The 226,168-nt window shown below is 31.9% G+C and overlaps 19 protein-coding genes and 3 non-coding genes across 34 annotated transcripts; 11 read left to right on the forward strand and 11 right to left on the reverse strand.

Annotated features, from left to right (window-relative positions):
* Window positions 1–5,994: 5,994 nt before the first annotated feature.
* On the forward strand, window positions 5,995–6,589 carry LOC113873381 (glutaredoxin-C11). The gene has a single exon (XM_027511478.1). It carries the CDS (start codon window positions 6,083–6,085, stop codon window positions 6,389–6,391), a length of 309 nt encoding a protein of 102 aa, XP_027367279.1. The 5' UTR covers window positions 5,995–6,082; the 3' UTR covers window positions 6,392–6,589.
* A 4,122-nt stretch (window positions 6,590–10,711) lies between these two features.
* LOC113873040 (monothiol glutaredoxin-S11) lies at window positions 10,712–11,351 on the forward strand. The gene is made up of 2 exons (XM_027510997.1): window positions 10,712–10,819; window positions 10,924–11,351. The coding sequence occupies exon 2, from the start codon at window positions 10,943–10,945 to the stop codon at window positions 11,246–11,248; it is 306 nt and encodes a 101-aa protein (XP_027366798.1). The 5' UTR covers window positions 10,712–10,819; window positions 10,924–10,942; the 3' UTR covers window positions 11,249–11,351.
* Window positions 11,352–71,634: 60,283 nt separating this feature from the next.
* On the forward strand, window positions 71,635–71,739 carry LOC113873946. The gene has a single exon (XR_003506011.1). It is a non-coding gene; the product is annotated as a small nucleolar RNA R71 (small nucleolar RNA).
* Window positions 71,740–78,434: 6,695 nt separating this feature from the next.
* LOC113873270 (stress response protein NST1-like) lies at window positions 78,435–80,164 on the forward strand. The gene is made up of 3 exons (XM_027511320.1): window positions 78,435–78,652; window positions 79,226–79,335; window positions 79,607–80,164. Exons 1-3 carry the CDS (start codon window positions 78,478–78,480, stop codon window positions 79,913–79,915), a joined length of 594 nt encoding a protein of 197 aa, XP_027367121.1. The 5' UTR covers window positions 78,435–78,477; the 3' UTR covers window positions 79,916–80,164.
* A 4,990-nt stretch (window positions 80,165–85,154) lies between these two features.
* LOC113871047 (protein TRANSPORT INHIBITOR RESPONSE 1-like) lies at window positions 85,155–88,502 on the reverse strand. 3 transcript variants are annotated; one of them, XR_003505746.1, is made up of 4 exons: window positions 87,870–88,502; window positions 86,954–87,446; window positions 85,993–86,855; window positions 85,155–85,527 (listed from the first exon to the last, which is right to left on the reverse strand). XR_003505746.1 is itself a non-coding variant. In XM_027507744.1 (3 exons), the coding sequence occupies exons 1-3, from the start codon at window positions 88,331–88,333 to the stop codon at window positions 86,058–86,060; spliced, it is 1,755 nt and encodes a 584-aa protein (XP_027363545.1). In that variant the 5' UTR covers window positions 88,334–88,499; the 3' UTR covers window positions 85,155–86,057. The 3 variants fall into 3 exon arrangements, 1 of the variants encoding a protein (XP_027363545.1); XR_003505747.1 differs by having other exon boundaries at window positions 85,156–85,527; window positions 85,982–86,855; window positions 87,870–88,501; XM_027507744.1 differs by having other exon boundaries at window positions 85,155–86,855; window positions 87,870–88,499.
* A 13,848-nt stretch (window positions 88,503–102,350) lies between these two features.
* On the reverse strand, window positions 102,351–103,592 carry LOC113873848 (F-box protein At4g22390-like). The gene has a single exon (XM_027512199.1). The coding sequence runs from the start codon at window positions 103,590–103,592 to the stop codon at window positions 102,351–102,353; it is 1,242 nt and encodes a 413-aa protein (XP_027368000.1).
* A 2,664-nt stretch (window positions 103,593–106,256) lies between these two features.
* Window positions 106,257–110,648, reverse strand: LOC113872061 (tubby-like F-box protein 3). 2 transcript variants are annotated; one of them, XR_003505830.1, is made up of 7 exons: window positions 109,849–110,648; window positions 108,946–109,033; window positions 108,649–108,778; window positions 108,386–108,565; window positions 107,691–108,178; window positions 107,475–107,531; window positions 106,257–106,329 (listed from the first exon to the last, which is right to left on the reverse strand). XR_003505830.1 is itself a non-coding variant. In XM_027509283.1 (6 exons), the coding sequence occupies exons 1-5, from the start codon at window positions 110,179–110,181 to the stop codon at window positions 107,707–107,709; spliced, it is 1,203 nt and encodes a 400-aa protein (XP_027365084.1). In that variant the 5' UTR covers window positions 110,182–110,647; the 3' UTR covers window positions 107,275–107,531; window positions 107,691–107,706. The 2 variants fall into 2 exon arrangements, 1 of the variants encoding a protein (XP_027365084.1); XM_027509283.1 differs by lacking the exon at window positions 106,257–106,329 and having other exon boundaries at window positions 107,275–107,531; window positions 109,849–110,647.
* A 3,472-nt stretch (window positions 110,649–114,120) lies between these two features.
* On the reverse strand, window positions 114,121–117,700 carry LOC113873493 (classical arabinogalactan protein 26). The gene is made up of 2 exons (XM_027511634.1): window positions 117,120–117,700; window positions 114,121–114,203 (listed from the first exon to the last, which is right to left on the reverse strand). Exon 1 carries the CDS (start codon window positions 117,626–117,628, stop codon window positions 117,212–117,214), a length of 417 nt encoding a protein of 138 aa, XP_027367435.1. The 5' UTR covers window positions 117,629–117,700; the 3' UTR covers window positions 114,121–114,203; window positions 117,120–117,211.
* LOC113873849 (protein NETWORKED 3A-like) lies at window positions 114,494–116,227 on the forward strand. Its single transcript, XM_027512200.1, has 2 exons — window positions 114,494–114,584; window positions 115,350–116,227. Exons 1-2 carry the CDS (start codon window positions 114,497–114,499, stop codon window positions 116,225–116,227), a joined length of 966 nt encoding a protein of 321 aa, XP_027368001.1. The 5' UTR covers window positions 114,494–114,496.
* A 1,837-nt stretch (window positions 117,701–119,537) lies between the features above and the next one.
* TRNAL-AAG lies at window positions 119,538–119,618 on the forward strand. The gene has a single exon. It is a non-coding gene; the product is annotated as a tRNA-Leu (tRNA).
* A 3,176-nt stretch (window positions 119,619–122,794) lies between these two features.
* Window positions 122,795–132,238, reverse strand: LOC113873605 (protease Do-like 2, chloroplastic). The gene is made up of 21 exons (XM_027511800.1): window positions 131,945–132,238; window positions 131,719–131,865; window positions 130,942–130,992; window positions 130,397–130,470; window positions 130,258–130,321; window positions 129,800–129,844; window positions 128,893–129,000; window positions 128,179–128,256; window positions 128,004–128,070; window positions 127,759–127,817; window positions 127,076–127,175; window positions 126,453–126,532; window positions 125,483–125,539; window positions 124,963–125,066; window positions 124,446–124,533; window positions 124,271–124,356; window positions 124,121–124,145; window positions 123,960–124,031; window positions 123,697–123,747; window positions 123,552–123,612; window positions 122,795–123,464 (listed from the first exon to the last, which is right to left on the reverse strand). Exons 1-21 carry the CDS (start codon window positions 132,080–132,082, stop codon window positions 123,220–123,222), a joined length of 1,800 nt encoding a protein of 599 aa, XP_027367601.1. The 5' UTR covers window positions 132,083–132,238; the 3' UTR covers window positions 122,795–123,219.
* Window positions 132,239–138,719: 6,481 nt separating this feature from the next.
* On the forward strand, window positions 138,720–146,058 carry LOC113873846 (bifunctional 3-dehydroquinate dehydratase/shikimate dehydrogenase, chloroplastic-like). The gene is made up of 10 exons (XM_027512193.1): window positions 138,720–138,919; window positions 142,130–142,238; window positions 142,933–143,151; window positions 143,673–144,013; window positions 144,359–144,422; window positions 144,749–144,857; window positions 145,150–145,299; window positions 145,535–145,683; window positions 145,769–145,931; window positions 146,015–146,058. Exons 1-10 carry the CDS (start codon window positions 138,720–138,722, stop codon window positions 146,056–146,058), a joined length of 1,548 nt encoding a protein of 515 aa, XP_027367994.1.
* Window positions 146,059–146,338: 280 nt separating this feature from the next.
* TRNAP-AGG lies at window positions 146,339–146,410 on the reverse strand. The gene has a single exon. It is a non-coding gene; the product is annotated as a tRNA-Pro (tRNA).
* A 13,713-nt stretch (window positions 146,411–160,123) lies between these two features.
* LOC113872900 (U1 small nuclear ribonucleoprotein C) lies at window positions 160,124–162,656 on the reverse strand. 2 transcript variants are annotated; one of them, XM_027510781.1, is made up of 7 exons: window positions 162,524–162,656; window positions 162,395–162,436; window positions 162,252–162,294; window positions 161,551–161,592; window positions 161,205–161,463; window positions 160,681–160,953; window positions 160,124–160,492 (listed from the first exon to the last, which is right to left on the reverse strand). In XM_027510781.1, the coding sequence occupies exons 2-6, from the start codon at window positions 162,400–162,402 to the stop codon at window positions 160,694–160,696; spliced, it is 612 nt and encodes a 203-aa protein (XP_027366582.1). In that variant the 5' UTR covers window positions 162,403–162,436; window positions 162,524–162,656; the 3' UTR covers window positions 160,124–160,492; window positions 160,681–160,693. The 2 variants fall into 2 exon arrangements, with proteins under 2 accessions (XP_027366582.1, XP_027366581.1); XM_027510780.1 differs by having other exon boundaries at window positions 160,294–160,492; window positions 160,681–160,956; window positions 161,190–161,463; window positions 162,524–162,564.
* A 1,236-nt stretch (window positions 162,657–163,892) lies between these two features.
* On the forward strand, window positions 163,893–169,119 carry LOC113872136 (mitochondrial substrate carrier family protein ucpB). 5 transcript variants are annotated; one of them, XM_027509439.1, is made up of 10 exons: window positions 164,042–164,056; window positions 164,213–164,326; window positions 165,322–165,367; window positions 165,465–165,526; window positions 165,613–165,849; window positions 165,925–166,095; window positions 166,205–166,254; window positions 166,673–166,805; window positions 168,072–168,109; window positions 168,366–169,119. In XM_027509439.1, the coding sequence occupies exons 3-10, from the start codon at window positions 165,349–165,351 to the stop codon at window positions 168,460–168,462; spliced, it is 807 nt and encodes a 268-aa protein (XP_027365240.1). In that variant the 5' UTR covers window positions 164,042–164,056; window positions 164,213–164,326; window positions 165,322–165,348; the 3' UTR covers window positions 168,463–169,119. The 5 variants fall into 5 exon arrangements, with proteins under 5 accessions (XP_027365236.1, XP_027365237.1, XP_027365240.1 ...); XM_027509435.1 differs by lacking the exon at window positions 165,322–165,367 and having other exon boundaries at window positions 163,893–164,056; window positions 164,201–164,326; XM_027509436.1 differs by lacking the exon at window positions 165,322–165,367 and having other exon boundaries at window positions 163,893–164,056.
* Window positions 169,120–170,736: 1,617 nt separating this feature from the next.
* On the forward strand, window positions 170,737–174,344 carry LOC113873123 (RNA-binding protein BRN1-like). 2 transcript variants are annotated; one of them, XM_027511113.1, is made up of 9 exons: window positions 170,737–170,923; window positions 170,993–171,075; window positions 171,535–171,586; window positions 171,768–171,893; window positions 171,990–172,069; window positions 173,129–173,308; window positions 173,496–173,826; window positions 173,990–174,133; window positions 174,207–174,344. In XM_027511113.1, exons 1-9 carry the CDS (start codon window positions 170,755–170,757, stop codon window positions 174,332–174,334), a joined length of 1,293 nt encoding a protein of 430 aa, XP_027366914.1. In that variant the 5' UTR covers window positions 170,737–170,754; the 3' UTR covers window positions 174,335–174,344. The 2 variants fall into 2 exon arrangements, with proteins under 2 accessions (XP_027366914.1, XP_027366915.1); XM_027511114.1 differs by having other exon boundaries at window positions 171,768–171,887.
* Window positions 174,345–178,704: 4,360 nt separating this feature from the next.
* On the forward strand, window positions 178,705–179,097 carry LOC113873850. The gene has a single exon (XM_027512201.1). It carries the CDS (start codon window positions 178,705–178,707, stop codon window positions 179,095–179,097), a length of 393 nt encoding a protein of 130 aa, XP_027368002.1.
* A 2,197-nt stretch (window positions 179,098–181,294) lies between these two features.
* LOC113873327 (rho GTPase-activating protein 2) lies at window positions 181,295–183,337 on the reverse strand. The gene is made up of 4 exons (XM_027511398.1): window positions 182,993–183,337; window positions 182,612–182,732; window positions 182,167–182,517; window positions 181,295–181,876 (listed from the first exon to the last, which is right to left on the reverse strand). Exons 1-4 carry the CDS (start codon window positions 183,310–183,312, stop codon window positions 181,295–181,297), a joined length of 1,374 nt encoding a protein of 457 aa, XP_027367199.1. The 5' UTR covers window positions 183,313–183,337.
* Window positions 183,338–192,129: 8,792 nt separating this feature from the next.
* Window positions 192,130–193,785, forward strand: LOC113873365 (peroxidase 3-like). Its single transcript, XM_027511462.1, has 4 exons — window positions 192,130–192,339; window positions 192,679–192,870; window positions 193,103–193,271; window positions 193,382–193,785. Exons 1-4 carry the CDS (start codon window positions 192,130–192,132, stop codon window positions 193,783–193,785), a joined length of 975 nt encoding a protein of 324 aa, XP_027367263.1.
* Window positions 193,786–195,929: 2,144 nt separating this feature from the next.
* On the reverse strand, window positions 195,930–197,943 carry LOC113872925 (protein SLOW WALKER 1). The gene has a single exon (XM_027510815.1). It carries the CDS (start codon window positions 197,869–197,871, stop codon window positions 196,288–196,290), a length of 1,584 nt encoding a protein of 527 aa, XP_027366616.1. The 5' UTR covers window positions 197,872–197,943; the 3' UTR covers window positions 195,930–196,287.
* An 870-nt stretch (window positions 197,944–198,813) lies between these two features.
* LOC113873818 (serine/threonine-protein phosphatase BSL1) lies at window positions 198,814–209,996 on the reverse strand. 4 transcript variants are annotated; one of them, XM_027512149.1, is made up of 21 exons: window positions 209,388–209,996; window positions 209,218–209,278; window positions 208,999–209,077; window positions 208,801–208,880; window positions 208,607–208,701; window positions 208,181–208,280; window positions 208,003–208,072; window positions 207,658–207,759; window positions 205,372–205,453; window positions 205,089–205,256; window positions 203,262–203,451; window positions 202,950–203,151; window positions 202,706–202,873; window positions 202,326–202,564; window positions 201,582–201,666; window positions 201,381–201,479; window positions 201,110–201,309; window positions 200,940–201,015; window positions 199,630–199,765; window positions 199,411–199,550; window positions 198,814–199,269 (listed from the first exon to the last, which is right to left on the reverse strand). In XM_027512149.1, exons 1-21 carry the CDS (start codon window positions 209,590–209,592, stop codon window positions 199,186–199,188), a joined length of 2,661 nt encoding a protein of 886 aa, XP_027367950.1. In that variant the 5' UTR covers window positions 209,593–209,996; the 3' UTR covers window positions 198,814–199,185. The 4 variants fall into 4 exon arrangements, with proteins under 4 accessions (XP_027367950.1, XP_027367952.1, XP_027367951.1 ...); XM_027512151.1 differs by having other exon boundaries at window positions 198,856–199,269; window positions 208,801–208,870; window positions 209,388–209,956; XM_027512150.1 differs by having other exon boundaries at window positions 198,879–199,269; window positions 203,262–203,310; window positions 209,388–209,932.
* Window positions 209,997–212,525: 2,529 nt separating this feature from the next.
* LOC113872526 (serine/threonine-protein phosphatase 6 regulatory ankyrin repeat subunit B-like) lies at window positions 212,526–216,317 on the reverse strand. The gene has a single exon (XM_027510150.1). It carries the CDS (start codon window positions 214,070–214,072, stop codon window positions 212,693–212,695), a length of 1,380 nt encoding a protein of 459 aa, XP_027365951.1. The 5' UTR covers window positions 214,073–216,317; the 3' UTR covers window positions 212,526–212,692.
* Between the last annotated feature and the right edge of the window lie 9,851 nt (window positions 216,318–226,168).

The raw sequence follows: 226,168 nt of genomic DNA on the forward strand, positions 1-226,168 counted from the left end.
ATCTCTATCTCATCCACTTCCTCTTCGTCTTTCTCTAGTTCTTCAGACTCTCCTGATTCTTCTCACTGCTCAAACACCTCTTCTGCTATCGGAAGGAAGAGGACTGCTTCTCAAGCAGGACTCCTTCCTAATTTCGCCCTCTCTGAGTAGGAATCTAGTGGAAAAGGAGAGTAGGTTAGAGTCGAGTAAGGGATAATCTATATATATACGTAGGTGTAAGTACTTTTGACTGAAAAGAAAAAGGGGTATATAGGAAGCCTAACCTTACCGTTGTTGAATTTTGGAAGGAAATGGGCACTTTGGTGATCAGGGATTCAGGGGAAAGCTCGTGAGGTCTTCGTTTTGGGTTGTCGTCTCTGATATCGTGACCCCACTTTAGTTTGTATGTAATTCAGTTATGTATATATTTAGATAACTGGATGATTGTATAAATTAACAGATGATGTGTATATATGAAATGAATACTTCTAGTAATGGTAGTGTATTTAATTTCACTATATCTGAATAGATATAGACCCATGCATATGATGTTCTTACTGCTTGGTTATTTTATGATTATATTTATATTTATTGCTTAGTAAGTAGTAAGGGTGTCACACAATAGACCTCGTACCTCATGATTCCCTGCTTATTGATCCATCACGAATATTCCTTCTATCAACCGACATTTGTTGTTGTTCTTGAGGTATGGGTTCTTCATCCCATTGAAATGGTTGCCACTGGTTTGTTTGTGGGGACCAATAATATTCTTGATTTGGTTGAACTGAGGATGGTGGGATACCCTGATGTTGCATGGGTGATGTATCTATGGAAACTCCTCAAGATGGGAAAGTAGTGGCTCGTTGGGGATCTGCTCTTGTTGGGGTGATGGTTGCTCTAAAGTGTGTACCATGCCCAATATTCAGCTGAAGGATAATAGTTATCAATCTCTAATCCTTGTAATATACGCTGATACCGATGCTCCCACATTATCACCCAATCATCATGAATGACCCTCCAATTCTTTGGTTCTCTTAATCCCCGCAAGTCTTTGTTATGAACCCCCTCCAGACTTTCAGGTGGTTGAGGTAGACTGTGCATATCCAAACTGTCGCATGACACGATCAGCTGCATGCCACTTTATAACTTTGAAACAAATCAAGGGCCTTATAGTTGACCATACAAAACGTTCTCTTCTCACATTATCTGGAATTAATGCATCAATATCATCATCCTCATATGATCGCCATAGAAACTGCATGAAATAAGCAAATATTTATTTATTATAAGTTACATATAGAAATTAACGGTATTAACAATTACAAGAATATTATAATAATTTACCTCATGAACACCCATTCGATCCAAAGTTAATCTAATACTACCAATATTCTTAAATGGTGAGTTTGCTGGATATTGTATTTTTCTCCATCTGAGAACAAGTGGAAATATTATTGGTTCACCAGGGATTAGAGCCAACCACGGTAGTCAATGCCATACCTATACTTGTAGTAATATTATACACCCACAAATTTCTCTAGCATCATGTCGTGAACCACGATCTAAACCTCTATAAAAAAATGAAAGGCATGCAGAACCTCAACTATAATTCCCAATTTCATTTACCTGTGCTAGTAATTGTAGAAATATTGTATGTATCACTGAATTGCTTTTATTTGGCATTAAGACATGTCCCAACAAACTAAGTATATATCCACGTGCATGTTGTGCTCTTCTAATGTCAGAATTAACAGGAAGCCAACCAAGATGTTCTATAAGCCACTTTAATCTAATTTCTGATCCTTCAATATCACTCATTGACGGTCGACTCCCTAATAACTCATCACACATGTTTTGAACCACTGCAGAATAGGGATTAGTGGACCCAATCGCTGGTAGACCATCAATCCGGAGTCCAAGTAGCATACAAACATCTTCTAATGTAATTGCGCATTCTCCGCAAAGTAAATGAAATGTGTGTGTTTCAGTCCTCCAACGTTCGACAAGTGCATTAATCAAAGGACCGTTTATTTGCATATGACAAATTTTAGAAACTTAATCAAACCCAGCATTGCGTAATATGTCATTTCTTCTCTAGGTGGCAATATGGATAAGTGGGGAGAACGTAATTGTCTCATCTCTTGTCATAAAAAATTTATATTAGTTCACACAAAATTATTATGTCAAATTTATAAACAAAAAATATAAAACAAGTTTAAGTTATTAAATTTACTAACTAATTATAACTAAATAATAATACAATTCTAGTCTCACAAAAAATAAAATAATAATAATAATAATAATAATAATAACACAACTACAAATATAACATAAACAATTTCATTATCATAAAATTTATACAAATAGAATGTTAGAAATAGAATTTTATCTAACTTGTCGTACTTTTTCTTATTTCTTATTTATATTAAACATATTCAATTAATAATATATGAAAAACTTGTTTTAAATTGACTAAAAATAATTACAAATATAACATAAATTTTTGCAGTATAATAAATATGTCATAAATTATTATATTTATTAACTAATTATACAAAATCAAATAAATTACATTTTTTTAACTAATTTATAATATTTTTAGAATATGTTAATAAATGTCAAAAACACTAATTACAGAAATTAATTTAATTTATTTGTGGTACATGTAAAATAAATATGCTTTTATTATATATCCATTTTTAGACTCTATGTTTTGTTAATTTTTTATATTAAATAATTTCAATTATTACTCAATATAATTTGTTTCCAAATTTATTAAAATAATAACAATTTATTATATTACTGTAAATATATATTTCAAAGTTTATATTAAGTAACTATGTATACTAACAAATAATTGTTATGTCATTTTTCTAAAAATAATTAAATTTAATAATTATGTTAAGACATATAAAATAACTAATTATAATTATTTTACAATTTTAACTTAACTATATAAATAAATGCAGATTTTATTCTCAATTACTCAAAATTATAAATATATTTACCAAAATTGATATCAAATCTAAATTCAAAATTAAATTTAAAAATTAATCAAAATATTAAACTTACATTTAAATTGCGGATTTTCTCTGAAATATGCATCCTCGAATTCAAAGTAAAATCTCTAACCATCTTCAAAAATAAATTAAAAAAAATTACACTCAATATTTTTTTTTAATCTTTCTTCACCTTTCTTCAACCTCACAGATCACCCTTCCTTTTTCTTCTCTGAAATCCTTCTTTAATACCCTCTCAGAACTCTCTTAGAACCCTCTCAGAACCCTTACACAGTTTCACTTTGCCTCTCTTCTTCGTGCATGATTTTTGCTCAACTGGAGTGCCATTTATAGCACAAAAACTCGCCACTGGCGATTTTTGACTCCACCATTACACATGCTTGCAGAACAGTCATTTTTGCAGAGATTCCTGAAGCAAAAATCGCCATTGGCGATTTTTCAGATCTGAGAGATGCCTGACAAGCGTGAACATCTACAGAGACGGATGAAATATTGATTTTTCAGAGATTCTTGATGCAAAGGTCGCCAGTGGCAATTTTTCAGATCTGAGAGATGCAGGCAAGCGTGAACATCTACAGTTACAAGTGAAACAAGCTTTACGGGGTCAAAAATCGCCATTGGCGATTTTTCAGAGACTTCAGACTCCATTAATGGCGTTCAAGTTGTTGTAGAAGTGTTGTAGTTTATTCAGATACCATTAATGGCGTTCAAAGGTTGCTGGTGGCGAGTTTTCAGGCGCCTGAGAGTTCAGACTCAGGTCATTCAAGTCTGTAATTTGCAAGTTTTTTTTGTTTCATGTAAAAATCGCCAATGGCATTTTTTGGAACACCATATTTACGTATTTTTACAAAAAATATCATATTTTATGTATTCTATTAACCTGTTACCATATTTAAATTATTCTCCCATATTTTTAGTGCATTTCAAATAAAAAATTTACTTGAAAATTGAAATGGACCCACAATATGGGTAGAGATCTATCTTTCTTTTAAGGCCCTTTGGTTCTTTGCTTGGGACAATTTCCTTTTTAAATTTAGATGTTGGTAGGTAGATGCGTAAGTTTTGTTTGGTATGGTAAGAATAATATGTTTAGAATGATATAGTTGATGAAAAAAATAATTTGCGATGTTCAAATTAAAGAAGACTTAGTTTTTGGTGCGACTCAAGCCAATAAAAATTTTAAAAATAATTTTTGAATTGAAAAAAGTAGAGATGATGGGTTAAGGCATTTCTGATACCTTTATTTTAGTGAAGTGGAATAGAGATTCCATAACTTGTGATAGAATGTGTGTCTCTACATTGCAGGAATGATTTCTTATTCCCATCATAGCTTAACCAAACATGGAGATGGATCCATTTCATCTCACCATATTCTTAAATTATACCCAGCAAATTCTTATTGTCAAGTTGATATTCCATTCTCTTTCAATAAATGTCAAATGTTAGAGAGTATATTTAAAATATTAATTCGTTAAAAACCCAAAATAAAACATATTAACTATATTATTTTGCTAAACATTTTATCCTTTAACTAATTCCCTTAACTATGACATTTGTTAAGATGATTTTTTACAAACAGTGATAAAGTGAATAATTATTAAATGACCTGATTTTTTTCATTTAAAGAATATTACTTATAATTTTATAAACAGTTCCGATTTTGTATTATGCTTTTCTCTGTTAATTTCCTTCTTATTTTATTCATCTGAAGATTTACTCTATCCTTATTACCTACCTTCTTATATTCTTTTTGCAAGTACTAATAAATTTCAATAAAAAATATATTAACTAAAAAGTACATTAAAAAAGTCTTACCAGCAATTTCTCTTACATTCTTTATGAAACAAGGATTCTGGCAAAGTAAACAGGATGCTCGGAACAGCTTGCCAGCCAAAGAATTTATACCCTTGGAAGTTGAGATCATTCATGAAAAATCACACGAAACTATATAACAGCATTGTAATTTTCATGACATCTCTGACCACTGTACCAAAGGTGTATAAGAAGATTACTCAAGGATCCCTTCCATACCCAAAGGGCCATATGCACATAGTATTGTTGGACCTTGGCACTGTTTTTGTATTCCATGAATCTGATGCGGGGACCAAATTGGAAACCAATTGGATAAACACTAATCTTTCTCCACATCAGCCTCACAACCCAGCTTCATACTCAACCAATTGCAACATTTTACATAAGAGAGCAAGACATGATAAGAGCATATTATTTATCACCTCAAAAGACAAATGAATCGATTAAATCTAAATTACTAACATAATCGTTTTCCTTACTTTCCTCTCTTTTTTAAATTTTAATTCATTTTAATCGACCCTTTGTTGATAATTATTATCTTTCTTTATTAAAAAAAAGGGTAGGGTAAGCTTTGCCATGATAGTAGTGATGTATATGCTTGATCGCTTTGTGAATGAATACCCATGCACATGACACTTGTAACTCTTCCCAGGCCTTTGACTTATAGCATATAGATATAATATAATACTAATTCTAATTGGATATAGGATTCCATTCTTTCGGTTGATTGTGTTGACAACGCAACATTGTTTTGTGCCATCTGCCTCAGAGAAGTTTGAATAAATTAATATTATAGAATAATCGTCTTGATGCTGCGAACCAGGACCGAAAGAGTTTTTCAGTCTAATAAATTATACACATTGTTCTTATTCCTCCATTGATTGCTAGTACGGGAAGCCCGAGTGATTTGAATTATCAATTACACTTTGATGCTAAATGCTGCAACTTGTTTCGTGTCAGAGTCACCGTCAACCAAATGATCAGGGAGCATTTCTCTTATCCAAACAAATATCTGAAGGAACTTTAATTTCTTCCTTTATCTTTTCTATCCATTTATTACCTATAATTAATTTATATATATTTCTCTACGCTTCTAGATTATACAATGCACTAGTCCACTATCATTGTGAACCACTATAAATAAGAGGATATGAAAGCTTGAAGCCACCAAGGAGAACAAAGCCTTAATTAATTAGAAACACACTCATCCTTTTCAATTCCTTGCTCTTATATTCCTTTGATTACGAGCTAAGCTAAGGGAACTTGAAGTAATGGATAGAGTAAAGGATTTGGCATCAAAGAAGGCTGCAGTTATATTTACCAAGAGTTCATGTTACATGTGCCACAGCATCACGCAACTGTTTTATGAGCTTGGAGCAAGCCCTGCGGTGCATGAGCTTGACAAGGATGCTTATGGTAGGGAAATGGAGTGGGCTTTAAGGAGTATGGGTTGTAACCCTTCAGTGCCAGCAGTGTTCATAGGTGGAAAATTTATAGGGTCATCAAAGGATGTTATATCCCTCCATGTTGATGGCTCTCTCAAACAAATGCTCATGGCTGCAAAGGCCATATGGTTTTAGTCACAACATGAACTTGAATAATAAGAAGCTATTGCTCCGTAGCTGTAAAATGAAGGAGCTCAAACAATGTTCTAAGTGAGGGACACCCCTTCTTTTTCTTGAGTGTCCTCTTTAGCTTGTATGAAAGAGGAAGTATGTGTAAAAAGTAGTCTTGCTTTTTTGGTATTTTATCAAAGGCTGGCTTATACTATATAGCTAATGCCTACCATGTTATGAAACTTTATCATACGGGAGAGAATTAACTGCTCTTCTCTCTAGTTAATGCATCCACTTTCAACTTTCTCGGTCTCCGATTTATTTTTGAATTTCGAAATATATACGTGGAAGAAAACATGTTTTAGTTACACTTGATCAATCCATCACACCATAGCATATTGAAGGATAAGCTCCGATGAAAAACTCACCCACTTATCCAACAAGTTTTCACTAACGTAGAACAAGCAACACCGTAATATTTGAAGGTGAATAGCCAAACTCAAACAACACTTTTGACGTAGTAGGTTGGTTTAAAAATACAGCTTAATTTAAAGGCCCAGTTTATATTATTCACCATATACTTGGCTTCCAGTTACTGCATAATTGCAACCTAAACCATGATTAGCTACCAAATCGACTGTATTTTTTTCTGTACATTTTATCAAACGGACGTTTCGAAAGAAGCATACTAAGTAAAAGGTATTTTGGAACTCATACTTCTAAATAAAAACGCGTAGACAAAAATAGTCTTGCAATTTTTTTTTACTGTAAATTCAACCTCGTATAATAAATTATGTAAGTCCACCACAACAGGCCCAACACCCCAGTGATATATATTTATATTTTGCACGTGTAGAACATCTGATCGACAAAAAACAAGACTTGTCTTGATTATTTCAATTTGAAATAGTTATAAGAATTATTTCTTCAACCTTCGTGTTATTCCTTTTTTCAATCTAAAGAAAAGCACATATTAAGCCTTACAAAAAAGATAAAAGGAACAAATTAATGAAAAAGTAAGATGCATTTATGATTCAAAATTTGCAACTTAACCACTTAAGTTATATCTCAAGAGAACCTATATATTATTCATTTTCATGTATACTAATTATATTGTTAATTCACTTGGAAACCTGTTTATAATAATATTTGACTTTTTTTAACAGTATGATTATTATTAGATGAAATTGCAACCCTATTAATACGAGAGTAAGAAAAGGTTGAAGCACTTTTTGTTAAGAGATAATGTGATTCACTACATAAATTCTCGTTAAGGTTGGTGACTTAAGATAAAAGTCATCTCTTCCTGTTTCATGTTCTCTTTTACACATCCTTTTAATTAAAAATGGGACAGAGTTAAAAAGTAACAGTCTTTCTCCAATTTATTAATCTTTTTACTAGATGACTCATTTTTAAGAAATGAGCGAGATTTAGATTGAGCGGTTAATCCTAACCTTAAAAGCAGGTATGCTAAGATGGGAGGGCCAAGTTGATAAGTCTAGGTCCTACCCTCAACAACTGAAAAAAAAAATACAAGAATTTTAGTTATTTTCAGAAGAAATTGTCTTTTAATTTATATACTTGTATAGATCAAAGTTTATTTATTTTCAGTTACCACTCTTTAAGACATCAGTGTGTCTTCTTTCACCTAAACTTTTATATACCAAAAAAAAAAAAAAACTCCCCCACTTGCAGTAAAGGAATAATCCCCCTCGTCACATGACAGCCAACATACAGAAATAAAATCACTATTATTCCAACTTTTAAGTGTTTATAAGGGATAACTAGGTATATATTTCTAACCATTCAATTTGAGTACCTGGTGCAAGAGATTATCTCATCTCATCGATGCATAACATAAGGTGTAGCAATATATATTTGAACTTCGTAGTCAGGACGTGCATGGCGCCTTGCTAAGCTTGAGATAAAAAGATAATGCTAGCACTTTTATTTATGCGTCAATTATTCCTCCATATCCATATATATAACATGATGATTTTCTTTGATAGGTACTGTTTTCTAAAATAACTTATCTGCATGAGCACTTCGTGCAGTCAACCATGCACAATAATTAATATTAATCCTTAAGCTACAAATTTATATAATATGTTACATATTAATTACATAGCTAACCTATATAAAATAAAACTAATAAACTATCATGTCTATGCTAGACAATGTTTTCTGCAGGTATATATATACCCGATGGACTCTTGATGCTGTATGCGGTTAAATTGGTAGACACATGGAATGATGAAATTCTTCTTTTGTTCGATCGCCTGCTAAAGGAAGAGAATTCATTCATTCTCTCTTCTCATGAAAGGGAAAGGGTTATTCACTCTAACCGTACACGTGTATGTTCATCCATGTGCTTCCCTGCACATATGAGAGCATTACGCAATGTTGCATCTTTCTATGAGTCCCCGCAATTGATGGACACAAGAGTCCCACTAAGGCCATCTCAGTCCCCATCTTTCTGGTTCTGCGTAAGGATTCAAAGCGGTTGATAATGAGAATCTTCAATCTGGTATAAATTGACCAGCACCCCAGTATTTACACTTTTGTTGCCTTTTGCGTTTTCAGAGAATTTTATTATTATTTTCATAAAGTATGCACTAGTTGTTTTAACTGAATGTTAAGTGATAAAAGGTAAACAAAAGAATAAAGTCGAAGTAACATAAATGATATTTAATGTTGTATTAGATGAGGGAGAAAAAATTTAAGAACTAGAAAAACAGATGGAGAGCCCTGATGACAGGTAAAAAGTGTTGGGGAAAACCAAACACAAGAACACAATTATCAAAAGTGAGCAGCGGAAACAATTCCGCAAACTAGAACCTGTAAGTAGCAACAACAATAACAAATGGCAGCAACAAACACAAGGACACAGAGAATTATTTACGTGGGAAAACCCTTTTAATGTGAGAAGTGAAAACCCACGGGCTCAAGCCAGTCAATCAAGCTCCACTATAATCAAATGAGGCTACAAAAGAGTCTCAAAATACTGCACAAATTCGTGCAAACAACCAGCTAATACAACCAAGCAATAAAGCCTAACCAAAGAGAGAAAATCTCACAATGTTCATACACGATTTCTCTCAGCCAAAACCTCCAATCAACGATCCCAGCGGTCAGAATGAAGAAATATATGTCTGGGAACTACTGTCAAAGTTTCAGCTCAATCCAACGGTTAACTAAGGAGAAATAACAATTTCTCAGCAGCTGGTCTGTGCAGAGTCACCAAAAACAGGGCTTCTGTGCGAAGACAATATCTCCAACTTCAGACCTCCAATCAACCATCCGAACGGTTAGAACGAAGAGCACCGTGTTATAAACCTGCTGTAAAATTTTTAGCCCAATCCAACGGTGAACGAATCGGATATCAAAAAAATAGAGTAACTGGTCTGAAACTTCTTTTCTTCCCTCACTTCCCTTCTCTCTTTTTGATGCCTCTCACCGAAAATACTCACACTAGACTGCGAAAATGGACTTCCCTCACCCAATCCACTGACTTCTCACTCCCTTCAATTAAGTGTAGAAAATGAGCTTGAAAATTTAGACTTTTTTGACACATAGTTAGGAGTCCAACCCAACAAAAAGGCCCACAAAATCTATAGGTAAACATTAACAACAATTTACAGGTCCATGGTTTATCTTTAAATATTATTTGAGGTTGTCAAGGTTATTCCTCTTAAGTGAATAAATGAGTTTTTTTATTTATACAAAAATAATACAAGTTTCAATACAATGTGTTAACTTCGTTAATCCATGTAAAATGAAGTTATATATTTATTCTATGAAAGCAACTTCATATTATTTGTAGTAAAATAAGATGTGTTATAGAGTATTAATTTATTGTGAGTTTTATTTAATAATTTTTTGATATAAAACATTCTTACTATTAATATAATTATAAAAAAATATTAATAAAAATTATTTAAAAAAGAGTAATAATATATACGTACAAGTGATAATAAACACAGCTATATTTGATATATGCAACAAGTTCACCTAATAAGAAAAGGCCACTAATGATTAATGGTGGTGTACGGCTGACTGAAATGAATTGCATTAACTTCGTCACTGGAAGATATTATTTTCATCTGTCTGTGTTGAGGAAAGTCTTTACATTATATGGTTATGGTGTCGTAGCCTGTCTACTAAGGCATATGCACGTAAATATTGTCTTCCAACTTGTTCAGTACACGACAGTCACATTCCATGTAGTTGGGCATCTAAAAAGCACCCCTTTTGAAAGTGCTTTGTTCAAATTAAGAAAGCAGTCCCTAAGCTGTCCCTATAAATAGTCTAGCATACCACCACCAAATAACCTCAAGCCTCATAGTTTTCTATTTCCAATATCTCCTCCTTAGACATCCAATCCAATACAGCCATTAGATCGAATTCAGTTTGGATTCGGTCTGATGGTTTTGGAGCTCTAATAAGTCTAAGGTAATCAATCTAAGGGCATATATACATCACTCCAAATTTTACATATTTTTTTTAGTTTCGTGCTTTTTGTCTCTAGAACAAAATTTTCTACGCTTATTTAGAAGTATTTGATCAGTTATCAAGATGGACAAGGTGATGAGGTTGGCCTCAGAAAAGGGTGTGGTGGTTTTCACCAAGAGCTCTTGTTGCCTTTGCTATGCAGTCAACATTCTATTCCAAGAACTTGGAGTGACCCCTGTGGTTCATGAGATTGACAAAGACCTTGAAGGCAAGGAAATGGAGAAAGCTCTAACTAGGTTGGGTTGTAACCCACCAGTCCCCGCAGTATTCATAGGAGGAAAGTTGGTGGGGTCCACCAATGAAGTCATGTCCCTCCACCTCAGTGGTTCATTGACTCCACTTCTGAAACCATATCGAGCTTTATCTTAAAGAGATGCAAACATGTTCCTCCTACATTATTGGAAAAATAAACAGCTGGCTTGAATGAATAGTGTAGTAATTAAACATAATATTGCATAGTCTATGCAATGATGTATGAAGTAGTTTCTAGCATTTGATTAGCTATATATAATGTACAATATTCTAAATGAAGTTTTATTTATATATATTTCTATTGGTATACGTCTAAAGTAAATTTATATAATATTCTATCGACAGTCTACTATAGCTTACTGTCATTTCAACGAGCATTTATATTTTTACATTTATTTTATTTATATTTATTTTTTTATTTTTCTTTCTTTTCTATTTCATCATATATTACATCTTTTACTTTTACTAATCTCTCTTTATCTACCTATTCCACATTCCAATATGAGAAATATACTCAGCAAATTTTTGTTATCTTAGGCTAGTGATCGCAGAGCTGATAACACAAGTTACTATATGTAGTCTAAAAAGCATATCCGGAAAGTTGCACCCTTTATGCATCTCAGAGAGAAAAAAAATCACCACTTCCGTCCGTACATACTTTCTTTTTCTTCGCTCTTTCTACTTGCTTTTTTTTTCTAATCAGTTACCATTAATCCATTATTATTCAATAAACTTCAAGTCATCCTCGTAACGGGAAAATAACTGCAAGCAATTACTTTGAATATGTGTGCCCATCTTTCCTTGCAAAGAAAATATTCTTTAACTAAGATCTGTTTGCATCATAAATAGCAAAACTTTAGTTGATAGCATGCAAATTGACTGTAGTTTTGTCTGTCTCAACCAGGTATCTGCCCGTGTATTTTAAAGGTCAAACTTCATGTATATATTCTACATCACCTGTGTTATTTGGATATTAAAAAAAATACATTGTGTAATATTATGTATAATTTATTATTATTATTATTCTAAAAATACATTAAAAACGACCAAAACTTGTCCAAAAGTTGTTCACAAAACATTTTCGATTATGTCATTGTCTATCTTCATGTGAACTTTAAATGCAGGATTATTGAACGCAAAAGAAAACAAAAAAATAAATAATTGCAAACAAATCTTAGTTATATCAATAACATCAATTAAAATCAGAAAACTAAGTTAAGGAAAACATTTTCCCATTAAAAACATCATATTTAGCGAGCTAATCCACACAATAATTTCCTTTACGAAGTTGTAAGTCAAGAAAAAGTTGAAGTTATTAGAATTAAAATTTCTGAAAGTATCAACAAAAGGAGCACGAGAACGCAGTCTTTGTGACCATAAACAGTGATAAAAGATATAATAATATTAGAATTAGATTCACAAATAATATTAGTCAAGGCAAGTTGAGAAGCTAATGGAAGACCATATTTTACACACGTTAATTAGTTATTAATTTAAATGGAGTAATTATAAAAAAAATAAAAATTATTAAATTATGAATGAGACTCATATAATTTTTATATTTTTCAATAAATTTAAATTAAGAATTCAAAAGTATATTTAAAAGAATGTATTAAAAAAATATTGTTAGCATTGAAGGTTTACAATTCAGAAGAAGATAATATTGTTCTATCTAAGTAAGAAATTTCAGTAAATTTTGAAAAGGATATTTCATATATTTTTATATAATAAGTCTTTTTAATCATTTTTTTTTATTTTTTTATTATGAGGTCATATGGATAAAAAATAAAAAAATATAAAAAAATATAGCTAAAATAAAAATATTGTTGACTAATTATGTAATTAAAATGGTACATATATGTTAAATGAAAATAATTATTTTTTTGAATCCTCTTTATTATTAAGTGATATTCATGCAAGTTCTCTAAAAGAAGAAGTAATGATGCTCATATAATTTAATTAGTTTTTATATTTTATAAAATAATAAATTTGCGCCAAGTAGTATATTGTTAACAATTTAAAAAAAATAATATATGGAGCAAGAAATCTTAAATAAGTCTGTAGGTCAATGTAATATAAAATTATTACCTTAATACAAAATTTTTTTAAATATATTTTAAATTTTTATATTTTTGTGAAATTTTAATTGTAATCTTTAATAAAATAGTTTAGTCTTGATCTTTCAAAATTCAACATTTTTAGTTTACAATAATGACATGACTCAATAAAAAAAAAAAATAATACATCTCATCCTTTTAGTTAATCATGTCATCACACTATAGACTAAAAGTATTAAATTTAAAAAAACAAGAATTTAAATAAAAAGTATTAAAATTTTAAAAATATAATAACCAATAATATATTTAAACTCTTTTTTATTTGAACAAATATTAAAATCTCATTTGCTAAGTTAAAATACAAGTTTGAGTACAAACACTCCTAGAACTTGCCACTATGTGGCATCAATTTTGCTTAATCATATTAGTGTATGAAAGGAGTAACAATGCATGTCATTTTATCAAAAGAAATTATTTTATTTTATTTTGGTTTTATATTATCTATGAAAAAATATATATAGTGCATTATTAATTAATAATATTCACTAAGCATTTTTCAAAGAAAAATTATTTTTGTCAACAAGATTGTACCATTTTTAGAGAAAAAAAAATAACTATGAGATAAATTAATAGAATGATAAAAAAATGAAAATATATATAAGAATTTTATATGAAAATAATATAACTCTTTTGCAAGCATAAATCCTTACTCACACGGTCTTTATTTTTTAATAAAAATATTTTTAAAAATTATGTTTATTCTAATTAAGCGACATAATGTTTGTTATATTAAGTATTTAAATTTTTACTATTTTAAATATGATTCTTAATTCTAACATAAATTTAAAGTAATGAATGACTCTATCAAATTTAAGATAGGTTCTTTTTCAAATTGAACGAAAACATAATATTATTATAACATTAAATCTTAATTTAAATTTAATTTTTAAAATTTGATATGTAATATTAATAAAAATATTATGATTTTAAAAACTTATTTTTCATTTTTTTATTTTTAATATTTTTAATTTATATATTACTGTTAAATCTATACTATAATATTTATTACAAATATTAATGTACATTCTATTTTATTTTTAACTTATATTTTTAAAATTAAAAACATATGTAAATTACACAAACAACTAATTAATAATATTGAGAAGATGATGTGGATAGTGACCAATAAAAGAAAAATAATTAATAAATTTTTTTATGTGTAAAAAAAAAGTTAAAATTTATTGACGTCTATTAAACTTGAACATTTACATTACTTAATAATTTTTTTAATGTATAATATATTTTTAAATTATAAAAATATTAAATTTTAAAAAATATACATAAAATATTTAAATTATATAAAAATTGATAATATACATAATCACAAGATGAATTAACTGTTAGATTGATGAATAGTATATAAAAAGTTTTTAAATAATATAAGTATCTAAATTTAACATTTAGTGTGAATAAATCTTAATTTATATATATAGTTAAAAAATATAACGAATATAATAGATGATATAATATAATAAACTAAAAAAATATTGAATAAACATTATTATACAATTTTTAAAATGTTGTAAGTTATGAAATATGATATATGATAGGTGTATAAAAGAAAGCATCACAAAATCCTCACAAACGTTAAAAGTAGTAGTTAAGAAACTTGCAGTTGTTAGTAGTATTTAATAGTGCTGTCCTTTTAGAAATAGGTACAATTTAATCATAATATACCCTATATAGGTCAACTAGTAAATGAATATATCGATTCACTTTTAAATGTTATAGAATTATGTTTATATTGCTGAAATTTAATATAAGAAAATTTGATATTTAGTTGTTTTGGATTAAAATTAATTTTACCTTTAAACTCAATTAAGTTATTGTGTAGTAAATTATAATTTTTGTGTTAAATTAAAAAATTATATTCAAATATATTGTAAACTTATTAAAACAAGATTAAACATGAATCATATTACTTTAAATTTAAAAGTAAAATTAAAATCATTCAAACTCAAATTTAAATATACCTTAGCTTGAATAGTATAATCAATGTTTAATTAAGAATAATTTTCTTCAAAAATGCTTCAAAGGGAGAATAGAATCATGATGTCATAGAAAATAAGAAAAACATTATTCTGGGCAGACAATAACTTTGGGATCTTTTTGTGTTGTCCATAGGTTAGTTAATAAAGTTAACAGGGAAGTTCTCTTTCTTTCTAATACAGTGCTTAGATTCTTCAACTTTAGACCCGAAAAGAAGGGCATTACATTCCTTGCCCCCTTTTTTCAATCTTGTGTTTATTTTTATTCTCTTCGTTTCCCCCACTAACTGCAGTCAATACCCAATTCTGGAGAAGCCATTATCACTAGTATGCACCACTCAACAAAACTTGCAATTAAAGCCAACCCGTGAGCCTTGTGTCTTCATCTTTTAAGATCTTCTCAAAATTGGTTCCTTCGTTTGTGTGTGTTCATCATGTCTTAGCCTATTTTTTAAAAATAAAAATTCTAATGACTTAGACATAACTTAAAATAAAGCTTAATGACTTTAAGTTTTACTCAATATTATTAAACTCCTCTTGGTATCAACAGGTGATTACTATAAAGCAATATATACTTAATTTTTCTTAAATAAAAAAAAAAGTCTCTTTACATAATTGCTGCGGATAAAGGATAGTTATAATTTATATTAAAAAAAAGAAACTCATGTTGTTCATTCTGGTGTCACCATTGAAGGGTGAAACAAGAAACAAAAACTCCTGGAGCTTGTTGGCATAAATTAAAAAAACTTACACTACGATATAGACTACACATTAGTCAAATCTCAAAAGAAGAAAAATACATGTAATTATTCCTTCGGAATTGTTTTTGGTTATTTTAAAGTTTGGACATAATAATTTAAAACAGATTTAACATTTTTATTTATTAAAATTACTATTTAATTTTCTGTCATGTCATTTTCTTTAATTATCTATAATTAATAAAATAATACACTACTAAAAAGTCTGTTTATACAGACGGATTTACAGACAGATTTTTAGAGCATTACAGACGGTTTTTTCTATTACAGACGGATTTACAGACGGATATAAACCGTCTGTAATATCCTCGTCGGTAAATAATTAAAGACGGAAAAATTCGTCTGTAAGTTACAGACGGTAGAATCCGTCTATAAGTTATAGACGGAAAAATCTGTCTGTAAATCACAGACGGGAAAATCCGTCTGTAAGTCACAGACGGAAAAATTCGTCTGTAATCCGTCTGTAATCCGTCGGTGATATATTTTACTATAATTGATATTTTTTTATTTGTATAGATAGTTATTTCCTGCTGTTCTTGATTATCACAATTTATAAACAAAATAGAAACTATAGATTCGGCATCTAAACATTCCAAAATGATTTATAAAATATAAAATTTAAATGTTGTTACAAAGGAAGAAAAAAAAGCATCTAAATAAATACATTTAAAAATAAAATACAAGTCTTCATCAGGAATAATCTATATGGTCAGAATCCGAAGGAGCATCATCATCAGTAGAAGAGGAGTCAGTAGAGGAATGATGCATGGAGGTGAAAACCGGTGGTGCTGGAGCTGGTAGAGGAGGAGGAAGAGGTGTGGAGCTGCTTGCTCTCATGAGCTCAAAATAAGCATGCATCTGCTGCATTTGCATATGCTGCTGCGTCATCTGCTGCTGGACCTCCCTTTGCATTCTCGACGCCACCTTCTTCTCTATCTTCTTCTCCATTTTCTTTGCCCACTTCTTCTTCCATGCACTTTCTTTGCTCTTCCACATCTCCTCATTCTGCTTCTGGAGTTCTTCATTGAGGGCATGGACCTGAGTGCGGACCATGTCCTCCACATCCTCAGGTGCAAGAGAAGGGGCATCTCCAGTGACAGATGCAGGGGACATGGAGTCTGCAAAGCGGCTCCCCATGCCATAAATGCGACCTTTATAAAGGCCACCCACTGTCTGTGACCACATAGTATCATCATCTACTGACTCTGGATTCTGAGAAGATGCTTCCTCAAGCCTTTGAATATAGTCATCCTACAGTTCAGTTCAGATAATTAGATATTAGTTTGGAGAACTATTTAATAAGTCGCTAATAATAACATATATTATCAATAACTATGACTTATATATGTGGCCTGAGATCGTGTATCAACCCACAGGTTTTTGTCCTGCCTGCGAGTATGTGTCTCTTTAAACAACTCTCCAGTAGTAGGTGGCCTCTTCAACGACTTCTCCTGCAATTAGAAATAAATCACAATCTCAAATATGAAATTATAGATAGAGTAAACTGAATTTTAAAATCACATACCAAGTTTGCCTTACTGCCAGCCAAAGTCGTAGACCCACCAGTATGCAGTGACCCCCCTTTATTAGATGCCCTGTTTGTCTTGTTCTTTACAGAGAGATTTTTAAACTCATCTGTACCCCAATACTTCTGCAAGGCATGAAGAAAGTTGGGTGCTATCCAATCAGCAGTAGAAGGGTCCTGATGAGCCTCAGTGTACATCTGTCTTAGTCGCTTTGCAGTGCAACTCTTCCAGGCCTTGAAAATCATCTTTTCGTCCTGGGGGGGAATGGAGAAGTTGCTCTACAGAAACACAATTTCATTAGAAGAGGTACAAACAGTCATATGTAATTACACTTAGTTAAAATTAATACACTATTATTACCCTCTAATCTTTGAACCATTCTATCTTTGTATCATTTGGCACCTTTGCAAAACTTCTATAAGGCGCATCAAACATCTTCTTAATCGTATCTGTGACCTGATGGAGACCTTTCTGTGGTGGTATCCAACTGATAACACAATAAAATAAAACATAACTACTAACATTTACATAAAATACGCAATGTTAGGCATATTTGATTGAATTACTTACCAAGTGGACCCATCCTATCTCAAAGTTTCTAACGATCTCGATGATGCCTGGGTCTGTGATGACTGCTGCCCGCTTACAGATGAGACAGCAGTGGATCCATCTCCTGTGCCCTGTGTAGCAGGTGACTGTGTGGCCTGTGTAGTAGGGGGTGCAGAGTGTGAAACTCGCTGTACTGGAGGGGGAGGAGCAATATACCCAGGATTTGACACCATGATAAATTGCTCCTGTCCCCTAACCTGGGAGGTCTGCACTATTGCTGGTGTGGACGTCGAAGTAGGAGCGGTAGGTGAAGAAGTGTTGCCACGATCAGTTTGCTGAGTAATACCCTTCTTACCTTTACCTTTACCTGCCATATCTGAATCAAACCATATATATGTTTAGAGACAAATACTATAATTTGTTTAAAATATGAATAATATTGGTGATAACTCAAATTAAATAATCATGGCAACATAGTAAATTGACAAACCTACTTACTTTACCTCATTTACTCTGATAGTTCAAGACTACCTTCATCATCATTCGATGAAAGTTCATCCATAATTCCTTCATCCTCGTCTTCTATGATGTCATCCATTTCATTATATCTCATAACTTGGGTAGGAGGGTCAATTATTTCAATTTCATTCAAAGGAGAAGATAAAATTGGAGGGACAACATTGTCTATTACTACATGTGAAGGAATTGAGTCATCAATTTGATATGCATCTTCATCATCTACTTCATCACTTTCAATTCGACCCCTTGGTTTAGTTTTAATTACAATCCTCCAACTTTTATTACATTTTCCAGGGTAAGATAAGAAATATACTTGTCTCGCATTTTGTGCAATGATGAAGGGGTCAAAGCCTCTATATCTTTTGGTATGGTTAATCTCAATTATATTGTAATGGTTATGTTTACGTGTACCTGTTGGACGTGTTGGATCAAACCATTCACACTTGAATAAGACAATCCTTTTTATGGTTTCACCAGCATATTCAAGCTCAACAATTTCATGAAGTTTTCCATACCAATCACAGCCACCATCACTTGAATTTCGTCTTACACTAACTCCACTATTATCTGTTTTTCTCCCTTGACATGATTCAATAGTTTGAAATTTATACCCATTAACAAAGTAAATTGGCCAACAATATGCTTTATTTTTTAGACCTCTGGACAAGTTATATAGGTCAGGATCTGTGATACCATTAATAGGATCACGCACCTACACATACCATAAATCGATGTCAATTGATTGAATACAGAATAATATTAAAAAGTCGATTAACTAACATGTTAGGGAAATGTCATGACTTACATAACTTTTGAACCATGATGGAAATTGATTAAGGGATTCGTGACCATATAATTGTTCAAAATATCTGTAAACATTGCAACATCATTAACTAGATTTGAATGACCATGATCAGAAAAAATCATTAAAGCAATCATAAGTCACTTACGTTCTGAATGGTTGAACTTCATCACAATTTAATAAGATGTGCAAGTGGGCGGCCTCTGATTCATCACCTAAGATCCATCGTTCTTCGCATTTTCCAGATACACGACCTGGTTGGTTGAATATAGATAGACTTGGCTCATTACTACTTTCTCCCCCATCATCATTTCGACCAACCTGAGTTCTCCTAGATTGAACATGAGGTTCAAAATAGTATGTGCAAAAATTTGATGTCTCCTTTGATATATATGCCTGGCATATGGATCCTTCCACTTGAGCTCTATTTTTCACAGTCCTTTTGAACCCTCCAATTTCTCGTTCAAACGGATACATCCACCTGTATTGTACTGGTCCACAAACACGTGCTTCATACGCTAAGTGTATAGGCAAGTGCTTCATGGAGTCAAAGAAACCAGGGGGAAGTATTCTCTCTAATTTGCACAAAATGACAGGAATATTTTTCTCCATAACTAATAGATCTTTAACCCTTAGAGTAGGTGAACACATGTCCCTAAAGTACTCACTTAACTCAGTCAATGGCTTCCAAACATGGTCTGGTAGTTCCCTAAATGCAGCAGGTAGAAGACACTCCATGAATATGTGGCAATCATGACTTTTCATCCCAAAAAATCTTCCTTGTTCAACATTCACACAATGACTGAGGTTTGATACGTAACTGTCAGGCATTTTTAACTCCTTCACCCACTTACACACATCTTGTCTTTGTGGTAAAGTCAGAGTGTAACTTGCCTTTGGCTTTGACCATCGACCATTTGCAAGTTGTTGTAACCTCAATTCATGACGCCTACAATATTCTTCTAAATCTTGCCTTGCCTTGACATTATCTTTAGTTCGATCAGTGTCCATTACAGTATTCATGATATTGTCAAATACATTTTTTTCCATATGCATCACATCTAAACAATGACGAACTAAGTTATCCTTCTAATATGGGAGCTCCGAGAATATACTTTGTTTGGTCCAATTATGTGTCATCCCATAACCAGGAAACCTAATGGATTTTCCTACTTCTGTTATTTTTGGCAAGTGTTTAACTCTATCCCATACTTGATGACCATTTAAACGGGCGGGAGGGTCCTCATTCTCAACAGTTGCTTTCTTAAATTTGTATGCTTGACGCCTATAAGGATGTTCCATATCTAAAAATCTCCTATGGCAATCAAACCATGAATTTTTTCCTCCATGTTTTAAAGTAAATGCCTTTGTATCCTCCATACAAACTGGATATGCTAATTTCCCTTGAGTCATCCATCCAGACAACATTCCATAAGCAGGAAAATCATTTATCGTCCACATCAGTGCTGCCTTCATGATAAAATTTTGCTTCCTTGATACGTCATAAGTTACTACACCCTCACACCATAACTCTTTCAACTCATCAATCAGAGGTTGAAGGTATACATCAATTTTAGCCTTTGGATTTTCTGGACTAGGAATTATTACAGTCAAGAATAAATATGGATTTTTCATGCTCATTTCAGGAGGAAGATTAAAAGGTGTAACCACAATAGGCCAACAAGAATATGGTTTATTAAATTGATTGTTTGGAGCGAACCCATCAGCACATAACCCTAACCTTACATTTCTAGGATCGGATGCAAACTCAGGATACACTTGATCAAAATGTTGCCAAGCCTGACCATGAGAGGGATGAGTCATTATCTCATCACTCCTTTTATTTTCAGCATGCCACGTCATGTAAGGAGCTGAACTCATAGACGCATACAACCTTTTTAGCCTAGGAATCAAAGGCAAATAATGCATTCTACTTTGCGGTACATCTTTATGTTTATCACTTCTACCACCTCTTCTTGGTTTAAACCTAGGCTTTCCACAGAATTTGCAATTGATCAAAACAGCATCATCTTTGTAATACAACATGCATCCTTTCAAACAATAATCAATTTTGACTTCTTTTAATCCAAGTTTGGAAACTAATTTTTTGGCTTGGTAAAAGTCTTTTGGGATGGAGTCAGGTTCGGGACTAAGCTCACTAATTAATGTAGCCCATTGATCAAATGAACTCTGACTTTGATTGCCTTCTGACTTTATGCTTAACATTCTTATTGCTAAAGATAACTCTGAATGCACACACCCATCCCATAAAGGCTTGTTTGCTGCTTCTAAAACATTATAAAACTTTGCAGCCTCTCCATTAGGTTCTTGTTCAGCTTCAAAATCATGAAAAATTCCAAATTCAGGACCAACAGCATCATAAACCATTTCTTGATAACGACTATTGCTTTCTTCCCAACTTACATTACCTACATGACCACCTGATTGTAATATATTTGAATTACCTACTTGATTTTCTAAATTAACTTCTTCCCCATGCTCAGTCCATATCCAATAATCATGTTTAAATCCAAACTTATACAAATCATATCTAATTGAATCAATATCCAAAAACTTTCTACACTTGCACTTAGAACATGGACACCTAACGACCTGATTGGTGATGAATTGCTGCGAATTACAACAGACGCGTATAAATTCCTCTACACCCTCAAAGAATTCAGGTTTTATTCCCCCCGACTTGAGTGCAACCTATCATACATCCACTGACGATTTCTGAGAAACATCTTCCTCAAGAACTATATAAACCTAATACAAATATACAATGTGGTATCAACCTTCTAAAATACATTACAGAAAATTTTAATATAAATTTTGGCAGAATCTCCCCTAATACATGTTAATTTCCTTACATTTGTTTACTATTTTTTTACAAAAATGAAAATTTTACCTAAAATCAACTAATAAATTATATAACAATAAATTATTCGATACATCAAACACAAACACATCACTATCCTAAACCGTTCTAGAGCACATCCCCTTGTAACTCCACAACATGCATATTCTACAAACTCCACAAACACAAATAATCCCACAGCACACAATAATCAGGTTCGGAGAAGGACCTCTACGCCCTTCTCCCCAGTCATACAATCTCCAATCCTACAACTCTATCTTAGAAATTTTAAGTCTCTAAATAATATAAAAAATTAAAAAAACTAAACCGATTAAAAGTTAGAGTATCGTACCAGGAATACAATGATGCAAAAAAACTTTTAAATGGTTGCTCTAATAACTCGCAATGGCCAAAACACTGAGCTCTTAGAGAGAGAGGGGGGGAGTGAGAGAGAGAGAGGGTTCTGATAATGGGGGAGGGGAAGAGGAGACGCGGTTTTAATGGGTTTCAGTCATTACAGACGGGAAAATCTGTCTGTAATGGGTTTAATGAAACGGTGCGTTTCAGGAGGCACATTACAGACGGATTTTTCCGTCTGTAAATGCGTCAATCCCATTTACAGACGGAAAAATCCGTCTGTAATGTGCCACCTGAAAGGTCGGCTAAAACCGCCATATTTATAGACGAGAAAATCCGTCTGTAATTTCCCGCTATAATATTTCGTCCTATTTTCAAATTACAGACGGAAAAATCCATCTGTAATTGCTGTCTATAACGTTTGGCGCCAAAAGGCGGGCTAAATACAGACAGATTTTTCAGAAAAAAAAAATTATATCACAAATCCGTCTGTAAAGCCGTCTGTAATACAGATGAATTTTACTCCGTCTATAAAATCCGTCTATATTAAGTGCTTTTCTAGTAGTGAATAATAATATTGTCTTAAACTTTAAAAAAAATACAATTTCTTTTAAAAATAACAAATAATTCCTAACTAGATAAACTCAAATTCTTCCTCTAAATATTTAATATAATTGTATTTACTGAAACTTAAATTCAAGATTATAGATTAAGATAGAACAATCTTGGAAAAGATGATACACGTAGTCAATGGTGGTGTACGTTACATCTCATCAATTGTTAATATAATTAAATATATTAAAATATAGCTGATAATTTAAGATAACATAAGATGAAATAACAGGTAAAAAAACTCAATCCATCGATATATGATGTTTTAATGTTGAATTTTAATTACAAAAAGGAAATAAAAATGTGGGAGCGGATGGGAAATGAATAAAATCTGAGCTTTCTGAGGCGCATCTAGAAAATGCTTAGCTTTCCAAGTACATGGGAAATAGCTGTCTATATATATAGTGAAAGAAGTGGTCTGTTTCTTCAGGAGTTCAGCTTCAAGTTAATACGTCAGAGAACCAAAATGGTCAATTACTGTCACAGCTGGTAATGACAAAACTATAAAACACTAATTATATGTACAATTTAGTTTAGACAAGTAAAGAGTGTTAGGGCATATCTTGCACAAAGTAACAATTGGACCATAGAGTCGTAGGGATTCTTCTATGGGACCGTGTGACCCCGAATAAATTGAAGGTGCTGAGGTAATGCCTTACGTTTCTCATCTTTAATTAGTGGGCTAGAAATTTGATTCGTAAGTCATGATCATAATCTTTCTTTTCTTTTTATACCCATGATCTGAATCTTTATTTTTCAGATCAAGATATTGTTTGACGACGCAAGAAAAGCGAATCAATTAACCCCAATAACTGGACTAGATTGAAGAACTCGATAGTGTATATTCCGTTTCGGTGTCTTTCTAGATCGAAGTTGAAAAAATCAATATCTTGCTACCTTCATTAATTTAACCTCTCATCAATTGCAAATGACAGCATTCAGTAGGATTTACCAAATCAAAAAGGAATTGGGATATTAATTAACGTAGTAATTAACTCACTGCACCATCTTATAACCGCAACCTGAACGATATTCATTTGGGATCTGCAACTTTGGTTTTCAACATGTATATATGCAACACGTTACTTGGCAAATCAAGTTTGTGACATATATATATATATATATATATATATATCCCAACATTTCCTGGGTGATCCTTCTCTTTGGAGAGAAAGATCTGGTGAGTTACTTTCAAAACTCAAATGTGATTCCTTAGAACATTTCAAGTGGTATAAAGATACCTTTATGTCTAGGGTCCTTACTAGGGAAGATTGCAACCAAGCCTATTGGAAAGAAAAATATCTTGATGGTCTTCCTAAAGCATTCGGAGATCTTATTAGAAGTAAACTCCGAAGTCATTCTCCTACTGGAGAAATCAATTATGATAATTATGATTATGGTCAACTTACTGCTATCATTATCCATAGCGGTATTAAAGTTTGCCAGAAAGATAAACTCCAAAAACAACTTGCTAAAGAAAAAGCTTTGAGCAAGAAAGAATTAGGGTCATTCTGCGAACAGTTTGGTCTTCCATCCTGCTCTCCCAAAAGAAAGAAACATGCCCCTAAGAAAGAGGCTGTAGAACCTTACAAAAAGCCCTATAAGCGCAGGTATAATAGAAAACCCAGTCCTAAGAAACAAGGGGATAATGTCATCCCTACCAATATTCCCAAAAAACCCAGAACAGGCGTAACCTGTTACAATTGTGGTAAACCTGGTCATATTAGTAAGTATTGCAGGCTAAAGAAAAAGATTAGTAGCCTCAATCTAGAGCCTTCTTTAGAGGATCAAATCAATAATCTCCTGGCTAATACCTCTGATGAAGAGGAAGATTCTAATAAAGAATCTGAAGAAGAGGTCAACCAAATTCAAAATGATGACCAAGCCTCTTCTTCTGACAGTGATGAAACCCCAGAAATCAATGTTTTGACAAAAGAACAAGATCTTCTTTTTGAAGCTATAAGCTCCATTTCGGATTTTCAAGAAAGAAAAGAATTTTTAAACAAATTCAAAGAGGTTTTAGAAAATAAACCTAAACCTAAAGAATATTTTACTTCAAACAAATTCGATATTACAGATATTTTCAAAAGATTAGAAAAGAATTCTAATATTAAACCAACCACTATTCAAGATCTCCAGATTGAGATAAATAATCTCAAGAAAGAAATCAGGGAAATCAAAGATCAACAACAAATTCACCAAGTTATTCTTTCTCAGTTAGATGATGACTCTGACATTGAGAAAGTAGAACTTCCTGAGGATAATGATTCTGTAAAAGTTGACTCTGGTAATCCAGAAGAAACTTTTATGTGTTTGATCAACAAGGTCAAAATACAAAAATTTTACATTAATATCAGAATCATTATTGATGATTTTGTTCTTGACACTTTGGCCCTTTTTGATACAGGTGCTGATTCAAATTGTATTTTAGAAGGTTTAATTCCTACAAAATATTTTGAAAAAACCTCTGAAAAACTCAGCACTGCTAGTGGTTCAAAACTGAAAATTAATTATAAGCTTTCTAAAGCTGTAATTGAAAATCAAGAACTTAAGATTGAAACAAACTTTCTTCTTGTTAAAAATTTAAAAAATGAAGTGATTTTGGGAACACCTTTCATAAAAGCTCTTTTCCCTTTGCAAATTTCGAAAGATGGTATATCCACTCGACATTTAGGGAAACAAATAACCTTCAAATTTTCTAATAAGCCCTTTACAAAAAATATTAATTTTATTCAAAACAAAGTTAATCAGATTAACTTTTTAAAAGAAGAAGTTTCTTTTGCTAATATTGAAAAACAATTAGGTAATTTTTCACTTCAAAAGAAAATCCAGTCTCTTTTAAACAAAATCCAAACTTCTATATGTTCTGACCTACCCAGCGCCTTCTGGAATAGGAAAAAACATATTGTCAGTCTCCCTTATGAATCAGGATTCAAAGATACCCAAATTCCCACTAAAGCCAGACCAATTCAGATGAATGAGGAACTCCTCCATTATTGTCAGAAAGAGATTACAGATCTCTTAGACAAAAATCTTATCAGGAAAAGCAAGAGTCCTTGGTCTTGCTCTGCTTTTTATGTTAATAAACCTGCTGAGATTGAAAGAGGTACTCCCAGACTTGTTATCAATTACAAACCCCTCAATCAAGCCCTTCAATGGATTAGGCATCCTATTCCCAATAAAAAAGATCTTCTTAACAGACTCAATTCTGCTAAAATCTTTTCAAAATTTGATATGAAATCGGGATTTTGGCAAATCCAAATTTGTGAAAATGATAGGTATAAGACTGCCTTTACTGTTCCCTTTGGGCATTACGAATGGAATGTTATGCCCTTTGGTCTAAAAAATGCTCCTTCTGAATTTCAAAAAATCATGAATGACATTTTCAATCCGTATTCAAAATTTGTCATTGTCTACATTGACGATGTTTTAATTTTTTCTCAATCCATTGATCAACATTTTAAACATATAAATGTTTTTATCAATGTTATTAAACAAAACGGTCTTGCCGTTTCAAAATCAAAAATTAGTCTCTTTCAAACCAATATCAGATTCCTTGGACATAATATCCACCAAGGTACCATTATCCCTATCAGTAGATCCATAGAATTTGCTGATAGATTTCCTGACAGGATTCTTGATAAAACCCAATTGCAAAGGTTTTTAGGTTGCCTCAATTATGTAGGAGATTTCATCCCCCACCTAAATAACATTATCAAGCCTTTACATGATAGGCTTAAAAAGAATCCCCCCTCTTGGACTGACGTCCACACTAATGTCGTTAAAGAAATCAAAACCAAAGTCAGGAAGATAAATTGCTTATATCTTCCCATCCCTCAAGCCTTCAAAATCGTTGAAACTGATGCTTCAGACATAGGTTATGGAGGCATTCTTAAACAAAAAATTGAGTCTCATGAGCATATCATTGCATACACTTCAAAACATTGGAATTCTGCACAACAGAATTATTCTACTGTTAAAAAGGAAGTTTTGGCAATTGTTTTATGCGTTTCAAAATTCCAATCTGATTTATTAAACCAAAAATTTTTAATTAGGGTAGACTGCAAGTCTGCTAAAGAAATTTTACAAAAGGATGTTAAAAATCTTGCCTCAAAACAAATTTTTGCGAGATGGCAAGCAATTTTAAGTGTTTTTGATTTTGACATAGAATATCTCAAAGGCACTTCCAACTCCCTTCCTGATTATCTTACCCGTGAATATTTACAGGATAAGTAAGATGCCTAGAAAGGCAGTTACCCCTTCTAGGGGAGGAACCACCAGAGGCGGCAAAGTCAGATTAGCTCTGACTCTAAATAAACCAAGACCACAATCTGCTTCAGCAGATTCAAAAACCTCTTCTTCTGGGTCATCGACCCCCATTGAGTCATCGACTCAAAAAGCAATCCAAGTTGTTGAGTCATCAACTCAGCAATCTGGAACTCCAAAAGAATCCTCCAAAAAGACTGATTCTGTTGTCAAAACCACCAAACAAACCAAAACAGACTATGCTCTCCCAATTAGTACGCTTTTAGCTATCCAACAAGGAAGCTTGAGTAGCCTACCAAATAAATCCTGGGCAGACATTGCCTCTGAAGAAGATATGGAATTAGATTTAGCAAGCCTAAACACTATACTCCAGACCTTCAACCAAACCCAAAAAACAATAACCAATAAAACAGAAGGGACCCTTGACCTTCAAAAGGGAAAACAAAAAACTTCAAACCCAAGCCATTATGTAGCCAAAGGAAAATTCTCCTCAGTCATACAAATGGAACCTGAATTTTGGGACAAAAACCCATACAAGGCAATTACTAAAGCCTTCCCACCAGGATTTCATTTCAGACCATATCAGGCTAATAAAACCAGACAGTTTTATGAATTTATCTTAGTAGATTCAGATTCTGTTTCCATTAAGCATTACAAGGACCACAAGGATCCGTCAGTTACAACCCATTCAACAATACAAATCCTGAAAGTCTTAACTCCAAAGGCTTTTGGAAAAAATTTAAATTCTTATAAAAAGTTTTCCCAACCATTTGATCCAGTAGGATATAATTATTGGGACTATATTGACGCATGGACAAGAACTTTCTGGTTCCAAAATAAACTTAACCGACATTCTTGGTTAATATATTTTAAAAAGAATCAGGATTATAACTTTCCAAATTGGTTCCTCCAATGGTGGGATTATTTTGGGCCAATAGAAGAAATCCTTCCCACCCCTGTCAAGGAAGGATACAAGATCTACAAAGGCAGATATCTGCGAGAATCAAGAATTCCAGCAGATCTTAAATACTTCTCTGACTTTGCCCTGGCATGGGTATTCTCATGGCAATACAGATATGGCAAGACAGAGAATGAAGACACTCTCCCTCTATTGCATAGGTATTCCTTTGTAAAGTGGTGGAATCAATTCAATGCAGATCATGCCGGACCAGAAGGAGTTGCTGAATATTTTGGGAAAAATCCCAAATTATTAAATCTTGCTGACCCAGCAACATTTCAATTCCTTAATCAGAAATCCAAAATTGCAGCATTCTTATCAGGATGCGACACCAAAGAAAAAATGAAGAAAAATCTTCAAGATGTTCTCCTGTTATTGCAAAGCCAAGAAGAAGGAGAAACTTCTAACCAAGATGCCAATATTGAAGATAATCAGAATGAAGATGATTGTTTCGGTATTGATATCCAAGATCTTTAGTAACCGGTACTATAGTGAATAGTTCCAGTCACCAACCGGAACTGTAGAAATAGTACTTTAAAAATTTCTATATAAGGAGGCCTCGTCTATATTGTGAGGTACCCTTTCATTTAGAAAAAGAAGAGAGATTTAAGAGAGAGAAGCTCTGAGAGAAAAACTTCTTGTAAGCCTTCTTCTTCTTTGAGATCTTTCAATAGTTCCAGTCACCAACCGGAACTGTAGAAATAGTACTTTAAAAATTTCTATATAAGGAGGCCTCGTCTATATTGTGAGGTACCCTTTCATTTAGAAAAAGAAGAGAGATTTAAGAGAGAGAAGCTCTGAGAGAAAAACTTCTTGTAAGCCTTCTTCTTCTTTGAGATCTTTCAATAAAATTTGCTGTTTCAAATTATTTTCCTCTCTTCTCCCTCTTAGCCGGTCCTGTTCGGACTACCGTCGCTCCGGCTTTCTTCTCTTCTCCCTTCACTAGATCTGTGTTGGTTTTACCACCGTTCTAGTTTCTTTATGAATTAACTGTTTTATATACTGCACTTTTAATTTCTGCATATCATTTAGTAGTCCTACTACTGCCTACTTTCCTTTCAGTCTTTTATTCTACATATTTTGTTTTCCTTGATCCACTTCGGGTTTTCTTAACAGACTCAATTCTGCTAAAATCTTTTCAAAATTTGATATGAAATCGGGATTTTGGCAAATCCAAATTTGTGAAAATGATAGGTATAAGACTGCCTTTACTGTTCCCTTTGGGCATTACGAATGGAATGTTATGCCCTTTGGTCTAAAAAATGCTCCTTCTGAATTTCAAAAAATCATGAATGACATTTTCAATCCGTATTCAAAATTTGTCATTGTCTACATTGACGATGTTTTAATTTTTTCTCAATCCATTGATCAACATTTTAAACATATAAATGTTTTTATCAATGTTATTAAACAAAACGGTCTTGCCGTTTCAAAATCAAAAATTAGTCTCTTTCAAACCAATATCAGATTCCTTGGACATAATATCCACCAAGGTACCATTATCCCTATCAGTAGATCCATAGAATTTGCTGATAGATTTCCTGACAGGATTCTTGATAAAACCCAATTGCAAAGGTTTTTAGGTTGCCTCAATTATGTAGGAGATTTCATCCCCCACCTAAATAACATTATCAAGCCTTTACATGGACCTTGGATGTCATGAGGAGTGATAGACTCGTCAGGATTTTTAGACTTAAAAGGGGTAGCAGTAACAGGGTTACCGCCTTTGTCTTTTAAATTGGGTAATTGGTATTGAGATGTGGGCGGTAAATCACTTTGGATTATTTGTCCATCTATAATTTGCCAGGTTATAACATTAGCAGAGGAGGTGCTAATAACATCTTCTTGCCAAGGATAATTAATATTATTTCGAATGGTATAAGCATGATACCAATCAAAGAATGGAATATTTTGTTTGACCTTTTCGAGAAATTGATAGAATTTCTCTTGGATAGCAGACCTGTCTTTTCCCCTATAATTTTGAAAGAACCACTCTCTTTGAGGTTTCCATTCCTCAGAGTAAAAATCTTTCCTAAGGGTTTCCTTATCTATAATGAATTTATGAGATAACATCATAAGACTCATTAAGGGAAGAGTAAGTTGGAGATTGGATACTCTGATTTTCGTCTTCTTTTTCAGAAGTCTGATAAACATTTCTAGGAATCCTAGAAGAAGTGTCTAAACCTTGAAGATTTAGAGAGGGGTCATGATTAACAGACCTAGGAATATCAGGTCTAACATAAGATCTAGAAGAAAAAGATCTCCTAGCAGAGACAAAATCAGATCGATTGATAAAAACATTTATATGTTTAAAATGTTGATCAATGGATTGAGAAAAAATTAAAACATCGTCAATGTAGACAATGACAAATTTTGAATACGGATTGAAAATGTCATTCATGATTTTTTGAAATTCAGAAGGAGCATTTTTTAGACCAAAGGGCATAACATTCCATTCGTAATGCCCAAAGGGAACAGTAAAGGCAGTCTTATACCTATCATTTTCACAAATTTGGATTTGCCAAAATCCCGATTTCATATCAAATTTTGAAAAGATTTTAGCAGAATTGAGTCTGTTAAGAAGATCTTTTTTATTGGGAATAGGATGCCTAATCCATTGAAGGGCTTGATTGAGGGGTTTGTAATTGATAACAAGTCTGGGAGGGGTTTGTAATTGATAACAAGTCTGGGAGTACCTCTTTCAATCTCAGCAGGTTTATTAACATAAAAAGCAGAGCAAGACCAAGGACTCTTGCTTTTCCTGATAAGATTTTTGTCTAAGAGATCTGTAATCTCTTTCTGACAATAATGGAGGAGTTCCTCATTCATCTGAATTGGTCTGGCTTTAGTGGGAATTTGGGTATCTTTGAATCCTGATTCATAAGGGAGACTGACAATATGTTTTTTCCTATTCCAGAAGGCGCTGGGTAGGTCAGAACATATAGAAGTTTGGATTTTGTTTAAAAGAGACTGGATTTTCTTTTGAAGTGAAAAATTACCTAATTGTTTTTCAATATTAGCAAAAGAAACTTCTTCTTTTAAAAAGTTAATCTGATTAACTTTGTTTTGAATAAAATTAATATTTTTTGTAAAGGGCTTATTAGAAAATTTGAAGGTTATTTGTTTCCCTAAATGTCGAGTGGATATACCATCTTTCGAAATTTGCAAAGGGAAAAGAGCTTTTATGAAAGGTGTTCCCAAAATCACTTCATTTTTTAAATTTTTAACAAGAAGAAAGTTTGTTTCAATCTTAAGTTCTTGATTTTCAATTACAGCTTTAGAAAGCTTATAATTAATTTTCAGTTTTGAACCACTAGCAGTGCTGAGTTTTTCAGAGGTTTTTTCAAAATATTTTGTAGGAATTAAACCTTCTAAAATACAATTTGAATCAGCACCTGTATCAAAAAGGGCCAAAGTGTCAAGAACAAAATCATCAATAATGATTCTGATATTAATGTAAAATTTTTGTATTTTGACCTTGTTGATCAAACACATAAAAGTTTCTTCTGGATTACCAGAGTCAACTTTTACAGAATCATTATCCTCAGGAAGTTCTACTTTCTCAATGTCAGAGTCATCATCTAACTGAGAAAGAATAACTTGGTGAATTTGTTGTTGATCTTTGATTTCCCTGATTTCTTTCTTGAGATTATTTATCTCAATCTGGAGATCTTGAATAGTGGTTGGTTTAATATTAGAATTCTTTTCTAATCTTTTGAAAATATCTGTAATATCGAATTTGTTTGAAGTAAAATATTCTTTAGGTTTAGGTTTATTTTCTAAAACCTCTTTGAATTTGTTTAAAAATTCTTTTCTTTCTTGAAAATCCGAAATGGAGCTTATAGCTTCAAAAAGAAGATCTTGTTCTTTTGTCAAAACATTGATTTCTGGGGTTTCATCACTGTCAGAAGAAGAGGCTTGGTCATCATTTTGAATTTGGTTGACCTCTTCTTCAGATTCTTTATTAGAATCTTCCTCTTCATCAGAGGTATTAGCCAGGAGATTATTGATTTGATCCTCTAAAGAAGGCTCTAGATTGAGGCTACTAATCTTTTTCTTTAGCCTGCAATACTTACTAATATGACCAGGTTTACCACAATTGTAACAGGTTACGCCTGTTCTGGGTTTTGAACACTTTCCTTTTTTTATTATTCTCAAAGGAGAAGATTATTCTTTTTACCAAACATATGTGAATCCAATCACGATCTTATAATAAGAACAAGAAATCTTTCTCGATCAATCCTTTTGCCCCCCATTCTTCGAGAATCAGAAAGATCCTTTTGAAGTGTATGCAATGATATGCTCATGAGACTCAATTTTTTGTTTAAGAATGCCTCCATAACCTATGTCTGAAGCATCAGTTTCAACGATTTTGAAGGCTTGAGGGATGGGAAGATATAAGCAATTTATCTTCCTGACTTTGGTTTTGATTTCTTTAACGACATTAGTGTGGACGTCAGTCCAAGAGGGGGGATTCTTTTTAAGCCTATCATGTAAAGGCTTGATAATGTTATTTAGGTGGGGGATGAAATCTCCTACATAATTGAGGCAACCGCCTTTGTCTTTTAAATTGGGTAATTGGTATTGAGATGTGGGCGGTAAATCACTTTGGATTATTTGTCCATCTTTAATTTGCCAGGTTATAACCTTAGCAGAGGAGGTGCTAATAACATCTTCTTGCCAAGGATAATTAATATTATTTCGAATGGTATAAGCATGATACCAATCAAAGAATGGAATATTTTGTTTGACCTTTTCGAGAAATTGATAGAATTTCTCTTGGATAGCAGACCTGTCTTTTCCCCTATAATTTTGAAAGAACCACTCTCTTTGAGGTTTCCATTCCTCAGAGTAAAAATCTTTCCTAAGGGTTTCCTTATCTATAATGAATTTATGAGATAACATCATAAGACTCATTAAGGGAAGAGTAAGTTGGAGATTGGATACTCTGATTTTCGTCTTCTTTTTCAGAAGTCTGATAAACATTTCTAGGAATCCTAGAAGAAGTGTCTAAACCTTGAAGATTTAGAGAGGGGTCATGATTAACAGACCTAGGAATATCAGGTCTAACATAAGATCTAGAAGAAAAAGATCTCCTAGCAGAGACAAAATCAGATCGATTACTATAAGCATCGATCCTAGAGGAGAAAGAGTTTCTCCTATCAAAGGTTATTTCAACCTTTCCAGAATTGTCCTGTGAGATGTCCTGTATTTGAGGAGCAGGACGAGGAACACTAGGTGAGGCTTTATCCATCACCCATTTTTCTGGGAGAGTAACCTCATCCCATTTAATAATTCTAGGTAGAGAAACATTAGCCTTTGTCATATCAGTGATAAACAAAGTAGTTTCTCCCTTTTGAGGCTTGAGAAGGACTCTAGAGGCACAAGAATTCATGACCTTATACTGAATCCTATAGATTAATGCGGCGGGAATAGATCCCTCTTTCATGTCTAACCCATGAAAGCAAATATTAAGAAATAAGGAGTCTAGGATGTGTTCATCCATAAGACTCACAGTTTTGTTGGGAAAACAGTTAAAATAGATCGGTCCTTGACCGAGACTGGTTTCAACTGTTCCTATGAGAGAATCATCAAATTTATTATGACGAGTATCTCTTAGACAAATTAAGACAGCAGCATCTATGCCTATGTCTATCAAAGGTTTAATTGCTACCTGAACACATCCTATGTGAAGGTATTTGTACTTTCTTTTATGGTCATTGAGGGAGGATTTGGACAGGAGATGAAATTCTTCCCCTATACCTTTTCCTAAAGGGATATTATTTTCAACAGTCTTGATAATATAATCAGAACTGTTTTTCTTGGGTTGGTCTTCAGGAACATATAATGTATCCTGAGGAATGACTGGAATAGTCCAGTCATCCATACTTTGATTGATCTCTTCAAAACGAACTTCTTCGTCGAAGAGGTTGTGTTTGGGTGTAATTTCAGGAGAATGATTCTCCTGGTCATTAAAGAGATTGGTTTTAGTAGGAGAGGAGGAGGAACTGGAGCCAGAACGAAAAGAAATACGAGAGAAAGAGCGTAAGAGTCTAGACATGATATAAAAACATCTGGCTCATCACCCTCATTTGGTTCCGTAACAATACATCTGTTAATTATTTATAACTTATTCAACTGGATCTGGTTATTTTTGGACTTTTTTTTTTTTTTTTTTTTTTTTTTTTTTTTTTTATCTATGATTTGTTTACAAAATTCTGAAAATTCTTTTACTATAGCCACCAGCTTCTTATGTTCTTTTTGTTTCTTTTGAATACAGCATCGTCAAATTAGCCTTACTGCCCTTTCAACCATACGGGACTTACTGCTACAGCCCTATTCAAAAGAACGAAGAACTGCTGTACTTCCAGTATAAGGATTTTCAGATATGCAGAACTGTACAAAAGCAATATTTCAGAACCTCTGAAAAACTCAGCACTGCTAGTGGTTCAAAACTGAAAATTAATTATAAGCTTTCTAAAGCTGTAATTGAAAATCAAGAACTTAAGATTGAAACAAACTTTCTTCTTGTTAAAAATTTAAAAAATGAAGTGATTTTGGGAACACCTTTCATAAAAGCTCTTTTCCCTTTGCAAATTTCGAAAGATGGTATATCCACTCGACATTTAGGGAAACAAATAACCTTCAAATTTTCTAATAAGCCCTTTACAAAAAATATTAATTTTATTCAAAACAAAGTTAATCAGATTAACTTTTTAAAAGAAGAAGTTTCTTTTGCTAATATTGAAAAACAATTAGGTAATTTTTCACTTCAAAAGAAAATCCAGTCTCTTTTAAACAAAATCCAAACTTCTATATGTTCTGACCTACCCAGCGCCTTCTGGAATAGGAAAAAACATATTGTCAGTCTCCCTTATGAATCAGGATTCAAAGATACCCAAATTCCCACTAAAGCCAGACCAATTCAGATGAATGAGGAACTCCTCCATTATTGTCAGAAAGAGATTACAGATCTCTTAGACAAAAATCTTATCAGGAAAAGCAAGAGTCCTTGGTCTTGCTCTGCTTTTTATGTTAATAAACCTGCTGAGATTGAAAGAGGTACTCCCAGACTTGTTATCAATTACAAACCCCTCCCAGACTTGTTATCAATTACAAACCCCTCAATCAAGCCCTTCAATGGATTAGGCATCCTATTCCCAATAAAAAAGATCTTCTTAACAGACTCAATTCTGCTAAAATCTTTTCAAAATTTGATATGAAATCGGGATTTTGGCAAATCCAAATTTGTGAAAATGATAGGTATAAGACTGCCTTTACTGTTCCCTTTGGGCATTACGAATGGAATGTTATGCCCTTTGGTCTAAAAAATGCTCCTTCTGAATTTCAAAAAATCATGAATGACATTTTCAATCCGTATTCAAAATTTGTCATTGTCTACATTGACGATGTTTTAATTTTTTCTCAATCCATTGATCAACATTTTAAACATATAAATGTTTTTATCAATGTTATTAAACAAAACGGTCTTGCCGTTTCAAAATCAAAAATTAGTCTCTTTCAAACCAATATCAGATTCCTTGGACATAATATCCACCAAGGTACCATTATCCCTATCAGTAGATCCATAGAATTTGCTGATAGATTTCCTGACAGGATTCTTGATAAAACCCAATTGCAAAGGTTTTTAGGTTGCCTCAATTATGTAGGAGATTTCATCCCCCACCTAAATAACATTATCAAGCCTTTACATGATAGGCTTAAAAAGAATCCCCCCTCTTGGACTGACGTCCACACTAATGTCGTTAAAGAAATCAAAACCAAAGTCAGGAAGATAAATTGCTTATATCTTCCCATCCCTCAAGCCTTCAAAATCGTTGAAACTGATGCTTCAGACATAGGTTATGGAGGCATTCTTAAACAAAAAATTGAGTCTCATGAGCATATCATTGCATACACTTCAAAACATTGGAATTCTGCACAACAGAATTATTCTACTGTTAAAAAGGAAGTTTTGGCAATTGTTTTATGCGTTTCAAAATTCCAATCTGATTTATTAAACCAAAAATTTTTAATTAGGGTAGACTGCAAGTCTGCTAAAGAAATTTTACAAAAGGATGTTAAAAATCTTGCCTCAAAACAAATTTTTGCGAGATGGCAAGCAATTTTAAGTGTTTTTGATTTTGACATAGAATATCTCAAAGGCACTTCCAACTCCCTTCCTGATTATCTTACCCGTGAATATTTACAGGATAAGTAAGATGCCTAGAAAGGCAGTTACCCCTTCTAGGGGAGGAACCACCAGAGGCGGCAAAGTCAGATTAGCTCTGACTCTAAATAAACCAAGACCACAATCTGCTTCAGCAGATTCAAAAACCTCTTCTTCTGGGTCATCGACCCCCATTGAGTCATCGACTCAAAAAGCAATCCAAGTTGTTGAGTCATCAACTCAGCAATCTGGAACTCCAAAAGAATCCTCCAAAAAGACTGATTCTGTTGTCAAAACCACCAAACAAACCAAAACAGACTATGCTCTCCCAATTAGTACGCTTTTAGCTATCCAACAAGGAAGCTTGAGTAGCCTACCAAATAAATCCTGGGCAGACATTGCCTCTGAAGAAGATATGGAATTAGATTTAGCAAGCCTAAACACTATACTCCAGACCTTCAACCAAACCCAAAAAACAATAACCAATAAAACAGAAGGGACCCTTGACCTTCAAAAGGGAAAACAAAAAAGACTTTTGAATAGGGCTGTAGCAGTAAGTCCCGTATGGTTGAAAGGGCAGTAAGGCTAATTTGACGATGCTGTATTCAAAAGAAACAAAAAGAACATAAGAAGCTGGTGGCTATAGTAAAAGAATTTTCAGAATTTTGTAAACAAATCATAGATAAAAAAAAAAAAAAAAAAAAAAAAAAAAAAAAAAAAGTCCAAAAATAACCAGATCCAGTTGAATAAGTTATAAATAATTAACAGATGTATTGTTACGGAACCAAATGAGGGTGATGAGCCAGATGTTTTTATATCATGTCTAGACTCTTACGCTCTTTCTCTCGTATTTCTTTTCGTTCTGGCTCCAGTTCCTCCTCCTCTCCTACTAAAACCAATCTCTTTAATGACCAGGAGAATCATTCTCCTGAAATTACACCCAAACACAACCTCTTCGACGAAGAAGTTCGTTTTGAAGAGATCAATCAAAGTATGGATGACTGGACTATTCCAGTCATTCCTCAGGATACATTATATGTTCCTGAAGACCAACCCAAGAAAAACAGTTCTGATTATATTATCAAGACTGTTGAAAATAATATCCCTTTAGGAAAAGGTATAGGGGAAGAATTTCATCTCCTGTCCAAATCCTCCCTCAATGACCACAAAATTCAGGTTCCATTTGTATGACTGAGGAGAATTTTCCTTTTCCTTCAACGATCAGTTTCAACGATTGAACCACTAGCAGTGCTGAGTTTTTCAGAGGTTTTTTCAAAATATTTTGTAGGAATTAAACCTTCTAAAATACAATTTGAATCAGCACCTGTATCAAAAAGGGCCAAAGTGTCAAGAACAAAATCATCAATAATGATTCTGATATTAATGTAAAATTTTTGTATTTTGACCTTGTTGATCAAACACATAAAAGTTTCTTCTGGATTACCAGAGTCAACTTTTACAGAATCATTATCCTCAGGAAGTTCTACTTTCTCAATGTCAGAGTCATCATCTAACTGAGAAAGAATAACTTGGTGAATTTGTTGTTGATCTTTGATTTCCCTGATTTCTTTCTTGAGATTATTTATCTCAATCTGGAGATCTTGAATAGTGGTTGGTTTAATATTAGAATTCTTTTCTAATCTTTTGAAAATATCTGTAATATCGAATTTGTTTGAAGTAAAATATTCTTTAGGTTTAGGTTTATTTTCTAAAACCTCTTTGAATTTGTTTAAAAATTCTTTTCTTTCTTGAAAATCCGAAATGGAGCTTATAGCTTCAAAAAGAAGATCTTGTTCTTTTGTCAAAACATTGATTTCTGGGGTTTCATCACTGTCAGAAGAAGAGGCTTGGTCATCATTTTGAATTTGGTTGACCTCTTCTTCAGATTCTTTATTAGAATCTTCCTCTTCATCAGAGGTATTAGCCAGGAGATTATTGATTTGATCCTCTAAAGAAGGCTCTAGATTGAGGCTACTAATCTTTTTCTTTAGCCTGCAATACTTACTAATATGACCAGGTTTACCACAATTGTAACAGGTTACGCCTGTTCTGGGTTTTTTGGGAATATTGGTAGGGATGACATTATCCCCTTGTTTCTTAGGACTGGGTTTTCTATTATACCTGCGCTTATAGGGCTTTTTGTAAGGTTCTACAGCCTCTTTCTTAGGGGCATGTTTCTTTCTTTTGGGAGAGCAGGATGGAAGACCAAACTGTTCGCAGAATGACCCTAATTCTTTCTTGCTCAAAGCTTTTTCTTTAGCAAGTTGTTTTTGGAGTTTATCTTTCTGGCAAACTTTAATACCGCTATGGATAATGATAGCAGTAAGTTGACCATAATCATAATTATCATAATTGATTTCTCCAGTAGGAGAATGACTTCGGAGTTTACTTCTAATAAGATCTCCGAATGCTTTAGGAAGACCATCAAGATATTTTTCTTTCCAATAGGCTTGGTTGCAATCTTCCCTAGTAAGGACCCTAGACATAAAGGTATCTTTATACCACTTGAAATGTTCTAAGGAATCACATTTGAGTTTTGAAAGTAACTCACCAGATCTTTCTCTCCAAAGAGAAGGATCACCCAGGAAATGTTGGGATATTGTGTATAATAACGTATACACAGCATCAGGGAGATGCTCATTGTCACTGACAATGGTTTTACCTTTATCATTAATTTTAACTGCAGAGAGAATGTTATCTCTGTCAGCTTCAGTGAGATAATTATCCCACCAGCCTTTGAGTTGGCCCGTAAAGCCAGCGACTAGAATATAGACAATGGTGTCTTCAGGCATATTTTGATTAGTAAAATATCCCATAGCAACAACCGACATATTTTGAAGTTTGGCAATGATATTATATTCAGATAATCCATCGATATTCCAAATATAAATATCATTAGAATTAAAACTTTGAATAAAATCTTGTTTTTCTTCTAAAACAAGATCAGGAGCAGTAGCCCTATTATAATAAAGTTTGGAAGAATTTTTCCAATTATTGATAGGATTAATAGCTAAGACAGAGTCTGTTTCAGAACAATGTTCTGAATCAGTCTTAGAGATGGCATTAATAGTTTTGGCAAGAGACCTAGTTCTGGGTTTAGCACTAGATTCTTCAGAAGGTTGAGGAGTGTCTGGGATGGTAGTGAGGAGACTAGTAATTTTACTAAGCAACTCATTTTGATTTTCCTCATTTATTTTGGTTTTCTCTTTTTGCCTAAGTTCTAAGATTTTCTCATGGTTAAGGGTCTTCCTAAAGCATTCGGAGATCTTATTAGAAGTAAACTCCGAAGTCATTCTCCTACTGGAGAAATCAATTATGATAATTATGATTATGGTCAACTTACTGCTATCATTATCCATAGCGGTATTAAAGTTTGCCAGAAAGATAAACTCCAAAAACAACTTGCTAAAGAAAAAGCTTTGAGCAAGAAAGAATTAGGGTCATTCTGCGAACAGTTTGGTCTTCCATCCTGCTCTCCCAAAAGAAAGAAACATGCCCCTAAGAAAGAGGCTGTAGAACCTTACAAAAAGCCCTATAAGCGCAGGTATAATAGAAAACCCAGTCCTAAGAAACAAGGGGATAATGTCATCCCTACCAATATTCCCAAAAAACCCAGAACAGGCGTAACCTGTTACAATTGTGGTAAACCTGGTCATATTAGTAAGTATTGCAGGCTAAAGAAAAAGATTAGTAGCCTCAATCTAGAGCCTTCTTTAGAGGATCAAATCAATAATCTCCTGGCTAATACCTCTGATGAAGAGGAAGATTCTAATAAAGAATCTGAAGAAGAGGTCAACCAAATTCAAAATGATGACCAAGCCTCTTCTTCTGACAGTGATGAAACCCCAGAAATCAATGTTTTGACAAAAGAACAAGATCTTCTTTTTGAAGCTATAAGCTCCATTTCGGATTTTCAAGAAAGAAAAGAATTTTTAAACAAATTCAAAGAGGTTTTAGAAAATAAACCTAAACCTAAAGAATATTTTACTTCAAACAAATTCGATATTACAGATATTTTCAAAAGATTAGAAAAGAATTCTAATATTAAACCAACCACTATTCAAGATCTCCAGATTGAGATAAATAATCTCAAGAAAGAAATCAGGGAAATCAAAGATCAACAACAAATTCACCAAGTTATTCTTTCTCAGTTAGATGATGACTCTGACATTGAGAAAGTAGAACTTCCTGAGGATAATGATTCTGTAAAAGTTGACTCTGGTAATCCAGAAGAAACTTTTATGTGTTTGATCAACAAAATATGTAGAATAAAAGACTGAAAGGAAAGTAGGCAGTAGTAGGACTACTAAATGATATGCAGAAATTAAAAGTGCAGTATATAAAACAGTTAATTCATAAAGAAACTAGAACGGTGGTAAAACCAACACAGATCTAGTGAAGGGAGAAGAGAAGAAAGCCGGAGCGACGGTAGTCCGAACAGGACCGGCTAAGAGGGAGAAGAGAGGAAAATAATTTGAAACAGCAAATTTTATTGAAAGATCTCAAAGAAGAAGAAGGCTTACAAGAAGTTTTTCTCTCAGAGCTTCTCTCTCTTAAATCTCTCTTCTTTTTCTAAATGAAAGGGTACCTCACAATATAGACGAGGCCTCCTTATATAGAAATTTTTAAAGTACTATTTCTACAGTTCCGGTTGGTGACTGGAACTATTCACTATAGTACCGGTTACTAAAGATCTTGGATATCAATACCGAAACAATCATCTTCATTCTGATTATCTTCAATATTGGCATCTTGGTTAGAAGTTTCTCCTTCTTCTTGGCTTTGCAATAACAGGAGAACATCTTGAAGATTTTTCTTCATTTTTTCTTTGGTGTCGCATCCTGATAAGAATGCTGCAATTTTGGATTTCTGATTAAGGAATTGAAATGTTGCTGGGTCAGCAAGATTTAATAATTTGGGATTTTTCCCAAAATATTCAGCAACTCCTTCTGGTCCGGCATGATCTGCATTGAATTGATTCCACCACTTTACAAAGGAATACCTATGCAATAGAGGGAGAGTGTCTTCATTCTCTGTCTTGCCATATCTGTATTGCCATGAGAATACCCATGCCAGGGCAAAGTCAGAGAAGTATTTAAGATCTGCTTTAATTATATATATATATATATATATATATAATTAAAGGATCAAAATATTAATTTTATCAAAATTTTCATTAATTATCAGTGAAAACCGGTATAAAAGTAGTCAAAAGTTTATGATTTTCCATTTTTTTATAAAGAAAACATAAAGATATGTGTTAGCTTTATTGTAGAAATATTGTTTGAATATCTGGGATGGTAAACACATTAAGGACACTATATGGTATTTCTATTTTTTTAACCTTTAATTTAATATAGAAAGAAAAAATATAAATGAATATGATAAAATATAAATATACATCATATTTGTTTTTTTTTTATTTTTAAAAACATGTTTAAAAAACAAAACTTGCTTTATTAGCAGTTGTTATGATTACCTCAACTAGGATGACATTCAGGACAACATTCGGGACAGCAAATAGAGTGAGAAGAAAGAGAGAAACATCCACATGCTATTATTACTATTGTTACTGCAGTCCTTTTAGTAGCATTAAATTTTTCAATACATCAGTAATAAAATAATATTTTATCAAGATAAACTACATAAATTATACCTGATAATTAAGTTCAGTTAAAAAAATTTAGTTTTAAAAATAAAATTTATTATGAGATTTTGTACTCTTTTTACATGACTAAAAAAATAATGCTCTTCACTTTTTTCGTTGATGCTTCTAATGACTTTTTTTTTTTACATGTTTAAGTTACTTTAATCGATTATATTTTTCATAATACTTAATGCATACAAACTTTTTTCTCCTATTCTTATTTATACTTTTTAACATAATGCCTTATAGTAACATAATAGTGTATTAGAGTGCACGTCTTAATTACAAAGATAAATTACTCTTAAAATAAGTACATTCAAATTATTGAATATTATTATAATGTACGTTGATATTTATTTTACTCACAAATTTTACATTGAAATAAATATTATGATGAGAATCAAATAAAGCTCATTAAAGATAAAAATTTAAAGGCATTGGAAGTACTCCAAGAATCAATAACAAAGACAAAGACAAAAAGGATAAAGGGAGAGTTAGAAAAAATAATTGTTATCTTATCTTAAAGAGAGCCCAATTTAGAGTTAGAAGAGTCTAAAGTGGTTAATTATATATGCATAGAAAACTTGTACTCAAATGTATTCCATTATAATTTAATTACTATGTTTAGTTTATTTATTGTAATATTAGTCATTAGTTATTTTAAATTTTTATTTAGGATAATATTTTGTTATTTTATTTAGTTTATAGGTTTGTTGCACCAAGAAGCCATTATGGTTATGTTTATGTTAGTTTACGAGCACTAGACATATATAAGCTCTTGTAAACACATTTTTAATTAGTTTTGAATACAATTTGAGATTGAACACTTTTGTAAGAGCGTGTTTTCTTTGATCTTATAAAGAGGGTAAGACTCTTGTGGCAATCGTTCCTTGATTTATCAGTCTTGTTATTGTGGTGTCATTCGTCATCTCTATCTTATTTTCATATTTAGTAATTTTCTTTTTGTTTCAATTCCTATTTGTATCCTAATAATTTTGTTTTTATTGTATGAAATTTAATTAAAGATAGTTTAACTCTACAATATAGATTTTGATTGTCATCAATTGGTATCAGAGCTTTGGTTAGAAATTAAATTGAAAAATATTGTTCATCGCGTGCAATGTTCATGTAGTGCTTATTGAAAAAAAAAAATATACTACAAAAATAAGAGAGAAAAAAATTACAACATACAAAAATGAGTTTTTGATATATTTCTTCCAATCTTTAATTTATTTTTGCTTGGTTCCATATAAAAAAAATGATTGTTATTTAACATTACATAAACTTTTTTAAATTCTCTATTTTTATCTTATTTACATTTTATTTTTTAGTATACTTATTTCTTGGTTAATCTTTTTTTTTTTGTTATCTTGTTGGTTTCCTTAATTTTGTCTTAAAATTTTCTTTTGTTGGCTTCACTTATTTATCGTTAATTGATTGTCTCTTGATTTTGGTTGATTGTGTGGATTGGAAGTTGATTTTCTTAAGAACTCTTAAGAATACTTAAGAAAAAAAAAAAGGCAAGAAATGTGATATTAAAAAAAAAAAATATATATATATATATATATATATATATATATATATAATGTGTTTTTATTAAAGTCTAGGGTTTCTTCATTCTTCAAGCTCTGTCCAATGCTTGCGCCTTTCCTCCATCACTAACAACATAAATTAATTGTAATAGAAATCTAAAGTATTATGATTTAACATTTGCAAATGGATGCATTAGACGATAACGATGATAGTAAATTTTGTGATAAATTAAAAAAGATTGTTCAATTTTATTTATATTTTCTTGTATTAAACTAATTAATAAAAGTTTGAAATCTCATGAAATACCTCATACATCTCCCTAGTAATGAAAATAACATTCAAATACTTAAATAGGTAGGTCCTTGAATCTTGTAAAGTGACCTGTAAAACCTTTTTTTTTATATTTATTTTAAAATAAAATATTTGTATATTGTATGAGCTATAAAACTATTTTACACAATAACCTTTATTTTAATATTTTATTATATAAAATAATAATAATAAAGTAAAATAAAAGTTTTTAAAAAACATCTTTTCACTATTTTTTTTCAAACTTTATCACTAAATATTATTTGTAAATAGCGTATTTAGACTTAAAAAAAATATAGCACGAAGAAATAATTACATAATACCTAAAAAATTTTAAATCTTCCATTGTGTGTAATTTTTTCTTAATTTGTAGAGTAGTTACTTTATTTTTTTTTTGTATTCTTTTAACACATAAATGTTACTTTTTTTTTTGTTAAACATTAATATTTTATTAAAGATAAAATTTGAGTATAGTAATACTCTAACTCTTTACATCTTTAAAACATATTAAAAGAATATATTATTAATATTTGTACAAAATATTTACAAAATACATACCACTGGTGTAGGTCTCACTAACCGACATTTCAGTTCAGTGTACTTGTCGGTTGTCATTTGAAAGAGCACCATTCAATTCACACAACTAATTTCTATTTTTAAGTGTTTCAAAAAATAATTAAATCAATTCATGCACTCAATAATTCTAAATTCTCCTACTTGCTAAATGGAAAAAATAAATTAAATACATTTTATAATTTTAAGACATTAAATGCATTCATATTTTTATTTAATAATTAAACAAGTATTAGGAGGATTAGTACTAGTAGGAACAAATAGTAGGAAGATGTAGAATCACTTTAATGCATTTAATAAATTTTATTTCCCTAAACAAATATTTTCAATAAAAATCTTAAAAAATCAATGGTAAAATTCTCATCATGCAAGATGGATAAAAAACGAAAAGTGAACTCATAATCTTAGAACCTAAGGCATGAGGAGAAACTACTTTCAGCTTAAACTTTCTAATATATATTACATGCTATTTAATTCTAGAAGATAATCAATATACTTCATTCACCATCTATAATCAACTAGTCTTTCTACATCTATATGTTAAATTCATGCACCCCAAGAACTATATAACACATACATTTCAAAGGCTGTGCTAACCTAGCATTGCAGCAAGTAAATATAATAGGGTACGGTTCTATCCTAGAACTAGAGAAGATAAACAACATAGAACTAAGGGGACTGAACTGCACAATGATACCCTTCACAAGTCTCACCTGTTATACATATATGTATATGTACAAGATGTTACTTGTGATGAATATTGCATGTAACCAATCATTCCCTGCTGCTATTATCAGCTACTTCTGCTGATTGAAATCCATGAAGTTCAAGCGGTTCGGCCTGTTGAAAGGTTGATCTGAGGGAGGGAGAGGCATGCCAACTTGTGGCTGCTGTTGTGCCTGCTGAGGAGGAGAATTGTTCAACTGTTGCATGGCTAACTGAGAAGCCAACTGGTTGAATAGCCCACCAAAAGAAGGGTTACTAGCAATAGCACCCAAACTGCTACTTTGAGCCCTGAGGCGCTGCAGTTCTTCCTACAATGCCTTATTTGGTGTTTTTTGTTTAGAAGCTTCTTCCTTTCTTCCGACTATTTCAAGGTACGCTTTGTTTACTCATCATCCTTTTCTCTTCTTTTTTTGGCTTTTTCAATGGCCGATTCCATCGAATGGGAGGATTGGCTATCAGACCATACAAGACCGACTACTGCTGTCGAGGTTGGGGTTCTCGAGAGGACTGAAAGGTCAGAGGAAGTTTTGTCCAAACCGACTAGTGTTAGAGAGGATCTTGAGATGACAATGAGGGAGTGTGAGGAAAATGCTGAGTCACCTGACGTTGGAACCAACGGGTCTGAGTCTGGTTTGTTGTCGAATGCTAGGCCCTCAAGAGAAAGGTCAACATTCCCCCCTTGCACAATCCCTAGATATGAATGGGTGAAAGGCAAAGTGGCCGCCTACTTTTATCGTTTTCAACAAAATAAACAACTTCAAGTCTTTGTAGACCATTGTGACATATCACTATGGGAGGCTTAGGATCCATATCCGATAACTATCAATGTCTGCCGAGGAGATGGCTCCAGTAATCCCAACCTAGTATTTTTAGGGGAAGGTGTTGAAATGGTCGACAGCTTCTTTGTGTATGAATACATGTTTAGAGAATTAGGTATAAGGCTTCCTTTTGACGACTTCTAAATGAGAGTGTTGAGGGTTTTAAACATTGCGCCGATACAGCTCCATCCAAATGGGTGGGTGGCGATGCAAGGCTTTAGGATTTTGTGTAAATTTCATTATATAAAGCCTAGTGTAGGTTTATTTCTCCATTTTTTCTGTACTCGTCCTTCGGACAAGGCGAGATGGGTATCTTTAATAAGGCAAGCTGAATTGCCATTATTCAAACCTTATGCTTCTTCTTTCAAGGGTTTCAAGACCAGTTATTTTAAGGTAATCGTGCACCCTATAGGTAGGAAATATTTTTTTGATAGTGAAGACAAGCCTCTCTTTCCCTTCCACTGGACCCGAGTACCTCACCGATATGATGTTTTTCCCGAGGACATGTTATCAGCTAAAGAGTTATTGGCCCTAGAGTATTTGAAGTCTCTTCCTAGGGAGCTTCATATTCGATCTTTTATTCTTTTTGTTGAAGTCTCCCTACCCTCGGTTGGATATGGATGGTATGTTTCATGCTTTCAGTCCATAATCTGAACATTGGTTTATATTGATTTGACTTCTTATTTTCTTTGTAGGCATAATGGCGCAAAGAGGATCTGGTTTGAGCTACTGAAAGGGTCTGAGGCGAAGAGCTCTAGAGGGGATATCCGCAGAGGAGCATCAAAACCCTGTTTTGTACCAAGTCCCCTATTTGTCTGAGGCCTGTCAACCTCCTCGAGATCATATTCTTACTGAAGGTCCTCCCAAGAAAAGAAAAGACAAGGGCAAAGAGAAGGATTCAGAGAGGAAAAAGAAAAGAAAATATACCCGAGATGCTGGACCTAGTGATCCGGGTAGCTCTTTGGTTCGTACCGTGGTACCTCTTGCCGCTGTCTCTGAATCCTTTTTTGCGGATGAATTTCAGGCCAACCGAGTGGTCTCTCCTGATTCATTATCAGAGTTAGGGCAGGCACTTGTAAATAGTCAGAGTAACAAGACTCGCTGACAATGGTACTATGAGTTTCAAACTTGATCCATGGTAATGACGCGTAGCTTTGCTTTGGAACCTTTGCAAGAATTGGAAAGGGGTCAAAGCCGACTCTCCTCTTCCAAGCAGGCTTTGGCACAGAGCGAAGAAATTCGGTCAAACTTGGCTAAGACCAACAAGTCGCTGGAGGATGAAGTTGCTCAAATGAAGGAGCACTTCTATATTATGGAGAACCGGATACGCGCAGCCGATGAGGTGTTAAAGGCCAAAAACTTGGAGTTGGATGAAGAGAAACAAAAGTCTAAAACCGAGCTGAAAGCTTTAACCGATGAGTGTAATGATAAACTCGTAGTAGAGCATGAGGCCGGTTTCAACATGCCGTCCTCCAGGCTTTTGAATTCTGCCAAGTCCTTTCCAACTTCCACTTCGATATGTCTAGGGACTTCTTTGGTGGGAAGTTCCTACCATATGATGAAGTCGATGAAGAGGTGGAGCCTGACGCCGAGGCACCGAGCTGAGCTCAGGGTATTACTGAAGAGGACGTCCTAACCCATCAAGATACCAAAGGGAGGAAATAGTTTTTTCTTTCTTTTTTTTGTAATTCATAGGCCGATAGTGCCTAAATTTTGTATACTTTTTGGCATTTCAATACAAATTTTCCTTTCATTAACTCGTGTGTCCTTGTATATTTGCTTATATTTTTCTGCCGCTATCCATAGTGTAATTTGAACGATGTTAATGTGATTAATTTCAACCGAATAGGTGTAACCGAAGAGTAAAATATAATTAATTCATTCTTAACTAAATAGGGGTATTCAGGAGGGTTTTTAAATGATTGAATCATCCTTGACTGAGTAGGGGTACTCGGTAGGGTGTAAAATAATAGATTTATCCTTAACCGAGTAGAGGTACTCATGAGAGTTTTTAAACAGTTGGTTCATCCTTGACCGAGTAGGGGATAATCTAGAGGGTTTTAAATAATTGAATCATCCTTGACCGAGTAGGAGTACTCGGGAGGGTATAATATAATTAAATCATCCTTGGCCAAGTAAGATTACTCGGGAGGATTTAAATAATAGATTCATCCTTAACCGAGTAGGGGTACTCGGAAGGGTATTAAATGATTAATTCTTCCTTGACAGAGCAAGAGTACTCGGGAGGGTTTTAAATAATTGAATCATCCTTGACCAAGTAAGGGTACTCGGGAGAGTATAATATAGCTAAATCATCCTTAACCGAAGAGGAGTAAAAAGATGTAGTTTTATTAATAACGTGTGCCCCATTAAAAACCTTCTCAGAAAAACCTCTCTTCACATTCTTTTAAGAGGACAAAACCTGAGTGAGAAAAAGAGTGCACCATTTACATATTACATTTGCCTAACTAAAATAATACTTTAAATGTGAGATATTCCAAGTCCTCAGTTCCTTTCAAGAGTTTCAAGCTTGTATGATCCGTTGTCTAGTCGTACTGTTTTCCAAAAGGGCCCCTCCAAATTGGCGGCAAGTTTTTCTTCTTGTCGGTTTCGGCGAGCTTCTCCCATTGCCTTCCATACTAAGTCTTTAACATGAAATTGTCTTAGATTTATTTTTGAGTTAAACTTCCTGGCCATTATTCTTCTATTGGCCTCGACCATCATTGCTGCTTGACCACATACTTCATCGAATAAATCTAGGTTGACGGCTAAAGATTTGCCATTAGCTTGTTCCTCAAATTGTTGCCTTCGAAATAATGGTTCTCCAATTTCAACCGGCACCATGGCGTCAGTACCATAGGTTAACTGAAAGGGTGTTTCTTTTGTGGCTATTTGAGGAGTATAACGATAAGCTCATAAGATTTCAGGTAATTTTTCTACCCATTCTCCTTTTGCCGACCCCAATATTCTTTTAAGCTTATGTAAAATGACCTTATTTGTGGCTTCAGCTTGTCCATTGGTCTAAGGATGTTCGACGGAGGTAACCTTGTGTTTAATTTGCAATCCTTCCAGGAATTTGTTAAAACATCGATCTGTGAACTGTAGCCCATTATCTGTGATCAAGGCGTGAGGGATGCCGAAACGTGTGATTATATTTTTTCAAGTGAATTTCTGGACATTATTTACTGTGATGGTGGCTAGCGGCTCTGCTTCAATCCACTTAGTAAAATAGTCCACGACGACTATCAGAAATTTGCATTGTCCTTTTGCAAGAGGAAAAGGTTCGAGAATGTCTATTCCCCAAATGGCAAAGGGCCAAGGTGAAGTAATAGGGTGAAGGTGGTCGGCATGTTGAAGTATATGTGGACCATGTTACTGACAGGGGATGCATTTTTTGACAAAAATGTCATAGTCCTTAGATAATGTCGGCCAGAAGTATCCGGCTCTCAGAATTTTGGTTGCCATTGTTCGTCCACCTGAGTGGGTACCACAAATACCTGAGTGGGTCAAGACATTTCATCATGGGTGTTGAAATTCGTCTTTTGTACATTTCCTTGCCAAGAAGAGTGTATTTGGCTGCCTGTATTCTTATCTTCTTAGCCATGGTTGGATGGCTAGGCAAGCTACTATTAGTGAGATATTGGATAATTGGGGTCATCCAATTTTGAGACATGTCTTCAATCTCCATGCATTCTTGCTTGGAAATATTGAGCTTATGAATCTCTTGATGAATCGCACTTTGCAACTGTCCTGGTTTCTTCTAGCTAGCCAGCTTAGTAAGTTTATCAACCTGTTCGTTCATTGTTCTTGGTGTGTACCGAACACATACATCAACGAATTCACCCTCAATATTCTTGAATTCCTGATAGTATTGTAACATGACCGAATCCTTCACTTAATAAGTATCGTTAACCTGTTCGACCACCACCTTTGAATCACTCCAACAAGTGATGCGTCTGACTCCAATTTCTTTTGCTAGTCTGAGGCTGGCCAACAGCGCTTCATATTCAAATTGATTGTTGGATGCTCTAAACCCAAACCAAATAGATTATTCAATCATTACAGTGTTCGGTCCTTCTAATATAATCCCCGCTCCACAATTTTGTCAGTTGGATGATCCGTCCACATGCAAGTTCCACATATTGGTGCATTGTTGTGTGAGATATCAAATTGAGAGGTCTTCGACTTTCAAAACAGAAATCAAATTGATATAGCTCGATCGCCTATGTCATAAACTGACCTGCTAACTCTGGCTTTCTTAAGATCTTAGCAATTGGGCAGTCGGTACGTACTATGACCCGATGGCTTTGGAAATAATGCCTTAACTGACGAGCTGTGTGAACTAGGGCCAATATCGCCTTCTCCATTAACTGGTATCGGGTTTCGGCATTTTGAAGTGTTCGACTGATGAAATACATCAGTGCTAGTTCAGGTGTCTCATGTAATAATATCGAGCTGATGGCAGTTTTTGATACAGCCAAGTAGATAATCATATCTTGTCCCGGTTTTGGCTTTATCAGAACAGGAGGAGCTGCCAACATTTTTTATATTGGAAAAAAGCAACCTCACATTCATCTGTCCAAGTGAATTTTTGTGATTTTCTAAGCAAATTAATGAAAGGTCTAGACCTTTATGCCATTGTGGGTAGGAATCTGGCAAGGGTAGCAATCCGACTGGCTAATCTCTTAACCTCTTTTATATTCTAAGGGCTAGTCATTTTGATAATGACCTGGCATTTGTCTGGGTTTTTCCTGAATCCTCCTTTCAGAAAGCATGAACCCCCAGGAATATTCCCTGATTACTCCAAACGTACATTTCTCTGGATTAAACCTCATTTCATGCCGTCTTGCTTCGCCGAAGACTTCCTTTAAATGAGCGAAAAGTTTATCATGGGAGATAGACTTAACCACCATATCATCAACATAGACTTTCATGCACTTCCCAATCTATTTCTCAAAGATTTTACTCTAAGTCTCTAATATGTCACCTCTGTGTTTTTAAGACCAAAAGGCATTACTTTGTAGCATAAATTCACCGAGTTTGTGATAAATGTTGTCTTCTCCTCATCTGGGGGGATACATCTGAATCTGGTTATATCCTGAATACGTGTCCAAGAAACTGAGTACCCTGTGGCCGACAACACCGTCGACTAAGGTGTCGATATTTGGAAAGGGGTAAGCGTCCGTAGGACACGTCTTGTTTAATTCTGTGAAGTTAGTGCACATTCTCCATTTTTCATTGGCCTTTCTCACCATGACCACATTAGCCAACCAGGTAGAGTATCGAACTTCTCAGATAAAACTGACTTATAGTAGTTTATTTGCCTCATTCTTTACTGCTTGTGCTCTTTCTCCTCCAATCTTCCTCTTTTTCTGTGCAACCAGTTTGGCCCCCTTGTATATCAACAGGCGATGACACATAAATTCAGGGTCTATGACCTGCATATCAGAGGCCGACTAGGAAAATAAGTCAGCATTTTGTATTAACACATTCTGAAGGTTCTGTTACTCTTCCCAGGACAAACTGGTTCCCAGATAAGTGACCTATTCGGGCTTTCTTCCTAGTTGAAAAAGCTATTTGTTTTCACTGGGTTCAATCCAAAATCCCTCATCAACTCTTGGGTCTAGTTCGATATTCAAATCCGCTCTTGACCGAGAAGATATAATGTTAACATCTCGTCTGTATCCTTAGAATGACTTTAGATGCAAGGTTGCAAAGTAACATTCTCTGGTGATCTTCTGATCGACATGAACGATAACAATTCGGCCTTTCTCAAATGGAAATTTCATAGTTAAGTGAGGAGAGAACACTATGGCTTTTAGCTTATTGAGAGATGGTCGGCTTAGTAGTATATTGTACAAAGTATTTGCATGTACAACCAGATAAATGACCTTGATGGGTTTTCCTTCGTGTTCTGATCCAAACGAGGTATATAGGTCGATGCAGCCAAGGGTCTCCAATCGTTCTCCTGAAAAACCGACGAGTGGCTCATGGTACTCCTTCAATTCCTCTTCTGGTATCCCAAGTTGCTTGAAGGTATTTCAGTATATGATGTCGGTCGAGCACCCTTGATCAATTAGAGTCTTTCAGACCGTGCAATTAAGGATGTCCATGCTTATAACCATAGAATCGTCTTGAACCGGATCCACTCCTTGAAAATCCTCATCCATAAATGTAATAGGGGGATTCAGATTCTACCACCCAACGATATATTGTTGACGAAGCAAACGTGTCTCAAATGCCTTTTTCTGGCCGAATTGGTAAGTCCTCCCCCTGCAAATCCACCTGCTATGGTGTTAATGACTCATCGAAGGTATTTCTCAAGCTCATTATAGCGCTTGACAGGGGGCTCTTTTAACTGCCTACGTTGTCATTCAGTCTTTTTATCATTATATCTTCTTGATGGCTTGGGGTAATAGTCTTACCCCTTTCAGCATGACCAAGGGAGTGTGTTTGTACAAACCCTTGCAAATGCCCTTCTTTAATTAAATCCTCATACGATCTTTTAGGGTCGTGCACTCCTCAGTGGTATGTCCTCTATTTCAGTGGTATTGGCAAGATTTGGACTTGTCTACCTGAGGGAGGGTTATTGACACGCCTAGGCATTGTTAATATCTCTGTTGCAAGAGCTTAGTCGAGCACCCTTGACCGATTAGTGTTAAGGGTTGTGTATGAAGGGTATTTGGGTCCTCTATAAGGCCTCTCGGCATCACTTCTTCGGTCTTTGTTTTCTTGCCTAGACTTAAAAGATTATCTTTTGTCAGCCTCTTTTGAGTTGGACCCCTGCTCCATCTATACTTGGCTCCGGTATTCGGCCAATTCTTCCATCTGCATATACTTAGCGACCCAACTTCTCAATTCATCCAGGTCTATGGGTGGCTTTTTACAAATGCTGTTCACAAAAGGTCCTGGTTTCAAGGCTGTTGTGAGATGATGCATGGCAACTGCCAGCTCCAAATTGTGGATTGAGAGGGCCACTTTGCCAAAGCACTCTATAAATGCTCTAAGTGTTTCTTTTTTTTCCTGACGAATGTTAACAAGTGCTAGAAATGTCAGAGGGTAGGGGCAGCTTGCGACAAACGCTAGACCGAATCGTTTGGTAAGGGTTGTGAATGAATCAATGGACGAGGGAGGTAACTTAGTAAACCAGCTGAGGGCTGGTCTTCGGAGTGAAGTGAGAAATATTCTGCATAATAAAGCATGATTCTCTGTGTATAAACCGACTTGAGTTGTAAAAATATCCAAGTGTTTCCTGGGATCAGATGTTCCATTATACTTATCTAATGTTAGACCTCTCTAGTTCTCGGGTAATTTACCTTCCAAAATAGGTTGGATGAAAGGGCTCTGACTTGAAGTATCGTCTCATTCAACGGGGCTCCAGGTTGCTGACATACCCTTGGTTTATCCTACAAAGCCTAGGACTCTCCCTGCTCCTGAGCGAAGGGCGTATTTTGAGAGGGTATGTAAGTTCTTATTTCCTCCCTCAGGTTGGCATTTTCCTTTCTTAAAAACGACAGCATGAGAGCATCTTTTGCTATCCCCCTTTGCATTTCCAGCATTTCAGCTTTCAATTGCCTTACTATTGCAAAAAGGCTTTCATCTCCTCCCCTCTCTACTAGAACCTCAAGGATCGATTAGTTAGGTGTGGCATCCTCCTATTGCCGAGAGGTTCCTCCTTGCTGAGTCTGTCCTTCCTGCTAGCTTCTAGTAAGTACCATGATTGTTTCTAAAAATTAAGGCAAATCTCTCCCCACAGTGGGCGCCAAAATGTTCCTGGTACGGAATCACTAGTCTTCTCGTCCTTACTCACACTGCTGACACTTCTTCTGACGTAGGGGGTGCACCTGCAAAAGACACTTCGATGATGACGTCAGGTGTCGGTTTTGGGTAATAAATGCTATTAAATATTTAGAAGTCAACCCTTGACCTATACTTCTTACCTTCTTTTTATAGGTAGTATTATGGATTAATGGGCTTTGTTAGTCAACCTTATTTTCAGCTTTTTAATTAAGCTGATAATATTTTTTATTATTTATCAAATAGGCTTAATTTTTCTTTAATTCATAATTAATCTGACCGAAAGGGTACTTGTCCTTCCTAGTTTTGTAACTCTGCGGGAAGCTGTAAATCATGCTCGTAGGTACAACGAGCCACCATCTTTTTGGTATAAGTGGTATTTGTGGTTAGCTAAATGAACAACCATAGTCTTCATCTTCCTCTCACTGATGGCAGTAGTAGCAGGTATGATCTATTGAAAGATATTCAGTCACCCAATTAAGTGTGTTGGTGCTCGTCTACATAACTCTTTGGAACAAAAGTTCTTGTAAAGTGATCTCTAAAGTAATAAATTTTCATTTTCAGTGTTTTTACTAAATTTATATTTTAATTATATTGTGTCGTTACTTCTCGAGGTTAAGTAAGTTTAAGAAAGTTCTTACAGTTAAGCAATACCGGTTAATAAGTTACATAAAACTAATACTGTTCGTACTAATAACTGCCTACGGTTAGGTAAGGTTAAGAAAGTTCTTACGGAAGCAATACTGGTCAATAAGTTACATAAAACTAATACTGTTTGTACTAATAACTACCTACGGTTAGGTAGGGTTAAGAAAGTTCTTACAGTTAAGCAATACTGGTTAATAAGTTACATAAAACTAATACCGTTCGTAATTTTACATTTGAGTATAACTATATTCAGTTAAATAAAGAACTATGTACGGTTAAGAAATTGCTGGGTTAGGAAATGTACCAAATATTTTTGTTGTGGGCTTGATTTTATGTCTCCTAGGTTTTGACTACAAAAGCCATTATTCACAATTATCAATTTTTTCTCAATAATTTAGTATTTTAGTAGTATCTACTTATTTTGATTGTTTAGGTATATTTAGCAAACCTTTGTAAATCTTTCTTGTCTTCTTGATCGCTAGTGTGCATTACTGTATGCAAAACTGAAAGAAGCCACGATAACATGCTCAGCATCCGGAATTTGATGATAAGCGAAAAATTGTGAGATCTTGAAGATCCAACCAAGTGGATCAGTCCCGTCAAAGTGAAGAATATCTTTGAAGAGAAAACAGTGCTGCGAACGCGACTCCAACGTAGAAATACGAGGAAACATTTCCTCTACAGAACTTCGAATTTGACTCGAAACAAATATGTTAGTTTCAGTCATATCTTCAACAAAAATACGCCCTATATACAAGAGAAGATAAAGTGAGAATTTTGTATTTTTCTGTTTTTAGCGTTCTTACATCATAACTATATATTTCAATTTTAACGTGCAATCTATCTTTTGAAGGAAATAGTGTGCATTTAGCACTGACTTAAGCCTTTGATGCAATTAATCTAGCATTTCACTATGCACTTCATTAAGTTATTGATGAACAGGGCTCATGTCTTGAAATTTTAAATTGTTATCTAAGGCTTTGTTTGGAAATATCAAAAATTAAAAGTATATTGACTTGATTTAGACTTTATATTTCATTTTAAAATCCATTATAAAAAGAAAGAGATTGAGAGTGTAATTACCAAAGAAGCACACGGTGGGAATAGAGAGTGATTCTGGTTCCTTGGCCCTCTTCTTTCTAGCAAAAATCTAAAAACAAACAAATACAGGGTAAAAATGCAAGAAAGAATGCAACTCAGCAGAAAATGATTCATAGTAAAATGATACACCTTAGCAGAAAATGATACAACTCAACATATTCTTAACAAATAGCAGCAGAGAAAGAAACAAAATAAGGAAGAAAACAAAATGGTAAAGTTGTACCATGAAACAGAAAAGGAAAATATTGTACAAATAAATGAAATGGTTATGAAAATTAGTTTTGTGATGAATTGTGCTCTTCTTCTTCTTTTAGACATGACATTGTGATGAAAATTTTAATAAATGTTATTATTTTTAATTGCTAAATTAATATCATTAAGTCATTGGTTAACAATATATTTTTAAAAAAAATTAAAATGATGGTAAAATAAATATAATTATTTTATACTTTTTTTTAGTGTTTTATTTTTAAAATATATTTAATATTTATACTAATTATCACTATTATTGTATTATTATTGGTCTTTAGTTACTTGAAATTTTTAGTAAAAATCATATTTATAATGAATAAATTTAAATAAAAATATTATTCAAATATAATATTAATCCTTTTATTATTTAACAGTATATATTAAAACACATTTTTAATAAAAACTGTCTCAAAGAATGATAAAAGTATCTTGAATTATTTTTTAACTTAAGTTTTAATAAATAACATTTAAAAAAGCTCGAATATAGTTTTATTTGTAAATTTATGGTATATATTAAAACTCATTTTTAATAAAACCGTCACGGTTGATAAAAACCGTTGCAAAAAATTATAAAAGTACCTTGAATTATTTTTTAATTTAAGTTTTAAAAAAAATCTATAGAAAAGCTCGAATATAGTTTTATTTATAAATTTATCGTATATATTAAAACTCTATTTTAATAAAAACCGTCACTAACGGTTGATAAAAACCGTCGCAAAAAATAATAAAAGAATCTTTAATCATTTTTTTAATTTAAGTCTTAAAAAATAACCTATAAAAAAGCTCGAATATAGTTTTATTTGTAAATTTATCGTACTAATACTACTTATCTCTGCATAAATAAGTATATATGAAATTAACATATCATTTTTTTAATATTATTTTTTAAATTATGTCTTATTACTTTTTATAGTGTTTATAAATTTATTAATTTAAAAATCTCTTAAAATTTACTCTTTATCTCCTACTATAGTTGTTATATATTTTTGTTTTATACTAAAATAACTTTACTATAGTTATTATATATATTTTAACATTTGATTTAATATTTTAAAAATATAATTTTTATATTTATTATATTTATATATTTTAATATTCTATAATAAAATAAAATAGACATAAATGTTGAATAAATATAATTTTAATGAAAGAAAATTATCTTTAAAATTAAACCAATTAAATATGTAAACAACTTATTAAAAATTAATTAAAGTTGATTAATTGGTCAATCTTCTTCTCTATTAAAATCAAGAATTTAGTTTTATTAAGATAAAGATCACTGTACAAGATATATCTAAGTTCAAAAGAATATTTATTCTAAATTTATTTTTGTAATCATGAGTTACGGCCAGCACCAAAACATACAGATTTAATTGGACTGACTTAATTGTTGGGGAATCCACAATATTCTCGTCCATGATTTTTTATAAATTGTTCATAATTTCTATAAGTAAGACTGAGTAATGTCTTATCCAGTACATGTATATATACATATACGTATAATTAACCGTAGGTAGTTATTTATTTAAATGTATATAGTTATACTTAACTGTAGAAGTACAACAGTGTTAGTTTATGTAACTTATTAACCGGTATTGCTTAATTGTAAGAACTTTCTTAATTGTACATATACATGTATGTATAATTAACCGTAGGTAGTTATTTATTTAACTGTATATAGTTATACCTATTTGCAGAAGTAACGAACGGTGTTAGTTTTATGTAACTTATTAACTGACAAACCGTTGCAACGGACATAGTATCTCAAGACGTTTCCATTAATCGGGTCTATATAAACTATGTGGATCTTCACCTCAGGACATAATATCCCTTTTTGTAGTCTAGATTAGATCAGTGATATCGCTTTTTTTGGTTCTTTTTGAGAATAGATGGTTGAATACATGTCTTCCTCCTTTACAGATTCTACACCTGAGTCTCAACGCTGGTTTCTCTCTAGAGAGGTTCCCTGTTTTAATGGAACCGATGCACAAGGATGGATCTATAAGATATCTCATTTTTTATTTTACTATCGTCAAATTCTGAAAGCTGTATGTGTCAGAGTGGCTTCGTTTCATTTGGATGGAGAGGCACTTTCTTGATTTAGATGTATGGAGAATCAAAGTCAAATAATTGGCTGGCACCAGTTTCTCCACGAGGTTAAAGCTCAGTTTGCCCCAACAGTTAATGTTGCAGAAACCCAAGGTAGACTGTCTATTTTAAGACAGTATACTAATACAGTTGCTAATTATATACGCGAGTTTAAGACACTCGCCGATATTATAGAAGGATCACACGACATTCTTTTGAAGCATTTTATCAACGGATTGCGTTTCGATGTTTGCAATGAAGTCACAACATATCGTCTTGTAACTCTGCGAAAAGCTGTAAATCATGCTCGTAGGTACAACGAGCCACCATCTTTTTGGTATAAGTGGTATATGTGGTTAGCTAAATGGACAACTATAGTCTTCATCTTCCTCCCACTGATGGCAGTAGCAGCAGGTATGATCTATTGGAAGATATTTAGCCAACCCAATTAAGTGTGTTGGTGCTCGTCTACATAACTCTTTGGAACAAAAGTTCTTGTAAAGTGATCTCTAAAGTAATAAATTTTCATTTTCAGTGTTTTTACTAAATTTATATTTTAATTATATTGTGTCGTTACTTCTCGAGGTTAAGTAAGTTTAAGAAAGTTCTTGCAGTTAAGCAATACCGGTTAATAAGTTACATAAAACTAATACCGTCTGTACTAATAACTGCCTACGGTTAGGTAGGGTTAAGAAAGTTCTTACGGAAGCAATACTGGTTAATAAGTAACATAAAACTAATACCGTTCGTACTAATAACTACGTACAGTTAGGTATAACTATGTATTTTATCAACCGTTAACAATATATTTTAAAAAGAAAATTAAAATGATGGTAAAATAAATATAATTATTTTATACTTTTTTTTAGTGTTTTATTTTTAAAATATATTTAATATTTATACTAATTATCACTATTATTGTATTATTATTGGTCTTTAGTTACTTGAAATTTTTAGTAAGAATCATATTTATAATGAATAAATTTAAATAAAGATATTATTCAAATATAATATTAATCCTTTTATTATTTAACAGTATATATTAAAACACATTTTTAATAAAAACCGTCGCAAAGAATGATAAAAGTATCTTGAATTATTTTTTAACTTAAGTTTTAAAAAATAACCTTTAAAAGAGATCGAATATAGTTTTATTTGTAAATTTATGGTATATATTAAAACTCATTTTTTAATAAAACCGTCACGGTTGATAAAAACCGTTGCAAAAAATGATAAAAGTACCTTGAATTATTTTTTAACTTAAGTTTTAATAAATAACATTTAAAAAAGCTCGAATATAGTTTTATTTGTAAATTTATGGTATATATTAAAACTCATTTTTAATAAAACCGTCACGGTTGATAAAAACCGTTGCAAAAAATTATAAAAGTACCTTGAATTATTTTTTAATTTAAGTTTTAAAAAATAATCTATAGAAAAGCTCGAATATAGTTTTATTTATAAATTTATCGTATATATTAAAACTCTATTTTAATAAAAACCGTCACTAACGGTTGATAAAAACTGTCGCAAAAAATAATAAAAGAATCTTTAATCATTTTTTTAATTTAAGTCTTAAAAAATAACCTATAAAAAAGCTCGAATATAGTTTTATTTGTAAATTTATCGTACTAATACTACTTATCTCTGCATAAATAAGTATATATGAAATTAACATATCATTTTTTTAATATTATTTTTTAAATTATGTCTTATTACTTTTTATAGTGTTTATAAATTTATTAATTTAAAAATCTCTTAAAATTTACTCTTTATCTCCTACTATAGTTGTTATATATTTTTGTTTTATACTAAAATAACTTTACTATAGTTATTATATATATTTTAACATTTGATTTAATATTTTAAAAATATAATTTTTATATTTATTATATTTATATATTTTAATATTCTATAATAAAATAAAATAGACATAAATGTTGAATAAATATAATTTTAATGAAAGAAAATTATCTTTAAAATTAAACCAATTAAATATGTAAACAACTTATTAAAAATTAATTAAAGTTGATTAATTGGTCAATCTTCTTCTCTATTGATGATGGTCTTTTTCGAGGTGTTTAAAAGATTTGTCGTAAATCCTCATCAAAATTTAAACAAATTAATGTAATACTAGGGTAACCCTAGATTGTCTCCCATGAACATTGGTTATTAATCTTCATTAAACATGTTGAAGGCATTAATTAAACAAGCAATTAAATTGGGGGTTTTGTGGTTTCAAATTAAAATAAAGAGCGATGAGCAAATGAGTTTAATTAATTCAAACAATAGAAAACAGCAATCCTTAGTTCATCCACATAGATTCTATCCTCATTCCACTCAAGATTTAACATTCATCCTCTCTTCCATGAATTAGGTTAATTTAACAGGCAAAAATCAACCTTATGGTCCCAACGAAATTACGCAATTTGTTAGGCTCTAATCTCTTATCCCAAAATTACGCAACCTTAGAATTAAACCTAGGATTAAGCAACCCTTAGTTTAGAATCTCCTTAAAATGAAATTAGGGTTAATTGAGCAATACCCCCCCCCCTCATTCACCATTAATTCAATTCAAGAGATAAGGAAGAAGTAATTCATGAAAGAAAGGAATTATATTATCATTAAATTCAAGGAACTCAAGAAGCCATGTGAATTCACTAAGGATTACACAAACTTAGCCCTCCATGGAAATGAGGGTCAAAAACGCAATTGGGAAATGCAGAAAACTCATTAACATTAATGTAAAAGCAAGAGAAATGAGAAACCAAACCCTAGGTTGGACCCTTAGCTGTCACCCAAGGTTGCCCTAAGCTTTGGAAAATATCCTAAATTTAGTAAAGAAGAGAAAAGGTTCAAAAAGTGTAAGCCGTCCCTACCCTAATTTGGTAAAAATCTATTTATACTAAAGCTGGCGCCCTCCAAAGTAGTTACTCTCATTCTTTCATCGTAAACACGCGCAGCATCAGTTGAGTTTTGCCTCTCTGGAGTGATTACTATGAATATTCATAGTAATCACGCGCAACACTGGGACATTTTGGACTCTCTGGAGTTGTCACTATGAATTTTGATAGTAACTACGCGCAGCACCTTCAATTCTGCATGCTCTGGAGTGACTACTATGAATATTCATAGTAACCACGCGCAGGTTTGGTTGATTATGGGCTACTGTAGTTGTCACTTTAAGCTTTGAATGTGATCACTTTGGTCCCTTTGCTGGAAGTGGCTTGCTCTAGTTGTCACTATCAATATTGAAAGTAGTTACTTTCACCTCAAATTCCTCAAAATCCAATAATTCTTCAAAATAAGCTTGGGGATTCCTGCCATATTATTCAAATGATCAAAATATGTAAAATAAACTATCTAAATTCATGTAAATTAACAAAAAACTAAGAAAGCTATATTATTTAGCCTAATTGGAATATTCATCTTATTTACACTATCTAAGTCTATTCTTTTCTATAAAAAGTAATAAATGATGTATAAAAAATGTAGTAAAATGTGGACTCATCACAACCCCAAACTTAAACTTTTGTTTGTCCTCAAGCAAACCAAAATTCAAGGGCTAAAGTAAAAAAAAGTTGGACTTATCCAAAAAAATTTCTCAAAATTTTTCTGTTCCAATCTTTCAACTCTAATATGCACTTTCTCCATTTCAAAATCATGGAGTCATTCAACAAAGAAAGCACACTCATATCAATTAATTTTATGCAAAGTCCTATACAAGTGAAACAAAAATTCAACAAGGTTCATCATACTTCACAAAATGCCAAGAAATTATCTGGCTCACAAGGTGGTGTTTCACTATTCACTCGTCAATGTTTCAAGATAGGTATTTTCCCTCAATACATGCAAATTGCTCTACCCTACCATATGCTTGCCCATATTCTCAATCTCCTTTGCCTTAATACAATGATTTACCTATCAAAAGGACTTGGTTGGTCACAAATAGGGATAGGTAAGGTTCAATTTGATCAAGGAGGGTCAAAAGCTCAGGTGGGTTTTCAAGATAAAGGAATCCTCTTGAGTGAGTGAATACAACAATTAGAATGAAATGCATCAAATGAGGTAGCCTAAGAGGTTCAAGCATTTTTCACCTTGCTTTTCATCATTTTTTTTTTTTATTATGTGAAGATCTCTTCAATCTCATGGACCTTGCTTCATTTTATTTTCTTTCCTTTTTCATTCTTTCTTTTATGATTTATTGGACTTTGGCAACCACTTTTTTTTTTTGACATGTATTTTAACATGTATATTGTTCACCACCCCAAACTTGAGAGGTTGCTTGTCCTCAAGCAACTACCATCAAATTCAACACCCCAAACTTGGTATTTGCATTCACTCTTGATGTTACTCAAAGGAAATACGTTCTTGATGGAAGAAAAAAAAATGTTTTAGCAAACTAAGTTTTGGCAAAAGAAGAGGATGTAATGCAATAAGGTGCAAAGGTGGGCAATGGTGAGTGGTTGTGTGTGTGTGTAAAGGAGGCCTCAATCATCTAGATAAAAAAATTGCATAATGCATATTAAATTAAGAAGCAGGGCAAGTTCTAGAGAATAGATGCAAAATTACATGAAGCATACACACAGAAAGATAATTAGGGGCTCAATTCTCTACCATGGTAAAAATGGTGATAATTACTTAACATCATGTGAGGATAAATCACCTTGCAAGAAAAGATATTCAGCATGACATGGAGAGAAAATTATTTACAAAAGTAGAGTGTGTTCATGAATTGAATGAAAATTGCAATAAGAGTCTAAGATTGGGATTACAAAATTTGGTTCAATTAAAAGAAAAAGAATAAAAATATATTTTTGTATTTTAATGTATAATTATGCAGGAAAAATGAGGTTAAGAGTATATGAAATAGAGGTAAAGAACTTCACCCCCCTTTCATGAATGATAGTGCCTCAACTCATGGGCAAAAAAAATGATGCTCCTCTTGATGGAACTGAGGGCATTCTCTGCACAAAGAGATAATAAATTCAGCACCAGCAGAACAAAATAACTCAAACTCAGATAATATATATAAATAGCATGAAAGAGTTAAGTTGTTGTTCAGAGTAGAAGCAGTAAAGGGAAGTTAAAGGCAGGGAAAATAAAAAAGAAAAGTGTACTAATTACAGGGAAATTGGCAGAAAAAATATGTACAACGAAAGATAAGGTTAAATAAATAACAGAATTAAAAGTTTAAGACTATATTGCATCCTCATCAGCGCTGGAAGAGAGGTCATCATCATCAGCTGCATCAGTATCAGTGTCCTCATCATCCTGCCCCTCTGTTGCTGCAACTGGGTCTGGTACTGGCTCACCCTCAGAGCTGCTAGCTTCCTCTTCCTCTTCCTCTTCTGCTGTAGGTGTGAAAGGTGGGAGATCATTCTGAACTGCTGCTCGAAGATAAGGGGTTGGGAAGGTGGGGGCATAGTAGATCTGGTCAGCAGTCATTCCCATCTTCTTCCCCATGTTGAGTAACATGGTCTCTACAAGGGTCAGAGCAGCCTTCTGACAAGCATGTATAGCATCTTGTCGCAGAGCTATTTCCTTCAGCTGGTCTTTCATTTTAGAAGGAAGGCCTTTCTTCCCTGCAGCTTGGGGAGGTATCTCTGGGGCTGAGCTCTTCTTAGCTTTAAACAGCTCCTTCACTATAGCTGTGGTGATGCAGGGAGCTGCTCTGATTTTCTGCTGATACTCCCCAAAGTCAACTCCAGCATCCTGGCAGAGCATAGTAATGATGGAGGGAAAACTCATGGAGTCCTTCTTCCTAGCTAGGATCTCCATGATGGCATTGCTGATAACATCGCCAACATGGATGGGCATCCCTGTCATGATGGCATAAACTAGCTCTGCCCTCTTCACTGCCAAGGTAGATGAGTGCATGACTGGCATGAAGGAGCTAAGGATGAAGATGCTTCAGACTTTGGCAGGTGGAAGGAGGTGCTTTGTAGTTAGGTTCTTGGGCTGGAGCTTCATGTCAAACTCCCAGTTCTCTCCAGTCTTGCATATTGCTTGAAGGATTGGCTTGTAGTCCTTCTCCTCCAAGTAGCTGAAAATAGTAGTCCAGCTGTCCAGGCCTCTTTTCAAGAAGAGGGATGTTGAGGATCCTCTGGATGTTGGCAGGGTTGAAGTCCATCACCTTGCCTCTGACCATGGAATGCCTGTAGGGGAAATCATCTCCCTTAACCCTGAAGGCATTTGCATAGAACTCTTGGGTGATGTCCTTCCACCCATGCCCAGCACATGTGGTGAACAAATCCCACCCCCTTTTCTGGATTTCCTGCTCAAATTGGGGGTAGGTCCCTTTTTGCAGGTCAAAATTCCTGTCCTGCACAATGTGTCGCCTGAGAATATTGGCTTTGAAGAAATTCTCATGGGCCAAGGACCGAAATCTAGGATCATGTGCAGGCTGAGGCCTAGATGAAGAGGCAGCAGCTCTCTTGGCTCTGGGTGCGTTCTTTCTGGGAGTGTTTGCCATTAATCTGCACATAGAAAAAGGAATAAATGAGTGATAGTGCATGAAAGTAGTTACTTTGGCAGTGAAGCATGACAGAATGCAGAGGTTTTAAGTGGATATAATTTCACAGCAAATGTGCAGAAATCAGAGAAAATTAAGACAATTCAGAGGGGTTCTGCATGCAAAAGTAACTACTATGCTAGTTGGTAGTAACTACTTTGACAGTGAAAGATCAGACAGTTAAACATATGCAGAGTGATCACTATGTGTTACAGGTAGCTACTATGACAGCAATAACAGTTCCAAAATAAAATTCATAATCCATGTGTTTAAAATGCAGAACAGCAAATGTCATGTAATGAATTATGGTCATCAAAAGAGGTTCATTTGATGGTCTGGAAAATTTAAACACAGTGTGCATTTGGATCCAATCAAATGGGTTCTCAACTTCTGAATCAGGCTGTGAAAATGCAGAGAGCATATATAAAATGCAGAGGACATATATAAAATGCAAAGGATGAATTCCACTAGATCAGCTAAGGTAAAAAGCATGTGCAGCAAGATGGGTCTAATTTCAAATCAAATTTCCAGAATTCAGAACAAGTAGCAAGGGAAATTGCAGTTACATGGTAGTGCAACTAAATCAGATCAGGAATGAGTGTATGAAATGAGCAGACACAATATATTCACAGAGAGTAGTTACTATGAATATTGATAGTAACTACTTCAGAGCAAAAACACTTCAACTTCAGAAAAGGAAAATGCAATTTGATTTCTAACCATGAAAAGTTGAATTTTAATGCAAAGAAATCACATTCCAGACTAAAACGAACCTAGGGGGAGCAGAATTTCAGCATTACCCATATAGTAATCACTACGAATTATGAAAGTGGCTACCCTAGGGTTCAAACATGGCAATTTGTTCATACCGGATCAAATTAATCACCCTACTAGCTTGAAATCATATAATTATCTTTGCAGAAACTGATTCTAACCAGTAATTTCAACTCAAATTGGTTCTAATTAAAAATCCCCAATTGAAAAATGAAGAACCCTAACGCAGAGAGTGAGGGAGAGGAAATTACCTGGATTGGAGTTCAAATGCAGTGCAAAAGTGTAGGGAGTTGACGTTCAGATGCAAGGAATTTAATTTGAAGGAGTGGGTGCTCAGGAAATTAGGAGAGGAGTGAAAAATTTCTCAGAAATGAAGAGTGAGAGTGAACGTGAAACAGGTCCTATTTATATAAAAATGTTGGGCGTAGTTACTCTCAATAATCATAGTAGCCACGCGCAAGGGTTTCAGCAAAAATGGGGTGCGCGTGGTTACTACGAATTTTCAAAGTAATCACTCCAGAGGCGCCTTTCTCAGTTGTTTTTAAAAGAGGTTGCAAGTGGTTACTATGAATATTCATAGTAACTACGCGCATCAAATGCTCAAAAATTAGTTTCTGTAGTGGTTACTATGAATATTCAAAGTAATCACTATAGAGGCGCCCTTTATGTGTATTTTCCCAGGGTGCTGCGCGTGGCTACTATGAATTTTCATAGTAGTTATGCGCAGACCAATAAATTCAAAAGCCCTCAAAGTGGTCACTATGAAAATTGAAAGTGAGAACTACAGAGAGCAAAGTCACATACCTTGGTGGAAAGTGACCACTATGGCTTGGGAAAGTGATTACCTTCATGGCTAACTTCAAAATTCTTTCTAGAGTGAATGCTTGGTGCCATGGAAATGATTATTCCTCCCTCTCTACTTGGACTTCCATGAATATATGTACAAATTGAGTCCAACTACAGCAATTTTTCCTCTATAAAAATTATGAACAAATCATCAATCAAATAATGAGTCAAGTGTTAAACAAAATGTTTGTGCAAAATGAACTAAGCAACATGACTAGTAACACAGCTCAAATGAAAGAATGCTTATTGAAATCAAAAGAGAATTAGAAAGTGCTATAAAACTGTGAGTTGCCTCTCACAAAGCGCTTCTTTAACGTCACTAGCTTGACGTTAAATGGAGCTTTCACTCCAAAATAGTTAAAGAATCAAGATCAGCTGGAGGTTGATCTAGGAAAACTTCCTCCACATTGGTCTCAATTGTAGGACTCCCATGGAAAGGCTTTAGGCGATGTCCATTCACTTTAAAAACCTTGTTTGTAGATTCACTTTTTACCTCCACCGCTCCATAGGGAGAAATGGAAGTCACAATGAAAGGTCCGATCCACCTAGATCTGAGTTTTCCAGGCATGAGCTTCAAGCGGGAATTGAACAACAAAATTTTTTGACCTAAGAAAAACTCCTTTCTTGCTATTTTTCCATCATGAAAGGCCTTCGTCTTCTCCTTATAAATTCTGGAGTTTTCATATGATTCAAGGCGAAGTTCTTCTAATTCTTGCAAGTGCAATTTCCTTTGTTCTCCAGCTTTGTCTATGTCCATATTACAGGCTCGCCTGCCCAATAAGCACGATGTTCTACTTCTACTGGAAGGTGGCAGGCTTTTTCATAGACAATTCTGTATGGTGACATTCCAAAAGGAGCCTTGTATGCTGTTCTATGAGCCCAAAGAGCGTCGTCAAGGCGCTTGCTCCAGTCTTTCCTATTTGGCTGAACAATCATTTCTAAAATCTTCTTAATTTCTCTATTAGAGAGCTCAGCCTGCCCATTGGTATGGGGATGATAAGGTGTAGATACTTTGTGCAATACTCCATACTTTCTCAGTAGAGTCTCAATGGTTCTATTGCAGAAGTGGGTACCCTGGTCACTAATCAAAGCTTGAGGTACTCCAAACCTACAAAACAAATGAGTACGCACAAAATCTGCAACCACTCTTGAATCATTAGTTCTTGTAGGCTTAGCCTCTACCCATTTAGAGACATAGTCTACAGCAAGCAAAATATATAAGAAACCAAAGGAAGGAGGAAAAGGACCCATGAAGTCTATACCCCAAACATCAAATACATCACAGTATAAAATGGATTGTTAAGGCATTTCATGCTTCAAGGTGATTACCCCTCCAGTTCTTTGGCATTTCTCACATGTAGAACACACTTGCCAAGAGTCCTTGAAGATTGTAGGCCAATAAAAACCCGCATCCAGTACTTTCCTTGCAGTCCTTTGGGGCCCAAGATGGCCTCCTACAGTGGATGCATGACAGAAATGCAAAATTGATGCAGTTTCTTCCTCAGGAATGCATCTCCTAATCACTTGATCACTACAGAACTTCCACAAATAGAGATCATCCCAGAGGTAATGCTTGACATCATTCTTGATCTTTTTCCTTTTACTCCTTGGTGCATCTGCTGGAAAAACTCCTGCAACTAAAAAATTTACAATATCAGCAAACCAAGGCAACGTTGAAGTATACAACTCTAATAATTGCTCATCAGGGAAATCATCTTTTAGAGGAGTGAGTTCAGGAACTCCCTCTATCCTGCTCAAATGATCCGCCACCAAATTTTGTGCTCCACTTCTATCCTTTATCTCTACATCAAATTCTTGAAGTAGAAGCATCCACCTTATTAGCCTTGGCTTTGAATCTGTCTTTTTCAAAAGGAACTTAAGAGCAGAATGATCAGTAAACACCACAACTTTTGACCCTAGCAAGTATGATCTAAATTTATCCAAAGCAAATACTATCGCCAACAGTTCCTTTTCAGTTGTGGTATAGTTACACTGTGCAGGATCCAAAGTCCTAGATGCATAATAAATGACATATGGATCCTTACCAAACCGCTGTGCTAAGACAGCACCCAAAGCAAAGTTGGATGCGTCACACATGAGCTCAAATGGAAGTGTCCAGTTTGGTGGCTGAATGATGGGAGTTGTGGTCAAGGCTGTCTTTAGGCAATCAAACGCCTCTTTGCACTTGGCTCCAAACTCGAAATCAATATATTTCTGTAGTAACTTGGAGAGAGGAAGGGCTATCTTGGAAAAATCCTTGATAAAGCGCCTGTAGAAACCTGCATGGCCAAGAAATGCATGCACCTCTCGCACACAAGAGGGGTAAGAAAGCTGTGAAATGACATTAAGCTTAGCAGGATCTACCTCAATTCCCTTCTCAGATATTATATGACCTAAGACTACCCCCTGCCTAACCATAAAATGACATTTCTCAAAGTTCAGAACAAGGTTAGTCTCTATACATTTTTGTAAAACTCTATCTAAGTTTCCTAAACATGCAGAAAATGATGACCCATATACAGTGAAGTCATCCATGAATACTTCAATACAATGCTCAACCAAATCAGAAAATATGCTCAACATGCATTTTTGAAATGTACTGGGAGCATTGCAAAGCCCGAATGGCATTCTCCTATATGCAAATGTACCAAATGGGCATGTAAAAGTGGTCTTCTCCTGATCCTCAGGAGCTATGCATATTTAAAAATAACCTGAGAATCCATCTAGGAAACAGTAGTGAGATTTACCTGCCAGGCGTTCCAGCATCTGATCTATGAAAGGTAAAGGAAAGTGGTCTTTCCTGGTCGCCTGGTTGAGCCTCCGATAATCAATGCAGACTCTCCAGCTGTTCTGCACTCTAGTGGACAGGAGCTCATCCTTCTCAGTCTTCACAACTGTAATCCCTGACTTTTTGGGCACCACCTGCACTGGGCTCACCCATGTGCTATCTGATATCGGGTAGATGATGCCTTCTTGGAGTAGTTTGGTGATCTTCTTCTTCACCACCTCCAATATGATCGGATTTACCCTCCTCTGGGGCTGTCTTACTGGCTTGGATCCTTCTTCCAGCAAAATCCGGTGCATGCACAGGGAAGGGCTGATTCCAGGGATGTCAGCCAAGGTCCAACCAATAGCCTTTCTATGCTTCCGAATCACATCAAGCAACTGCTCCTCTTGGTCCTCATCAAGCTCAGTGGAAATGATCACAGGGAGCTTCTCACCTGTTTCCAAATAAGCGTATTTTAAATGCTCAGGCAAGGGTTTAAGCTCCAAGGTGGGAGGCTGCTCAACTGAAGGCAGTGCTTTAGCACTTTCATTTGAAATGATTTCTGCAACATTTAAACCACAAGGGTTAGATTCAATTATACTTGCTGTACTCAATGAACCACATTCTAACCTTTTTGATTTTTCAATGTCATTAATGTCAGAAGTTGCAGAATCTAAATCCAGAAAATCAGCAATACAAATATCACACAAAGATGACTTAGTACAATATTCACAATTTTTAGTATCTATGGTATCTATACAATCAGAAAAATTAACGAAAGAGTCTCCTAAAAATTCAGCAAAATTATCATCTATCAAGCTATCAAGAACATCAATGTGAAAAACTGAATGCTCCTCAGGAGAGTGCTTCATAGCATCTAGTATGTTGAAGCGAACCACACTCTCTCCAAACTCCATAGTGAGAGTTCCAGCATGCACATCAATTTTGGTCCTGGCCGTCTTCAAGAATGGCCTCCCCAAGATGATTGGTGCAGCTCGTTTTATTGGCTCTTCTTCTTGCATGTCCAAGATGTAGAAGTCAGCAGGAAAGATCAAGTCATTCACTCTCACTAGAACATCCTCCACAAGGTCGGCTGGATTAGTAGTGCTCCTATTTGCTAATTGGATGATGACACCCGTGGGCTGCAATGGTCCAAGAGACAAAGATGTGAAGATAGATAAAGGCATAACATTAATAGATGCACCTAAATCAAGCATGGCATTATCTATCCTATTGTTTCCTATAGTGCAGGGAATAGTAAATGTCCCTGGATCTTTGCATTTCTCAGGCATGGAAGTTTTCTGCCTCTCAAAAAGAGCTGATACATTTCTCCCCATGTTCACTCTTTCATTACCCTTTAGATGCCTTCTATGAGTGCACAAGTCCTTAAGGAATTTGGCGTACTTTGGGATTTGCTTGATAGCATCTAACAAGGGGATATTGACTTCAACTTTTCTGAAAGTATCCAGAATTTCTTTATCAACCTCTTCTTGCTTCTTGCTGGGCTGAACCATTCTTTGAGGGAAGGGAATAGGAATAGACCTCTCCTCCTGGTCTACCACTTTTGGTTGACATGGTGTGGGCATAAGTGCAGGCTGCTCTTGGCTTCCAACTTCTCCTCCTTCACCTTCTGCAGCTAAAGTGCAACTGGGATCCTTCTCAGTAGGCATTTCTAGCTCTTGCATCACCTTACCAGATCTCAAGGTAATGGCACTCACATTCTTTGGGTTTGTGACAGTTTGTGCAGGGAGATTGCCTGAACCTTGAGATTGAAATTGATTAAGGGATGAAGCAAGTTGACCCATTTGATTCTCCAAGGTCTTGATACTTGCTTGAATCTGTTGCTGGAAGGCTTGACTCTGTTGTTGGAAATTGAGATTACTCATGGTGAGTTGCTTCACAAGGTCTTCCAAAGATGACTCATTCTTTTGAGGTGCAGCGGCTATTGAAGAAGATGCTTGATGGTGCTGTTGAGATGAAGATGATGGATGGTGATGTTGCTAGGCTGAATATGGCTTGCTTTGTCCAGCTTGATGCGGTTGGAAATGGTTGTTAGTTGGTTGGCTAGAGCCTTGATGCTGTGCATTTCCTCCCCACCTTAAGTTAGGATGGTTCCTCCAACCGGGATTATATCTATTGGAAGATAAATCCCAGCTTTATTGTTGCTGCGGCTGCTGAAAAGGAAACTTATTAGCATAAATATTAGCAGCATAAGCTTGAGGATTACCTTCCGAAGATTCAGTTTCCTGCAATGTGGGGCAACTATCAGTGAAGTGATCCGTAGATGAACAAATCCCACAAAGCATTGTTGGAATGGATGAAGGTGGAGGTGTATATGCAGTAGAATTCTTCTGAATGGATGCCAACTATTTTACCATAGTAGCCAACTCATCTAGTTTATGCTCCAGCTTGTGTGAATCTGAAGTTTGAATTTCATTGACACTTCTGGACATAATGGAATTTTGCCTTGTAGCAAACTGTTGAGAGTTAGCTGCCATATTCTCAATGAGGTTTCTAGCGGCTGCGGGAGTCTTGTCAACTAGGGCTCCCCCACTAGCTGCATCGATCATGCTCCTATCCATTGGGTGTAAGCCTTCATAGAAGTATTGGATTAGGAGTTGGTCACTTATTTGATGATAGGGGCAGCTAGCACAAAGTCTCTTGAAACGCTCTCAATATTCATACAAACTTTCCCTCTCCAGCTGCCTAATACCACATATTTCCTTTCTTATTAAGGCAGCCCTTGAAGCAGGGAAAAATTTTTCCAGGAACAATCTCTTGAGGGTGTCCCAACTTGTAATAGAGCCAGGTGGAAGATAATACAACCAGTCTTTAGCCAAATCCATAAGAGAGAATGGAAATGCCTTCAATTTGACATGCTCTTCAGGTACACCTTGTGGTCTCATTGTAGAGCAAACAATATGAAATTCTTTGAGGTGTTTATGCGGATCTTCACCTGCAAGACCATGAAATTTAGGCAAAAGATGGATTAGGCCAGTTTTAAGAACAAAAGGGGCATCCACATTCGGGTATTGGATACATAAAGTCTGGTAGGTCACGTCCGGTGCGGCAAGCTCCTTAAGTGTCAAGTCATTTTCTGCCATTTCTAAAGGTTCAGAATTTAAAGAATGCAGAGAAGAATATATAGAAGATGGAGAAAATGGTGAAGATGGTTCCTCAATATGTGCAGAATTTTGTCTACTAAGGTTCCTGAGATTTCTATGGAATGTCCTATCAATTTCAATATCTGGAGGATATAAATCTCCCGGATTTGATCTGGTCATTCATTAGGATTGTCTATGGAAATTTGAAAAGAAGTAAATTAATGAAGCAGTAAAAATGCAGAAAAATTCAGATGACAATTATGCAGAAAAACTAACATCTAAGTGCAGTAAAATAAAGTATTAACACCAAACAGCAAAAACAGAAAGAAATTGCAAACTAGGGAATGAAAATAGGCAACACACAAACACAAATTCTGCAGAATTATGCAGCAAAAACAGGGTAATTGCAGGAAACGAAAATACAGTGTGGTAACTAAAATGCAAAAATCAGAATTCAAACAATATGCAGAAAACAGCAATTGATTCTACCTAAATGCAAGATATCTCTACTTACCTATGAAACTACAACTATATTAAAGTATTCACAATGCAGAAAACGAAAATGAAAACAGAGCAAATAACATGTTTATGAAAAATCAACACCAATGTCCCCGGCAACGGCGCCAATTTGATGATGGTCTTTTTCGAGGTGTTTAAAAGATTTGTCGTAAATCCTCATCAAAATTTAAACAAATTAATGTAATACTAGGGTAACCCTAGATTGTCTCCCATGAACATTGGTTATTAATCTTCATTAAACATGTTGAAGGCATTAATTAAACAAGCAATTAAATTGGAGGTTTTGTGGTTTCAAATTAAAATAAAGAGCGATGAGCAAATGAGTTTAATTAATTCAAACAATAGAAAACAGCAATCCTTAGTTCATCCACATAGATTCTATCCTCATTCCACTCAAGATTTAACATTCATCCTCTCTTCCATGAATTAGGTTAATTTAACCAGCAAAAATCAACCTTATGGTCCCAAGGAAATTACGCAATTTGTTAGGCTCTAATCTCTCATCCCAAAATTACGCAACCTTAGAATTAAACCTAGGATTAAGCAACCCTTAGTTTAGAATCTCCTTAAAATGAAATTAGGGTTAATTGAGCAATACCCCCCTCATTCACCATTAATTCAATTCAAGAGATAAGGAAGAAGTAATTCATGAAAGAAAGGAATTATATTATCATTAAATTCAAGGAACTCAAGAAGCCATGTGAATTCACTAAGGATTACACAAACTTAGCCCTCCATGGAAATGGGGGTCAAAAACGCAATTAGGAAATGCAGAAAACTCATTAACATTAATGTAAAAGCAAGAGAAATGAGAAACCAAACCCTAGGTTGGACCCTTGGCTGTCACCCAAGGTTGCCCTAAGCTCTGGAAAATATCCTAAATTTAGTAAAGAAGAGAAAAGGTTCAAAAAGTGTAAGTCGTCCCTACCCTAATTTGGTAAAAATCTATTTATACTAAAGCTGGCGCCCTCCAAAGTAGTTACTCTCATTCTTTCATAGTAAACACGCGCAGCATCAGTTGAGTTTTGCCTCTCTGGAGTGATTACTATGAATATTCATAGTAATCACGCGCAACACTGGGACATTTTGGACTCTCTGGAGTTGTCACTATGAATTTTGATAGTAACTACGTGCAGCACCTTCAGTTCTGCATGCTCTGGAGTGACTACTATGAATATTCATAGTAACCACGCGCAAGTTTGGTTGATTCTGGGCTACTGTAGTTGTCACTTTAAGCTTTGAAAGTGATCACTTTGGTCCCTTTGCTGGAAGTGACTTGCTGTAGTTGTCACTATCAATATTGAAAGTAGTTACTTTCACCTCAAATTCCTCAAAATCCAATAATTCTTCAAAATAAGCTTGGGGATTCCAGCCATATTATTCAAATGATCAAAATATGTAAAATAAACTATCTAAATTCACGTAAATTAACAAAAACTAAGAAAGCTATATTATTTAGCCTAATTGGAATATTCATCTTATTTACACTATCTAAGTCTATTCTTTTCTATAAAAAGTAATAAATTCTCTATTAAAATCAAGAATTTAGTTTTATTAAGATAAAGATCACTGTACAAGATATATCTAAGTTCAAAAGAATATTTATTCTAAATTTGTTTTTGTAATCATGAGTTACGGCCAGCACCAAAACATACAGATTTAATTGGACTGACTTAATTGTTGGAGAATCCACAATATTCTCGTCCATGATTTTTTATAAATTGTTCATAATTTCTATAAGTAAGACTGAGTAATGTCTTATCCAGTACATGTATATATACATATACGTATAATTAACCGTAGGTAGTTATTTATTTAAATGTATATAGTTATACTTAACTGTAGAAGTACAACAGTGTTAGTTTATGTAACTTATTAACCGGTATTGCTTAATTGTAAGAACTTTCTTAATTGTACATATACATGTATGTATAATTAACCGTAGGTAGTTATTTATTTAACTGTATATAGTTATACTTATTTGCAGAAGTAACGAACGGTATTAGTTTTATGTAACTTATTAACTGACAAACCGTTGCAACGGACATAGTATCTCAAGACGTTTCCATTAATCGGGTCTATATAAACTATGTGGATCTTCACCTCAGGACATAATATCCCTTTTTGTAGTCTAGATTAGATCAGTGATATCGCTTTTTTTTGTTCTTCTTGAGAATAGATGGTTGAATACATGTCTTCCTCCTTTATAGATTCTACACCTGAGTCTCAACGTTGGTTTCTCTCTAGAGAGGTTCCCTGTTTTAATGGAACCGATGCACAAGGATGGATCTATAAGATATCTCATTTTTTATTTTACTATCGTCAAATTCCGAAAGCTGTATGTGTCAGAGTGGCTTCATTTCATTTGGATGGAGAGGCACTTTCTTGATTTAGATGTATGGAGAATCAAAGTCAAATAATTGGCTGGCACCAGTTTCTCCACGAGGTTAAAGCTCAGTTTGCCCCAACAGTTAATGTTGCAGAAACCCAAGGTAGACTGTCTATTTTGAGACAGTATACTAATACAGTTGCTAATTATATACGCGAGTTTAAGACACTCGCCAAAATTATAGAAAGATCACACGACATTCTTTTGAAGCATTTTATCAACGGATTGCGTTTCGATGTTTGCAATGAAGTCACAACATATCGTCTTGTAACTCTGCGAAAAGCTGTAAATCATGCTCGTAGGTACAACGAGCCACCATCTTTTTGGTATAAGTGGTATATGTGGTTAGCTAAATGGACAACCATAGTCTTCATCTTCCTCCCACTGATGGCAGTAGCAGCAGGTATGATCTATTGGAAGATATTTAGCCAACCCAATTAAGTGTGTTGGTGCTCGTCTACATAACTCTTTGGAACAAAAGTTCTTGTAAAGTGATCTCTAAAGTAATAAATTTTCATTTTCAGTGTTTTTACTAAATTTATATTTTAATTATATTGTGTCGTTACTTCTCGAGGTTAAGTAAGTTTAAGAAAGTTCTTGCAGTTAAACAATACCAGTTAATAAGTTACATAAAACTAATACCGTCTGTACTAATAACTGCCTACGGTTAGGTAGGGTTAAAAAAGTTCTTACGGAAGCAATACTGGTTAATAAGTAACATAAAACTAATACCGTTTCGTACTAATAACTACTTACAGTTAGGTATAACTATGTATTTTATCAACCGTTAACAATATATTTTTAAAAAAAATTAAAATGATGTTAAAATAAATATAATTATTTTATACTTTTTTTTAGTGTTTTATTTTTAAAATATATTTAATATTTATACTAATTATCACTATTATTGTATTATTACTGGTCTTTAGTTACTTGAAATTTTTAGTAAGAATCATATTTATAATGAATAAATTTAAATAAAAATATTATTCAAATATAATATTAATCCTTTTATTATTTAACAGTATATATTAAAACACATTTTTAATAAAAATCGTCTCAAAGAATGTTAAAAGTATCTTGAATTATTTTTTAACTTAAGTTTTAAAAAATAACCTTTAAAAAAACTCGAATATAGTTTTATTTGTAAATTTATGGTATATATTAAAACTCATTTTTAATAAAACTGTCACGGTTGATAAAAACCGTTGCAAAAAATGATAAAAGTACCTTGAATTATTTTTTAATTTAAGTTTTAAAAAATAACCTATAGAAAAGCTCGAATATAGTTTTATTTATAAATTTATCGTATATATTAAAACACATTTTTAATAAAAACCGTCACTAACGGTTGATAAAAACCGTCACTCACAATTGATAAAAACCGTCGCAAAAAATGATAAAAGTATCTTTAATCATTTTTTTAATTTAAGTCTTAAAAAATAACCTATAAAAAAACTCGAATATAGTTTTATTTGTAAATTTATCGTACTAATACTACTTATCTCTGCATAAATAAGTATATATGAAATTAACATGTCATTTTTTTAATATTATTTTTAAATTATGTCTTATTACTTTTTATAGTGTTTATAAATTTATTAATTTAAAAATCTCTTAAAATTTACTCTTTATCTCCTACTATAGTTGTTATATATTTTTGTTTTATACTAAAATAACTTTACTATAGTTATTATATATATTTTAACATTTGATTTAATATTTTAAAAATATAATTTTTATATTTATTATATTTATATATTTTAATATTCTATAATAAAATAAAATAGACATAAATGTTGAATAAATATAATTTTAATGAAAGAAAATTATCTTTAAAATTAAACCAATTAAATATGTAAACAACTTATTAAAAATTAATTAAAGTTGATTAATTGGTCAATCTTCTTCTCTATTAAAATCAAGAATTTAGTTTTATTAAGATAAAGATCACTGTACAAGATATATCTAAGTTCAAAAGAATATTTATTCTAAATTTATTTTTGTAATCATGAGTTACGGCCAGCACCAAAACATACAGATTTAATTGGACTGACTTAATTGTTGGAGAATCCATAATATTCTCGTCCATAATTTTTTATAAATGTTTCATAATTTCTTTTTAACAGGTCCATAGTTTAATTAAGTTTTTATTTAATAAATTTATTTTATACAAGAGTTTATACCATTATTTGGATCATAAAATTTATTAAAATTTAAAAAAAAAGTATGTTTTGATAAATTATACAAAAAAATTTATTGATCCATGTTAAAAATAATTTAACAGGTATTAAATATTTCCATTAGATACATATAAAATGTTTCACATTCTTCCAAAGTGTATGTAATGCATGACAGAAATTTTGATTACTTTAACCATGAGTGTATGCCGATAGTTTATAGCATTGAAAAAGTTTTAAAAAAACAACTGTTAAAACTTCCCGAATAAAGAACAATAGGATTGAAACTTAAAAAAGAGAATAAAAGTTACTTTAAAAAATGAGAAAATATTTTATTCAACTAGTACGAAACAATGTCAACATGTTATTTAAAGTTATTAATACTGTAAAGTTCATTTTAATGTTAACATGCTTTAATTCTTTTATAATAAAAATTTTCAATGCTAAACTTACATTATTTTGTTTAAATTTAGTAAAATAATTTAATCAAATTATTTGTAAAAAAATTATAATTTCAATAATCTAAAGGTGCTTGACAAAACCGTTAGAGAAAAAAACGATCAATTCTAAACAAAATTTGAGTAAATTAAGGTAAGTTTGATTTCTGTTTTCAAAACAATTTTCTGTTTCTAAAAATAAATTCTAATACAAATTTGTTTGGAAAATAGAAAACTGTTCTAAAAACAAAAAACTATTTTGAAAACGAAAAACTGTTTTAAAAACAGAAATTAAACAAATGAACTTAGTTTTTGGAACGAATATTTACTTGCAATTTCATTTTCGAACTACGCGCGCCAGTTTAACTATACCTTACTCTTTGAAATTTATAAATTGAATAATATCCATAACAACTAAATGTAGAGCAAATCTATACGCAGAAAATAATTTTAAAAAATGAATATGTAGGGCTTCATTTGTTTTAAAAAAAAAAAGACACGTTTAACATATTTCTCAAAAAAATTTTAAAAAAATATTTTTCATAATTAAATTTTCTTTTTTGATCAACCCATGATAAATCTTTTTTTTTTATTAATCTTTTTTTATTTTACTAATTTAACTATCACTTAAAAAAATACACTGGGCCCATAGCAATGCTGGTTCAAATTTCTTTTTTAGGGCCTCAAACATTTTGTTGAGCCAGCACTCTTTTGTTGTGCTGAGAGAGCAACCTGTGTTTCACGGGCAAGTCACTTTCACTGTTACCCTGTAAATTAGGGTTTGAATTGTTTGTTTTCCTGTTTCGCTCCATTGAATACCATGAAAAATCGGGTGAGGATAAATGAAGAAGAATGAGGAACTCAGCAACCGATTCGACAAGGCAAAGGAAAAGACGATGATGATGATGAAGAAGAAGAAGATGAAGAACATGTCAAGGTTAGGCGGGAATGGGCTTTCGCTCAACGCTTTTGCTAATGCGAAATCTAAGAACAATCCTTATAACCCATCTCTCATAAGTATGCAACTTTCTCCTTTTTCATTAGGTTGCTTCTTTGTTTTTTTCATATTTCTGTTACACTCAAAGTTCATGAAAAACCATCTTCAATGGAATGGAACCAAGCCGAGTGTTTTTCTTTTAACAGTGTGGTAATAACGAATGTTCTTGTGTAAATTATTACATGAATAAATAAGTTCATTCATATAATAAGTAACAAGAGAAATATTAGTAACAACTCTTTATTATTCGCTAAAATTTATTAAAAATCACGAGTTTCATTGATTCTCACTCGAACTTTTGTAGTTTTTAATGAAGTTTAGTTAATAGCAAAAGAGCACCTTGACACTCCTCAATAAGAGAAATAATAACTTTTAGGACTTGACACTACAATTTTTATTTTTTTGTGTATTCTTAAGGCTTAGTGTTACCTGTGATGACAACGGTAGTAGTTAAGGAGGCAAAACATTTTTAGCTTATCAGACAAATTGGGATGTGTTGCCATATTTTGCATAAGTTCCTTTGTTATGTAATATACTGTTGCACCATTCTCAAGGATTTGTCTCTTCTTTTTTTCTTTTTTTCTTTTTGTCAGAGAAGCAAAGGGAGTTCTATAAGAATGCTAAGAATGTGAACAAGTTTAAGAAATTGTTAAAGCAGCAACACCTGCAGAGTGATCACTGCTCAACCCAGAGTCTTATTGAGGTTTGACTTCTGAGTTCTGATTTGTCTTTCTAGGAATGTTTTAATTTCAATGTTCGAAAGGAAGAATTGAAGCTTAACCTTTGAATTATTGATGTATCTTGTGTTCTTTATGCATTAATAATATTCAGAATTTCAGATGATTGCCAAAGTGGGGCGTAGCTTAAGAATTAGTACTGGTTCTCCAAATTTATGAATTGTGCTATTGATTGTGTATATTCCAGTGTGTATTTTAAAAAACTCTGTTTATTGTGCTTTCTGTTTATTGTTATAGAATGAGAACGAACCTAAAGAGGATAAGGATATGAGTGAGGGGAGAAGGAAGAAGAAAATTAGTGCCTTCAGTTTGGAAGAGTTGTACAAGAAGCAGCATGTGGAGAAAGAGAAAGAAAGGATGGAGAGAGAGGCATTTGTTAGGGCAAAGAAAGAAGAGAGAGAAAAGGCTGAAGCTCGGAGAAAGGCCATGCGAGAGAAAATGCTTAAGAAGACACGAACTGGGCAGCCTGTTATGAAATACAGAATAGAGCATCTTTTGGAGTCCATTCAAGGTTCAAATAAAATCTCAGCTGACAAGAAATCTTGATTTTTGTTGGGGAAAAAAAGGTAGTTGTAGAGAATATCACTTTTATTGAATTTCATCAGCGTAATCACTTTTATACTTGATAAATTTAGTGCTATATTATTGGTAGAACAGTTACTGAGGAACCATGTGCTGCATAAGTGGGAAAATCTGGATTATTGTAAACAGTTGTGCAGTCTTCTGTGCTGTTCATCAATATTTCTATATTCTGTACAAGTATTAGTCGGCATTTTTATGGTCAATAGATGAAATAGTTATCAATGTCATGTTTCTTTCTAATTTTGCATGAAAATGTGTGCCAGTATTTGTTATGTAGGCAGCTGCGATGGATCCGGATTCAGTGCAGTCTGCACGGGAACTGCACCGTGCATTTAGGCAAAATTTTATATTTTTGCTTAAGTGAAAATAAAAAATCACGTAACGAGACGGTGCAGTTAGTGCACTGAATCCGGATCCAACTGCGATCGATGACCGCATTGTAATTTAGCTAGCATTTGCACGAGAATATACTATCCTTTAAATATCATGAATAATGCTTATCATATAAGGATTTGTTGGAGTGGTCCGAATGGACTTTACATATAAAAGTTTTTGATACTGTTTACTAGAAATTATTTTAAAAGTTATATTTAAGGTGTCATTTTATTAGTTGATTAAGTAAAAAAAAAAAAAAACTAAATGTTGTATTAAAGTTAAACTCATCATATAACCACTCTTGAACTAAATGTTATTTTATAACTCAGCATATATATATTAATTAGTGAGTCTAAAACTTCAATACTTATACTAATTTTTTATAAAATATAAGATTAATAATTTAATCATTAATTTGAAGGTAAACTAAGTCAACTTTATAAAATTTATTAAAAAAAATTATTATATAGTTCATTGCATTAATTTATTCCAACAGATAATGTATTTTTAAAATATAAATAAATATTAAATTTTCAAAAATACATTTACAAATGTCTAAATTATATAAAATTTGATATACATAAATAAAAACATAATATAAGGTGATTCAACTATTGTGATTAATTTTAAATTTAATAAAAAATTATTAAATAATATAAGTGTTTAAATTTAGCATTTAGTGTTGATCGATCTTAACTCTATATTAATAAATAACTTATACATTGCACTAACATAAATTTGCCAAAATTTTGAAATATATGTTAAAAATTTGGAGAGATGAATGCAGTTAATTTAAATAAATAAGAAAAAATTATAAATAACTCAAATTTAAAAAGAAAAGAGAAAACTAATAAAAAAATTAATTTGAGAGTATATATATTAGAGATTTAAGAAATCAAAAGCAGACTTTAACTTAAAAAGAAGGATATATTTTATTACATAGATATATATTCACTTTCAAGATCATATTTCATTACATAAAGACAGATATTTTGATTACGGTTAAGATTAAAGCATATATATATATACACATATTTTTTTTTTAGTGATCATGACTTTGCAATTAAAAATTCTAATTTAATCATTTATGTAAGATTCAATGATTAAAAAATATTAATTATGTTTCGTCAACAAAAGACTTTAGAGAATATTGCTCTGTGTTGTATTCTTATAAAAGTTTTTTTGAAATGAAGTTTTCGCTTTGCTTGGGTGGACACCGATGTCAACCGGGGGATTAACTTTTGAGCATACCGTCAATTGAAGATAAATTAACTTAATTGTTTGAATCTATTTTATGGTGTGAGAGATTTTTTTTTAAAAGATCTGTCAATCATAACAATTTTAACAGTTGAATTAAGCTATTTTGGTAAATAGAGTCAACCCAATAACTTCTTCATTTGTGGACTTTTTTCATGTGGTTATGAGTAGTAGTAATATTTCGGTGCCATGTTATTAATTGATTACTACCGTGAAATTTAAAAAGATTATACTAATGTGTAAATAAAGCATCAAATCATCATAATATCTACAAAAGTGGGTGTCACACCGATTTTAAAAGAACCCACTCTTCTATTGCAAGTATGGTGAAAACCAAGTTCCTTATAAAATATTAGGAATAGGAAAAATCAAAACGGTTGCTTCCTATCATTTTCGAAAATATATTTAACAAATAATTTTTTTAAAAATGAGGATATGTATATAATTTTAAAAAGGCCACCTATCCTTGTAATTAATAATAGATAGATAAAATGAAGTATTAGCTATTTAATTTCTCTCAAGTAAGCACTCAGATCCAAATATTATTATATGAAAAAGAAAATGTTACAAAAACTAATCTTACCATAACATGAATATTATGGTTTCAAGAAGAATAAAAAAATGGATTTATAACAAGGAAAGTATGTCAAATTTGCTGTTTCCTTAATAAAATGGTCACTATCTATACAATTGATTGAAGTTACATGTCCAAGCCAGAAGATTGAACATGCTTACCATTATAAAGGAGGAAAAAGATTGAGATAAGAATAAGAGATACATAATGAGAGGGATGTCAATTCTCATCCCATGAATACCCCCTTCATTTAATTCAGTGCAAAGAACCTTCCCAAGAAGCCAGGGAAAATCTCAACCATCATGTTACTTTCCGTATCAGATGGCTATAGTGCTGTAGACTTAAGATAAAAGCACTTACCTACTTGATTAAATTTTTTTAGACAGGCCTAGTTAGAAGTCGTGTCTATTATGAAAATCCTATAATTATATGTGACGAAAATATTTTGTTTCAAAGGTTGTCACCGCAGTGATGTTGATTGACTGTGACGATTGATATGTGTATATTAATGAGTGCTGATGGTTGAAAGACTAGTGTTACTTGAACATTCACGTAATCTTTTGCATTACAAATGGTAACATCCAAACATCACGGAACACATTTAAATTAGTTTAATTGGACCTACTTTATAGACTCTGCGCCGAGCTATATTATATTATATTATATGCTCTCATGCATTATTTATACTATAAGGTGGAATTTTCATACTATATATATACATGTATTTAAGCCTCTCACTGTGAAGAAAAGAATATAATGGCAGTGAGCACTAGCAGTTACAATGGATCAAGAGCCATGATTGTGGAGTGGACTAATTAAAAATCATTTGGGTGTGGTTAATTAGAATTTCAATTCACCATGCTGAATCTTGAAAGTTGATGGCAAAGAACAAAGGAGGTGGCCACCTACTGCAAAGCAAAACTGTTAACTTAGCAGCAGCTAGCATGATTGTAACTTTTCTAATCATAGAGCATCCATTTGGCACTGTAATATAATGATGAGTGTGGGAAAGAACAGTAAAATAAGAATGAATGATATGGAGAAGGGAAATGAGAGTGAATTTTAATCATCAAAGGACCATAGTAATAAGGGAATATAAATGATGATGATCATGAACATGAAACGTGCGGCCATCATGAACCAATGAAACGAGCCCTCTTTACTGTCACACATATCTCACCCTTTCCTTTCCCCAACTTTTTCTTTATTGATCAGATAAGTTGGTGGGGTGACCATGTCTCTGCAATGTTATGTTACTGTCTAGCCCACTTGTCCTGCCTCGGATTATCCCTTTTCTCTTTCTTCTTATTTCCACTTTTTGTAAAATACATATTTAAGATCAAATTTAAGCAATTCGAAATTATATATATTTATATATATAATATATATATATATATATATATACACACATACTTTTACATACTTGATTCTTTTTTTATTTATTTATTTTTCGCTCCATCTATTCTTTCAATGTGTTTTTGCTTGTTTCCGATGGTTGTCGAGACTACCAGTTGACATAAGAGAGCTCTACATTGATTGGCCATTAAAATAAAGCAGGTATAAAATTGAACATAAAATTTACTTGTGTGAAAGAAGAAATCAAACATACCCTTTAGAAGTACTTGTCTAAAAAGATGACCTAAGATAAGAACATAAAAGACATGTCATTTGCCATGACCCTAGTAAAAATCTACGGAGACATAAAAGCTAAGCTAAGCTGTTATTACAGCAAACCTAGTCTGAGAAATAGGAAGAAAAAGGTTGTTAGAGATTCAGCTAATCGGAGCTTTATGGTCCAATTTAGAGTATACTTTTAAAAGTAAAAAAAAAGTGATTTTGAACGGTGGTAGCTATGTGATGTGTGTTAAGAAAGGAACGGAGGGAGGTTAATGTCTTGGATTATTACTGGGTCGGAGTCATTCACATGAACAAACCACACATTCACTCTCACTTGCCTGCGTATAAAGGGGGTAGTAGAAAATAGAGGTGAATGTAGGAAAAAGCTGTGGACACCATCCAATGTCACGAAGCAATCACGTGGCTCACCAGTCGAGGCTCTAAAACTCTCATTCCCCGATAAACATTGAATGAAAAGCACATGTCACCACACCTGAAGGTGCAGTAGTTACTAGACCAACACCACCCTTGCTTTTTGCCTTCTTCCATTTGCTAGTAACTCAAAATGTGTGGAGGGAGGAGGCTTCTGAAGGCACCATATATGCAGATGTTAAGACACTCCTTCCATTTGAATTATCACCGCGCTACAACTTCTACAATCTAAATTCCAATAAAATAATGCAGTATCCAGTCAATCAGACACAAAATAAAATTTTCGTCAATAGTATATTTAATTTTTAAAAAAACTATTTTTCATGTACATATATGGGTATAATTTTTTAGAATTTATTAAGTCTTACACCTAAAAGTAATTTTATTGAATTATCTCAATCAGTACCGCCACCACAGAATACTAACTGATTTTAACAAGGAAAAAGCTGTCCAAGCGCCTGTGCTATCTGTGCAAACCCATTTTTAGTTGGACAAATCAATTTCACCCAAATAAACAAACAGGTTCTATGAACTCAATAATAATAATAATAATAAAATTTTCCGAGAAGTTCAGGCAAAATAAAATTTCTGGAGAGAAAAATAACAAGTTTTGCATTTAATTTTTATAGCTTTTACTAATTTATTAATAGGATTTGGATATACGAAGATCAACTGTTTCCGGCAAGCAAAAAATAGCTGCACAGTAAGTTGTTATTTTAAAATTTTCAAATTTAAGTTGTAAATTTCTTTTTAGAAAATATATTATGACTACACGTTATATAATTTTTTCACTTCATTATTTTCACACAACCAATTTTTCTAAGTTTATTTTTAAAAATATCTTCTCAGGAATAAATTATTTCAATATTAATTCTTGTAAGATTAAATCATTATTTTTTCAAATCAAATCTATCAGAACCTTAATCAAGCAAACCTTAAAACCTTTTGGGTGAAAAGAGAACTTTATTTATTATCAGAGAATAATGACATCATTACAGGTTCCTCACTCGTAACAAGGTTACAATATCATTGTTACTTCGTTGGAAAGGTTGCATGTTCTACAGTCTTCAGTTTAACCTATTTTCGACGGAGAGATTAGCACAATATAGGCTACAAAAAAGGGATTTGGATACGAGTTTAAGATTAAAGTAAAAAACCGATGGAAACGGCTATTAAAATACTTTAACAGCTCTGTTGAACTGCGGAAACCTTTTCACCGCTTGAGCCATTCCTCGGTTCACATGCGTCAGGACTCAAATGTCCAACGACTCTGAAAGTCATTATACTCATGCGATCGTTTATTCCACAGCTTCGATCGACTCTGAATAGAACAAGAGAAAGTAAGGCATTACATTTACATCAAATCCATTAACGTAGTTGCAAACAATAAACCAGGTTGCATTAGCATATGAATATAGATTTTATTCCTTCCGAAGGTTAATAATGATAATGACAACCGAGTCCACCAATATCTTACTATGAAAAGAGCAGGGTAACACTAACATGCATATATATATCATGCACAAGTCTGTAAAATATCATAATGATATGAAAAGTAATATAACAACAGTATCCGCTGCCACATATAACATAAACAAAGTTCCGATGTCTTTTATTTATCAGAATTGGAATCTCGTAGCTCAGCCAAAGTGTAAAATGAATGGCAATTGAGCTCAAGCCTTGTGTATACCCTCCTGTACCTAGGCTCAAACACCAACCATAACAGCAACAACATAGGCCGTTCAACAGTGTTAAATTATAATAGTGTAGCATACCGAGCATGTACCTGCACCAACAATTCTCACATCAAATGCTTCATCAATTCCATGGCTCACCCCACGGCACAATCACTCAAGAAATTCTTAAAGCAGAATCATCTTCCATTCTCCACACATAGCCAGGCATGTCCAATCTGGGCCCCGAAATGGTCCTGTAAACATAAAGCTTCTCGACAGGACTACTCTCTGGCCTTGAATCTGGAGGTCCTCTTTCCTCAATGACTTCAACATTAAGTTGTAGCATTTTCTTACCCAGCAGCTTACATGCTCCAAAACTCACCATGCAAGAGGACATCCAAAGGGATCGCATTGTCTCCAGCTTAACAGCATTTGCCAAAAGGGCTTTGTCACCAAAGGGGCAGTCCCTTATCTCCAGCTTCCTAAGATTGTCACACCCGGACAGCACATGATGGAGTCCCAAATCACTCTCTCCAGCAAAAGCCACAGAAAGCATCTCAAGCTTCTTACCGTAAGTCCCAATATACTCAAAAACACGATCAGTAAGAAGCCCAGAAAGGGAAAGGCGCCGAAGATCCTTGCAATGCTCTACAATGGCCCCGAAACCAGTATCCAGAGATTGACCGGTAAGATAGTCAGGAGTCCGAGGCTCAATAATACATAGTCTAAAACGAGTCATATTAGGCCTGTTTCGGGCAATTGTATTTAAGGCAGCATTAGACATTTGACGACAAAAGTATAGAACTGACTGGAGCTTGGGGCAGCCTTCAGACACAGAAACAAGGCCCTGCTCTGTCAACGCCACATTTGGTTCTAATCCAAATGCGTCAGATGGAAACACCCTCAACTCCCTCAAATCCTTGCAAGATGCAGCAACCACTTCAAGGCCAGCATCTTCTATGTAATCCAGCACCTATACAGCAAATACATTTTGGTCAGCACAAGAATTTTACTACACAACTTTGTGACAGTGGATCAGGATACAAACATATTAAGACAAATCAGACATACCCATAACCGCTGCAAACTCTCACATTGACTAACAAGCTTGATAAGATCGGGGCTCTGAATCGTAGCATAACTCAAGTTTAGTGATGTCAGCCGGGAGCAGATAGGGTAGACAGCTGGAAGGTAAGACGGGAGCACATCCCAAAAGCCAGACAAGCTCTTCAATTGCTGGCACCCAGAAAATGCTGCCGCCAGGTTCGAGAATACCTCAGGTCGCATCTCAGTCGTGTAGGTTCCAGTGCCTAACTCAACCAGCTGAGGAGCTCCACGAAGAAGGTTGGCTAGCCTATCAAGGGGCACAGCACGGTTGAGGCAAAGCGTCTGCAGGTTGGGACACCTACTAACCAGGCGTTCTAGAGCAGACAAATTCACCTCATTGCCTAAGCAAGAAATGTTGAGGGAAACCAACGATGTATACGACTCAGGAAAATGGCTTAGCCAGTGTCCACAAATGTCATCCACTTCACTCTCCCTCAAGTCCAATTCCCTCAAATTCCTACAATTCATTAGCACCCGACAGATTTATCAATGCATGTTAAGGGGTACGCCAGTTCAGAAACCAGAAATTCCTTAGTCTTGGAACCAAAATAAAGAACGCAGTAAATTCAAACACCCTGAGCCAAATCGGGCATCTTCGTCATTGTCATTGACAATGACCCAGACCCAGTAGTTTTCACAAACAATATATAAAAGCGAGTTAACCAAATAGAATTTGGACTAAAATTTCTCCCAACGGAACCTCCCATTACACGTGTCAGAAGCTGCAAAGTTGTGGATGCAAGGAAGTAGAGAACCAAATGAAAAGAAGAAAGCATTTCATTTCATTTCAATTTCACTTCTTCAAAATGAAAAAAAAAAAAAAAAAAAGAAGCAAAATGCGAAGAAAGAGAGAAACAAAATGAGAAAGAAAGAAATAAACCTGCAATTGGCGGCAATGGTAGCAAGTCCATCAGTAGTGAAACCCTCGCAAGAGGAGAGAACCAACACGCTGAAATTCTTAAACGATTTAGCAATAATCTCCAAACAGTCGTCGGTTACGACCATCCTCTTGAGCCTAATCTCCTGAAGGCAGGGATAAGCATCAGCCATGGCCATGATCCAAGGGCGCACATAAGCGCCCCAACCCTCGGGTACCAAATTGAAGTCAGCGAAGTGAGGCTTCCCCTTGATGGTGATGGATCTCAACTTAGGGAACCGTTTTATCACCGTTGAAGGACTCACAGCGTAGCAGTTCCCCACAAACACCCTCTTCCTGCACCATCTCTCGATCTCGTACCACGATTTGCACACCAGCGAGATCGAACCACGGTCCTTGTCACACTCAATGAACGAAAACACGTGCTCCAGAACCTCCTCTGGGAATGAATACGCCACTCTCCGCATCTCAAACGGAAGCAACCAACTCTCTACCTGACTAAACGCTGTCGTTTTCTCGATCAATATGAATATATGAATATACCTTTGTGCTACTGTTAGATCTGAGACGCCATTGCAAGGGGGTGCTTGTAGTTGCCAGAGAGAGAGAGAGAGAGAGAGGATAAGGAGTTTGTGTTGTACCGGGTGAGGTTAGAAAGTAACTAGGGTTAAATAGGTGGGGTGGAGGGGGGTTTTCTGAAGGCTGTGTGATCGGCGATTGTGGAGGAGACACGTGGATGTGAGTGAGTTGAGCCATTGGATGGGCCGCGTTCGATGGTGATCTTATCCGTTGAGATAAATGGACGAGAAGGAGATGTTGTTTTTCTCGCGAGATATTGGGGTGGTTTTATGAGGTGTTATCATGTCTACCGTAATGGGTGTGGAAAGGAATCTCATGATTCTCGTTGCATGGCTTGATTGAGAGCGAGAGAGATGGATGTTAGCTGGGACCACATTTTGGCCCAAACATTAAATTCAAAATAATAATATACTTTTATAAAAATATTTTATCTTCATGGAAGTCGTTGAAATCGTATGAATAAAATATTGTTTGTTTTTACATAAAACTGTATGGTAATTGTGTGTGAGTGTGTTCAACAAATAACAAAGTTTGAAAAAGAGACGACAATGTACACTGATAAATAATAAAAATAGGCATCATAGTTCTATTAGCATCATTTATTTTTCAAAAAAAAAAAGACTTAGAAAGAATTCTACCATGTAATTAAAATTATTAGTTGTGCTAGATATCAAAAATTATCCAACTCAAGGTATATAAAAAGATACGATCTTTTGATTTACTTTCGTTTGATATATTTACATCTTTTTACCACCTTCTTTTTATGTGATACTATAATTATTCCTTCTAACAATACATTTGCAGTGCTTAAATACTTAATACATAATACAAAATTATACCTAGTTTTTATTTAAAATTAAAAAGTATTAAAAGTTAATGTATATATAATATTAAATATTATTTTCCCCATACATCTTTTTTTCATTGATTCTACCTTCAGATTTATCGACTCACTTGCTTTCTTGGGTTGGTGTTGGCTGTAGTAAAAGAGAAGGAATATGCTTATTAATTATTTGGGTAAGTACAGTGTGTGGTCTTAATGGTTGCATAGAAATAGAATTATATTTTTCAATGGTGTTTTGGATGAGAGGGAAGTCATAGATTCTATTATTCTGAGATCCTGGAAATGGTTATCACTTGTTAGTAAGGGAGAAGCTATTATGTTAGCTGATTAGTATTTGAACCCACGAAATTGCATCTGTCTTAATTTTGTATAAATATATTTTTGTTTTTTATTTCTCTGAGTAAGTAGTTTTGTGTATATGGGTTTTGAGTTTTCTTTAAACTCTTTTTAATAAGATTTGTTTTGCCTTAAAAAAAAAGTATGACAAAAAGACTATAAAAAGATTTAAAATATATATTTCATAATCTAAAAAGGAGTTTAAATATGAGTTAACAGGATTATATTTTTTAGCTATTTTGTGAATTAATAAAATGATTCTGTGTTTATGAATTTGCATAAAAATGGGAAATGATGACATAATGGGCGTCCAATCATATGTGACTGTTTTCATTCAAACAGTGAGTGTGAGATATGAAAATAAAATAAATTTACTAACAGAAGCGGCCAACGTGGCCCACTTTTTAATGACGCTAGCATCTATTCTAATCATCCATTCCATTATTCACACTACTCTTCCTGTTTCCCTAATTATTGCCATCCTTTAACTAACCAAATAAATGCAACATAATCACCCAATCCTTCCTCTTTATACACTTACTGTTTTTATTTTCTTCCTCCATTTTTCTCTTTTCTAAGCTCATAACTCAAATATAATTATAAATCATTTTAACACAAATAAATATCACTTTTATATTTAATTTATACTTCATAACTCTTTATAAGTTAATAATATATTTTAAATTTAATAAGTAAACGGTGACAGCTTTCTTTTTAGGAAAAAGGTGACAGTTTACGTCTCTCTTATAGTATGTTCAGTCAAAATTATAAAATACACCGAATTAATTTTTTTATTAAACACGAAAAGTCATAAAACACTACCTACTGTTTACAATTTAATAACACACTACATTAACCCTCTTTTGCGTGTGCATAACATAGACACTTTCCTTTAATTCTATTGGTCCCTTTACCTTAATAGTATGATATTATTGTGGCAATAAATATTAACCTTAACCATGACATGATGACAAGTAATTCTCTTAAAGGTCATTATTAATATACAACGATGGTCCAATGCTCATTTATATCCAAGTTGATAAATGGTTTTAGTCTTTTAAAGAGAATTAAAGTGAACAGTATATGATTTTTAAATAATTAACAAAAGTACTCAAACCAAAATAAAAAAGCGAGCAAATCAAATACATTTAGACCCTTTGACAGTTCTAACGCACATTATTCTATATTATCATTATAGTAATTATAAGTTAACAAATATTTATACAAATGTCTTAAATTTAATAACTTAGAAATATAAAAAATAGATTATAATGTAAAATATAATTGGTTTAAATAAAAAAATTCAAGTTACAATAAGAAAAGAGTACATTTTAAAAAAATTAAAAACGTAATAAGTTATTAAGATTTGAGATAAAAATAACAAATTTTAATGTATAAAAAATGCTATATGATAAGAAGTCACTTTCTATAATAATATTAATAAAAAAAAAAACATATAACAGGGGATGTACTTTCAAGTATATTGAGATTTGATTTGAGGCTGTTGAACATACTGATTAGGTTCACTTTTCATTATATATATAGAAAAAGTATATTATAAGGAGTTAAATCTACTTTGAAAATAATGCTAATTAAATAAATTAACATTTTCTTATTATTATTGTTTTTTTTTTCAAATAACTGGGTAGATAAATTTATTTCCAAAAAGACCCATTATATTATGAAAAAAGTTACATTGCAATAAGTAAGATGCTTTGAAACCTTACTCTTTTAAGTCAAAAAGCTTTTAAGAGAACTATGAAATAAGGCACTTTAGCATTTAATATGTCATAATATTGTTAAAGTATTTAATACGTCATAATATTGTTAAACCTGCTTTGAGTGAGCGTAAATAGATATTCACTCACATTCTGTCAACGAAAATGTTATATTTTTTAAATAAAAATTTATACTCTTTATTCCACACAAAAAAAATCATGTCCAATAACCTTTGTATATAAGTCTATATTAGGTTGTTTTAAATGAATTAACTATTAAATAATTTTTTCAATTATTTTTTAAATCAGGGCATAATTTTAGACCTTAAAAAATCATGTTAAATAAATAAATCAATCAAATTTACACTTTAAAGTTATAAACTAGAAAAAAAAATATTTAAAATAAATTTCGAGGCAACCTAATTTATTTCCAACGGTGGACATTGCATATTTACACTCGTTAAAATTAAACCTGCTTGGTAATGGCAAATGAGTCAATTGACCTTCGTAATATTTTATTATCTAAGAGACGGTATAAATACAGCTGTATCCATATATATATATATATATATATTAAATAGACAATATTATCCGAGTATGATAAAAAAAAAGTTATAGAGTGGTGAATTATATTAATCAAAATAAGAATAATTATATATGTGCTCTAATGGGTTTATTCTCATCTTTTGGTGAATTTTTCTCACTTTTATATAGTTTTATATAATCCATTTTAAATATATAGTTTAATAAACCAAAAATAAAATCAATATTAAATAAAAATGAATAGAATGGAATTAAATGGATAAGAGATAATAAATATTTGCATAGTGCTAACATTTTATCATTATTTTAAAAACAGCAAAAAGCTTTCCCTAAAATAATAGTAATTCCCGCTTATAAAGGTAAATAATCATTACATTAATATCTCTTTTTCGTTTTTAGTCCAATAATTTGAATAAAACAACATAGAGCGAGCTGAGTTGTCTTGCACGTATACTTGAATTTTCTATTGGAAAAATATCGCGATTAAGATTTAAAGACACATTAATCAATTGAGTTGATATAAGGGTTAAATATTAAGCCCACGCACGGTTCTCCGGGAATCTCTCAGTCACATTAATTAATTAATTAGTTAAACAGCGTATTAGTATAGTATTAGCTTCTGAAAAAAGAAGTGGAAAGATGTATAATGGTTAATTGAAATATATACGTGGTGCGAAATGAATATAATTAGTCTTAAATACAAGAGTTGGATTTGATGAAGAGGGTATTAAATTGTTGTCTTGGTTTGCACATGTTGTTGATGGCAATAGAGGTGGTGCACGTGAAGTGGCACAAGCAAGATAAAAAAAGAAAGAAATAAATGCTGAGGAGAAGAGTGGAAGCAACTTAGAATGAATTCATGGGGATAGATCTGAATGCATGGCGGCACTGGTGCTGATAATTTGGTATATGGATGGAAAAAGGCACAGCTTTATTGCTTGAAATGAACAGGGAATGGGAATTGGGTGCTGTAACCAGCTCAATCTTGTTCACATCACTCTACCGACAAATTCTATTTAACTTGGGATCATAATTCACTCGCCTTAATTCCTTGATGTCGATGTATACACAACTCATCCTCCTCAGTTTAATTTCTGAATTGACACATCCCACACGAAACAATTGCTTCATTTTATTTTTTATTTTTTATTTTATGATGTCGAATTAGGAAATATTAAATATATTTACTATTACAAATCTATACTTTTTGTTTACTAAATATATATACTGTACAAGAATTTAAAATTGTTCTTTCTTAGTATCGCCTGTGTTGTGTATATTTAAACTTTTCAAATGTAAATTTTGTTTTTATTTGTAAGCACTTGTCTTGATTTTAATGTGCTTCTACAGAAATTAGTTATGGAGTTGAATAATTAAAAATCATTTGGGTGTGGTTAGTTTTATATATATTTTTTAGGTAAAGGTTAATTATACATATAATTAAAAATCATGTGTGTTCTATCTATATGCATAAGACTTTTTTTCACACATCATTCTAATATATATATATATATATATATATATATATATATATATATATATATATATATATATATATATAACTTGCACCTTTAAATGAAATCAGTTAAGTAAAACAAAAAATTATCTTATAAACTTATAGTCAATTTCTTGACTTTAGAGTTGGAAAATTAATCTATTTAAATGGGTTGAATAAAATATAATTTTTTATTTTAAATTTTAAACTCAGATTTAATTTAAAGTTTTTAGTTTGATTTAATTAACTTTGATATAGATTAAATTTCAATTTTTTGTTGTCTATTATCTTTATGAGTTTAGATTGAAACTTTTTTTTTAACCTAATAGATCAGCTAATCTATTTTTTCAACTCTAGTTAACTCATGTCCTCCTTTCATGAGAATAATTCTACGGTAATCAATTATGCTTCAAAATTTGCACTCAAGTGTCTTTCAATTTATCCTTTTCTCGTCATCCAACTGTAGTTGACAAGCCTTAAAGACATGGTTGATCACTTGCATAAATCTTAAGTCATCATGTAGTCTTAATAAAAATTGTGATATAGTACCGGAAAACAAAAGAATGTTAATCGCATTCCAGAAAAAGTTCTCAATCATTAATGGTTTGGTGCTGAATTAGCTTATGTTAATATTCTTTTTTTCTAATAATGATTAATACCCTTGTATAAATATTTAAATTTATACTAATAACATTATATATATATATATATATATATTATTTGTTAATTAGTATAAACTTTAATTTTCCATCTTACCTAAAAACTTATTGCGATGAAATAAACACCTTACGAAACAAGAAAAACTCATATTATCACGTTGACCTCCAATTAACTTGTAGATAAAAAACGAAAACTCTACTGATTCAGTGGTATATATGTTGTCAAAGGTTGATGCCATTAAGAAGTGTGTTCAGATTACTCACAGTGGCTTAGCTCTTTAGCCTGATTAATGGAAGATAAGCTACCGTCAAGAAGTGTAACTTAATTGCGTAATTAAGAATAGACTAAGGGCGTAAGACTTGAGTAATTTATACAGACTCATAAGTTTAAGTTTCATTATCATGGTATTAGAAACAAAGTTATGCCTAATAGAAAGAGTTTCTGTCGTTTTGTTTAGAGCTTATTATATTGGTTCTTGGCCGTGGCATGCTATGAAAACTCTAAGCCTCTAACCATGTGACATTGCAAAATATCATTTCTATTGGGTAAGAAGTTAGCAAAAAATTAGGGTAGGGATTGCATAGCATGGCAATTTCAAGATAAATATACTTTCATGAGCTTGCCCATTAAAATGTTCAACGTCGTACAATTGGACGACCAAAATTTGCTTCTCAAATGAAAGCGAAGCCAATCATGGAGAATTAGGTGCTCTCCATGGAGATCCATGTTTGTTTAGAAGATACTAAATTTATTTTAATTTTTTTATTGGAAATACCTATTTTAAAATTACAACCCTTTATTATCTAATCTCTTTTAAAATTGATCTAAGAAGCCGAATTTACAATCATTAAATATTTAAATGCAAAAATTGAATAAATGCACGACCTTTTGGACCCAAAAAGTTATACTCTCTCGCACGTAGAACTCAAACTGTGGTTTATTGTATGTCACGTCAAGTGGATTTTCTATTAGTGGAAGGGTCTCTATCTTATCAAGTTTATCATTTGAGAAACCTTAATAATCTCATTTGTTTTCTGTCCATCATTCGTTCTTTCTTGCTTTTTCATCTCCCATTAATTAGCATACGTATTAATTCCTTTACTTGAAAATCTCGTACAACCTGAATTGATATAATATTTTATTATTATTATTTTTACTAAGAACCCAAAACTGAAGGATGGGTTCTCATTAGCATGCCATGAAACAGAAGCTGCAGCTAACTTTTGTTGACCTCCAAACACGGGTATTTTAATAGCCCAATAAGATATCATTGACTACTGTATTATATGGAGTACCACTTTAAGAAAATCTTTACAAAAATTTGGTATCATTGACTGATTATTAATCATTCAATTTGAATTTTACAAGCTTAAAGTCACAAAAGATAACAAGGATTAGAGTTTAGTACCATCATTTCCTCTTTCTCTTTCATCTTTTACTTTACTGCGAGCTCGATGACCACAATCAATTAGAAAAGAGCCAAAGCATGAAGAAATTGTGAATTCAACGCATTTTCTTTTTATCAGAAGGCCACATACATATCCATAATAATCTCAAGCCTCTCCTTGTCAACATCAAGTGTGTGATATTGATTTTCCACGAAAATAACGATCGACATGGTAAGGCTTATATATTCTCTAAATATAAATAATGATACTTAATAATGACTCAACTAATTACTTGACTTTAACCAGATTGCCGTCAAATTTTAATTTATAATTTTGCTAAGAACAATGGTGAAATAATATAAAAAATTAAGTTAAAAAGTTGATTTTTTAGATATTAAATACTTTAAAATTTATATTTTTAATTATTATTTTAAGAACAGTGATTTAAAAATTAAACTTTAAGTTGAATATAATTTATTTTAAGCTTTTACAACATAAAATATTAGTATATTTTATACTTCATTATAACAACATTGATTATCTTTAAAAAAATCTTATCTATTGTTCTAAGGATATCTTTAAAAAATATTTTTTACTACAAAAATTTTATAAATTTTTGAAAATAAAATAAGATAATATTTGTATGCTTAGAAAAGAAAGAAAGAAAAGAAACAGTCCCTAGAATACATAGCTTGATTTTCATAGTACAATTCTGAGAACTATTAAATTTCACAGTGAGACGTGAAGGAGATAGTATGATGATGGACACGCATTCATTGCAATCTACGTCGGACACAGTTGCATGTATGCATTTGGATACAGAACTTTCACTTTCACTATAATGACACATATTTTATTCAGAATTGGATGGAAAATGACCAATTTTCAGTGCCATTCTTTTAAGAAATGGATGGAAAATGACGAGTTTTGAGTGGCTGCATGCCGCCAATTCTCATTGCCCCAAAATTGCATAGTAACCCTAATAACAACACCTCTTCGCACCATAAACGGCAAGATAACTTGTAATCCCCAAACGGACCCATCTTTGCTCAAACCAAAATACAGAGACAGCTACTAATTACTATATTGATTAAAAACTTCTATTTTTTTAATCATAAAATAATAGTAATTATATTTTTTAATTTTAAATATATTTAAGTACAATTTTCAATAAAAAGTTTTAGTTTTAATTCCATTGACGATGAAAGGGCTTGCTTTGACAAAAGCCTCTGCCGCCTCTACCCTCTATCGCCGGCCTGCACTGTCTTGTCAAAGCTGCGACACAACCTTTCCTTTCTATTTCTTTCTTTAATTCCTTCAATGATATTAGCGGTGCTGAAAATTACGTTTGATTGATAACAATTGATAATTTTCATTTTTGTTAAAATTCATTTCAGGAGAATTAATATTTTTAAAATAATTTTAAAACTACGAACTTTTTAAAAAATTCATTATTTTAAAAATAAACTTGAACGAGTTTTTTTTTTCTGTAGTTAAATAAGATTACTTTCAATATATATTAAATCTTTCTATAAGATCTGACATTTATAGCTATTTTTCTAAATATATTTTTTATTATCCTTTATAATGTGTTTTATTTTTATTGTTAATCTTACAAAATGATTTTATATTTTAATCTGTACGTTTTTAAAATTTGTTAAATTAAATTTTTTTAATTATATAATGTTTAAAAACAATTTGTGACACAAGATTTGACGTGTAAGTATGTAAGAATAGAAATTAGTCACACTGTATGTTTTGAAAAATAAAAAAATTATTTAGTTTTTGATTTTTTTTAATAAGATTTCCCATTTATAATTATTTTTATAAGATCTCAGATTTATAATTAATTTTTTTATTAGATCTCACGTTTATAAATACATGCGTTTATAAAACAAATAGGAAAATTATTAAAATATTAATTAATGAGTTTTTAAACTATAACCATGCTTTACACACTATCTTTTAAAGCGCGCTTCATGTTTTACAAAAAGTCAAATTTAAGATATTACAACTGTAATACACTTCCGCAAATAATCATTTTATCTATAAAATTATTATTAGAAGAAGAAAATGAGTAAAACTTGAGTTTTAAACCACTTAATGAAAAAAAAAAAATGCTTCGATACCATGTTTGTTAGTTTTTCAAAGGTTTTTTTTTTTTTTTTTTCTAAAAGCATTAGTTTGTCAAAGTTAACACGGCAAGATTACTGGTTTTTTTTTTCTTTCTTGTTTTGAATTTTTAGAAAGAGAGAATGGTGGCTCATTTTATAACCAAAAAAAAAAAAAAAGTCACCAAATTTAAAAATATTTTCGCCTTAGACTTTATTAACCAATAATGTAAATAATTTGATCTTAGTTAGTTTGGATATAAAATGAATTTATTTTTTAAGAAACGTACACAGTACCAAAACTGGATAGAATCATATTAGATAGGACTTGAAGATTGAACAATAAAATAATAAATAAGTGTATGTGGCATCATAATATTTTAGACAATATATGCATATAAGATTAGATCAGTTTGATTTGATCTAGATTAAAATGTTTTTTAAAATCAAAGCTGAAATCAATTTAGTATTTTTTTTATTTCCTATTTTGAATTTTTTTAGTTTGTTTTTTATGATCTGCATTGATTTTGTTTTCGAGTACCTAAAAAAAGGTTTTACACTTTGCCTTTTTTTTCTTCTTTCATCCTATATATCCTCCAAACTTAGCTATGGTATAACTCTTGATTGCATTTATATGTATATATATATATTGTAAAAGCAAAAGGCGAAAACTTAAAAATCTATTTAAATGATAACTCTTCTTTATTCTCAATATCTCCGAGTATCTCACTATCTTTGTCTACATGCATGTGTTGTAGACAAAACTATAGTGTAAGATCAAGAGTTCAGTGAAAAAAGAAATGACCCATATACTGTAAAATAGAAAATCATGCACTCACCAATAACTTAATTAAACTACCTCACTTCATGAAGAAGAAATTAAAGAATAATCTAATAAGCTAATAATTTGGTCATGCAATGCAAAGGTACATAGGACAAGAACTTATTGGTTGTTGAGGAGAATAGGGAGCAAGATCTCTCAACTTGAACCATGTTGAAATTCTCAAATAATCAACAGAACTAATGTCCAACGTTCAATTAAATTAGGAAATGACTTCTTAAACGTAAGATATTTAGGCAAGAACCCACTTTGTTTTACGTACATTCAAAATTAGGATTATTTCAGATTTTGGACAAGGAAAGCTATTATTACTTTAATTTTTGTCACTTTCAGACAGTTTAGAAACACATGAAACTTGGGATGGGGAAGCATTGACTACTCTCTTTTTAGTTAGGAAGATCACAGCGTTGTGTTATTTCATCTCCAAAAGTATCACCACGCCACAACCCAACCCATGTTATGTGCAGTCTTTTCTAAAAGGCTAAAAAGCTTTATCGTAGTTTTTCCACTACATGACAAATTCAAATTCGGCACGCTTATTGGAGGGTCAACCCTTTCCATTTTTTTTTTCACTATTTGCATATCATCAAACATAGCTTGCACAGATACACTCCTTCCTCACCCATTACACAATCTAACTTAACATGGCCTATCGTTAGATGTGTTGATTTTCAAAATTCATATTTAGCTTTGATTTCATATATTTTTGTTTGAAAAAAAAACAAAAGAGAGATATGTATGATACACAAATTAACAGGAACACGTGGGAGAGGAATTTGGATGATATATTATTATGCGGTTTACTGGGGTCACTTGCTATAATACGTTGAAGGCTGAAATCTATTCTTCAATCTCTTTCTAAATGCCATGAAATATATTGCTGGCAATTATATGCATATTATTTTGGAGAACTGAGAGAAGAAGATATATATGGAGGAACGGTATGAAGCTTCCAAGTTCAATCACATTGTGTGGTACAAAAAGTAGTTAATAGGTAACATCACTTGTTATAATTGTAAGTGTGTTGGGGCCATACATAACTACAACTATAACTCTCAAATCTTTCCTCTCCCCCACCACCACCCACCCCAACACACTGATTTAAAAAAAAAAGAGATAAAAGAAAACAAAAATATGAAAGGGAAGGATGTAATAAATTAAAGTTGTAGCTTCGAGTTATCAATTTCACCTGTGGATTTATGCAACATTTATCATGGTCCTGTGAAGCTTTTCTGTTCATTGAAGGCCAATGTGGTCCATAAGATTGGAGCCTGAGGTGGATTGGATGGCTATGATTCATGGACTAAGCTCCTTTTAGACACTTGATGGACCACTTCAAAAGAGGACCACTCATCCAGGGTCTAAACTCCATCGCATTTGTCTCTTGGGGACCACTTCTTTGTGACATTGACTTTTTTATGACCCATTCACTAGATTCATATCCTATTTTAAGGCCCATTCCACAATCAATTTACCATTTTTGTTCGTTAATTAAAATTACTATTTGCCAACTTTGCTTCAATACCTTAAGGTGTCATTCTTTTTAATAATTGTTTGCTTTGACTACCAAAACCAAGTAACATTTGGGATTCCTATAGTGATTTGTAATTTTAGTTCCATTTTTTTTAATCTTTCTTGTGGTTAGGGTGCAAGTCCAACTGCTCGATATTAATGGGAAACCAGGAGCATAGCTATAAATCTTTGGCTATTTGGGATCAATTTATTTTCTTGCGTAGCACATCAACACCTTTCATTTTCCTTCTCTCAACTCTCATGAAAGTAAGTCACTGTCGGGTCTATTAACATTTAATGAACATTTATATTTTCCTACGTCCTTACACATCCTTTTCTTTATCCTTACTTTTATTTTTCCTTTCTTTTTGTCCAATGAAGTGTGTGATAACGACGAGCATGTCATTGTAGTCAAGTTGATAGCCAGTGCTGGGAAAATCCATTGCTCAAATTGCTATTGCATGTCATTGGTTGCTTAATCAGCGCAAAAGAAAACCATCTTCCAAAATAAACTTAATAAATATTTTGCACCAAAAAGAAATAATAGATTGGACGTAATGATATAATTTAACACGTATTAAAATTGATGTATTGATTAATTTCATAGGCAATAATTTTCATACATAATTATCTATTATGCTTTTTTGCCTATCCAAAAGCATAAACGAAGATGGGAGAATGATAATCCACCAACTACTGGGCCTATGTAGGTCCATTGAGTTTGCATTTTTGTCTCTAGGCCTAGATAAATCCTTTGAAAGGCTGAAAGAGCTGGCCCAGAGAAATAGAGTACACATGCCCAGTTAATCCAAATGGCTTCAAAAGCTTCATCAATATTGAACAAAAAATAAAAAGGCTTCATCAATTTTCAACAATTGTCCAATTGAGCATGAGATTGTTATTATTGTCAGGGAAACGAAAATATCGACCTTTATACGTTAAATGATAGTATGTTTATTATTGTCTATTGGTTTAATCTTCTTTTTCTGAAAGAAAAATAAAAATACAATGGAGTATTAAGGCTACAAAGAAATAAAGGGACTGAGGGAGTTTACATATAATATTGAAAAAAACAAAAATGAACTCTTATTTTAAGACTATTTTGATAAGTTTAGCACTTATACTTGGCTATATTGGAATACAAATATATTATTTTATATTTATCAACTTATTCGGTATCTACTTTTGTAAAACACTTTTAATTCAGGAAGTTAAGTTATCAACTTTTTGCTTACTTTTTAACTTCAGCTAATTGTATCAAGTTTGGGCTATGTGTGAAACTATTCTCCCCCTTAGAAAGTCACATTTGTGTTTTGGGCTAAAAACTGTTTTCTGTCCTCAATATATTTCAATGTGCTTCTCACTTTGGTTGACCAATAATGAGAAAGAGTCCTATATATATGTATATTTTCACATACAAGAATATTTGATGTATAATTGTAAATTTATAGATATTTTTTTTATAGGGTGCTTCCTTGAATAAACTTAAAGTACTTCTTTAAGATCAATAAGTATTTCTTGACTCAAATATTCAAAGTCTGTCAATTGTTTATAAAGAAAACTTATTTGTGGGTCATATAAAACCTAAAAAATCTAATAAGATCTAAGCTAACCCAAAATAATTAAAAATAACAAAAGAAAATCTAAGATAATCCTAAATAAAAAAAATCATAGTTAAAAAGTTAAATCATAAAATCATAAAATAAAATAATTCAATTTACTAAGATAATCCTAAATAAAAAAAAATCATAGTTAAAAAGTTAAATCATAAAATCATAAAATAAAATAATTCAATTTACTTCATTCTCTTCAGGCTAAATATCTCTGTAAACAGTTAAAAAATGTTACTAATCTTAAAGGATGAGATGAAACTCCTTTGTTGTGATTCATGTGGCATTTGAATTGGGGTGGTTTTTCCATTTGATGATATTGTGGTAAAAAAGAAGCAATGAAATAACTAGCATTGACATACATTGTTTCACTATTTTCAAGTGTTCGCAGTGGCGTGCGGTGGCTCTAAAACGCAAAGGACAAAAATATAATTAACAGAAGCGAGATTAGGTATTGAATCTCTAGGAACAACTCTCATCAATGTTTTATGCTTAATAACTCTATAAAATATAAATTTAATAATATAAATGTTAAATGATATGAAATTAATATATTAATTGTACATATTATATTTCAGATAAATTAAATATTCATAAATATATAATTTATAAATATTATTTAATTATATTTATTTATTCAAATAATTTTATTATAAAAATATAAAAAAAAATTGAATTTGCGAAAATTCATACAATTCAAAATTTGATTGACAGTCTATCAAACAACTCATCAAGAATTTTGGTCTTCATGAAACATCATGATCTATAATCTCAATTATCATATTGCATCAATATTGTGTAGAACAAGACAAACCATAATCCATTAATAAGTAATCAATCAACATAATTACTTGCGGCCAAATAAATATAAAAGTGCATGATGCCAAGCATTTGTAATAAAGTTTTTAGTTTTGCCCTTGCGCAAAGTGCATGAGACTTCATTGCTTTTTGTGTCAAATAAAGCCAAGCTCGGTGTGAAGTTACTAGCATGGAACCATGTTGGTTTAATTCTTTCTCGGAGAACCTTTATTATCTTTTTGGTCTTAAGATCAAAGGAATATATGTATGAGGATACTATTCCATCATCTGGTCTATGATATGAGATTGGGAGCACCAACACCTCACCACTTGTTCCGAGTCCCCATATCTTTTCAACTCCAAACCTGAAAATTTGACCATCCATTGTGGACAACTCATTAATTGTTTCCTCAAAATTAATGTGGAAAGTCTTAGACCATGTCTCTCCTTTCATCCATATGTTACAAGCAATTGTTGTTCCATCAAATACATATTCTAATAGCGAAAGGCAATATTCGATTACAAAAATGTCCAAGTTGGATGTAGTTCCTAACCCCTTTGGATAATCAATGGTGTTGAACTTCTCCTCCACCACATCAAACATTAGAATATAATTTTGTTGAAAAAGATCACTTGGCATGTCCTTGTAGGCAAGCCAATGCACATTCCCATGTAAAACACATTGTGACCCCGAATATACCGCATTTAGTTCTACATATGAAGCATCGATGACCTTCCAAGAACCCTCGTTGAGTGAATATAACTCAACCTTAGGTGGAGCCTTGAAACTAACATAACAAATCCGCACCACCTTGAAATCATTCTTCTTGGAATCAAACCCAAACCCAAGAGTTGAAATGTAAACGCCACACAATGTTTCGAAAGTGAAATGTGGCACCGGGAGTTGGACATGTCTCTTGATCAAAGGGTTCCATAGAATGATATCATTCTTGTAATTGAAGCAATGGTCAGAGAGGCAAACAAGACCATTGATGGTGCCCACAAAGAAAAGGTTTGGGAGACGAACCAAAAATGTGTGTTCGAATTTTCCTATTTTATGAAAGCCATCAACTTCATAGGAGTAGAGGGAATATTGGGCATTATTGTTTTGGATGAGAAGGTTAGGAGAGGAGGGGTGTGAGAGAGGGCGTTGAAAGTGTAAGGAGATGAAGGTGTGGCTCTTTATCATTGCATTCCAAACTTTGCACACTGTGGTGAATCTAACAAGTGTTGTTGTGGGTAGCAGAAGGAGGATTTCCATAACCAAGGCTTCGGGAAGATAATTTGACATTATTGGAGGATGTTGAACAACAAACACTATCGAATGAAATATATGTATATATATATATATATTTTTTGGGTATTGTTGGAGAAAAACGATTGCTTTTGTGTATATATACATTCATCTATTAATTATGCATTCTTATATAACATATTCGAGTTAAGATGACAAAATCTCTTCACTCTTGTCATAATCATCCTCAACGTATCTCTCTCTGCCCTTGTACATCCCCCCAAAATTTCTTTCCTTTTTTTGTATTCTAGTTTTTATCTTATCCTCTTTAAATATAACTTACCTTGTATGGAGAACTCTTTCGTATGTATACATATATACATATTCTTTACTTTAGAGCACGCGTAATTTCAATATTTTATTGATAAATTTTACTTTAAATCTTGAGATTATTATTTTTATATAGATATCTAATACTCTGTGATATATTTGAAATATAAACTGATTTTAAAAATTTAGAATCAAGAAAGTGAGATTTTTATATAGAGGTTTAGAATCAACAAAATACTTTATTCCAGTGTATATTTAGAGAGTATACTTATTTGAGTACAGTTAATTTAAAATTTAATTTGGATATACTATTAAATGATTTTTTTAATATTGTCTATCGGTTAAAATATACTATAAATATAATATTTAAATTAATTATTATAAAAAATAATAATTCTCATTCATATGATAATATAAATAAAATTTACTGTCAATGCAAAACTCTTAATTTAATACATTAAATGTTGATAAAAAATTATTACATAAAATTCATAACATGTGTCTACTTATTTAATTCAATAATATTTTGGTGAAATAAATTAATATTAATAATTTTATTTATATATAAACTAATTCAAAAAATTTGGTGTATAGAAACAAACTAATTCCTAAAATTTAATTTAACCTATACTTTAGTAAGATACAATTTTAATAATAGTTTAATTGACATATAAAAATATATTAAATTAAAAAAGTATAAAGTAAAATAAATTTTTTAATTTAGAGTATATTATTATTATTATTATTATTATTATTATTATTATTATTATAACTGTGCCATACAAGATATGGATTACACAACTACGTTAATCATAACATGAAGGGGGTACAATTTAATCTACATAAAAGATTAATAATCTCAAAATCTACATATTTAACAAGATTTTGAAATGTTGTTACTTTATTTAATTATAGAAACATATTTTAATTGACATAAAATTCAAGATATAAACATGGCACAAAATTAGGTTATATCCTGCAAAGGAAAATTCTTTTTCTCCTAAAAATGATTATGGAATGATAAATAATCATATTAATTGATTATATATACATAATTAAGCATGGAAACAAATTTAATAGCCATGGAATTATGAAAATTTATTTTTATCCTAAAAATGTAATCGCTTTAATATATTTCTACCATCTAAAATTAGACAATTTGAAATAAAAAAAATTAACTTATGCTACCATATTTCGCGGGATTAACATTTAATAATCATCAAAGTTAAGAGAGAGAGAGAGATGAAATCACTAATTCTTATACTGTAAATAATTTTACATAAAATATAATTTTCAGTTTAGACTTGTTTTTAGTGAAATTCGTCCACCAAAATAATAAATTTCGTAAAAAAATATTTTAATCAAATATAAATAACAAACAATAATGAATAGTTTCCTTAGTTTTATAACCTATTCAGTGATGATGCCATATAAATAAAAAATTTGCAATAGGAACGTGATAAGGAGAGTTTTGATGTTTCTTTAACAATTAGATTTAGTTACACTTCTAATCTTTTAAATATAGCAAATACATAATTTTAGTCGCTAATTTTTTAGTGAATTTATTTAATTTTATTTATTATTATAATTAAGTCCTTCTCCCACTCTTCTTAAAATAATTATTCTAAGGGTTACAAAAGTGTTTCTTAAGATCAACAAAAAAAAAAAAAAAAAGTCCTTATCGAACGGTACAAGTAAATAATTATTAAACCCAACATACATTGAACTTTCACCTGTGTCACTTGATCCTTTGTATTTGACAATTTTTTTTCTCTTTTGTTTGTGGGTAGAATAATAGGTATATCCACCCTATGTCACTCATGGCATAGCTTAGTTGCTGAAATTTTCCTAATTTATATATTTTAAAAATTATTAATTTTTACATAAAAAAGAAAAATATATTATAATTATCGACAAATATTAACAACATACTCTCTAACATATATTTTTTTCATAATTTTTGTATTATGCAATAAATTTTAGTTTTCAAATGTATTAGCACCCCTCACTTGTATAATCTTTGTTCTTTTGTCTTGTGTATGGTTCTTCTATCTTGATTGTCAACTATGAAGATGTTTTGCCATGCTTCTACCTTTTGTGTTTGTTTTTCTATTGATATTTGGTAGATGGTGGGGTCTAATTTCCTCAAAGCAACAATTGCTTATAGAGTGAGCTATTATTATAGCTTAATGACAAAAGTTGCGGCTTTTTGACCAAAATGAAAACGGTGTAGAATTAAAAACAATTTATCGAAGAATTGTTGATGAGAAACAAATTAAATATAATATTTTTTTAAAATAAAAGGACTAAATTATTTTATAAAAATAATTAAAGACTAAAATATACGTGACGAAAACGTTTAAGGACCAATTTAAGTATTTATTTGATTAAAAAATAAAAAGCATACCACATGTCAGCGGAATTTGTGGCGCATCATAGTAGTGCATCACATTTGTGTTACATTCTGCAGGTGCATGACACGCCATGGAGACTCACCTAATCACCTCTGTTTTGTTTTTTCCAACGACCCAATCACCTCCATCACTGTGTCTAATGTGCAGATTATATATGACAATTGGCTATCTACCCTTCATTTTTTTCTTTTTTCCTTTTTTTTTTTCATTTTCACTATTTTTATCTAAATCACATGCTTTTTAAAAAAAAATTAACAATCTTATTATAGAATCATTGCATTTTCATTCTTTAATATCTAATTATCATCCAAAAATTAAAAACCTAACAAAGAGTGAAAGGTAGACTATTTTTCAGTATTTTATCTTTTCTGTTGTTGATAACAAAAGTATTATATTTTTTATTTGGAGAGCATTGTAACTTGAAAGTTAAATTTGGAAAGAAAAAAGAAAAAAAATTGTTTATTTAATGGTAATCATTATATAAAAAAATTATAAATCTTTGAAATTCTCATAAAATCATGTTTTATTTTTAAAAAAATTCAAGACCTTCTTGTTATCCTCCCTTCTACTACTTTTTCCTTGCCCCTTAGGAACCTTTTTATATTCTCTCCATCCAAACTTTCAACTGAAGCCTAAAATAACTTTTATTTTAATGATCAAGCCACACATTGAAATACCATGAGCTCTACTATTTTTCTTGAAAACTAATAAAACTATTTAGGACGTCAGTGTTAAAAAAGCATTATTTTATTTTATAGATGATATTTAAGTGAAAACAAAGTAAATATATTATGATATATACAGTGTAAAATTGCTTAACAAGAGAGCGATGGAGATGCTCTTTCCGGTTACAGTATAATTGTTACGTATGATTTTTATCAATAATCCTTTCCCTTGACTTGAGAGCGAAATTAGCACCGAAATTTTTTTAGGAATTTCCATGAATGCCTTTGTTGGAGCAAAAGCAGGTATGTTGCAAAAACCAATGACATCAACCAAAAACAGCGGCAAAACTCACAAACCAACGAAAAAAACAAGGTTTGTCTACAAACTGGCACACAAAAAACAAACATAAAAATCCACGTTGGTTAAATATAACGCACACAAACAACCATATATACAATGAGAAGAGGGAAGATTCTGAAACTTAATTGGACTAAATAGAAAAGCAGAAAATCTATAGCCGGTATCTGACCCGCAATACTGCATGAATGTGCAATTCCAACCAGTAGTATCACTCACTGGTTAACACCTGTCAAGTAAAACCAGCAACGTCGTAAGCCTTACGTTACACAAAAGACCCTAAATGTGAATCTAATTTATTATGTTCATTGACAATATTGACTCTTACTAAATAATGTTGATTTGGTAGAGTTGTCAGTATTATTCTGTTAGTATTAAGAATACCAACCCGTCTATGCCAGCAATCATTCACAAGCAATCTTGGTGTCAAAGCTGCTAAGGCATATTGCAAATGCTTCAAAAGCAGAGATTGGATACTGGTAATCCATGGTGAATACATCCTTTCCAACTTTTCCAAACTGTAGGATAACATTTTCCTGAGCCTGCTCAGAAACCCCATTTTTAGGAGAAGCAACCAGCTGGAAATTTTTAACTGAAGCAACTGTCACTCGTCCATTGAAGTTCAGACACCAGCATTGATGTTGTCCATGCCACCTTGGGGACTTGTTTCGTAATACCAGCGTTCCCTCATTTTGGCAAGTCAAAGGTACTGCTTGGAGATTCTCCATGCGGGTTGATTTTGATCTGAAGAAAGGGATGGATGGTGAACTATCAATTCTGCTATGAAGAAATTGAGTCTGTGTTGGGGCCACACCTCCAGGTTCAACAGCTGATGCAGGGATGGCATCCATAACACATTGCATTATTCTAGGGCCCCTGTTAACATTTTGATAACTAACTTTTTAGTTATTATTCTACACAGAAATTCAAAATAATAACAGATCAATAATGCAACCTCTTGAAATGAAAGCCAAGAACAACAATAACAGAGAACAAGTCCCCAAATATTTTCATTTAATGATCGCCAACCCAAATAACTTTGTTTACCAAAAACAGAAACTTTTTTGGTGACAACATTAATACCTAGAGCCCAAAACATTCAGATCATATGAGACATGAGCAATGGGATAGTTTCCAGCAGGAACTCTTGGAGACACTTGCTTGAGGCTGACAAGCCTAGTGGAACGAGACTTTGCAACTTTTGCTCCATAAATTGGAGGGTGTGCATCATACACAGTGAATTTGGTGCCCAGAAAGTTTGATCTATTATTGACAAAGAAGAAAAGAGTCATTTTAGGCCTACAAGATAGTGATTAAAAAGTCATGTCAAATATCAGCTAAAATACCTCAACTTCCCAATATAGGTGCTACTCCCTTTTGATACATCATTGTAGTTTAGAGAAATGATATAGTCAGTGTGAGTTGCACGTCGACACTTGCGTGCAGTAAGAAGGAACTTTCCATCGTCAGTTGAGGCTGCAAAAAATTATACAAATCAACATCAGAAAAGCATAAAATCGTACGGAGGAAAAGAAAAAAAAAAGGCAGCTCTACACTAGATATCATTATATTAGTTTAGTACAAGCTAAAAGGAAAAAGTACCATATCACACATATTAAATTTAAATCTCTCATAGTGCTCACCTTGGTTCAAACCAAGATACAGATAATATGTTTGATTACAGCGATTTCGTTTAATATAGCACTGAAGAAGAGAGTCCCTTGGACCAGGCTGCATGAAGACAATAAGAAACATATGAAGGGTTGGCAATAACTAGAATACTGAATAATATTAATTCTTCAATGTTACTAATAGTACAATATGCAGCCAATCCTTCATGTTTCAATGGAGACTGTTTTTGCTTCCTTTGTGCAATAAGAAAGAAACTAGAATTATTTGCATATGTAAATTAAAATGTTATATTAGAGTTCATTTTCCTAGTTGAACAAAGATTGAGGAAGATGTAATGCAAGTATATTCAACACTATGCACATAAGATGAAACTTTTGCATCTTAATAGAAAAAAAAATTGTGACAAAAGGCAATATTCACTTCATATTACTGCCACTTTAAGTATCAAATTGAGCAAAGAGCAAGCCCATAACTCAACCATTCCTTCCCAATAAATACAAATTTTATTGATTGCAGCTTCTTCTACCGTAAGAGCAGCATTAAACAGTTAAAAACTTTTCTGTAAGACAATGTAACTATTCAATCTTCCCAAATAAAGTAAGTCATCCATGTCACACATACCATTGAATAGTATAAGCAGCTTAGTGTCAAGAAAACCAAACGACTTAAGCTTAAAATGATTTCATGTCAACAACAAACTTCTCTGACCTTAACTCCAACCGTTATGAAACCAAACACTAGCAAGTGTGCAGCTGACTACAGGACTTGAATTGACTAATTTACAGCCACAAACAAAATAAACACAAACCAAAAGTTACAAATTTAAAACACAATACATCAAAAGGAAGCTAGCATGAATCTAAGCATAGTATTAAACTATCTAAAGAATGAAAAAGTGTGGTGACAAGTGAGACCTGCTTCAAGGAGATAGGGAATGTCAACTTGCCGGATTCTTGAGGAGATTTGACAATTTCCTTCATGATTTCTCTCCAACTACGGCAAACGCCGGCACAGGCAACGACATGTTTCCGGGCAGGCCAGGAATCTTCAGAGGCCTCTATCCTCATGAGAACATCCCTCAAAAGCTCAGGGGGCATGTTAGCCCAACAACTCTGTTTCAACCCATCAATCACCACCAAACTACCCTGCCCAATAGCATCACTATGTGACTGTGATCTGGATCTCATGCCATATCCAAATTTAACCTCAAATCCCTTCCTTTCAAGGATGATGCTCCTAAACGACATCCTCAACCTCTTCCTTAAACCTTGTTGAAGGCCATTGCCACTTCCCTCTACTCTTCTAACCCCCTAAGCCGGTTAACGAAACCCCAAAAACATGGGAAAGGTCCAAAATTTTCACAAAAAAGTTATCCTTTTGTCAAAGAATGGAAACACTAGGGGTACCCAGAGAGACATATACACATTTTAGCTTGTATTTCACAAGAGCAACATGAGTGAATCATAAACCTAGACAAACCAGGACGTTGAACCAAAAGAGCGTGAATCCTCTCCCCTGGGAAGCATGTTGAGAATTCAGGTGGAAGAGGAACCCTTGCGTTGTGATCAGAGTGTGAAAATGGAAGGAAACAAGTAAAGTAAGAAGAGAAAAAGTGAGAGTGAGGAATGTGTGAGGGGAGGGTCCGGGCTGGTTGGGACCAAAATGGCCTTATCCAATACCAACATATGGATTGGGTTTGGTGCCAACCTTCAACCCAACTTTGATTCTTCAGCTTATGTTGTCAACTTTTTTTCTATCCTTAATTTTGTAGCGTCAAACAAAATAGGATCTTCAGTTTTGAAGAATCCAAGTAAATTTGTTGTATACGGATATAAAAATAAAAAATATATGTACACTTTCATTTCCTTTTCCTTATCTTTTCAATAATGATATATGTCTGTTGAATGCTTAATTCAACTAAATCCCTTACTATGTTAGGTGATGATAAATTAATAATTGTCTCTAACTTGTGCATTTGTAAACACCCTAGACCCAACAAATATGTATTTGGTATTGCATATAATAAGTAAAATGAAATAAAATAAAATTATTGGTTTTATCTCGCAGCTCCCAAATTGAAGAGAATAAACGAAATACAAGATGAAATAAAATCAAATATATTCTACTAATAGCCAGTTCAAACATGCATTACATATTCTATGAGCTCACATTTAGAGTGTTAAAATAATCAGTTCAAACAAAAATGACGCAAAACTAGAAAGGTTAAAAGTCTCATTTCATTTCATTTTAAATAACTCAGATTGAAATCTAGTGACATGATAAGTGAAATGAACTTGCCTTACAAAATATAATGGATTTATTTTGCAATTTCATTACTTTCACCATTTCTCTATTTAGGATTTATCACACTTTTCCCATGTTGTGAAATAGCACTATATCCACCAATTTAACAAAGTAAAGCCAATGATGAAGAGATTCTTTGGGTAGTTTTCCTCAATAGGCATATCCCCCTTTGAATGAGCTTAAAATCGACCTAAATGTTGACCACCACCAACTACAAAGCAAGGTTTTCATATGCCTTATTCTTTGTTCTTCAAATCCTCTCAATTAATGACGATTCATCCTCACCCATATAGTTTTGCACATCCTTCAAAAAAAGTTTCAGACGATTTGTCAAATTGTAGAAACCAAATTCTTCTTGTTCTTTTTTTAAGGCCAATGTGGCTTTGACCTTTCGTTGTTGTATTCCTTCCGCAAGCGAAAAAACATCCCTACGAAATCATCAAAGGTACGTTCTTTATCCATCTTCAAGTGAGAGCTAAAAAAACTCCTCATAAGCATATGCAATTATATGGTCTTTATTCTTACTTATAAATAAGTAAATATAGCTCTATAATTATAGGGTATTTTTAATCTCAGCCCTAAAAATTAAGTTTAAGCATTTTTAAATAATTTTTTTTATGAAAAAAGTTTACAATAATTGTATTAGAATCATAAAAATAAAATAAATACTTCTCTTTTTAATAAAACTTTACTATTATTAATTACTTATTTTTAGTCCTAAAAATTGAGGTTAACAAAAATTATAATTATAGTTACATTATCGTTTAATTGCAAGAGAAAAAATCTTAGCTAAAACATCACTTCCCGTACCATATATAGCAAACCTTTTATATAAATTGAAGAATTTAGTCTTTAAATTTTTTAAAAATTTGTTAGTTTCAAATTCGTAAAATAGTCTTTATTTTAATTTTTAAATTTTATTCTTATTATACTATGTAATGTGTAAAAAAAATTAAATATCAATTTATAAAGTCAAAGACTAATAAAAATATTATTTAAAATTTAAAAATCAAAATATATTACTCACACCTTAACTAAATTGAAAATATACGGATAGATGTAGCTTACGTTGATTGACGCACACCTCAATTAATTCATCTATGTTCTCTAATCAAAGGTACGCTCATCAGTAAACATAAAAGGAAACGTAGTGATATCAGTGCTAAGATTATAGAAATTACTTAAGTGAGACTGTGACATTTTTATTTTTATTCTTGTAAAGTCTAAAATTTTGATAGGATCTTTTTTCAGAATTAACTCGATTTACATACAAAATATATCAATTTTAACATTACGTAGAGTTAAATTATACAATAATAAAGTATAAAATAAAATCAAAACTTATTTTATGGTGTATATTTTTTAAAAATAATATCAATAAAATTATGATATTATAATATACAAAATATTATCTATCAATCCTAGAAATTAGTATAATAGAAAATTGAATTTATTTAAATTTTTATGATTATTTTAATGCAATTTATTTTTTTTATTTTCTATTTTATTCATTCGAACAAGTGGAAGATTTTTAAAATTTTTTTTATTTCATCTCATCTAAACAATATAATAAAAAAACAAAATTAATTTACAGTAATATATTTATGTTATAAGAATTAAGATTAATAATATTTAATTTAATACTAAGTATAAGAAAGTAAGATCCATTGAAAGATATATAATTCATAATGTTAATATGAATATATCATTTTAAAATTTTCAAAAAGGCAAAGAAATCAAAACTTTCCAAAAATAATTACATTCTGATAAATATATTTTATATTATTTTAATAATAATTATAAAAATTACAAGTTTTTAGTCAACAAGCCTTCAGAATAATGCAAATTAATTTTGTCATCACCCCAATAATTGACTAATACGTTGTTGTTTGGAATTCCGACCGTTACATTAAAATGTATTGACAGGCATAAGCACACGCTCCCGCGTTTCACATCCAAAAGCGGAAAGCCCACACTGACAGAGCAACATCAACATGTTCATGTTTTTTCATATTTATTACAATGGGTAAATAATTTGTTTATTAAAATTATCTTGAATTACATTAAAATTTTATATTTATTATAAATTTAATTAAGTGTTTGATTTCAAAATAAAATTACAAAATTTTTTTAAGATATAATTCTTATTTGTTTACTGACTATTTTAAGTCTTTCTAATCAATATAATTCATTGAGATACTGCTGGAAAGAGTATATTTTTTTGAAAAAATTATAGGAATTAAATTTAAACTGTAATTTGTAGAGAACAAAGACTTAATTAAGTCTTTATTATATTTTAATAAAAAATATTTTTAATTTATTAACAGTAGCTAACAATTTGCCAAATCATAATCTTCTGTGATACTGTTTAATCAATTAAGATATTATCTAAACAGTATTTTGCTGATAATCCGCAACAACACCCTTTTCCCCACTTTTAATGTTTTGAATTTGAATCTGACTGTGTGTGTGTATATGGTAACTAAGCATTAGTTGTACTGGCATTAGGATGGAGGCAGAGGATTCATATTGAAATGCCAAATAAGAAAGTACACGTGTCGCAGCAGCAGAGGTCGAAGCCTTGAAAGAAGACAAAAAATTCAAACCAAAAACAACATCATATATACGGTCCTACTCTACTCTCTTACTCTTCTTCATTGGACTCTGTTTCCTCTGCAGTGGCCGTGCCAAGCACTTCACACACTCTGGTGGGCATTGCAAAGTTTCAGTCTTTTCTTCTTTTTGTTCACGTTTATGAACTGGGATTCGGGGGTTTTTCTGTTTTTCCCTTCTTTTTTTTTTCTAGTATGATTTAAAGTTGTTTATTTATTTATTTCGTCTAATGAATTATCTTGACTTGTTTTTTGTTTGTGTATGTTTCTGCTTGTTTGAGGTTTTGAATTTTGAATGTTCCCCCCGGAAGTGGCATTCTTCGAGGAAGTTTATGTTTGTTTGTGTGTGGTACCTTGTTGTTAACGAAGAGGCGGTGTTAGTGTCTCAGTCGGTGTATTTGTCACAAACGCAAGCTTGATATGTTTGGTGCTTTTCTTTCTTTTCTTATGTCATATCGCTACAAATTTTTTAAGAAAAAAGTTTTGTGACTAAGACGTGCTAATTATTTGTTATCTTATGTTGATTTTGCAAATTTTGTTTGAGGAATTCTAGGTTGTTTTTTGTTATTTTACTCTTTGTTAATTTGTATATAGGCTCTTGGTGTTGATGATATCCAAGAAAACAGTGAGGGAGAGATTGGCTGAAATGATGAAGAATCAACCGTCACACTGGTGGTGGCTTGACAGCCACAGCAACACTAGACGATCCCCTTGGCTTCAATCCACACTCACTGGTATCCATTTTCTTCCTCTTACTATTGGGTATTAGAATTTCCTTTTCATGTAGTATTTGTTTACCCTTGAGTTTTGGCATATAGAATTTCTTTTTCATATATTATTTCTTACTCGTTAGAATTTGGGAAATGGAAAATGGAAAATGAATTTGGTAACTGAGTAATTTTCACTGCTAACATGCATTCAATGATGTTTTGATTGCATGAACATTAATGGTTTGTAAAGTGTTAACTTTGTATAATATCTGAATGAGTCAGGGCCACCAATCATTCTCTGGCCTTTTGATATTACTTTCTCGATTTGTTCCAAGTATGTAGACCCATGATTCTTTCTTTGTAGCCTGTTAGGTTTCGGACCCACGCGCGTCTTTCTTCTACCTAAACAAAAAATTAGTACTTGAAAACCATCCCCCTCTCAAAAGAAGGTACCAAAGGCTTAAAGAAAGAAAAGAGGAACGTAAGTAGAACTAGTAAAGAAAAGTGAAAAAGGTTATTAGCCTTTGTTATTACTTCATGAGTGTTACCTTTCAAAAAAAAATTTCTCTTTCTACCTTTTAAAGGCTTTGGCTCTCTATTCAAAATAAGGATGCATCTACTTTTACTTCAATGTTATTTTATTAGTTCTAGTTTTTTTTTACTAACATGTTTTCAAACACTCAATTGTTCAAATAACCGGTATTTTGGTTGTTAATGTAGTGTAATTATGGAACGTTATTTTATTGTTGAGAGGTAACAATAGAAATGATATGTGTTTGTTTATGGCAGAGCTTAGTGAGAAGACAAGGGCAATGTTAAAGTTAATTGAAGAAGATGCAGATTCCTTTGCACAACGTGCAGAGATGTATTACAAGAAGAGACCAGAGCTTGTGAGCATGGTTGAAGATTTCTATAGGACACACCGTTCATTAGCCGAGCGGTATGATCAAATAGCTGGAATTCGCCAGCTTAAAACAGGCGGATCCCCTTTTGCTTCTCCCAAGTATCATCAATCAGAGAAGTTGATGATGAGTTTTGCAGATAACAGTTATGACAGCTATTCTGAGAATTGTGATGTAGAGGAGTCTGCGGAATCAGAAGTTGATGATCCTGAGCAAGAAGAGGAAGAGGGTACCAAAATTGAGAAGTGTAGAGAAGAGGAGGAAGCTCAGTTTGAGCCTGTTAATGATGATTTGATGGGGTTGAGGAAAGAAATTAAGAGACTTAGTGAAGAGAATAAGGCTCATAAGGATCAAAGCAAGCAGAATTATAACATTTGTAGTGAAGTAATGATGTTGAGGGAAGAAAAAGAACGACTCAGAAAAGAAAATAGAGTTCAGAAGGATGAACTGAATCAGAAGGATACAATTTGTGGTGAAGTGATGAAGTTAAGGGAAGAGGTAGAAAGAGTGAGAGAAGAGAATAGGGTACTGAAGGACCATCTCAAGCAGAAAGACCAAGAGAAAATAGAGGTGATAAGACACCTTAGTTTAGCAATAGATGTGCTGAAGCAGGAGAATGTAAAGATGAGAAGCTTCATTACTAAGGAATCTACCAAAAAATGGAAGAATCCATTTGAGTTCAACAAATTCGTGGGAGCATTGTCGGGGAAGTTGTTTAATGGGATTATTACAAGGAATAATCAGCCTAGTATTGTAGCTCTCTAGATGCGGTTCGCAAAGTAAATAGCTTAGTTCTGTAAAACAATCTTATTAAGATGTCTATATATAATATGTTTTGCAGGGATTTTAACCAAGTGACCTCCCAAACCTTATAATACAATATGTTCCTTGTCTGAGAATCTAAGTGTAGTTTCTTATACAACCAATTAATGTTTTTCACTTGTGTAGGATACCGAGATTTGCTATTCCGGTTGTCTCAATATTTTATTCGTTATATATATATTGTAACCCACCAAATGTGCCCGCCTCCATCTCTCTTTTTCATGCCAAAATATTTTCCATTATATAATAATGTGAATGTGAAGTGCGCACAGTGCAGTCACTAAAAGGTTCTTTTTCTGCAACACAAAACTGATTTGTGGTCCTGACTCCTAGGGGAAGGAATCTGTACTCTTTAGGTCAATCAATTGCTGAGCCAAATGATCATATATTAATAGGAGAATGTCCCTTCATTTCTAGAATTCTACTATATACTCCTATTTGTAAAGGGCGGTAAATAACATCAACTAAGATTTATTTCATTAAGAGAAATTGGCTACATGAATCATTCGATATTTATTTCTGTTAAAAATTAAATTCTCATAAACTGTAATCGTGTAAATTAAATTTAAAAAAAAAACAACTACTATAATATGTGCTCGAAAATAAAAAGAATAATAAACGTAACAGATCCTGAAAAAATAGAAAGTAAAGCTTAAAACACCACAGGTATTCTATTACATTTCCTGAGTTACTTCTGAACTGAAGTAACGATGAAAAAAATTTATCCTCAAATGTTATTTCTACACTCAAATGACTCGGGATACCAGATGGACACTTATAATGTTCACTAGTCTTAATTTTTGAAGCATTATAAAACCAGCACTTAAAATTTTACCTAGAATGCCTTGATTGCTCGATATACTGAACAGTCAATGCTGAGAAAACATGCTTTCAGAAAATATGTAGAAAAACAACAACATCTACAACTCACATGGCATGAAGCTGCATCATGCAAATGAGCAGAAAGGCTAGATATAATACTGAACAAAGTGGTAGAGATACAGCATGAGAAGAGGGAGCCAAAGCTGGCATAGACTCTGAAGGTGGAAAAGCCAAAACAGACCCTGGATTACCCTTGGCATCTGGGTTGGGAGGGCTGGGGCTAGCAGGGATTGTGGGTAATGAGGATTCTGATGGAGTGTAAGCAGCACCTCCTGGTGTGGGAAACAAGGGCTCAATATCTGGTGATATGGTAGGAGAGAAGTAAAGAGGGGCACCTGGTAATGTTGTTGGTGCTGCTGAGATGGTGGAAACATGCATGTTTTGGTGAGAAGCCAAGGCCAATGAACTATGGCATGCTATTAAGGCCATCAACATTCCGGAGAATGACCAAAAGGAAGCCATAAATGATGGCAAGATATCAATTGCTTTATGATGAACTCTCTTAATGAATGTGCCTCGGAGAGAAAAATAAAGTGTTGTTGAGAAATTTAGGAGGCTCATAATTGAAACAAATAACTTAAAAAAGGGTCTACAAAGAAGTAGTGGTGGGCTCCCATTTTTTAGTGGCAGTTGATTATTGGAACCTTTTTCATCTCACAGCTGCACATTGCATGCTACAAGACAAAGTTGATAAGTAAATTACCTTGTGGAGCACATGAACACTAGGTGTCCCTCACATAAAAATAAACACCCAAAGATAAGAAGAAAAACGTTGAGGCATTGTCATTAGTTAACATCTCAGTTTCTTTTTCAAAATACTTTTATAAGGAGGTAATCTAGTTGGAACCAACTTCTTTAACATAACAAGATTAGTACTCCGGATTGAAGTTCTTTTTTCGTATATCAAACTTGAACTTTAAATCGTACTTAAAAGAATATTAGACATGTACAATTTATATCTAATACTCGCTAATACTCAGTTACTTAGGAACTATGAACATGCACATGAATATACGAGATTTAATTCTCACAAAGATTTTTCATCTCAATTTTTTTTCCTTTATCTCCAACATTTTGTTTCTAGAGACACATTAGGGGCCACCTATGAGCTCCACCAGAGACACTTCATTGAGTCCACGTGATAAGTCCTACGTCTTGACAAAAAATTAATAAACAGTGAGAGCATTCAGGGGAAAGAAATTAAGGACCAGGGAAATTCTTAGGCATGAAGTAAAGTATATTTGTCTAATTGTAGCTTCCCTCTAAATCTTCAAATCACACAAGTCAATCCATTTCACTCGAAAGAAATTTTGATAAAAGAGTGCTTTATTTACACACAACGAATCATTAGAAATGTAGAATTCAATTCTGCACCTTGAATATTAAGTAAATAGTTCCTTTTAACTTTGGATGGAAACTCCATATAATGAAAAAGCTTTAATGAAATTTTTTTACAACGATTCAAAATGAAAATTTTTGACAATAAGCTGCTGTAAATATTTGGTCTCGTTAGTGCAGAAGAAATTTTTTAAATATCTCACGTACAAAAAGGGATTAAGGTTTGTATGAATGTAAACTACAGTCATATCTCTTTCTCTAAATCCGAAATAGGAATATATTGGTTTCTGTTTCTCTCTTTTGTAAAATAAGAAATAACCAATTGAGTTTATTTTAATGTAGTGTTAATGTAAAAATTATACTATCACTCAATTATGTATTTGTGTATGCTGATAAAAAAATATATGTATAGTTGTAAGCAATGATGTAAATTACTTTTATAGAGGGATGATTCATGCTATTTTCTTAGCATTTCATTTTATTTCACCCATCCAAAAGAAACGGAATATGGTGTCCTCAAGAAGAACGTTGTAGCAAAAGTAACTTTATTCAAAAGGGTACAATGATAAAGTAATAAGGAGTGGTGAGAAAAGAAGGGTTGAAGTACAAATAGTAAAATAGTGTGGGGAATGTGAAGTTACTCTTCTTTAATTTGCATTATTTCTTTCTTGTGAACATTGTCATTCACGGACAGCACATATGAAACAAATATTTGGTTTGGATTGTCGGGTAGTACTATAGGCATCACGTTATTTGTTTAATACCAATCACAATGAGACATCATTTTGTGAATGGTAGGGACTCAGAAGTATGGACAGAAAATTGTGGAGATGCAGCATTCTTCTAATATGCTAAATCAGTTCTATTATTTAAATTACTTAAATTAACGTTGTATTTAATTTATTTATTTTTATTAGATATATTAAAAATTATCCCTAAATTGTCAAAAAAAACATTTTCCTTCACCTCATTTTACCGAATTCCATTCATGTTGTCTTTTATTTTGTTTACATAATATCTAGTATACCAACATGTTGAGATGGCCGAGTTGGTCTAAGGCGCCAGATTAAGGTTCTTGTCCGAAAGGGCGTGGGTTCAAATCCCACTCTCAACATTATTATGTTTTTAGCCTCCAAATATGGAATGAAGTGGAACAATTGGGAAACAGGAAAACAAACAATTCAAAACAGGATTGCTTTCTCAGCACAACAAAAAAGAGTGCTGGCTCAACAAAAAGTTTGAGGCCCAGCCTAGGCCCTAGAAAAAATGCACAGAACCCATAGCAAATATCTTTTTAAGTGATAGTCCAATTGAGTAAATTAGTAAAATAAAAAATATTATGGTATTAATAAAAAAAAAACAAAAGAAAGATTTATTATGGGTTGATCAAAAAAGAAAATTTAATTATGAAAAATAAAATTTTTAATTTTCTTGAGAAATATGTTAAGTGTCTTGTCTTTTTTAACAAATGAAGCCCAACATATTCATTTCTTAAAATTTTTCTGTGTATAGATTTTTCTCTACATTTAGTTATGTATATTATTCAATTTATAAATTTCAAAGAGTACGGCATAGTTAAACCGTTGTGCATAGTTCAGAAATGAAATTTCAAGTGAATATTCGTTCTAAAAACTAAATTACTAAGGGTATGTTTAATTTCTGTTTTCAAAATAGTTTTTTATTTTTAAAACAAATTTGTTTTCTGTTTTTAAAACAGTTTTCTATTTTTAAAACAAATTTGTTTTCTGTTTTAAAAATGAATTTATATTAAAATTTATTTTTAAAAATAGAAAACTATTTTGAAAACAAAAATCAAACATACTTTAATTTACTCAAATCAAATCTTGTTTAGACTTGATCTTTTGTTTCTCTAACTGTTTTTTAAAACACCTTTAAATTATTAAAATTTTATTTTTTTTACAAATAATTTGATCAAATTATTTTACTAAATTTAAACTCAATAATGTAAGTTTAGTACTGAAAATTTTTATTATAAAAAAATTAGAGCATGTTAACATTAAAATCAACTTTACAGTATTAATAACTTTAAATAACATGTTAACATTTGTTTCATACTTGTAGAATTAAATATTTTATCATTTCGTAAAATAACTTTTATTTCCTTTTTAAGTTTGAATCCTATTGTTCTTTTTGTATAATTTGTCAAAAAAAACTTTTTTTAAATTTATTTTATTAAATTTTATGATTAAAATAATAGTATAAACTCTTGTATAAAACAGATGTATTAAATAAAAACTTAATTAACTATGGACCTATTAAAAAGAAATTATGAACAATTTATAAAAAATAGCTTATGGCTTTCAAAAGTTATTTTTAACTTATTTCAATAAGTTTTTGATATAACTTGTTAAAATTAACTATTTTCAGCTTATCTCAAAGAATTCCATTATTTAACTTATGACACAAATTTTTGTTTAAAAATAATTTTTCAATCCCACTCTGCGTATATAAAGATGCAATCACATAGAAAGGGTAAAGTTACAATTTATAAACTCATATTAGCAATTCATAGAACATATAAAAATCACGAAACAACACTAATTGTATTGGTTTGCACTCTGTTAGAGTCATAATTTTGTGATTCAGTTTCTCTCTCGCTGTTGCACTCAAAACTTGAATCGTGTGTAGATCTAAAACATGCAATTGCTTAGTTTGAGACAAGAGATCCTCGAGACTTCAACAAAAATTGTTGCACTCCAACAAAGGTAACACCACTGGCTGTAAGAGGCATGTTGTATATTTTGTGACTAAGCTAATCGATAATTATCATTATTTTAGTTTTCATCTCAATTCTATTTTTTCTATTATTAATTTCCTTCTTATTTTAATTCTTATTTATATTTTAATAATTTTATTTTTATTATGTAAAATTTAATTTAATATAATTTAATTCGACAATTCAGATTAAAAAAATTGGTCTAATTTATTGTTTTTCTTATTTATTTATTTAATTTATTTTAGTTGTTCAAGTAACATTTTACTCTTATCAAACTCAATTAAAAAAGGATTAACAATCTAATTTTACTCGACCATGTGATTACGTTACAATTTTCATTTATGTGCCATCTTCAAACTATTAAACACAAAAACTACCCTGTAGACTAAGAAATATCGTACTATTGTTATTGCTAGGTTCATATTGGAATACAAGAAGCATAATTTTGTATGTATAAAAGTTGAGTTTCACCTACTTAAATGTAAATTCCACCCCTTAAAGACTATAAAAAAGGAGTTGTATCATCCATATGAGAATCACTTTGATACTTCTCTTCTTAAATATTAATTACTTGATAATTATTGAATTGTCCAAACTTTGAAGCATAAAAATTATTCAAAGATGATATCATGTCTTATAAGTATACAAGAAGGGAAGATTCAATGACTCTGACGCTGAGGAATAGGATTTATCAAAGTTCAAAGAATCAAGACTATCAGCAACATAAATACCGTAGAACCAACTCTGATTTCCTTAGATTGGAATTCTGGGATGAATTCTTTTGGTCAATACTCTCAACATTATATTAAACGTTTTTTATATGACACTTCAAAGTAGTTATAGTTGAACGTCAAGCCTAGTTCTTTTATCACGTATCAAGTCTTCGTGGGTTTAAAATTTCAAGTACCACTTTCAAATAAGCTTGATTTCTTTTACCGCGATACACCAGTTTTTTCTTTTAAAAAGAAAAAAAAATATTTATTAAAATGCCTATTTCGGTAGTTAATTATGAAGAATAACATATTTTCACTTCTATTTCTGATGCAATAATCCACATGTTACTGACACAAAACAAGTAATTTGTTTTCTGGGTCAAAGTCTCTGTAATTCCTTAAAAAGTTATAAAAATTTGATTGAATTTTTTTACCGTCCAAATAAAAATCGATGAAAATTTGGTTGGATTTAGTTTGATTTAAGTTTTCATCGTCAAAATTGGCATTTTGCTTTTATGGGCAGCGCCATTTAAATTAATCAAATCCCCTTCTTTTTATGATGGGTTTAAAATGAAATATAATTTCTAAATCAAGTCAATATATTTTTAACTTTTGATATTTCCAAATATATTGCATTCCAAACCAAATTTAATTTTAAATCAATTTGAATTAATCAAATCCCCTTCTTTTTATGAAGGGTTTAAAATGAAATATAATTTCTAAATCAAATCAATATATTTTTTATTTTTGATATTTCCAAATAAGGCCTCAGATGTTGTAGCTCCTTGTCAGAACAATTTAAAATTCTAAGACATGAGGCCTACTCAAACTTGTCATCAATAACTTAATGAAATGTATAGTGAAATGTTAGATTGATTGAATCAAAGGCTTGAGTCACTGCTGTGTGTACACTGTTTCCTTAAAAATATAGAATGTACCTTAAAATTTTAGAATCAAAACTGAAGAGATCAATCAGGTTTATCAAATCATGATGAATGACGTGAAAGAATAAAAAACTACATGGGCAAAAAATCATTTACTCTCTTTCCTATGCTTCTATCCCTTACTAAAAGCAACTTCAATGGGTTGGAGGGGGGCTATTACCGCTTCCGGCATGACCCCGGGTACCATGAAACCATTCCTGAGTTCACATCAAGTTTACCTCATGCAGTTGCTTCACTTTCTGCAGCCCAAAATTGTGATCACAGGCTTCAAATATTACCGTCATCTGAAAATTTACTCTGACATCTTCAGGTGGAAATTTATTATGCCCATAGTAGTCCATCAGAGCCAATTTCAAAATTTGAAACCGGGCTATCACCAAATTCCTTTTCAGTTGGTTGGTCACCTTCTAGTGTATCCGCATATGGTTTCAAAAGATCAGAAGATCTTTCAGATGGAATACCATAATCTCTGAGTATGGAGGATGAAGCAGTAGCAACAGCTTCTCTCTCCAAAACAGCTACATAGCTATCTTCAAATTCAAAACACAGATACCTGTCCTTGCATGCTGAGCAAGAGCAAAGCAATGGAACAACCTTAAGACATATCGCAAAAGAAAATGAATGCATAATAGGTAAAGAAGGTAGCAACTTACAATCAATGAGGTGTGCAAGGTGATGAATGTTTTTAATTGGAGTTCCATTGAATTTTACAACCTGCAAAAACAATGTCATTTTAGAGAAATTTGCATTAAATAGAGGGGCCTGTGGGAATCAAACTTGCATATGGAAATGAATTGCCTGCTGATTGCTCATATCTTCATAACCTATGTTGACTTCATTTGCCAAGACCTGTCAATTATAAGAAGAAAAGAAAATTATATACCATATAGAGCAACTAAACATCTAACTAGAAAATGCTAAAGGCTATGACACTGTTGAATATATTAATGAATAAGATCAAGGTAATAATGGTAATGCAACATGTGATGCAAGAATCTCCTGAATAAAATCAAACATTGTGTGCATAATAACATAAATTTTAAAGAAAACCAGCAACCAACCTGTGAAAGAATTACAATCTGTTCCCCTTTAAACCTTGCCAATGAATAACGTGCCTTTGCCAGTAATTTTAGCTGCCAAGGAAATAAAATAAAATTCAATCACAAACTAACTGATTTCAACTTTGTGCTTTAACATTAACCGATACATATTCAGAACTTACCCCTATAGAGTCTTCACATTCCTCCCTACCAAAAGTTTCAGAAATAACAAAATAAATACTAATTCGCAAATAGGAATGCAAAAAAAATGGAACAAAAAAGGAACTAAACACTGAAAATACTGCCAAGAATGAAGAAAAAATGCAACATACTCAATCAATGGCTCCGAGAGGGGTGTGAACACTAAACCAGCAATTATTAGATAGGAAGGCGGACCTTCATCAATGTGGTAGGGAACCTTGAAGAGAGAAAATGAGTTGGAAAATAAGAGCATCAGATCAACAATATCATGAAATTGATATCAAAATTCAATGACAAGTTACATACCAAATGAACTCGTGGATTTAAAACAATTTTAGTTTTCATTGTTGTCCCAGATCTGATGATACCAAGCTCTGCTGTATCACCTGCAAATCTGTATAGCACTATTACTCAAGGATTCCATTCTAAGCATACCAATGTTCACGAGACGCAATGCCAAATGCTGTAAAACTTGCTTCTTGATATTGTCAAATAAGACCTCATAAGCCACAAAATAAACAACCCACATGAGTACATCCAATATAATGTGCATTAAATGATCTTTTGAAGCAACAGTAAAGTATTATATCCTCAGTACCCACAGATTTAATGTCTGAATTATATTACTAACATATCGGAAGAGGTCAGGAATGATAAGGAACGTATAAAGATGTTAATATCACAAAGTTGAAAGCGTACAAATACAGCCTTTACAAGAAGTGTATTAGCAAAATTTAGCATGATGATACTGAAATTAAGGGATAAACTATGAATCAAACACAAAATTTAATTTGTTTGATTTGGATGAGAATGAAGCCTTTACTTTTGACTGATGAGGTAATGGAAGGCAATTCGCTCATTTGATCGGAATGGGACTGTTCCTTCACAACCAACACGAACATCATCAAAGCTGACAATCACATCACCCTGTAATGTCAAGTTGTATCTAAAATGTTAATGCCTGGTTCAATAGGTTTTAAAAAAGGAAGAATTTGTAACTAATTTCCTCAGGTATGTCTTTGAAGTTGTATTCAAAGTTTTGATAAAGAAGACATGTAGACAGCTACTGACAGACACACATCTAATGCACAAGAATTTTCAATTTTCAAACACAAACAACGTGCATGATAATATTTAGAATCCAAACTAGCTTAGCCTTTTATTTCCAATATGCTAAATATGTTTGTTCCCTTCTTAGACTCCACTTATCAAAATGCTCTAGGTATTTAAAGATCTGCTATGTAAAGAAGCATAGAAATGAAAATGATTCAAGGTTTTGGTTGGTTGTCCACTCATGTGATATTGAAGGACAATATCTTGCAAATCAAAATAATTTACAATACCTCCTTTAATACATTATTTGCATCAGAAGTTGGTTCAACTCTTCGTACCAATACTCCCTGCCCAAAACAGAAAATGCAAAATATAAAAACTTCAGTGCTAAATAGTCAAGTAGTGTTGAAACTTTAGTGTTCCAGTATGGGTGGAGGAAAAGAAAGAAGCAGAACACTAAGCATAATAAGATTTTGTTGATATGCTGTGTAATGATGGGATGCAAAATACTCAACGATACTATTTATACACGTGAGAGAAGAAAATGCGAGAACATATGAATGAATTTATGTATCTCAATTACACAGCAGGAGAAATTTTTTATACAAACAAAACATAATTTACACAAGGATTTACAATCACCTAATTACCATAATTCAGAATATCCCTAATTACATAATCAACCTATAATTACTCAATTCACATTATTTTCAACAAAGCAATTAACCAGCATTGATTAAAATAATCTCATTTGTCCCCCATGCTTTTGGTCTATCATCCCCTCTTAGGATCTCAACTCTTCCTGGTTCTAACTTCTCCCCTCTACCTCTTCTTTCTCCAACCAACCATCTTCCTGCCTCAACCAACTCCTTCCATCTCAAATCCACAAGAAATCATCCATTTTATACAAGCAAACTGACACATGCAGCATCCGAGGGTAATCTTTACAAGTTTTGTGGGCATAAAACTAATTTAATGTTCAATACTAGCATATATGCAAAGCAATATCAAGAAGGGTAGAATCTGAGCTAACAAGAAAATGTAACAATAGATTACATTTATCCAGACAATACTGTTGTTTACAAGAGTTAAAGCAAATATCAAATCTCATATGATACAAAGATTGCCACACAAATGAGGGTATAGGCCATACTGGCATCTTCAATTGCCAGTTTTCAAATAAATCATTTCCATGCATAACATGAATAAGTTTTCTGTACAATCAATTTTAACTAGAGAAGATTTTAGCCAAAGACATACCTCAATAGATTGTACTTTCAAACAAGCACGCAGTGCAGGATTCTCTAACTTCTGTATAAGTACACCAAGGCAAGGGAAACCTGGGGAGTGAAAACATTGTTTCAGACCACCAGCATAGTTTGCATACTAAGCTTGATTAGAAGGTTTGATTTGTGATAGACACTGCACATGATATGCTTTCTGAACACAATAGTGGTAAACTTTGTTCCGACTTCCAAGAAGCAAGGTGGAATTAAAAGATTCCAGGTATCATAGGAAATCACAAGAATATGCACTAATGTATTGATGTGACTGGGAACTTACATTATTTTTCTGTTATTTTGTGCAAAGATGCAAAGAAATCTATACTTACACACAAAACAGAACAACACACATGAACAATTTTAGACAGTCAAGAAATCAGCATATAAAAACGATCTGCACGGGATTATAAACTTTATCTTATAACAGTATAAATTTCATTCTAAATGTATAATTTTGATTAGCTTATAACATTTACAAGACACAAGAATGACAATCATACAAAGTGATATTTAGACAACACAAAATCTCCCCAAGTAATATGATGCAATGCATCCAATAAACATGGTGACACAATTTATCAAATTGGAAGAATTTCTTACCAGTATACCTGCCATTCTTTTCATAGTCAGTCAGAAAATGAGATACAACTGTTGTAGGAATCACATATCCAATATTTTCAGCCTCTTCAGATCTGTAGACCTAGAGGTAATGTCCCATAAGAAAATGACCCAGAAAAATACACAAAGTAATGAAGTTTCTGACCTGTTAGCACAAGATACGTAGATATTGGGATCTATCAAGAATCAACTTCCCCAAAAGCTTAAGTTGTTAGGTGAAGATTCATGAATGATTTTATATTTAATAACCCCACTCAAGAGCCTTTCAGCTCAATGAGTGGAAATGCACAAGCCCACCCACAATTTACTGAAACTCAGCATTTTTATTCAGACACATGGTAGACAGAAAAGGTTGAACCCCTTACCACTTGTTCTTAGAGGTTCTACTAACAACAGGGAAAAACCAACTTTCCCAAAAGCAAAGTGGTCGAGACTAGTGAATGATTTTATACTGTGACAAACAAAATTACAAAATCTGATGTATTATTATTTCTTAACCAACAGAACTGAAGTGGCAATTTTCTCTAGCAGAATTTAATTTAATATGACCAAGATTCCAAGCATTAGCATGTAATAACTTTTCCAACAAACCAAACCTTTCATATCAAGGTGCAAAAGCCAAGTAAGCATTAACATATCAACTAACAGTTGGTCATAAAATCTACCTGAAATGCCACTCCAATGCACTCCCCTTGGTCATTGAAAGCTGGGCCTCCACTATTACCTAAAATTTTTTAACAAGTTTGAGCAATGTCAATCACATCAATATATAAACAATTCCATAAATGAGGAAGAAGTTATTTCATTGACACATAGCAGTTATACTATTTAGAATAGGAAAAGATATAGAGAAAACTATTTACAAAGCGGAGGCAAAAATAAAATTTAAACCACTTTAAAATATACTGACCAGGATTTATTGCTGCATCAATTTGAATGCCCAACAAATCAGATGATCCATGAGCATATGACGTAACCTGGTTACAATTTTTTTAACAACTAAGCACTACAATCCTAGAAAAGAAAAAAGGTGGATTTCACGGTGGATCAAATGATAAATTTTGGTTCAAGTCAATATATCAAACCTCTATACGAGATACAACTCCTTTTGTCACCGAAATTGTGTCTCCTCCAAGAGGATATCCCACAACAGTTACAGAATCCTTCAAGTTAGAAACAAAACATAAAGAAATTTCAGTTCATGTATCATACAAAAATTTATACTATATATGCTTTCAAAATTTGTCCAATTAATTAATATTTCATGGATTTTTCACAAAACATAAATGTATAAAAACCACAGCATCTTGGTAGTTGGTGTAGATCACAACAAAAATATCAGCTGCTATTTTTTAAACAGAAGAGGTGGAGGGAATACAAAATGAGAAAGTAAGGAAATTTACTTTTCCATTTATTAGTTGAAAATCTAGTTTACATTGTCCTTTAAACATTAGACAACAAATACTGATCAGGTGACATGAATCAACACAGTTTCTAAAGTGACGTAATATATATTACTTTTTCACCTAATGTATATGGTATATTAACAGATTTTCAAAACATAATATCCAGAAGTATGACTATCATCATGTACCTGACACTACACAAGAATATCATCTCAACCTAGCTCTATAAATCTGACACCCTCAGAGACTGATCATACATAACTTATTCAATTCATTTTAACCTCGTCAACAAATCAGATTTTACTCCCTTTTATTGGGAAGATTATCATGAAGAGGTACCAAAGCAGAAAGCAATTATGTTCAGAAAAAGACAAAAGAATGGCAATTTTAAACCTGAAGATGTGGCAAGCGTCCAAATCTGAGAGGTTCCACGTCTCTCCAAAACTCCTCACTTTCTACTGAGAGCAAAGCTACATCACAGTCAATACCTCTGGCCAAAACCTGTACATTCCATCACTGAGAGTACAGTAAATATATGAACACATGCTATAAATCAATGTCTCAAAGCTTTCCCTTGAAAGTTTAATATTATCATTTGGTAAACAAAAAATATTGGAATATTCAATACACTATATTTATATTTTTTTCATGATAGGAGTATTTGATTATTACTTATACACAGTGTTAAGATATATAAAATAAAGGTCATTTATTTGTAATATAACTTTGATTTGCAAGTACTTCCATTTTTCCATATCATCATGAATTAAGAGCAATAGGAAAAATCAACATAATATGCCCATCAGGAACTAATTTTTTTTCAATCAACAAAACTATTTTATATGTCATACTGTCCTTAAATTATTGAAAAGGGTCACCGCAGATTACCTGAATTACCATAATGGAACTCCATAAAGTTTTAAGGAAATTTGCCTCAGCCTTCCAAGTTGCAATTGAGTGATTGACTTATGCTTCCCTGAGTTTCTACAATTTATAACCTACTTTTACCAATGCACTTGAAAATTGATTCATTGAAAATCTTAAAACATGGTAAAACTTACAAATAAACCCTAGAGATGTTAACTTTTTCTGCACTTATAAAGTTTTACAAACTAATTTAATACTTTTTGACTGTCATCACCCTCTAGTCTTACTATGCAACAGAGATAAATGCAATAATCCTACTGAGCCAGATATGTTTTCATCAGATAGCAAATTATTCTCGTCTCGATACCGAAAGATTGACCAGATAATAGAAAATTGATACAAAATAAGAACAACTCCTTTATATGAGACACACCTTAGCCACATATTTTGAATCATCCCCTCTTCTCTTGACTTTAACCTGCAATCATATCCAAAAGAGAAAAGAAAATGAGAGCAATTGATCTCCTTAACTTCTTTTAAGTAGAAACATTAAAGGAATATCAAAATTTTAGTTTTATTGGGCATGCTATTTATGGATTAGATGCACAAGTCTGCAATAAGTTAACACTTAGAACAATAAAGTTATGGAGCCATTGGCATTGTCATTTGTCAATTTTCTGACTAAGAGCTCTACAAATTACTTCTTCTATGATTTTAATTTTCTAGAATTTGAACTATCAGGAAATTTCTCCTGACTTTCGACTTTCTGTTGGCTATTTCATAAATAAGGTCCATTTGACATTCAATTCTAAGAATTTACTATAAACACATCAATAAATTTATATTACAAAATCTACAACATACTAAAGATAGGATAATTCAGGAAATTACCTGCGTATCATGTTCTACACAATGTGCATTGGTTAATAGTTTCCTATCTCCAATCATAAATGCACTGCACAAAATGAAGCCTGTAAGATTAAGAGAGAAGGATTCTCACTATTTATGGTTAGGGTTTTCAAAATCTTGCCTGCCAGTACTTGTATATTGTCTCTGTTTTTGCCAAGGAAGTGAATAATCCGGGGCAGTATGGGTGCAATAAACCTACAAATGTTATAGGAACCAGATATTTTAGCAAAGAGAAAATGCATACAAGAACAATACAAATAAAATATAGAACATAACAATATGAAATCCACAAGATGATAACTGCATGTTGTAGAACAGAAGAAGAGGCTCTGTTTTAAGGCATTGTAAAGGGTAAAACTAGAAAAAAAATTCTATTTAACATGAGGTGATATGTCAAATTATATTATCTTAAAATGAACAATAACTCGGATATAGAACAATTAACAATATTGAACCTGAAATCATTAGAAAATCTAGAGACATGTCATGAAAGCTCCCACCAAGAACACCAACCTACCAGAACATGGCACAGAAGAATAGAGGAACGGAATGAATAACATTTTGGGTTTGGAATTTGAGGTGCTATCCCTCCAAAAGGCCAAAGGTCTGAGATAAAAGTGACAATAATAATATTTATTTACCACAAATGAAAGAGTTAAACTTCACCTTCACAACAGCATTGAGGAAAGCCGAATCTTGTAAATTGCTTGGTTCAACCTGAATTATACAATTGTTTGTAGAAGTTAGGAGAGGCAAGAAAAGATAAATAATAAGTTTGGCTCAAGTAGCTCTAAACGGTCATCAGAAAAAAAAAGTGGGGGGGAATATATCCATCTCCTTATTTCCCCACTTATAATACAGGGTGGCATTCTGTGCCTACAATGATAAAGCATAGCATGAAACTAAAAGTAAAGAGAAGGCAAATTCCAGAGGAGGGATCTTATATGTGGATAAGTACCACGGCAGCAAACATCAGCCAAACCAATTAACATCCAGTATTTAAAACCAAAGCAATCATATGAGCTTTGTTATTACGATATATGAATGACTAACTAATGGAGGTTGCTACCAACAGTAGAAATCATACCCCAGACCTACTTTGTCAATGGTGTTCAGTCCTCTACTCGCGGAGCCAACATACATTGGCCAGAAGTTATAATTTCAATTCCAATTACGGCATATACAACAATTCTACAACAAAGTAAAGCTTTATGCTTCCACAACATAAAATAATGTTTAAGAGTTTCCACACACACACAATGTTAGAAGCACCTCAAACCTAACTCGCTCAAGTAAAACATTTTGAAGAGGGATGGAAGTCCACCCAAACACACCTTTCCTGAGCAAAGAAATCTCAGTTCTCAAAGGCCATGACAAAACTCAATGTTATTTGCACAACAGCATCTCAACATTTAGACACAAATGCAAGTCATGCTCATGTACCTGTTGATCCTTGGAGTCGAACATAAAGTCCTTATCTTTCCTATTAATCCCAAACGCCTTAGTAGATTGAGATTCCACCACATTCCCTCTAGTAGACCTTTCATCTTTTGACTGCCCCAGTTGCTTCTTCTGCCCTGCACCTTCCTTCTGAAATTTCAACACAGGAAAATAAATATTCATATTTCATAGTAAGAAACCATGGAAGAGGAAAGAAAGAGCGAATTACTTGTCGATTGGATTTGGGGGAAGAGGAGAGACGGGGTGGATTGTAATGGAGAGAAACGATTGGTGTGCGAGAGAAAGAGTAATGGAATTTAACAGTGGAGAATAAGGAAGTGGAACTGGACAGTGCAACCACTGCCATTGAGCTTGCGTGTTAGAGGTGACTCCTTTTGGTTTAAATTGAATTGCAGTTCAGTGTTTGCGCATCACCATGTCTGCTTCTTCTGCTTTTTGTTTTCTTATCCTCTCTGCTTCCTATTCCCAAATTCTATCCTATGTTTTTAATTTCATCTTTTTTCATTTTAGCTATTATTTGCCTCGCTATATTATTCACTTCAATATTATAAATTCGAGTTGTTGTTTTCAAGAAAATAATAAAAGGATATTTCTTTTCTTTTACGATATATTTTTCAAAATCATAGGATATTTGTCCTGTTAACGACTGCTCCATGGACATTATTACGAAAAATTAATACACTTTAATAAACATTTTTAATTATTTTGAAAAATGTTAAATGATTTTTATAATTCTAATGTACTAATAAATATTCTTTTCAACCGGCACTTTTTGACTTTGTTTCTATCATCAAATTAAATGAATAATGTTTTATATAATCATATTCAATCAATCAATCAAAATATTTAACTTCCCTAATTTCTTTAATTATTACTTGAATGTTTTGAATCCATGTTAAGCTACATCTATAAATCACTATCAAAATAGCTTTTTATTATTCAAAAATATTTTTCTGTGTTATCTGTACATGAATTTTATGACAATTATAACTATTATTTTTTTAAATAAATTATTATAATTTTACTTTACTCTATAACTAGAATGCTTAATAATAATAATAATAATAATAATATTATTATTATTATTATTATTTCTTCCCCAATAAAACATTATAAAATATTTTCTAGTCAGTTATAAAATATTATCATCGTCATCGTATGAATATTTCTAAAGCTCCTCTGAATAATTTCCTAATAAGTTTAGGCTTTTAACAATATTATGAATTTATACACATAACAAAATCATGCTTTTGTGTTGTAGCAAGTTAGCAACTTCATTAGCATTAAAAATTGATGCTTATTATTGATACACCATTTTGTTAAATCTGTAATTTTTTTGTATTTGCTTTATTTATTATATTTTTTTTATAGAATACAAATTTGATTTTTTTTAAAGTAAAATGCATAGTATTAAAATTATGATAAATATGCTGCAACTGCCAATAAAACCCTCGAGGGAAAGTCTTTCCACAAGCCACAATTTGGATAATCAACAACTATTGAAGGAAGCACATGAGCTTCATTTATTATATTAGGAAATGCATTTGTGAAAGAGGTACAATTTGCAACAATTTGATGAAGATAAGGATTACTATGTTTTCCCTTCATTGCCTTGATCAACTGTTAAGAATCCAATTCAACTTCAATATGCTCCAGATTCCATTGTCTTGCAGTTTGCAAAGCCCATCTCATAGCATATCCCTCTGCCACAATTGGATCTGTTTGGAGTTTTGATGATGGGCTTAGCTAAGCATAAACCTATAGAATCTGTCACAACTATTCCAAAACTAGGGCTAGTTTTGCTAGATTGGTCAGCATCTGTGGTCACTTTTAGCACACCCTTTTTTGGTGGTTTCATGCAAAAAGTTTAGTATCTATTTCTTTCCTACATCTTGGCTTCATAAGTATTCCAAACATCCAGGACATTCTTGTACAGAACAAAATTTCTAATTGTGTGTGCTCCAACAAGTAAGAAATCCATATTCTAATTGGATAATTAATCTGTTCTATATAAATTTTTAAGGATGAGACAAGCCATCAGTTCTTTAAAAATATGGTTCAAAATTTCATCAACAGAAATTATAGAATAATTTCAGATAATGTAATCTCAACTACTCACGTCTTCTCATGTGTCAAATTTTTAAATTATGATACAAAATTTTTCACAAAATATACATTCATTTTTTGTATTAATGTTTGTTTGCTCAAACTTGCATAATATGGTACTGCATTGTGCATTAACGTGAATGTGAAGTGTTCAACCTTTTAATTTTCACAAACCTTTTTAATTACATGGGATAGTTGTTGACGAAACCAACACAACAATTTGATTGTTAAATCATGTAATTTTTTTGCTTTGATGATTATATATAAATAATTTCAAATGAAATAAGTAATTTAGATGTAATATCATAGTCAATATTTGTTATCTTAAAATATATACTATATTTAAAAAAAATAACAAAGTTAATTTACTTAATAAAATGTTTATATTAACAATTCAATCAATATAATTTAATGTTCATAAAAAAAAACATTAAGAATACTCACTTTAGAGAATATATCAACTTCTCTCAAACTCTTTTTTTACTCAATGAACAGGGTAACTCTTCAAAGGTCAAGTATATCATATCTTCCCTGTCCCAAGAGCTTATTAACAACATTCACAAGCATACTGTGTACTTCCATTCGAATACTCCAATATACGAGCTAACAGGAGGAATGTATTTTGTTAAAAAGGGTTGCTATTTGGCTTTTCAAAACATTTTTTTCTTACTTTTAATAATAAAAATGTCTTCTTATTTTCATTTTATTTGTTATTTCGAAATATTTGCATAGCATATACAATAAAAATGTTTTTTTCTTTTAACATTCTTGATACAAATCTTTTAAAACTGATAATAAAATAAAAAATTTAGCAGTTTATATTAAAAACAAAAAACAAAGCTAAACAGTGCATACAAGATTCCATGACAATCTCACTTATACACTGACATGCAGTAGATGTATCTAGAGATGGAAGGCCACATGCATTGTCTGTGTAATTGGATGCACTATGGCTCATTGAATGATGATGTTAACTTTCTGAGCATTATTTGGCAAGTGGGTATAGAACAAACAAGCACTGTTTTTGAAGGAGTTTCATCCAATATTCATCAAACCTTATCAACCGACACCTATTGCCCTGTTTAGGACGGATTTCCACTTCCTTAAAATAGGTGATTCCCTATTGTTTAACAATGATTATATTCCTGTCTTATATATTTTTATTGTTTACATTTATACTTTAAAATTTACTTTAAATTTAAAATATCTGTATAATAGATGGGAAACATACGTTAAATATGTAAAATAATAACGTGAATTATACAATATTTTTATCATATTATTTGTTAATAATAAAATAAAAGCACATTTCAAGACATTTTTTCTTTATTCCTTTTTTGAATACAGTACATTACATAAATCAAACTTCTTTAAAAAAAAAATAGAGAACTAACGTTTCTTCATGACTAGCACGATAATAATAAAACATTCATCTACTGCGATAATATTATATTATGCAAACATTTCATCTAGGATTTACAAAATTTATTTTATAGGATAAATGATTGAATTTTTAAAGATAAATAAAGTTGAGATATTATATTAAAAATTTTATCAACTTTTTATTTAATTTTTATGTATAAATTTCATCATTTTATCTATAATGAAATTATTTATCTAATAAAATAACTTAGACAAACCCTTCTACATATCCTTCGAGTCTTTAGTTTCTTAACTACCGGAGAAGCATTTTGAAGTATCTTGACATGCATATCGAGTTACAATGACTTTGTGCTGCTAAATATTTCAGATTTGTGCAGCTAAAGCGAAAATTGTTTCAATGAGCTTAATAATGGATCAAAATGCACCGAAGATAAAAATAAAAGGTATAATATAATTGAATCAATGTCTAAATCTTCGGTTGTTTTATCTATCAACATACTTGTATCGTGCAGTCAAAACTAATGAATGGTAATTAAGAAGAAACTAAATTTTTCGGAAAAAAAAAAAAAAAACAAAAGAGGAGATATAAGTATTAATAATTCTCACGCACCTCATAATAGGTATGCGATGATTGTAACATAGGGGACAAAAGAGAGAAAACAAAATTAAAGCTATAATGAATAGGAGAAAAATATAATATAAAATATAAGAAAAAAATCTTTAAAATTATTAAAAAATTATGCTCCCTTTATTCTATATCTTTTACTGTTTAAAGTTATGTGACAAATTAAAGAATCGTTAATTGATATTAGTTTTTTTAATATTAATATGAAAATGTATTATATTTTGTTTAAAATATTTCCTTATATTTTTCAGGACGATAGGTGAAAAAAATAAATAATCAATAAGAAATATAATTGCAATAGTTAATTGAAGTGATTATTTATTATATTAATTTAGGGTATAGTTTAAAAAAATTAATCGTAATTTCCAGCCTAAGATATGTTCATTTGGTGAAATATCTGCGATCTAATAATGCAATTAAATGCTAAAGGTTGCAATTAATTCAGTACACCATTGTCTTTCATTGGTTGAAAGAGGATAAAAGTACAGTTTAAACACACATGATAAAGGGCCAGCCAATGGTCAACACAGATCAAGTGATCAAGTGACTGTGTAACATGATAAAGCTTAACATTTTTTAAAATTTTATTTTATTTCAATACATCTAAATAATAGATTTTATTATTCTATTTCTCATCATTTAATCACTTGGTATAATAATCTTAACCAAGAAACAAAGATTTTTTATACCTAGTGATCTAAAAAAAACATTTTAATTTTTTTTTTTCCATCCAATACGGTTCTTCTTCACACGCATCCATTTTGATCTTTTTTGTACCATGTTCAGTTTTAATAATGCTGTCCACGTGAAAGCCAAAGGACATCAAACATAAAAATTACGGGAAAATATTATATCAAATATTTGAATTTATTAATAAATTTATAGTTATTATAGTTATCTATGTCGGTACGAAAATTAATCATAACTTAATTTATATAACATGTTCTCACAATAAAAATGGTATAAGATTTCTTTTAATAAATTGATAATAAAAAAAAGTCCTACATGATGATACTTAAATTATCAAGTTGAAACCTTTCTGCAAATTTATTTTAAATCAAATTTAGTTATTTTGCATTCTCAAAAACATATTTTAAAACTTTATCTTTGATAATCCAATAGCGCTGTAAAAAAAATATTTACTAATTATCTCATGCATTGCGTAAATGTTCCTTGACAGTGTATATTTAGAATTATATGCATGGACGAAATAAAAATAACTATGTGAAATGGGCGAAATAAAAAAAAAATAGAGAATGTTACGGTATCACTAATCTAATTATTAATTTTCATATCAGTAAAAATTTATTATGTTTTATAATAATAAATATACAATTTATATTACTGTAAAATTTGTTTCACAAACAATATCTCAAAATTAAATTATTTTTTATAACATACTAAAGATATTTCTAGTCAATTATTAAAAACTAATTTTTAAGACAAATATAGTATTAAAATAAATATAATTTCTTTCACAATACACTTAAATAATCTTATTATTTATGAATTATGACAATCTTATAAATATATAATTATGAGTTGTTCCTTCAATTCGTCATAGTGTCAGATTTAAGATTCTAATAAAAATTTATCTATTGTAATAAAACTCGTTAATATATAATTTTCACTAAAATTATTTGCACTTCCTTTATTATATATTGTTTTAATTTTTTCACATCTGCATTTTTATGAGAGAAAATAATTTATACAAATCAATGAAATCGTTGAACATTATTCATTGTTCACAATAAAGTCAATAATATTTTAAGATTAACTTAATATCATTTATGCATCCTTCGATAGTTTTAAAGGTTTTAGTGATACTTTAAGAACAACTTATTTTATTTATTTATATGACTGAATATATATTTTTAGAACATTTATATATTACTTTTGAATAATTAGTTTACAGTTAAAGTAGGCAAATACTCTTAATATAATATTATTTATTTCTGAAATTAGAGATGTAAATGTTTATATTACACAAAACATTTGCATCACGCGGAGGAACAATTTTTGTGTATTTATTCTCTTGTTATTATTTTCTTCATTTAACAGTTTTTTAGAAAAAATAAACCATATATACATGTTAGGTAGTTTGCTTAAAAAGAAAGGAAGTACATATAATAAGGTTTCTGAAAATTTTCCTCATATGTTGAATGTGTTTGGTAAGTATAATTTTGTTGCATATTTTGGAGTTTGTAATGAGTTAGTAAAATTTTTATTTTCTTTATTTAACAGTTTTTTTATCTTCAGTTTTTTATGAAAAAAATAACCACACATACATGTTAGGTAGTTTGCTTAAAAAGAAAGGAAGTACGAATGATAAGGTTTCTGAAAAAATTTCCTCGTATGTAGAAAGTGTATGGTCAGTATAATCTTCTTGCAGATTTTGGAATTTGTAATGAACTAGTAAAATTGTTTAGTGAATAATATAAAAAAATTTATAACTTTTTAAATCTAACTTTTAAAAGCTTGTTTGAAGGGATTTTTAACTTTTTATTAATAATTTATTATTCATATTTAAATTCGACAGACCCATCTAATTATAAAAATGAAAGTTAATAAATAGATTAGATTTAATCATCATTTGTCATTCATTATACGGATGGTATAATTTAATCAAACGAGTTGACTGTTTATTTATAAAAGGTAACTATAGACGAAAATTTTAAAAATAATTATAAATGAATTATTATTTAACATAATTTATTATAATTTGATTTAAGATTTATTGAATCTATCTCCGGACACTTTTGTTTCGCGCACATGCCATGCTAAGAGCTTGTGATTTTACAGTGAGCCAAAATTTTGAATTATTCATTATTTCTAACTCATCGTTCTCTCTCTAGTCTCGTTGATAAGCATGGCGTTCTCGAACAACCCTCTGGTGTGCGCGCCATTAGAATGTGAAACAACCGAAGAAATGGAAGCTTCAATGGAGAAAGCAAAATCAGAGGGTGCAAACATCGTTGAACTATGCATCGATGCCTTATCACCCATTCACATCCCTCACCTTCGAACTCTCTTTAAGATAAGAACTCTCCCTGCAATTGTCTCTCTCAGGTGCGTACTTTTCATCTTCCCCACATTATACAACAAATCCATTCTTTTCTCCACACAAAATTTTAACTCAACCAACAACCAAATTTTACAATATATTTTTTTACTTTAAATAGAAAATAAAATTAACACTTAAAAGAATAGCAGGTAATACTTTGAAAATTGTATGGTACGTTATCTGTTCATTTTTTCCTGTTCTGCTCTTATCTTCTTCTCACTTTCACTCGTTTTATTAAATTTTCATCTTTTTAATTTCACTTCCAATGCTATGTTAAGGAACTTTTTTTATCTAATTATATAAACAATTTTCCAAAGGACCTACGAATAAGTAGTTTTATTTATTTTTTACTCTTTATTTATTTATTTAATTTTATCTTTTTGCTATACTGTTTAAATATTTTAGCACTATGATATCTACGTCTCAATATCTCTATTTTATTTTATTTCTTTTTTTTTCTGCTGCTTTCATAGTCTTTTTTCTCACTACTTATCAGTATCGATATCTCACTGCTTATCGCATTTTTTTATTCTCATTTCTCTTTAAATTTATATTAAAAATAAAAAAATAATGTTAATTTCTGAAAAATAAATTATTTCCTTCCTTTTATTTTTTTCTTCAATAATATATCATTCTCCCATTGCTTGTTAACTACTACGTTTATGTTTAGTTCTGCGTTGCTTTGGAAAAAATTATCGTCCATAAAAACTGATTAAAAAAGATATAAACATAAATCTAACATAAAAAAATATAATTAATAGCATTAAATAAAAATATATATAATAATTCAAATATAAATTTTTAAAAAGTATATTATATTCTTTAATTATTTTTTATTATCAATTTCTTTTTTTAATCATGTCAAATAGTAAAAACACGTGAAAAAGAAATTTCCTGATGAAATTTTGAAAGAAAGTGTGAAGGCATGAGGTACTGTAAATGCCCAGTTGCTCCTCCACAATACAAACAGTACTTTGACGAAAAGCAAAGCCAATGAGACACTGCTAATTACTCTTTTTTATGTTTAGGCTGTGCTAATTACTGAAAATAATAATCCATATAATCTTATTAGTTTTGTATGTCACTCATTCCTAGACTTTTAGTTAGATAAAATTTCAGATAAATAAACTTATTAAATGATTTAAGTTTATCTTTCGTTAATGAAGTAATCGTGAAAGTTTATTTAATGATGACAGTATTTAGTAGTTAAAATTATTACTGGCATCTCTCATTGTCATAATTGCTGAATAATGAATTTAATCACTAATCCATAATCCATGGTCACTAGTAAGTGCTTTAACTGCATGCTGATGAATCATAAGTAGATATATTTTAAATTTATTTAATTCAAAATAAACTATCATAAAAATATATATTAAAACTTGGAAACCTAAAAAAAAAAATACATATTAATTAAATTAAATTATTTTTTAATTTATATTTTAAAAAATGAATTATAAAAAAATTCTAATATAATTTTATTTGTAAATTTATCGTTGCTATCTATTTTTTACGTACATAAATAAATATGAAATTAACATATTATTTTTTAATATTATTTGTTAAATTATCTTCTATTACTTTTTATAGTGTTTATTAGTTTATTAATTTATTAATTTAGAAAGATCTTTAAATTTAATTATTATCTTTTATTATCTTTAGTATATATTTTTATTTTATACTAAAATAACTTTATTATAGTTATTATATATATTTTAATATTTTATAATAAAATAAAACAAACATAAAAATTGAATAAATATGATTTTAACAGAAGAAATTTCTTGTTAAAATTAAATCAATTAAATATATAAATACCTTATAAAAAACGCGTTTGTTAACGGAAAGTTGACTCATTGGTTCAATCTTTTTTTCTATCAAAATCAATACTTGAATTTTTTCAATCTCATGATCTCATGATAAATGTAATACTTAATCTGCTGGTAAATATAATCCTTAATCTCATGATAAAACTTCGTTGCGCTTAATAAGTTTTTCCAATCTTACATACGATAAAGTTTTTCTCTAATATAATAATTTTTTTCAAGAAAAAAAAAGTTAGAAAATGTAAGAAAAATTGGTTTATCAGCGAGCCAATAATCCTCGCAGTTGGCATTATTGGCTTTTTCATTATCAATGTACTAGATAACATAGAGAAAAGTTATTTATTAATTTAGAATAGTTTTTATTACGTGACAAATTATTATTATTATTATTATTATTATTATTATTATTATTTTGAATAAGACTCGTTTATTTATTTATATATTTTCAAATTAAACAAGTTTTGCATATATACAAGAAGTACAACTCTTTGAAATAATTAAAAAATAATGAAACCATTTCTACTAGATATCTATTTTTCCAAATCAATAAATATTTTTAAAACTTGTTTGGTACATAATTTCAGAAAGCACTCCAAGCTGGTCAAAAAGTCTGACATTGTCACTGTGGATCTAACAGTACTATGTTTGTGAGATTATTTTTCTTATAATTTTTTTATCAATTATACTTTTTGTTTTTTGTCATTTTCAAAACTTAACTTTCAGAAATATATTTTAAAAAATAGAATTATAAAATTATTTATAATTTTTTAAAGAAAATCTTTTGAAGGAATAATTAATAAAAGTTTTTTCTAGCAATTAAAGGAATTAATTTGGCATGACTCATCTGTATACTGTAGTCGATGATTATTGCATTATAGAAATTAAAATGAAGTATCGCATGCCTTATCTCTTAACGTACTTGCAGAATCTTGGGATTCTCTTTAGATCTGTAGTATCTACTATCTATAAGCAACCAAGCTGGTCTTTTTGTCTTATCATATGCCTTCTTCTGTTGCTATATTTGGGCCTTTCAGGCCCGTTGTTTCTGTGTACGGGTTTCCTTTGGGCTCCAAACTACTCTATTGGGTAGCAATTTAGTTAGTATGCCCATGCCAGTCAGACTGTGGGGGCCCAGGCTCCTCCAAGACAATACATATTTTAAACGTTTACTAATATGTTTAAGAAATTAAAAAATAATTTTAAAATTAATAATGTAATTTTATCATATTTTTTATTATATTTTGAACTATTGGCTTTAAGAAAGTACTAATTAACAAGATGTTATAAATTGGACCAACAGAAAAAATCTGCTGTTCTCATAAGCTGATATTTTTAACTGGTGCATGTTACTGGATTTGAGCTGATATTTGCTTCCATTGTGATTAACAGAGTCCAATCATCAGATATTATAAGCACAACTCACAGTAAGGCTACATACTTGGAAGTAATGAGACTGGCATTGGAATTAGAGTTGGAATTTGTTGAAGTGGATTATGAGGTTTGGATAATTTTTTGTGTTGTGTGATAAAGAAATCAATAAACTGAGGTAGTGGTATAACGGAATAATAGTATTCATTAATTATAAAATAAGATAACAGTCTATTTTACTTATCAGTAATGCAATATAGTACCAAAGTTACGAATCATAAATAGATTTATTTGACTGGTTAATTAATAATTTCAGTAATAAATAAAAAAGTAAAAACAAAAAGTGAAATCATGCCTTGTTATTGTCGTAACGAAGTCGTACAATTCGTTTCGTATTATATCTGCTATTTCCCTTTACTTATCTTACTATGTTTTAATAAAACTTTTATATTTTATCATTTTTTTAATATTATTTTATTCACCAATAGGATAACAATGTTTCAAATACAGTGATTTCACCTGAGAAACCATTCCTACATTCGCATGAAACCCAAAAATAATTCAAATAGTAAATACCATATAATAACTGATCTTCTTTACACTTGGTACTAAATAATTGTGATCAGTATCTAACAATGTAGTTATTCATAACAAACCATCTTAGATCCTAAATCACTAAAAAATAATAAACTGTTCACATAATTAGTATTTGTTTTAGACAACAATAGAAGCTTGATTTTCCACCATTTATAGTGGTTCGGGTTTTTAATGCTTCAACTTTCTTGAGCTCTAACACATTTTCAATTCAAACAAAACCTTTTCAGATGACTGCTGAAATAAGCATTTTCGAATATAAACTTCTTCATCCCAATAGCAAATTTATTGTATCAAGCTATGTGAATGGAGGGAACTCGTCAGCTGAGACACTAGGGGATCTAATTGCACGGATGCAAATTACAGGAGCTGATGCTATCAAACTCAAAATTGATGTCAATTATATCACAGACTTAGTACCAATTTTTCGGATGCTCACACATAGCCAGGTAACCATTTTCCCAACAAATGTCACGTCTATGCAAGAGCAGATGGGGTGAAGATAGGTAAGTGCAAGAGTCAAAATACAGTTTACTCCCCAAAGGTGGCAACTTGTATTACTTAGCTCCTTGAAAATGTACATCTAAAGTGTCAACTTATCAACAAATTTATTGGACCAAATTATCAATTTGTAAATAATTCCATCTCTTAAAGGACTAATTTTGTAAAAATGACAATTTTCAAGGATCAAAATATTACAAATTGCAACTTCCAAAGGTATTAATTTAATGAAATAAGATATACTTGCAACCACATTATAGCTCAATCTGTATAAGGATTTTAGTTGTTTCTTATAAGTATTTTTGCATAAACTTATCTAAACGGGACCTCGACAAAAAATGCATCTTGATCTCTAAAGAACTATAATTCAAAATCTATAAAATGACCTTATAACAATTTTGTCTTTAAAAGTTAGTACTCTTTCTTTCCTTTTATCTTGAACTAAGCAACTACACTTTTTCTTTTCTAGGTTCCCCTCATTGCTATTGCAGTGGGAAGCAGAGGCTTAATATGCCAATTACTGGGGCCAAAATTTGGTGGATTTTTGGTGTATGGATCTCTGGAGGACAAACCCATACCCGGCCTGCCAACACTAGTCAGCCTCAAGCATGTTTACAAATTGGAATATGTGAACGCTGATACCAAAGTTTTTGGTCTTGTATCAAATCCAGTAGGTCATAGTAGAGGGCCCATTTTGCATAACCCTGCCTTGAGATTTTCAGGATATAATGGAATTTATGTACCAATGCTTGTGGATGACATTAAAGAGTTCTTTTGTACTTACACAAGCATGGACTTCGCAGGCTTCAGGTATGCAAGCATTTTAGGTGTGCTTGAGCATGGGTATAAGTGAAAATGAAAGAAGTGTGAAGGAAGAAAAAAAATGAAAATTGATGTGATACATTGGAAATTTTCAACCATCCCCAACTATATTCAATTTCACCTCTCGCTAGCAAACTAGAGAGAGGAAGAAAATTTCTTCCTTGTGAACTTTATCCTTATTTCCATTACAAATATTGTAAAAAAAATAATGTTACTGCATGTGCAATTGAAATGCTCTACAAGAAAGTTTAGTAGTTGTTGGTAAAATACCAAACTTCACATCGGTAAAGCTTCAGTGATGCCTTTTTTTTTTCTTTAATTCAATTTCTGCAGTGTTGGAATCCCTCATAAAGAGGCAGCAGTTGATTGTTGTGATGAAGTCCATCCACTTGCCAAGGTTAGCAAACAGTCACTTGTTGATGTGTCAAACTCCATATACGACCTGTAGGAACAGAAAAAACAGACACATGAGAATGAGTTTAAAAACCCATCATTTAGGTGGTTATTATTTTTGCTTCATATATGAATCCATGCCTTCAAAATTGTTTTTTAAGAACCAGGAACCAAAGTTCTTGTATAAATTTTTCATACAATATCGAGTAAATATAGTTTATATGGAAGAAATCAAAGCAACCCAGATTTCTGCACTAGTAATTCTTTGTTACATTCAATCACTATACAAATTTCATGCTGATCTGAAATGTGGTTCCCTTTGTCACGTAGTCCATTGGAGCTGTAAATACTATAATAAGGAGACCTGTTGATGGAAAGCTGATTGGCTACAATACAGATTGTGATGCTTCTATCACTGCAATAGAGGACGCAATGAGAGGTACTTTGAGAATCAAATCTTTTCTCAGGTTTTCAAATTTGAATACAAGCATCTCTAGGTAAGAAGCATGAAGGGCTTTATTCTGGTATCTTTGACAAGCTATTTGAAGATCAAAACAATTAAAAGTGTTCCTAAAATGTTAAGAAAAGATTTTCAAATGTTTATTCTTAGTGGAGAATCTTTTCTTGTTCAATTAAATTGTTCAATCTAGAACCACACAAAATGTAAATAGAAGAGAAGTAGGTTGAAGTTTATTAATAATGACAAGTTAACATTTGTTTGGACTGAACAGAGAGACAAGGTATAAATGGGGAAGCATCACATAGATCCCCAATTGCAGGGAAAATCTTTGTTTTGATTGGAGCAGGAGGTGCTGGAAGGGCACTTGCCTATGGTGCAAAAAGCAAGGGGGCTCGAGTTGTCATTTTCAATCGTAACTATGGTATATGATATGCTACATGAGCTTTTCTAACCTGTACAACATGTAATAAGAACTTATTATTGTAAATTTTTATTAAAATTTAAATTTTAATAAATAATTTAATGAAATTAATATTTATTAATTTCTTATTATGTATTCTTTCGTACAGGTTAGAAAAACGACGGTATATTTAATCTTGAAAAGTAAAAAAAGACCATTATCTTATTTAAAACAATCTTATTTCTTTGTTTGATAGAGAGAGCCAGAGCTCTTGCACATGCAATGTCAGGGGAAGCTCTACCATATGAATACTTGGATACATTCTCCCCAGAAAGCAGAATGATCTTAGCAAATGCATCTTCTGTGGGAATGGAACCAAATTCAAATGAAAGTCCTATAATAAAGGTTCTATTTCATTCTCTCATTCATTGTAAAAATCGAATAAGAATATAAGTAATTTGACATGATTCTGGGTTTGATGCTTACTTAGGATGCCTTGAGATCATATGAGCTAGTTTTTGATGCTGTTTACACACCCAGAAATACAAGGCTCTTGCAAGAGGCTTCCGAGGTTGGAGCCATTGTGGTGAGTGGAGTTGAAATGTTCATTAGACAGGCTCTTGACCAATTTCGACTATTTACAGGAGGATTAGGTACTAATCATCTACAGCTTCAAAGCTTTTGATATCTTAAATATAATAAATAATGCATTTAATCATTTTAATTTTCTTTGCAGCTCCAGAAGATTTCATGCGCAAGCTTATTCTCGAAAATTTTTGACTTCTTTACATAAAAATAATGGCCTTACGATTTCTGTCTAGTTGCCGAAACAACAAACAGAAGAGAAAAAGGCCGTTTACATCACTAGAATGGCAATCCCAAAGAGAAAAAGGAGAATGAAGGAAAGCTAGGCCGGTCTAAGGAACTTCTATCCAACTTTAGCGAATATGCTGTGTTGTTTATGTAAAATATATAATGTTGAAGGAACAAAAATCAATGTATGAATAGTTGCTTGTTTACTTGGCATCAGGGCGAGAGTTTGTCACCCAAAACAGTAAAAGGGGCATTCCGAGAATTGAACTCGGGACCTCTCGCACCCTAAGCGAGAATCATACCACTAGACCAAATGCCCATCTGTTATTCTAAATATATTTGAACTTTTACATAGCAATATGGTATATCGTTTGGACGCTTTAAAATTGATTTTGAATAGTCTAAGCCCAGTAATTAATTTATTTTTCAACATTTTGATAAAAGTCCGTTGACCGTTTTTTCAGTTGTATTGAAAGCCCTTCACGCTTTGGAATTATATCAAGATCAATAAATCTAGAGTAGACTTCGTACGTGTCTAATTGTCATCCCTTGAGCTAGGTGGAGAATGCTGTTTAAAACCACCGAAAAAATGCTGGTTGAAATTAGTCGCTCTACATTTAGATTAATGTGTTATTCGTTTTACACGCAAAGTGTAGATAATTTCAGTAAAATAGTCTTTTCTAACCAGAGGCTAAAGTTCCATTTGAGTACATAAAGCGGATTTTCTAAATCGCCCATAGTGTGACATTAGAGTAACTCCATGCAGCAGATTACTCTTAAAAAGAATGATTACTCCCCACATGACCAAAAAAGAATCTATGCCTGTCAGCAGCAAATGTCACGGGAATAGGTAGTTTTTTTTTGCATGTAATAAAAATTGATTGATCCTTGGCCTGATGAGAATGTTAATGAAAGTGAAAACTTGGCACCAGAGTCACTTTTCTTTGACCCCAGGTGGAAAATTTCAGTCCCAACAAATTTTATTCTTTTTTTTTCTTATTAATTACTGTAATTTCAAGGAGTCCATCCCTATAAATCATTATTGTTTGACTTACTGTATAATTAAATAGTAACCAGAAGTACTTGGTTCAAGAATAAATTTCTTAATTGATTGTCTTTCATGTGCTTCAAGTAGACAATGCAACTTCAATTTATGCTCTGATATTTTGCTCAAGTGCAGGGGAGTAAAGAAAAAAACTGCATAAATAAGTATCAATATGTTTGCTAAGGGAAATGCTGTTTTATATTAATAATAATAATCACAGCAGAAAAATGCATAATTTTGAGATCATGAAATATAAAGAACGATTTGTTAACTTTCAAAGATTTTACTAAAATTTAATTTGTAATGAAGGCACTTGCAAGTGACAAATGCATCATGACCTAGATACATTTCAGGAAAAAAAAAAACCCAAGTGATTCAACTCAACATGGAATTCTTTTACGAATTTCCGAGCCAATAACACTTCATATGAATTCTGTCTCAAGCTTGCAGTACAACTATCTAATAGAGGTCCAAGAAGATCTACAGAGATGTCTTCATTTTGGGCCAAGACTTGAGTCATTATTGATTCCATCCCATCAATTGCTTTACGGGGATGGTCCGACCTTTAAAATGAGCAAATACTTTAAGTAATAATTCTAAAAAGTGGATGAAGCTTTTAAAATAAGAAGGGGGGGAGGCAATCAACTATTCCTTTTTGTGTTAAGCAATTTGCTTTTTCATCAGCATTTATTAATGTAAAACAACTCCAAAGTTTCATCTGCAAGTCATTTGCAAAAGGAAAGGCCTAATTTCTTTGGGTATCCCCGCTTCATCATTGATATGTAAAACACAAAAGAATTCACAAGAAAGTAGCTTCATCTTCAGAAGCACACCTCAAGTAAATTGATAGTAAACAGGAAAACAGAGCACATTTTTACTGAAAACATTCACTACAGTTTCTTCACTTTCTACTGAGACCAAGGTGATATTTGTATCATAGGGAGATTGGTATAAGAACTGATGCAAAACACTAATGAATGATATTATATCTTACACTCTATTTTCTTTCCTGCTTTCATTAGTGTTTTGCATCAGTTCTTATACCAATCTCCCTATGATACAAATATCACCTTGGTCTCAGTAGAAAGTGAGACTAATAAATAATTTTACATCTAACAAATACACCAGAGACACTTCAGGATCTGGAAGTCTACTTCCTCCCTCTGATTCTCAGTCCTTACGCTTAATACTTGCTCACCCCCTTCCTATCCCTTCTCCATTCCTCTTATTGCTTTCATTCTAACAGATTCTAGTTGTTACATTTCAAATATCAATAATGATTATCTCTACTACTTTCCTCATTACCCTCATGAGACTCATTCCCCTGCTTCCCTTCACTACCTTCCTAGTGTAGACCCAAGTAACAGGAAAGTATCTATCATATATATCAAGGATAACTAACAGGGACAGTATGCAGAAAAAAGGACACATGATTAAAACATCAATATGATCCAATAGTTATGTGATCAATTTCAATGTGTTCCACCAAAATTGCAAAACTGTTTGAAATGTCAACTATTTCAATGTCTCAGATATCCACTTAGAAGAAATAGAAAAGAAACCTAAAGGTGGGTACAGGAATTTTATAGAGATGATGCGCATTTACTAAATAATTAATCAGAAATAAAGAAAAACCTAATGGAGATATTAAATGTCATCCAGTTGAGTTTGGGACAAGAAGCAGATAAAAGATATATTCTCAAGGCTCTAACCTCGTAAATCTCAAGAAATGCTGAAACATTTCAATAACCAGGTCGTCACACTCAAGGTCCAGCATGACCAAGCATAATCTGATGTTTGAAACATTGTCAAGTATGGTAAGCGCTTTTTCATAGCCATGGCCAGATACGTGAGACAATTTCTCAAAAGCTCTCACTGTGACGTGACCTTGAAGATTTCCTGTTTTCCATGAAATGAAATGCCATATATGTTAATTCAAACAAGAAAAATGTGTATAAAGAAGCCTTAACATCATCTATAATAAACACTGTACAAAATACTTCAATAGTTTGATCGAAAAAAGACAAATACGTCAAACTAAAATTAATACCTTCATTTCCTCATCATTATAAGGGACTTCTGGTGCGGTGATTCTTGTAATCTCAATGAGGCAAGATGTAACTGAAATCTAAACACCCTGGTCTCTATGGTGCAAAAGTTCATCAGAAATCAATGCCTTCATTGAATGTACAAGTGATTCTTGAATTGGCTTGGTTGGTCCTTGACCCAAGGATGATAATATGAGCTCCAATTTCTAAAATTTAGAAAACCAAAAAAAAAAAGTGTCAGATTTCAATCAGGCTTGGAAGGCCTATACTAAAAATGTTGTTAAAACTTTGTTCCAAAATTTTTAAGCGCTAAAATACACGGGGAGAACCCCTAATTTATGTTGTTTATTGAGAAGAGTTAAACTGATACTCCATTTCATTATTTCAGCTCAATTGATGCATATCTAGTCCTTGGATTTCTCTTATTCCAATATACATTCAATTCATTCATGTGTCTCTTTCACTGGAAACCTGCTAGGAGTCACTCCTTGTGTGTGTCTCATTGCAGAGGCATCATTTCTTGCCCTAGTCAGCACCCGGGATGTCACATCTTTTTTATATAATAGAAGAATCATAACATCCTACACAAACAGAAAAATAAAACTACAAATAATAAGAGAAAATATCTGAAGCAAAGCTACCCAATTCCTTTGCATATCAATTGGGAGCAAATGGGATTTTATTGTTCTGTTTTGGAAGTCTGTTTCATTCATTGATCAAGGCAAGGATTTTATAGAGGTTCAAAAGGAATTCCTAGGACATTGCTCTCTGCTCTCTGGTGAAGGGCATACCTACCATGATATTAATGTAAGATTGGTCCCTGACCAGTAAGCATGCTATGCTGAAAGGAAGTGTGAGCTTCCTGGTACCAGGTTAATGGCTGCATTTGATGGCCGATGCAGGTTGATGGTGTAAAGTCTTGACTCTTGAGTGAGTGTGGGCATTATATGGAGGATAGAGTCAGGTTAACAAAATTGATATGGTCATCATGCTTTACAGCCACACAGTGGTCAAGGCTTTGCTAACCACACAAGGAAAACCTTCCCTTTTGTCAAGGTGGTGAATCCTTGGTGCAGTCTCCTTTCTATAAAATCCTAGCAATTAACTGAAAGAGTAGTTCGTTGGTGGAAGGGAAGTTGGCTCCCTTTGCAAGGCATTGTCTTTTGCCTTGCTCTTCCCAATGTATCTGCCTCCTCATGGTGAAGCTCTCTGGCATGGCATCTCAGATTTCTATTTGTCAAGGGAAAATAGCCCCCTAAGGAATCTGGGAAGCGTCCCAAGTGCTACCTCAGTAAAAAGTCTTATTCACTGTAGTTATGCAATGAATCAACGAATGCCATTAGTATTAACTATTAATTCTATTAAGCACCGCAGTTCAAAAAAAAGATATGATCTTCAAAGAAGGCTCTAGACATCCAAAAGGGCTTATCAAGATGGACAGTCATTCTATTCAACCAATGAGTCAGAAATTGAAAGGGGATTTGCAGGAACAAACCCCATTAGACAAATGAATAGAGCCACTAGGACCCAAAGAGACTCCAAGTCAGAAACTTCAACAAAAATAAAAACTTGAAGGCTATAGAAAAAGTGGAACACGAGTTAGACCTTGAAAACAATCACAACAATAGTTTTGAAAAAAAATTAAAATCTACAGAATCTCTTTGGAAAATATCCAAAATTAGGGGTGCCAAGCCATTTGAGGTATCACAAAAAAAAATGTTAAGAAAACATATCTGCATCAATCAGCGGAAACACAAGCCACTAACAAATGCACTCAACAAATTATCATCCAATTGATAGAAAATTCATGATCAATTCAGAAGACACAGTGAAGTTCATGAGAAAAAAATCCACCAAAGAGATATACATGCGCATATGAAAAACAGAGGAAAGGCAAGAGGAGGCATTACATCAAGTAGTTCCAGAAGTTTATCAACCGAAGTCAGGTACTTGAGGAGCTTCCTTCCCATATGTTTAAGCAGCTTTGTTGCATTCCTCTCAGTCAAAAAGACAGTCTCATTAGGAGCGGCCATTTTCTGCCGAGAAAGTTTGTACATTCACTCTGCAATGAGGCACTTTATATAGCCTTGACCCTATTAATGAGAACAACTCAGCACAACTGAATGTAGGGGTTTATGGCAAGTGTTCGACATGCAAGCAGACACACAAAAAATATCAGTTTCAAAATCCGCCAATATTTTCTTAATACCCTTCAGTTTCTGGGTTTGAAATCTGGTATACTGTATACTAAGATTTTTTTTTTTTTTTTTTTTTCCTGTTACCTTAAAGGAAAAAATACCTTAAAAGGGTCAATTCCCTTGTTCTCTAATTGGCGCTTTAATGCCTGTTTTTGAAGTTGAGAGCAGTGCTGATGAACTGAATTTTGTTAATCATCTTCCTGCAATTACCGTTATACCCTTTAATCATTTATTATTTTTGAATTGAACTCTTGCATAGTTGCAATGCACAGCACTACGTGTCACTGACACTCACTCACTAACCTCGTTTGGTCATTGGTGTCTATCTGCCACTGTATTCTGCTGACAACTACAATTTGTACTGAAGTGTGCAACAGCCATCCTTGTTGTACTTCAATGTGACAACTCAAAATCAAAATTTTCCACATATTGGTTATAAGAAACACTATTACGGCTCATGAGACACTCATCTCTAGAGTAATAAACAATATCTGTCAAAAGCTTAAGAAACAAAATGAAGAAAAAAAACACTTTTATTATAAAATGTTATACCTCTTAAATATCAAATTAAAAAAAATGCACAGATAAAATTTTTTTCATGACTTCCACTGACAATGTTATACACATGATCTATTCGAATATAAGTTGTAATGTATCCAAAATGTTGATCATGATAAAAAATAAATAAAATGAAATACCATACAAAGAGAAAAAAAAATATAAATGCAAGTGTAACATTTTTTGTGCAACTGGGCAAAATGCAATCTACTTCCAATCTAAACTTGAATTCACATTTTAGTATAAAAGTTATGAAGTAAAGGTCATGTTTCACAACTAGAGTGCAGTGTAGTTTCAAATGCCAACATGCACATTATGTAGAAATTATATCAGATTACTTTATAAAGTTTTTTCTAAGCTAACTTTTTAAAAAATAAATCACGCTTGATTTTTTAATATAATCTTACAAATTTCACACCCTAAATGTTTTATCCTAGGATAAACAGGTATTGAGATGTATTTCATGTTAACTAAAAATCTGAACAAAATACTTTTTATATGACGTAAAAAATTAACTATGAACTAACCTTAAAAATAAATTAAATATAATTTTTTAATAATGTTTCAACGCAATTAATTAGACTTAGCTATGGTCATGGCCTGTTTAGTACATTAGGGCTCCTTCTCATAGGGTTATGGCAGCATAGTTGCACTTTAGTCGCACCTTGGTTTCCAATTTACCATATTACAACTGTGCAGTTTCATACTCATTTTACATTCTCTATATCCTATCCTAGTAACTTTAGAATAGTCTCAACTTAATTGTCTTTTATTAACAGTATTCGAAAATATATAAACTCTTGTGCACATTTAAACATAAACAAAAAAGTCATGTAAATTCAATTATACATATATATTTAGTAAATTACTATGAAAATGACAAATCTTGACTCAATAATTGTGTATAGATAATTAAAATTAAAGATAACGTAAAATCATATGACTATTTTAAATAATTTTGTAACTTTTTAAAAATATTATAACTTTCTATATTTAATTTTAACAATTTTTAATAGAATTTATTAATAAATATTTAATATTATCAGATTTATTTGAGGATTGGGCTAAATGAGTTTTAATATAAAAAATTATCTGACCCAATCAAATTTTATGGGTTGGGTTAGCTTGGGTTGGTTGTAGTAAATTTTATTGATCCACTTTGACTTGAATTGTCCTGATCACAAATAGATTGGATTAAGTTAAAAAGTTGGATCAATAGGAACAACACTATAAAAATAAAATAAAATTTTGTAGATGATTGATAGTCTAATTTCAACATCTTAAATAATAAATAAATTAAAATCAAATAAAAAATTGTTAATTTTAAAAGATAATAAATACAATATCAATTGTTTAATATTAATATAAAATAAAGAGTCAAGCAATACAAATTAAAAAATAAATTTTAACAATATTTTTAAATTATAAAATTTAATATTCATTTTACAACTTAAAATAATATACAACATTTAAAAATTAAAAAAGTTAAATTACTCATCATTTTTTAACTTTTTTACTTCAAATAAACAAATGAGAAATTAAAATAGTGCAAAATTAATAAAAAAAACATATAAAATGAGTCATTAAATTGAGTTAAATTTTAATTTTACAAACTCATGATCTAACTCATACTTTGTTAAATTTTAATATTTTTACTTAAAATAACTCGTTTACTCAAATCAATTTGATAATTTGTAATTTGTTGATTCAAACTAATATGTTAATTTGTAATTTGATTAGATTGAGTTTATCCACGTGTAAGGATAGAAACAGGCCAGGCCGCCTGACAGGGGCCTGTGGCCTAACCTAGTTTAGGCCTGGCTTGGCCTGACTTTTTTAATAAACAACCAAGGCTCAGGCCTTTTTTAAGACCTGTTTAAGTAAATAAGTCAGGTCTGAGCTGTTTATAAAGCTTGTTAAGTCTGACACTTCGGCCTGTATAAATAAATAAATAAATATATATATATATATATATATATATTATAATTTAAAAATAGAGCTATCAAAATATATTTAAATAATAAAGTTATTTAATAATATATTTTTATATTCTTAATTATGTTATTATTAAATTAATATATTATGTTATAATTTTATTTATTTATAATTATAATAAACATAAATTATATTATATTAAAAATTAAAAATATTTATACATGATTACACTTTTAAATAATAAATTTATTTAATAATAAATTATTATATTTAAACAATTTAAAAAATAGTTAAATCTTTGAATAGGAATAAGACGTAATCAAAACTAAACAAAATAAAATAATAAAATTATATTAACATATTTTGTATACTCTTAATTTTATTATTATTAATTTTATTATTTAATTATTATATTAATATATTATGTTATAATTATTTTTATTTATAATAAATAGAGATTGCTTAAATCTGAATTATATTTTATTTGAAAGTAAAAATTTATAAAAAAATGATAACAAAATAAAATAAAAAACTTATTATAATATGTATTAATATATATATATATATAGATATATATATATATATATATATATATATATAATCAGACCATGTAGCAAATAATATAAATAATATAATTATAAATAAACTATATAATAATATATATTTTTATAACTTGCGCATGTTTTAATTAAATTATTAGTCAATTTATCAATTTATATGTAATTTATAAGTATGTGTTTTAATTTATTGTATCAGTAATATTTTCTATATTACATTAATATTATAGTGTAGTTAATTTTACATTTATTTGTTAATTTAAAATAACAAATTAATAAGACAAATAAAATTAAATATTTTTAATTATTTTTTAATTTAATAGTTATTATTGTTTTTATTATATATATATATATATATATATATATATATAGTACATTAAGTTTAAATTTTTATATTAAGTTTTATCACATATTTTTTAATTAAGATAACAATTTAGAAATATAAGTTATTTTAATTTAAATATAAATTTTAATAATTCTTCCTATGCTCATATGTTATTTTTCTGCATCTATGAATTTTATAATATAAGTATTTATCATCTACAAATTTTATAATGACGATATTTATTTACTTTTTAAAATATAATAAGTTTTTAGCTGATTCAATAAATTTTATAAATGTTATTTTTTGTAATTATTTTTTTAATTTAATAGTTGTTATTATTGTCATTATATATATATATATATATATATATTGCAGTAAGTTTAAATTTATTTTTTAAAAAACATATAATTTTCTTTTAATTGATTCAATAAACTGTGTGAATGTTATTTTTTTTATCAATTTTATGTATTTACTATAACTTTATTTGTTGAATATAAGATGTCTTTAAATAAATAAAATATGTTTCTAAAATAAAACTAAAATATTTACTATTTATATAATTTAAAAAAATAAAAAAAAATAAATATAAAATTTATTAATATAAAATATTTATAATTAATACTTAAATAATATTTTAAAAATTATTTATAAAATTATATAAATATTATTATAATTATTTAATAATTATTAAGAACATAGATAGAAATTAGAAAAATATATAAACTAATTTAATAATAAAATATTTTATTTTTATTAATATTAATTTTTTTTAACAGGTTTCAGGCCAGGTCAAGCCACTGAAACAAGTCAGACCAGGCCTAAAATAAAGCTTTTAACAAGTAATAAGGCCAAATTCAGGCTTAATAATTATGTTACCGGCCAGGCTTGTTTAGAATAAAGCTTGGTCTGCCCTGGTTTGTTTCTATCCCTATCCACGTGTTAACAAAATTCGTCACTTGACCAACTCATTTTTGAGACTATCAAATCTAAACTTATAAATATATATTTAAAAAATTATTTTATAACAACTGTTAATTTTGTTATTTAAATAAAGTGATTAACTTACAATTATCCCAATTTAATAGTCAAATCCTACTAATCATTTACATTTTTTTTAATTTAATGATTAACTTGCAACAGATATATCGTACTAAATCAAAGGTTTCTACTTAAATTAGAGTGGCAGCAATATATAAAAATAAAAGAGTAAAAAAAGGAATAACAGTAACATCAATAATGTGCTTTTTTTTCTTAAAATATAGTAAATTTAAAAATAAATTACTAAAATAGAGTGTTTATAAAACATTTTTTTTTATTTAAGATGATTTTTGCCACCGACACTTATTTTTTTAATAATAAAATATTAAATATTAGTTATATAAAAATCGACACTCATTTTCTCAATCTAAAGTAATTTTTGTTACAGACACTTATTTTTTTAATAATAAAATATTAAGTATCAATTGTATAAAAGCTAACACTCATTTTTAATAATAAATAAATAAATATTGTTCGTATATGTATCGATACTTATTTTTTATTATTAAAAAAATAATATTATGAATTAAACGATTAACTTAACGTTACACGTATATTTTGATAAGTAATAAAATTAGGTATCTTTCTTCTCTTTAATTTCAAACTAAAGAACACTTTATAGAACTCTCTTTTATAGTTTGATTGCTATAATCTATCTCTATTTTTTCTTAGTCTTTAACTATCGGTTATGATACTTTTTTCTATTTAGTCGTGGAGAAGAAAAAGATAACATTCAATTATCCAACCCAAGAAGTTTTAGCACAATGTTAATCAAAGAATAGAAATAAGCTGCAGATTAATTTATAATATTATTTTTTTAATAATAAAAAATAAATGTCAGTATATATACGGATAACACTTAATTTTTTATTATCAAAAAATGAATATCAACTTTTATATAACTTATACTCAATATTTTATTATTAAAAAAAATATCAGCTATATAAGAGTTAATACTCAAACGCAGCAAAAATCATCTTAAATCGATAAAATATTTTATAAACACTTTATTTTGATAATTTATTTTTAAATTTACTATATTTTGAGAAAAAAAGCCTCGAGAATGCGGCATAGTCATTAAAAAATCAAAACCACATGTAAATACTCAAATGAAATAACCTTCAAATGAAAAGTCAAGCACAAAATCTATGCAACTTGAAAATCAATTAGATTTCACTGCAGAACATTATAGGCTTCATGTTCCTCCCGAAATCATCCAAGAAGCCAACAGTTTCAGTACTGATAAAGAAGGGAAAAAAAACTATTAATAACCATTTTTATTTCATACCTTGACAATCACACAGGAGCAACCGTTACTTTTCCTTCTGAATCGATCTTGCACAACTGGCCCACCACAATTAACACAATAAAATCTTATAAAACTCAGCAGTTTGAAGGTTGGATTAAATGAAATTAGAAGTCATGATATCCATTGGCTCACTTGGAAATGAAGCAGCTGTCTCACCTGCAACAGCAACTTCTGCAGAGTAAAACCATGGAAATAGGAACGCAAACAAGAATTGCTACTGAGACAAGGATAATCTATTCTCAAGAGAAACAGAGTCTAGGACAAGGATAATCTATTCTCAAGAGAAATAGAGTCTAGGACACACAGTAACAAAAAGATGAGTAAAGGTTTTACTAACAGCCAACAGAATAATCATTATTAATTCACAAGAAGAACAATTAAGAGAAATTTTACATCTACAACTATAACAACTAATTTTCTTCATAAATTATGTAAGACATAATCTCGGCTTTCAAATTCAATTCTCTAATCAATCAATTAAAATAGAAGGAATTATGGAACCCACCGATATCTGAATATATTAGCAACAATGACTACATTGGCTCCTATTCACATAATAATTTGTAACTTGAACAATATATCCTATTTACCAAATCTTTCCTTAGCAAAGGTAAGCTAGAAAATGCAATACTAATAGAATCATACACGAAAGCAAAATTATCATACCCTACATTTTTCTTGTCGATTGCGAACAACAAGATAATAACAAAAAAAATCAGCATTCGCATCTTAATGCAAATGCTTTATCTTTTATTATTATTATTATTATTTTACAAGTTACTAAACTATTATTGAAGAGAGACAAACCAGCATGTTAAAATAAATTAGGAAATAACCAAATCTACAAGACATACATAGACTTGATGTTGCAACAAGAAATACCTCTCAAAAAACTTAAAATCATTCAACATAAACTAAAGTAAATGCAAGTTATCGAACTGATATTCATGTACATAGAAAGAGAGAGAGGAAACTTTTAAGCTTAAGAATGCAGCCAAGTGAGTTACAGGAAAGGGAAGGAGTGAGTAAATGATTATATAATCAGAGAAGGAAAAGTAATTTTATTTTATTTTTTACTTTTTATTTATTTATTTAATATTATGGTTTCTGCTACATTTTCTAAATATTTTAATACTATGATATTTACATCTCAATATCTTTATTTTATTTCTTTTTTCTTTTTTACTACTTTCATAATTTTTTTCTCACTATTTATCAGTACCAATATTTCATTGCTTATCACATTTTTTATTCTTATTTCTCTTTAAATTTTTACTAAAAATATAAAACAATATTAATTTCTAAAAAATATAATTATTTCTAAAAAATTTAACTAATAGCATTATTTAAAAAATATATAATAATTAAAATATAAATTTAAACGTGTACTATATTCTCTAATTTTTCTGTTTATTATCAATATCTTATTTTAACCATGTCAAATATGGTAATAATATGTGAAAAAAAAAAAAAGCCGTTGTAACTAACGAGTATCCAACCTAATATATTCTCTCATCTTTTTGTCTTATCTTAACCATGTCAAATATAGTAAAAATACGTCCATGTCAAATATAGTAAAAATACGTGAAAAAAAAACTTGTAACTAACTGTGTCTAACTTAATTTTTCTGCTTTTTTAGTTTGAGACTGATCTTTGTTTGTATATCTTTAGTTTATATTTTTAAATATTTTTCTCATGTGTTTTTACCATATTTGATAGAGTTAAAATAAGAGATTGATAATATTTGCATCACAAAAAATTTTATCATCGTAAAACAAAAACTATTATAAACAAAAAAAATTTCATTATCGTATAAATTATTTTCACGTATTTTATATTTTATATTGAAGTGCTAATTGCTAATACTTTTGATTACAACAAGATAATAAATATACAAAAATTGTTCCTCTACGTGATACAATTATTTTGTGTAATGTAAACAACAATTTTTGTTTACGATAATAAAATTTATTTTTCATGTATTTTTACTACATTTGATATGGTTAAAAAAAGATATTGATAATATTTGAATCACAAATTTTTTTTTTATTATCCTACAACAAAATCTGTTATTTTCTTCATATAAATTGTTTTCTCATATTTTATATTAAAGTGTTGATTGCGACGACTTTTATTTATGATAATAAATTTTTTCACATGTTTTTATCATATTTGGCATAATTAAAATAAAAAATTAAATTTATATTTGTTTAAAATATGATCATTATCAATAATAACTTTTAAAGTCATCAATTTCACGAAGAGAATAATCTTTATTCTTTCCCAAACAAACTGATAATAACTTTTAAAGTCATCAATTTCATGAAGAGAATAATCTTTATTCTTTTCCAAACAAACTAGGAATAATATTTTTTTTTTTATCAAAGTAATGACAAAAGGCATTTAAAGAATTAAACTCGAAAGCAGTTTTTGTCTCTTTTTTTTAACCAAAGTGATGCAGGTCATTTAAAGAATTAAATTCGGAACCAGTTGAACCTCTGGAGCACATCATAAGCAATAATCGTACCACTAAACTAAATGTCCATCTATTACTCCCCTGTATAAAAATTTTATTATATAAATAAAAATTTATTTAAACTAATGCATAAAATATAGTATATTAATTTATTTTTCAACATTTTGATAAAAATTTGTTAGACCACTTTTTCAGTCTCATTGAAAGTTTTTTTTTTTAAAAAAAATTTCTCCCTTCCTTAATCTCAATCTCTCTCCTATATCTTACTTTTAACTTTCAACGTCACGATTCTACATCAATATTTTATTTTTTAAAAAATTAAAAAAATAAAAATATTAACATTCATGCATACAATGTTTCAACTTTGAAACTGTTAGAAAGAAAGATTACTTATCTTAATTTTTTTGTTTTTTTAAAGAATGATTTGTAAACTTTCAAAATTTTACTAAAATTTAATTTGTAACGAAGGCACTTGCAAGTGACAAATGCACTGTGAACTCATACATTTCAGAAAAAAAAAAAAAACAACTAAGTGATTCAACTCAACATGGAATTCTTTTACTAATTTCAGAGCCAATAACACTTCATATGAATTCTTTCTCAATCTTGCAGTACAACTACGCTTATACTGATAAATTTCATATTAAAATAAATTAGTTGCTGAATAGAAACTATCAACAACTCATGTCATAAAACTTTAACCAATTAGCACTTCAATATAAATCTTCATCCAAGACAAAAAATGTAACTCAAAAAACTTTTTGCCGCATTCAAGCTGCTTGACATGCTACATACAATAATCGAGTTTAAGATAGCTCCAAATATGACTACAAACGGAAAATGAAGAGTCACAGCAAGCAGGGAGAGCACAGATAGTTGTGGTCCGACAGAGGTAGGACTGTTCAGAGAGAACTGCATAACACAAATAAATAAAATAGGAAAAGAATGTAGATTAGTAGAATTGGATGAATTATTGAATCCCTGCAAGTACTATGCCTTCTCCTGATGTCCGATTAAAAAAACGAAAGAAATATCAATTAAATTTTATTGAAAAAGTATTGCATCAATGTAAATCCAGTAATCAATATAAAATAACATACCAGTTCGATCAGATCAGTGATTGCCCTCAGGTGCTTGAGCATTGGCATTGTAATTATCATAAGCTCCAGATGATGGTGCAGGTGGATTGGCTTGATACATTGCTGATGATACCATAGAGGGAGCACCATTAGAAGCTGGTGCAGCAGCACTTCCTGGAACTGTTGGAGGGGGAGCTAATGAAGGTGGCCTTGGTATGGTATTTAACTGACCTGGTATCTGGGGAGCACCAGGTGGAGGTACCATTGGAGGCATGGTAGGCGCAGAAACATATCCTGTAAACTCCAGTTGAAAACCACTTATTAAAAAGGAAATTTAAATAACAAGGCAATTGCAGAAACCAAAAATAATTAGATTAGGATATGCAAGTCGAGAGTCATTGTTAAAATAACATAGAAAAGAACCACAGATGTCTGCATGTAAAAACCGAAGACATGAATGGTATCCCAAGCCAAAGTGAGTGTTTCAATCAGAAGAGATGGCAATTTTATGGAAGTTATGTAAGGAATAGGTGAGAACAAATTACCAGGAACAGGTCTAGGCAGGACAGGTCTGATCCCTGGCATTAGTGGTTGACTTCCAGGTACTTGTGCATTACCAGGAATAGGCAATCTTGGTGGTGGCAATACAGGCGGAAGGGTAGGCCTCTGAACCATCATATGATTATAAGCCACACCAACCTGCTGAAACGCTGCAGTTTGCCCGAGATGTTCTTTGATCCTTTGATCAATTAAACTTTGGGTTTGTTGTTCTTCAAATTGCTGGTAGTAGGACCTCACATTAGCCTGAAGGAATGAGCAGATATTAAATGTCATGAATATGGTACCGATTGCAGTGTACTTACTTTAAGAAGTGAGAAAATTGCACAATACCTTGTGTTTGTAACCTGCATTATGCTGCTTTCTAACAGATGGCTGCAATATGACACAAACAAAGTTAGCAACATATTGATGTTCATATGTGACTAACTAACTTTCATGGACACTGTAAGCTTAATTATGCTACTGTGCAATTTTGGTCCACAAATATGTTTCACGCAAATTTAATCCCCCGATTTTTTTTAATTGCCACATAAAATCCTTCCATCACTTTTCCTCTACTCAAAACCTTAAAATACCATTTTCCTACTCAAAATCTCAGCAAACTGAACTGATTAAACAGTTTTAAACTCTCTTACGCTCAAAACTCACCAATGAAAACATTAGACTTCCACCAAAATTAGAAAATCCCAAACTTTCTCCCTCTTCAAAACCCACTTCCTATCCCAAATCAGTTGCAAGCCACCTATTATTTCAGTAGAAAATGACGATTAAGGAACTTTAGGTGAAATATGAGAACCAAGAATGCAATTAAGCCAAAACTCTACTACACGTTAGAATCACGCATAATAAGGAAAACAGTTCAAATAAAGTTTGCAATTGTACCTTACCACTGCCAGATAGGAAAAATGAGAAAACGAAAAAATCAGAAGAATTAATCTTTTTCACTGGCTATCACCGACTGAATAAATAAGCTATTTCCTGACTAACTCGAAGTGAAAAGGGAAACGCAATCAGTGAGGGAAACAACTTACAGAATCGTGGGTCAAATAGGTATCGCAGTAGTCACAGTAGTACCTGCAATACAAAATCGAACAAAAGGAATTGAATACCATGAATTCAATGAAAACTGAAATGCAAAGCTATCGCGAGTTGTTCAATGACGAAGTTACTGTACCGAGGCATTTTGTTTCAATGTGGAAGGCTTCAGCCAAAAACCCTAACAATGGAGCAAATTATGAAAACTTGAAAAGGAGAGAAAGTTAAAACCCTAAAAATTGAAAAGAGGAATGAACGATGAGAAAACCTAGAGCTTGATTTGAGGAATGAAAGGGAGTGAAAAGTGGAAGGAGTGGATTATAGCATCAACGCTGCGCCCAAACTGTCGAACTCTCTGGATATCATTACCAGGAGCTAACTCTTCATTTGTTTCATTTGATTGTTATTATTTGGTCGTAAATTATCTTATTTGAAAAATGTTTAAACGTGATATTTTAATTGGTCAAAATAATTACTCTTCATTAATTAAATTCAACTATCTTCATATTATTGGTTATTTTTTCTTTCATTAAAATTTGTATTTATTTATCTACCTAAGTTGATTTAAGTAGCAAGTAGTAGGTATAATTTGAGTAAAATTTTAAATTCAAAGTCTCGTATTTAAATAAATAAATAAATATATATATATATATATATATATATATATATAATTTTAGTGATAGATTTATCGCTATATTTAAGTGCGTGATGATTCAAATTAAATTAAATAAAAAAAAAATTGTACTTATTTTTTATAATAAATAATATTACTTTTTTTACGTAACAAATTTGAATATCTAATTATCTTTTTAAATGAAATAGAATAGTTTTCATTTATTTACACTTTCATGTATTTATTTATTTTTAAAAAAATTGTTTAATTTTATAAATATTTTTAAAATAATTTAAAACAATTAATTTTTTCTTATCTTATATGTTATAAATAAGGTTTACTGTTAGTTAGATTATTTAACGTGATTGAAAATTAATAAGTTTATTTAAAAATTTGAAAGACTAATTTTTTCAACATTTGTATGACTAACATGCGGTTCATTAAAAAATAAATACTATTAATTTGAATTTGTTTTTCTTTATTTTTGTTTAAAAGTTTAATTTCATTTGCTTAAATAAAGTTTATAGTATCATAATAGTTATTTGTTTGTTGTTATACTTAACTTTATTTATATTTTTCTTTCATCATCCTTATTTTTTATTTTTTATTTTTATTTTGTGTATGTTATTTTTTATAATTCGGCATTCATTCACCAATATAAAGATTAAAGTGTGTAAACTATTTTAATTATTAGATAAGTTCAATCACTAAAAATGTGTTATTATTGAATTAATGTGACTAAAAAGAATGTACATTCCTTTTCTTTTATCTATTTAAATATCGCCTAGTGTTGTAAAAGTGAGTTTAGAATTTAGGATTTATCAATGAATAAAATTATATTTAAATTATAATTTATTTTTAAATCATACTTTATTATATCTTTAAGTGATAATAATTAAATATTATTAAAATTAACATATTTATTATTTGATCTTCAAGTTATTAATTTTTTTCAAGCACCAAATTGATATTTATTTATTAGACTATTTGTTTAATTATTATTCCTTTCTACTCTGCTCCGATGCCGAAGGTGCAGGTGATTTTCTTCCCCTCATTTCCGTTTCCTCAGTTTCAAATCACCAATCAGAGAGCGAAGATTTGTTGATGTTTTCCCCCCACAGCAACGATAACCAGGAAAAAGCTACAATATGCCTTCAAATTCTACTTCCAATAATTCGGCACTTTCAGGTTACGTTTGCTTCTACTTCTTCAATCCATTTTCATGACATTCAATGTTGTTGAATTTTTCGAAAAAAAGACAACGTTTTTAAAGGTAAATATGCGTGCCCGTGATTTATTTTGTTGTAATTTTGAATGTTGAGTATTGAGAAGAAAACGTCTCAGGAGCTGGAAATGATGAGAAGCAGAACTGGGCTGCGTCTTCTTCCACTATTTTCAATCATTTTGCTACAAGTGGACTTTCTGTTGCAGTTGCAACTGCTATCACTCACCCTTTAGGTGCTTCTCTCTGTGTCCCTCCTAATTACTTGGATTTCTTCTTTTATTCTGTTAAGGGTTGTTTGGGTATTAATTTTGGTTTCCTAAATAGTTTTTCTTCAAAATGTTCTATGCTTGTTGCCTTTCATCATAAAGCTGTGCTTTGTTTTATGGATACTTGTAATTTGAACTTTATATCAGTTTAGAACTCTTTTTTTGGTAGTAGTAATATACGAGACATGAAGTCATGAATGACATTGGATTGGTCCTTAATTGATACCATTACTTTTGTCCTTCAATGGGCAATTTTATTTCATTTTAAGGACCAAATTGATGGCAAAAGTGTGACATTTAACGACAATTTCAATGCCTTGCATATCCAAAGAGTTTGAGAGTGAGTTGACTTGTATTCACTAACTGAAAGTGTGACACTGTATATAGAGGTTGGGTTTGATAGGAGTTCACTTTAGGAAGAGGAAAAGTGAGGGATCTGAACTGTTCATGAGAGAATCAATGGTTGGTATTGAGCTTGCCAAAATCTAGATCCATGTTTTAGAAAAAATGTAAAAAACCAGTATGGAGGTTAGCAAAATATAGATCACAAAATTGAGAATCAATGGCTGGTATTATGATAAAATTCTGGCACATGCATTACAAATTATGAATTTGTTAGAACCCGCTTTCTGATTTTCTCATCAATGGTTGAAATTGCTACTTTTTTCTTCTAATGGGAACTCCTCACTGTAGAAGAGCTATATAGGAGAGAAAAACTCCAGTATGTTAAAAGTGTTATGATAGCATGTGGTGATAATATTGATAAACTAAACTGGATAAGTGTTAGTTGGTTGTTGAATGAGTCTCGTCACCTTTGTATCTTTGGAGGACCAATTTGATATATTTATAAATGAAAAACAATGTGATGTCACATATATATTTTGAGGACTAAGTTAGGTGTTTATTCTATTCATTTGAGTAGCCATATTTCATTAGTGACCAACCATATTGGAAATTTGTAGAAGTTACAAATCAAGCTTGCAGCTGCAATGGAAATTCCATCTTTAAGTTGGTGAAGGTTACATGAGACTGAGCCTGCATATTATACTTAGCTAATCATTAAATATACCTATTTAACATGTTCCTACCTACCATGCACATGCAGATGTATTGAAAGTAAGGCTACAAATGCAACTTGTTGGCCAGAAGGGTCCTTTGAGTGGAATGGTAGTTTGCTGAGTACAACCTTTTCTCTTTAGACCTTAGTTATCACATTATTGTGCAAAAAATTTATCAATTAAACATTTGTTCAGGGACAATTACTTTTAAGTACGGTGAAAAATGAAGGACCAAAGTCTTTGTATTTGGGTTTGACCCCTGCACTAACAAGGTCAGTTGTTTATGGAGGACTCCGCTTGGGCTTGTATGAACCCTCTAAGTATGCTTGTGATCTTGCTTTTGGCTCCTCCAGTGTTTTAGTTAAAATTGCTTCGGGAATGTTTGCTGGTGCTATTTCGACTGCACTGACCAACCCAATGGAAGTTCTCAAGGTGAGTTATCATATCTTTTAGTACTACTTGAATATTTTTTCCCTTTTATCTTCAAAATCATATTCCCACAATCAGGTGCGATTACAAATGAATCCAGACATGAGAAAGACCAGACCAATTTCAGAGCTTCAGAGGACTGTATCTGAAGAGGGAATCAAAGCTCTGTGGAAGGGGGTAGGCCCTGCCATGGCCAGAGCAGCTGCCTTGACTGCATCCCAGCTGGCTACATATGATGAAACCAAGCAGGTCAACTTTTAAAGAGTTTTTCTGTTTCTCTTCTCCCTTATTTATTTTGTCTTCACTGTTAATCCTATTAATACTTTCTTATCATTTGTTTTATTTTCTCCTTATGCAGATTTTAGTGAGCTGGACATCTCTGAAAGAAGGATTTCATCTACATCTGATGTATGGCACTGCTGCCAATTTTATTTCTTCTTCACATCTTCTGTGATGCAAACTGAATCAAAGTAAATGGAATTTGGCTATAGCCTGAAGATTGGCCAAAATCACGGATGGCAGCTCTAAAATAGTCTGAAGACACTTGAACTCGAAATTTAAATTTTTAATATGAACAAATCAAATAATAATATGCTTTAGAATTGATTTTATTGTGTAATGAAACTGAATTAAATATCTTATAAAAGTTTTCTATTCTGTTTTATTCATCTGCTCAGCTGAAACAATTTTTTTTTTCTGGATTACACACCAAACAACTCTGGATTAATTCAAGCTCATGCCTTCACATTTTATCATTATTTCATTGTCAAAATCATTTTCCATTGTCTGACCTAACTGAACTAATTGTAGTTTGTACCTTATATAGCGCAAGCACAATTGCTGGCATAATGAGCACTCTCATAACTGCACCCATAGATATGGTTAAAACACGTCTCATGTTGCAACGAGAATCCAAGGGAGCTAGAATCTATAGAGGCGGATTTCACTGTGCATACGAGGTATTAATGTTGTTTTCTCAACTTTCTTTTCTAATTTTTCATTTGTACTACTTTTTTGCTTCTTCGTAGACATGATTCTGTTATTGCCAAATAGAATTAGAGATTTATTCATCATTGTTCAAAACTTCACAAACTTTTGGCTTAATCCTGTAACAATGTTAAGGAAAAAGGCATTTTAATGTCATGATGATGACTACTTGATTGTTGGAGGGTTTGAAGGACATAGCTCATTTTTGGCCTAAAATGGGGCATGGCTTAATATACAAGTGATCTGCAAATCAACTCCTTAGCATTCAAGTGCCAGCTGTAATAGACTGAAGGGATTTGGGAAACAAGATTTTTTAACCATTTCCTTAGTGGTGCTAATAAAAGGAAAGAAAGAAAAGAAAATAATTCTCAGTGGAGGTCATACTTATACATCAAAAATAGTTGGAGTTTGGAAATATTTAAAGCAATAGATCTTTAAATCAATTCATTCATATAGTTATCTATATTAAGTCTTGTATTAATTGTGTTCCTGTGAGATTTACTCTGCGGTTGTAATTTGATTATGTGGCCTTCATTAAACTCTTCTTAACAAGGATTTTTTTGAAGCATAATGGAATCCTGTAAAATCTTTGATAGATTGAATTTATCTTACTTTGAAAGGTTGAATTTAATTGATAACTTGGCACTTTGACTACAAGTTCTACGCTGCATTCATGCATTCCTTGAGTATGGTTTGGCTTTCCTGATTCTTGTTTTTGCGAGGATAAGTTCCTGTTTGTTTTTCAAACAGAGGTTACACATTTCTCAGCACAGGAACACATGTTACTAGGTACATTCTCTCAAAGCAAAATATTTTTTCTGTAGAAAAAATGGAATTTTGAACGGAGAAACAAACACAGTTTAAGTATGTGCTAGCAGCTTTTCTATAATAATAACCAAAAGGTCCAAGAATAATGATTGCATTGTATTTTGGTTTAGAAAATTCTTAGACTACTTCTTTTGTCTATAGTAAAGATCATTGTTCAAGAAAGAGCGAAAGAAAGTGTGTTGAAGTTGTTACCAACAAAAAAAAAGCCCTAAATCGTTTCTCTCTTTCCCGCTTCTCTAAATGGGTTCAAAGAATTAAAGTAGGATGAAATTATTCAATTTAATAGTTTATAATAATAATAATGGAATGACTTTCATATACCCCAACTATGAATAGAATGATGCATTTTCATGTCTGAATTCACTATAAATTCCCTTTGTTATTTAATGCATTTCTCAATGTGGTTTCAGGTTCTGCTTACAGAGGGCCCAATGGCACTTTACAAAGGGTGAGTTTATTTTGTTCAGAATTCTTGCATGGAACTTGTTTGTTTTACATGATCTCAAAACTTTTATAATGAATGACTTTGTGAAAGTTATCACAAATCACAACTACTGTCTTTATGACTCACTTTTTTCTGTCTCGGCGTGAAGAAGAGGTATTAGAAGCACATAAGAACTCAACCTGCTTATATTTTCTTAGGGGTAGGAAGCATGCATAACTTCGTTCGTATATTAGTTTGTTAATGCTTTACCTTTTGTCAGGGGTTTTGCAATATTTGCAAGATTAGGGCCACAAACCACAATTACATTTATATTATGTGAGGAGCTAAGGAAACTTGCTGGATTGAAGGCAATCTAGTGACAGGAGTGTCCACTGGGCTAGTTCCCAGACCAAACTAACCCTAATGATTCCTGAACTGCCGAAGAACTACCCCTTCTACAAACAATTCACTCCCGTGTTGGGGAATTCTTTTAGATAATTATTCTCATTAATTGCACCGATGATTCAAGGTGCATTCCCTGGAGAACAAGGTCACCTTTTTTGACTCGCAAATATGCAAACAATAACAAGAGCTTCAACAATATTATGTGGTTGTCATGCCTTTTTTCTCATTGTTTTCCATTTACCACTGCAGTGTGGTCATGACCAGTTAGAGATCCAGGATGGTTGTTCTTCCAACTCCTGTTCTCTTACCGGAGCACTGTATTGGCAAAAGGGTATTGATTGTTTTTTATGGTGATTTTGATGCGAAAATGATTTTTCTCATCTCTCAGATAGTGCTACCTTATCTTTCCGGTTCTTGTTTTGTATTCAAGGTTAAAGAGCTTTCTAAATTGCTGGGATTTTTGGCAGAGTTAGTACATTTTTGGAGAAATTGTGTAAAGGTACAGACTAGTGGTTTAATGCTCTATAATTTGACAGATATTCCTGTTTGGAATTTTGTGTGCAACCACTCATTTTGATTTTTAGGAAGCTTCTTTCTATAGTCTGGTTTAGGCCGTAGTGATTAGTAATGATGGTGTTGCGTCTTAGTTCCTCTCAAGTTAAAATAATGCCTATGCCTCACAAATTCCGTCTACGTAGTTTCTTCTAATGAGTAATGATAATGATGCCTTATGTTGCGTCTAATATAATCTGAATAATGATGTTGTGTCTAACCTCCTCCCAATTACCATTACAAAATCTTCTCTTTCCAAAAGCATTTACGCATACTGCATACACATCAAATAAGTTACAAGTTATGCGTTTAAATGTACGTTGAGAGAGACGACACTAATAGAATAACACAAATACAACTAAGTCATAACATAGCTTTTTTTGCTCTATTTTTCATTTTGTGTCTATACACAACACACTGTTATACAATGCTTATTTAATATTACGAAAAATTATATTTTTAAGTCAACAGCTTTGAAGGGCTTTGAATTCTTGATTATACTGTAAACAAGAAGATTATGATGCAATTCTATCTCACGTCAACTAAAGAATATTCTTTTCTCTTTGGTCGACTATTAAAAATTATTCAAGTATGATGTAATACTAACACAAAATTATATGAGTGAATTTTTAGATTATAAATTATATATAATTACTTCAATATTATTGGAATTTATATTATATAAATTTGAAAGGAATTTTTTTTATTAAATACGCACAAATGAAATTTGACTTACAATAAAAAGTGACAACGTTAAGGAATCAGAAATATAGTTTGCTTAAGAGTTCAGACTTCATTTGACTTCAACAATACCATATGCATCGCGTTTGAAGCTAAATTTAAGTATTAATATGAATATTAAGTTCACGAAAATGGGAAATTCAAATGGGAATTTTTGAGTCACCTTTAACATTGTTAAATACATGAATATTAGCAAAATACAAAAATATCACATCCTGTCACTTGAGATTAATAAGACATTAACATTGTTAAAACAAACATCATCGTCCAAAAATAAAAGGAAGTTACGTGACAGGAATCAATTTCAAAATTGTGATCAATTAAGAACTAATTTCAGATTAAAAAAAAAAGCTTTTAAGAGACTTAAAACAAATTTTTAGCATTTTCTAAAAATTAAAACATGTCTAAGTTCTAATGTAGATATATATATATAGTGCCTAAAGTCATTTTTAAAAAACTTAACGATAAACACATTAATATTTAAGAGTGTAAGTTTTTCACTCTAATTCTTTAAATTTGTAAATATTGTTCATATATTTTTTTAAAGATTAAGTAATTCAAATTTAAAAACGTGTTATAAACACTACTGAACAAATTAGAATTATTTTAGTTTAATTTATGATTTGAGTTTAAATACAGTGAATCAACTAATAATAGTTGTTTTAAGTTTAAAAATGTGATTATGAATTCCAATGATGTTAAATCATGTAACTCTCAATTTCTTTATATTTGATTAGGATTAGAAACTTGAGTGAGAGGGAAGAATGAAGAATGAAATGCACCCACCTCACCATTCAGCAATAGCAAGCATCACCCACTACACTACGGCACTGGCACTGGCACGATAAAAGCTGTACGTGGTGGTATATTGGTAAAATATCATCCATTAATTAATAATTATCACAACCAAGTTAAGTTTCTGATTCCAATTTCAAAACCAATCAAACGCACACGCACACAATTGGTTATTAATGGCGGAAGGAAAGGAAGAGAGTAAATCTAGCCAGGATAGTGTCAAACTGTTCGTTGGCCAAGTGCCTAAGAACATGACGGAAGATGAAGTGCTCGAAATGTTCAAGGACTTGGCATTGGTTGAGCAGGTCAACATCATCAGAGACAAAGCCACTCGTGCCTCCCGAGGTAACTAGAAACATTCAAATTCAAATGTTCGTAACAACATTCTTCGGATTTGACTCTGTTTCGTCGCAGGTTGTTGCTTTCTAATCTGTCCCTCCAAGGAAGAGGCGGATAAGGCGGTCAATGCCTGTCACAACAAGAAAACGCTTCCTGGGGTGCTTTTTCCCTCTTTTTATTGTTGTTGTTTACTTTTGACAATATTCAAATGAGGGCATGGGCTTTGATGAATGATAGTGTGGAATTAATGACCACTGCTATGAAAGTCGCTGATGCTGACTTCCATTTCTTCGTTTGCCAACAACATGGCTCTATTCTTAGTGATTTGTATCTAGCCTTTAATGGGTATATTTGTTATTTAGCAAGCCTCCTACACCTACTATTAATGCTTAACTAAACACCTAATATGATTATCTCCTTTGTTAGTTCCAGTTCTAAGTATTAAATTTAATTTGAAAATAACATTTTTTATTAAAAAAATATTTATTACATTGAAAATAAAAATGTGCAATAAATACTTTATTTTAATTTTTTACATTGCATGATAACTATGATGTTATGATAGTACAATTCTCATTCTGATTGGGAAGCATAATTTTTGTGTGTGTCCAATTCAGGCCTCTAGTCCGTTGCAAGTGAAGTATGCAGATGGCGAGTTGGAAAGATTAGGTGTAATATATCTTCATTGTTGTAATTAAATATTTTGTTCAGCTGATAAATTCTGAGATTCATTCATATACTAAAACTCCTTTGTTATGCAGTATTTAATGAATGAGAAGTTTCTCTTTATACCTTAGAAAATATGCAGTATTCCTTCATAAATAATATTTTGTTGTCTTTGGGTGTCCAGAACACAAACTCTTTATTGGCATGCTTCCAAAGAATATTTCTGAAGTTGAAGTCTCTAATCTTTTCTCAAAGTATGGAACCATAAAGGATTTACAGATTTTAAGAGGTTCTCAACAAACAAGTAAAGGTCCTAATATTACCATTGAAGCTATCCTTTATTCCTTTTGGGCTTTGGTGCTTCTTAGTGGCAAAACCTCATTCGTAGCTATATTTCTTTGTGTAGGATGTGCTTTTTTGAAGTATGAAACCAAAGAACAGGCCGTTGCTGCTCTTGGGGAAATCAATGGAAAGCATATAATGGAGGTTGGTGTTTGTTAAAACCATCACCTGAATATTTGACTGTAAACGATTTATTTGGTTATTAGTGCTAGGGGAACCAGGGTACAATATTATGAATGCGTCGAAAAATTCCATCGATTACTATATTAATAGATAAGCAGGAAATGAGAGAGTTTGCTTTAATGTATATCTTGCAAATTGCCACTGTATTGTCAGCCAATTGATATTACTTTCCAATTTGGAGGCACTGTTTGCAATTTTGCTCATACAGTTGACTAAACTGTAAATTAGCACGGAGTGATATTCAATTTAATGGATTGGGCATTATTAATCATTCATACTCATTATAGCTGGCTTGGATTCAGTATCATTTTTTTGGTTCTTATAGTGTGGTGGAATGGAAAAGAGCTTTTAAACTCGATTACAATTGTAAATGGTGTTTGCAGCACTTTGGACCTTCAAGCAGCTTTCAGCCACAAAATCCTGTCGGTGAGGGACGTGAACATTTTGATCATGTGTCTCAGATTTCATTGTAGGGGCACAAATACTTAGTTATTATTTTAATTTTTACTCCTCTTGATTTGGAAATCTAGAATTGATTACGTGCTCTGCAATTTTATAAAATAAAATAAAAAAGTGCCCCAAATTGGTTTGTGTAAGATAATATTCCAGGCTTAAGATTGACTCAATTTTTATATGACAGGCTTGAACTGGATCCAATCTTGGAAAGGAAAACTCAAGCTCTGGTTTATGAGGCTTATTATTTGTTTGCATTAAATGAGTGCAAGCTGAATATAACTCAAACATGGGATTGTTACACATAAACCCTCGTGCACAAAGTCAATCAACATATATAATGTGTCTTAGTGGAGTTACACAAGCATCTCATTCATTCAGAACCAATAGGAATAGGCTTTATTTATAATTTACATTTCCTCAGCGACTAACATTTCAGTAAGTTGACTAAGGAAATACTATACTTCCTGTCACCTATTTTTTTAGTATGTTAACACAACTTAATGCTTACTCAACAACTATGTGAATTCAAACAATTGCAATTTGATAGTTATTTTTCTTCTATAGGGTTCAAGTGTTCCTTTGGTGGTTAAATGGGCGGATACTGAAAAGGAAAGACAAGTTCGAAGGGCTCAGAAAGCAGAATCTCAAGTTTCTACTGTGTCACATGTTGATTGTCAGCATCCCTCATTATTTGGAGCCTTACCAATGGGTTATGTTCCTCCATATAACGGATATGGTTATCAGGTTGGTTCTATTGTGATGCACTATGAGAATACTTAACAGCATTTTCCCTACTAATTCAGGGAATTCAGTATACTCATGTCATCGTATTAGAAATTGTTACATTCATGGAATAATTCAATGTTTGGTATTTTTCATGCCTAATATCTTGATGGAGGTATATGTTTGAACAATCATGTTTTTGCAATAGGCTCCCGGGGGCTATAGGCTCATGCCATACCGCTTTCCACCGATGCAGAATCAACCAGGTTTCCATAATATAATGCCTCACATGAACCAAGGAAATGCATTGAGGCCTGATCTTGGTCACAATATGAATTATCCTGTGCCTTATGCAAGTTACATTGGTTCTTATCCTGCAGTGCCAGGTATACAAATACAGCATCCTATGGCATACCCTGAAGGAATGATAAGTCCGAGGCTTGTGTGTAGTTCTCCTGATTCTATTTCACCTGCAGGCGGGAATAACAACTCAGTTTCATCTTCAGGTGCCAGTAAAAATTCTAGTGGTCAAATTGAAGGTGGTTATCTACATCTTCAATTCTGTATTGTATATTCATAATTAAAATGCATGCATATCTGTAAATATGGAGTAGACCTTTTTCCATATGTTTCTCAGAGAAGGAAATGTTAGCTTTTTTGTTAATTCAAATTCTGCTCATTATTTTAATTTCTCTGACTTAGGACCGTCTGGTGCAAATCTTTTTATTTATCACATACCACAAGAGTATGGAGACCAAGACCTTGCAAATGCTTTTCAACCGTTTGGTAGAGTTTTGAGTGCTAAAATTTTTGTTGATAAAGCTACTGGTGTAAGCAAATGTTTTGGTAAGCCTAGTGTTTTGTAATGAATTTGATGGGTTTTATGTGGAGCTAGTGTCTTATTAGCTTTAGTTTGCAGGGTTTGTTAGTTATGATACTGCAGAAGCTGCTCAAGCTGCCATTAGTGTGATGAATGGTTGCCAATTAGGTGGTAAGAAATTAAAGGTTCAGCTTAAGAGGGATAACAAACAGAGTAAGCTTCACTGATGATGATAGAGAATAAAAAGTTGTATAAATCTCATTGTAATTCATATAACCCATCTGATGATAACACAATTTGTAATTTTCTGTAACATGAAGATTCATTAAGACATTGATTATTAATTTATTGATTTTTCCCTCAGAACGCCTATTGATTGTATTATAAGCTTATTGGTATCATATGGGGTGAGAGGATCATTATTATTCTGGGTCTCGTAGACACCAACCAAATGTAAGTTTGAGCGTTACGCTTAGTTTATTTCAGTTTCTTTTCAAAGTGACTAGCTGGTGGCAAGGTTTTAGAATTGGTATATTTTATTAGAATTTTTTTTTTATCTTTTTAGTTTGATTTCTGTGTGATTTTACTTCATTTTTTTAAAATTAATTATGTCTCTTTAAAAAAAAATACAAGTTTTATCTTTTTATTGATTTTATTCTACTTAAATTCCTCTAATTATATTTTGTATCTAAATATTTGAGGAGATTATGTTAAGTTTATTGTAAGAAATAATTTTAAATTTTTAAAATAAAAAATTAAATAAAATTTTTACAGGATTTAAATATTCTTTTAAGATCAAAGAAATTTGACGTTAAGATTGATACATTTTGAGGGAAACTATTTAAAATAATTTGACTGTTTTAATTAATTAAAATTGAGTAAAAGAAATGAAAAATTAAGAGGATGTTTGTTTTCTATTTTGAAAAGAGTTTTTAGTTTTTATTCTTTTTCTTCATCAGAGAATAAAATGTATAAAAACTGAAAAATATTGTTCTAAAGTTACTCATGAAGAAAAAGACTAAAGTTTTAAGTAGATGAAAATCAGCTAAAAGACTAAATTTGGATAATTTTAAAAGTAAATACACCTGTCTCACTTGAAAAGTAAAAAAATTAAAGATACCCAAATCATACCTATGCCAAATTAAAAAAGACTAAAGTTCTAATAAAGTCGTTATTATTATTATTATTATTGATTTTGTAATGCCTCGGGCATCCCTATAGTTAAATTTAAGTATATAAAAATAGTAATTGTTTATCAATTTTTTGTATTTTTAACATAATATGTTTTTAATAAAAAAATTTCACTTTTAATTTTTTAATAAAATATATCCATTAAATCAGTATCATTAAAATACTCATTAATATGAGTGATGTTTTCAATAAAAATATATTCATTAATTTTCATAAAAATATTTAATTTTAACTAAATAAAACAAAGATGAAATGATTTTGTATTTTTATTATTCAATAAATTTTTGTTTTTATCTTCTTAAGAACACTTTAAGATTTTTTATTTTTGGTTTTCCAAGTTTTAGTTGTCTTTTGACAATCGACTTTTTCTTCATGAGTAACTTTAGAACAATATTTTTTTAGTTTTTAAAATTTTGTAAAATATCGTTAAGATATATATATATATATATATATATATATATATATATATATATGTAAAGATAAATAACTAAATAAATAATGTATAGGATATTTGAAATTTGGCGTTGAAAACTTTTTCCACACACAATTCGATGGGCTCATCCATGTTTCAAACGTGCTGCATTACGGATTCAGCGAAAATAGACAAAGACGAACGTGTCTTTTTCGGAAATAAAAATAATTATTAATCCTAATTTTAAAAAATTGATTTTCAGTATTTAAAAATAATAAATTATTTCAATAAAAATATAATATTTATTTTTCTGTTTAATACAATAAAGATGTTTTAAAATTAAATTATTTTAGTTGTTTAAAATTAATCTTAAGAATTGAAATTGATATTTTTGAAAAACTTTATTTTAATTTTTATTTTCATACTTTAATTATATATAATTTTATTCTCTCTAATTTAACCATTTATATTTAAATTTTTAATCTTTCAATTATGTAAATTAACTCTTGGCATATTAAAATTTCATTAAATAGTTCACAATATAAAAAATATAATAAAATTGTGATACATTGTTAATTTTTATAATTTAATAAAAATAAAAATAAAAATTTGTTATTATATGTTTAAAATAAAAATAAAAAATATATAAACCATTATTATATGTTTATTAATCATTTAACAAAATTTTTAAAAAATATTCAAAATAATATAAATAATTAAAATTGAAAAGGCTAAAATCATATATAAATTAAAATATAAAAAAATTAACTGTGTTTTTTCAAAGTGAAGATGTTATCATGTGGTAGATGCATGAAAAATTGAGCCAAAATCCCACGTGTAAAACGCACATGAGAAAGTTCTAAGGTGGCAAATTTCTCCACAATACTATACATTTAAAAAAAACACGTGAAGGGAATATTTTTTCGACAAGTGATTTGTAAACAAACTATATATAGCTAAAAAAAAAAGCATGAGAAGAAAAACAAATGTAATGATGGGCACGTATATGAAAAATGGTTTTGATTAGATAATTTTTTAAGGTTGTTTTTTGATATTTAAAAAAAATATAAGCTTTATATAAAACATTATTTAGTATATTAAATATAATGGATATATTTTAATAAAATTTTATCATTTTAAGTAATCAAAATCAATCATAAAAGCTAATATTATTATTTCATTATTAAATGGCATTCCATTTCATTGAAAAAAATGAAGAGAAAGGAAAAAACATTAGTGACAAAACATTATCATTTCCAACATAAGGACATAACTATCTTTGCAAAAATTTACTAATTTTATTATTATTTTCTCTCCTGCTTCTTTCCATTTCTTTCTTCTTCTGTTTCTCATTTTTTCTAAATAACTTGTCCATCACAGGTCAAAACAAAGGCATAATGTGGCTGTGGGTTGATTACTTGGTGTTGTACCTTTGTCTTTATGCTTTCGGCTTTCCTTGGTTGAGTTGGATTCTAGATTTCAATGATGGACTGACATAGAAACAAGTCAAAAGCCTCAAAACTTTAAAAGATCCAAAGATTTTTCTACTGCTGCCATACCTTTCGTGCAGTCCATAACTTGCTTTACATACGCAATACCCAACACGGAATTACCTAAAGTTGCACACGTCATGTAATTATTTTAAACTTTTTATATACACATATTCTAAAAATATATTTGTTGGTTACTTTTTTTTATATGGCTTTTTTAATTTAAAAAATATTTTTTTTTAAATCACAGGAATATAAAATTTAAAATTTTCATTTTCATTTTTTATTGCAGTATAAAAATTTAAAATTTAAAAATAAAAAATGATAAAATTTCAAAAATTGTCAACGATAATTTTTTAAAAAAATATTAAAAAATTAAAAGTTATCAATGATAATTTTTAATAAAATAATTAAATATTTAAAAATACATTAAAAATTGTCATTGGCAGTTTTTAGTCAAACATCATCAATGACAATTTTTTTTAAAAATCGTATTTTTATAATTTTACAAAAAATTCTATATTTTTTGAATTTTGAGAAAAAAGCTCATAAAAAAAAGTTTCTATATTTGCTTTTATTACGATAACAAAAAAAAAAGTGATAAATGGTTAGGTTTATTATTTCATGTTTAAAGCAATTTTTATTTTGCTAACTTCTTAGAATTTGGCCATAAGATCTTCTTTTGTTGAATCGTTATGTGAACAATTGCTTTAACAAGATCTAAAAAGTATATTATTTAATCTGAATTACAGACAAAATCGCCACTTAAATTTTACCTTAATGATGATAGTTTATGTCTGAATTAAACGTTAAGAATGTGCAAGTTTAAAATTTTTATAATCCACATGGCAAAACACGGGAAAAAGCAAAATGGAATGAAATGATTTTTTTTTTCAGTTTAATTAAAATATATTAGATATATTTTAAAAATATACTGAATATATTTTTGAAATTATATTATGCCGCATTGATATTCTAGTGGTGTGTACGCAACCAACGACAAAACAAAACAAACAAATAGAAATTAGAAACCAGCTAGAATAATAGGTTCTATCTCCTAATCTCCTCCAAAACCAATTTAAATAAGCTTTTATACATAATAAAGATTAAGAGATAAGGGTGGTTTGATGTTAAATCATTGTGTAGTCTACCATTTCTTCTAGAAGAGCATGAGTACTAATCCATGTTGGCTGCTATTGCTTTTTGCCCGCCGCATGCATTTGTTAGGTTTCTAATACTTCTAGAAAACCATCACAAACTCATTTTAAATAATGACGAGTCCCATTTGGGTGAGGCCAAAGATTGCAATTTTGGCCAGTCTCTGTCACCAAAAGTGTCAAACAAGAGACCCCACTTTCTCTTCTTATTTGAGTAGCCTGTGAGATTCAAGACCAGTGGTGGTGGTTGTTGTAGAATAGGATAGGATCCTTACACATCAAACTCGGATACTAAGAAAGAAAAGAAGAAGGAAAAAGTTCCCTTATTACTAGTTACTGCAAGGTCGATGGACAGGAAGGAGCCTGTGGATTTTTCTTCTTGCATTCACTTTGAAGCCTCTGGTGACTCTGAAGTGGATTGTGATCCCATCATGGGTAGTGAAATAGCCAGAGATGATGATGGTGATGCTTGTAATGATAATGATGATGCTCTATCTTGTAGCTACGATGGATCTGGTGCTTGTAATGCTGCTGATCTTGATGGGTATGTGTCTTGGGATGAACATGATGATGATGATGATGAGAAGAAAGAGGATGTTTTTGGAGTGTCATGTTGTGAAGATGATGATGAGATGCATGAAGAAAACATGAAATCTTACGTGTCTTTTGATTCAGGCCAAGAGTTTGTGGATGAGGTGGAAAAGAACAGGCTATTCTGGGAAGCTTGCTTGGCATCTTGATTATGTTGTGTTAAGTTGTTGTAGTTCCATTTTCTAAATCATTGTTCTGATCCATATTTGTCTACTGTTCTTGATTGGAATTTTCGTTTATTTTTTCTATGTAGCTTAGAAAAATGCTTTAAATGTTTTGTAAATGCTTGATGCAGCTAGCTAACTATTTTGTTGTGGTTTTATTTCATGTTTTTATCAATTGGAAGGTAAATATGTCATTTTCACTACATACATATTTCATAATTGCTCATTGAATGTTGTTCAGAATTACTTTCTATGCAATTTGCATTTTATCCTCTGAAATTCAGGTGATCACGCGCCACCAACCAGTAAAAGGCTAAGAACAATCAGAAAAGGTAGACACAGCTGGCTAGTCCACGAAAGTAGTCGGGGCTTGGCTTGGCTATTAGCTGTTGTAAAATGTGACTTTGCAACGTTTAATTCAATAAACCCATGTTTCCCATTTTTCTAATCTTTTTTCTTTCTTTAATCAAATGGTAGGAGGGGAATAGCACTCCCAATACCACTCAGTTTCACACTAATGACATTCTAGGAGACTCAGAGAGCCCAACTTAGAAGATTATTGTAAATTGTAAATAGTTTCATTAATTTAGTCATAAGTACTTCACTAATCTTTGAGTGTTAAGTTCTCTCAAATGAGGATGTATATTAAGCTATATTTTAGATAACTTTAAGAGGATTCAACCTGATGCCTATGGAAAAGGTAAGAGTTTTCCTCCAAATCTTTGACAAGGTAGATCTGTAAATCAAGTGAGGGGAAAAAATATACTTTAATATATAATTATGTTCTTAATATATACTAAACGTATCTTTAGGTAACTATTAAAAAAATAATGACTTTTGAGAAAAATATATTACAAATTAGTTATAATCTTTCTCATAGTCAAATATAAGAAATTTAATTTTCTAGTAATTGTACTGATTTTATTGATATGCATAATTATATTACTTCAAAAAATTTTGGGGAGGGGGGCCTGGGGCGCACTCTCCTCCTTGGATGCATCCCTGTCACTTGTGTCAACCCATATTGATAAATTTTTCTTGTCCTTTGGTTTGGTGTCCATGTCTGCCCGATTGGTTTAGTTCAATCTCAATAAAGAAAAAAATTCAAACTAATTAAAATAGATTGGGTGATCAATTTGGTTTGATAATTTTTGCTAATTTATGTTTTTTATTTTCAAAATCAAAGAGAAAATTAAGTGTTGATTAGTTTGGATAGCCATCCTTTTAGCATAAACATCATATTGTTTTAGGTTAGCTTAGGATTTCCAATGAAAATTTAACCCAACAATCAAATCTGATAGGAAGCAAGGAAAAGATAAAATTTGCATGAGTAAAGAAAGAATTTTATTATAAATTTTTAAATATAAATCATTTCACTTCAAGCTCACTTTCAACCAAAATCAATTCTATAAAATCATTTAAAATCAAATGACAAACTTTCATCTAAACACACTTAAAAGTCCTCCAATCTTGACTTTCTGAAGCTGTCTGCATGGTGCGAATTTCTACTGGAATCGATCAATTCCAGTCCGAGTTCATTATTTTATCACAACATTATTATCAGTTAATATTTTTCTAATTGCAATATAACGTGTTCTTCCCATAACTGAAAGTCTATTACTATCCAAATCAGTGCAGTATCATAAATTCATAATAACAATGAAATAGCCAAACATTTCACAGATTATTAGTTTTATTTGATCAAGTTTCGATTTACTTCAATGTTACACGGGTAAACTTTTTCAGCTTTCTTCACGCATTTTGTAATGTTTGCTAATGATAGCCAACCAAACTTACAAAATGAAGAACAAGGATTCAATGTAGAGATATTGTGGTGATAAAATATGGAATCCTTCAAATTTTGATCCATACGACAAGATACAAAGCACGCATCTATATCAGGCTAAACCACCATAGGAATTCACCGATGCTTAGCATTTTCACCACCTGAAATTTGAAGGGCTACACCTTAGCCCATTCCCATATGTCATGGTTAGAGTTGTCCACTACAAGAACATACAGAACCTGGTCAAATTCAGCCCTAAACTGAACATAACCATCCCATAATACACAACAAGAAAACAGTTCCTACTCCATGTATTAATTTACACAAGCAAATCTACTGCTTGTAGAGACAAAATCTGGAAAACATGGTTGTACTAAACCTTATAAAAAACAGTTCTTAACTAGAAGCAAGAAGTGGCACCGGTGAAATAGAATCCGTAAATTTATCCATCATATCCATATCATTGGTGCCAGCATATCCTATTGATGGACTACTTGTGTCAACATTTGAGCTCAAACTAGTCAGTGTTGTCCTCGAGCAGGAATTCCCTGCTTTGCTGTCGGAAACTGATGTAGCAGGTTCCATGACATAGCCAGAGCAACTTCTGGAGCTAACGTACTCTTGCAAATTACCTGCAGGTACTTCTGAGAATGATTTGGTGTTCTCATCCAACTGTTTCAAGAAGCATTCCTCTATCTCACTTAAAGATTCAGCCTCCCCTTCTTCCTCTTCACTACTATGGCTGTAGTGAGCATGATCATCATAATCTGATTTGGTTCCTCTCAATTCACCGCTGGTGTCCATTTCTCGCTGACTGTCATATTCATCTTCAGATTGGCGATCTGACGAGTGAAATGACATAGGAGAATACCCACCTGTAGCTGTTTCTTCACGTTCTCTAAGTGTCTTCATTATCAGTGTCTTGAGTAAGTTCATCACTTGCACCGCATGCATCAGGGCAGTTAGAGGATCAGACATCTGTTCCAGGAAATAAAGATGAATTAAAAATAGACAATTTCGCAGTGTGCATATTTCTTATATGCATAAGAGTAGAATAGCCTATGGTAAACAAAATATGGCAACTTGTTTGGTAACGGAAAGTGGAAACTACTGCTTACTTATGTGAAATAAGATAACAATGGTTTATTTGTTTAAATAACATATCATTTGGCCAAAACAAAGGAAAGGGATAACCTAAAATAAAATACTATAGAAGAACATTAAGCAAACACTAACAATTTTACCAGAAAACGTGTATGTGAGCATACCTGAGTCATGTTTGGAGCAAAAACCATTGCAATATTTCTTGCATTCATTTTGTTAAACTCTTCCTCTTCCACAACATCGGCCATAAGACCAATAGCCCAGTTGAGTAAGGCAGATTCAGTTGGCTTTAGCTGCCTCACAAGCTCAACAGAATCTTCTTCTGTATTGCACTGAAGAACTTGCTCAGGGGAAAGTCCATCAAGCACTCCTGAGGGAAGCTCTCGGAACCAAGCTTTGATTAGTCCCGCTAAGCAGTGAACATCAATGTCATCTGGCACAATGCCTCTATTCAACTGGTCCCTCACATGCTCCTCTTGACTATTTTCTGGGTTTATACGAAATATACCTTCAGCCTGAAAAGAAAAACACAAAATAGATGTTATCTGAATCTGACTGTTCGAAGAACCTTAGTGTTGTAAATGACAAAATATATTATACAATCAGTACCTTTAAGCCTCCCTGTGAGTATAAACGGTCCTGCATTAGCAAGAGAATAGTGGGAACACTGTTTCCTTTAGAATCATAAGAGCACTGCATAGATTCTGCTGAGACACCAAACACACTTACACTGGAAACCCACATGAAAAGAAATCACAAGTTAGAAAGATGCAACAAAAACATGGGTATGTTGGGCCCAGGGAAGAATAAAAATCAGCAGCAGAAAATAAAAGAAGGCTAGATTATAACATTTGAAAATTGACGTATAGAAATTTGCAACCTTAATCTAAAAAAATGTTCATTCCCACCAAAAAAAAATTAAATTTTTTCACATGAGAAGCAAAACCCAAATGAAATCTAAGAAAAAGAGAATGCGTTTGAAGAAATTACCTGGCACTGGGAACGGGAGCTGGGATCTCGACTTGGAACTCAACGGGGAGACCGAGAAAGCCGTTGAAGCGATCGAAAGTGACATGAGTGATGTGTTGGACGTTGGTAGGCCATCCGATCTCCATGTGATGGACGGTGGAGATTACATCGTCGGGTTGGTCGACCCTGCAAGAAACCATTGATTTTCTTATAGCCGCCAAGAGAAGAGCGACGAGGGAGAGTTGGTTGTGTTGTTCTTCCTCGGTGGTTCCAGAGACTCTGCTCCTCTTGCCACCGCCACCGCAACCACCACCCTTAGTCACCATTACGATCCCTGTCATTGCTCTCTCTTTGATGGGAGTTTTAAATTTGAGATGAGTGGGAGTGGCTCAGTGCCTTGGTTCCTCGCTCCTTAGTTAATGTCTTTTGTTCCGTTGCATTCAATTTCCTTTGTTTTCTTTCTCTCTCTATGTTTAAACTTCAAACGCCCACCACTTTCTCTCTCTTCCTTCACTTTATTATCCATCTGTGCTACCCTGTCCTTTTCTGCTCCATTTAAACACCACCTTCTCTCAATTTACTCTCAAACGGGGGACTTATCACTCATTTACCAAGATGATTAGCTTCTCTTTTTTCATTTTATACTCTTTATTTTAATATAGCTTAATTCCTTTTAATCACAATTCGAGATGTTAAGTTCAAAGATTTTGTTAATTTTAATTTTTAAATTAAGTTTAAGTATTTAAAATTAATTATTTTTTAAAAATTATTATAGGAATTGAAATCTATTTTTTAAATACTATGATTATTTTTAAATGAATTTGATAGTTCTTATTAATTATTATTATTTAAAAATATTTAAAGATAAATTTTATCATTCATAATAAAATAAAATTTTATCACTTTATTAATAATTTTTTTAAAAATATATTATTTAAAAAATTAATCAATAATTTTGTTATTAAATATTATAATAAGAAATTAGTAATATTTTATTATATTTTTATTTTGAATTGTTTAATTAGTATAATAGAAGTAATTATTAATATTCTCTCATTATTAAAAGAAAAATATTAACAAAACCTATACTATTTTACTTAATTTTTGTCTAATTAGATCATACATTTTTATATTGGGAGGTGATGAGTGGTAGGTCATGTTTATTGAGTTTAGGTTATGGATTTATAAATACAGTTGGGGAATTAGTTGGGTTTACTGTTTTAGGTGAATAGAGGGCATAATTATCTTTGTTGGATGCAAGTCTTTGGGGTTGCAATATGGGAATCCTTCAATTACAAGCATGTTCAAAATTGCTTCCTAAAACACCATTGTCAATCATTAACCATTGAAAGAAAGGTTGGACTTTGCAAATATACACAGCTACAAGATTTTAGATTGGATGGTCATTTAATTTTCATCATTAAGAAATAAACAAATTAAATCTTTAATAAAACCATCATCCCCTTAGATACCTATATATACTTTTTCTTCAGAAGTTTATAAATTATTTATTGCAATAATTTATAATTATAAAATATCTTAGTAATAATTTAAGTAAAAAGTAAACAAGATAACTTGTCTCAAAAATTTTAATCAAAATTTTAGAAAATTTATCTAAATTTTTAAAAAATTCAATGTTATTAATACTGGTGATTGTATTTTTTTTATTATTATTGTAAATTAGTTAAGAGATCTCATATTTAAGAGTAGATATAGAGAGAGTTTAATTATGTGAAGAGGTTAGAAAAGATTAAGAATGATATGTTAACAATTTTAATGAATATTAAAAGTATTTATTTAGGTTTTTAATTCATTAAATGTTAATATTTATCAAGATTATGAGAAAAAAAAAATACATTAACATAATATGATATTTCTCATCAAATCATACGGTATTGAGTAACGATTCCCTTAAAAATTTTCCTACCATCTTCTTAAATGATAGCTAGCATAATAAATGAGAAACCATAAATATATAACGCTCAATATTTTAAGGAGACTCTACATTTTATATATAACAAATAATTGGTTAACATTTTTTAAGTGAAATAAATATAATTTTTTTAAATAGACTTTAAATATGAATTTTCTTTTCTTGAATTGAGGTCTTATTTTCTTTATTTTAAATGCTTTTTTGTGTGCAATTTACTCATGAGTTTTGTTTGTTCAACTCGTGAGATTAATATGTGTGCTTATTTTTTTTATAAGGAAACAAATTAAAATAACAACTAAAGATAAATTATTAGGGATGATGCAACCTATAAAATAACTTCTCAACGTATTTCCATTGATATTTTATATTTTTTCAAGAATAAAAATAATAAAATATTTAATTTAAAAAATGCAGACATTAATTTTTTTATGAGTTTTTTATATATTTTTTGTGTAAATTTTGTATATTATTAATTGATTAAAAATTCCTTTAAATGAGTTTTAAAATAATTAATAAAAAATTTAATTATATAACAAATATTAATTAAATGACACTGTAAAAAAACTTTTATACTATTAATGTACTTAAACTTTTTCTATTGTGCTCACAAACTTAATCCTCTCTTGTATTTATTTTATTTCCTTTTACTTTTTCTATGCATTGTATTTTCTCTTCGCATCCAATCAAATAATAAATTAGCAAGAGCTATAGTGGAACATGCACATGGGTTTCCGGGCCTTAATAAAATGTATTTAAAGTCACACCCAAAAGTTATAGTTGGGACTTTAATAATAATAATAATAATAATGTGTTTTTTTGGTTGTGAAAAATAAATTATTAACTTTGTAAAATCAAGTTACCCACTTGCTATCTATTTTGAGCCATAAAAAAAAGTGGGACACAACAGCTTTTAAATTCACAACACAAAAGACAAATCATAACATTCCTAAGTTATTGTGATTATTTATAAAGAAATTATCCAAGATATTATTTGGATGGAAATCAAACACTCAAAATCAGAATTTGACGCTTCGCATAATGAGTTCAGGTGGTTGCATCAAGAAGCTTGTTCAAATAATTTATAATATTATTACTATTTTCTTTTCATATTAGAAAGTACTAAGAAGAGAATGATATCCCTATTTTTACTGGATAGGATATTATTATTGAAAGGCTGAGAGATTAACAAAGGGTCAATCTAAATAATTATAATACATGTTTTTCTTTTAAACGAATATGTTTGTTAAAATAAGCAAACGTGATATCATACTTTTAATATAATTTAACATGCATTTAAACAAAAGAATAAAAACACTTTACATTAACAAGTTTATAAATAGAGTTACATGTTTTTTTTAAGACTTAACCTAATTTTCTATGGTCAAGATAGAGTTTGTCATGGTAAAAAAAAAAACACGTGCTTTGGTACGATGTGATACAAGACTTAATGATTTTTTTAATATTTTTTAATAATTATTTATCAAAATAAAATTAAAAATAAACATATTTTTTGTTTGGAACAAATTTTTGCCACGTCAAACTGTATTTCGTATTAAGAGAGACGACTTTTATTTTTATTTTTAATCTGTCTATTTCATCTAAAATAAGGACGAAATTAACCAGAACAGAACATATATATCACGTTTTGTATACAATAGAGATGAAAGGTAAAATACAAATTTGAATTTAAAAATACAGTTCTGCAAATACATCTGGACCAATAATAAAGGGAGAGAAGAGAGAAAAAAATAAATAAGTTGTGTTGTGTTGTGTGAATGGTGTAGAGTTACAAAAAAAAATATTAAATGATATTAGTTGTGGAGAGAAAAAGAAAAAATAAATTGTATTAGTGGGAAGAGAAAAAAATAAATGTGTTACTGATTGATTTCATCCTTATTTTAAATGAAATAGATATATTAAAATTAAAAAAATAATTTCGTTTCTCTTAAATATGAAACACAGTCTAACGTGGTAAAAATTTAGAAATATGTTTATTTTTAATTTTATTTTAGTAAATAATTATTAAAAAAACATTAAAAAATTCGTTAAACCGTGATACAAAGAAATAAGCAATTTCCAAGAAATTCAGGAGAAAACATACGGCTTGGACAGTGGAATTCGAATTTGTGAAGACCGTTGCAAAAAAGTTGATTTTGTTTTTGGTTTCTGGTTTGTGGTTTCTGGGGTCAGAGATGATTGTGATTGTCCCATGACACATGCTTTCCTTTTTCTTTTATTATTCATCTTATTATTGGAGAGACAACTTTTGTGTTTCCAACAACTATGATTCCTTTTTATATGATTCGCGTGATTAAAGGATATGAAGACTGAAGAGTGGTAATTCTTCTTCTTCATTATTATTATTATTGTTTGGTTATTTCTCTCACATTGATTTACTAAAACCATTTGTCATTTTGCCTTAGCTAGTTGGATCCTATGCAATCTGTCTTCTTTTGACGGCACTTAAGATTTAAGTGGCTTTTTCAATTCTTCATCATGTAAGAGCCTCAATGCATTATAAATAGATAGGATCACATTACCACAAAGGATCAACTCTCTTAGGAAAGTAATTACTCGTTAACTAAACACCACTTACACATATTATTCTACTTTTCTATTATTATTCAACGTGAGGCTTCTTTTGTTTATATTTAACTTACAACCTTGTCCTAAATTACATGCTTTCAAGAAACTATCATCCTGCAAAGTCAATTGTTTTACGACAACTTTTTGTTTTGAGCGCAAAGAGCCGGTGAATATTGCACCAAAACTGGCCCCATTTTAAGTGGGACTATTAATCAATGGGTCTTATACTGATTTAAGAATCAATAGATTATTTCATTTAGTTAAAAATAAGAAGTTATGAGAAAAGGATGTTAACAATTTGTATTCTTTAACTGGTTTTCATTAACATTTGTCTTGAACAAATTAAAGACTTCAGAGTGCAAGTTTTAAATGTTTCATTTATCCTGCAACTGTAAATTACTAACTATAAAGGTTTTTCATTTGGCTATACCAAAATTTTGAAAAGAAATAACAAGAATATTACTTTGTTTTGTTCCAATACAAGAAACAAAAAGAGTAAATAACACATAAAAAACTGATTGTGATTAAAAATAGAGAATCTGAAAGAAAGGAGAGTGGCAGTGGAATGGAGGAAAAAGGGCTGGTCCCAACATATGGGCCAAGCTTGAGGAATGGAGACAAGGAGCGGAAGTTGTTGGATCCTTGTCGACCCACTTGAGTCCCCAATATATACATATACATATACATGGGATCATTATGATGGGACCCATTCAACCTTGTACGTGCATCGTATGCAATTGAGTTGTTTCTACGTTCATTCACAAAATACATTCAGATTCAGATCATATTTCAGACACTCGCTCCCTCCAAAAGCCAATATTCAAAATTCAAAACAGAGTCAGACACTATTTTATTTGTCTTTGGTCGTTTTCATGTTTTGCATTTGCAACAGTGTTCTTCACAATCTCTCTCTTTGTACTTTCAGAATGTTTTAGAAACCCTGTGTCATTGTTGTACGCAGGCCCCTTTATCTAGATTCTGATTAATCACCAACCCAGCATTTGGCTCTTCAATTTATCCTTGTCATTTGTCACTTAATTATACCTCTTTTGATTATTATTAAAATGTTTCTTTTACCTCAAATGGTCGGTAGTATAACTTATCAGGTAAAAAATTGTGGTCGGTAAAATAATCATGAGGGTGGTTAAAAAATTTAACATTTTAAAATGAGTAGCATTTGATAATAATCTTTTTTAGGTATGTCACAAATTTAAATATGTATTAAAAAGAAGATTAGGAATTAAAATAGTTAAATTTTTTTAAATAAATATGTCACTCAAACTTAAAATTTAATCTCTTTTATATTATTTAATCAAACATACACTCAAATTCTAATATGGTATTAGAATTTGGTTTAAAAAATTCCTTGAAACTAAAAAATAAATGGTCAAAAAAGAGTTTTTTTAATAAAAAAACAAGCCAAATGAAAAATAAAATTAAAAATTAAAAATAGACCTATGACATAAAAAAAACAAGAAAGAAAATACAAGCCCAAAAAATAAATTGAAATGCAAAAAAAATAAAATTAAAAAGAACAGAGACCTGTTATAAGGAATCAAATTTGAACTACATACTCAAGTTAAAATGTAAGTTACAAATTAAATTGAAGCTAATTGAACTTGAAAAAAAAATAGTAAACTAAAGTTTCGTATTAATAGGTTAATAATAAATCAAAGAAAATGTAAGTAAGAATAATATGAATATCAGTGAATTTAAAGTATACTCTTTCTTCATATTCTTAGATAAGACATATACTTAAATTTTAATAAATAGAATTAAATATTAGTGTAATGTTTTTATTTGGGTAATGGTTAAAATAGAAAGGAAATAACTAAAGAACGAAATGTGAAGAAAGTGTGTTTTGGATATACAGACAGAATTAAGAGATATATTTTTTCCCTTTGTTTAACAGCCCTCAACAAAATGAAACAACACAATGGTTTTACCACTTCACTTTTTGTAATTTGTAATTTGCATGCATGAGTTTGCTTGTTGAGTGCAAAATAAACGTCAAACTATGTCAGATTGAAAAGTTTACTAAGTTGGATGTGATTTCCTTTTGGGTGCATTGACTGAATGTGATTTTGGCAAAGATTCTATACATTTTCATTACAATCTAGGAATGGGCCCCATTACCCTCTCTTTATACATCGTTTGAGAATATGAGTAAATCCTTCCAATTTTGCAAAAAATTGGCCACTTTGGGGTAAATAAAAATATATTATAATTGATGCTTAGATTCTAATTTTTTCGAAATATAAAAATTATGAAACGAATTAATCTCTTTTAATAATTTATTCTTATAATATAGTAAAAAAAATTAAACCTTAGTTGGTAAATTTAAAAAATTCAATTATTTGACAACTATGCTGAACTTTATTGGTGGAGAAAGAAGTGAGAAACGTTTGTATAAATTTACTACATCTAACTTTTGTTATTTAGATAATAATTGATAATGATGGTGGTTTTTATAAATGTTGTGATTGAGAAATACAAATATTAAGTGTTTTTCTTTTAATAATATAAAAATTATGAAACGAATTAATCACTTTTAATAATTTTAAGATGTGTATTTTTAAACTCTAAAAAAATATTTATTATATATTGTACTAATTTAAGAAATATGTATTAAATAATCTTATTTTGAAATTATTATTATTATTATTATTATTGACTATTTTATTTTGAATTTTTAATGTGTTCTCTTGCCAAAATTCAGTGAATATTTATATATATATATTTATTTTTATTCTCATTAAATAAATCCTCATTCCGGTATTTGAAATCATCTACACTAGTAATTTTAGTTCTCTACTATATAAAATCTCTGTTTAGGTCTTTAACTTTATTAAATAGCATTCATCTTAAATTATTTTTATTCCATTTATTATTATTATTATTATTATTATTATTATTATTATTATTATTTTACTAAAAAAGATTAAAATAAATAACATTTTATAAGATTTAGAATTAAAATAAATGATATTTTATAAAATTCAAGATTAAAGTAACTAAAGCTTATTATTGAATAAATTAATTAATACGAGATTTTACTCCATTCTTATTTAAGTAAACCAAATGGACTCCTTTTGGTAAACTCTATAAAAAGTAGCACATTATAAGGCAGTAATCGTGGAACTTGATCCCTAAATTTACGACTTCAGCACTATTCATTTTTGCCAGCATGTTATTATATATATAAGATTTAGGTTCTTTAATGAAGTATCAACACACAATTTTCCCAAGAAGAGACATAAGTGTTACCTGTAAACTACATCTTCACCAACCCGTTCCAATGAATATTGGTTTTCCTTGCTGTTCGTCTGACAAATGAAACGTAGACTCTAATGTATTTTGCAATCGGAAGTCTAACTAACCAAGTTTTCCACAATGTATGACTTTTTCAAGTAAACACTAAACAAGGTATTAAAAAAATGTTTGTCTCACAAACATGCTATACATGGCCATATAAATTAACGCATATACTCAACCTTTAGCAGCACATTGACTTTTATGTGTGTCATATAAAGGTCAAATAGTGTGCATGGTTGTGATTTAAACACTAGTTTACTGGTAAGAATCCAATCGTTGAGGAACAAGGACATATGTGTTTATTGATAGAAAGGAAATGTAAATATACCTGTACCATTTGCATTTGAAAACAAAACATCCTCAAGTTCCGAGCAACCATGTGCTATGGGACAAGCCACAAGACAAACTTGGAAATTAAGAATGGACATTTTGACACCGATAAGCATTGACTTTGGCTATTGAATATTTCTTTTATTTTCTTAATTAAACTTCCTTGTATTGCAAATAACTTGAGTTGAGTTTGTTTTTGATAGGCAACTTGAGTTAAGTTACCTTCGATCACAAGAAACAAAAAATTAATGTATATACAACATAAGGAATGTGTGTGTGTCTATATATATATATATATATGTATGTATATAATGTCATAGCAATGCTGGAGAAGAGTGTTCTATCTAACGTAAAAACGCGTTCTCGTGTTGTATGCCAACCTAACGACTTTAAGATATTCTACCTGCATTTGCATCACACTATGATTCATTCGATAAAAATTAAGGGACGTGCAAATTCAAGTTAACAACACAACTTAATCATCAGTTCGCTAGTCCAGATCATGCACAGTCAAAGCTTAAAAGAAAAGAAAGAAAGCTTTAAAAGAGGGTTGACCTAAAAAAAAGAATATACAATTATACAAGACTGACATGTTCTAACCATAATAGAATTGAAAAACAGTTTTTATTTTATTTTATTTTCTTTGGGTTGATATATTCTATTAATTTCTAAATTGTGTCGTCTCTATCCATTGGTTGGTGCTTATTTTAATGAAACTAGCTTGCTAGCATGCATATTGAATCGATGATTGAAATTTGAAGATGCATGAAACTAATTATTGCGCAACATATTAAAAAAGCACCGGCCGGTTAATTAATTAGAAATTGATCTCTCATTCTCTCCCATCAATTGAAAAATTCTTAATTCTTATCTGGATTTACCTTAGAAGGATGACACATAAGAATGCCTATAAAAGGGAGCGATGTTTGTGTAGCTAAGCATTCCTTTTCTCAAGTCAAGATACTTATTACGTGCTATAGGTTGGTAAGTGAATATGAAGATGAGAATTTTGCTAATAACTTGTGTGGTAGTTTTGAGTTTCCTTGGGGTTTGTCAAGGAGGCAGCCTCAGGAAGAAGTTCTATCAGCGTTCTTGCCCACAAGCTGAATACATCATTCAGAAAAAAACCCAACAGCATGTCAATGATGATCCCAAATTGCCGGCCAGGTTGCTTAGATTGCATTTTCATGACTGTTTTGTCAGGGTATGTTAACATTAATTCCAAGATTGTTTTACGTATACTTATGTTTTCTTTTTACCAATATTTTTATCCAATTTTGATATATAAATTTAGATCTAGTTAATCAATATCTTAAACATATTAGTTAAAAGATTATTAAAACTATATTAAAAGTAAATTCAAAATCACGGTATGAATATAATTTTAATTTTTTTTAGTTTTAATTAGTTTATTATCTAACATTTACTTATAATTTGTAGAGGTAACTTTATATGTAAAATGCTAATTGCCATGCAACTTGTTTTGGAGCTACATAACAAATGATATGCCTATTACAATATGGTTGCCATGCAAACATTTCAGGGTTGTGATGGGTCAGTTTTGGTGAACTCCACTGCCAACAACAGTGCAGAGAAGGATTCAATTCCCAATTTAACTTTGGGTGGCTTTGATGTGATAGATGATATAAAAGCTGCGGTCGAGGCAAAATGTCCCAAGACTGTGTCTTGTGCTGACATTCTCGCATTGGCAGCTAGGGACGCTGTTTCCGTTCAAGTAAGTTTAGATAACCGTTCATAAATATTCTCCTAATTAATTAGTGTGAATTTAGATTCCTAGTAAATGCATATTTATATATTTTAACATGTTTCTGAACACATGCTTATTTTGTAAAAATAAAATAAAATGCTGAGTTAAATTTCCTTTGTTTTAAGAGAGATGTCATATATATAATCTTAGGCTATTATTTGATGCATGTTTGTTTACCTGATATAAATATATATTTCAGTTTGATAATAAACCAATGTGGGAAGTGCTCACTGGTAGAAGAGATGGCACAGTATCAAAAAATAGTGAAGCCTTGGCCAATATCCCAGCACCTTTCTTCAACTTCACCCAACTCAAAGCAAGCTTTGCTAGTAAAGGTCTAGTTTTGCACGATCTGGTTGTATTATCAGGTAACTTTATTCATATAAATCATATTACACACTCATAATATTAATTGCTGTTAAATATCAATATATTATATAATTAATTATCTTTATTGTATAATATAATATATGTGCAGGAGCACACACAATTGGAGTAGGGCATTGCAGCTCTTTCAGTAGCAGGCTTTATAATTTCACGGGAAAAGGTGATCAAGACCCTTCTTTGAATCCCACTTATGCTGCATTCTTGAAGACAAAATGCAAGAGTCTAAGTGACACAACCACAACGGTAGAAATGGATCCTGGAAGCTCTACCAAATTTGATAGTGACTATTATCCAAACCTTCTTCAGAAGAAGGGTTTGTTTCAATCAGATGCTGCTCTTCTAACAAGAGAGGAGGCAGAAGATATTGCAAAAGAATTGGTTGATGAAGATAAGTTCTTCACAGAGTTCGCACAGTCGATGAAGAGAATGGGAGCCATTGAGGTCCTCACTGGCTCTCAGGGCCAAATTCGGACAAAGTGTTCGGTTGTCAACTAATGAATTATCAATATTAACTAATTATTATGAGCTGTTTTGTGGTTTTTTTATTCCTTTTTTTATTTTTTATCTTTTAATTGTTCCAATTTTATGATCACTTGTTAACTACTTTAAACTTAAATAAAACCTGTGTTTTTATTACCTTTTATTTATTTTATCTTTCTAAATCTGTTGACGTGATATTCTCCTCTCTTGCTGTCGAATATTATATATATATATATATATATAGATATATTCTGTCTCACCAAAAATTCGATTGTTGTGAATAACATATTAAAGCCATTTTTAGTGTCATTATAATTACCATTATTCTGTAACTTTAGTAAAAACTACTGCACCTTTAGCTTTTTTAGAATGATTCTAAAAAAAATTACTTTTTTTTCTTTAATTATTTTAATTTGTCAATAAATTTGTATTGCTATTAAGAATTTTTTTTTTACTGATTTCTTTTATTCTAATAATTTTTTTACTTTATATTTATTAGTGTTTTGTTGTTCAGATCAATTTTTAAAATGTATTAATTAGGTAAACAAGCCAAATTATCAGTGTACTGGCATAAATGGAAAGGAAGCCGTGCCTTCAAACATGCGTGCGACTTAAATCTTGGTCTGGATTTATATGGTTTAATCATTACAATAACATTATGCGAATTTTTCTAATCGTTATATATTAGCAATATTAATAATTATCTTTTTCCATTTATTAAGAAATCAAATTAAAACTATTTTAAAGTCTTTTATAGATATACCATTACATCATTTATATGCTTTAGTGAGTGTACTGTGGATTGTACGTATATCTTTAATTCAATTGAAATTAAAAATCAAAATTAAATATAAATATTTGAAATTATACATGGGATGCATAATTAATGGAATTAAAACTTGTGGATTTCCCATGAAAAAAATGCCTATCTTATTTAAATCACCGCCGAAGCATCTACTGTGGTCAATTGTAGTATTGATTAAATATAATCGTCCAATTATTATAGTATTCTTTTTTTTCTATATATTATTTGGCCACAACACCAACAAAAATAATACGGTCACAAAAAAACTCTAAAATACTGTAAGCTTTACCAAAACCAAAAGTGCAACTCTAAAATTCCCTGATTGAAGACTTTTGAGTTACAAAGTGCAACACACTTCACGCATATTTATATTCTACTATATTGTTAGACTTCAAACAAGAATCATGCAAGTGCCGAGAATCTTGGTATCAAGCACATAGCTCATGGCTTTAAAGTTGTAAATATGTAGGATTATTGATAAATATAATAATGTATACATTGTATACCTTGGATTTATTTGATCACGTACAACATTTTTTGCTTGCTCATGTTTACTCTCGTTGGATTAGCTCCATACACGTTAATCATTAAAAGAATTTGCATGTAATATAAACACTGCAATCTTCAAGTGGAAAAGCTACAACTGGGGGAGACAACAGTAGGACAGCATTGGACATTAAAGATCAGCAATGCAAGGATTCAACATTGAAAATGCAATCAGAGTGTTTGTTAATCGTTGGATGTGCAGCTCTAGCTAATCGACAAGATTCTCAGCTTTCTGGGTTTGATTGTGAAGGGGAAAGGATCGTGACTCCTGATGTAGAGTGTTTGCTTGCCACTGTTACAAGTTTCAACCACTCGAGTGGGGGAAAAAATTGTTAAGAAACCTTTAATTGCTGGCCATGACAGGGATTCACTGCTCACCCTGTAACCCACCGGTGCTATATTTTGCTAAGTTTCACATTAAGAGCATTGCTGCAGAAATCTTAAACCTGTCTTTACTGAAAATAAGCTGATGTTATGATTTATTTTAAGCGTTTAAATTAATTGGAGGTGATTTGTATGGGTATTCACTATTTGAGTGTATGATGATGAGTGCCCTCAACTAAAGCAAATTCTGATTATATGTTTAAGGCTTCTTACTGCAGATGAATGTCCAATTTAACTATGTACTATAAGCTTCTAATGCTGTTCCCCTTGCAACTTTTCCAGGCATGCATTTAAGTGTTGTTTGTAATTAAGCTTGACATAAGAACTTAAGTTCGTATATCTTAGTGGCTAAAATTTACATCAAAGAACTGATCATGTTCAGTGACAATAGATACAATGGAAATTCCAATCAATTTTGGTCCTCTGGAAAAATATCCTTCATAATGCGAAGTGTAAACATACTTGTCAAACCGAGCCTACCCTCCAATTCATAAACTAAAAGATATGCAAGTTTTGAGGAACATCATACAAAACAAAAATTATAGGCAGGTTAGGTTCCAAACGAGACTATAGATGAAAGTCTAAGTAGAGTCCCTTTAACACTAGCAAAAATTTTAAACATTTCCTGGTATTTTCCAAGGCACATATTTCCCATAAAAAATCTCAAGAAACTGAAATGACCTGAATTAAATTACAAAAATAAAAATGACATCCTTAAACTAAAAAAAATACAGAATAGGTGAACAAAACCAGCTCACAGATGACGAGAGAAGGCCAAAATTTCATCTTCTTCCAGCAATCTTCAACAAGGGAGAAATTATACCCTGTATCTCTAGCAATGACTGTTGAACCCGAATCTCCTCCTCAACAGAGCCCTTGAGATTTCTGATATGAGTCCTGAGGGCCTCAGAAGCTCTAATATCCTCAGCTCTCATTTCAAGAACCTTCTTGGTCAACCGCATTAACAGACTGGAATACCTTGGCATGGTACAGTACTTTTGCAGGAACACCAAGAGCAGTTCCAGCTTATCCGAATCCAAATTCGAGACACACCTCAACAACTTCTTCCTAGCCACCAATTCCTCCATCACCGCCAACACATTCCCAGGATTTTTACTCTCCAACACAGACACCAAAGCTTCCCCATGCCTAAACTTATTCAACAGCTTATCATGTTCAGCCAACTTCACTTTTTTGGGCTTCATAACCAAGTAATCACCCTCAGATGGTTTCTCTCCTTGACCTCTATGAAAATACCTAAAATGTGAAGGCTTCAACACTTGCTTCTCAGTGTGCTCCACAGGCCTAATTCTCCAAAACAAACTAGACTCATTCTCCGCATTTTCTTTTTCCTTCATTTTCCTCTTGCTAGCATAGATTATCCCGTTGGAAGTCCCGATCACCCTCGTGGAGCAATCCGGCGAGTAACCGACGGACAAAAGAGGTGCAGGGAACCTCATAGAATGAGTAACCTTCAATGAGGCATAATCAAACACTTTCAAGTACCCATCCAACCCAACACTCAAAATTCTAAACTGATTTGATTCCTCCCCTGAATCCTTCCCAATTCGGCCCACGCAGATCGACGTCACCGTCTTGTTGTGACTCTCCATCGAAAACACGAGCTTCCCACCGCCGATCAGGTCCCATAGCTTTACGGAATTCCCTCCCGCCGTCGCAACCATCCCTCCCGACGGCAAGAAAACCACGTCCTCGACGGGCGCCCCATGGTTCACCTGCAGGGACGATTTCGAATCCCTAACCCTAACGTCCCAGAGCTTAACAAGGTGATCATAGGAACCGGTAACGAAGCTGTCGGAATTAACGGGGGAAGAATCGCCGCATCTGACGTAATCCTTGTGGCCGAGGAATTCCGATACCGGAGTCTCCTCGGCGACGTCCCAATACTTGACGATTGCGTCGTCGCCGGCGGAGAGGAGGTGGAGCTTATCGAGGATGGGGTAGTGGACGAATCGGACGGGGCGGGTGTGAGAGCGGAGGCGGCGGAGGGGGGTGCGGGTCTTGACATCAAAGACTTGGATGAGGCCGGAGAGGTCGGAGGCGGCGAGGAGGCGGGCGTCGGAGCGGAAGGAAGCGGAGGTGACGGCGTCGGAGAAGGAGGAGATGGTGGCGGTGGGGGAGAGGGTTTGGGAGCTGAAGATGGTAAGGGAGGCGGAGTGGGCGGCGGCGAAGGAGTGTGGGGGTGTGGGGGAGAATGTGAGGGACGGAACAGAGATGAGTTTAGGGATTTCTTGGGTCTTGAAGGAAGACCAGTACTTGGATTCCGGGGTTTGCTTTGGCTTTCTGGGTTTTGATTTCAGCTTCGGTTTTACAGGGAAGCTTTTCTTCGACCTTCCTTCCTCCATTGATGCAACTCACCACACCTTACAGCGATGGAGGTTTAGGGTTTAAGAGTTGCTCGCTGTACTCATGATCCCACTATAATGCTTGTTTATTTTTATTATTATTATTTATATTTTTTTGGGCCTATATTTTGTATTTATATAATTATATTTACTTTTTTCTATTGTGTGTATAACCCAAAAAGTATGATAGGCCCATGTGCCCCATGGGCTGAAGCTGAAACCGTGGAATCATTTTAAAGTGTGCCGTAGTCAACACCAATATTGTGTTGTGGTTTGCAATTTGCACCACGCACTGAAACATTGAAATTTGATCCTCTATTTCTGGATTAAGAATTATGATTTAAATATTTATTAAACCAAATATGTTTTATTAACATCTATGATAAATGTGGTGTTTGATTATGAGAGAACAGTTGATTGCCTTCGTTTCTTTCCTTCTTATCGGGGTGAGTAAAGAAGTAAAGTGCAATGCTTTTTGATTTTTGAACTTGTTCCCTATGGCCCCTATGTGCTCCACTGCCGTGTTAATTTTTTTACCATTAGTTAAGCAGGCGGTAACGTTAATTCGTTTTGTATGTTTCTAATACCATTTATTAAATTATCGTCTCTACAAATATTTTAGAGTGCATGAAATGAAATACGCTAGCTTTCTTAGTTATATTAAAAATGAAGCGAATAATCTTTTCAAATGAATGCTGCTTCCATTTTCTGTTAAGGCACCTTTTTTAAAAAAATGAATATTATGCTTTTACTTAACATAATCTGATTATGTTAAAAAAAGACTTTTATCAACTAAAAACCTACCATTATTGGTTGTGAGGCCCACTGATTAAATTTGATAGTGTACTTTTCTCCCTCTAACATGAACATTTTATGCTATTTATTCAAAAACCTTTTTTATTTTTTGAACGGGGAATACTTCATTCGAAACCCAAAAACTGCCTAGTAATAAATCATGCAATTCAAACTTGAGAGACGCTTGATACAAATGTTATGAACATTTATATAAAGGCAAAATTATATATTTCTTTTATGATACAATATACATACTGATCAACTATATTCCCTCGCTAAAAGTCATCCCCATGTTGAGGCGGAGAGGACACTAACATCTCTTCCACTTTATCCACGTCCCATGTCTTATAAACCCAATCTTCACAAGAAATCACCCATTCGCTAATTGACTAACATAAATATGCACTCTCTCAAGCTATTTGTATGTTAATGAGAAATTGTTTTTCTGCAACTAGAGAAAAAACACAGTACAAAATATGTATTGTGTCAAAAATATTTATTCATGTCATGAATTATATATCATATATATGCTAGTGAGCCACGGTCAAGGTCAGGCTGTGGTCGACCCCGGGTAGGAGTTGGTGGCCTCTGAATATTAAGCTCCTACAATAAGAATAAGACAAATATTAAGCTCCTAGCATAAGCAATTAAGCACCGGAAAATGAAAATTACCATTAACACAAATTCACTTTTTTTAGTAACTGATAAATGCAGTGTAGAGAAAGATACTGCCATAAGGCTCACCTGCATCCATGTCTCATCCATGACACGCTCAGGAGATGTCTCAGGAGACTGAAGGGGAGGTGGCAAGGGATGAATTAATTTTGGAACCACAACCAAACCCCTACCAACAACCAGTATAGCTCCCGCATTGTTTGCAGTTCCTGAATGTCAGACGCGCCCAGCATTAGATTGAAATGATATAACAAGCAAATGAGAATGCTGATAAGAAATAATGCTTACCACAATAGTTAGTAGCAGAAAAAAGAGTGATTAATTGTCCCTGGGCAAATCGTTCAAAACCATCCATGACACATTCATGGGCCCTTATAATGAGCTGTAATTTATTTTTCTTACAAAATTCAGTGACACGGTCAGGCTGCATAAAATAAGAAAAATAATAGGTCAACTTCACATTTAAACAGCAAGAACTTTAAGGTATGGATGGTTATTGAATGTGCAATAGTGAAAGATATGAATTTTGAATTGTGAAAAAACAATAATAAATATTTTATAACTTTTTTGCATATTAAATAGTGTCTTAATTATAATTCTAAGTCCTAACCCATTTTGGTTTTGTAGAGACTGCCAAAATTACTTTTCCCTTATGGTTTGCAAGAAAGATCTTAATTTATACCATCACACAAAACTGTGGGTGATAGAAGGGTTACTAGACCTTTTAAAGATCCTATCTTCATCTTTACTAAGGCACTGTTTGCGTACCCTGTGCTTGCTTACTAACTGTTTTTTGTCGTATATAGGAAGACTAATGATTCCAAGGAGTAAGCTAACCTATCTTAAAAATTGCTCTCAAGTTAAGAGGAGGTAATTTTCATGTTTAGTCAGACACTAATAACATCTAACAAGGGGCCACTCCAAGTAAAGTTTGTTTTTTTTATAATTACACAAGAAAACTCCCAGCAAAACAGTACAGGATGACGAGATATCCTCCAAAAGGATGTGGGGGGTGGGTGGGTGGCATGGGAATCACAGAACTTGAAAAGAATCATGAATATGGCAATGTTGCCCAATCTGAGCACCAATGAAACAACTCCCTTAAAACAAGAGCAGAGGAAGAAATTGAATAGACTTGTCCTATTTATTACAACAGTGAATCAAATTGTTTTGACTGAAGATGCAACTTTTATTTGATTTAGAAGGTAAGATTATAATTAGTTTTGAAGGCTAGCCTTTTCAACTAATTCTCAGACTACTGGAAATTGTGCACGAAATTCCCCATGAGGAATGATGTCCAAATTTTGTGGGAAGATTTTTTCCTGAGTATCCAACAGGGTTTCTGTTTATTGATTTTTTATATATATATGGGGAAAATGTTGAAACAGAATGTTTGCCCAACACTGAATGGGGATGACATGCAAAACAGTAAAATATAATCATCAATTGGGATTACTCCGTTCACACACATTAGTTTATAATCTTAGTGATAAGCATGATAATACATTTTCATACATCTTGATTTATGGGAGGTGGAATTGGAAAATTGGCTAATACCATGAAAGTTCCATATTTATGACAAATGATAGCATACTTACCCCAAAAGTGACAAGCCCTGGCCCTCTAGCATTTGGTCTCAAACCCTCTACACTATCATTCTCTGTGGGATCAGACCTATAAATATATAAAGTTGTAAGACAAAGAAGGGAAAAAAAAATAACAAGAAGTCATATGAAAAAAATAAATACAGAAGTATAGAACAGCATACCATAAAAGATCCATTAAAATAATAGATCCGGCATCCATTGTTATCGGCCTTTCAAGCTTCTCTATCTGTTCTACTGAGTGGATGGATCTTCCAATGCCACCATGCATGCAGATGATTTTCTTTTCAATAAGAGCAGCCAGCGGAAGATAGTTAAAAAGTTGATTGAATCGTGTCCATGCCCATATTCCATCACTTTCACCCTACAAGCACATAATCGGTTGCAGAATTTAACCTAAAAACTGAATCAATAGAAGTATGTTTCTGTCTTTACCATTCTTTCAATGCACTCTATACGAAAACCAAATAGTGCATTTATGTCAGCAGCTTCATGGTTTCCACGTATCAAGTGAACATTCTCAGGATATTCAATCTACACAATCACAAAAACACCAGAACAAGGTCAATTATCAAGACAAATAGAATCAAATGCAATAATACCTGACAACCAACATAAAACTAAACAGTAGCCTGCCTTAAGAGCAAGTAGCAAGGTAATGGTTTCCAAGCTGTGCTGTCCTCGATCAACATAATCTCCCAAAAACAGGTAGTCAATATACCTGAAACATTAAATGACTTAGCTAATTCCAGAAGGTTCATATGAAGAAGCATAGCAAGAGAAAAATGCCTTCAACAAATTCTCACTTAACCATTTACTAGAAGACATGTATTATTTGTATAGAACAAGACTGAAACCAACCAAGTGGCTGTTTTCAAGATTTAAACCTGTGACCTTCCAAGTCACAAAGCAGCAACCTTACCACTGTGGCAAGTATCACCCTCCCTCTCTCATAGAAAAGACAAGGTATATATTTTTAGATTGCATTAGTGATAAACTAAATTCAACAGAATGAACCCTTATTGCTAGGTGCACACCAATATCCCTGAAGACCTCAAGTGCAACTAACATATAAACTTCATGATGTTTTTTATATGTATTAATATACTTAAAAACAATGAAGTGAGTTGATTGCCAAGGAGAAGTATTATTTTAACACTTCAAAAATATGGATGGTTGACATTTCACCTTATGTTGGTATATTAACTAGAATGATGGAACTATTTACTAATGACTGCAAAGGAATAAAAAGATCCAATATTACATGCTATCACACAAACACTGGAACAGAGAAGAGCGAATTGGTACTCTATCTATACATAAGCTATTTTGATACACAAGCAATGTTAATCTACCAATGTATACATGTAAGAAACTTACGTAATGTCTCCTGCAGTAGAAGGAAATCCATATTCATCAAACAGCCGCATCAAATCACCAAACTGACCATGAAGATCACCAAATACTTTGACAGGAGCTTTCAGCTGAAGAACGGTTGGTTCTTGCATAAATAGTTGCTCAGCTGCATAGCAAAGCTCACCCACTTCATAAGAATCCAAGAAGAAACGCCTGTTTGCAGGAGCTTTCCAGTTGCGAGGCCTAAGCAAAGTTGAAATTATCTGGCAATAAACCACAAAGACAATGATAATAAGAGCTTGTTTAATGTATCAATATGATAATTAAATGGGTAGACACTAGACAGTAATATTTCAAGCACAAACAACATAAAGAAAGCAGAACGTAAATCAAATAATGCTTGCCTTTTTATGTAAACCCTGAGGGGATTTCTGCCTGGTGAACTTTTTTGTAGGATATGGCAAATCATTATTTACTGGAACCATACGTCTGCTTTCATTTTCAAATTGATCTAGCGATAATTGTCTCACCATTCCACCTAGGTTACCCACAGCCTCTTTAGCAACCACAACCTGTAACAAAATGTATATGATTTTGCATCCTAAAGAGGAATATTATCAGTTATAAACAAGGATTCCAAGCACATACAGCCCTAGGATGAAGGCGAACATCTCCCTCTGTGTCACTTCCATCTGAAACTGTTTCTGCAGCTTGTGAGTTGTCATCTGACACAGATGTTTCTTCAGCAGGACTACTGGATATAGCCTGCACAGCTTGCCAGACAGCACTTGCTACCTCAGCTTCAGCAGCTGATGCTTCCCTCAGTTTCTCCAAGGAATTTTTGTCCATGCTGCTAAAATGAACAGATATCAAGTTGTCATAAAATTAAAAAAGCCCAAGCATAAGAAAGATAAGGTATAACTGTTGAGCTCCTAAAGAAGGAAGCAACGAATGATATACCCTGAGCCACCAGATGAGGGAGAATCTGGTCCACCATCCATATTTGGTGCTGTAACATAATAATTTAGGTTAGATTGGTTTTGTTTGGAGCTTGTAACAGATGAAGCTCTGTCAGCTGTTAATACGGGAGAATTAACATCAGGCTGAAATGGCGAATTTTCAGCCACTAAGAAATCATCTAGTAGTGTATCTGCACAGGATAACATGGTTTCATTAGAATTAGTAAACCAAGAAAATGAATTTTGAAATATCTAAGGAACAGCAATGTAAGAGGAATTAAAGAGTTAAATTACAAAGATACTTGCAGCAAAAATTAAAATTGCAAGATTGTAACACATTGACTCCTTCCATGTGCATTTCAGCTCCTTCTACGTAACTATTGATAACTCATTAATTAAATAATGCATAGCCAAAAGGTTAACAATACATAGAGAACGTTTCAAGAAAAAGGGTATAGTAACACCACTTTTCAAGCCAGGAAAATGGCAAACTGTCAGAAAACCAATAGACTTAGAAGAGCAAATACAATTACGCTGTTGTATTTTCAAAAGAGCACCAAATCATTTTTCAGAAAGTCAGCATGACACGTGATGACCTATCCTGCAATGGCTCACTATCAGAGCATAAGAGGAAATATTTTGCTAGTTATTATATGGAAATCTAACATCTGTATGACTGTACATAGACAAATCTGGATCGATTTAATCGTATCTGCCAATAACTACCGAAGGGATGATTAATTTCATTCAATATGACGGACTGTCATGGCACCTTTGTCACACAGTTCTTAAAGACTAGAGCCATTGGAATGAGTGAAATGAAGTGTCAATCTATTCTTGTGAGCTTGACAGTTTTTGTAATAAAGTGAATATGCCAGTATTTTATTTTTTCAAGTCAAGATAAAATCAGGTCCATGTTAACCAAAAATTCAAAATATCTTGACCATAAGATTACATGATCTTATGACTTTTCACAGACTATGCATCTCGATTGTACGTTGGAACTAGTTTTGGTGGGATTAGGTAGGATCACTGATCTTACTCATAAAAACAGTAAGATCAAGCAATTTAAGTGAGTTGAGTTTAAACCTGTTTTCCCCAGAAAAACCAATAATCTATCTGATATCTAAAGCCCTAATCTCTTTCTCTGCTCTTGAAACATTCTTTCCCATCGTGTGCAAGCCCTATTCTGCTTGTGGGTGACTTGTTGGTGCTACATCTTTTAGTTCTCAGCAAAGCTTCGCCACCTTTTGTTGCTGCTGCTTGCTGGTTTTGAGTGCTTGTTCTGTTGTTGTTGCCTCTTGTTCAAAACCGTGTTGGGTGTGATGTTCACTACTGTTTCAAGATGGTTTCATCCAGGGTTCCTCTTCATCTTGTTGGACGTGGAGATGGAAGAGGTACTCTGTTTTTCAACTGGGTTGTAGGTTTTGGTGCTGTTTTGCTGCTGAAAATGTCTTCTAAAGGAATAGCCATTTAACTGAGTAAGTTCTGTCTTGTCCTCGTCAAAAACTTGCTCTAGTGTATTTGATGCTGTTAAGTTGTTACTACTTGAGCTTAATTTGTCAATCTGTCATTTATGAGTTGTATATGGCTTTCTTATAGATTTTCAATTTGAACTTAAGTGTTTGTAGTGATTTAAAGGTCATTTTTCTTATTTACGCTCTTGTATACGCATATATATGAATTTTGTAGGGTCTTAAAGACCTGTGTTACCATCTCACGATTTACAATTTTTACTTCCCTTTCTAATTCTAAGTAAAATCTCGATTTTGACTTTCTTGCTCAGTTTTACAATTAAAACTGCATCTCTCATAATGCAAACACTGACCTCCTCTCAGACCGCCGTAGATAAATATATGAACACCAACAGCTGCTGCTGCATGCCGACAACGACGCATGAGCTCCAAAGAAGGGTCATAATCATGACCTTTGTTTGGGCGTGAGGAGGACACAATTCCATTTCTGTCCAACCAAACCCCAGCAGCAGTGTCCAATACTGTCAAAGAAGAAAAAGAAAATATAGGTATAGAGAGAGAGAGGAAATGGCCAAAACAGCATGACAAAAAACATGCAATAAAAAAATTGATAATAACATAAAAAACGCTAGTTACCTGCAATGGATGCTTCACCTTCCACAGCCCGTCCACCCCTGAGAACACCTCCAGTAACATGTAATCGTGCACCAACAAAAACCTGGTAGAATGCAACACCGCATTTAATCATAAAACAATCTTCAAAAGTGTTAGAATATATCTACAGGATATCTCATGATAGGATATGATTATGTCTTAGAATGCTTTAGCTTGTAGAGAATCTTAAATGATCTCTTAGCCAAGGTTGTCAAAATTGAGTTTCAACATTGGCATGGAAGGAGGGTGTAGAATCGTATGGATTGTAACACAGATCTTAAGTGTTAACTAAAATTGAAAATTATATTTAAACACACACACACACACACACACACACACACACACATATATATATATATATATATGCATAGAAAAATAACCCATAAATCTCAACAAATATTTAATTAAATTGAAATTCAAGATTCACATGGTCTTATACTACAATTCATGAGTCACATAACATATTTCTTTTAACGAAACAGAACACATGGCAACAAGAGAGCGCACAGTAAGCCAACAACAGCAAAACATGCAGCAACCTAACAAATGATCAGATAAGAGAAGCAATTAGCAGAAACCACACACCAGAGAGTGTGTTGAGTGTTTAGGGATAAGGAAAACTAGACAGAGGAGGGATAGTGTTAGGGAGAGAAGAAAGAGAAAGGAGTTGCTGGGTAACAGAGAATCAAAGAGAGGGAGAACCAGAGTGTAGTCAGGTACCACAAGGCGGGAGAACTGAATCGATATTCAAAATAGGGTTTCTAAGAAATCAAGCCACATGACCTGACCTGGTTCACACAGGTTTTAACTTGTTTTGGAGTACCACTTAAATTAGTCTATGTGCTTGCACACCACTACACCACAATTCAGCCTGGGAAATGGTTCACAGGGGTGCACAACATGCATAAGCAGGACAAAATCATTGGATTATACAATCCAACACATGATTTTGACAACATTGCTCTTAACAATAGTTTCCGTATATATTTCCTACTTTGTTTCCTTATCCAATTAGGGTTTGGAATCTTCTGTTAGCATAAATAGAGCTTAGTAGTACTTTAACTTTACCAGCACATCACATCTTTCACAACAACATTGATTGAATATTGTTCTGAATAATCCCTATTTTCCTCCTTATCTACCCAAATCCCTACAATGTCAGCAAAAGAGAATGAGAAAAGAAGAACTCTAGTACCAATTATAAGCCAGTGATCTTGTTTTCATCCAAGCAATGTTGTCAAAATCGAGTTTCAAGGTTGGAATGGAAGAGAAGTGTTGGATCATAGGAGTGGTGAATCGAAACAAGACTTGTAAGAGTCAACTGAAATGTATAAAGCTAAAACATAAAATAAAAGACCCATTGCAGGTATGCAGCAAACACCCAAAACGACATTTTTGGCAACAACAGAACAACCGTATATGGCAACAGAAAATTGGAGAAGAAAGGAGAAAGTGCAGCCCTGCAGCAACCGAGACACGAACCAGCATCGAAAATAACTGAACCTAGAAGCTGAGAGTGTCAAATGTGAACGGAATAGAGGCAGAGAGAGTTGAATGTTGATATCTGGCTGGGCTGTGCAGGTTACATTTTTTTACGCGAAATGGGTTGCCCAACTTGATCCAGTGGAAATTAGCCTCACAGTGTTTTCAGTGTGCCACTCCTATGATTGCTGCTCAGGAGCAACAATTCACTTAACTCCGAGCAGATTTTCAAGTCACACTGGAGTGTGACTCACTGGAGAGGCTGCAACTCATTGAATCTGTGCTTCAATGCATTGAAGCGCGATTTTGACAACCATACATCCAACAACTAAAAGATGTCAAGAACTTATAGTGAAATCTAGAATTAAATAGGAAAGAGAGAAATCCACTTTAATTCTTTTTGAATTTTTGACACAGTCTCCCTCTATTGCATGAAGACAAAGTGATGATAAAAGAAAGCGAATTAAATTAAACATTCTACTGTTGAAGAGAAAACTAGAACGAAGTAGTTGAAGTGAAACCCCATAATGAAGCTTGGTGCTTGATAATCATTAGATGGAAGTAAGATCAATTCTTACAATCTGGGTATGTGCAAAAACATGTACATAATTAAGCTTTATTACAAGAATAAGAGAAGTTAATCTTGACATTTATATCACCAATGAATAGTCAAGATTAAGGCATTAAATTGTCAATTTTGAAAGTAATAATATGAAGGCCACATAAACAAATCGTAGTGAATAAAACAATCTTATAAGAAATTCACTGAAGGAATCTCTCACTTACCGCAGCATGTTGATACCTTGGTGAAGGGGAAACTCCAGGTGCAAGGGTCCATTCCCACTGGCCATTCCTGTGCATGAGCAATCCATAGGCATCTGATAGCGGCTGCATATGATAAATACAATAAATGCTATCATATATCACTAAATAGGCCAAAAACACAGGATTCAGAACAACATAATATCAAAGTAAGCTTTCTGATTCAATATTATTGCTTATCACTTAGTACACTACAATTTAACAATGCAAATGGAATGTAAAAATCCAAGCAATTATAGATTGGCAAATTTAGTTTTCTACATGCAACAGAATACAATGATCTGAATAGAAGAGTACGGTTGAACATACAGCTCCAGAAGAGTCTCTTCCACCACACAGTAAAAACATTCCATCTGAACGGGCACTAGCAGTGGCATACCTATAAATTGAGGTAGAATAATGTCATATTACAATATACTCATGTGTATAGAAACAATGAAGAAAGTTAGTTAAGGTTTTCATTAGCCAAGAGACTAGACAGACTTACATTCTAGCAGAAGGTCTGTCACCTTCTGGGTTCAGCTTCTGCCACACATAAGGTTTTTGAGCAGTATCCAAAGCCCAAGCATCAGATACAACTCTTTTCCCTGCCACATGGTATCAAAAACCAAAACTATTTGTTATGTATCAGGTGACAACATGTGCTTTTATCACAAGTGTGTTTGGATTCCCATCGGCCAAATTCCAAACCATGGTTCGGGTAAAAGCTAGTCTCTCATAGCTTTTGCCCAAACACCATGGTTCAGAGGTTTCCACTGAAACTCAAAAACACAATAATTCAAGCTCATCATTCATGTTTAGCTTTACCATTGCCTACTTGATTGTTCCGTCAGTAAAATTTATATCCCATACTTACTGTTTTTACAACAACTACATTATTCACCACAGGCTATAATTACTGAATTTTTCTCACCATCATTTCCGCTGACGGTTACTAGATATCTCTGAGCAACCAAGTCCATTACATGGCCATAGCGAGGTCCGGGTCCTTGCCCTTGTACAACGACTCTACAATTAAATTAATAGCATCGTTGACTAAAACCGTTATATTGCCAAAATTCTAGTAGTAGTTATAAGAAATGCTTGTTCAGTCACAACCAATCTCACCTGTGCCATTTGTATTTATCATTGGTCAAGTCAAGCACATAGAGATCATCAGTAGAATGTCCAGCAGGACCTATCCCACCCTAGCCAAGCAGATCAAACCAAACAGATTATAAGTCTCAACACCCTATCAAAAACCCTGATATGCAAAACTAGCAAAACAAGAATCTCAGTCCCCTGAGTTTATATAATCACAATCACCTGAAAAACAACCATGGTGCCAACTGCAGCAGCAGCATGTGCAGCCCGAGGAGAGGGTGGCTCTCCGGCAGGTTTAAGACTGAACACTCATAGCAGCAAAGATCATTACTCGAATAACAATTCAATCACCCAACAAAATCAAATTCAAAACACACACAAGGAGAGAATTGAACCGAATTAGGAAGATTAAATAATTGTGAAAATGGGGAGCCAACTCACCTAGTCCATTTTCTAGTTTGAATCTCATAGGAATGGACGGAATTCGTCACCCCCGCTAGTCCTGCAAAGTAACAGCAAACAAAGGGAGCGAAATTCAGCAATAAGCGACGGAAAAAGCAGAAGAAAAACACTCACACACAGAGATATAGAGAGTGAGTGAAGGGAGGTACGAATGCCGGGAGCGGATGAAGATCCCCCTTCAATGGCGGTGGCGCCGCCGAAGAGTATTAAGCGAGGACCATGCGACTTGGTGGCGGCAACGGCAGTAAGAGTGTGGCCACAGCGAGGGCCAGGTGCGTCTTCATCGGTGTCCCAGTAAGTGGTTTCTAAAGTTCGATAGGTAGGAGCAGGGTAAAGCCACGGCTTCGACCCCATCGATTACTCGAAAAAAGAAAAAAGAAAAAATCAACGATTGAAAACAAAACAACGAAAGAAGAACCCTAAGTCTGAGCAACGATTGTGGTGGGCCCGGAATAGCTCCGGACCCGCTAAATCGTATATGAATGGACGATGGTCCCTTCTTCAATCTTTGTCTCTTGTTTTCCAGATCAGAGAATTTATGAGAGTTAGGTATAACAGAGGATGAGGATTTCGGTTTTGAAAAATTGGGAGTGCGAGAGAGAGAATGCAGAGAAAAGGGGTTTTGTGGTGTTATGAGCGAAGTTAAGAGTTACAGAGCAGGGCGCTGAGCTGAATGTTATTTATGCCACACAACGTTTTCTGATTGATGAAGGAAAAAGGAAGGACGCGACACATGGCCCAAGTCAAAGTGCTGTTACAGGTTGGCATTGTAAAATCCCAAGTGAATAATGTGAATGTGAATGTCAAAATGCATGTCACTGCCACCTCATCATATGTACTATTATACTACCATACTCGTACGACAATTATTTATTCACTTTCTTGTCCTCAACGCCGGAAATTCCGTTTTGTTCGTGTTTTCGCGTTATGCATTTTGTCTAGCCACTGTGCGCAGCCATCGGAAGAGCTGTACGTATCCATTGTCTCCGTCAATTATTGTCATTTATGCTTTGTTCGCCCTTTTACACTGTTTGAAAACGACTTGTAGCTTCAATGTCTAATGCCATGTTTGAAAACGAATTCTAACTTGTTTTAAAAATACATTAATATTAAAAATTTAACTGAAAAGGTTTAAATAAAAGACATTTTGTGAATGATCACTGAATGAGTTTACAAGTGAAACTCAAAGAATTTTACTGATGTGAATTCACCTAAGTAAAAGAAAAGAGAGAGAAAAAAATGAGAAAACAAAGAGTAGATAAGGATAAACTTTTAAAACTATTTGAGTTTTCTCTACACGAGTTTAAAAGAAGATATGAATATATGCGTGTGTTAAAATAAATTTAAATCCTTAAATATGGTAAAATAAAATAGGGTTATTTTTGTTATTCTGTGACCAACTCTCACTCTTTTATTTTATTTTTTTGTAATTTGAATAGAAGGAAACGTGCATGCCCCATACAGATTTACTTCCCTTATTTGTGTTTACATCATTCCAAATTGAGTGAGGGAACATAAAATTTGTGTCTTTCATTGCATCATTTCTTTCTCCACAAAGCCTATTATTTAGATGGAAAAGTGCATGGTTCAAGGTTTTCTTAAGATTCTCATTCGCTTATCGGATTGTTTGTATCTCCTTTATATCTAAAGGATACAAAACCTATCATAAATCATTATTCCTTTAAAAATATTTTTTAAGTCAAAGACACTTTTTAGTTTTCAATTATCAAACAGTTTATTTACTTTAGGTGTATATGAAAGTACCGTTGACTTATCGGATTGTCTCTAAGCATATATGAGTTTCAAAAACAAAACTAAAGACAAATTTGATTAAGGTTTGCTTGAAATTCTCTTTGATTTATAGGATTGTTTGTATCTCCTTTATATCCAAAGGATAAAGAACATATCATTGAGCATGATTCATTTGAAAATCCCTCAAAGTCAAAGAGAATAAATATACCAGATATATTTTTTTATTATTATTAAACAACATGTAAAATTAGAATTATAATAAGAATAACTAACAACATAAAATTGATTAAACTTTATATATTTTAATATATAATTTTTTTATCCTGTAAATACTTTATTATCTTTTTAAGAATTTTCTAATGATTCAAACTTAAGTCGCTTAAATATCTTTCTAAAGCATTAATAAAAAAAATGCAGAATAAATACAAACTTTAATATACATTAAACTACTAACAACTAACCAAAGAAGCATACGAGACTTGTCTCATTTCTTTTATTGTTATCTTAAAAATTTTGAAAGTTTTTCATCATTTTAAATACTTATAGCATATAGAAAATAAAAATATATGTTGAATCATTTTAATGATATCAATCGTAGAGTATTATGTAATTTATCATGATGCATTATAAAAAATTTTGATATTCAATCATATGTAAAACCTATAAACCTTGTACTTTGTTAAATTGATGATGATCAATTATTATTATTTTTTAAAGTGATTAAGAACTTTTGTTAAGAATTATGATTTAAGAAATATATCAAAATTTTATGATGTATTTTTTTAGAATTAAAATGTTTTTTTATTAATAGATATAAAAACGCATTTGCACAAACTTTAAAATGGTTCATGACTAATTTGATATTAATAAATCAATATTTTTTTAAAATTAAGTATAATATTTCAATCGACGTATCAAAATTCGGAGGTATGTATATAGAAAAGCATTATGAACGTCAAACCTTCAATCCCCAAATTCTAAGTTCACGAATTCAAAGCAGAGAAACTACCCGTATTTGGTCGTCATTTCTTGTTCGCTTTCCTTAATTCTTTCGAGAAGCTTTGGGGTCATGGTTTCATAAACAATTATAAAATTGAATTAAAATATCTCGAGTCAAAAAAGGTGCTTTTTGGAAATCAACTTACACAAACGATCAAATTAATGTACCAATTCGTCTCTTACGTCAGAGGAAAATACTGAAGTAGCAATCTCCAAACATTTGATATAAGTTAACCATGGAGGGCAATTAAGAGTGTTTGTTTCTTAGTAAGTAAGAATGACGTTGTGAACGGGTGGTGGCTTCTCATTTCAACGAGAGCATTCTAGAAAATATTGTCACTGAAAGCTCGTTTGCAAATAATATGATATTCTCAGAGTTCAAACATGTTGAAAGATGTCATGATCTAACATTTTCAGGGATGTTGTTCGAATTTTGTATATGTTAAATTACGAGAAACAATATTTTGGAAGCAACCCTATGGTATTTGATTATCAAGATGTTAAAGTACCAATGAAATCATCCCAATGGACCGCAACTTCCTTTCCTGTCTCTCATTCAGTCCACGAAAAAGGAACTTAATTTGCATATCATTTGACATACCCAAAAAATAAGCAGCAGCAGGAAACAATGAACAGGGATAGGAACTTGATTACATCACTGTATATATACAGAGAGAAGATTGCGCACACTGTGGGGGTTAAATTAAACTCTAGTCTTAGCTTTACAATCATGAGAGACATGCTTTTGAAAAGAGTAAAAGGCAACATGAGGAAACGACTTAAGATTGGCTTGAGAGGCACCATGAGATATCAAAAACAGAGCAACTTGCAAGTGGCCAGCCTCGGCAGCACAATGCAAAGGAGTGTACCCAGCATCATCAGCAGAATCAACCACCGCACCATGTTCAAGCAAAACCTTAACGCTCTTTATTCGACCCTTAAACGCAGCCCAATGCAACGGTGTCCACCCATTCTGATCCCTCCCGTTCACACAGGCGCCTTCCCCTATACACCGTTTTATTTCATGGACATCGTCAACCCTCGCCGCACGGAGCAGCGCGTCGCCCCAAAACAGCAAATCAAGCAAGCGAGTGCGCGTGGGCGAGTTCTCACCCTCCTCCGCAACAGAAAACGCCGTTTTCCCCGCCCTATCCCTGGCGTACTTTACGTTGGAGCATTCCAACAAACACTCAACGGCCTTCACGTGCCCTTTCCACGCCGCGAAATGGAGTGGGGTCCACCCCTTCGAATCCACGCAATTAGGGTTCCCTCCCATCGAAACGCAAAACTCGATCACCCTCTCGTACCCCTCCCTCGCCGCCACGTGTATCGGAGTTCTCCCTTCTGAATCCACCGAATTCACCTCCAATTCCTCGCCGTAACGCTCCAACAAAAACTCCATCACGTCAATTCGGTTCTTCGCCGCCGCCTCGTGCAGAACCAGCTCGTTATAATCGATTCCGCATCCTGAACCTTCCAGAAGCTTCACCATGTCCAGCCTCCCTGCCATAATTGCGAGAAGCATGAAGGATTCTCCGTTCGTCTCCCCGCCGGCATCGACCAAATCGGCGACGGCGTCGGCGCGCCCGCATTCAACGGCGTATCTCAGCAGTCTCGTGAGCTGTGATTTCGTGCATGCGGATATGGCTCTGATGAAGAGGTTGCGGTTTTCGGGGGTTCGGGGGATGAGGAACTCTGCGACGTGAGGGCCGATGAGGGAAACGGTTATAACGGCGTCGCGGAAGACGTGTGGTCCGGGTTTAGAGAAGAGGCGGCGGAGGTCGTCGGCGTGGGCCTTGCCGGTGGGGAGCATGGAGGTTCGGACGGTGATGATGTCGGGAGGGTCGGAGAGAGGGGGTTGGTGAGAAGGGTGAGAGAGTTGGAGGGTGTAGGATGCAGAAGAGAGTGGGGGAATTATGGAGAAGGGTTTGTTGATGGAGAACAGAGGGTTTGAGGTGGTTAGGGACACTGCCACTGACATGGTGTGCATGAGGTTGCTGAGCTTGAAGGAGGAGCTGCACTTTTGGCCCCTTTGGTAGATCAGCTCCACTTCCTTTGCTTCTGGTTTCACCAACCTATCCATGCTGTGGAGGTGAACCTTAACCTGAATTCCTCTCTTCTGTTCCGGCTTTGGACCTTTGAGGTGTCAAATTTGTTGGAGAAATAAGGGTACTTGTTGGAAGGAGGGTGTTTGATGCTTCTTACCCTCTTTGTTTAGATTATATTATTGTTGTTGTTATTGATAAATATATGTGTGGCATGCTTGTTGGTTGGGGTGTGAGTGTGACGAGGAAGGTGGGACATTGAAAATGAGAGGATGGAGAGGGATATGAAATAGTCACCTATGGCGTTTTTCGAATATGGTGGCGAAGCACTTTCAGCGAAGACTCGGGACTCGAGGGCTATATTATGCTATGACTATTCAATTGGACTGGAAAGTGGAAACTGATGAGGTAGAGAAAAGGTAAGTTCTAACCAATTCAACTGTAAAAGAACGATACCTGATTCCAAAGGATTTGTTAATTTGCTGACTGATTTCCCATTTAGACTTGCCATTCTGATTGCAATTTTTATTCCTTTTATACTGACCAATTCAACCCATAAATATTTAGATCGAAAGTGTTTTTCATTCAGTTTTTCGAAACTTTGGGCATGGGTGTGGGGTTAAGGAATAAACCTCCCTGGCCCGTTGGATTGTCATACACATTAATACTACTGCTACAGCCTCTGGAAGTGAAAACGGGGCATCCCATGTAACCCTCAAATGATATTCTCTCCACATACTGTTTTTGGCCGTATGTGAAGACAATTAACAATTTGATTAGGTAGGGGTTAGAAGTTATATTATTTATAAAACACTCTTGAACAACACCATTTTTTTGTTTCTCTCCGTCTTATCTTATTTTATATTTCTTACAATGATGTCATTCTGAGCAGCCATTGTCCATTCTTTATAAATTTATGACTAAGAATGTCAAAAAATCTGAGTCAATGGAATATGCGAGAATTTTCTAGGACACGGAAGAAAAAAAAATTTTCTTCATATTGCCACCTGCGCAGAAGATGCATATTGACAAACTAATAACTGGATCTGAGAGATATGAATCTTCACAAATATTGCCAAGGTGTATGTTGACCCGGCAATCCAAAGGATTACTCACCTTGTGCTGTCGATGAACCTTGTTTGACGACCCATAATATTACTTGAATGCTACGAGTTTCTTTCTTAGTTTTGTGAGCATCTTATTAAACCTTTTTTCTGTTGTTTAACTATAATATTGGAAATGTTAACTAGCACATAGATATATATTTATTTTCATATTTTGATTCCCTTAAATTTGGATAATCTGTATTTGAGTTTATCATTGGGGTTTCATGATGTTGATTTTTTTTTTCTTTTGGTACAAGGAGGGGAGAATTTGATTTATTACGAAGTTTAACTGCCTACTATAATCCATGTAGCTGACTTTATCAAATGAAATAAAACTTGATTGTTATTTTTGTTGGTCGAGGGGAGGGGCGACTGGGAGAGAGGAAAGGGTGGTATTTTTCTGGATTGCAGAATCGAATCTGCATCTGAAAGCTTATGTCCTCCCTAACTATACCACTTGAGCTATGATGTTGATGTTTGTATACTGCCCAAAACGCGAAATCAGCTTTTCTACTTGCCACTAAGTTTAGGTCCTATGGTTGATGGACTTCCTTTCTTTAGCACTATTTTCTATTTTGGTAGTTTTTGACGTTCAAAATAATTATACTTCGCCCATGAGGGGGGCTTGCTGCATTCAATCGGGAACTGGTAAATTCAGCCCCTGGAATGGGTAGAGACTAGAGCATGGACCTTAAGGACTTGGCAGTCTTTCCTCCACCTAATGATCATCACATATCTTTCGTATCGTGGCATAGAGCATACACTAGTTCTCACGAGTTCATCCCAATATTCAGCGAAAAATATATACAGCATACACTAGCTATCATATATACCGGGTGGTAAGGGTTCTTGTTCTAATTCCGGAGCTTGTAGAAGATTGGTGAGCAATATCATGTACTGCCAGAAGTGTTTGTTGTATTTGAACGGGAATTAGCGGCGACGTTTGGTCAACCTTGGTTTCAGGCGAATGGTGGTTAGCAGAGAGAATTTGTACAAACATTAAGAAGGCCTCATGGATATGATTATTTCCCATGAAGCTGCTAAAATTAAAGTGCAGATAATTTGGTGTCAAAGCAAGAACTATTTGTAAATTATTTTGCTGGATTATCTTCAGGCTATGTGCATGTTCAAAGTTGGGATACTTGATTATTGCAAACAAGATAATTGCATGCTATTGCTTTCCTTCAAAGAACCGTGTTCATATCATTATGACTAAGTTGCCAAACCCTTTAAAGATCCAAAACCAATACTGTATTGCCAAGTGTTTCATACGATGATGTTTCATATTGAAAAAGATGTTAATATATGGACTCTGGGACATTGAAGGAATAAACCATGTTTTCAGTATATACAACTGGCACATCTTGGGATACTTCCACGAAGGAAATTATTTCTTTATGAAAGTGATTTTAATCATCACACCTTAATAACATCAAATGTGGGAACATAATTCGGAAGCAACTGTCACAATACTGGAACCATGGCTTAAGAAAGTAACCCCTTTCTTTCTTGTCGATATTTTTAACGAGTCTAAGGACAATACACACACACACACACATATAATATAGTAAAATTTTAATAGAAATAGTAGATATAATATAAGATTTAATAAATTTATAACTTTAGATGTCACAATTTTTAGTAAAAAATATTATTTATTGATAATATTTTTTTATAAAATGATAATGAAAAATGGACAAAATAAAATTGCTAAAATATTTGTTTAAAAAAACAGAGGAAGTAATTTCCAATTTTCAACCAATTTTAATCCTCACTATTGGAGAAAAAATAAATAATCGCAGCTTTTTTGTTTTGTTGTTCGCCCATATTATTGACCATCGCCAAATATTAAGTTTCATGCATAATTAATCATGGATTTAGATATTTTCATGTTGTTTAATGTTATTTAGTAATATGATATCATTACGTTAAAGAAAGAATTTTTTTTTATCAATTCTAATCAGTAGATCTGAAATTAATCATGATAGATCTTTAGTTAGTAAAAAAATATTTTTTTTTCAACGTGATTATATCATGTTATTTAATAATATAAATAATTTAAATTATTTCCGTTACGAGCCTCTTTTTTTTTTTTACCATTTTGTTGGGCTACCATAGAATCCATTGTAATATTCCATCCAAGCCCATAATTTCGTACTTGAGTAATATATGTTAATATTACTGACCCAATGCTTGTTTTATTCTTTTATTTTTGGTCATTTCCCAATGCCTGTTTCATATCCATATAGATTTTAAAAAAAAAGAAGAAGAAGCCACCGATTGTCGTTAAATATTTTCTGATTTTTCTTTTTTGCCGAGTAATGTTGCACAAAAGTATGATTAGCTGAAGGACATTGATTTAAACTAGAATGTTAGAAAATGAAATGGAGAATAAAATGTAATTTGTTATAATAAAATATATTGGATTATTTGTGAAATATATTTTTTGTATCAGTACTGTTTCTTTGTCGATATTAAAATCCCAAGACTTAATTGAACGTAGTTCCTTTATTATAATTAATGAGTAATTTTTTTTTACTTTTTTAAGCAAATTTAATCTCAACTTTTAATTGCTATAATTGAATTCCTCTATCATGTAACATGTTTCTAGTTAAAATTATAATATTCTTTTACTCAAAACCTTCGTATTTGTAAAACTCTTTAAACCTTAAGCTCACATACTTATAAGTCCTTTAAATTTTATAAATTTTATATTAATTTTTACTTTAAAGTTTAAAATTATTTCATATATCATATTCATCATAAATTCTCAACATTTTAAATAAAAAAAATATTTTATTGGTTTTAGATAGAAAAAACATGATGAGAGAATCAAAACCATTCAACTCTAAAAATGGAGATAATTGATTTACTCAAAAAAAAAAAACTTGTGAACTAAAATTACATGTATTTTTTATTTTAATTTGGACTATATATATTTTTTATTGTCTTTAATTAATTAAGTCCCTCTATTTTTAAAGTTAAATAAATTTAGTCCATTTGTTGATGTTCTTCTATCTACTCAATATGTTTACAAATTAAAATGATTAAATCATTTTAAAACTTTCTTTTTCTTCAAAACTCATCGATCAAAAATAAAATATCAATTAAAATAAAAAAAAATATTTCTTTCAAACCCTAACCTCACATCTTATAAAATCCTTCAAATCTTATCAAAATTTCATTAAATATTTGACTTCTAGACATTTAAAATTAGTTCATATAATAAATCTATTCCGGTCCTCCAAATATTTGGATGAAAAAAATTGTAAATAGAAAAGTGATTAAGGACATAAATTTACTTAATTTTAAAAGTAAAAAAAAAAAAAGAATTGACTAAAAAAAGTTAAAGAGATCAAATCCAAATTAAAGAAATCGACCTATATTTTCAAAGTGATTTCCAAATCCAAGCAACTTGTGGCCCTAAACCTTTGCACGCTGATTTAAAAGACATAAACTGGACCCAAAAGTATTTTTAAAAAATTAAACATAAATGAGTATAACTATATGCCAGATGTAGCTTTTTGCTACATTTTTTTGTTGTTTTGTTTTTCTCATCTAACCCATGTTAAAATGATGGAAAACCATCCATGTTTCAATTTCATCCTAACTTTTCATAATTGCTCATCAAAACCATTAACAAAGGGCCACATCTCAATCACCATGGTCGTTTTCTTTGTTATTTTGCAGATCATCTCGTCATGGCAGTCATCTTCATCCTCAACCTCAATAATCACATTCATCGCTTGTAATGCTCAAATATTGGGTAAACATGAACGACTCAATCCCCCTCTCATTTATTCAGGAAAACGATATATATTGTATATTTATTTATACAAGGGTCACACGATCATCATATAAATAAAGATATTTTATAATCTTCTCATATGTTCATTCTTTTGAGAAGGTTTTGTTCCTTTAATTTTGCATATAAGTTTTATTTTATATATTACAGTTGAAAAGTGCTTATCCTATGTGGTTCAGGGTTAAGTTAATCATCAATAATAATAATTTGGACAAGCTAGTGGGTTCTCAAGGTCTCCATCAGAGGGCCATGACCTTATTATATCCAAGCTCTTCGTGATCACCAAGTAAGAACATGATAAATAACGTTACAAACGGAATTTGGACGAGAAAGAACACCTTAAGAGGCATTTTTTATTATTAAAGTTGAAAAAAGAACAACTTGTGGAAGTTGTGGTAAGTAAAACAAAATTATAAGGTTTGTCTGAATATTGTTTTTGCAAGAACTCATTGTTTTCAAAAATAGAAAAAGTAAACTAAAAAACCTACTTGATAACAATTGTTTTCATCTCATCTTTGGTTTTGAAAATGACTTCTAAAAATATGGTTTTGAAAAGCTTAAAACAAAAACATGTTAAAGATGCTTTCAAGCTGTTTTCAATGTGAGATTCAAAGCACTTGGTCCTTCTTTCTCTTAGTCACCTCAGTTTCTCATCTTTAATTTCTATCAACTCAGAGCATTCACTCACTCTTTTGCTTTCTTTAGTGAGATTGCAATGAGGGTTGATGAATGTGTTGATGCACAAGTTCAGAGCTCAAAGGACAAATGGAGCCAAAGAGTTTATATTTGTTGGGAGTGGAGTGGGAAATAAAGGTTGTTATTGAGACAAAGTGAAAATATGTAAAACCCCTTTGCTAAAAAGGAAATGGATGATGATATAAACTTCTTGTAAATGTTTAATTCTTATAAAGATTTTTATTCCAATACTGTTTTTGAAAAACAAAAAATAAAGTTTAAATATTTTTTAGCCTTTTATATAATTTTTTAAATTTATTTTATTCACATAAAAAATTTATAAATAAGTTTTTTTAAAAAATATTAAAAAATAATTTCCACCATTATCTCATGTCATAACATTTTTAAAACAAGTTTGATATAACTACCTAATTTAACATGACTTCTCATATCATAACATTTGCCCTCGATTATAATACAATATCAGGCATCAATTCTGTGAGAAACAACAAGAATTTTCATTCTGAAACATGCTTATCAGTTTTGAAATTCCCTTAAATTGGTTTTAGCATATTCCTTATGAATGAAACAACTTCACGAATATAATTCAGGATTTCAAAAAAATTTAAATCCTCTGATATTAATAAGTAACATGATATAATTATACAAAAACACACAATTTTTTCTTTTTAAGTGCATAGGTTGGGGGTTCTGTTGGGTACGCAATTTCACATGAATAACGAAATTGATATAACTTAGAATCACAAAATAAGAGATAATAAATAAATGAATATTTTTTAAATTTATGTAATATTATGTATGATAAAAAGATAATAAATATATTTTACTAAATTTGACATTTAATAATATAAATATATTGAGTCATAGTAAATTATATTTTCTAATAGAAATTATATATAATTTTTTTAATAGATAAACTATAACCTCCGTCTATTTCATTCTTTTGATTTGAAGAATGAATGGATGAGAGTCTAGGCAAAGATAAATGTAATATACTTTTTTTTTGTCAATAAAGAATCTTTGAGACAATAATACGAATAAAAATGTTAATAATATATTTTTTTCAACAAACTTTTATTATTAATTAATTTTTTTAAAAAACTAAAAAAATATTAATTTAAGAATAAAGTTTACATAATTTATATAATTTTTAATAAATAGAGTATGTTAATAGCATTACTCTGTGTCATTCGGTGGGCGTTTATTTTATAATCAATATCAGGACAGTTAATTAATCTGTCAAACATTATGCATTTATTACACACAGCTGCATCCTTAAATCGTCTTGTCTTTATGGTACATATTTGTACTATTGTTATTTGTTAACTTTATCTCTGTTAAGCTTCGTAAAAATAATTTTGACATATACAGAGGGAATGGTATTTTAAATAATGTTAGTGAGAAATCATTTTTAGGTACGTAATCAATAAAATATTAATCATTACTTACAAATAATGCTCTGTACGATGACAATATTGTTAAATCGTCAGTCATATATAATATAGTATGAGTTTTTCTACTGCTAGAATGAATCATTCACTTTCCTTCGATACTATCAGCATTGGAAGGATGCATAGAATCCATTTGTTGATGATGATGTTCAGTAGCCATAGCCGATCAGGTCATGTCTCATTGGATGATCCACTCTATGCAAATACATAATTGAACTAAACAGAAAAATAAAAGTAAACATATATCAAGTCGTGCTTAAGGTTCCCTGTATTTAACTTACACCTGCATCAATATTAAAATAAAGTTCCACCTATAGAATTTAAAAGGACATTTCAACATGGACAATAATATTATCCAGATGCTGGGATGCTGGATTAATATACCCAAAATAATGACAATGCCATCATCACTGTTTTTGTTCTAGCCCTCCATGTAAAATTGACTTTTTCCATCAGAGAAAAGTTTCACGTATAGCAATTATGACCATCCGGGTATGTGAATTGATTAAACAATTGTAAAAACAATCCACTGAATAAAAAATTAAGGTGGGAAACTCAGAAAAGCTAGTAGATTAACATAGATGGGTAGTCATGGCAAGGCACACTAAGTTTAGGAATTTAGGGGGAAAATGCAATAAAAGAAAGGGGATTGATATAGATGGGTAGTCATGGCAAGGCACACTAAGTTTAGGAATTTAGGGGGAAAATGCAATAAAAGAAAGGGGATTGATATTGGAGATAATCCAAAACGACACGCGGATTGGTTACTTGGTTTTGGATTTGTGTGATTAGAATTGGGAGTTGTGTGTCTGATAGATAATGTATCTGATGATTAAACAGAGAATGGCATAAATGAACTCTTTTTCCATTTGGTGGGATTGAACCAATCGGCACAAGAGGCCAAAAGCTGTTCCTAGTTGTTGACCTAACGCAGAAAAGGCCAAACCCAAATGTGGCCCGCACGTTATCGATGGAAAAGCTTTTTATTTTACTATTAAAAATGAAAAAGAAGAAAAAGAAAGAGGGGATTCATTACCCAAAAAGAAACAAATAGCCGTAGAAAGAGAGAAAGAGACGAAAAAAAAGGGTAAACAAATAATAATAATAATAATAATAAAACAGGAAGTAGTATGCAACACGGCAATATGTTTGGTATAATTTGTGTGTATGTGTGGCACATGCTTAGCCACCACTCCCATACTAACGACAACATATGCAGCCAAATACATAAATGCACGCTAGTGCTTTTATTTTATTTTACTTGACTAAGATGTTCCTCTCGGATAACATTGTATTTGTACTGTTTAAATCAACCCTACAAAAGGGGCTGCATCAACATAAATACTGTATGTTAAAAAAATACTGAGAAATCATCTTTACCCTTTTCTCTCCCTCTCCCCCTGTGCATGTGTTGTAAAGGCTACTCCTAGTTGAGGAAAGAATCTCTAGTAAATTATCATAAATATTTCACAAGCTCACAACCTAGCATAAATATTTTTCTTTTCCTTTGAGGTGGCCGAAGAATATTATTATTCCCTCCTTTGTTTCTTTGCTTTCTGCTTTTCAATTGAATAAAGAGTGCTAATGCTTGCTATGGAATTAAGAGTAGAATAACATATGTTAATATGATCAATTGTTATATTTTAAGACCAAGTATTGTTAAACTGATTTTATGAACAGTCCAATTTTTATATTAAAAAATTAACTAATACCTTTTAAATTAAGTTTATTTTACCTCTTAAAAAAGTTTAATTTTAAGGGATAATATACTTTTCAAGATCTGACTATAAAGTAAACTATTTAAATTGTTTTAAAATAATACCTCACCAGTCAATGATAACATTTGTTTATTTATACTAGGTAATATCTCATATATCTGCACTAAAACCACACACACAGCGACACGAAGGAACACAAATGCTTCATCCCCATTGCTTAATCATGCACTAGCCACTAAGAAGGCATATACTTTGCATTTGTTTTATCTCTATTGTTCATTTTGTTTCTAATTTATCTTAAATAAAAGAAAATATGTCGTGAACTTTCTCTTATGACTAAGTGCGATGGAAATATGCAAGTTATAAAACATCATCACAGAGAAAAGTTATCTGTGACCACCAATTTGTATTTAAGTAGTTCGGAATTTTTTAAATCTCTATCCTCCTAGTATATTGATCGAATCATTTCATTTTCAAAAGAAACATGCACGAGTTGAAGTGTGGATTTAAAAGAGCTATAAATGTGAATCTCTTTAGAAAATGGAATTGATAACCAAAAAATTAAAAGAAACAAAAGGAATCAAATGGTCGGTTGAAGGAACAGAATATATGCTAATACAACCCTCTTCCCCCAACGAACACACACACACACACACAATGTAGATAGGGTTAACCTTTTCCTTAGTATTAGGTTTTCTCATCAAAGAGTGGACTTGTGACTTTGTAATTGCATTCGCACATTCGTAAAATACTGTAAAATATGCTTCATATTGCATTTCATTTGAAACGTTCATAACATAATATAGTTAGTTTGTCAACGATTTCTTTTCAGGTCCAAGATTTCCACCCAAAACTTTTAACATGTGTTACCTCAATCTATCACCTATTAACGTTGTTGAATTATGAAGCAAAAATATCAGTTTTGTCTTTTGAGTTGTAATTCATAAATGTCCTTTTCTGTTATACACATTGAAGTAGTATACGGTTTATGTTTTCTTTAGGCAAGCAGATATTTTGAAATTCTGAATGATTGTTCATATTTTATTTTTCAGTTTTTTGAATTGGCAGTCAACATTCAAACTATTCATAAAAAACATATTTTCCCATATTCCGGATATATATATTATACTAACACGTCTAAATAACACTATATATAGGTCTTTCATGAAGTTTCTTAGAAGACAATAAAAGCAGTAAATTATGAGAGTAGAAATTCACTTTACTGCTCCAAGGGAGCGATAAAATGATAGGGGCCCTTGAAAAAAAGAGGAGGATCGATGGGCAGGATAATACATATGCGGAAAAGATAGAATAGAACCAAGCAAAAAGGAAAGGGAGAATGAAAAAAGCAACAAAAAGAAAACCCCATCTTTTGGCGATAAGGGTAGGAAAAGAATCGTGGGATTACCACAATTGAGTAAGATATAATCAAATGAAAACATATTATATTTTTAAAAAAGAAAAACGGATATATATAATCACATCTGCATGAAGTCGAATGACCCAATGGTCCAAATCTATGAATCTATCATTGGAAGGACTTGGAATAGGATGGCTATCTCTGTTCCCATTGGAAAAATCTCAAAATCTCTCTCACGCACTTAATTAATTTAAGTAGAGAAAAGCAACGGCGGTGATGAAGGGTGGGTCCGTGGGAGAGACACACGCCCCTTGGGAGGGAGGGGTCAGAGCGTCTCCTAGAAGAAGGTCCCACATCGGAAGGGACCCTCGATCATCGTACAAACTCGTTTTGTGAATAAGACTTGGGAGAGTGGGACCCACCCAATGAACCGAAGCTCCGTAAGTACGCCACTTGTTCGTAGCGCACAATGAGAGAGAGAGAGACAGAGACAGATACAATGCAACCGGTTCCATCGAATACGACAAAATCCAAAACCCCTCTCCAACTTTTCTTTTTTATAGATTAAAAAAAAAGAGCCTCCTTTCTGACAAAAAACATGCCGTCACGCGCTACACGGTAGTGGACAAAACACCTGTCATGCTCAGTGGCATTTCCGGGAATTTCACGATCCCTGAGGGGTGCTTCCGGGAATCCCCTTCTGAGGGCGCGTTTGGCAAAAGGAAAAAGCAGTGAGACGGAACCCTTTGTCGCCACGTGCCTTGGCGTCGGCCGCACGCCGGGAAACTGATTTGTCTCCTTCCTTATAGCTTAAAGAGTTTCCATTTAGATACAACTATCGCCCCACCATGTTTTCACTACTTCCACCTCTACTGTCCCTATTCGCTTAATACCTTTACAAACAATACTAAACAAAACTTTTTAAATTATATTATTAACCTTTTCATGTTAATTCTATAGAAATAAGTTATAACATACCCACCCAAATCATTAACTTACGTTACCTTCGTGCCTTTCACTTTTACTGTGTTGGATCTCCTTCTTTACTCGCTTTTCATAAATCAACTTCACTATTTGCCTCGTTTAATACCACAAAATATTTCTTTTTTCAGTTTTTATTTTCAATTTTAAAGTTGAGTTTAAATTTTTAAATTTTTTTTATCTTAAAATTTGAAGTTACTTTTCTTTATTTTCTTTTCAATTCTAAACCAAATTGAATATAATTGTTCGAATTCCGAAAGACTTTAAAGGATCAAAACATAACTTGGTTTTCTAATGAAAATTTTAAGGTTTTAAAACTATATTTTTAAAATAATTTTCAATAATACGATAATTTGTGACTACACTCTGATATAAAAGCCTTTACAGTATTATATTTTAAATGATTGATTCTTGTATTTAATTGTCGAGTAAACAAAATATGTCCATGTCAATTATAATTTCTTTTTACTAAATCACTCGTATTTAAAAAAAATATTAAAAATAATCAATATGTTAATTGTTTAATTTTTATATTAATATTAAAAATGGTTGAAATAAAAAACAAAATTAATTAATATTTTTAAGACTTTGTAGAGGATATTGTGCTGAAGATTAAGAAAACACTTGTCAAGTCAAACGAATTATCGAACTTAATGCGCTTAAAATTTTCATAAAATTATATTTAAATATAAAAGATATAACTTATAACGTTAAAATAAATTAATGTTTAAATTAATTTAAGGCAAATTTAAACCTGTCGTAACAGTATACAAATTCTTAGTAAAGTTGTGACATGCAAGAATCATCATAATTTGAAGTTCAACCAGAGTTGAAATAATCGTGATCGGATTAATGAAACGTTAGAAATAAATTTGGCCAGAAAATTGGATAAACTATATAAATTTATATATTATGCTTAATTAAGTTATATGTAGTTTCAAAATATTAATATAAACATTGCATGATATAATTTGTAGTAAATTATATGAAAATAAAATGTTTTTATATTATAAATAA

The sequence above is a fragment of the Abrus precatorius genome, unplaced genomic scaffold (genome assembly GCF_003935025.1).
Source record: "Abrus precatorius isolate BTA unplaced genomic scaffold, Abrus_2018 Scaffold7, whole genome shotgun sequence".
Taxonomy (NCBI): domain Eukaryota; kingdom Viridiplantae; phylum Streptophyta; class Magnoliopsida; order Fabales; family Fabaceae; genus Abrus; species Abrus precatorius.

Excerpts from the sequence above, each read along its gene's own strand:
- LOC113873381 (XM_027511478.1), top strand. The coding sequence starts at position 6,083 with ATGGATAGAGTAAAGGATTTGGCATCAAAGAAGGCTGCAGTTATATTT.
- LOC113873040 (XM_027510997.1), top strand. The coding sequence starts at position 10,943 with ATGGACAAGGTGATGAGGTTGGCCTCAGAAAAGGGTGTGGTGGTTTTC.
- LOC113873270 (XM_027511320.1), top strand. The coding sequence starts at position 78,478 with ATGAAGAAGAATGAGGAACTCAGCAACCGATTCGACAAGGCAAAGGAA. Across the intron at positions 78,653-79,225 it reads TTATAACCCATCTCTCATAA|AGAAGCAAAGGGAGTTCTAT; the intron begins GTATGCAACTTT and ends TCTTTTTGTCAG. Across the intron at positions 79,336-79,606 it reads CAACCCAGAGTCTTATTGAG|AATGAGAACGAACCTAAAGA; the intron begins GTTTGACTTCTG and ends TTATTGTTATAG.
- LOC113871047 (XM_027507744.1), bottom strand. The coding sequence starts at position 88,333 with ATGCGGAGAGTGGCGTATTCATTCCCAGAGGAGGTTCTGGAGCACGTG. Across the intron at positions 87,447-87,869 it reads ACCATTGCCGCCAATTGCAG|GAATTTGAGGGAATTGGACT; the intron begins GTTTATTTCTTT and ends AATGAATTGTAG. Across the intron at positions 86,856-86,953 it reads AGAGTTTGCAGCGGTTATGG|GTGCTGGATTACATAGAAGA; the intron begins GTATGTCTGATT and ends TTTGCTGTATAG.
- LOC113873848 (XM_027512199.1), bottom strand. The coding sequence starts at position 103,592 with ATGTCAAATTATCTTCCCGAAGCCTTGGTTATGGAAATCCTCCTTCTG.
- LOC113872061 (XM_027509283.1), bottom strand. The coding sequence starts at position 110,181 with ATGTCGTTTAGGAGCATCATCCTTGAAAGGAAGGGATTTGAGGTTAAA. Across the intron at positions 109,034-109,848 it reads TCCCTATCTCCTTGAAGCAG|CCTGGTCCAAGGGACTCTCT; the intron begins GTCTCACTTGTC and ends GTCTTCATGCAG. Across the intron at positions 108,779-108,945 it reads GTATCTTGGTTTGAACCAAG|CCTCAACTGACGATGGAAAG; the intron begins GTGAGCACTATG and ends AATTTTTTGCAG.
- LOC113873849 (XM_027512200.1), top strand. The coding sequence starts at position 114,497 with ATGATGAAGAATCAACCGTCACACTGGTGGTGGCTTGACAGCCACAGC. Across the intron at positions 114,585-115,349 it reads GCTTCAATCCACACTCACTG|AGCTTAGTGAGAAGACAAGG; the intron begins GTATCCATTTTC and ends TGTTTATGGCAG.
- LOC113873493 (XM_027511634.1), bottom strand. The coding sequence starts at position 117,628 with ATGGCTTCCTTTTGGTCATTCTCCGGAATGTTGATGGCCTTAATAGCA.
- LOC113873605 (XM_027511800.1), bottom strand. The coding sequence starts at position 132,082 with ATGGCAGTGGTTGCACTGTCCAGTTCCACTTCCTTATTCTCCACTGTT. Across the intron at positions 128,071-128,178 it reads GAGTTGTATCTCGTATAGAG|GTTACGTCATATGCTCATGG; the intron begins GTTTGATATATT and ends AATTGTAACCAG. Across the intron at positions 123,748-123,959 it reads AGATTGTAATTCTTTCACAG|GTCTTGGCAAATGAAGTCAA; the intron begins GTTGGTTGCTGG and ends TATAATTGACAG.
- LOC113873846 (XM_027512193.1), top strand. The coding sequence starts at position 138,720 with ATGGCGTTCTCGAACAACCCTCTGGTGTGCGCGCCATTAGAATGTGAA. Across the intron at positions 144,014-144,358 it reads ATGGACTTCGCAGGCTTCAG|TGTTGGAATCCCTCATAAAG; the intron begins GTATGCAAGCAT and ends CAATTTCTGCAG. Across the intron at positions 145,932-146,014 it reads ACTATTTACAGGAGGATTAG|CTCCAGAAGATTTCATGCGC; the intron begins GTACTAATCATC and ends TTTTCTTTGCAG.
- LOC113872900 (XM_027510780.1), bottom strand. Across the intron at positions 161,464-161,550 it reads ATGCAGGTTACAAACACAAG|GCTAATGTGAGGTCCTACTA; the intron begins GTATTGTGCAAT and ends TCATTCCTTCAG. Across the intron at positions 160,957-161,189 it reads TCCTGGTAATTTGTTCTCAC|CAGGATATGTTTCTGCGCCT; the intron begins CTATTCCTTACA and ends AACTGGAGTTTA.
- LOC113872136 (XM_027509435.1), top strand. The coding sequence starts at position 164,017 with ATGCCTTCAAATTCTACTTCCAATAATTCGGCACTTTCAG. Across the intron at positions 165,527-165,612 it reads AGGGTCCTTTGAGTGGAATG|GGACAATTACTTTTAAGTAC; the intron begins GTAGTTTGCTGA and ends ACATTTGTTCAG. Across the intron at positions 166,255-166,672 it reads GGATTTCATCTACATCTGAT|CGCAAGCACAATTGCTGGCA; the intron begins GTATGGCACTGC and ends TACCTTATATAG.
- LOC113873123 (XM_027511113.1), top strand. The coding sequence starts at position 170,755 with ATGGCGGAAGGAAAGGAAGAGAGTAAATCTAGCCAGGATAGTGTCAAA. Across the intron at positions 170,924-170,992 it reads AGCCACTCGTGCCTCCCGAG|GTTGTTGCTTTCTAATCTGT; the intron begins GTAACTAGAAAC and ends GTTTCGTCGCAG. Across the intron at positions 173,827-173,989 it reads TTCTAGTGGTCAAATTGAAG|GACCGTCTGGTGCAAATCTT; the intron begins GTGGTTATCTAC and ends TCTCTGACTTAG.
- LOC113873850 (XM_027512201.1), top strand. The coding sequence starts at position 178,705 with ATGGACAGGAAGGAGCCTGTGGATTTTTCTTCTTGCATTCACTTTGAA.
- LOC113873327 (XM_027511398.1), bottom strand. The coding sequence starts at position 183,312 with ATGACAGGGATCGTAATGGTGACTAAGGGTGGTGGTTGCGGTGGCGGT. Across the intron at positions 182,518-182,611 it reads ACTCACAGGGAGGCTTAAAG|GCTGAAGGTATATTTCGTAT; the intron begins GTACTGATTGTA and ends TTTTCTTTTCAG. Across the intron at positions 181,877-182,166 it reads TTGCTCCAAACATGACTCAG|ATGTCTGATCCTCTAACTGC; the intron begins GTATGCTCACAT and ends TTCCTGGAACAG.
- LOC113873365 (XM_027511462.1), top strand. The coding sequence starts at position 192,130 with ATGAAGATGAGAATTTTGCTAATAACTTGTGTGGTAGTTTTGAGTTTC. Across the intron at positions 192,340-192,678 it reads TTCATGACTGTTTTGTCAGG|GGTTGTGATGGGTCAGTTTT; the intron begins GTATGTTAACAT and ends CAAACATTTCAG. Across the intron at positions 192,871-193,102 it reads GGGACGCTGTTTCCGTTCAA|TTTGATAATAAACCAATGTG; the intron begins GTAAGTTTAGAT and ends TATATATTTCAG.
- LOC113872925 (XM_027510815.1), bottom strand. The coding sequence starts at position 197,871 with ATGGAGGAAGGAAGGTCGAAGAAAAGCTTCCCTGTAAAACCGAAGCTG.
- LOC113873818 (XM_027512148.1), bottom strand. The coding sequence starts at position 209,592 with ATGGGGTCGAAGCCGTGGCTTTACCCTGCTCCTACCTATCGAACTTTA. Across the intron at positions 205,454-207,657 it reads CAAGGTATCAACATGCTGCG|GTTTTTGTTGGTGCACGATT; the intron begins GTAAGTGAGAGA and ends GCATTCTACCAG. Across the intron at positions 199,766-200,939 it reads CAGGGCTTGTCACTTTTGGG|CCTGACCGTGTCACTGAATT; the intron begins GTAAGTATGCTA and ends TATTTTATGCAG.
- LOC113872526 (XM_027510150.1), bottom strand. The coding sequence starts at position 214,072 with ATGGATAGGTTGGTGAAACCAGAAGCAAAGGAAGTGGAGCTGATCTAC.